Source organism: Aedes aegypti, chromosome 3, assembly GCF_002204515.2.
Source record: "Aedes aegypti strain LVP_AGWG chromosome 3, AaegL5.0 Primary Assembly, whole genome shotgun sequence".
Classification (NCBI taxonomy): domain Eukaryota; kingdom Metazoa; phylum Arthropoda; class Insecta; order Diptera; family Culicidae; genus Aedes; species Aedes aegypti.
The window spans coordinates 9,291,151-9,579,508 of record NC_035109.1 but is presented as its reverse complement, the minus strand read 5'-3'; the positions used below and the strand labels follow the sequence as shown (position 1 = coordinate 9,579,508).

The window sequence follows — 288,358 nt, the reverse complement described above, 5'->3', positions numbered from 1 at the left end:
TTTTAGCAGCTGTCTAAGTTTTCGAACAACTACCGTTTAGGCAAACTTAGGCAAGAAAAATCTTCTTCAATCGATTCCTTAGTATCGAACGCGCGTTTAAGCAATATATCTCCACGGGGTGTGGCGGGGAGCGATTTGTACTGTATACAGTAGCTCTTTTTTAACCTTCCTACGGTGTTCGGGTCAATATGACCCGAAACGCAATATGATGACTTTGAATCGTTTGGAAAAAAAATTCTAGGACGATTCTGAAAAGCTGGACAAAAAAAGTTACGTTTAAGGTGTTCGGGTCATATTGACCCGGATTTGACCGCTGCAATTATTTAACCAAATATAAATCTGTTTTTGATATATTCGAATCCTCTGAGAAGAATCACAATAGAGAAACTCAAAAGTAGAGTAGAGTACCTTGTACCTTTTAATTCCGCCCTAAATGCTTATCTTTGACAGATACGCGTATTTCGACTACCACTTACGGTACGAGTTATTGCCACTGAAGAAGACTGCAAGTGTAAGGCGAAATACGCGTATCTGTCAAAGATAAGCATTTAGGGCGGAATTAAAAGGTACAAGGTACTCCAATCTACTTTTAAGTTTCTCCAAATATAAATATTTTTATTCTCAAAATTATCGTCTAGGCTTATATTTTGTGAATCTAGCTACAAAAGTTGGTTCGATTAGAATTGGCCGCTCAGAACCGATGCCGAAGGGCATGCCATTTTTGACAGAACATTTGTAAGAGCAAAAGGTATTTGTTGTGAATTGTGAAACATAGAATTTGATGTAAGATGCATTGAAAATGGTCAATTCCGGAGGCGATTGAACGGTTCCCACGGAATCATGATCAGTGGTCAATTTATGTTATTGGTAGGACCTGGGAGGGAGAAACCGATACGAAATTTATGTACGTCAAGGTGAGCCGAGATTCTGCTGCCACGAACTGTCACGGTGAGCCCAGATCTTAAACAATGAACAAACATGATAAAAGCGCGTAATTGATCAGAACATATTTTTGAATTTTATCAAATGTGACAAAAATGATTGAAAAGCCATTCATGCTTATTCCAAAGTAATGTCACGATAGCACCTTTTATTCTGATTGAATATAAAGTATTCAAATACGCATCATTTTACTTTTTCCAATGAACACAAAAATGAAAATGAAATGAAATGAAAACTTTGGCCCTTTTCCCATGTTTGTCTGGAAAGATCGAAGGTACACAACAAAAGAAAACTAGCGAGATTCATCAAGTCTGCCTTGATTGTCGTTGACATGCTGGAGTTTTCTTGCAGTTTGGAAAATACTTTGTTTCATAGGCCTTTTCACATGACGTCTCAAATCAGCTGATCCAGAAGCTCTTTGACAGTTCTTTTATGAAAAGGACAGGCTCGTGTTAGCACCGGTCCTCCACCGATGTAAACAAATGCATAGACGGACCTGTCACATGAAAAGACCTATACTCTGAGAACAGCGTTGCGGTCGAAAATACTATATCAGAGGGTTAAATTAAATAAGGCTATCCATGAGGACTTTTCGTGATAGAACTGACAGCTAAAAGTGTGAATGCAACCGAAATGAAAGAGTAAACAAATCATGCGAGTGTTATCGGAGCTTTACATTTTCTTTTGTAATCGAAAGTCACTCCGATCGCGAAACGTCAAAAGCACATGGTAAATAAAAAAAACCAGCTGATCGCAGCTGTCTCATGGATTGCCTTATACACAACGCCACTTGATTTGTGCAGACTGAATTCGTATTTGTTTCAAACAGTTTGTGTTTTCATTTTTACCATGGCACCATTTCGACAGTAAAATTACTATATCAGTAAATTTAAAAAATTTGTTCATGGTTTTCATTACTTCAACGCTTGTTTCAGTGTAGTAATGAGAATCATGAACGTGTTTTTAAATTTACTATTCCAACCACGATTGAGCTATCATGAACGCTTTTTATTTGCGTTTTGTTCCCTCCGAATCCAACCGTGTCGATAGCCGAGCAGCTAGCGTTCGCGCTTGGCAATCGCCAGATCCTCGGTTCGATTCTGGTGTGCTGCAGGTTTTTAACCATGATATAGTAATTTTTGCTATACAAATGGTGCCATGGTAAAATTGAATGCACAAAATATTCTAAATAAATGCGAATTTAGTCTGCACAAATCAAGTGGCGTTGTGTATTTAATTTAACCCTCTGATATAGTATTTTCAACCGCAACGCTGTTCTCAGTGTAGTATCGGTGCCTCCCTCCCAGGGTAGGACCATCCCGTGTAATCTAATTTCGCATAATTTTATAACAAATTGATCCAAGACGTTGCCACCTGAGCAATGGCAAATTGTCCTCATGGGTTACCATTGCAGATTCTTGGGTTCCCTTGGGGGTCCTGGGAAAGTGGCCAATTCAATCATTTGATAGAACCATATCATGCGACTATAAATTTATGTGATTTGTGCTAACGTAAGAACAACACGACATTCACGAAAACGCGACGTGAGACAAGACATAACACTTATAGTTCTTACTATCATCAAAAAAGTTTAAAAATTACCTTTCTGTCGACCGACTCGTCGGACATTGTCCCGTAGATGGGCTACATCGCGCCCGAAACCGGTCGACAGAAAGGTAATTTTTAAACTTTTTTGACGATAGTAAGAACTATAAGTGTTATGTCTTGTCTCACGTCGCGTTTTCGTGCATATCATGCGACACATCAAACTTTTCAGAATTTATGAGATAGTCACATAGTTACCTAAATGAATATTGGTCACCCAATGGTTCCGAAACATGTTCCTGGAGAAGTGGCCAATTCAAACATATGATAGAACAGAGCAGTGTGGCACATCAAAATTTGCAGTATTATTCCATACAGAATTCATCAGAGATATTTTCAGTTACCTAAAGCAACATGTATAAAGTCAAAATTCACCAGAGATGTTCACAGTTATACAAGGTAAAATTGACCACTTAGTGGTTTCGAGAGTATGGACCAATGCACGGATTCACTATTTGACGTTTTAGCGGTGCCGTGTTATTTATGTGACCATGGAAACGAATGAATTTGGCACCGCTCAAACGTCAAATTCGTGAACTGGACCGATGCATGAGTTCACTAATTTGACGTTTGAGCGGTGCCATGGCCACATAAATAACACGGCACTGCTCAAACGTCAAATAGTGAACTAATGCATTGGTCCATTTGATAAGTGAACAATTTAAATATTTGATAGAACTCAACCGTACCGCTCATAAAATCTGTTAAAAGAATAATAGATAATCCATCAGAGGTGTATTCAGTAATTACGAGTGATTTTGATAACCTAGTGGTTCCGTAACAGGTTCTGAGAGTTACGGACTAATGGTCAATTCAAATATATTGTACATACCTTTGTTTTATAGAATTTGCCGCAGACATTTGCCGGGAAATATTTCAGATAATTTCGTTTATTTATTATCGGCTTAGTTATCCATAAAATGCCGTTAGATTTGATATGTATGAAGACTTTGTTCTGTCAAAAATTAAAAATTTCATCCAAATCACTTTGATTTTGGGAGAATGATTTTCATTATAATTGACACCGTTTAAGCATAACGAAGCAAAAACATCAAAATTAGCATCAGTCTACTGAACATACATTTTTTCAAAGCTCTCCAAGAACACCATGTAGCGCTAGCGAAATCAGCTTCACATAAGTTATGCGATAGAAGTCCTATTTGAAGTCAATCCGAAAAAGTAGTTTACGCAAAAAGGACGTTGGATAAATGTACGATTCGATCTGTTCGTCTGAAAACGATCGAAAATCAGAATTTTGAATACCGATTTCCAAATTCAAAATTAAAATTTGCAAAAACCAACATTTTTTTTTATTTCTAGCTACTAAAACCTTAAGATTCGAATAATTTACAAGATTCCTAAATTCTATGTTTCTAAACGCTGAATGTCAGTTTTCTTTGTCTTGAAGTTTAGAAGATATAAATTTAAAACTATGAACAAATTTATGGGCTTTTGTCAAATTTTCAATCTAAAGGAATGTTTCCATTGGTTGGTTCTATAGGCTTAAAATAGGGCTTTCTGTACGTACCAAAAGAATGAACATTTAAAAAAAAAAAATAATCGAGATCGGTGATGATCGATTACACGTTTGTACTTTTTTGTTGACTCTTGGTATGAAATTCAACACTTCAATGGATCATTGAAATAACCAAAACGGCCGCTATGAAATTCATAGATAGCGCCACCGTAGCCTTAAGGCAATACTGTTGTTGTGAACGGCAATACTGTTACAATTTACGGTGGCGCCGCTGTTTTGATGCGGTCAGTGCCGAATGATCCATTCAAATTCAATAATTCCAGAATTCTAAGTCTCCAAAGTTCTAAAATTGATAACTAAATATGTATTACATAGGATATGCTGAAGATTTAGCATTTATTAAAATTGAAGATTCAACACAGAAGAATGCAGATAAACGATTGAAAATTGAACATAAAATATTGAAGATTAAAGATACAGAATTGAAGATTGAAGCACAGACAAATAGTTGTAATACTAACGAAATTTCCATCGACCACTCCTTTCACGATCATTTCAAATTTATCTATGTTACAAACCTCACGATCAGACTCAGAGGCGCACGCATAGTTTTTCTTCGTGTTTGACGTTTCACACTTCCGCCATCTGCAGGTCTTGTTGCACGAAACTATATTTCGTGCAACATGCTCGCCAGATGATGATGATGTGAACTGGGCGATGGATTTTAACAAAAATTTGTTCTAAGTGTTACGTCTGTTTGTCTGTGATTGAAGATTGAAGATTGAAGTTTGAAGATTAAAGATTGAAGATTAAATCACAGACAAACAGACGTAACACTTAGAACAAATCTCGATAAACATCATATTTACGAGGACATGTACGCCCAATGCTAAAATCGATGTGTTTGGCCTACGGGCCAACAGATGGCGGTAGTGTATAAACGTCAAACACGAACAAAAACGATGCGAGCGCTATGGGTGGCGGATTGGCCACCTACCATATTTATGAATCGACCGTTAAAAATGTGGTCGATGGACAAGATGAGTGTGTTACGTCTGTTTGTCTATGAATAAAGGTTGGAGATTGAAGATTGAAGATTGAAGATTGAAGATTGAAGATTGAAGATTGAAGATTGAAGATTGAAGATTGAAGATTGAAGATTGAAGATTGAAGATTGAAGATTGAAGATTGAAGATTGAAGATTGAAGATTAAAGATTGAAGATTGAAGATTAAAGATTGAAGGTTGAAAATTGAAGATTGATGATTGAAGATTGAAGATTCGAGAGTGTAAATTGATAACACAAGTTCTATGTTTGAAGTTCGGAGCTTCAAGTTTCAAGTCTCAAATTTCAAGTTTCAAGTATAAAAGTGTAATGATTCAAATCCTTTTAAGTTTTTAAAAGAATCACATAAATTTACATTATCAAAGACAACCCTAACAAATTCGTTAATAATTTATCCCACGAGTGTTCTATCCACCAGTTCTTGAAATCTCACATTTCTTATTGACTTACCATTGGCTCCCAGCAGGTCGATTTCCGAGTCAAAACAGGCTTCACTTCCTTTGAATCGCAATGTCTTCTTCGCTCCCCTAAACTGATCCCAGTCTACGGTGGCCACTCCAGCGATGATCAATCTGATGGCTGCGAGGGAAACCCAAAAGGAAACCGAAAAGAAAAATACTACGTTTCACTAAATGTACGCTACGGTTGGCACACGCGCCCCTTCAGGATATGCAACCCCAACCACCCTCTTTCAGGAAATTACATCGCCTGCTTGGCGCACCCATTTTTCCTACAAATCTAGAAGGCCATGTTTTTCCGTCGCATTAAACTAAACTATTGGGCCAGTGTATGGAAGTAGGCCATTAGTTGCATCGCAGTAGTTCTGTGACGAGATACTCAAACTCAGCATCTCCCGCGAGATGCTGTGGGCAACATATGCAACATATACAAAGTGTGAATTGTGGACAATTGTTGGCCATCGTCCATGTTTACCATTCATCCTTTTGGTTTCGGTTACGGTCAGCTCGACCGTACCTTCCACCTTCTCGCCGCAGTTGTACACCTTGGTGTCGTTCCGTAGCCATATCTTACAGGTGGTTGGCATGGTTTCAACTTTATCACTATTCTGTTAGAAAATGTCTCTTCAAAACCCAATTAACATTTGTCAAATTCCAAGATGAGCCAGAGATGAAAAATTGCGTCTCGAACGAGACCGGACGGCGATAGAGAGCAACCGTTAACGTTTCGCGAGATCGTAGTAAACACTGACGACGAGCGAATCGGACCCAAACCGTTGTACGTGCTGCATACCTTCAAGGCGCAACACAATCACTCGTATCGCGTGCGTGTGGGATTTCACGTAATGCTCGTGCACGGTTGCGTGTGTTGGTACAATTCCGGGAACTGAACTTGTGAAATTCGCTCCAAGGTTCGGGTGAAAGCATCATCAAGAGATGGGGGAAGGGAACGGGGACGCATGAGCAGTGGGCACGCGGTTGCATACCTTGAAGGCGTGATGATGATAAACAATGACTACTAGTGGGGTGAAGTTTTCCATTCATTGAATACGGCTTGCTGCTTACTCATTCTATTTTTAGGTTTGAAGATGAGGCGAGATGGGATTTCAACCGTTGCCGCCGTCTGTATGATTTGATGACCTACTTATACAAGTAAACATAACGACACGCAGAGCAAAAACATTTTGCGATAATTGTATGCTTGATTTTGAAACACTCCCTAGTCAGATTCGTTCCGAAGTAAGGTCTGCACTACAACTATCAATATTTATTAAAGGTGAACATCAGAGTGGATCAGCCTCATGTGTCCGGAATTTGGAACTTTACTTCTTCAAATAAAATAACTAGGATGTCTGTCTTTGGTTTGAGTGCCTAATATTAAAGATTCAAAATTGATAGATTAGAAGGAAACAGACTGAAAATTTAAAATTGAATGTTGATGATAAAAGATAGAACATTGAAGATTGAAGATTGGAAGATTGAAGATTAACAAATTGTAAGATTGGGTGATGAGACAATTGGAATTTTTACATTGAAAGATTGGAAAATTGAAAGATTGGAAAATTGAAAGATTGGAAGATTAGAAAATTGTAAGATAGGAAGATTGGAATACTGAAAGATTAGAAGACTTGAAGTTTTTAAGTTTGGAAGATTGGCAGATTTGAGGATTATAAGATTGGAAGATTGGGGGTACAAATTTTAGAGTTAAAGTCATTTGTCCACATGACCACGAGCGGGGAGGGGGAGCTTGAAAATCTAAAAAAATGATTACATTCAATACATTAACCAGGACAGCCCCTTAGAAGATTGCTAAATTCAGGTTGGAAGATCGGCATTTAAAGATTTGAAGATTTGAAGATTTGAAGATTTGAAGATTTGAAGATTTGAAGATTTGAAGATTTGAAGATTTGACGATTTGAAGATTTGAAGATTTGAAGACTTGAAGATTTTCATTTTTTTGCATGGACGAATGACCACGAGGGGAAGAGGGAGTTTGAAAATCCAAAAAAAATAACACATGGTTAATGGACAGCTCCTTGGGAGATTCAAAGATTTGTCAGGTTGGAAAATTTATAAGATTGAGAGATTGGAAGATTGGAAGATGGAGGCGGTCCAGAAAGCCGTAACGGAAAAAAGGAAAACCATTCAGCAAGACCACGTTGAGGGTCGTTGATTCGAATTCATCCGCTCAAGATTTTATTTCGTGAAGTTCTCGACCTCTCAAGGCATGGAGTATATTTATGTTTGCCTCACGATATACGAAGGCAAAAAATGTCAATTTAAAAAAGTTTCCAAATATTAGTTTGAACCTTAAGAAGCACAGAAGCAAAATATCAATAGCTTGGATTCCTCCGGTCACAACAATGGCGCATTCAAGTCTCCCATAAACCGAAGTGAATCCTTGAGATGTAGATATGAAGTGTTGAAAAATCGAAGGAATCACGAAAATGCAAATCAAAGAATATAACGGTATATGCAATTCAATCATATTTTGATTTTACAGGACCTGATTGCGTCGAAGTAAATGATGGGCTCTGATTGAGAAGGCAGAGCGCCAATGAGCTCCGATAGTTAAGGCGGAGTTTCATAAAAAAAAAACTGGGCTTTGATAGGGAAGGCAGAGGACCCTGCAGATATTGATCTCCGATTGAGAAGGCGAAGCATCTTATTGAAAATGGTCTCTGATAGAGAAGGCAGAGTAACCAAATAGAAAAAAAATGATTGAGTTATTTTTGCAAACCTCTGTTGCTGAGAACAGAAATCTTATTGAGCAAAAACTGTATAGTACCGAACCGATAGTATCTTATACAGAAAAACGAAGAGAATGATTAAATCGGAATTCAGTAGCTTGATAACTAATTTATAGAATATTGCTCGGTATGTCACCTGTTGTGTACGTCTAACAGCTTGAAACACTATTTGACAGAGTTGTATAAATTAGGTTCATAGATTCATTTACACCTTTAGCTGTTTGTTAAAATACGAGCGGAACAAGTTACAAGATTTGAAACAATTAGTTTATTCGTAGCCAAATCTCGTGATACTGTTGGTGATTTCCTCATGCTCTTCGGCAAAATTGTTATTCGTCTATTAAGAAAAGCATTTAGTAAAAATGATTGAAATGATGCTCGAAAATCGTGGCTTTCGTGGCTAAGCTTACAGTCTCAATAACATGGAATGAAATACAAATGTGCAGTATCTTTTCTTTTACAAAGCATTATGAAAAAATATTGACATATGTAAATGCATGGCAATCTTTGATAAATTAAATCGAAATAAAGTTCATTGCAATCTTTCAATGGCATGAAGGAAAACAAATTCAAATATGTACAATTTGTATGCAATATAAATATGCAAATTATTCAATATAAAAAGGGCTTGATTGATTAATGTCACATCGCTCTGAGGAATGAAAATTGTGCATATCAGAATTCTAGTACAATCGACAATCCTAACTAAATAATCATCTAATGTTATTCAATGTGTTGTAAAATTAAATTGAAGTTGTTCTGTAATTGAATGCTGTTTAAAGATATAGTGTAAGGCTTTGGATCGATAATACAAATATTAATATTATTATTAGCTATCGACTGTTTGATCGGCACATTTATGTAGCGCTATAGTCTTTTTCATAAATCCTGTTATGTCAGCATAAGATATATTTGCTGATAAAAAAAACTATTCTGAATATTCAAGGGCACCGCATTAGCATACGAGCTCAAAACGTATTTTTTGAGTGAATCTCATGGGAATCTGAAGAAATATGTATCACGGTGAATATAGTTGAACGGTTAGGCTTGCTGACTGATTTAGTACGACTTATCAGAAAAATGGTTTAGATTAAATTTTCTTGTAGACAAACGATTACAATTAAAGTTGTTGTGCCTTTTAAAAATAGTGATTTTATTAAATGAGCATATATAATCAATCATCACTGTAAACGGTATGGATTTATAGTCATCAGTGTTATCACATCAGGATGCTATTGCGTTGTTTAATGTGGCAATGGTTTAGATTTTCGACAAAAATCTATTGCAATGAGAGGAATTTATTGCAAAAACAACATGGTAATAACATGAGCATGAACATGATTGACCGCCCGCAGTTGTTGCTCCGTTATTTCAAGAAGAGCTGTACTTACACAGGGAACCAACAGACGCTACTCGGGATCAGTATCATCCTCAATGTGTAAATACTGGTGCTCTTATTATTATAATAAACAATACCGACGCCGGCTGCGTCCGAATGCAGGTCAATTTGAGAATGGGAGGGAAATGTTGACGTGTTACTTGCTTTACAGAAGCCGAGGAGTCCTCTGCACTTCCACAAGAAAACACTGGGAGTTTGGATATGGGAAAGGATTCGTTTTGGTAAACGATAAATATATAATTCGTAATGAATACGTGAGCATATACACGAATGACCGCACTATCCAAACCAAACACGATACTGATTCCGTCGCTCGCCCACAAGGAGCATGCAACAGATTCAACGGATCCAACACTACTCGCAAAAACAACATGGTAATAACACTGGATTAATTTCATTGACATGATGACTTCTGCAATGGTCATCTTGTTGTTAAAAATAAAGAAATATTTACGAATTACTGCATTGACACACTATCATTACAAAAATTAATTGTTGTGGAAATAACATTCTATTGGGGTACTAGATTGAATGGCGCTGGTCAAACACGAAAACAATTTTGAACACACATCTCAGAGTTGATAGCAAATCTTTGGCCATATTGTGATAGTTGGTGAATGAAATGAGGCGAATGGTATTTGAAAGTATGTAATAAATATGTCATCTTTCCGTAATTCTTTACGAATAAATTGAATAATGCAAGTAAAGAAAAAGAATAATAATTAAATCCAATCAACTGGCAGACGGGGACATCAAATAAATCTTAAAATAACTTAGAAAATATAGTTGCCTCTAAAATTCCTGGAAACGATGATTGTGATTTAGCAAACGAGCTCTTTAAAAAATCTTAGTTGAGAAATTTTATAAGAAATCAAATTTAATTCCATGTACTTAGTAGGAAAGAGATCCAAAATAACACGGTACTAATTCAAGATGAGCATATTTGATTCTTAAATCACCTACATACACTGAAATACTTATTTTGATGATTAATTACCCTTATCAATAGAAACATGAAATCGTAATTTTTGACAACTAATTTCGTTATCAATGACTGCTGTGAAAGAAATAGTCTGTTGATTACAAAAATTAAAAATGGGATAAAAACAAATATATATATATATATCATTCGATACCTGATTTAGTGTAGAGGTTTCTTGATAAGATCATGAGGAACCGATTAGTACTGAACCGTTTTGAGTAATATTGCTATTGTTTTGAAAATTTCCCGTAATGCGAAGTTTTTTGTTCAGCCACAAAAAGAGTAGAGATGGGAAGTAATGTTGAGAAGGATAGAGGGTTCAGATGAGTTGGAAATGAGAAAAACATAGGAGGCTTTGAAAATAGAAAAGTGTCATGATTTTGATGACTTAAATCAGTTTTTCAACGAACCTTAAGAAGCACAACAAAATATCAATAGCTTGGATTCCTCCGGTCACAACACTATTCATAATCATAAACTGGGTATGCATTTTGCATGCTGAACCAACAAATTAAATTGCATGCTGAATAACAAATTATCCTTACGTCCCATCAAAATGTGGTCTTCGGCAAAGTTGTAGCTGGGAAGATTTCACATGAGAAGAGTTTTCCATACATTATTATTTTGAGCAGTTAGTGGACTTAACACAAAAGGTTTGCCTTTTTCATATTAATTTCCATATAAACTTTTACGAAGTTTTCGCTTTCGTGGGAAAACTCAATGAATGAGATTTGAGACTGAGCCCTCCAAAACTGATTGGAAGATTTATAGATTGAAAAATTAGTGGACGGGGTGATTGAAAATTGAAGATCGAGGCTTGAAAATTGCAAATTGAAGACCGTAAATTGAAAATTTGAAATCACAGAGTGTTAGATTTGTTTCTAAGTGTTAAAACGATTATGAAGCCTTTTTAATACAGTGGGATTCCGTTTTTGGCAATAAAATCGAAATTTTCAGTTGCCAAAAACAGAATCGTGCCAAAATCGGAACCCATTTTTTTCAATTTCAAGAATATTATTTGGACGTTATTACATCATCATTATGGATACAAATGATGGCCAGATTTCCATATGGTCCATTTCGAAGCGGGTTTCCGTAGGAGAGAGCTATGCTATAAATTTATAGATCTGTCATGTTAATTATGACAGACGCTCCACATACTTTTGATTGGTGAAGTATCATCAATGACGATGTATAAACTTTATGTATACATGTATTTATGTAAAAACAATAATCGCATAAGTGACCTTTATTCTAGAACTGGACAATTCAATAAAATAGTGAAAAAATGAATAAATACAATACTTTTCATAAAAAAAACGTGTTCACAAAAAGTTCTAGGTGTTGAAAACATAACAATTTTTCTATTTCAATAAACATAACTTAACATAACAGTTTGTCTTTTAAACCTAAACGTCAAATTTTACAATGACGGGGTTGGCGGTCTAATGACTATCGCTTCTGCTGCCAAATTTGATAATATTCGATCAATTGAGAATGGCTCTTCAAAATTATCTTCTTTGCATAGTATGGAATCTTATATAAAATGATTTATTACCATCAAAAGGGCACACTGAAACAGGTGAAATCAATCGGAATATACAAAAACTATAATATTTAACTAAACGAAACAGAATATTGACTAAGCATTCATTTGTATTTACTACAGAAATATGGATAGAAAATTTTCCTAGAAATAATTGAAAAATGGTATATAACTGTGGGGCGTGTATGTTTAATACCTTTCCCCTTACTGGCTGACAGCTGAGATGGGAATGCATGCGTATCAATGTCATATATAACAGGGTTGGCTTTAAGTATGTGTTTGCTTGTATTAGTCACGAAAAAGATGTAAACAAAACAATCAGCTGATGGTGACGACAAGGCTGCGAAAAATTTTGTTCGCAGCTTTCTCAACGTGACGTCATCTTCGGCTACTTCGTGAACTTTCGGCTCGCCGAAGTTAGCATTGCACAACTACCACTTAAAAACTGATGCTATCACAAATACTAATTTGATGTTCGCCCGTACCTCTAAATACCCCATGCTATGCTATGATCGTAATATCAGTGGGTGCGTGATGTGGCCGTCAGTCTTCCAATCGCTTCAAGCTCGTCAGCGTTAAATCTCCGGTGAAGTAAATCGCATTCCGGGTGATTCTTCCACAGTGTTATTAAGATGGCTGACAGTCTCCCAATTTGAAATTGTCGAGTATTTTCAATAACAGCGTTACTCAACATGCGGCACACAAATCGCTTGAGCACCCGAAGATCCTCAACTGTGGCCCATAATATCGTAGAATACACAAATAATAACAGATATTCGCAGGATCCCGCTATGAAATCCTTACAGCCCGATAAGAATCTTCAGGTGTCCGTTAAGAATCCACAGAAATACGCTAACACTCTGAAGTAGCTCGCTAGAAATCTTGCCTAAAAGTCATATAGAAATTGACGTCTACACTAGGGCTTGCTAGGAATTTTAAGGACCTTGCTCAGAATTTATGATTCCGCTGCGATATTGCTGAAAATTCTAAAAAGTTCATAAGGACTTCCCAGACTACCAATAGCAATCTCCATATTTCGCTGGAAAACTATTAAGAATCCACAAGATTTTGCTAGAAATGTTCAGAATACAACTAGAAAATCACAGCATTTCGCTAGAAACTTACAGTCTAAGGTCTCAGACGTACCTTAGGAATTTACAATTTTGCACTGAGTCTAAAGCAACTAATTATAAATAATTATTTCTCTTAAGGATCCCGCATGGAACCTTTAATGTCCGATAGGAATATCCAGATTTCGCTCAGTATTTTCAAGACTCCACTGAAAATTCCCAAAAGCTCACTACAAGAACATGGTATCCCGTAAGAATTCTCCAGAATACAGCTAAAAACTCCTAGACCTAGTTAAGGATCACCAGGATATCATTAGGAACATTTTGATCCATGTAGCCCACAAGCTTAATTAAAATCTTGATATGGCACGCATTATACTCCAGCCTGAGCAACATTGGATTGTTTCTTCAAATGTCTAACATTATACAGAGCCTCTATCGTCTTCATCGCACGCTTTAATAATTAAAAATAAAATGTAGTTTCGACTGTGTTTGCATATGTCATGGTGGCGAAACAGCTTATAGAAGCAGCTTGTAAGTCATTTATTGTAAAAAAAATCTAAAAAGAGCTAAGAGACCCGACGATGGTTTTACATATGCTATGCATTTAATTCCACAATAAAAATAAGTGAGCTGAAGAGGCGAGACGAAATTTATGATAGAAACTCATAGACGTTTTGTTTCTCTTGTATCGATGTTTGTGCTTTGCTCAAAAGAGCTTTTCCAAATAAGAAGAAGAATGTATATCACCTACCGGTATACTCAAGTAGGTTGGTCATACAGCGTGAATGCCTGAGAAAAAAAAATATTAGAACTCTAGTTGAGATACTGCAGGAGCTTTGCTGGAAAGTGTCGACGGTACATACGTATAGGGATGGTTATACCATCTACCAAAGCTGCGGCAACAGACATGAGCTGGGCACAGCTTTTATCGTGATGGGCGAAATGCAGAGGCTCGTGATTGGGTGGTGGCCAATCGACAACAGAATGTGCAAGTTGAGGATCAAAGGCCGTTTCTTCAATATCAGCATAATCAACGTGCACAGCCCTCACCTAGCAAGTGACAATGACGATAAGGACGCTTTCTACGCGCAGCTGGAACGTGAATACGACGGCTGCCCAAGCCATGATGTCAAACTCGTTATCGGAGATCTCAACGCTCAGGTTGGCCAGTAGGAGGAATTTATACCGATTATAGGGAAGTTCAGCGCTCACCAGCTTACGAATGAAAACGGCCTAAGACTGATTGATTTCGCCGCCTCCAAAAACATGACCATACGTAGTAACTACTTGCAGCACAGCCTCCCGTATCGGTACACCTGGAGATCACCCCAACAAACTGAATCGCAAATCGACCACGTTTTAATTGATGGAAGACACTTCTCGGACATTATCGACGTCAGAACTTATCGCGGCGCAAACATCGATTCGGACCACTACCTAGTGACGGTTAAAGTGCGCCAACGGCTCTCCGTTGTGAACAACATTCGGTACCGACGCCCGCCACGGTACAATCTGGAACGACTCAAGCTACCCGAAGTAGCAACTGATTACGCGCAAAGCCTTGAGGCAGCGTTGCCGAAAGAGGGAGAGCTCACTGAAGTCCCTCTTGAGGACTGCTGGAGTAGTCTCAAAGCAGCCATTAACAACGCAGCGAAAGGTGCCATTGGGTTCGTGGAAGGAAATCGACGGAATGGTTGGTTCGACGAGGAGTATCAGACGGTTTTGGACGAGAAGAATGCAGCGCGGGCGATGATGCTGCAGCAAGGCACCCGTCAAAACGTGGAACGATACAAACAAAAGCGAAGACAGCAAACCCATCTGTTCCGGGATAAAAAGCGCCGCCTGGAAGAGTTGGAGTGCGAAGAGATGGAGCAGCTGTATCGTTCTCAAGAAACACGTAAGTTCTACAAGAAACTCAATGCATCCCGCAAAGGCTTTGTGCCGCGAGCCGAAATGTGCCGGGATAAGGATGGAGGTATCTTGACGGACGAACGTGAGGTGATCGAAAGGTGGAAGCAGCACTACGATGAACATCTAAACGGCGCAGAGGAAAAAGATCAGGACAGCAGGAGGAATGGCTTCATCAGTTCGGCGGATGAGGGAGACGTGCCAACTCTCACAATAGGTGAAGTTAAGGATGCTATCAAACAGCTCAAGAACAACAAAACAGCTGGAAAGGATGGTATTGGAGCGGAACTTATTAAAATGGGCCCGGGCAGGTTGGCCACTTGTCTGCGCCGATTGATAGCCAGGATCTGGGATACAGAACAGCTACCGGAGGAGTGGAAGGAGGGAATAATATACCCAATATACGAAAAGGGTGACAAGTTAGAATGTGAGAACTATCGAGCGATCACCATTCTTAACGCAGCCTATAAAGTGCTTTCCCAGATCATCTTCCGCCGTCTATCGCTGGCAAGCAGATTTGTGGGAAGTTATCAAGCCGGTTTTGTGGACGGGCGATCCACAACAGACCAAATCTTTATGTTGCGACAGATCCTCCAAAAATGTCGCGAATATCAAGTCCCTACGCACCACCTATTTATCGATTTCAAAGCGGCCTATGATACCATCGACCGCGAAGAGCTATGGAAGATTATGGACGAGAATGGTTTTCCCGGGAAACTGACTAGACTGATCAAAGCAACGATGGATAGTGTACAGTGCTGTGTGAAGATATCGGGTGCATTATCGGACCCGTTTGAAACACGCAAAGGACTTCGACAAGGCGATGGTCTTTCCTGCCTCCTGTTCAATATTGCGCTAGAAGGTGTTATGAAACGGGCGGGCTTCAACATGCGGGGCACGATCTTCAATAAATCAAGCCGGTTCATTGGTTTCACTGACGACGTGGACATTGTCGGAAGAACGTTCCAGGTGATTGCTGAACAGTATACCAAGCTGAAACGTGAAGCTGATCGGGTTGGATTGAAGGTAAATACGTCGAAGACGAAATATCTGCTGGCTGGAGGAACCGAGCGCGATAGAGCTCGCATAGGCAGACGCGTGACGATCGACGGAAATGAGTTCGAGGTGGTGGACGAATTTGTCTACTTCGGATCATTGATAACGTCGGATAACAACTGCAGCAGAGAAATTCGAAGACGTATCATTGCCGGAAGTCGTGCTTACTATGGACTCCACAAGACCTTGCGGTCTGGTAAACTTCACTTCCGTACTAAGTGAATCATGTACAAGACGCTAATAAGACCGGTAGTCCTCTACGGGCATGAGACGTGGACAATGCTCGAAGAGGACCTGCAAGCGCTAGGAGTTTTTGAACGACGTGTGCTTAGGACGATCTTCGGCGGAGTATGTGAGAACGGCGTATGGAGGAGAAGAATGAACCACGAGCTTACGCAACTCTACGGTGAACCCAGTATCACGAAAGTCGCCAAAGCTGGAAGGGTACGATAAGCGGGACACGTTGTGAGAATGCCGGACAACAATCCCGCAAAAATAGTGTTCACCTCAAATCCGGCCGGTACAAGACGAAAAGGAGCGCAACGAGCTAGGTGGTTTGACCAAGTGGAGCAGGATCTTGGAAGTGTGGGGCGATCGAGGAATTGGAGGTTAGCAGCCATGGACCGAGTTAGTTGGCGTAACATTGTGGCGCAGGTCATGTCTTGAAGGAATTAGAGCCAGCAAAAGTAAAAGTAAAGTAAGTTGAGATACTCATAGATAATGACTTCATGTAACGTTACAAACACACGACCTTTTAGAAGTTAACAGGCGCGTACGGTTATACCGGGTACCCCCGTTGGTTTGACCACATTTAATCTGTACCGCGCTAATTTGCACATCGTTCAGATTAAAAATGGTTCAAATGTCATTTAGCTCATGGAACAGAGTAAAGTGAAATGGAACGCTGTGGAACGGAGCGCAGTATCAAAACAAAACAGTGTAAGAGGTAACCAGAAACACGTTTCTAGGGTGACTAGATGTTCAAATTAAAAACAAACCCCGATGGTTTGCATGAGATACCGTTCAAAATAACGGGGGTGCACGGTACTAGCAGTTGGTGTAATTTGAGGAAATATGAACGAAAATTGAGCTCTGGAATGCGAGAAGCGTAAAGCTGACTTGCTTTTCAAATGATTAATACAAAATACACAAAGATATTTACAAAAGTTTACAAAATTTAATGGTTCTCAAAAATGTTGCCAAAAACGGATCCATTTTGTTGCCATCGGGGGGTGCCAATGCCAAAATCGGGGGGTGTCAAAAATGGAGCATACCAAAAACGGAATTCCACTGTAGATCGGAAGGGTCGAAGTCGGCCAGGCGAATTTGTAGCTGCACAGTATTTAAAAACACCCCTATCCCTTTTAGCTATTCTATTCAAAATAAAAGAAAAAAAAACCTTTGAATAGTTCGACACAAAAAGTGTCGACTAAATATAGGATTACGTTTTATCAATGAGCACTCCCAAGCCACATTTCTTTTGGTCCTTTATGCAATTTCCTTTATTGTGTTCAATCAACATCAATGTATAATGTTTTCTGCGATACCTTTAAATAGTTAATTGACACTACTTGAAGGATTTTTAACAAAATATGTTTGATAACATCCTCAACACCATTCTACGATTTTCAAGGTTTTACCGAGGTTCACATGCATTCCATCAATATAGGATTCCCATTGTGTTACGTGAAATGTCAAGATCATAACATTTTTCCTCAACTTAAAATGACCAAACGACACAAAAATGGCGTGACCAGGTGCATCGTGATTACATTTGCTAGGTTAATTGCCAACCACTCGTGAGAGCAGTACCAATTTGAATCCGCCCATCAGCGACCAAACACACCAATGCCATGTATGCAAATTAAAACGCAAACCGACCTTGCTCCTGCATGGTATGCATCCAGCGATGCATTCGAGTGGCACAATCCTTCCGTTCTGGTTGCGATTGCTCTCGTCGAATCCAAGCTCACGTGACATCGATTGAGGTGAATTTTAACAGAACACTACATTAAAGTTAAACTCAAATGTTTGTCCACCTTTTCAGATCACACGCACCTGAAATGGAGCAGTCTTTGGAGTTTTTCGTTAAAAAATCTTCAAATCCAAAACCGGTGAAAATTTCCGCCTTCATTCCCGCCACGAGTTTCATCCCCGGACAGCAAATCCCTGTTACAGTCACTATCATCAAAGGAGGCCTTCAAAAAATTCGCTCGATCGGTATCAAGCTGTTTCGTGTGGAACGCAGTGATTTGACTCGCTGCCATCAGGTGGTGTTGGCGTGTGTCAAAACGAAAGATTTCATCAACCCCGGTAACAAAGTTACCTATGAAATGGATTTGCTGATACCGCGGAAGCAAAGCAAGTGCAAGACGAAAGAAGAAGAAAAAGACGATCAACGGAGGCTGTATGATCACGAGGTGCGGATATCTGTGAAATTTGGTGGTTTCAGAAGAAGCTGTAGACTGTGTATCCCCGTTCTGATCGATTCGATAGGGCAGAAGAAGGGGACAATCTGGGAAGGTGATAGCGGCTTTCTTATGCCGATATTTGCTTTTAAATAGAATATTTTGTTGTTTGTTTGCTTAGATGGCTAATTTTTTACCAATAAATAGACATTCATTTTGAATAACCCCCAAATAATGAAATAAATTAACAGATACCGTTCACTACACCTTGCTTTCTACTTACTTTTTCAAGAACCGTCTAGATGAAGCCCACAGTTGAAACCCCTATTCGTTACTAGTGCGATTGAACTGTGAGAATCGAGTAACACGGACACATTTTGCCAGCGAAAAGGTTGAAATCCTCCTCGCCCGATAAGGTTTGCGGTGGCGATGACGATGGGCGCTTGAACAAACGGCTTGGGCTGATTTTCTTTAGCCATCTCGTAGCCAGCGATTTCACAAACCGTACACTGGATTTGCAGCAGCTTAATGATTGTAAATTTTGGTGGAATTTAACTGATTTTGGTAAAATGCTTACCGCAAATCACTAAAATTTTCACCAAAACTATTGTTTAATTCACCGACTGTTTTGTTGCTGTGAGTATTGCCAGTAATGTTGCGCTTCACGGTAAAAATATTTTCAAAACTCTTTCAAAATTTAATTGTTGTCCGGTTGGGTGAGGATATCGTTGATCGCCATTCCATGCTCAGGTTTAGTGGATTCAGTGGTAGTTTTGAATTCTGGTGTCGGTGATGATGGCGATTTAACCACTGACTAAACTGACGTGACTCTCGATTGCAGACGGTAACCGAAAATATGCAACGGTCAATTCAAATGATGAGTGGTCGCAAATGTCAAACTGATGCAACGTCAATAGTACGAAGGTGACATTTATACAACGAGCATCTTCATCAGTCAAACCAAACAATACACACTGGTTTCCAACTAGTGAGGTATGAGTAAAATACTAAATCTAAAATAAACTAAATCAATTTCGTATGATGCATTTTAGTTTTGTCAAAACTATCGACAATCATGTGAGTCTGATTCTAAATCAATATATTTGAGTCAAGAAAATTTTATTTCGTAAAGGAAAGCTTAGATTTTTGTATTCTCTATTTCCTATATTTGATTAAATATATTCCTCGTATTTTTACCCGAACATGTGTAGTTTTTCCTCGGAGTGCTAAAGATTTGTCCGTCAAAGTGTTTCTTTACAAAAACCACCAGGTGGAGTTAGTGTTCCAACGTATTTTCATTCAAATATTTGGCTATTATTCATGAAGCAAAATGCTCTAGCCACCACGTCAGTTTAGTCAGTGATTTAACCTCCAAAGCTGTACAGCGTACGGTCCTGCCACTTCAGAGCGTAGCCGACAGAATTCTGATGACTTCAACACACCGCGGATTTTCTCGTAGATGAGACCGAAGGTATGCTTGACATCGCCACGGCGAGCCAGACGGCGGATGGCGGGCTTGGTGATGATGCAATGGATGTTATCACGCAAAACCTCAAAAACGCTTGGCGCTTCCTTCTCCGAGTCTTTGCCTCCCTTGTCTGGCCGTGTGAACTACGGTCTACTTTCAGCAACGACTGAAACAAAACTGATGCTCGGCCGCCGGCTCGGCAGCTTTTATGCGGTACGCGATGAATGAATTCTTCTTGCTCGCTCGCTGTTCACTGTTCGTCTCGCTCGCTCGCAAGAGAAGGTTATAAAAGGGACCGACAGCCGCGCAAATTCAATCATTCGTTTGTTTCAATCCGTCCAGAGAACATTACTACGAGGATGGCTCTTATCAAGCAGACTGCCCGTAAGGGATGGTACAAAAATTATGTCACGCTAAATTTCAACTTTTTCGACCCCCTCCCCCCCTTTGTCACACTTTTTGTATGAGTCCTCCGAAAATTTTGTAAGGCTTGTCACGCTTGGCTCGACCTTGTGCGTGACGTAATTTGTGCATGACCCCTAAGTCCACTGATGGAAAGCAGCCCCTCGCAAGCAGCCGGTCACGAAAGTCGCTCGCGAGAGTGCTCCAGCCGGAGGAGTCAAGAAGCCGTATCGCTATCGGCTAGGAACGGTCGCTCTGCGTGAGATCCGTCGCTACCAGAATTCGACGGAGCTGCTGATCCACAAGTTGATTTTCCAGCGCCTGGTCCGTGAAATCGCTCAGGACTTCAAGACCGATCTGCGATTACAGAGCTTGGCCGTCATGGCCCTGCAAGAAGAGAGCGAGGCCTATCTTTGAGGGTACCAACATGTGCGCGATCTACGCCAAGCGTGTCATCATCATGCCGAAGGCCTTCCTCAAGTAACAATGAAAGCTGAACAGTGAGAGTATTTGCTGGATATTAGCTGGTTAATGGTGTCTATGGCTGAACACGGTGATAGCTGAACACTAATATGAACAGAAACTTATTCAGTTCTTTTATTCAGCAAAACACTCAAAGCTGAATATCAAGCTGTACAAAATATTTGTCAGCTTCATCTTTCACTTCAGTTCAGCTAACATCAAAGATAATGCTTACTGGTTGTTTAAAAGTGTAACCAACCAATATCAAAACAATGTATCACCATAAATAAATCACCACATAGTATATTCAACTAGATACTTCAGCTATCGAAACGTACATAAAGGCGTTGATCTTAAGGCTGTTGATTTTAATTTCAAGTTTCAATCAGTTTCCATAAATTGAGTGAAAAATTTCGATATTATAAAGCGAATATTCCGAAAACTCCCACCTATTTTTGCCAACCGATATTGATACTCACGTGATTGGATCGCATTCCACTCCATGATTTTCCGGTAAACGCTTCTATTATCATATATTATTTTCAAGTTTACACTTATTCAAATAGGTCACATTTACATCAATTAAACGCTAATTTAAGAAAAAAATAATTAAGATCGCCTAGTTAGACTTGTCTAATCGTTGTTATTCTGCATATGATATTTCAGAAACACAAATCAAAACAAACTCATGACAGTTAATCTCAGTGTGTTCGCTTAGTGTTAGTACCACTTCTTCAGCCTTAATGCAACCTCAAATCAAAAAGTTTACTGCTGTTGTTCAGATTAGATAATTAGTCATGCTCTTCCATTTACTCATTTCCATACAACCTCAGGTGGAGCAGATACTAAGGAGATCGGCTATAAATCAATGAACCCCATTTCGAATCCCAACTTTTCATAATTATAAATCAGTACATTTGAATTTCAGCGTACATATATAATCCTGGGTTTGCTGGCGGTTCGGGCTTTTTAAAAAACACTTAACTGATTTTCCTCACTAAATCACTTTATTACTTAAGCCGAAACGCAATGAAACACGGATAAAAATAAACTGAACACCGGTCACGGTCAGTCCGGTGGTTTTGTAGAATTGAACTGCTGACCTAGCAATTCCGGCTGTTGGGCATAAAGGTGTTGACGTTGCATAGCACGTGGCAGTGGTCCGATCCAAAGGTGATGACGGTGCATGTGACGTTGCACCTGTGGTGGCTGGTTCATGTCGTGACTCCTCCGGGGGGTGAAGAAGTGTCGTCCTCGATACTCAGCTCCTGGTTACCATGTCCTGGTGATTTGGTTTCTGGCTTCCTTTGGTGGGTTTTCCTCGATGTCCTTTTGTGGGTAAACCTTAAATGAATGAAGATAAGGTAAAGGGTGAAGAATAGTAGAGTCGACATCAGAGCGGTTCCTCCTAATAGACTCCATTTCCAAATCTGGTCGGTTTCGTGTTGAAGAGATACTTTTTCCAGTTTGCGTCTGTTCAGAAGGGTGGCTTTTTCTATTTTTGCAACGTCATGATTTTGCAAAATCTCGCTGTTTATCTGCAGATTGTGTAATGCTCCTTGAATAAACTCGCTTTCACTTATTTTTTCGGTAGATGTGAAATTTTGGTCCATAAATTCGATTGTACAATTTGAGAACGATACTATAAAATTTCCAGATAAGTATCTGTCGCTAGGACCGCAATTTGAGCGTAATTCTCGGTTTTTTGCATTTGAGATAAGAATTTTGTTATTGGTTATTAGTTTGGTTGTAGTTTTTGCGTTGATTTCCATGAGACATTGTGGCTCTGTTCCCATGATGAGTGGATAAATACACAGATCCTTGAATTCTCGCGTAACAATTCAAAAGGGCCAATCCTCAGATCGTTGACTCTGAGAAAATTCGATTTGAATATCATTCACCACATTTTCAATTCCTATTTTTCAGATTTCAAATCAATCAATGTGATTTCTTGCTAGTTGAGTGACGATTTACTGTTACTACACACTAATAATTGATTTTATTCTGAAAACTGACAAAAATGTGGAAAAAATGATGAGTTTATATGCTTGGCCCATTTTCGATTTTCATCAAGGCATGGGCCTTTTTTATTGGCCAAAATAGAATTTTATTAACGTGCTTGGCCCAAGGCTAGGCCTTTTCGGTTTTCAATGAATGAGCAAGAGAGAGTCATTGGCCTCTCACCATGCTAAGGCCAATGACAGTTTGCGAAATTTTCCGATTGTAGGCCTTCTTGATGGAGCGAGAACCAATCATTGGCCTTTTCGAGCGGGGGCCAATGAATGATTTGGAAAAAAGCGGTTATTGGCCGTTTTGAAAACCGAGTTTATAACGGTAAGTTTTATGATTATGTTGACAATGTTTGCATAGTTTGTGGGTGTTGGGAGATGCTATCGAATGGAATCAAAACCCGATTTGTTTACAATTTGATTATTGGCCCTTTAGAATTGTTACGCGAGAATTCTTTGATAAAACTGTGTCTTTGGACGTAGTCGTCTGGTTTTGCAGTGGTGAAGAGTTGTTTTGCTTGTTTGATAAGGAATTGAGGGTAAGTCTTAATAATCGAATCATTTTGACTCAATGGGTGGATTCGCATGATTGTCGATTCTTCTGTCTCCAATTCTGGAACATGTAATATGTAGAGTAAAGTATTTTCGCTAGTTGCCATTTTTGGTGTAACGAAATTGAGTGCTTCTTCCGGGATGTCTAGCTGGACTCCTTGATTTCTGAGTATATCCTTGATCAGATGAATTTCTTTGCCAGATAACATTCTGCTGTTTGTGACGTGCATTTTAGAAAAGAGTATCGCTTCTTGAACGCTTGTTAGAATTTTGTTGAGTGTATCTATGTTCAGTATGGTGGTGATGACGTCAAGTTCATCGAGAATGATTTGATTGATTTGTTGTTTTTCGATTAGTTCGTTGATGGTGGTTGTAAGTTCCGAAATTCTTTTGCCGATTTGGTGATTAATTTTTACTTGATGATTATTTTCGTTGACAAGTTCATTGAGGCTTCTGTCGATTATCCGTAGGTCTTGAGCATCTGGGCTGCCCGCTATCCACTTCCACGCTGTGCCGATGATGTCCCATCTTTTGGACCGTTTGTGCGATATTGGTTTGATTTGCATAAAATTAGAGTACAATTCTCGTATCTTGTATTTACTAATTTCAAATAAAGCGTTATTATTTTGTTTACGATACACCAAATTTGTGAGTTGATTGATAGTAACTTCTATGTCTGTTAGGTTGATCGGGTGTACAACCCGGATATTTCCTGTCTGAATTCTACATAGGCTGTTTTTTTGCATCATTATCAAATCATTATGAAGATTCCTGATAGTTAGGTCTTGACATGAGATGTTTGTGAGAATGAGGGTGAATGTGATAAAGTAGTGAAGCATCTGGAAGCAAAAAGTTATAAAAGTAAATGGTGTTACATTTTTTTCGGTCTTTTGATTTTGTTTTTATGTCTTTTAATGTGACGGTTGTTTTTGAATGTTCTGTCTGTGACTTCATTTGCATTTGTTTTATTGGCTCTGGGTTGAGTCTTTGTGCGAATATTTGGAATAACATAAACTTCTTGCCCATCATTTATAATTGGAGGGTCTTCCTTATTAGAATTTTGAGAAATCATTTGTTTTTGTGCTTTACCCATGTTCAATTTTGCTTTAAGGAATAGCTCTTGGGCGTCTCTTATAATTTCTTCCGGGTTAACAATATTATTCTGGTTGAACAATATTTCATTTGGAGTATATTTAGTTGAAGAGTGTACAGAGTTGTTATATAATGCAACGGATAATTTTACAATTGATTTTGTACCCATTCCTCTGAATTTGTGCTTGTTGGTATTAAAAATTTCTATTATAGTAGAATGTGTACGCTCTATTTGTCCATTCGATTCTGACGAAGCGGCGTAATGAATTTGTGCCCCTAGCTGGCTAAGGAAATTTCTTAGTTGAATTGATTGAAAAGTAGTTTCATGGTCGGTGACAATTTCTCTGGGTACTCCAAAGGAGCTGAAATATTTTCCTAGTGCTTTCTGCACATGTACAAGATTTTTCGATTTCAAAACTATTAACTGTAAATGTTTAGAGAATGAATCTATTAGAGATAAGAAGCTGCATTTATCCATGATGAATATGTCCATGTGGACTCTATCTAATGGTTTTTCTGTTATTGGCCTGGGTGAAATTTTTATGTTAAATGGTCTGCGTTCATATTTGTGAGTATTGCATATTTCACATGAGTTTATAAAGGTTCTGATTTTTGAGTAAATATTTGGGAAAAAATATGATCTTTTAATTTTGGCTTCGACTTCAGTTATACCTCGGTGAGCTCTATTGTGTTCATTTATTATTATTTGATTCTGTCTTTCTTCATTTTGCACGTCTTCGACCATATTGTTAGTAAAAACGAAATGACCTTTTTGATTGAAGTTTTCTTTAAAGGACTCCTGTACCGTCTGGATAAGATTTTCTGGTGCCATAAGGGCTGTTTGTCTACCATTGTGGAAGGTTTTCAAAAGATGTGTGATATTTTCTTTTGTGTAGGTTTTCTGAGATACTATTGTTCTATGGTAGTTCTGGAAAAGGGTTTCTTGGATAATAGTATCTATACGGGAAATACGGAATATTATCTGATTTTTGAAATAATTTAAAGGGCGTTCCGTGAAATGAATATAGTTATTAGCTGAATCATCAGCTGAGTGAACAGTTTGGGAATCAAGGGAATCATGGGATTCAGGGGAGTTATTTGCAATGGAATCTGCATCATCTTCAAGATCTTCGGAACCTGAAAAATAAGGAATTTCATCATTATTGGTTTCATTAATATTTACTTCAACAGGCATTCTGCTTAGTGCATCTGCTACTACATTTGATTTGCCTTCTCTGTACTTTACTTCGTAGTCATAATCTTCCAGATCTAGGCGCCATCGCAAAATTTTTTGATTTTTCTCTGAACTTTTAATAAAAGTCAGAGGTTTATGGTCAGTTGAAGTTTTGGAAGATTTTCTATGTTTTTGGTTGCAGAAATAACATGGATGGTCGATTTATTATTATGTGCTTTATATAGTCCTGGTTGAATGAAAACTTTTTTATGAAGTTTTTGGTATGTGGGTACCAACCAGTCTCCGTTGTTCATTGTATCGATAGTTATGAAATGATTGTAAAGTTTTTTTGCAGGGTAGAATTTTGAATATGAAAATTGTTTATCCCTTAACGTAATGGTTTCATTCTCATAGTTGATTTGTGCTTTAAGTTTTGCAAGGGATTCTGACCCCAGAATTCCATCAAAGAAATAATGAAATTTCATTACGTAAAATTGCAAAGGTTTAAACGTATTTCCGAAAAGATCGAGTTCTCCTTTCGAAGTGACGTTGTTGACTCCGCAAACATTACTGATTTGTGTATTCGGTACGGTTTTAACGGATTCTATTATGTTTGGTGAAATAATATTTTTGTTTGCCCCAGTATCGATTAATATTTTTAACTGCTTTTTTGTTTTAGGATGATTCAGTTTTAAATATGGGAGGTAATTTAGGTTGTTTTTTGTGTGGGGTTGACCAAGTGAAAATTTAGATCTAGATCTACTTCTTCATCAGATTCAGTTTCTGAATTTAAATGTGATTGAGTTTCCTCTTCTTCCGTTACATGATTATTTATGGTTAACCGACTCCGAGTAGTTTTTGTGTCCATTGGTTCAGTTGTATCTTTATGTTCGGTTTTTATAAAAGGTTTCTTATTTTGATTGAAATTTGATGATCCTTGGGATTTATTTTCAAATATTTTGTTTTTGTTGAATTTTTGGTCTTGATTCAGGTTTCGAGCTACAACTTGTTTAGATTTGAATTTGCATAAGAATGCGTATGCATCCTCAATATCCTTTGGTCGTGCAGCTTGTGCATAACCAAAGTACGGTTCTGAGAGTCCAGATATAAAGGCTGCTAGCGCATCCTCTTCAATGAACTCGTTAATGGCGTCCCAATGATTTTTGTATGTATCTTTTTGTTTTGCTAGAGTCTTAATATTTTGAATTATTTCTTTGGATTTTTTGTAGTAAATATGGATAGACATATCTTCGGTCATTTTACAATGCCATAATTGGCTCTTGTATGTTGACAATTCGTGTCTATCTCCCAACGCGTTCGTTAATATTTCTTTTAAATCTTCAAATTTGTCCGGATTTCCGGCTAAGCAAAGAATGTCTTTTGCTTTGCCTTGAACTTTATTAGATACCGCAGTAAAGTACATTCTAAACTGCTGAGCTGATACATGTGGTTTTAATACATTAAGGGTTTCTTCTGCTGTTTCCAGCCATGAACTTAATTGTTTCCTATTGCCGTCAAATATGGGGATCATTTTGATCGGGTCTGGAATTTTGAATAGCTGGTCGATGTTACTTATAGGTTGATGTGCGATAACGTTTTCTTGAGTTTGATTTGTTTGCGTTTGAATTTGACTGAAATACGTGGCATGTTCTGTTTGTTGTTTTGCCAGTGCCTCCATCATCTGCATCATCGTTTGCAGTTTGGCATTGACTTCTTCCATATTGTTGTTGTCGTTTAGAGAAAGGATTTCTAGTGAAGGGATGTTCTTTATTGGAATATGTGCTAAGTCTCCCGAATCGGTAGACTCAGAGCTGTCTGAATCTGAAGACACGCACGCGCTGTTTCTAATTTTAGATAACAAGTGGTGAGTTTGCTTCAGACTGTTTCTTACTTTATGCTCCTTTGGCATGACATGCACTTAGAAGATAAAAGCAAGCTATAGTTTTGTTTGTTTTGAGCCGTACGATCTCTCGGAACTCGTATGACTCCCGAAATGTAATTCTCTTAGAACTTCACAATTTCGGTTGGAGGGGAAGCTCTCTTAGAACTCTTCTCACTCCAGGGGTTTAGCAAATTTTAATTTCTTAATGAGTTCGAGCCTTTCTCTTAGAACGGGCTTCAAACTCACGGAAAAATAAAACGCCAACCTAGGCGATGTTTTCACTTTCACTCGTATTTCGGTGTGGAATAGAGGATAAAGAAAAAAACACTCACCTTGCAATCGTTGTGCGTGGGTTCTCTCGACGTCCAACTTCACGCGGTGGAACCTCAACTCCGCTGCACCCTCGATGTTAGCGAATGCTTTCGCGGGTTCACTTCGATTCTGGCTGGTAGACCAGAGTCACTACACTGTTTTTCGCGAAATTGTTTTTCGAGCACTGCACGGCTGCGCCAATCCTGGGTTTGCTGGCGGTTCGGGCTTTTTAAAAAACACTTAACTGATTTTCCTCACTAAATCACTTTATTACTTAAGCCGAAACGCAATGAAACACGGATAAAAATAAACTGAACACCGGTCACGGTCAGTCCGGTGGTTTTGTAGAATTGAACTGCTGACCTAGCAATTCCGGCTGTTGGGCATAAAGGTGTTGACGTTGCATAGCACGTGGCAGTGCACTATGGTCCAGGAATCAGTTTTACGCGGAAAGATGCATTTTGAGCTTTAGAATGAAACATTAGACAAAAACGGTCTTCTACAAAGTTGTTTGTATTAGTTAAGCCCTTTGTTTGGTGTTATTGAAAATTAGGGTGGACCACATTTTCATAGAAATTGTGTAACTAACTTTCTTATTTGTAGAAATTATATTATACATGCTTCAGCAAAGTTGTAGACCATTCAATTTCAAACAACTTTGCCAAAAAAAGTTTTTTTGTATCTCTTAAATTGACCGATTTAGAGCTTTTTTCCTACGGTGACATAGGGTGGTCCGAACAAAACTGGTTTTCTGGCTCTAGAGTTTTCAATTCAAATTTCTCATCAAAGTAGTCTATGAAACACTTTCAGAGCTTTAAAAAATGCGTAATTTGGTGAGTGAAGAAACTCTCTATCTCCTTCCGTTTAGGAGTTATTGTTGTTTTTCTCTCAAAAACATGCCTACTTTGATTGTGAATATCTCTGATTGGGGCAAACATAAAAAATATCTTTTGACGGCATTCAAAAGACAAAATAAAATTGTATATTATATCAAAAAATTACAGATGTGTTATTTTTGTAACTCTAATAAAATGCCTTGAAAAACAAAGGATTTTAAGTAGAAAAACTTTAATAACTTTTGAACCAAAATAGATATCATCAATATTTTTGCATGAAAATGTGTGTTTTGTTAAGTTCTAAAAGTCGTTCATAGACGACTTTGACGAGAAAATAATATTACAAAAACTAGAGTTGAAAAACTTTTTTTTGTTGGACCACCCTGCGATGATTAGGAAAAAATGCTCTAGATTGGTCAAATTTTGAGCTACAGAAAAACTTTTTTTGGCAAAGTTGATCAAAATTTCAAGTTCTATCGCTTTGCCTAAGAGCATATACCAGTATTTTTGCAAATAAAAAAGTTGATTATATGATATGCGTGATATTGTGGACCACCCTAGTTTCAAATGACACAGTATGTAAGCTTACATTTTAAGAAACAATTTTGTAGAAGACCATTTTTGTCTAAAATTTCATTTTCATGCTCAAAATGCAAAATAATAAAGAAATACATACTATGAAAATCTTCAAAATAGTTTTAGAGCCCTATGTTTCTTATTTTAGATTTCTCGTCAAAGTCGTCTATGAACGACTTCAAGAACTTAATAAAACGCAAATTTTCATGCAAAAATATTGATGATATCTATTTTGGTTCAAAAGTTATTAAAGTTTTTCTACTTAAAATCCTTTGTTTTTCAAGGCATTTTATTAGAGTTACAAAAATAACACATCTGTAATTTTTTGATATAATATACAATTTTATTTTGTCTTTTGAATGCCGTCAAAAGATATTTTTTATGTTTGCCCCAATCAGAGATATTCACAATCAAAGTAGGCATGTTTTTGAGAGAAAAACAACAATAACTCCTAAACGGAAGGAGATAGAGAGTTTCTTCACTCACCAAATTACGCATTTTTTAAAGCTCTGAAAGTGTTTCATAGACTACTTTGATGAGAAATTTGAATTGAAAACTCTAGAGCCAGAAAACCAATTTTGTTCGGACCACCCTATGTCACCGTAGGAAAAAAGCTCTAAATCGGTCAATTTAAGAGATACAAAAAAACTTTTTTTGGCAAAGTTGCTTGAAATTGAATGGTCTACAACTTTGCTGAAGCATGTATAATATAATTTCTACAAATAAGAAAGTTAGTTACACAATTTCTATGAAAATGTGGTCCACCCTAATTTTCAATAACACCAAACAAAGGGCTTAACTAATACAAACAACTTTGTAGAAGACCGTTTTTGTCTAATGTTTCATTCTAAAGCTCAAAATGCATCTTTCCGCGTAAAACTGATTCCTGGACCACTGTGCAGTGGTCCGATCCAAAGGTGATGACGGTGCATGTGACGTTGCACCTGTGGTGGCTGGTTCATGTCGTGACTATATATATATAGCGTGTATAAAATGATTAGCTCCATTAACACAGTGGATGTTACGAATTTGTTAATATTTTGAACATCGTTTGATTTAGTATTGAATTAAAGCTGAATAAGCGATTCTCAAGCTATCCAATGTTGCTTCATGTCTTAAAATATAATCAGCTACATTCAAGTATATTCCGTATAAACGTTTGATTAGCTTTTATTTTTTTTTTTTTGGAATACTTCTCAGGCAGAAGCTGGAAAGCTTCTCAGCAGAAACTGGAAAGCTTCTCAACAGAAGTTATTCAGCCTACTAAATTGCTACAAATCAGCTTCAGGCTGAATAAAATCGCCAAAATCAGATGCTTAGGGGCTGAACAAAAGGTTGTAAGCTCTATGCTCAGCTTTTGTTCAAACAAAGGCTGAATTCGATTAGTTGAGAAAGCGTTTAAACAGCATCAAATTGTTACCTGGGTCTAGCTGGCTCGTCGTATCCGTGGCGAACGAGTTTAAATTGAATTGAGCAAAACGACCCTTTTCAGAGCCACAACAATGCATTCCACGTAAAATAGTTACGGCCAAAGATATTTCACCTTTTATAATTAATTTATTTATTTATTTAATTGCCAATTGAAATTTCGGATGATTAATTTTCCAACGGAGTGAAATGGCAAACAAAGTTTTACCTATAGGTTCCCGACGGGCGGCGGTAGCATTTTTGCAGTTTTCTTTTTGCGCTTATTTGGTTTCGATCGACAATTTCTTACCAAATCAAATCATCAACAAAGCTGTTGCTGATAAGTTTTAGCTTTCAATTCGACAAGTTTTTACTGATCGCTTTGGCATGCATGTGGTTAGTGACGATGATAACGGAATTATTCAATCATCGCTAAATGCGGGGTAAACCGGGATCCTCTTTCTAGTGCCGTCCGCAATGTATCTTTCATTGATTGATTGACTCTTTAGTAAGGGGAAATTCAGCCCGAGGCTGGTTCATCCCCGATTTATCTTTCATGTACACAATGTCAAAGATTGTCCTGCGAGAGCGCGATGGGAAATTGATTTCTTGGACCTGTGATTCTAGAAAAGCACTAATTTTGACGCTGATGAGTAATTGCATGCAAATGACTGACCGAAATATGAATCCATCACATCCATTCACCAGTGATGTCGCTCTTCACGGTGTAAAATTCTCATAACTCTCTTTCAAAATGAAATTGTCGTCCTGAAAAGGACGGTTGGGGGTAGTCACAATCGATCGAATTGGGTCTTCATTCCATTCTTAGACAGAAACACACCAAAAGATTACCGAAGACGATTGAATTAAAATGCGGTCGTGCGCGTGCGCGTGAAGTGGAATTTGATTGGCTTCGACTGAACACGAGATAATAAAGAGAAGTAAGATGAAGACCGAAAGGGGCGTTTCCCTGTGAATGACGAAAGTGGCTAAGATATCGCGCAATGATGTCTGTGTCAGGAATACACAAGAAAAATATGCTTTTCTATAAAAAATAATACATGCTTCGATATTTCTCAATTTTTCAATAGTTTAGTCCTGGGAGGGAGAAACCAATACAAAATTTATGTACGTCATAGCAAGCCGGGATTCCACTGTCACGAACTGTCACTGTGAGCCCAGATCTCAAACATTGGACTAACATGGAAAAAGCGCGTAACTGATTAAAACACATTTTCGCATTTCATCAAAAGTGATAAAAATTGAATGAAAATCAATTCATGCACATTATGCAAGTGATGTCACGTGAGCCCCTTTCAACTGATTGAATACAAAGTATTGAAAAACGCATGGTTTTACTTTTTCCAATGAAAATTAACCCTCTAATACCCAAATTTTTATTTTCGATTTAAGTATTATTTTTCGTTATCTTAAATCGTTCTAAACACGTTTTGGGCATTTATTTATTTTTACTCGCAAATTTTTAATATTTGGGTTTTTGATTTTTATAATTTTTATTTTTGAACATCCCTAGCTTTTTTCATTTTTTCTTGAAGCCTTTTCTAGTTGTTGATTTTTGGCAATAATAAAAATTTAAATTGTTACGGTATTTTTAAAAATATTAAATTCTAAAAAGATTCGCGAATTAGGCGAAACTGACAAAATGTACACAATTTAAGAAACTATAGCGGTGAAATTGTAGCTTGATTGTCTATTCACTGCACTTGAACTTTTCCCCTTTCGATAATTTAACTATTCAAAAAACGCAAATTTGTAGAAGACGAAACTTCACCTGATGCAAAACCACACACTGTATTGATTACGCCTGTGTATTTGTTTATCAAAGTGATGGGCGCATCTGAAATCGAAATCAAAACACGGCGAGAGTAAACGGCGACACTGCAAACAAAAAATAAACAAGGCGTACATAGCGGGCTTAATTGAAACCAGAATGAAAACACGGCGCAAAAGTAATAGGCGACACTGAAAATAATATCGATTACAGGCTCATAACATTGGGCGATACTGGCATTCTTGAGAGCGTTTAAGGCGAAACCTTATAATATTTTTTTATTACGAAATAGCTAGGAAAATTGAAGGAGATGTGTGTGGTATTGATGAGGATTTTAAAACTAGGTTTATGAAATGTGTATTAAAGTGAAATAGTTAAAGTTGGAGTATATTTTCTCCAATTGGGATTAAAAATTGCACATGAAAATTTCATTGGTTATTTTCTCATTGTTATTGATTTGTCAGATAGGCCCTTATCGCGAATCCCTCTCGAATTGTTAATTTTTTTTCGGAGCGTATTTTATTGTCCGTGTAACTAACGGAAAAACAGGTTTGAAATGATTTCAATACCACCAGGATCTTCGTTTGTGATAGGTTAATCGTAGAAAAATATAAAAGGTACGATTTTTTATATTACACGTTAAATGAAGCCCAGGCATTTGTAGGTTATATAAGAATGCAATTTTTAAAACAATTTCTAAAAATACAAAAAAGTTTCAAAAGTCATAAAAAACTTTTCTTATATGCATGTTATGAGTCAAGGTATAAGCCAAAAATAAAATCATTTTGATTTGCGAGCTACGAAAAAATACACAAAATTCCAAAGTGTACCCCGTCTAAAGGCGGGGTTGGGTATTAGAGGGTTAATATTTGGTGCATGGAAAACTGTGGCCCTTTTTCCATGTTTGTCAGGAAAGATCGAAAGTACACAACAAAAGAAAACTAGCGATTTTTCCCAAGCCTGCCTTGATTGTTGTTGGCAAGCTGGAGTTATCTTGCAGTTCAAACAAACTTTGTTCTATATTTCGTGTGTAGTATCGGTGCCTCCCTCCCAGGTTTAGTCATGAGAATCAATAGTTTTCATTGTTGGAGTAGATTCGTAGAAAGATTTCCAATCGATTGGTGCAAGAATCTTGAAAATCTATCCGGGCGTTAGTAAGTTATTAACAGTCAAAATCCAACCACTTTTCGTGACGCGAGCGATTTTTCGTTTTTCGAAAATGTACCCCAGTATGTTGCCGTAAGACGTATCCAACGTCAAAACCCAGTTGAACTTATTGTGAAATTCGTGGAAGAATTCTAATAGATTTTGTGGAATAACCCATGGAAGAATTTATGAAGAAATTCCTGGGATATTCTGTAGTGTAATTATTGATTTTTTTTAAGCGACAGGAACTGGACTGGAAGTATATCTGAAAAAAAAATGCCCTGAGAGTTTCAATATTAGCATAAATCAATAAACATTTGTTAGGAATATTTTCAAGCTATCTCAAAGTGATAAACTAAAGAAATCAATACAAACATGTTTGATAGAATCTTTTTTGGAAATGCTGTAAGAATATCTGTAAGAATTTTCGTTGAATTTTCATTATTGAACTGCCCAAGTATTTTCTGGAGCAAATTTTGAAAAAACTTTTCTCAGCATATCAAGAATTTCAAGACGAATTCCCGAAATAGTTGCTTGAAGAATGTTTGTAACACTTTTTGGAAGGATTCCTGGATTCTTTCTACGTTTTTTTATGAATGAATCACTAGAAAAATTCCTGAATATTTTCCACGAGGAACATATGCACTTATGGAAAAGTCGCGTAATAATATCTGGAGTCTCAAAAATTCACATCAAGATTCATTGCAATACGAATAAAGAAAAATGAACTTTAGAAATCTTTGATGCTGTAGGTGCCCTTACACATTACAAATATAGGTTCCCTCCAAACCTAATTTTCTATGCCTTTATACATTTCAGTTAGTTACAAACTTAACTTATACTGCTATGAGATTTTCATCATGATTTCGGGGACCCTTAGAATACGATTTTTCAACATGCCTGCTGTCTTCTCATAGGAAATGCATTATTTTAAGCTTCAAATTTACTTTATACTTAACTTTATCCATAGAAACATCAGATTTGAGCAAGTAAAGATTTATTGTCATGTTAAGCAAACCACACCTCAATCATCGCGCATCCACACGTGCACCGATTCCCCATCAGACAGATCCGCATCCCGCTCGGCAATGGTTCCAATCACAATCGGAACCGAAATCACGGCGTGCCGATCCAGCATCAGCCACGAATCGAGTTCCAGCGCCACCTTCAGTTCGTAGCTAATTTTGATCACTTTCGAGCAACGGCTGGTGGGTTGCACCCAAGGCACTTGCAGGTTGTCCTCGGCCAGGACACCCCCGTCCGGAAGTCTGATTCCGGGCGATACGTTTTTGCTCACGACGACGCTCTCGATCCGCTGGCGAGCTTTTGGCCACCGGGCGCTGAAAGTGGTCTGCTGGATCAGAACGGTGGTCACTTTGCGAATGGTCACGTGTCGTCTGCTGCTCACCTGGATCAACGCGGGAATGATTTGACCCGGAACGAACCCATTGGTTGGGATTTGAACCGAGAGCACTAATGATCCTGAGGGGAGACAAGGCCAGCAACCGAGGGATTTCGTATGTTCAGCCTTGATGGGGAGGAGTATTTCAGTGTTCAGATCCAGCTGACGAATGATTCCCAGGCTGATGGAATGAACTTTTGAGGCTTTCCAAGGTCGTTCTAAGGTTGCCGTTAGGGAGTAACGGATGTGACCGTTGGTGCTATTGTACGACGATGGGATTGAATCTGGTAGTGGACAAGCAAATCCATAGGTGTAACCTCCCGCTGGCATAAAGTCTGAAATGGTGAAGGAGTTCTTCAGTAAATTTAACATACCACAGTGTTTTATTACGTCGATTTCGTGTGCTTTATGAATTGTGTCTAATCCTTTGATCTAAGCGATTTGGTTTGTTCGGAGATAGTTCTAGGTATATTAAAGTGCATCGACGCCAAAAATTGTATGTTCAATCCACCTAGTTATTAGAAAAATATATATGAAAAATATATAATATAATAAATCATCGAGCTGTTTAGTGGAATAAACAAAAAACTGAAGACGGCCTAAATTAAATGGTATAGTGCTAATACAGACAAACAGACGTCACACTCTCATCATTGGCCATCGACCACCTTTTTAACGGTCGGTTCAAAAATATGGTAGGTGGCCGATTCACCACCGGTTTATCGTTTATTTTTAGAAAAAAAAATAGTTTTTCATAACATCAGGATAAACATATGGTGTATTCAACAATGTTGCAAAAAAAGGCAATTTGAAGCATCTCTATCTAAGACGCGATTTATTTCTGGAAGAATTTCTAAAAGAGTCATTGGAGAAGTTCTTAGAGGTGCACAGTTCGTACGAGACATGTAAATTAGTGAGACAAATAATGCATATAATTGGAGCGTGGAATATCATGGATATTTACATTGCATAAACTTCAATTTTATGTCAAGAACCTGTGAGATAACATATCCCATTATTACATGATTTCAGCCTTAAATTTACATGACATCATGTTTACATCGCATAAATGATAAAGTACATTTGACGTGTAATCTTCATTGTTTTTAACAGTGTAAGTATCTCTGAAAAAACTGTGTGATTAGTCGAAGGTTGCATTTCATCAAGGATTTTCAGACAAACAATAAGAAAGTTGATGTTAGAAGGAACTTATGAAGGACTTTGTATACCTAGTCATTAACCTTTGCGTACAAAACGTCTGTTTTTAAGATTTTGAAGTCTTCAATCATGAAGTTTGGTCTGTCGCATGACCAGTTTATACAGCATCGCGGTCATTTGGAACATTTGCTGTGTGACCAGGTCAATCCAGAATAGTCGTTCAACTTTCTAATGACCATTTCCACTCATTATTTGACAAATCATGAAGATTGAGGTATCGCACGAATGGTTCTGGTAACATTGTAGAAAGGACCGCCGCCCTCAAGACTTTTGGAAGATACCTGGCACAAGTAAACAGATTTTCGTGGTCACAGATATCACAAATACTTAATTGTATAAGGTTGTGTATATCGATAGTGTTTTATGCGTAACAATTTCAAAAATTGAAATAATTTAAAAAATAGTACTTCGACAGGTACCTGACCGCAACGGAATGAAAATTGAGACATATCTCGATCGCATGCCAATGATTTCGAAAAAAAAATCGGTTGGAGGCGTCGGCAGGGTAGGCCTAGAGGCTGCACTCTGGTGAGTGCCATGAGTCGGGAAACAAAAGCAGCGTGTGTTTGGCGGAGCATGGTATCTGCGTGGAGAACACCCTAGTGATTTGAGTCTCACTCTTCTACTCCCCCGGTTGACACGAATTTTCAACAGTACGTCGTAGGGCTTGGGGAGATGTACTTGGTGTTTCATGGTCGTTCTCTTCGGCGAGCGGAACCTGGATCGGATAAGGCGCAGTCGTAACTCTGTCGAATCGGTCTTACTAGATGGATATTGGACGGGATTCGGTGAGCGGAAGTTTCGTTCGAAGAGATTGTCAGCTGAGTGAATATCCTGTCGACTGGATCTGGTTTCCTTGGAGTCGGTCGGTATCATCTTCAGGGTACGTACGCCAGGGAAGATTGGAAGATCTACAGTGGAGTGCAACGTATCGGGAACTTGGTGGCTCGGTGTCGATGTATCTTCTTGTCGGTCGGTTTTGTAGAAGCCAAACCCCTTACTCTTGGATTGGAACTGTTGCTGTTCTAGACTGTAGTTGCTCGGTAACTGCAGTGTGGTTAGTGGGTTCGGTATCTGTTGGATGTTTGATCTTTCTTCAGAGCGTTGGTGGGTTGGGTTGGATTTAGTTTTATGCATTTCCTTGACTGTTGGACTGGGATCTGGAGCCTGATAGTAGTGTGGTCCTCTACTCATGTTTTGAAGTGCTTCGGATCTGGATCGGATGACTTTCGAATTGGGAGTTCGAAATTCTCCATCGGACGACTCCTCGGTTGCACGTGGTTCGGTAATTCATGGTTTTCATGCAAGTTTTCCCAATTAATCTTCTTTGGCTTCTCCTCTACCATGGGTGCTAGGAAGTAGAGTTTCGTCCAGTCGGCGCGATATTCATCGGCCGTAGGAATCGGGTCGTCGAATGGTTGCTGTGGAATGGAGAGGAGAGCTTATCTCGTGGGCCATCAATACTTCGATAATCGTTCGTACAAGCTTGTATCGGTCTTTGAAGTCGATGAATGATATTCATCATTCATCTGAAATGATCGCAACCATTTTGCTGTGTACGGAGCTGAACTCGGCGCACATTGGTCCAGATTTTCAAAGAGCTGGCAAAACCCCATTTCCAATCTTAGTTTTTAGTTGATAAACAAAGTCAAACATTCCTCTACTATATCAGACAGTTGAGAATACATACGAGAGGTGAAAAATAAATATGTTTTTCTACATGTTCAGACGTTATATAGCTGCACATGTCCAAAAACCTAAATTTTTGCTTCAAAACTCAACTTCACCAAAACTCGTGCAAATTTTGGTTTCAGCATATTTTTTCTGATCGATAACTCATTCTTATATAGATTCAACATCTTCGGATACAAATTTATATTCAAGTGTCGTTAAGCTTATTAAATTAATTGTTATTGTCGAAGGTACTTCAAATATTTAAAGACGAGCTTCTTTATATCGTACAAACCGCTGCCCGCCACTCCCCGCGGAGATATCTTGCTCAAACGTGCGTTTAAGACTAAGAAACCGATTGAAGAAGACTCTTCTTGCCTAAGCTTGCCTAAACGATAGTTGTTTCAAAAAGTTGAGTGCCAAAAAACGTATTAAAAACAGCATTTGTGTTAGAATTTTGCCCTATGACAACCAAAAAATTGTGACTATGCCCAAAATAGAGTCTTCCACCCTAAATCATGTTCCAAAACACTTGTAATAGCTAAATTTGGTGAAATAATGAGAATGCGCAATTTTTGCCATGATTTTGCAAAACTGGGCCAATGTGCGGCGTAGGCGTTCTCAACGTACTTCAAATACGTCCTGAGTCGAGGCAGGCTCAAACGACGAAAACTGCTTCAGTTTGTTCGGATCAATGGATGTCTTTCAATTAGAATTTTGGTATGTCGGCCCAGCTTAATTAAATCGGATTGAATTAGAATTTATTAAATGAATTCTCGCGTAACTTTTCAAAACAACTATCTAACATTGAGCGACTCTCTTTGTTTACTTTCTCTTTAATCAATAACTGAGCCACGTTAACACCTTCTGTTGATTTTTTTTTGTATGAAACTATCTAAGTGAAAAACTTCCCGAAAGCTTCTGTCACTGTCATAAATAAAAGAGAACGAGAGAGGAGAAAATCTCTCATTGTTACATAGGTCCTTTTGAAAAGTTGAGTGAGAATTCTTGGATGTGTTGAGGAAAATTCTTTGTAGGGATTTCAAATAAATTCTTGGATGAAACCAAAAACCAACTTCTGGAGAAAATTCGGCAGAATTTTTTTTTGTTTTTTTTAAATATTTCTAAGGACTTTGCAAAATAGCGCAAACAATGCTTACAAATTAAAAAGCCTTAAAGCAGGCGATGAACGGTTTGTCTATGAGTGTTTTTTCATGCGTTTTTACTGTCAACCAAACAAACTTTATGTACACGGAGAAATCAGACTACCCTAAAATTAAGTTCTTTTACTCAAATTTGGGTAAACTGCATTTAGTTTTTACCCACGGTTGGGTCGTTTTGCCTCTCTCGCAACAGCAATGTGGTTAAAAACAGAGAGAGACGCACCGACCCAGCGTCGAAGTTCAATGGAATAAGCCAAATTTGGGTTCTTTCGAGTTTACCTAACGTTAAGTTGTTTTAACGCATCACAGAGACTTCGAAAGCTAACGCTGGGTAGATTTTTTTTGCACTGAGTTGTTTGTTTTGCCGCTGTCAAATTGAAACAACCTAATGATAGGTATATATAAGTTAACCCAAATTTGGCTTATCCCACGGAAGAGCAGAATTGCGTCAAAAGAAGTCAAAGTTGGGTTGATTTGCGGCTCCGTGTAACACTAATGGATCATTGAAGGTAGATTTTGTCAGTGCTCACCGCATCAAAACAAAGGCGCCACTGTATATGGGATTTAACATTGTGACAGCATTGCTGTTTTATCAAACTCACGGTGGCGCTATCCATGCTTTCCATAGCGGCTGTTCTGCTTATTTTAATGATCCATTGACTATATCTCGATTTTGAGAAATAGACAGTTGTGATGTTTCGAAAAATCACGTATTTTAGCACATTTAACAACCCAAGTATTACTTCCAGAGCTGCCTGAATTTATTTACGTTTTATGACGATCATGCTATCATGGCCACTTGGTTAGGAAGCGAACATAAAGCAGTTGTCAACTTAAAATGGATCAGTTTGCTCTATTGTAAGTTTTATCAAATTGGTCACGATAACCGCTTCATCATAAAACTTCAAATTTTATTTGAAATCTTTGTAAAAGACACGAACAATTCTAAAATCTTAGTAATAAGTAATGAACAAAAATATTTTATACAAATTTTCATTCATTTTTTGGCAATTGGCAATTCATCGACTATAATCGAAAATGTAATTGGAATCGGTTTTGCCATATAGTTGATAGATTTTCTTTATACAAACTTCACGCTCGTTCAAGCCCTCCCTTACAGTTTATGGATTCCGTTCAAATTTTCACAGTAGCTTCTGGCGATCCAAATGAACTAATCTAGAAACCGTAACTTTAGATTTTTATTGTTTGATTTTTCTCATATAAAAATGCGCCTGTCTTAAAAAATAAAGATGTTACTGGTCCAGTGAATCAAATTATCATCAAAAAAGACGAAAAACAAACAACAAAACAGGCACTCTCACAACCGTTTATCGCAACTGTTGCGGATAAGGACACAATCAAAAGCAAAAATGTCATGACAATCACAGAGCACAACATTGTTGCAACCTTTGCAACTCGCGATTAAACAGTTATTTTAAACACAAATCAAATTTGTTTTATGGATGCTGTTTGATAATGTGTCAATGTTTACCAACACGGAGAAAGTTCTCGAAAATTGCAAAGCCAAACCCAGAAAATCGCTGCGCACGTGGTGATCGATCTTTGCCATATTCTGTTCAAGTGATGATAAACACATGTTGCGGAATAAAATTGTTGCAACAAGAATAGAAGGTGACAATGTCTTTGTTGTTGCGTGTTGGGTGACAATTGATTCACTGTACTGGTCAAATTTCGTTTCATAAATCTTATTTGGTTCATAATAAAAAGGCATGAGATAACTCTTGTAGGCAAAACTGTTTAACGCCTGCCAAATGCGGAGTTTTGGTAATTTTATAATTTGTAAGCGTTGTCTGCGTCATTTGACGCCGGAATCAGGTAGGGGAAGACGGGGTAAGATGACGGGTAAGAAGCAATTTAATTTTATGACAAAATCAAGTCGAAGAATTTTAGACGTGGTTTTTTTGAAACTTACGACGTGTTATAACTGTATTTGTGGTGAGTATTTGTTCAATTTTTGAGACTTTAACAAGTGATTAGAAATCAAGATTATTTTTAGTGACGGGGTAAAAGCGACTATTTCAATTTTCGTACACGATTTTGCTAAAAAAAACACAAATTCCCTATAATTCTAGGAAGTATGATGCTCCATGAATTATAGGTTGTTGTTGTAGGGAGGTCAATTTAAATAAAAGCATCATCGAAAACTAAGATTTTAGAAAATGATGCTCACCGAACATGACGATTTTTTTTTTAAATTTAATTTTTGTATTTTTTGAATTGCCTGAAAATTTGCATACAGATTCTTTATGACCAAAAATGCCATTTTGCACCTTCAGACCGCCATTTTGAACCTCGCCTTATTTTTGAGAAGGGCGTATCGGAAAATGCATAGCAAATCTTCAAAAAACTGTAACTCAAAAACGGTTTGTCCGATCGATTTGAGATCTTCTACAAAGTTGTAGGTATTGCTTAGGACTATATGGAGAAAAATATGCCAATGCTCATCACATCATCTGGGGCAGCTCAGATATCAATTTGAGAGGCTCCAGTCTGATGGAATACTTAAGTAGTACAGACCTTGGATTACTTAACATAGGCAATCGCCCAACCTTCATGGTTTCTAATAGAGAAGAAGTGTTAGACATAACGCTCTGCTCGAATAGAATCAGTCACGAGTTGACGAATTGGCATGTATCAGATGAGGAATCATTATCTGATCATCGCTACATCTTCTTTGAACATTCAAATGTAACTGCGCAGACTTTGCGTTTTAGGAATCCTCGCTCAACAAACTGGGAACTCTATATTGAATTGGTTGCGACCAAATTTCATGGATATTCTCCATCCATTGAAAATCCAAGTGATCTGGATGATGCCGTTGATACTACAACATCCTACATTATGGAAGCTTTTGAAGAAGCATGTCCTCTGCGGTCTGTAAAGACTACAAGAGGGACCCCATGGTGGAATTCCGATCTGACTAGACTCAGGAAACAATGTAGAAGGAGTTGGAACAGACGCCGTTCAGCTGGATCAGAGTCGTTCAAGTCGGCTCGCAAGGCTTACAAGAAGGCTCTTCGTTCTGCTGAACGATCCGGCTGGAAAAACCTTTGTACAAATGTTTCCAGTTTGAGTGAAGTCAGTCGGCTGAACAAAATCCTTGCAAAATCTAAGGATTTCCAAGTGAACGAAATTCGCTTACCTAATGGTGACTTTACTTCTTCCGATGAAGAAGTTTTAGAATGTTTATTCAATACACACTTCCCCGGATGTGTGGACATAGCATCTACGGATAAACCAAATGTCTTTTCATGTAGTTACGAGTCTCTGGCCTCGGCTCGCAGTATCGTAACTACTGAATCGATTCAATGGGCACTTAATAGTTTTGCTCCTTTCAAATCTCCAGGAGCGGATGGGATTTATCCTGTTCTGCTCCAAAAGGGATTTGAGTTTATCAAACATGTTTTGAAAAAACTACTTGTAAGCAGTTTTGCTACCGGGTACATTCCCAGATCCTGGCGTGATATTACTGTAAAGTTTATCCCGAAAGGAGGACGTGCGTCGTATGAAGAAGCAAAGAGTTTTAGACCAATCAGTCTGACCTCTTTTCTTCTGAAATGTCTGGAACGTATTATCGATCATCACATCCGTGATGTTTATTTGGCAAACATGCCTCTTCATGTGAATCAACATGCTTACCAATCTGGAAAGTTCACTGTGACTCTTTTACACAAAGTTGTATACGATATCGAGAAAGCATTCGCTCAGAAGCAATCCTGCTTGGGTGTTTTCTTGGATATTGAGGGTGCCTTTGATAACGTGTCTTTCGATGCCATATTGGAAGCTGCACGAAACCATGGGCTACCTACAATGATTACCAATTGGATTCATCAAATGCTCAAAAACCGACATCTCTTCTCGACATTGCGTCAAGCAGCGATTCGAAAATTGAGTGTTTGCGGATGCCCCCAAGGGGGAGTCTTGTCACCACTTTTGTGGAATCTCGTAGCAGATACGCTATTGAGGCAACTCGACAATTGCGGTTTTCCAACTTATGGATTTGCCGACGACTATCTAGCTATGATAGTTGGTATGTGCATAAGCACCCTATTCGACCTGATGCAAAGTGCTCTTCAGGTAGTCGAGAGTTGGTGTCGCCAATATGGCCTTTCGGTTAACCCGAATAAAACATCTATTGTTCTTTTTACGGAAAGACGAAACCGCGATGGAATTCGACCTTTACGTCTTTTTGGCACTGAGATTAATGTGACTGATCAAGTAAAGTATGTCGGAGTCATTCTAGATTCCAAACTTTCATGGACACCTCACATTGATTTCAGAGTCAAAAAAGCTTGCATGGCCTTCGGTCAATGCCGGCGCACCTTTGGTAAAACTTGGGGCCTCAAACCCAAATATATCAAATGGATTTACACAACAGTTGTTCGACCAATATTGGCATATGGATGTCTTGTGTGGTGGCGAAAGGGCGAAGTGAGAACAATCCAATCAAAATTAGGCCATCTTGCTTGATGGCGATGTCTGGTGCGTTCTCTACAACTCCCACAGCAGCGCTCGAGGCCCTTTTCGACGTTGCGCCACTACACATATATCTTAAACAAGAAGCACTTTCTTGCTCTTACTGTTTATGGGTACTGGATCTACTGGAGAAAAATCCAGTGAATCGTAGATCTACACACACTTCGTTGTTTCCACTTTTGGTGAATTGGGACAAAATTGTCCTTGCTCCAAGTGATCTCACAATTGCTTGTAACTTTCCTTACAGGACATTTACCACACAATTCCCTTCACGGGAAGAGTGGACGTCTGGCTATTTGGAAAGAAGTATATCAAACAATATAGTATGTTACACTGATGGCTCCCTTCTTGAAGGTAGAGCTGGTGCAGGAGTATATTCTCGTGAGCTAAGGCTGAATCAGTTTTACTCACTTGGTAGAAACTGCACCGTTTTTCAGGCGGAAATATTTGCTCTTATGTGTGGAGTGCAATCAGCACTTCAACAACGCGTAATGGGTAAAGTCATATACTTCTGTTCAGATAGTCAGGCTGCTATAAAAGCTCTTGCTTCGGCCAACTCAAGGTCAAAGCTTGTTATCGCATGTCGAACTCAAATTGAGGAACTGAATTCAGTCAACTCTGTAAACCTTGTATGGGTACCTGGCCATTCTTCCATCGCTGGAAATGAATTGGCTGATGAGCTAGCTCGCGATGGAGCATCGCATGACTTCATTGGCCCTGAGCCTGCTATTCCAATTTCGAAGTGCTGGGTGAAGCTTCAGATAAACTCTTGGGCGGCAACTCAACACAAGCAATATTGGAATAGTTTGGAGTCATGTCGTCAAACAAAATTGTACATTACTGAGCCATCTCCAAGGGTGGCGAAGTATTTAACAAATCTGTCAAAGCAGAATTGCAGTCTCTTGGTCAGAGCGTTGACAGGCCACTGCCGACTCAACTATCACATGGCAAATATTCAGCGTGCTGACTCATTTGTGTGTGATAGTTGTGACTCCAATTATGGAACTTCGTATCACCTGATATGTAACTGTCCAGTTTTTGCGCAAATGCGATTCCAATTACTTGGTAAACACTTATTAAGTGAAACTGAATTCAGAAGCCTGAATCTTCAGGACATTCTGTTATTCTTAACCCGCTGTGGTAATGAGCTATAGGCTCTCTTTTACGCTCATGCGTTTTGCAGTGCCCTTTTTAGGGCGCTGTTCGAACCCATTGTGGTATGGAGCTGCATGCTCTCATTTCGCTTATGCGATCTTCCCTCTTCAAGGGATCCCACTCCTATTTCCTCCCATCTTTCCCTTCCCTTTCCTCTCCCATCGGGTAGATGATGAAATAGGCTCAAATATGGCGATGGCACATATCTCCCAACTGGTGGGGAACGTGCCTTTGGAGCCGGCCTTCTGATACCTGATACCTGAAGCGTTGTCTGCGTCATTTGACGCCGGAATCAGGTAGGGGAAGACGGGGTAAGATGACGGGTAAGAAGCAATTTAATTTTATGACAAAATCAAGTCGAAGAATTTTAGACGTGGTTTTTTTGAAACTTACGACGTGTTATAACTGTATTTGTGGTGAGTATTTGTTCAATTTTTGAGACTTTAACAAGTGATTAGAAATCAAGATTATTTTTAGTGACGGGGTAAAAGCGACTATTTCAATTTTCGTACACGATTTTGCTAAAAAAAAACACAAATTCCCTATAATTCTAGGAAGTATGATGCTCCATGAATTATAGGTTGTTGTTGTAGGGAGGTCAATTTAAATAAAAGCATCATCGAAAACTAAGATTTTAGAAAATGATGCTCACCGAACATGACGATTTTTTTTTTTAATTTAATTTTTGTATTTTTTGAATTGCCTGAAAATTTGCATACAGATTCTTTATGACCAAAAATGCCATTTTGCACCTTCAGACCGCCATTTTGAACCTCGCCTTATTTTTTGAGAAGGGCGTATCGGAAAATGCATAGCAAATCTTCAAAAAACTGTAACTCAAAAACGGTTTGTCCGATCGATTTGAGATCTTCTACAAAGTTGTAGGTATTGCTTAGGACTATATGGAGAAAAATATGCACGGTAAAACAAAGTTACAGATTATTTTTTATTTCAAAAACAAAATTTTAAAATCGATTTTCTCCAGAAACGCAGTTTCGATTTTTTTATTTTCGGATATGTTTTATGTGATTTATTGCAAAATGTTTCAAAATGGAGGAATTATGGACAAAAAAGTTATGATTTATTAAAAAATTACAGATTTTGAAAATAAATCGAAATAGAGGAAAACAATAATTTTTTATGTGATTATTTGAAAGTACAGAAAAGTTGCAATCGAAAAGTCCTTAAGTAAATTTTTTCTAGGTTGCATCAATTTCGAGATATACTCATATTTATATAAAATTTTCAAATAAAAAAAGTAAAATAGGCCCTTTTCAAACATATTTCGTGTTTCTCCATTCCAGATATATTTTATTTTGATTGAGTGAATCGTAGCTGAATTGTTTATTGTTTGATCAAAACCTATATACCAAAGTATTTAAAAAAGTATGCACGGTAAAAAAAATTAAACGAAATTTTCGAATGAAAATTTAAAATTCATTGTTCTTAAAAACCGCAATTTTTTTTATTTTTGAATATGTTTTGCAGCATATTGTTTGTAATTTCTTGCACAATGCCTCAAAACGGAAAATTTTTGGATAAAAAATAAATTACAGTCAAACCTCCATGAGTCGATATTGAAGGGACCATCGACTCATGGAAATATCGAGTCATGGAACAGCTATTCTTTGGAAAGCTGTTTGAAGGGACCATCATAGTAACCATGATTTTATGTTTTTAGTATAGTTCCATGAGTCGATATCGAGTAATGGAATATCGACTCATGGAGGGATGACTGTATTTAAAAAAAAATAAAACGAATATTTTTGGTGCGTTTTTTTTGAGTACAGAAAAATAACTATATATTTTTAAATATGAAAAATTACTATCGAAAAATACTCAAGTAAAATTTAGCTGAGATGCATCACTTCCGAGATATACACGGTAAATGATAATTGCTACAGTGATAAAACTTGACAACATAGCGCATTATTTTTGTACCCATGAAGTACGTTTAAAAAAAAGCATCGTTTTTCTTTTATTCATTTTCCATGTCCAAATGTATGGGTATGGGAAAAACGTGTTTGTTCATTATACCTACTAACACAGGCAAAAGTGATAAAAACCCTTGTGGAGCCTGTTTAGTAGAATGCCTGTAAATATACAAAAAGATGAGTAGTACTGTTCCTTTTAATTCTACTATTGTATCCTTCGACAGATACGCGTATTCCAACCTCAACTGTAAAGCCGTCTTCAGTGTTGTGTACCGTAAATTCGGGTGAAATTGATCACCGTATCAATCGATTTTATTTCTTCCAAATGGAGCACAAATATCAATGTAACCTGCAGTGAATGAATGTTGTTTGTTGTAAGTATTGTCAAATTGTGTGTTGTGAAGTTTTTTGCGTTAAAGAATATGTATTTCTATGAAAATAATGAAAAATTCAAAAATCATGTATGGTGCAGTATTGACTAGCATCTCTGAACTTCTAGCTCTAGACAAGGATTTGAACATGGTTCAATCCTGAAAGTTTGTGAGGATAATTAAGATATATCCCAAAACCAGATTTCATAATCAAAACTCGTACCAATTCGCTCATTTGGTTGAAATAATTGAGTTTCTGTTAGATATCAGGAAATTCCTTAGGAAATTGCATATATTTAGGCGTTTTCTGTGTAATTCTTGAAATTTAATTATCAATTATTTCTATAAATATTGTATTGTTAAGAATTTAGCAAGCATATTCGGATTCCGGGAGCTCACATTTATTATGTAGAGTTGTTTTGAAAACTAACAATAATCGCATTGATAAGTGATCAATTTCACCCAGAAATGACATCACCCGATTTATTATAGAAATCAGACAAGAAAAACCCTGAAAAATGATCAACTTCACCCGAAATTACGGTACTTGACTTGACTTGGTTTGTGTTGTTGAAATCAAAATAAAATTTTCCGGAATGGAGAAACACGAAATATGTTTGAAAAGGACCTATTATTCTTTTTTTACTTGAAAAATTTATATAAGTATGAGTATATCTCGAAATTGATGCAACCTAGAAAAATTTTACTTAAGTTCTCTTCCAATGCATTTTCTGTACTATCAAAAAAACACATAAAAAATATTGTTTTCCTCTATTTTGATTTTTTTTCAAAATTTGAAATTTTTTTTATAAAATTATAACTTTTTTGTCCATAATTCTTCCATTATGAAACATTGTGCAATAAATCACATAAGTTGTCCCCTAAAACATGTCCAAAAATAATAAAAATCACAGATGCATTTTCATAGAAAATCGATTTTAATTTGTTTTATTAAAAAAAAAAATCTGTCATTATGTTTTACCGTTCATATTTTTTTCCAAATAGTCCTAAACAATACCTACAACAACCGCAAAATATATCCAAAAATTAAAAAAATCAATGTTGCGGTTTTTAAGAACTATTAGCTTCAAATTTTCATTTGAAAATATCGTTTATATTTTTTACCGTGCACTCTTTTTTCAATACTTAAGCATAAATGTTTTGATCAAACGATAAACGATTTAGCTACGATTCGCTCAATCAAAATAATTTTTTTCTGGAAATATGCTTGAAAAGGGCCTATTTTTCTTTTTTTATTTGAATTTTTTTTTATAAATATGAGTATATCTCGAAATTGATGCAACCTAGAAAAAATTTACTCAAGGACTTTTCGATTGCAATTCTTCTGTACTTTCAAATAATCACATAAAAAATTATTGTTTTCCTCTATTTCGATTTTTTTTTCAAAATCTGTAATTTTTTAATAAATCATAACTTTTTTTGTCCATAATTCCTCCATTTTGAAACATTGTGCAATAAATCACATAAGTTGTCCCCTAAAACATATCCAAAAATAAAAAAATCGAAACTGCGTTTCTGGAGAAAATCGATTTTAAAATTTTGTTTTTGAAATAAAAAATAATCTGTAACTTTGTTTTACCGTGCATATTTTTCTCCATATAGTCCTAAGCAATACCTACAACTTTGTAGAAGATCTCAAATCGATCGGACAAACCGTTTTCGAGTTACAGTTTTTTAGAGATTTGCCATGCACTATCCGATACGCCCTTCTAAAAATAAGGCGAGGATCAAAATGGCGGTCTGAAAGTGCATAATGGCATTTTTGGTCATAAAGAATCTGTATGCAAATTTTCAGGCGATTCAAAAAATACAAAAATGATCGGGTTTGCGAAACGGCGTGGAACCGCTCATGTTCGAAAATTAGAACTGATGTAATTTTAAGTTCGGAGATCTTAAGGTTTTTCAGTAAGGTTAATATCGTTATGATATGATACCTTTAGATTGTTTTAATGGGTCACAATCATTCATGGATATACACTCCCGTGCGAAAGTTTGGGTCACCCCCTCAAAAACATTCAAAAGTGTTCTGTCCTTATCCCTGTGATTACACTTTCAATTGAAACTCTCTAAGCCGCAATCGAAAGACAAAGAGTTATTCTTGCTTCTTATGTGTTTTTCCGTAATTTTTTTTTTTAATTTTGTATACAAAATTTTTACTTAAAGTTGTGACATTTAAAAAAAAAACATACCGAAAAAACACAGCTAATTTCTTTAGCATTGGATCGATCAACATTTTAAATCAATGTGTCATTAGAATCGTAATATTATATTCTTTAAAGAGCACTCACGAAATTTTGCGGAAAAATCTGCTAACTATTTAAAATCAACGAAACAGTCATTCAAGTCATCGTGCAAAAGTTTGGATTCACCCCTCAGTATGATGCAGATTTCATAGAATTTTCGTTTTTCAAGTAAGTTCAGGTAAACCCAAACTTTTGTACGATGACTTGAATAACTAATTCATTGATTTTGAATAGTTTTCAGATTTTTTCGCAAATATTTCGTGAGTGCTTTTTAGAGAATATAAGATTACGATTCTAATGACACAATGATTTCAGGTCGATCCAATGGTGAGGAAACTAGCTATGTTTTTCAGTGTGTTTTTTGAAAAATGTCACAACTTTAAGTAAAAATTTAGTAAACAAAATTCAAAAATAGTTTTTGGAAAAATACATACGAAGCAAGAATAATTCTTTGTCTTTCGAATGCGTCTTAGACTGAACACTTTTGTATGTTTTTTAGGGGGTGAACCCAAACTTTTGCACGGGAGTGTATTTTTGAAAATGCAATGCAAATGCAAATCAAACATGCAAATCCAATCATAACATACCAAGAAACTTCACCGAACAAACTATATCGCTAAACTCAACGGTTAAGACACTGTTCAAAAAACACACGAAATCGACAAAATAAAACACTGTGCATACAGCCAATCAGAATGTCACCATTGACTTGGCAGAGGATCAACTCCGAATGCAAGTAACGCTCCTTTCCGGTAAAGTTAACACTCGAGGATTCATCATTCACTTGAAACAGAAACTGCTCCAGATTAAGAAACCGTCCGCGGCCACTGATCGGTTCACTCCACTCCGTTCGCCCAATTCCACTAAGAGTAAGCTTCAGTCCTGCAATATACCAAATTCTGTCGATTACCATCGCTTGGGAGACACTTCTTAATTGGCTGCAAATTCTTACGCGAAACTTTTATGGTTTTGGTTAGAACTACAATCACTTCGCCGACCACTTCCTGTCCCGGTTGGAAGCATCCGTCGGTTCCACTGGTGAGAACAATTTCCACTTTGACGGTCATTTTGACTAGATGACTGAGAGGACCATCTTCATATTCACAAAAGATCGCACGTGGTGGTCCACGGTCAAAGAAAAAGTCGCTGCTGATGATGCTGTTGGTAGGTACAATAGTGTCTAGCAATTGGCGCCAGTTCGTCTCGTTGGGATGCTGTTATGCGGCACATTCGGTTCTGTTCTACGTCACTTTGCAGTCTACCGCACAAGATATGCTAAAAATGTGCGTTTTTCCATTGGACAGAAGATATTGGAACAGAAAGTAAGTAGAAGGTATGCATTGTGTCGCTTACAAACTAGCATACAGCTAGAAGATGCAACTGAACTTTCGGTTGGCAAAAAGCAACGGAAACGCACCCTTGACGGTTGCGCATTAAGGAAATTATGCGAATCAGTAAAAGAGCTTATATTCACCTACGGCGATAGTAAACCATTCTAAAAAATAAATATTAAGATCATTTTTTTACGGTGAGACTTCCAGCTACAAACTCGACACTGTTCCATCATACGGGCTTATCTGACTTGACCGATTTCTCTTCATCGATCCTCTCTTTTGCTTGAAGGTTTACCAAAATAAATAATGTTCGTTGCTTACGAAGCAAGATTTGGAGATTTTTTTCATTGTTCTTCTTCTTTTTTTGGCATTACGTCCGCACTATGACAAAGCCTGCTTCTCAGCTTAGTGTTCTTATGAGCACTTACACAGTTTAACTGAGAGCTTTCTTTGCCAATGATGCCATTTTCACATTCGTATATCGTGTGGCAGGTACGATTATACTCTATGCCCAGGGAAGTTAAGAAAATTTACATTACGAAAAGATCCTGGACCGACCAGGAATCGAACCCAGACACCTTCAGCATGGCTTTGCTTTGTAGCCGCGGACTCTAACCACGCAGCAAGGAAGGCCCCCATTTTTTATCGTACAACACTAAAATATGTTCCGAAAAGTAAATCAGTTTTCTATTATAATTATAATGCGAAGAGGGCAGCGAAGAGAAATCGATCTTTGCAAGCAAGCCCTTATGAAAAGATAAAGTATCGAACACTCAACCTTTTCAATTCAAAAGAAAGAAAACATACAATTTTAATATAAAAACACGAATCGTCACGAATTTCAAATTTGAACTTCGGTTAGTAAACAATTTCGAGGGTAATATTTATTCAGGAGGCATGAAAAAACATCATCAGTTGCTGAACACACTATAATGTATCATTTTTCACACCATAGATCAAATTGTGACATACACCCGATTCTGTTTTTGCACGGATTTTGTTTTTACACAGCCGTACATGTAAGGGGTAGACTGGCCCTTAAACAAAAAAGTTGTAAAACTTAACGGGCACCCCCTAGATATGAGCATTAGGGTAAGAAAAACACTCTCTCAAAATTTCAGCTCAATAGGTTGCTCCACCAGCTGGCGCAATCGTTATGAAGTTTGTATGGGATATTCGTCTCAAATATATTGAAAATTGGCCATGTGTCACTGTTTCATTCCGTATACTAATTGTTCGCGTTCAAATAAGCCCAGAATGACAAATACACTAGTTGATACCCTAATGAACATAGTTGCAGAAGGTTGTATCTGGATTTAATCTCATTTTCATTCCTTTTTCAGTTGTTGAAAGTTAGGCTTAGATCAGCACTCCCGTACAGTCACTTATATGCATGCGACATGTGCCTCAGCTCGCCAGCGTCATAGGTGGCTATGATGCGCTTAGTGGTTACCTCTAAGCTATGTTGAAGAAATACAAGCAGTATTGCATAATATACTTCAGATGGTTAAAACACCAACTTTATTAATTTTGATCGTGGTACAATCTTCTACAATATTCTTCGCTATTATATCAAGTAGTGTTTTTTTTTTTTTCATGGGGACGGACCTGGTGTAGTGGTTAAAACACTCGCCTCTCACGCCGAGGACCTGGGATCGAATCCCATCCCCGACATAGTCACGTAAAAAGTTATAGTGACGACTTCCTTCGGAAGGGAAGTAAAGCCGTTGGTCCCGAGATGAACTAGCCCAGGGCTAAAAATCTCGTTAATAAAGTCAAACCAAACCAAACCAAGTAGTGTTTTTGACATTCTGGGTCCAATTGAACGCGATCATCAATTTTCCTGAACCAAACAGTAGATGATGTGCTGTTGCTCATATGTTTGAGCTGAATATCCCATATTAACCTCAATTCAAATGCGCCAGCTCATGGAACGACCAAATGAGCTGAATTTTTCAGAAAGGCTTCCTCTAACCCCAAGAAATAATCCTGGGGGGTGCCCCGTGGAATCATACAACTTTATTTTTCTCCCATACTGAGCTGGGCCAGTCTAGTAAGGGGTCATGCACAAATTACGTCACGCTCCAAGGGGGGGGAGGAGGTCAAGCCAAGCGTGACAAGCCTTACAAAATTTTTTGAGGACTCATACAAAAAACGTGACAAAGGGGGGGGGAGGGGGTCAAAAAAGTTGAAATTTAGCGTGACGTAATTTGTGTACCATCCCTAATGTAATGTGCAGAATAAGTTAACGCTATTTCTGATTAATTACGAATAGGGCAGGTGTACCAGTTATGAACATAGTGGTTCCCTATTTCGCCATACGTAATTACTTTAATGTCTTCTAATTTTGAACATTTTTGTGTGTCGTAGTAGTTAGATTCAAGATATATTTTGATGTAAAAACCTTCAAAAAGATTTAAAATGTGAACATTATTAAAATTTCACATATGTCCAAATAGGGAACCACTATAGTACACTTTCCCTATGCATTAGTGCTAGAAAAGTTCGCATCACGAAGCATCTCACGAGTGTATACCAACGCATAACAAACATCACAGACTCGGGAACTGCCTAAGTGTGAGTAAGTCCGCACCCGTCCACTCGGGAGAACATGTCAAAAGAAGTAGCAACAAGCTCGGGAGCGTTTACTCGCGAGTAACCGAGCAAGGTGTCATTTATTATGGTTTTGACAGACAAATGAATTGTATAACCATCATATCGACAGTAAACTACTAATTTGTAGTCAAATGCCCTTGAAAACCATAAATATCGGAGGGGAAGAAGCTTTTTTCCCAAAAGCACAATATGATTCTGAACAGCTTCGTACACGTTCGCGAATCACTTTTAGCTTCGGTTACTCGGGAGCCGACAGATGCGAGTAAACCAGCGCTCTGACGCTCGGGAGCGTTTGGTTTTGTTTGTGTTCCAGTTCAGAAGTAGTGTTCGCCACTTTCCATCACTGCATGCATAAGAGTTTTGTGTTGAGGACAATCGCTGGATTTTTTGAAATGTACTTTTTTTTCGTTTTTGAGTTATGGCCAATTTTGTAAAAAATGTGCAAATGTGCCATTTTGAGCCTTTTCTTTGAAATAACTCAAGGAAGAAGCATCGTAACATCATAACTCAAGAAAGAAGCATCGTAGAAACATAGTTTTTTTTTTATGAAAATGAAAGCAAATTTTCTCAGGAATAAAAAAATATATTAACTGGAAACAGTTTTCCACAAAATTGTCCACCGTTGAGAAAATTCGTAAGGCAGCGTCCATTTATTACGTAACGCTAAAATTTGAAATTTTTGAATTTCTTCAGCCTCTGAATAGTCATTTTCAGTTGCATAGATAAATTCCCAATCATTTTTAAATTGGTCTTTCACCTTTTGCGACACAGCCCAGTCGAAAAATTGTTTGGCGTTATTAATTTCTGCTGACTTTCTAATACTAGCATCTCTAGCCATTCGCTTAATGTTGCCACCGATACCATCACAAGGACCTTTTCCATGTGAGGTTGGGAAATAGTGCCATTCTGCTTTAATTTTAAAATCATTTTCATGGTTGCATACATTTTTGAAATTTGACATTAAGCGAATGGCTAGAGATGCTAGTATTAGAAAGTCAGCAGAAATTAATAACGCCTAACAATTTTTCGACTGGGCTGTGTCGCAAAAGGTGAAAGACCAAAGTAAAAAAGATTGGGAATTTATCTATGCAACTGAAAATGACTATTCAGAGGCTGAAAAATTTCTTCAGGAAAGATTTTCTAACCTTGTTCCAATTCCTGGAACAAAAAAATATCATTCATTCATACCAAAAGACGAACGAAGCATTTTTGCTAGTGAATTCTCAGATGCACATGAAAACCAAGAAAATACAACATGCTTTGTTCTTAATAATACAAAGAAACGAAAATCTTCGTTAGCAACCAAAGACAATCTTCCCGGTTGAAAAAAATAGATAGTATTAAGATGAAAATGTAAGTTATATACTGAATAATTGAATAAATAAAATTAAAAAAAAATAATAATAATCTTATTTGTTCCATAGAAAAGAAAGAATCCCTTTTCAGTGTAATGAAAAATTGATGCAGAAACAGTTTTTTTTCAGTTTTTCTTAGCGGTGTAATTTTTCATGAAAAATATCATCCGTTCCGACTTATACTTCATTAAAACCAATCCCATATCTTTTTTTCAGATGTTTTAGAAAATTTGCAATTGCTTTGATAAAAAATCTTTGTTTTTCCGATGCTTCGATTGAAATATGGGTTTTCAATGAAAAGGCTTATATGGTCATTTTCCACAAAATTGGCCATAACTCAAAAACGAAAAAAGTTCATTTCAAAAATTTCAGCGATTGAAGCTTATGAAATTACCTTCTGAAAAATATATTTTTGAAAATTTTCCACTAATTGAAACATAGTTTTTCTTTATTCCTGAGAAAATTTGCTTTCATTTTCATAAATTTTTTTTTTCTACGATGCTTTTTTCTTGAGTTATGATTTTTCAAAGAAAAGGCTCAAAATGGCACATTTGCACATGTTTTACAAAATTGGCCATAACTCAAAAACGAAAAAAAAGTACATTTCAAAAATTTCAGCGATTAAAGCTTATGAAATTATCTTCTCAAAAATATTTTTTTGAAAATTTTCCACGGGTTGGAGCATAGTTTTTCCGGCTTTTCTTTACGAATTTTCTCAACGGTGGAAAAATATGTGGAAAACTTTTTCCAGTTAATATTTTGAGCATCGCTCGGAACGGAAGAATTGGCAAACATTGATCTCCGTATAGTGTTAAGGAGCACAAACGGGTAGTTCAAGCTTTCAAGAGGAATCTTTACAGTTCAGTTCAGGATGCGACAAAATGTGAAGGACTACGTACAAAGTCCAAAAGGCGCATAATCGCGATGAACGGTACAATACGGTAGGTAAAACACGTGCAAGGAAGCTCTACACCCAGAAGCTTACGAAGCTACATTCCCTCGTTATGGATGATGAGACGTATGTAAAAGCAGACTTCAGGCAGCTTCCGGGGCTCAAGTTTTGTACTGATCACATTATGATCGATATCCCTGAGGACGTTAGAAAGCAGAATATGTCAAAAACTATGAGGGTACATCCCTATAGGGTTGTACAAACTGGTGACGTAGGACCACGATGGTTAATTTAACTGAATTTGATGTCGCTTTTGTTGCTCGTTTTGACTTCATATTGTTTTCAGTGCTCGAAACTTTCGTAGGTATTTATGCATATAACGATTTGCAGCCAAGTGTACGTTTAATCATGTCCCAAATATACATTATCCGATAAATTCGTCATATCTTCTATCTATATAAATAAAAATGGAGTGGTGTTCGTATGTCACGAAATGGCTTGAGAACGGGTCAACGGATTGACGCAAGTTTTTCACTGTTGCCCTCCACAAGGGATGCGACGTGTTCGTACGAGGAATAAGTTCGGGAAAGCCTCCGGAATAATCGGGAAAACGGGAGAAGACTAAGGTGTCATTTTGTATGGGGGATTTTTTGACGTTTTCCAACAGCCTACTTGATGGCAATACGAAGTTTGCCGGGACCACTAGTTTATCTATAAAAATGTGAAATTTCACTTCAGGTTGTATGATCATTTTGAAATTATATTAGTAACCTCCTATGAAATATATGATAGCATTGGAAAGAACAGTAGTGATTGAGGCTTGTTCAGTATGCTGAAGCAAAATCTAAATAATTCTTATTGAAGAATATTTAACAGCAATGTGTCTATAGGAAGTTATTCGAGGATTATAACGAAAGCTTCAGTCATCGCTTTGTTGATCTTATGGTTTGCGAGAAATATTATTCATTGCTTGGCAATGTGATAAATAAAGTCGAAAATATTACTCTGTTAACTCTCTTACACACATTTGGTGGCCCTGAAAAGAGCCAAAGGCTTTGTTAGCTCGGATGCTGTCATAGATGAATCGCACTACAGGATGTTATCAGTTGATTGCCATGGTTAAACGAAGAATCCCCAACGCAAGTGTAGAAATTTGCATAAGTTCTCTGCTTATAAGACGAACCAGTTGAATGTTTCGTGGTGTGGATGGCACACATCAACAACAGGTATTAGATCACACGGCTGAAGTCGAAATCTGAAAACGTAGCTTAAATTTGAAATCTTGAGCGATATCACAAGCCGGATGCTCGATTTGTCTAATAATATTAGTAATGATGCCTAACGGGCTTGATTCTTGACTTCACCACAGATGAGTTTATCACGAGCTGAAATCTCATAAACCAGATGCTGATCAACAGCTCAGCAGGCTTCTGGCTACAAGCCTCGCTAAGTAGGTTCGGAGGAGCTCTTACCAGCTCGAAAGCGAAAATGGAATGACACCGAATCCGGCAAAGGAAGCATGCTTTAAACCCTTAGATTAGTAGATGATGCTGCTCCCATTCGTGCTCTTCTCTTCTTGTCGACCAATCTGGAAAATGGGTATGTGCCAATAATATGTTGGGCTTAGAATTACTTGAAAATTGCGAAAAATGATAATGCGTGAGAAATTGATCAAACATGAATAGTTGGAATGCTTGACATTTACTAAATATTATCTAGTTAGCTATTGATAATCAATAGTTTTCTTTAGTATGAAGGTGAATTTCTGATTAATGGGTGCCAAAATGATGAAAATTGTTCAATCAGAATTTCTCTTGAAAACCATTCTAAATATGTCGCAATTTTGTTACATGTGATAATTTTCATAATCGAAATGCTCCCATAAAATATGGCAAATCAAAGACACTGTTGAAAATGCCACTCTAGTTTACAATCGTCGTGAAATATTGAGCACTCACCCCGACGGCATAGCAGCAGCGTCCAAGCATAGTCTCAAATTGTCGTGCCATCAATTATTCATGACAAATTAAATTTTGTACGAGACTGCTGTGAGATTGATTGAGGAATATAAGATGTAATAAGATCGGAAATATTATTCTTTCAACTCTTTTCCACAAATTTGATGGCCCTGACAAGGGCCGATGGCTTTCTTAGCCTCGATGCGGTCACAGATTGGTCAGTTGATTGTCATGGTTCGTGGATGGCGCTCAACAGCAACGGGTAGTGGATCACCGGACACAAGGCGAAATCCGGAAACGATGCTCACTCTTGAAATCTTGAACGATTTCACCAGTCCGACGCTCTATTAGCAGCATCTCCTCGGATCAGTAACTCTGGGGGCTTCTGGTTTCTGGTTCCTTACGGGCTTGCTTCTTGACCACCGATCACGAGACGAAATCTGGGACCGCGGATAAATTTGCGGCGGCGATGGCGATGGCTTGGACGCATCTCCGAGCGGCAGTAGTTCGCCGTTATTAACGTTCAAAATCTCCCCTAATTTCGTTACATGTCTCATTTTCCGTACTTTTAAAGTGCACCCCAATATAGAAAACAAAGACGTAGTCCTACGTCAAAAACATATGATTTGGCAAGCAATTTGCTCATGTGGAGAACGAAGCACCCCATTCGTGAAAACTTTAACGGTTAATGGTAAAAGGTACTATATATACCTTAAAAGCGTCTACTTACTCTTCTGAGGTCACACGATGGATCAACGATTTTCTGGCCGAATTCGGCTCGTGACATTACTCGAAAGAGGTTTTGGAGTGGCTAAGGCTAAGGAGGTCAATTTCGTGCGGAAGCATCTCAACTCCCGAACGCACCAGAACTGCGGCCAATGGATCATTAAAATAACCAAAACGGCCGCTATGGAAAGCATAGATAGCGCCACCGTAGCCTTGTGTGTTTGACAGAACAGCAATGCTGTCACAATGTTAAATCCCATATAAAGTGGCGCCTTTATTTTGATGCGGTGAGCACTGACAAAAACTACATTCAATGATCCATTGAAAATTACTGGGCCATCATGAAGTAGGCACTTCGGAAGCATCCTAAGGAAGTGAAATCGGAGGAAGATATGAAGACAAAAGGACTGCCACGCAAAAAAGTTGATTCACGTGTTGTACATGACCTTATGAGTAATGTGAAGAGAAAAGTCCGTGCATTTAGATATGGAATTGAAATTGAATAAAACAAACATGGGAAATTATTCAGAATATGTTTTATTTTACTCCCTGTAAGTTTGAAGATGATTGGTTGAATGTGCGAATGTTGCCAAAAATGTGTGTGTGTCGCAATTTGATTCCGTACACCCTTTAATTTTGCTATAGCGGTTTCAGTAATATTGATGTGGTCAACTCCCATCGTCCCTGTGACAAACATCTTTAATCATCAGATTGAAGCTATTTCTAGCGTTCAGTTATCATACAGGCATATCTGCAGTGATCGATTTTTCTTCGTCGATTTTCATTTTGGAGTACTACACGAAATTCAATGGATTTTCATAACATTTTACGATACAACATGACGAAGAACGTTGAGTAGTTTCTATTGAATCGCAAATATACGCTTTTACGCATTCGGATCCTCTGAGCAGAATCTCAATAAAGATAATCAAAAAGGTTAATTTAAATATTTTTTTCAGCTTTGCCCTAATTGTTTATCTTTTGGCAGATACGGGTATTTGTGGATACGAGTAACTGACACTGAAGAAGGCTACAACTGGTAGTCGAAATTCGCGTATCTGTCAAAAGATAAGCAATTGGGGCGAAATTAAAAGGTACTACTACTTATTTTGATTCTTTTCAAAAATATCAGTTAAAACAATAGCCCGGCCAAATTATTAGCTAAATAGAAAACCGATGAAGAGAAATTGATCATTACAGCTCCTATGAAACGTTTTCAAGTCTTGTTTTCATACGATCAAACGCAACCTCCAGCAAACCAATCAAAATAGAAATAATGCTCAAACCCTCGCCAAAATCTTCTGTTTCATACCTAAGGTCAATAACCAGTGTAGTAATTTTCAAACAAGTTTCTTAAAGCTACTGAAAATGTGAATTCGGTTACATGCCAATGCAAGTTACGCCTGTTGCATATTACCCCGTCTGACGGTAAAAGACGAAACGCTTCAGGACCATTGAAGATCAAAGAACTTTATTCATGCACTTCAATCAAAATCCTCTTACGTTTATGGTTTTACACTGTTTTATCAAAAAGGCTTTGAGTCTGAGCAAATATGCCATTACGTTGGATTGAAGTTAGGTGGATTATATTACATTTCAGTTCATCCCGGTAATCCTGGAATTTCCGGAACGTTAGAAATTAAATACTAGGATTCGGGAAATCCCGAAATTTATCTACTACTTCTAAATCTATACATGTAATGTATAGATTTTCGGGACTTTATTAAGAAGATTTCACTTGGAAAAAGTTTGTGAACTTTTTCGAAACTGCCAAATTCCAAACTTTTGATCGATGACATTTATTAAAAAAAATAACGTTCAAGCATAGAAAAAATGAAAATTGCATAAGTCTTATAACTATAGAATGATATCTGAGAAAGCCTCTGGAATATGTATGATGATAATGTGGTGAATGATTCTATAATTAAGCAGGCTATGACTATGATAATTGACAAACTAAGACCATTATTGAATAAACCATTGAAAAGAGTACATCGTTGTCTTAATATTTGTTAGATCATAGTAAGCGACGATTTGAATTTGAATAATAAACCTCATTACTTGCTTGCCCTCTAACTTGACTAGACGTCTCTATCAGGTTATGAGCCCGGCCATGCTTCCATAGCAACGGAAGTTGTTATCGGCCGAAAGTATTTTTCTCGAAGCCACTGAAGAGCAGAAGCGATGCCACGGATCCGGCGTTCCGTGGAGAATATGGATCCTCCAGGAAACCAGGCTGCAGGACATGAAGATGGGAATCAGCATGTGCAGATGGTGAGTGAACCGAAAATCGCAAGCAGCAGCATTTCGCTTCCAGCAGTGCCTAAACTAAGAGGACGGGAGAACTATGTCACGTGGACCTTTGCGATGCGCATGGTGATGATCCGCGAGGGCACCTGGCGTGCGGTGGATCACCCGGAGGGTTATCAAGTGGATCCGGATTTGTCAGACAGGGCGCTGGCAACCATATGCCTCAGCATTGAGCCATATAACTATAGCCTCGTCCAGCGGTCCAAGACAGCAAAGGAAGCCTGGAACAGCATGAAAACAGCGTTTCAAGATTGTGGACGGTCCAGGAAGATAAGGTTGCTACGGAAATTGACCAGGCTGGAGTTGGAGGATTGCTCGTCAGTCGAGGAGTACGTTGATGAGATCATGTCGACGAGCCACAAGCTGGAAGTGATCGGTTTCGTATTGGACGATGAATGGCTGTCTTTGATCCTGCTCATGGGACTACCGAAGCAGTACGAGCCAATGATCATGGGGCTCGACGCCTCAGGGATCAAGCTCACAGCGGACATGGTAAAATCAGAAATTCTGCAGGACGTTTCCATGGATACCGATTGCAAGTCAAAAGGTGCTGTCGGTGCGCTGGCCACTCGTCCGAAGAAGGTCCAGAAGAAGAAGGATAAGTCCAGCGTGAAATGCTTCAGGTGTGACAAGTTCGGGCACTACGCGTCCGAATGTCAAGCGAAGCCGAAGTCGAAGCCCGAAAAAGGATTCCACGGAAAGCAAACGGCGTTGTTGGCGTGCTAGAAACCGAAGCTTGAAGGGGAAGACTGGATTCTGGACTCTGGAGCAGGTCGGCACATGTGTTCGACTGAGCGGGCGCTGATTGACAAGAGAGAAGTCACGGAGAGCATCTTTGTAGCGAATGCCACCGAACTTCCCGTTCCGGCCGTCGGCAGGGTCAAACTTGATGCAGATGTTGAAGGTACGTGTAGCACTTTAGATATTGCTGATGTTCTGTATGTTCCAGACCTGGCGGTCAACTTGCTTTCGGTGAGCCGTATATGCAACAAAGGGTTCCGTGTAAGCTTCACTCCACCGGTGAAACCATCGCAACCGGTACAGAGGAGGACGGTTTGTACAAGCTGAAGCAATACGACCGACCAAAGGCGTGCGATGCAAAACCTGGAGAGAACCTTGAGCTGTGGCACAGACAGCACCACAAACTTCCATTCAAGGCAACGGGCAACCGGTCGAGTGAGCTGCTGGATCTGGTTCATTCGGACCTATGCGGACCGATGGAGAAGCCATCGATAGGAGGAAGCAAATATTTCGTCACGTTCATTGACGATGCCAGCCGTATGACGCACGTGTATTTTCTCAAGTCCAAAGGAGAAGTTTTTGACGCATTTGTGGAATTCAAGACGTACGTCGAGAAGCAGACTGGTAGGTCCATTAAACGCTTCCGGACCGACAACGGAACCGAATATGTCGGTAATACGTTTGAACAGTTCCTCAAGGCAAGCGGCATCCGTCATGAGACATCTGTGGCCTACAATCCGCAGCAGAACGGGCTGGCAGAGCGGATGAATCGGACGATTGAAGAACGTGCCAGATGCATGTTGTTCGATTCTGGTCTAGACAAGCGATTTTGGGCTGAAGCGGCGTCCACGGCTGTGTATTTGATCAACCGATCGCCGACAAAAGGCAAGCAAGTCCACCGATTGAAGAATTCACCGGATGGAAGCCAGATGTTTCAAACCTGCGGGTGTTCGGATCGAGTGCGATGGCCTATGTCCCGAAAGTGAATCGGAAGAAATGGGATCCGAAATCCAGGCCGTGTATTCTAGTTGGCTACGCCGACTGTTCCAAAGGCTACAGAGTGTACGACCCGGCGACCAAACAAGTGTTCGTCAATCGTGACGTGGTTATCCTGAGTGAAGATCTGAAGCGTGAAGATGACGAGATGATTGATGATCTGGATCCGACAACAGTGCCATCCCCGGTGGCCATCTTCGAAGAGAATGAAGAGGTTCCCGTTCCAGTTGTAGTGCAGCAACCCACTGCGCTCCCTCCGCAATTAACTCGGAACGTTTCACAACCTACCACGAGGCGTAGCGCGAGGGAGCGCAAGGTACCAGGCAAGTATTCTGAATTCAAAATGACGTACAGTATTCTTCTTCAGAAACTTGCACTTTCAGAGAATCGTCCAGACCTAGCGTGGTCGTCCATCACTGCGCTCCCGTCACACGAAAAGGAAGAAGATGTTGGGCCGCAACACGATTCTGGGCACAGTGACTGGGAGCGCCCAGTCGGAGGCAAGTGGAATAATAATTCGATCTGCAGTGGTATGCTTTCGTCGTCATCTATTCCACAGATTTCTGGAGAGCCGGACACCTTCCAACAGGCGTTGGACCGACCAGACCGTAGCTGCTGGATCGAAGCTATGCAGTCCGAACATCGATCGTTGTGCGACAACGACACGTGGTCCTTCGTCGATCTACCGGCAGGTCGGAAAGCACTCAAGAGCAAGTGGGTGTACAAACTGAAGACCAGTGCGGATGGCTCCATTCAGCGGCATAAGGCTCGACTCGTGATAAAGGGATACTCACAAGTCAAAGGCGTGGACTACGATGCGACCTACTCTCCCGTCGTACGGTATGCGACCGTGCGGTACCTCTTGGCGATGGCAGCCAAGTACGATCTCCTGGTGTACCAAATGGATGCGGTGACTGCATTCCTGCAGGGCGAGATGCAGGAAGAGGAGATTTATATGGAGCAGCCGGAGGGATTCCAGGACGCATCATAGATATAAGACACCATCATGTACGGGAACAATTAGCATCTAGGGCCATTTGCTTGAACCATGTACCATCGGATCTTCAGGCAGCAGATATTTTTACCAAACCGATACCAAACACAAAGCTGTTTGAAGATAGAAAAATGTTAGGTATTCATAAAATTGCCGCTTAAGGGGGGATGTTAGATCATAGTAGGCGACGATTTGAATTTGAATAATAAACCTCATTACTTGCTTGCCCTCTAACTTGACTAGACGTCTCTATCAATATTCCCTACAGTATCCTCAAACATTTGACATAAAAATTTGTTGAGTTGTTCTTATAAGGACATAAGAATGTGATAATTGTAGTACAATAATAGAAACATAAATAGATAAACAAGAAAATAATAAACAAGAAAAGAGAAACAAGAGAAACAGAATTACAGAAGACCGGATAAACAGTTAACACTTCGCGCTGTTGTATTTTGTACAACAGTAGTGAAAAAATCTCGCTTATCGTACACAACATAAGCGTGATGGTTCTGACGGCGCAAACCGCGCGACGACTGAAAGGTTAAACAGAAACAACAAACATAGTTACAGAGAAGAAGAAAAAACAGAAAATAAAAGTAAAAGATATAAGAAAAGAACAGAGGAACAAACGATACAGAGTGACAAAGGAACAAGTAAATAGTGAAATGTGGTAATAATTTCAAACCACATAAATTCAAACCATAAATTCAAACAATAAATTCAAACCAAAAATCAATGAAATTTCATGTTTTAAATATACTTTATATGTACTTAAATAAATATTAGCCTTCATTTCAATCCAATGTTCTATCCTTTCAGGCACGGCTATAATAACTATGAAGTAAGCATAAACCAAATCAGTGTGCATTGCTTTTCGCAAAATCCTTTCGATAGGGTAGTTGCGATGAGTGCCTTCAACAGTGCAAACTCGAGTTCAATGTGTCCTTTTGTTCGAAAAATGCAAACCTTCTCCTAGAATGTACACCGTGTAATTAGACAAACGACAATGAGAATCTACATTATGCCTTCTAGTGACTCAACAGTACAAACGCACTCGTCCTGAAACATGAGCCTGCATATATCGAACAGCATCGGCATAGATGTAATGATGTGTCTTTCATAGAAATCCCGCGACAGACTGGCGCCACGTGCTGTGAGCTTTGATGACGTGATACTTTCTATTCGATTGCTTCTCGCGGTTCAATCTTGCATGCGGGACTTTTATCAGTTCGGCTGAGAAAGGATGCTGACCAAACTGGAAATCCTGCTGCTTGACAATCCCGGGGGAATCTACTATCCCGGACAGGAGCTCATTGGTGACGTAGTTGTAACGCTCGGGAAAAGCTGTTCAGTGTCTAGTGGGTTGAGATTGAGGTGATTACAATGTATCGATTAGTGATTTAGACGTTTGTTACAGAATTGCTGCTTACGATAAATGGCGTTGGGAAAACGAAGTTCGCCGATCGGGAGAGCGGATCTAAAGGAGTTTTGAAAGGGAAAGAGCGATACTTAAATTCAGAGCTGGTGCTTTATCAACCTCTAGGTTTGAGAATTCAGATGATTTGGTAGAATAGATGATTTCCTATGAACCATCACATTATTTCAGACAAACTCGCAGAAGTCCCCGCAGGAACGTACAGTCATGGATTCGCTTGTCAACTACCAGACACCCTTCCCGCTTCGTTCGAAGGAAAATTCGGCAACATCCGGTACTGGTTGAAGGCTACTCTTGAGCGACCTTGGCGGCAGGCTAAGAATTACACGTTTCACTTCCAAGTAGTTCGGCAGCTCGATTTGAACTACGAGGTCCTATTGCCGGTGCGATCCGAACTTACCAAATCTCTCGGCTATTGGCCATGCGTTCCCAGTGGGATGCTCTACGCATCGGTTGAACTGTCCACATCTGGTTTCGTACCGGGCCAGTTCATTCCAGTGGTGATTCAAGTCAACAACAAGGGCAACAACAAAATGACCAGGATAGTGACCATGCTGGTTCAGAAAGCGATCTACAGCGCGAAGCGACCGTTCGTGTATCAGAAGGTGGATCGCACGATCGTCTGTAAGAATGTGACCCCAGGTATCCGGTTACCGGAAGGTGGAGTGCTTGCAGCAGAGAACCTCCAGGTGCCTTGGGTGCTTCCCTCGAGCTGTTACTCGTTTGTGGTCCAAATAGCGTACGAAGTGGCGGTCGAGTTCCAGTTCGACACTTGCTTCTTCAACGCCAACCAAACGGTGCGGGTTCCGGTAACGATCGGTGTAATTCCGGCACGGGATTCCAATCTAATCGAAAGCAAAGCCATACGGGTGTGGACGAGAAACGCGTGATTGCGCTGAAAAATTGCCAAGACTAATCAAATTCTAAGGACTGTTAGATACTGAAGCCAAATTTAAGAGACGTTTATTGCATGTTGATACCTACTAAAGTGTTCCATTTTCTTCTTGATTCTATTCTTGATGATTTGATAATAAATGGAAACTAACTCTGAATCTATTAAATGAATAAATGCATGAATTCAATACCGTTGCGTAGGGTAACTCGGTGTAATACGCCCCAACGGGACAATACGGCCCTCTTCATTTTCACGGGATTGAGGGTTCTTTCACACGTAAATATGATTACATATCTTAAATATTCGCGAAAAAATGATGATGCGCATATATCTTCTTTAAAAAGTATAAACAATCAATAGAAATTCTAAAAATATCGAAAATCAGGTTTTTAGTTTAAAATTTTGCTTTTGATAAGCTAGCCTCAGGGGAGATGAAGCCCATACTTTACTATTGATCTTAATACAAAAACTTTTACCGGAAGACGACTGCTAATGGACCCTTTTAAGATTAGCAGGTAGCGGAAGTCTCCTTGGAAACATTTCTACAACGCTGTGGACCATTTTTCTGTAGGAGGGGCATATTGCCCTGGTTGTTTTGAAACGTAAACATTGCAAACAGTGATTTATTTCATCGATTTCACGATCAAAATAGAATAACTTCAAAACTATTGGTTCTAGATGTTTGGTGTCTTCGATGAAGTTTCTTGATATTAAAAGGCCCTTCTTTTGGTATTACGGGTAAGATGATCAATCCACCTAAAAGTGGGATAAAAGAAATATTTTTTTCAAAAAATTAAGTTAGAGATTTCAAGTCTTCTGCAAAGTTGTAGAGTATGTAATTACAAACAACTTTGCCGAAGACACAAAATGTCTATATATCCGCGATAATGAGATATGGAGCATTTTGTCTTCGATACCCCTTAAAACTCGTTTTTGTACATAACTTTTTAATAGAATTTTTCACATTTTTCGAACCTTCTACAAAGTTGTTTGGATTGATAAAATACACATTTTTGCTGAACATGCAAACCTTCTATATCTTATCGTTAAAAAGTTATAAACAAATTAATGTTAAATTTTAGTCCAGTTTCACCTTAAAAATCTCTATTCTACGCAAAATGACGCAGCTAGTTTCATGGCAACTTCCAGATCTAACTTTCTACTTTTGCATACAAGTAATAACTTTTGGAAACAAAAGGTTTTTTGCAGTGTTTTTCACAGATTATATATCGTTTATTTAAAATTTCAAGTTTTAAACCCTTCCTGTTAATTACAAATTTCTTGTTAAGGTACATCGGAGCAAGTAAGAATACTGGACAATTAAGACCTTGAGGTACAACTTCAGTGAAATTAAATTGTCAGGTATATTTCACAAGCTTTATAAAGCTATGATGATATATTTAATACAAACATTCTTTGGTTTCAATACAATGTATAACATGTACCAGTTCTCACTGTTGCGCCATTTTCAAAACGCAAGGAAAATTGGAGCATTATGCGTTTCTTTGCAATACCACTTTAATTATTTTTTAGTGAGACTTTTAGCCCTAGTAAACTAGTTGTGTAAGTTTGCGGGTCAGAAATTTGGCTGTATGTTGTTATAAATTTAGTTTTAGAATCTCTAAAGTGAATTCTACTACCAAGATTCAAGAAATGAAAGTAGGAAATTTTGAATGAAATGTTTGCAGGAAAGGCCCTAGTCTATGTTAAGTCCACAGCTGCAAATCGAAGTCATGCTTAGGTCTGGGTTCGATTTCTCGTCGATCCATGTTTTTTTTTGTTTTAGAAATAGAGTACCACCGTTCCTGTCACATGTAGGGGTGAATCGATTCAAGTAAATGCGAATAAATACTCGATACTTTTAATTCAATGCCAATTCAAATAGGTATTGAATGAAATTACTTGAATCAAATGTGTACTTTCTCATGTACGTTTTTGGAAAGGCTGGTGCAGCATTTGAGAAATCTTGTTTTATTCACGAAAATTTATCAAGAATTCTGATTCAGCAGTATTTTTATTTATTAATAAATCTTCAATGCGATTCTTTAAAAATAGCTATTGTAATCGTTTTAGTTCTATGTTTCCTATGTTAAAGTATCGATGCCTTGAAGATAATATATTATCCCTAATAAACAAAAAATAATAACTTTAGCATAGAACGCTCTTAGTTAAGAAATGTGGAAGTGTTCTAAGAACAAGCTGAGAAACAAGCTTTGTAATAGTTTGTAACGAAGTCATTCCAAAAAGAAGAACAATAAACATTCACTAAATTCCACGAAAGTGTTCATATTGCCCCGATATCTTTTCACCAGTCTTGTTTTCGAACCAATTATCGATCTTGTTTTTCTGACAATTCATATCTTGCATTTACTAAGACATGATTGCAATGATTGATTTCTATCCTTCGATTTTCTGTTCGGATTAGTACATTTAAGTTTAATCGATTTTCGTAAAATTTTACAATGCAGTCTGATGAAAGACGATGAACAGTGATAGAAAGTGGCGAACATGTCAGCTAAAAAAGACCAAGAAAAAAAAACAATTACTTGAAAACTAACGGACTGCAAAGAATTGGCATTTCATAATCTAAAAATAAGAAATCGTCAAATGTTTCCATTATGTCCTTAATTCCCCTGTACAGCCATATTTTCATCTAAATTGTAAGGCACTCTTTGATATTTTTATTTCATTGAAGTTGTGTCTCAAGGTGTTAATACTGGATTACTTACTCCGATAGACCTTAACAAGAAAAGTGTAATTAACAGGGAGAATTTAAAGTTAAAAATGTTCAATGAACGATTAAGACTCCCGTGCAAAAGTCTGGGTTCACCCCCTAAAAAACATACAAAAGTGTTTTGTCCATATCTCTGTGATTACACGTCTATGGTGCATTTGAAAGGCAATGAGTTTTTCTCACTACGTAGGTTCATTACCAAAAACATTTTCTTAATTTTGTAAACTAAATTCATACTTAAAGTTGTGACATTTATTGAAAAAAACTCACTGAAAAAACATGGCTGATTTCCTCAGCATTGGATTGACTAAAATTCTAAGAAAAATGATCATTTTTAGGTTTGTTTTTTTAATATCACTACTTTAGGTAAAAATTTAGTATACAAAATTAATAAACTGTTTTCGGGAAAATACTTATGAAGTAAGAATAACTTATTGGCTTTCAAATTCGCCGTAGAGAGTTTCAATTGGACGTGTAATCACAGAGATATGGACAAAACACTTGTTCATGTTTTTAGGAGGTGAACCCAAACTTTTGCACGGGAGTGTATCATCTGTGAAAAACACTACAAAAAACCTTTTGTTCCAAAAGTTATTACCTGTATGCAAAAGTAGAAAGTTGGATCTTGAAGTTGCCATGAAACTAGCTGCGTCATTTTGCGTAGAATTGAGATTTTTAAGGTGAAACTAGACTTAAATTTAACATGAATTTGTTTATAACTTTTTAACAATAAGAGATAGAAGGTTTGCATGTTCAGCAAAAATGTGTATTTTATTGATCCAAACAACTTTGTAGAATATTAAAAAAATGTGAAAAATTCTATTCAAAAGTTATGTACAAAAAACGAGTTTTAAGGGGTGTCGAAGACAAAATGGCGCGGTAAATGGCTGGGCATGGCGTACCATTGGTACCTCGCGTACCTGCAGGAATAAAATAGACCCCTTTGTGCGGTCCTTAGCCTCTTGCCCAGCAACTCCTATCCCTACCTCCTCGTGGTACTGGCCGGGGTACGAGTAACCTTGGGGAAGATCGGGTAACCAACCCCCGGTGGGAACTTTGGTCGTATGCTGACAGGGAAGGGGGGGTTTGCTTTTGCAAACCTGGAGCGTCTGTACTCCAGGTTAGGAGCGGCTCACAACAGCGTCTGTTCCCCATGTCAGGGGCGGCTGATCATCGTCCGAGTGCCAGAGAAGGACTCTAAGCTAAACTGCGCACTATGGCCCTCCGAACATTTAGGGGGAATGGTCCTCCGGAAATCTAGGGGGTTGGTGTCAGGCCCTGCGAGCCAGCCGTAAAAACACATCAGCACAGGAACGTCAACGAGAGAATACGGACCGGAACAATCGGCAAAGACCACAGCGACGAAAATGGACTAGCGATTGGAAACTCGGTACGTGGAACTGCAAATCTCTCAACTTCATTGGAAGTACTCGCATACTCTCCGATGTACTGAAGACCCGCGGTTTCGACATCGTAGCGCTGCAGGAGGTGTGCTGGACAGGAGCATTGGTGCGAACGTTTAGAGGTAATCATACCATCTACCAGAGCTGCGGCAACACACGCGAGCTGGGAACAGCTTTTATAGTGATGGGTGATATGCAAAGGCGCGTGATCGGGTGGTGGCCGATCAATGAACGAATGTGCAAGTTAAGAATCAAAGGCCGATTCTTTAACTTCAGCATAATTAACGTGCATAGCCCACACTCCGGAAGCACTGATGATGACAAGGACGCATTTTACGCGCAGCTCGAACGCGAGTACGACCGCTGCCCAAGCCACGACGTCAAGATCATCATAGGAGATTTGAACGCTCAGGTTGGCCAGGAGGAGGAGTTCAGACCGACGATTGGAAAGTTCAGCGCCCACCGGCTGACGAACGAGAACGGCCTACGACTGATAGATTTTGCCGCCTCCAAGAACATGGCCATTCGTAGCACCTATTTCCAGCACAGCCTCCCGTATCGGTACACCTGGAGATCACCTCAGCAGACAGAATCGCAAATCGACCACGTTTTGATCGATGGACGGCACTTCTCCGACATAACCGACGTCAGAACCTATCGTGGCGCCAACATTGACTCCGACCACTATCTGGTGATGGTGAAACTGCGCCCAAAACTATCCGTCATCAACAATGTACGGTACCGACGCCCGCCCCGGTACAATCTCGAGCGGCTGAAACAACCGGATGTCGCCAATGCGTACGCGCAGCATCTTGAGGCAGCGTTGCCGGATGAGGGCGAGCTCGATAGGGCCCCTCTTGAGGACTGCTGGAGGACAGTCAAAGCAGCCATTAACGACGCTGCCGAAAGCGTTGTCGGATATGTGGAACGGAGCTCAAGAAACGATTGGTTCGACGAGGAGTGCCAAGAGGTTTTAGAGGAGAAGAATGCAGCGCGGGCTGCAATGCTGCAGCATGGTACGCGGCAAAACGTGGAACGATACAGACTGAAGCGGAAACAGCAAACCCGCCTATTCCAGGACAAAAAGCGCCGCCTGGAAGAGGTGGAATGCCAAGAGATGGAGTTGCTGTACCGTTCTCGAGAAACGCGGAAGTTCTATCAGAAGCTCAACACATCCCGCAAAGGCTTCGTGCCGCGAGCTGAGATGTGCCGGGATAAGGATGGGAGCATCTTGACGGACGGACGCGAGGTGATCGAAAGGTGGAAGCAGCACTACGATGAACACCTGAATGGCGCAGAGAACACAGGCACAGAAGGTCAGGACAGCGAAGGCGATGGCTACGTCAGCACAGCGGACAGCGGAAATCAACCAGCTCCCACGATGGGGGAAGTTAAGGATGCCATTCAACAGCTCAAGAACAACAAAGCCGCTGGCAAGGATGGTATCGGAGCCGAACTCATCAAGATGGGCCCGGACAGGTTGGCCGCTTGTCTGCATCGGCTGATAGTCAGAATCTGGGAAACGGAACAGCTACCGGAGGAGTGGAAGCAAGGCGTTATATGCCCTATCTACAAAAAGGGCGACAAACTGGAGTGTGAAAATTATCGTGCAATCACCATCCTAAACGCCGCCTATAAAGTGCTATCCCAGATTCTCTTCCGTCGTCTATCACCTAAAGCAAACGAGTTCGTGGGAAGTTATCAAGCAGGTTTCATCGACGGCCGCTCGACAACGGACCAGATCTTTTCCGTGCGGCAAATCCTCCAGAAATGCCGTGAGTACCAGGTCCCTACGCACCATTTGTTCATCGATTTTAAGGCGGCATACGATAGTATCGACCGCATAGAGCTATGGAAAATCATGGACGAGAACAGCTTTCCCGGGAAGCTCACAAGATTGATCAGAGCAACGATGGACGGTGTGCAAAACTGCGTGAAGATCTCGGGCGAACTCTCCAGTTCGTTCGAGTCTCGGCGGGGACTACGACAGGGCGACGGACTTTCGTGCCTGTTGTTCAATATTGCGCTTGAAGGTGTCATGCGGAGAGCCGGACTTAACAGTCGAGGCACGATTTTCACGAGATCCGGACAATTTGTTTGCTTCGCGGACGACATGGATATTATTGGGAGAAAATTTGAAACGGTGGCAGATTTGTTCACCCGCCTGAAACGCGAAGCAACAAGAGTCGGGCTAATGGTGAATGCGTCGAAAACAAAGTACATGCTGGTTGGCGGAACTGAGCGCGACAGGACCCGCCTAGGAAGCAGTGTTACGATAGACGGGGATACCTTCGAGGTGGTGGACGAGTTCGTCTACCTCGGATCCTTGTTGACGGCTGACAACAATGTTAGTCGGGAAATACGAAGGCGCATCATCAGCGGAAGTCGTGCCTACTATGGGCTCCAGAAGAAACTGCGGTCAAGAAAGATTCACCCCCGCACCAAATGCACGATGTACAAAACGCTCATAAGACCGGTAGTCCTCTATGGGCATGAGGCGTGGACTATGCTCGAGGAGGACTTGCAAGCTCTTGGGGTTTTCGAACGCCGAGTGCTAAGGACGATCTTCGGCGGCGTGCAGGAGAACGGCGTGTGGCGGCGAAGGATGAACCACGAGCTCGCTCAACTCTACGGCGAACCCAGTATCGTGAAGGTAGCTAAAGCTGGAAGGATACGCTGGGCAGGGCATGTTGCAAGAATGCCGGACAACAACCCTGTAAAGATGGTGTTCGCCACGAATCCGGTCGGAACAAGAAGGCGTGGGGCGCAGCGAGCTAGGTGGATTGACCAGGTACACCAGGACCTGGAGAGCGTGGGTCACAGTCGAGGATGGAGAGAAGCGGCCATGAACCGAGGGAATTGGCGAAATATTGTTGGCGAGGCTTTATCAAGATAATTGATGTAAAGCCAAATAAATGAAAATGAAAACGAAGACAAAATGCTCCATAACTCATTACCGCGAATATATAGAAATTTGGTGTCTTCGGCAAAGTTGTTTGTAATTACATACTCTACAACTTTGCCGAAGACTCAAAATCTCTAACATTATTTTTTGAAAAAATAATTTTTTTATCTCACTTTTAGGTGAATTGATCATCTTACCCCTAATACCAAAAGAAGCGCCTTTTAATATCAAGAAACTTCATCGAAGACACCAAACATCTAGAACCAATAGTTTTGAAGTTATTCTATTTTGATCGTAAAATCGATGAAATAAATCACTGTGGCATTGGGACCGTTCACAAAAAAACATCGTGTACACTTTTTTGAAGAAACCTGGAAAGAGAAAGTTGTGTGCAGAGCATGGCCAACTAAGTAAGCAACACATTGATATAGAAAACTTCAGAAGTGATGCATTTGCTACTGCGATAGAGCAGTTTTTCCTTAAGGGGGGGCGTATCACACCTTTTTACCTTACATAATTTTTCATAACAACCAGTAGTCACATCAAATCGCCTTCAATGAAATTTTCGGTATTGTGATAAGTGATATGGGTAGGTGTTTTCATCCTCATGGATCGAAAAAGTCCTGTTATCAAGGTTGGACATGAGTCATGATTGTATCAAGGTAATGTGTCAACTGATGTCCAACCACTACTCTTTGGGATCGCCCATTATCGCAAAGGGCTCTCAGGCCAGTGGTTCGATTTCAGAACAAATGTCGGCCAAAACCTCAAACTCGCTTTAAAATAGCTGAAATCAAATATTTTACATATTCTATACCATATTTAGGTATTATGGACTTTTTTTTCAAATGTTTCTAGTTTTGGACTGATAAATAGAATATACAGGTTTGGACAATACATTTGCAACTTTTTCAATCTTTCATACAAAATGGTCAACTCGGACAGGCTAGTTCTCTGTTATTTACTGACGGTTTTAAATAAAGTTTTCACAGCATGTCAGGCATAACTTGTATTTCAACATATATTTTTGAATATTTTTTTCCATGTACAACTTTAATAGCTAAAGCTAAGTATGCTGTTCAGCTCAAAAAAAGTAAAAATTTCTGCTCAAGAAATGGTTAAGAAATTTTCTACAGTGAGCTCCATTTGAATTGACATTTCTTTTCAACTGCGTACTACGATCGAAGAAAAATGCTTTTCTTAAGCATTTCTTGCAAGAAATTTCCCACGCATCGAGATAGGCGATTACTTTTCTGTCGAGGTGCATACTTCGCTTAAAACAACAAAGTGAAATGTTTGATGAAAACCTATAAACGATTTATCCAAAAAATATGGAAGCTCTACCCAAAAACCATCATAAGCATATTTATTCATTTCGTCTAAATTTACAACTTTATCTTCTTAATATGCCAATTATTCAAATTTGTAAAACAAATGACTAAGGTGAACACGTTACATAAAGAATCACTCAAAAATGTATGATGCAAATCATGTGATGTCTAAAAAACTGTAAAAACTGAAATTTCATGCAAATTGATCCATAAATATCTTAGAATTAACCCTGCCTCAATGCAAGTATCATCAATTTCAGCAGTTTCAGTACCAATTCAAATTTTAGTTCAAAGCACTTTAAAATCACAATACCATAAAATAAAATGTGAACAATATTTAATTAGGCTATAATTCCAAAATTTCATAGGGGCGCAAAGAGCCGTAGCAGTAGATGCGCAGCTATTCAGCAAGACCAAGCTCACTTCGGTTCGAATCCCACCGGTCGAGGATCTTTTCGTGAAGTATATTTTCTCGACTTCCCAGGGCATAAAGTATCATCATACCTGTCACACGATATACAACTGCAAAAATGGTTAATCGGAAAAAAGTTCTCAGTTAATAACTGCGGAAGTGCTCATATAAAATATGAGCTGAGAAGCAGGCTTTGTCCCAGTTGGAACGTAACGCCAGAAAGTGCGAGTAATTCGTTCCATCTCGGGATTCCATTCATGGCTACTACGATTGCAGTGCACGTACTAGCCTATCACAGGATTCTTATTATTCAACTAGAATTGCACTTTGTACACCTTCACACGCGTTGAAAGTGGTCTATCGCAAGTTTTCGCAAAATTATTTGTACTTTACTTGAAAGTTCTTGTTTTTAGCTTTCGAATGAACTTATTCTCATCGCGAACATTCGCGAGCTACTAATATTTGTTGCTTTTCGACGTAAATATTGTAATTTTTGGTCAAACTTTCGTTGCATGGAATCAAACAAAGATAAAATCTTTTTCAATATTTTATGTAAGGGCACTTCTAGGCCTATCATGAGGATGCTTTGAGGCGTATTAGTTTTTGCATGGCAATGCTTGGAAACAATTTTTGGCCCATAGTGGGGCAAAAGTTTGACCCATGTATAAACTCACGGAAAAAATGCAAATTTCCTAAAATGGACATATTACCTTCAAATTAAGCGAAATTTGCCTGATCGTGCGAAAAATTCCACCAAAATTTTACTTTTTCACTTAGTTTTTAGCAAAATTTTTCAGAGTTCACTAAAATGGGAAAACTGCACTTACGCCCTTTGCGCCACCTCTAAACCTTTACCAAAAATTCTCATTTTTTCACAGTATGTTATTTTGGAACCGATGATTGTTTTCCACTTTGTAAATCCTGACTACGGAAGATTTTTGGAAATAAGCCCCACCCTAGGCCCAGTGTGCACTGCACCGCATTGACTGCACATATTTATCTAAACTTTGGCACTGTAACGCTTACACAAATCGTCGCATCATCAGCAATCGTATCGACATTCAACAAAACCGAGGAAGTCAGTTCCGAACTTTCTTTCAAAATTGACCAAAAGTAACAACTTGACATTAATTTTCTATCATTATTCTATTATGACCGATGCTAATTTAGGAGTTAAATATAAAATTTTTGCATGAATCAGACTTATTCTAAGCGATAACCTGAAGGGTTTACTTCTTGCAGCTTCCCGTCTCGCAGCAATCTTTTCCGGTTTCCTTTTTGCTGGCACAATTGCAGTTGCATCCGGCGTCGCATGGTTTGCCCTGTCCGCAACCGGAGGTGCACTTGCAATCTACCGAAGAATTGAGAAATTCATTGAAAACATTCATGTAATCGATCACTGCCATTGTCACTCACCATTTCCACAGCACTTGCACGGCATTTTTATTTTTTCAATGTTAGGAATCTGGCTTGGCTCGAAATGCACTCTCGGTTATCACTGCCGTCCGACTGACTTGTTATCTACAATGTAGGTAGAGCTTAACTCACACAAAACTGCAACTATTCGAATGATGCCGTCCCAATCGAGGTGTGACACTTTTATAGCTATTCAGCGGTTGTTCACACGGACTCGTTCAGAGAGCATCAAAACGCAGCAGCGCGCAGTAGGCTGTGAGGTGGCTGAGCGCAATGCTTTTGGCTTCTAGTAGCGCAACGAGAGTGTAGTGTCGTGTGCAGCAGGCAAGGCATGGTAGAGCGCAGTAGGCACGGGCGACGTATGCTTTTGATTGCGCGTCAACCAATTTGCGCTCCACTCGGGGGTCTTTCTCGAAGCTCCAGTAAACTCCAGGCTACGCAGGGTGGACACGTGTTTTTTTCCGTCCGCATTATTTCACTCGTGGTGTCAATTTCTGCCCCGATAGTTTGATGACGTTCAGACATTCTGTCTTTACTATATGATTCAGAACAAGTATGAATCAAAAAATGTGTACCTGATTTTTACTAGAATACGAATAATACGAATCTTTATATCGACGATCTTTCTTAAGATATCGTTGATAATCAATTCGAAGAACTACAACCAATGAAGGACTCTTAAACCCAGGAGTGCCTTAAACTATAATTATGTCCGATTATATTTTTTTCATTTAGCTTTAAATTGCATGCTATCCAATTCCCTAAAAGTAATTAATTACAAAGATCTCAACTGACATGGAGTAACATAATACCTGTCTTCCGCAAACATTCGAGCACGATGCGTCGCACATGCTGGGAGTTTCTGGGATCAAATCACTGTTATTTTCTCAAATTAGCATCAATTTAATAAACATAACATATCACTCTTTTCCACCGCAGTCGAGGAAATGAAGACAAGATGTAATTTCACTCAATTGGACCTCGGAGACCACACTTGTCACTCTGATGGACATGTAGTGCATTAGGGTGGTTCGAAATTAGTTTTGCTTTGCATTCTTCATCGGGTTTCGTTGAACAAGAACTCACGAAAACTTATTCAAACAGCCGTAAGTCAGAAGGGTAAGCAAACATAGTTTATCGATCCTACGTGTTTCGCAGGCAAAACTCTTCGCGCTGCACTCTGAACCAAATCGATTTTCACTTTTATAACGTTCAATTTTCGGAATTACAAAACGACGTATGGTGATGTGCTTATATTCATTCATGCCAAACTATAGACGGCTTTCGCATTGTGCAATAAGATTTTGATCAATCTTGATCGTTTATTAGAAATAATGCAATGATTATTACAAAATTATTACTTACCGTTGCCTCTATTCGACGTATTCATTTTCATATCGGTCGTACTCAGTGTCGATTCGGTTCACAGTCAACGGCTCATTTTGATATAGTGAACGGTCAAATTCAACGTTATAATATAAAATGTTTAACTACCATGACCCCACACCTATACAATTCAATAAAACAACATGGAAATTGTAAAATTGTAATTTAAAAGCACGAATTGAATCGTTTCAAATTGGAACTTTGGTTAGTAAACTATTTTGGGTGTAATATTTACATAAGATTGCATGAAAATAAAAATTGTATCGGTTTCTGAAAACCATATTATGGATCAATGTTCATATTATGGATCAAATTGTGACATATTACGGATCAGTGCGCAAAATCAAGAGATTTTCAACTCAATGCATCTGTATTGCATGATTTGGCGAAAGTTAAGAATGCGTCACACATTAGGGGTCGTCCATAAATGACGTAGCTTTTTAGAGGAGAGGGGGGTCTTCCCGAATTTGTGACGAAGTGTGACGAGGGGGAGGGAGGGGTCCTAGCTAGTGGACGTAGCATTTTGAATCAAGTCCGTAAAAAGAAAGCGCTAAAAAAATTGCATACAATTATTTTTTATGAAACTTCTTTTTTTTTACTTATAAACATGGGTTATAAAATTATGATTAAGCTTCAAAACATTCATATGACAAGATTGGAAAAATATCAATGAAACTTCTTGATAAATGCAATAAAACAGATGTTTTGTAGCTATAAATAATTATGTGAATATTATATTATATTCGGGTCAAAATTAATAAATTTATAAATAAAAAAAATAAGTTTAATGAATTGATTAAAAATCAATGCTCTAACTACTTGGAGTACATTTTTTTTGCCATTTGTTAACATGACATAAAGTCAGCCGTTTAAGTTTTATCCATATTTTCTTTTGGGGCTTTATTTCTTCAAGAAAATAAAATTTACTCTTCTTGGCAAATATTACATTTAAAGCAAGATATTTATTCCGTGAATTATGCCTTCAATGTTGCAGGAGATCCCCACCCAATCAACTCATAATTTGTTTTGATATATCAATGCTCTTGATGGAATGGCTGAATATTAATGAGGATAAAAGATTCCAGTGTTAACAAAATTGCCCTATCATTAAATTTTGGTAATAACTCGGTAATTTTAAGAATTCTTATTATTTAACGGTTTCATTATAGGTTGTGTAAGATTATTTCAGTATGGAAACGATAATGAAAATCAACTGAAATATTAATAGAGATTATTGTATTTGTATAATAACACAGCGGAACAAAAATTACATTTTTGCGTGTCTCAAGGATCAAATTATGTGTCGATTTGGGGTTGCTGAATCTGGTGCCATTCTCAAATGTTCCAGTACGTCACAATTTTTAGCTACAGGTCGCCAAAGTTGTATAAAACACTGGTTTTATTAATGTTTACATGGATTTTAAAGTACAATTTATCATACTTTTTTGTAATCTAATCCACCAAACATGCAAAATAGAATTTAAACTTTCATTTCAGACATACCTACCTTGATACCTTGATGGCTACAGCGTAGCATCACGCCATTGCCGGGCGTATTGTAGAGCTCCATCTTCGTCGGTCTTGGGCGAAACTTATCCAGTTGCCCCGAACGTTTAGGGTCGCCAGGTCCTCTTCCACTGCGTACAGCCAGCGTATTCGTGGTCTTCCCCGAAGCCGCCGGCTCTACCTGGTTCCCTGCTGAATATTATTTTCGCAATTCTTTCTTCCGACATTCGCACTAAGTGGCCAGCCCACTGGAGTCTGCCGTATTTTACACGATTGATAATATTCGCATCTTTGTACACTTGATACTACTCGTGATTCATGCGTCTGCGCCACACACCATTTTCGAGTTTCCCACCGAGTATTGTCCGCAGCACTTTACGCTCGAAAACACCGAGAGCTTTCCGGTCTGACTCTTTCAACGTCCACGCTTCGTGCCCGTAGAGAGCCACCGGAAGAATCAATGTTTTATACAGGGCGAATTTAGTTTCGGTTTGCAAGCTGCGGGACCTAAGCTGGTTACGTAGTCCGTAAAAGGCCCTATTCGCAGCCGCAACACGTCTTTTCACTTCGCGGGAAACGTCGTTGTCACATGTCACAAGTGTTCCAAGGTAAACAAATTCTTCAACAACTTCAAACACATCCCCATCAAACACTACCTCAGCACTTACGCCACCATGCCTGACTCTATCTCTACCTGCAACCATGTACTTCATCTTGGTAGAATTGATGGTCAGGCCTATCCTCGCTGTCTCCCTCTTCAGAGGCACGAAGGCCTCTTCCACTGACCTGCGATCGATTCCAATCAGGTCTATATCGTCCGCAAAGCCAAGGAGCATGTGCGACCTTGTGATAATAGTGCCATTTCTTTGCACGCCAGATCTCCTAATAGTACCCTCAAGTGCAATGTTGAACAGTAAATTCGAAAGTGCGTCTCCCTGCTTCAATCCGTCTAACGTCACGAACGAGGTTGACACCTCGTCTGCGATCCGAACACTTGATTTCGAACCATCCAGCGTAGCACGTATCAGCCTAATTAGTTTCGCCGGAAAACCATTTTCAGACATTATCTGCCAAAGCTCATTTCTTTTCACTGAGTCGTACGCCGCCTCGAAATCAATAAACAGATGGTGAGTCTGCAAGTTATACTCCCGGAATTTGTCTAGAATCATTCGCAAGCTAAACATCTGGTCCGTTGTCGAACGGCCCTCACGAAAACCAGCTTGGTATTCGCCGACGAAGGACTCCTCGAGCGGTCTCAGTCTGTTAAACAGGATGCGTGACAGAATTTTGTACGCCGAATTCAGCAGGGTAATTCCTCTGTAATTGGCACACTCCAGTCTGTGCCCTTTCTTGTAGATAGGGCGGATGAGGCCATTCAACCAGCCGGTGGGCAATTCTTCGTCCTCCCATACCTTCAGAAGTACTCGGTGGATCGACTGGTAAAGCTGCTCGCTTCCGTGCTTGAGAAGCTCGACCGGGATCTCGTCCTTCCCAGCAGCCTTACAGTTCTTCAGCTCGCTGATAGCCTTTTTAACCTCTCCTATGGTCGGTGGGTCCACAGCTTGATCGTCATCATCTATGTTCATCCTGTTCCTCGCTACATTTCCATTCTCACCGTTCAACAATTGCTGAAAGTGCTCCTTCCACCTGGCAGCCACCGCCGTTTTATCGGTCAGAAAATTCCCTTCTCGGTCATTGCACATGGCGGGCACTGGTACGGTATTGTGCCGCGCACCATTGACCGTTGCATAAAATCTCTGCATATCATTTCGGTTCATGCTTTCTTGTGCGTCAGCTACCACACTTTCTTCGTGCTGCCTTTTCTTTCTGCGGTGGATTCGCTTTTCTTCGGCTCTCGCTGCCCTGTACCGCTCTCTGTTCTGTCGGGTACCGGCCACAAGCATACGGCTTCTGGCAACATTCTTCATGTCTGTCACTCTCTGGCACTCTTCATCGAACCAGTCGTTCCGTCTTCGTCGTTGACCAGTGCCGATCACTTCCCGCGCCGTTGTTGTCACTGCTTCGTGGATAGGGTCCCACAGGCTGTCGACGTCTCCAGCAACGTTGACTCTTCCCAACTTCTCGTCTAGTTGCTGACGGTACTGCGCAGCTACCCCATCAGTCGACAAGCGTTGTATATTGAAGCGTAGCGTTCTGTGTGTTGCGGAACTCGTGACGCTGGATAACCGCGCCCGAATTTTAGCTACAACGAGATAATGATCCGAGTCGATATTAGGGCCTCGGAAGGTCCTGACATCAATGACATCTGAGAAATGTCCCCCATCAACCAGCACGTGGTCTATTTGGGAGCAGGCATCGCCACTCGGGTGTCGCCAGGTGTGTTTGCGGATATTCTTTCGTGCGAAGTAGGTACTGCTGATTGCCATCCCTCTAGCAGCAGCGAAGGTTACTAGCCGCAGGCCATTATCATTGGTAACGGAATGAAGGCTTTCCAATAACGGGTCGGAAGAAATCTTCTTTCCCTAACTGCGCATTTGCGTCGCCAATGACTATCTTGACGTCTTGTTTTGGGCACTCTCCGTAGGCCTTATCCAGGCTCTCATAGAACTCATCCTTCATGTCATCGGGCTTATCGTTCGTTGGCGCATATATGCTGATCAGACTGTAGTTGAAGAATTTGCCCCTCATTCTCAACACACAGATTCGGTCGCTTACCGGTTTCCACCGAATAATTCGCTTCATCTGCTTCCCAATCACTATGAAGCCAACTCCACGTTCTGCTCTGTCGCCACCGCTGTAGTAGATGTGGTACTTGAATGAAGTGTTGGCGATGGGGTCCACCGCTCGGAATTCGCGTTCTCCGGTTCTCGGCCAGCGTATTTCCTGGATAGCTGCCACGTTCACGCCGACATTCCGCAGTTCACGAGCCAGGACCCCAACACGCGCGGGTTCATTCAAAGTTCTCACGTTCCAAGATCCAACTTTCCAATCGTTGTCCTTTATTCGTTGCCGGGTCTGTTGCCGTAAAATCAGTCCGTTTGCTCTACTTTTGCCTTTCTTGGTTGGTGAAGAGTCTTCGATAGGCCACCTAACCAGGGTTGCGCTACCTACATCGTGCTAGAGGGGCTGCCTCCTCGATGCTGACACGATACAGCATCGTCCGCTTGTTCTTTACATGATGACCACGGTCATAGCCATCACAACCATCCACCTTTATCAGGGCTTTGGACCTGTAGGTCTGGTTCTCAATAGTTTCAAGTTCTTTCGGACATGCTACTATGGTGAGCCGTCATGCGCTAGCGGTGACATTTCAGACATAATTTGATTGAAATTGCGCGATTAAATTTCGATTAAACCGATTTTTTCCACATGCTTGCAGTTTCCATACAAAATTCTTCTTTTCCGTATCGAAAGTAATACAAACTTTGATGATAAGTATTGTTATACACATTAAGTTTGAATTCTGTGCCAAATTAAGCTTGTAAGGTAATAAAGCTGGCAAACTTGCATGCAAGTTGACTGAAATAGTCATTTTTTGCATTCAAACTAGACGTGCTATGATATTTCTGAAAACGGCAATGGATTCAGCAACCCTTAATTAAGTGAATAGCGGTATTTCGGTGCTGGAGACAAAAACGTGTTTCGCAGTGTAATCGCTAAAATTTTCTAAACATTCCAAATATTTCAAGTGTAATCTTTTATGTATCTGGCCACTGTTTGCTAAAATAATTTGAAATTGGATAATATTAACGATGATTCATTTCAAATTAATATATATTCTTGATCATCTTCATTGAAATCTATTTCCTAACAACGAATAATTAAAAGAAAACAATCCTCTAATGTAACGAAATTTTTGTTCAATATATTATAAAATATGTTGGACCCTAATTCGACAGTAACGAGCTTCATCAATCCAATCAATTTTTTTTTCACATTTTTTATAGTAAACTTATTTTTATGGTAAGAACAGCAGTTTCTTATAGACTAAATTATATTACATTTAGTCTATAAGAAACTGGAAACCAAAACCAAGGAACATGTTTGTTTAAAACTTTTCCAAATTACTTTTAAGCGCTACTGTATATCAAACTGTTAGAAAAGATTATCCTTTCATTTCAGTCAGTAATTAAGGTGAAACTCCTTTGAATCCACTAATAACTGTATAAAAGTAATGATACACAAAAAATATTCTCCTATTTGTTGGTAATAGTGAAATTATAATTGATAAGACGTTGTTGCCAGTAGTCGCTACTTCAATTTGAGTCTTTTCCCTTCGACTAAATAAGATTGCTTGATGTCGTACGTAACCATCAATGTATCTGACAGCCCTGCAAGCGAGCAGCCGGCGTGAAATTAGAAAAATAAAAAGAGCGAAATGCTGTGACCAAGTGATTGTTTTTAGCACGGTTTGGTGAAATTTTAAGTTGTTTTCATCAGAAATCCACTAGTAATTGTTCTTTAATTAACAAGTAGTGAAAGTAAACTGTGTAGGAGGTTCTATGTTTAGCGAAAGTGGTAAAATTAGGCGAAAAGTGTTCTTCGTTCACAGGCGGATAAGTGTAAACAACTGTAGCAAAGTTAAACGTCCGTGTTGAAAATTAGCACGGTTCATGAAATTTCCACCAGCTACTAGTATTAAAACTACGGAAATCGTAAGGTAATAGTGTTCCGATGTCTCGTTAGCAATTTGGGAGTGAACTTAGTGTAGGTAAGTGAAATATTTTGAGAAATAATGTGGACTTCCAGAAATGTGTTTGTATATGTGAGGAAGCCATTTTCACTGCCATGACAGGGATTCCTTCCTATATGTCCTTAATATCAAACTTTTTACTGAACTTCCCAATTCCAATTTTTTGTTTCAACCCAGTCACTAAGGAAAACAAATAAAAAAATTTAGGGGTGGGGATGCTCGATATGCTACGTATTTTCCAGGGGGGAGTACCAACATTTGTGACAAATGCTACGAGGGGGGAGGGGGTGTAAAAAATCAGTGAAAAAATGCTACGTCATTTATGGACGGCCCCTTACTGCAAAAAATAGCAGTGTTCGAGCTGGAAACAAGGGTAAAATGCCTTTTTTGTGATATTGCATTGTAGTAAGTGAGACATGAAATGTTTTTGCTCCACACCAATTTTTGTCTGCTATAAAATGAAATTTACAAACCTGGATGTTTTATGAGATTTATCCTTAGTGCTATTGTCTGAAAATGTCGAATCCAATGCTTAAAATGGCAGAAATCTACATTATTTGGAAGTGATCCATAACCGTGGTAAACAATCATTTCCTGGCCCATATTATGGATCACTAGTTAGAAGTGCTAATATTCGGTATTTAGAATCAACAATCAAGAAAAATGGTTTCCAAAGATGAACTAATACTAAATCGGGGCGAACGAGCATGTTTTATGGTATAACATTAGAATTTTACCATCTGTGGGAGCTTATGAATGCTGACGACACTTCTTACAGAAACCGACCATATAATGTGTGGTAAGGGGGTGACTTTGACCGCCCTTTTCGTTGCATCTCATGGCTAATACGGGAGCCAAAAAACTAATCCATAACTATCCAGTGGCTATTAATAACGTATTCTTGAAGCTTTCCACATTGTTTTCATTATTCTGGTTTTAGTTTGCTGTAAAAATCTTGGCCCAATGTCACCCCGCACGACGGTACGTTCTCAATTATATGCGGTCGTTGAGGAAATTTCTTAAAATTCCGTTAAAATGGAATAAAATCCTACAGTGAAGATGTACGAAGGTTTTGCATAATGTAAAAAATAAATTGGAATTGTAATGTGGTGTGGCACAGTCAATCGCCAATCAGATTTTACACTAGTTTTCTTGCATTTTTGGTGTACAAGTGGACGAACCATAACAGTTTTCACAAAATTACACTTGAAAAATGAATCTATATTGTAGGTAAGTTCGAATAACCGTCATAGTGGAAAAAGTACTATATGATTTAATTTCACTAGTGTTTATCCTTATCCTTAGTTTTTTGGAAATCAAAGCTAGTAAAACTTCAATTTTGAACAATATTCGAAGAGTTAACCACGACTTTTCAGCATATTTCAGCGTGAAGAACTGTGGTTCAGCTATGTACTAATGATACTTGGGAATGGTCTCATTTCTCTCTAATCTTAATCAAAACATTAAGATAAAGTATTTTACTAAAACAACAACAATATTTATATTATATGTAATGTCCCGTTTTTGGTCTTAATTTGTTCTGTTTTCATCATATAACTTTGTGGTTAGTGTATTTAATTACATTGAGTGACATGACAACTCACCATTTCATAATCGAAATCGTCAATAAAGACATTTTTTTTTTTTTTTAAATCTTTATTTGAGTGTATTTTAACGCACGAGGGCTAGTTCTACACTCAATAAAGACATATTTGCGGCTCACGCAGATTGCATCCTATGCCTAGTGATGAACGCCTGTAGATAGTGATGCTGTTAGTTCAAATATTCAAATACACCAACCACACCAGGTAGTCTCCGCCAAGTATCAAATATTTAAATAAACCACTGATTAGTGAATGAATAAAACTTCAAATATTATGTATGTTTGATTGTACCTTCCACTCAGTATGGGAAACGACAGAAAAACTTTGGTAAACGGTTAGGATCAGCATAATAAATCTATTCCCATACTATTCCATGGAACTCATCAAAAAACGTATAAAATAAATTATTTCGAATGATTCCTCAGCAACACCTAGCTTTCGAATGGTGTATGAAGATTTCGATTCCGCAACATGAATAATTTTAAATGAAAAAGAAATACTAACGAGATTTTCAGCCCTGAAATAATTGTTCTCGAGACCCTTTCCCTTTTTCATTATAACCTTTTTGTCATAAGTGACTATCTCGCAGATGGGATACGATCCCAGGTCTTCGGCATGAGAGACTTTTCATGATCTTTGTTCCGGACGCTCTTCGGGTTGAAAATTGACACGACTTCGCAAGGCATAGGATAATTGCGTACTTGCCGCACGATATACAAATACAAATTGGAAAATAACACTAAGCAGGCGTTGTCCTAATTGAGAAAGAAGTAAAAGAAGACGCTACCATCAAAGTAGTTTACGGAACAAGTTGCAGAATGATGATTTTTACAGCACGAATCGTGAATTTATCCTACGAGGCTTGCCATTACCATTATTTTACAATTTCCGAAAAAATGTTGTGTTATGATTCATTACGCAACTCAAAACAGTTGCGTAATGAGAAAGCGTTGCGTAATGAATCATTACAGCACTGATTTCAGTTAGGTAATGACTATTCTCGCATTGCATACTTCAGTGCAAAAAAGTAGGCCGTTTCATGGCAGATTAGCGTTATGAAAAACAGCCTATTACGATGAGAAATTGCAAAAACTTAATATCAGGCCAAGAAACTTCGATCAATTTGAAGCTTTACTGTGGTAACATTGTTCTCATAAATCACGAACTTCTTGCAAATATAGAACAAATATTCAATTATTGTTTCTGCCAACTACAACCCATTTTTACTGTAAGGTAATGACGTAAAGTATCTATCAAGCAATTTGAATTACAACACATTTATAATATTGATGTTTGAAGCTTAAAGGGTACTTTTCGGTTGAAGTCTAGAAATTTAGTGTTGATTCTTTTAAATCTTTGCCAACGTTTCGGTCCTTGTTGCGACTTTTTTCAGGAATCGACTTAAATCAACAAATTGAACAAGTTTTTGAAAAACATAAAAGTGTCGATTCATGAAGAAGTCAATTTTGTTCAAATCCTATACCGATTTATTAAATATTCGTTTGAATTTATTCGGTCAGTTGGCGGGTTTAATTTTAGTAGTTTCTTTCCAAGCTGGGATTTGAGTATGACGTTAGGAGATAAGTAAAGGTAACGATTTGTTGACGTGAAAGTTGACGCGTTATTTGCTTTAAGGTAGCCGAGCAATCTTCTGCAATTTCACAAGAAAACACTGGGAGTTTGAATAAGAGAAACAGTTGTTTGGTTACAGTATTCGTCTTGGGGTGAACGATATAGACAAATATACGATATCAATGCTACTCTACAAATTGCAATAAATGGAAATATAACTTGGGCTCATGAAATGGCTTCAATCACAAGCCGTCAACAAACAATACAATTTAATGAAAATAAAACCCATCCAACTAAAGTCACTTCAGGGGTTGCACAAGGCACCCACATCGGTCCTCTCTTATTTATCTTATACGTTGAAGATATTTTATAAAAAAAATCAATATCATTCAGCAGAAAACTAAATGAACCAATCATAACAATTTGTTTGGGATATCAAAGCGTGAAAACAACCAAAGGAGTTGAAGACTTGGGAGTTATCTAAGATTCCAAGCTTTATTTCAGTGTCCACTTAACACAATTATTCTCAGGACGAATAAAATGCTTAGTTTTATTGACCGCTTGAGATTCAAATTTGACAACCCCTACATTATAAAAATTATACAGGAGGATTGTGGGACATAATGGACACACGTTTTTTTTAAGACAATTTCCAGAAGGTGGCCAAAGCTGGAAGGATACGATGGGCAGGGCATGTTGCAAGAATGCCGGACAGCAACCCTGCAAAGATGGTGTTCGCTTAGAATCCGGTTGGTACAAGAAGGCGTGCAGCGCAGCGAGCTAGGTGGGCGGATCAAGTGCGTATCGATTTGACGAGCGTGGGGTAGAACCGAGGATGGAGAGATGCGGCCACGAACCGAGTATTGTGGCGTGAAATGGTTGATTCAGTGTTATCTGTTTAGATGTTAACTAAATAGATGAATGAATGCGATGAAAACAGAAACGACTTAAACGCTTAAATTCATAGTTGAGTCTAAGGTAGTAGCATTTTGATGACCATGTGACCATGTGCGAATTTCGGTATACTGTCTGCTTTCTTCTTCCTCTCAGCAAAAGAAGATTTTTTTAGAAATGTGCCTTTCAATGCCATATGCCAGGACGTGAAAGAAGTTTAGTGCTGCGTTATTGAAATCCGTTATATCTAGAATGCAATCTCAATCTGTCGCGGACAGCAATTCAGATAAAAAGTCATATGAAACAACCCTTTGGACTAGAGATAAAATCACGAAAAACATTGGTTTCGATGGCGACTACTAGCGGCGGATGATGAGCAGAGCCGTAGCGTGCGGTTGGCCTTTGGGGACGCCAAAATACGTCACACATTTACTAAAATTTTAAAAAGATATATTTGATAAGGGCACCTTAAGTCACAGTTGCAAAGAAAATTCTGTAACGTAATAATGGAAAGTATAAACAATTCCTTATTCGCTTTCAATGGATGATACCAATACAAAATTTTAAAATTTATCAGTGGAGTTAGTATAGTTATTTGATAAATCTCTAATCTTCCTTGTATTTCTAATTGCCGTTAAAACTGGTTTAAGCATAAATCAAGTTTGCGGTGTTCAATTGGAGATTCATTTCGAGAAGAAATAAGGAAATATTCAAACAAACATGATAAGAAATATCAAATCTTTTTGGAAAAAACAACACCAAATAAAAATTCTATTGAGCGTGAACGAAATTAATTGCGTAACTTACTTAACAAAAGTTATAGCAATCTCACTGAATCGCTAGTTGAATTCACAAAAATCCTGAAATAATCTCTCACAGGGTTCTCAGAGGTATATAATTATCAAGAAAATCCTGAGCAGGAGTTTCACATTATGCAAGGTGTTTTTCCGACGGATTTCTTTTGTCCACTTCTCTAAAGCTGGACAGAATATTCAAAAAAAATTAAACATGAGCTAAAAAAAATCATATTGTTTTTTCAAGTATGAACATATTCTACACTGACTGACAATAGTTAGGTATTTTTTTTTCGAAAATGTGAAGATCATTTAGCACTGACCAATGTTAGATCTTACAATATAATGTACCTTACAATATCATTTGTAAAATCAATCCAAGTATCCTAGTACACGACACTGAATACGGCCTTACAGTTGAGGTCGAAATACGCGTATCTGTCAAAGGATACAAACTCTAGTGGAATTAAATGGTATAGTACTAAATTCGGTTTTTTTCATCTACTTATAGGTATTCTACTAAACAGCTCGAAGATTTATTATATTTTAATCTTTTTTAAATTTATCCAAAGGATTTGCCGAATTCGCTTCCATTTATTGGAAAACTGGAAACAGCTAAAAAAAATTATGTAGGATTGGAGCAGTGAAAGATGTCTTCGTGCTAGCAAGACTGCTCGATTCCCGGTCGGACCATTTTTGATTTTTTTTTCATGATTTTGTTCATTGATTATACAGATTGTTCAATGATTTTTCACCGAATCTTCAGCTGTTGAGATTACGGTGAAATTTCACCATAAGCCGATTTTTAAGTGTGTGAGCCCTCTCGCGGTGTAGAGGTAGCGCGCCCTATCTATTGAGTAGGGAGTCGTGAGTTAGATTCTCACCGAGAAGTCCTGTAACTTTTTTGCAAATTTCACTTCAATTTTTCCTTTTAATCCAATTGCGAAGTATATGCAATGTTTAGTTTAACGGTAGTTGTAATTATACAGTAGTGTTCATGTACACTTTTTATATTCATACTTTACAGTTTGAGCTGCATAGTTACTTGGGATGTTTTACGAAAACTTTAATCATATATGTACAAACTTGCATGATGAAAACAAAATTGACTTAAGGCGCCTAAAGGGAGGCTTGCCAAGGGCGTCGTGAGGCCACGCTACGGCTCTGATGATGAGGAACAACATTGACCAAAGGTGCAAATGCCATCGATATGAAAGGAACTGTATCCCGACTACTCACGAAACAGGAATCCAGGTAGCGGCCGTTTTCGTTTATCACGTGGTTGATCTGACCCAGAGTAGCAGTACTGTAACAATCAAAAAGATTGACAGCACCAACGTGAAGCGAAGACCGTTGATGATCGGGATATAGACTGCCCCAGACAAACCACAGTGAATCGGGGTCCATGTAATGTCTGGCAAGTTAAAATCGCCTAGAAAGATCTTTTTGTCAATAGGGGTGGCATATTCCGAGACGCAGCGATTGATAGTGCGTGTCGATGTAATCCACATTACGAGTCCGGTCCGGAGGGATACTACGCATAAATAAAGCTTGCGTTCACTAAGCTGAATAGCCACCCAAACTTGCTCCGTAGAAATCCAATAATCGTGTTCAGTTGACTTGCTTTAAGCCGGGAATGGACTCCTACAAGCACACCACCTCCAATCGTTTTACGGCTGTGATTCGCATTTCTATCGCAGAATACTTCATATCCCTCTACAAAAGTATAGCTCGACACTGTTCGAGAATCAAGCCACGTTTCGGTCAGGACTGTGACATCATAGTCTTGGTCCAAATAAATGATATTCATATAATATGTTAAGGTACCGCGGGGTAAGTGGGTAAATGGGGTAAGTGAAAACAATTGATATATTTTACTGAATATGTGAATTAACGTTTTAAACTCATGCGTAAATCTTTGAGGCCATTGAGAACATTACGATAGGTAAGAGATTTCTGAGATTTTTCAGCCATTTTTGCATAATAGAGCAAAACATTGTTAACCTGTCAACTGTTACTCCGTAACAAGTTGGCGGCGCACAATCTTATTCTAATATTTTCAGTGGAAAAAAGTTGCGGAAAATAATTTCCTGTACCACTTCTTAGTTGTCCTCTGTGACAGTTTCAAACTGCAATAAAAAAGTTTTAGAATTAATTCGACGTAGACCTAAAAATAACTAAATTTAAACACCGTCAATTTACTTATCAGGTGGGGCAAGTGAAAAGTTTATCATTAGAGATTGAATTTGTGTTTTCTCTTTAAGTAGCCATAAGTAAACATGGTTCGAAATTATCATAGAAAAACATAACGTGCTGATAATTCAAGAAACACTATACTCAAGCGTTAAAAGCTATTAGAAATCATGGAACTTCTCTAAAATATGTTGCTAAACATTACAATATTAATATGTCTACTTCGGGCAGCCAATTAAAAGGAAGGCGTTGACTGAAAAGTTGCAATATTAGAGAACACACGGGAATCTCGTGGAATGTCTATGTAAGCTAGTTCAAAACATAAAAATGGGGTATAGGTCTATCCACATAAAAAAAGATTCTAACTACGTTATTGAAGGATTCCGTTTGATTTCTCCCGAAGAGTTATCCGACGTCATATTCGACTTTCTCAAAAACAAATAACGAGCGGTGGAAATTCTACCGAGCAGAAATGCATTTGCTGTCCTATAATGTAAGAACTAACATTGGAAATGTTTCAGTTATAATGTTGTCGAATCATTTCAACTAACATAACTGAACAGAAGAAAATTCAAGTGAAAAGAATAACATTTTCTTTTTTTACATTTTACTTATGTTATTGTTCATTGGGAAGCCTTAACAAATGTTAAAGCTAATAGAAATCGTGAAAATAACTGTTTGTTTTTGAAAATATTGTTCAAAACAATAAACTTTTCACTTGCCCCCCCCCACTTTTGGGGCAAGTGAAAAGTAAGGAGACATTTTTCAAAAACTTTTTCTGTATTTTTTTCTTCAATTTTTCACAAAAATCAATTTCAGCATGCTGCTTATATTTGGTGGGAGTCAAGCTAAAAAATATACACGATGTCATTTGTTTCAATTTAAAGTCTCTAGAATTTGAAGAATCTCAACTATGCGAATTCCATTACCCACTTGCCCCACGGTACCTTATATGAATATATTATATTATATGTATTACCGTTCATTCCTTCAACATTTTGACGGATACTGTTTGTCGAGCAGCTGCAGCACTGGAAATGCGAATACTATCAGGTGCGGAAGCATTGGACTGCAGATGGTACTTGCCGACAGTCCGACTTCGACCGCTTTGATATGGACGAGGACAACTTACACATACTTTCAAACTCTTGAAGTTTGCGCTAACGTAAGAAGGGAACTTGCCACATCACTTATTGTTTTTACAATCGTAAAAAAATAAATAAAAATTACCTTTCTAGTCGACCAATTCCAGGCTCATTGTAGCCCAGCTGCGGGATGATGTACGACTGATTACACAATTTACTAACACTTGCATTCATCAGGTATCAGGTACCAGAAGCCGGCTTCAGAGGCTCCTGAGGGAAGACACGATTGAAGTCTCCCATGTAATCAAATGAGACGCTTTTAACCAACTATGCATTCCTCCTGTCTACATTCGTGGTATGTCCTAGTACACTTGAATCGTTAGCCCGTTTGTTTTCGATCGCGTTAATATGATCTCGTTGGTAAACTTGCATCGTGTCCGGCCGATATTCACTGCACTTCTATCTGCAGTCTATACAAAATATTCTTCTATTCCACTATCGAGACGAAACCCCAATTGTCAAAAAGGATGTGATCATAAAAAATATCGATTCCCAACAGTTTCATTTCAGTTTATATTACATAATTGCTTACTGCTCGTTCTGTCAGTTTTCAGTTTTGTATAAATTAATGTTTCTTACTTGGTTGGTAGGTCGTTTACAGTTTCGTGTGTTTCTTATTTTGCACATCTTGATTTGACATCGGTACTTCTTTCTCTCTCTATCATTTGACTTACACAAATAAATTAGTAAATCTAAAGGATTTTTGTTCTGAAATGTTCAATGTTCGGTAGAATTTGTTCTATTTAGGTAATCATCTCTCTTTCGACGGGTTCTTAGCTTAAACTTCAAAATATGTAATCATTTTACACCAGGTTCCCCTCCGCTGCTAACACACGATCTATCACATAGAAAAAATCAATTCACGTTACCGTTTTGACTGCGCCCGTTCCTTACTTCACGTTGGGGTACGTGGGCAGTTCCACGACTTCGATTTTATCGTTAACCTTAAACGATGGGAACAGACCCACCTGACCAGTTCGCACGTTCTTACCCTTGGAGTACCCATTCCAGTGGTTACCCGCCACGCCGATGAGGTCTCCCTTGCGCATGTGGATCTCGTCGTGATTTTTAGGGTTATGGGGCAGCACCACCTCCCGGTTGTGCGCATTTTGGCCACCGTAGTAGTAAATGTCGTCCAGCGATTTGAAACGGTTCGAGGCGTCCGGATACATGGTCTGCATGATCTCGTAGGCCACCCGGCAAACCTGCGAGCTGAACGTGCACACAAGATAGTCGCTCAGCGAGAGCAGATGGATGTCCAGGATGATGCCGTTCAGGGAGGAATCGGTGTAGCGGGTGGATACGGCAGCCACCTTCGCCACGTCCGGGTCACCGATGACCTCATAGTGCGGATACTTGGTTTTGGCTTCGTCAATCACCTGCGAAGGAAAAGGGATTGCTTGTTGTAATTGAAATGGAAATATGTATGAGAAAGGGGCTTTCTGGATTCAATATCCGGTCTGCCCAGGATCTTTTCGTAATTAAAGCTTCTCTGGGCATAAAGTATCATCATAGACATCGTACCTGCCATAAGATACTCGAATGCTGTATGCTCTGCTTCCAAAGGTATTATTATATTGCATCATAAACATATATTTCTCGCATAACTTGTGATTTCGCCCTAAAAGCCATTGGTAACCGAGTGTGTAGCTCCTTGTTTCTAAGCAAATGAATGGCCCAGGATGAAAACTATCACCATTGGGAGATAGATGAGTATTGGAAGGAGCAACGATCAAGATGCTCTTACCGACAAGGCTGTGCTGTCAACTGTGACGCACATCAGGCAACACGCGAAAGCATCACCTACTGTGATGGCGAAAAGCTTGTTAGCGCATCCAGCGCGCCATTCATCCCCACTCTCATTCATAAAGTGAAAGCGCCATTGAAGTGTGAACATCGTTTAGAATTCATTCTCGTTTTATTTCCGATTAATAAAGTTTATAAGTATTTCTACAGTATTCTCGTGTACTAGTTTCCGTTATTGAAAGACATTTCCAATAGGTTATGGTCCCGGCAGTATACTGAAAACTGTAGAACGGTATTTCCGGTAAAGTTGTGCTTCAATTTCGAAGATATTTTTTGGTTCGGTCGAGGCGTCGCGTGTGTGTGTGAAACAACATGGCGGACGTGAAGGTATCGTTCGAAAAGTTGAATGACAATAATTTCGCGGTGTGGAAGTTCAAGATGGAACTTTTTCTGGTGAAAGAAGAGCTATTCGCGGTTGTGGTGGAAGACAAGCCTGACGAGCCGTCGGCCGACTGGATCCTGAAGGATGGAAAAGCTCGTGCCATGATCGGTTTGGCTGTGGAAGACACGCAACTGGTCCACATCATCAGGAAGACGACTGCGAAGGAGATGTGGGACTCATTGAAGAAAATTCATGAGGAGTCGTCTCTTTCTTCGACTTTGCACGTGTTGCGGATGTTGTGCTCGATGCGGTTAGCAGAAGAAGACAACCTGCTGGAGCATCTGAATGGCATGACGGCATTGCACAACAAGCTCGAAGTGATGGGAGAGGGATTAAAGGACAGAGTGTTCATGGCGTTAATTCTTTCGAGCCTCCCGATGTCGTATGGTAGCCTAATCAATGTGATTGAGAGCCGACCGGAGGCGGAAGTGACTGTGGACTTTGTGAAAAGCAAATTGCGCGAAGAGTGGCGTCGCCGACAAGCGTGTGGGGGTGGTGTGGAGAGCAGTGAAAAAGCTCTGAAGACGATGAGTGGCAAAAACAAGTTCGAAAAGAAAAGTATTGTGTGCCATCATTGCCACCAACCAGGACACTTCCGGCGAGATTGTCCGAAGTTGAAAGAAAAGTCGGACAAAGTGAAGAAAGATACTGGGAAAGTGAACATGGCCGTGGAAGTTTCGAGCGGTGTGATGGAAATGTGTCTGGTAGCAGCGAGTCCGTGTGCCCCCGGAAAGTGGTATTTGGATTCCGGAGCGACGTCGCATATGACGAGTGACGTGAAGCTGCTGAGTGATGTGGATCGCAGTAAAAGCGTGGAAATATGCTTGGCCGATGGTACCCGCATCAAGTCCGGTGGTTCCGGAACCGGAAAAGTGGCATCGTTAACGGGAAGTGGAATCCAGATGAACGTTACGCTCAACGATGTGTACCACGTGCCGTCCCTCGCTGGTAATCTGCTGTCCGTAGGTAAGATTTGTGATCTTGGATACAGCGTTGTATTCGAGAAATCCGGCTGTCGAGTCCTACGTGACAAGGAAGTGATGCTGGTAGGCGAGCGAAGCGGGGGGTTATATCGTTTGAAGCAGTTCCCTGAGCAAGCACTGGCAACGACTGAGAACCATCCAGAATCGTGTGAGCATCTGTGGCATCGTCGGCTGGGTCATCGCGATCCGGAAGCAATAGCGAAAATAGTGCGACACGATTTGGGGTTCGGTCTGAAATTACAGAAATGTAATGTAAATTGCGTGTGTGGAGTTTGTTTGAAAGGGAAGATGAGTCGGATTTCGTTTCCGAAGCGATCCGAAAGTAATTCGTCAGCGGTTGGAAATTTAGTGCATTCGGACGTTGGTGGACCGATGGAAGTTGCCACACCCAGCGGCAATCGGTTCTATGTGACTCTAGTGGACGATTTCAGTGGTTACACGGTGGTATACCTGCTGAAGGCGAAGTCGGAAGTTGAACAAAAAGTGCGCGAGTATTGTAGTTTGGTGAAGAACCAGTTCGGCCGGTATCCTCGAATCATTCGTACGGATGGAGGAGGAGAATATTCGAGCACGGCGTTCAAGCGTTTCTTGGCTGAAAATGGTATCGTCTTGCAACAAACGGCACCGTATTCTCCGCAACAAAACGGTAAAGCGGAGAGGAAGAATCGGTACGAAGTTGAAATGGTTCGGTGTTTGCTTCTTGAGTCCGGTTTGAGCAAAAAGTATTGGGGTGAAGCGTTGAACACGGCGAACTATTTGCAAAATCGTCTTCCGTCGTCGGGTAAGGAAAAGACACCGTATGAGCTATGGCACGGTAAGAAACCGTCGTATGTCCATATTCGTATTTTCGGTTCGAAGGCGTACGTTCATGTGCCGAAGGAGAAACGGAGAAAATTAGATTCGAAGGCAGTGAAGTTGGTCTTCGTCGGGTACGCGGAAGGAAGGAAAGCATATCGTTTCCTGAACCCTGAGAACGATACGATTTTGATAAGCCGCGATGCGAAGTTCGTTGAAGTGCGTCAAGAAGAGGTGCCCAGCGGGCGTCAGGAGGAGTTTCCTGGGGAAGAAAACGAAGCATCAGTGATTCCTGAAAAGAAGAAAGAAGAAGTCGTTATATCGTTGGGGAAGAAGATTGAAGAAATCGATCCAGTACCTGAAGCAGAAGAAGGTAGCGATGAAGAAGAAGATGAAGACCTGGAAGAGTTGGACATGTCGGACTATTCAGTGTCATCAAGTGCAAGTTCGTTCCATGGTTTTCCGATGGAAGAAATCGCAAGAAGGTCTCGAAGGTCAACAAAAGGTGTACCTCCACGGCGGCTCATTGAGGAAATTTTCGTGGCAGGCACTCTTCCCCCAGAGGAGGAGATGGAGCCGAGAACGCTACAGGAGGCTTTGAGCTGTGAAAAGAGTGCTGAGTGGAGAAAAGCAATGGTTGAAGAGCTGCGATCTCACGAGGAGAACGGAACGTGGGAGCTGGTAGACCCGCCTGCTGGGCGAAAACCAGTAGGCTGCAAGTGGGTGTACAAAATCAAGCGAAACGCTGCTGGGGAAGCTGTGAAGTACAAGGCACGTCTGGTCGCCCAAGGATTCAATCAGAAGTATGGGCAAGACTATGATGAAGTGTTCGCGCCGGTTGTAAAGCAAACAACTTTGCGTACACTTCTGGCCATCGCTTCGAAACGGAACCTGGTGCTGAAGCATTTCGATGTGAAGACCGCATATTTGTACGGAAAGCTGGAAGAGGAGCTCTATATGCGGCAACCAAGTGGCTTCGTGATTAAAGGCAAAGAGCAGCAGGTGTGTAAGCTGGTGAAAAGCATTTACGGGTTGAAACAATCTGCTCGTTGTTGGAATCATCGTCTTCACGCCTTCCTCCAAAGTTTGAAGTTCAAACAGAGCCGAGCTGATCCGTGTTTTTACACGAAAGTGGTCAACGGAAAGCGATTGTATTTGCTTGTCTACGTCGACGATATTTTGCTGGGCTGCGAAAGCGAGGAGGAGATCGAAAAGATCTATGCTGCCCTGAGCAAGGAGTTCGAGATGGCCAACCTGGGAGATGCCAACTATTTCCTGGGAATGGAAATCCGGAAAGAAGGTGGTAAGTACGGTATTTCGCTGGAGAACTACATAGACCGCGTTGCTGGCAGATTTGGTTTGATCGATGCCAAGTGCGCGAAAACCCCGATGGAAGATGGATTCGTCAAGACCAGGGAGGAGAGTCCACCACTGAAATCGAATGGCCAGTACAGGAGTCTAGTGGGAGCGTTGCTGTATATCGCCGTCTGTGCGAGACCCGATATTGCTGCAAGTGTGTCGATTTTGGGACGATGCGTATGTGCACCGACTGAAGCCGATTGGGTGGCAGCCAAACGTGTGGTGCGCTACCTGAAAGGGACGAAGGATTGGCAGTTAAGATACGGAGACTCTGAAGGTAAGCTTGTTGGATACTCGGACGCGGACTGGGCGGGCGATTTGAAGTCTCGCAAGTCTACAAGTGGTATCGTATTCATGTATGCCGGAGGAGCGATTTCGTGGACAAGCCGTCTGCAAGATTTCGTCACACTCTCGTCGATGGAATCGGAATACGTGGCGTTGAGCGAGGCGAGCCAAGAGGCTGTTTGGCTTCTGAATTTGTTTGAGGACTTCGGTGAGCCAACGTTCAAGCCGGTGACACTCTGGGAAGATAACCAGAGCTGCATCAAGTTTGTCAGTTCGGAACGGACAACGAAGCGATCGAGGCACATCGAGACTCGTCAGTGTTTCGTGAAGGAGCTATGCGAAGCAAGAGTTTTGGAGCTGCTTTACTGTTCCACAGAGGAGATGGTTGCGGATATACTCACCAAGGCACTTGGGCAGGTGAAGCTTCGGAAGTTCGCTGGTTTGCTCGGTTTGGCCGGCGGAGATCGTTGAGGAGGAGTATTGGAAGGAGCAACGATCAAGATGCTCTTACCGACAAGGCTGTGCTGTCAACTGTGACGCACATCAGGCAACACGCGAAAGCATCACCTACTGTGATGGCGAAAAGCTTGTTAGCGCATCCAGCGCGCCATTCATCCCCACTCTCATTCATAAAGTGAAAGCGCCATTGAAGTGTGAACATCGTTTAGAATTCATTCTCGTTTTATTTCCGATTAATAAAGTTTATAAGTATTTCTACAGTATTCTCGTGTACTAGTTTCCGTTATTGAAAGACATTTCCAATAATGAGGGTCTTCTCTTTATCTTAGCATTGTTGAACAACATGTAAATTGTTACCGAAGCCGTTAACAATTTGGCAACAAACTTTCATGTCCGCCAATACTAACATAGACTGTGAAACTATGCATGTAGTACCTTTGAAGGGGATTAGACAAATAAATTTCGGTTTATTTGTCTATCCCCATCCAATATTGTTATCACTAACGCTACCCGGCTCACACCCCTACCACTTGAGAGCGAAATCACCGAGGGCAACCCCACATCCGGGGCGAAGAGATGCAGAGATAAAGAGGAGAGAGGAGAAAGGGTGTAAGGATGAAAAAGTGAGTTGGCAGGGCAGTTGGGTCTGGACCGTCAACCGATCAAGACGAGGCGCTGGAAAATTAAGAAGAACCCATCCTGTAAGGAAAGTGAAAAAGTTGAAATTGTGCGAAAGCGAGGATAGGCCCGAAGTCCGGCTTCAACGAGTGGAGCAAAGATTGCGACTCCAGCTTTTCCAGTCCAGAGCTCCGAAGTCCTACCCCACGCCGTCCAAACTGGGGACGGGGACTACTGCTGAAGGCGGAATATTCTACCGTTTATCACTCCACGCCACGTGTTCTTGGGTCAACTCGGCCTACTGGTGGTGTGCTGAAGAACTGGAGCCTGGTTCCGGATTATCAATCCCGGCTGGACGCCCAATAGCGTCCCGTGGTGACCTTCCAAACCCGGCGTAGCAATTCTCCGCCATTCCGAGTAGCTTCAGGTGCCACGTGGCGAAACCACCCCAAGAAACCGAGCGTTGCGAGACCAGTGAGACCCGGCAAGGCGACGATCGGCACTGTATCCCACCCCTTTGCCAAAGACGAGCGACCCCGGCTACTCCAGGCGGGAGAACAGCTGGATTCTGGCCATCTCCAGTACAGCAACGACCCACCGTTCGGATGAACTGACCCGTATATCCAGGGTAAACCCCCGAAATATTTTCATGGTTCCGTAGTTCATTCTAATATAATATCATCATTTACACCTTCCCTTGTTTAACTCACCCCACCTTACATTATTCTGTGTCTTTTGTTCTTTTTCTCATTCTTCTTTGTTCTTTGTTCCATTCTACTTGCATAGGAATCCTCCCCAGCTATTCATATGCTTATTCGGGTTCATAGTAATCAGTCAGCGTAACCTATACAAGGGCCAAAAATTGCATGTATAAAATATATTTCGTCAAATATCATCTAAAGGAGTAGAGATATCGCAATTTTGAGGTGATTTTTGCCCTTAAGGGTCCTAAAATCACAAAAACAAGCTGAAAAGCATACCCAATTTTATCAGAGTTCACTTAAATGGGAAAATTGCACTTACGCCCTTTGCGCCACCTCTAAACCTTCACCGAAAATTCTCATTTTTTCACAGGATGTTATTTTGGGACTGATGATCATTTTCCACTTTGTAAATCCTGACTACGGAAGATTTTTGGAAATAAGCCCCACCCTAATGGGGTACTGCAGGGCATTTTTCAACAGCCTACTTGATGGCAAGACGAAGTTTGCCGGGACCACTAGTTGAAAATAAAGTTACAGCTTGATGATTGGTTTGAAACTTACTGAGCAGGGAAACAATTTGCAATTTATAGTCCTTCTGGTTGTTGATTCGGTTGCTATGGTTTCCTAGACTACGACGAAAACTTTAGTCCGACATAGCCAAGGGTGGAGGGCGGCTGTCAAATGGGAGTAAAATTGAAAAGCCGCCAACCTAGTCCAGAACCAGTTTTAAGGCTTAACGCGGAAAAGTAAAAAATATTGTTCACAAAATTACAGGTAATAAATGCGCTTGAAAGATATTGTTTGCAAGCAGTTATTTGCTACGTGCTACTGCAGTGCGCTGTTGGCAATTTAATCAGCAAATTCGGCGTAATTCCCAAAATAGATGTTTTCTAGAAAATCGATTACGCCTTCACCATTGTTTGGTCGAAATTTTGTATGGTTGTTTACTTTTTAGAACCAGCGACACGTAGGGGTAGCAGTAAAGAGCCGCCAGTTCCACCCTTGGACATACCATGTTTGGTTGACAGCCATTGGAATTGGCTGACATCCAGGTATTTCGTGAACAGGTCAGCCAGTTGATCACGAGTGCCTATGGGTTCGATGTTGAATGTATCTCTCTAGACCAGGTCCCGGATGAAGTGATGTTTCACCTCGATGTGTTTGGTCTTTTGTTTTCTAGGTTCTTGGCCATGCACACACAGCCGCGATCGTCCTCAAAAATTGTCGACGGATTGGCAACAACGTGCAGGTCCTCCAGAATGCCTTCTGCTGCCGCCGCACTGAGAGCGACGTACTCAGCTTCGCTTGAAGACAACGACACGGTAGATTGCTTCTTGCTGCTACACGAGACGGTGCACCCATACACCTTGAAGATGGATCCGCTTAACGACTTGCGATCCTCAAGGTCGGCCGCCCAGTCGACATCAGCATAGCCGACTAGCGCTTCTGCTTCGCTGTTTCGTCGGAATTCGAGACCTAGCGATTTGATCCCGCTCAAGTACCGCACCACTCGGTTTAGAGCATTCCAGTGTGCAGTACAAGAATCCTGCTGGAACCGTCCAAGATAGCCGACCGGGTAGCACAGATCCGGCCTGATACAGAGCATGATGTACATCAGGCTACCGAGCAGTTCCCGATAGGGTTCAACGGCAATAGGCCCACCACGTGATACTTGGAGACCCTTCTCCATCGGAGTCCTAATCGGATTGCACCCGTTCATCCCGAAGCGATTTCTATGCTCGTTTCCTTTGACAGCCGCAGGAACCCTTCACTACGGTTGTAGCCGATCCGTATCCTGAGAAAATGCCGCAACTTACTGTAATCGGTCATTTGGAACACGGACGCCAGCTTCTTCTTGATCAATCTGATGGTGCTCAGGTTTCTTCTGACAATCAGCAGATCGTCATGAAGAAAAGCGGAAATCTTTGGACGAATCTACTCCAACAATGAAAAATATTGATTTTCATGACTAAACTATTGAAAAATGGATAAATATCGAGGCATGTCTTATTTTCCATAGAAAAGCACATTTTTCTTGTGTATTTCTATCACAGACATCATTGAGCGATATCTTAGCCACTTTCTATCACAGACATCATTGAGCGATATCTTAGCCACCTTCGTCATGCAAAGGGAAACGCCCCTTTCGGTCTTCTTCTTGCTCCTCTTCATTGCGTCTTTTTCAAACTCCAATCAGCCACGCTCGCATCAGTCAATCGTCGACCAGCAACCGGAGAAGGACTCCTATAGGAATAAATTTTACACGTTCGTCGCTGCTGCTGCTGTTTATTCCTAAGCTAAAAGCTGCGGGTTCCGTGAAATTGCTCATCATGGCCATGGACATCCAGCTAGCCCATCGAATTCGTGGAGAACGCGTCCAGAAACCTCGAGAATTGCCGTCGGAGGAGTGAGCAAACCATCGACAACAAGGATGGAAGAGGAAGCACAAAATTACCGACCGCATTTTAATTCAATCGTCTTCGGTAATCTTTCGGTGTGTTTCTGTCTAACAATGGAATGAAAACCCAGTTCGATCGACGGTGACTACCCTCAACCGTCCTTTTCAGGACCACAATTTAATTTTTTAAGAGTTATGAGAATTTTGCACCGTGAAGAGCCTCATTACTGGTGATTGGATGTGATTGATTTAGATTTCGGTCAGTCATTTGCATGCAATAACTCATCATGGCTAAATAATGCTTGTCGAGAATCTCAGTGCCAAGAAATAAATTTCCTATTATGCGCGCGCGGGGCAATTGTCGACAGTGTGTGCATGACTTGGATAAATTGCATGAAGAATCCATCCCGGTTTGACTCGCATTTAGAGATGATTGAATAATGCCGTTGTCGTCGTCGCTTCCTACTTGCATGCTAGAGTGATCAATATCAACTTGTAGAACAAAGAGCTGAAGCTGAAGTTTTGATTTGGTAAGAAATTGTCGATCGAATCGAAATACGCACACAGAGAAGACTGCAAAAAATGCTACCGTTGCCCGACCCGAGCAACGGGAGCCTATGTAAAACTTTGTTTGCCATTTCACTCCGTTGAATACTAACTATCCGAAATTATAATTGATAGCTTAATAAATTGTAATCAAATGTGGCCCTGAAAAGGGCCGTTGTTTGAAATTGTGCTTCAATGCAATTTAAGCGCGTTCGCCACGGATACGACGAGCCAGCTGGATGTCCTCTGGCATGATGGTGACACGCTTGGCGTGGCCGAGCTCTGGAATCGCAGATCAGTCTTAAGGCGAAGTAGGCCGTCATTGAAATTTGTACGCGTCGTTGATGATTGTTGCTAATTCATCTCACGATTTCGAATCAAAGAAAATCAGTTGGTTTTGCACTGACACAGCTGAAAAAGTATCAGCATACTTTATGCATGTTAGCGCGTACAGTGATACTTTTTCAAGTCAATATTGATGAGCAGAGTGATGTTAATGGTTCAACGGTTTATTGACAAGTGATAACAGAACATAGCTTTAAGTAACTAACTAACTTATTCATAGCCTACTAATCTAGGGTTTGCTTCTTAACACCCCCTCTCAAACCTAGTGCATGGCGATGCTTCTTGAATACATCCGTTGGTAAACCTTTGGTAAAAAGATCGGCGACCTGGTCCCCGCTTGGAATGTACTGCACCTCGATTTATTGGTTTTCAATGCGTTCTCGAATGAAGTTATAACGAATGTCAATGTGCTTGAGTCGTTTCTGGTCCCTTGGTTCTTTTGCTATTTGAATACAGGACTGGTTGTCTTCGTAGATGATTAAAGGTGAATCCAGCTGAACTCCAAATTCCGTAACGAGATTACGAAGCCAAACCGCTTCACATGTTGCTTGGCTCAGTGACACGTATTCCGCCTCGGTTGAGGATAGCGACACCGTAGGTTGCTTGCGTGTAACCCATGTTACTGCGTTGCCGAACATTTTGAAGCAGAAACCAGATGTTGATCTTCTGTCATTTATATCGCTGCCCCAATCTGCATCCGCAAATCCAATGAGTGGGACGTCCTTGCTACGATGGTAGACGAGCGAGATGTCTTTCGTTCCTTGAAGGTATCGTACAACTCGTTTGTGGGCTTTCCAGTGTTCTTCTGATGGTGTATTCTGGAAACGACTGAGGACATTCACCGCCGCACATATATCTGGACGTGATGACAACATTAGGTACGTAAGGCAACCCGTCAATTCTCGATAGGGACATCTGTATGGTTCCTGATCCTCTTGCAGCTGTACCAACTTGGCATTTGGCTCCAGCGGCGTGGAAACCGGTTTGCATGATTCCATCCCAAATCGCTTCAACAGATCGAGAACATATTTAGTTTGATTGATGCATAACGTACCTTGCTTTCTGTTGTGTGCAATGCGCAGGCCCAAGAAATGATTCAGCTCTTGAAGATCAACCATGTCGAATTCAGCGGCCAAATTCTTCTTGATGTGTGATAACTGTTCCAAGGGATCGGACGCCAGAATAATATCTTCTACGTATAGAACAACGTAGATGCGGACCTTTTCTCCGGTGTACGTGTAGAGGCAACTATCGTACTTCGAACGTTGAAATCCAAGCTTCACCATAAATTTGTGGAACCGCTCATTCCAGCTCCGAGGCGCCTGCTTTAAACCGTATAGCGATTTGTTGAGTTTGCAGACCATCTTCCCCCTCTCAAATCCTGGCGGTTGCTTCATATAAACAGTTTCCTTCAAGTTACCGTTCAAAAATGCAGTTCGTACGTCCATTTGGTGTAGATGCAAATTCCTTTGAACAGCAACGGACAGCAGCGCACGAACGGTACTCATTCGAACCACCGGAGCATATGTTTCCCGATAGTCCATCCCATATCGCTGCGAGCATCCTTTTGCGACCAGCCGTGCTTTGTATCGGCTAATCGAATTATCGTCGTTGTATTTGATCTTTAACACCCATTTACACGGCATTGCTCGGCAGCCATCTGGAAGATCTACCAAATCCCAGGTATGGTTCTTCTCCAGCGATTTGAGTTTATCGTTGATCGCTAGCTGCCATTCAGGCCAGTCGTCTCGCTTCTTTGCCTCGTCGATCGTTTCAGGAAGATTCTGAATATAGCTTTCAGCATTTAATGCAAACGCTCCGTACAAATGATAATCGGAAAATCTATCCGGCTGCTTTCGCTTCCTTTCGGTTCGTCTTACTGCTCTAATTTCTTCCTGCTCTACTTCTCCATTTTCCTCTTCTGATAATGATTCGTACACATCGTTGTCTTCCTCTTCTTCTTCAAGTATTCTTACTTCCTCAACTACTTCGTTCTCAGCCGGCGCAATTTCCCTATCGGACACTAGGTGGTCCGACGTGTAGATGGACGCTAATTTGGGTTTCGGTTCTTCGATGATGACATCCCGTGAGACCACAACTTGTCGCTTCTCGGAATCCCACAGCCTGTATCCGTTTACAGCGTATCCGACAAAATAGCACACCTTGCTTTTGTCATCCAGCTTGCTTCTTTTCTCCTTCGGAACGTGCATAAATCCTTTGCTTCCAAATACACGCATGTTGGACACGTTAGGCTTACGTCCATACCATTTCTCAAAAGGGGTCACTGATTCTTGTAACGCTGACGTAGGACTTCTATTGATCACGAAAACAGCAGCATGTACGGCTTCGTTCCACATATATCGTTTGAATCCAGAATCGTCTAACATTGCACGGGATCGTTCCATAATGGACCGATGCACGAGTTCACTAATTTGACATTTGAGCGGTGCCGAATTCACTGGTTTCCATGGCCACATAAATAACACGGCACCGCTCAAACGTCAAATAATGAACTCGTGCATTGGTCCATTGTGCGATTCATGCGCTCCGCAATACCATTTTGCTGTGGCGTATAAGGCGCTGTTGTCTCCATCACGATCCCTTTGGTTTCGCAAAACTGGATGAAGCCTTCGTTGACATATTCCCCACCATTGTCACAGCGAACTCGTGCTACCCTGCGCTCGAAATGTGCTTCTGCCATCGCCGAATATTTCTTGAACATTGCTAGAACATCGCTCTTCGTCTTGATCACATACACCGCCGTGAAGTGGGTGAAATCGTCGATGAAACTGACGAACATTTTTCCTCCATCCCAAGCGGCTGGCTGGAACGGTCCACAAACGTCGGTGTGTATCAACTCCAATGGACGACTTGATCTAGCTCGCGGTGTGTTTGAAAATGGCAATTTAACCTGCTTCGCTTTCATGCACGATTCACATATTTCGCTTGATTCCAGGTTCTTCTCGATGTCCAGGCCGTCCACCATGTTGCATCGAACCAACTTCGCCAGACCGGAGTTTCCAATGTGACCATAACGCCGATGCCACAGAATTCTTTGCGTTTTGGAATCGGTAGCTAGAGCCGACTCGCTTGGTGGAATCCACTCGACGTCAAGCTCGTAGCCGTGCAGACTCGTGAACCATCAGTCTTGGTGATAAACGCTTCATCGCGTGTGAAGGTAGTACGCATTCCACGTTCTCCGATTTTCTTCACAGAAAACAGATTCATGGTTAAATCCGGAACATACAGAACATCGTAGACGACGCATCGCAGTTGCTTATCACCCACAGCAGCAAGCATTCGCACCTCCCCAGCATACTCACTCACCAACTGATGTCCGGATTTTGCCACTGTAATAACCACCGGTTGTTCCAGGCGATACACATTGCTGAGGTACTTGCGATCTCCAACCATATGCTCTGATGCGCCACTATCGAGTATCCAGCGGAATTTTCCGCCACACGTGCTATTCGAGTCGTTGATACTTACAAATGCGATGTCATGTTGCGTGTCTGCCGAAGTGGCGTAGCCAACAAAATGAACAAAATATTTCTATAGGAATATTAGGGGTCTTGAGAAGAAAAAAAAATACCAGCATACACAAAAATCCCCTTTTTCAAGCCCCCCTTTTCCTACTTACGTCCAAATAATAAATTGTTCATGTTGAATATTGCAATACTAAATTAGGGAGTTGATGCCGGTTATGGACCCTTTGCGTATTATGGACCCCCCACAGAAAAACATAAAATTAACGCTCAAAGCAACTTTATTCCTATGAAAATCCACCGGGGGAACTTCGATTACATTGTTAATCAGCATTTTCAGGCAAAATATTTGGTTTGAGACGCATAAATACAGATATTTGAACAGTTTTGTAAATGAAACCACACAAGAGGGTCCATAATACGCATTTCCAGGTGGGTCCATAATAGGCTCGTCGGCAGCGAGCCGGATTACATGGGAATCAAATGGAGGGTCCATAATACGCAACGTCAAATTTGTAAACAATCCTATTATGGACCCCGGGAGGGTCCATAATAGGCATTCGGACAACAGTTTTTCAAATGCATATTTCGCTGGAAAAATCGAATGATTTTGTATGTTTCATAGACGTACTATGAAGTAAAGACATTGAATTTGTTGTTAGACTCCACAAAACGTATATGCGTCTGAGATATCATTGCGGAAAAGCGTCTAGAATGAATTTCAGCTACTAAGGGGTCCATTACTAGCATTGAAACCCTATCTCAAATTTATGTATAAAAACTGTAAAACAAGTTGAAAAACACACTCCGGATAATCGAGTCCGACCTGTTCACTTCCCATCTCGATATTCCGTATCTCAATATCGAGTTTGGAACCATATTGAATGTTTTCATGGCTACTTCGATGGTCAGTTTGGCTCACAGTTGCACTGATTTTGTGTTCTATATTTATCTTCATAATCGATGGTCCCTTCAATATCAAGTTAGGCATATGAAATTAACTGAGCGTTATGTCCACAAGGAATTCCAAATTTTAAAATTTCCTCGTAATAAATGAATATAACCATAAATGATCGTCCTCATGCAAACTAAACCTGTAAACTATTATTGTATGCGCACTATTCAAATCTTACCTTCGGATCGTCACTTGCGATAAAAACTCGACGCTTGTCGATGGCTTCCACCATTTCCACCTGGTCGTAGTAGTCGTCGACCGCTTGCATGTACTCCTCAATTCCGTGGAATGCCGCTTCCGTCCCAACCTTATCGGTGCGCCTCACGTGGACCCTAAAAGAGTAATAATAAGTTATGGCAAGGCGATTCTACATAATATAACGACAACGTACCCAACGATCGGCTTCTTGAAGCCCAGCTTCTCGATTCCGTTCTCGAGCATCTGCCGCGTTTCGCCGGTCGGCTTGAGCAGGTACTTCAGAAACTGTCCGATCCACCACACGATGGGATCGCCGTGCAGCTTGATCAACCGCGGTGCCAAATCGGCCGGAATGGCCAACGGCAGATAGGGCGGCCGCGGGTTTAGCGAGTCTATGATAGGCACGGTTAGGACTTGCGTTTCCGGTGTTCCAGGCCAGCTGGCATGCGTGGCCCCGTCCGCACTCAGGCAGGTATCGGAGATGGGCTGGAACACTTCTTCCCAGCCGGCTTTGTGGTAGCGCCAGCCTTTCGATTTCAAGACCAGAGTTCGCTCGGTGGCGTAGGCCATGATGAAGCAGTAGACCACGTGGTGGAGTTGGCATCCATAGCCGCAGCCTTTGTTCAGGCGGCAGATTAGCTTCCGGGCCGAGTTGCAGTCCTCGGGGTTCTGCAGGTGAGTCAGCCGCTTCTGGACCAGATCGCTGAGATCTTTGGACTCCTTGTAGCGCCAGAACTCGTACCCATCGCTGGCCCGCATCTGGTTGATGTCGTTTAGGAGGGAACGCTTGTGTTCGGCTGCCAGGGCCAGGAAGTTCTCCGCCGGAGCGTAGATTTCCGGGGTATTGCGACGTGCGGTTTTGGCCAGTTTGGCCGTTTCGGAATGTAACAGATTCCACAGCTCTTGGGCATTGCTGTAAACTCGGCGGCGCAGCTGTTCGTATTCGAGCGAGGGGACACCCTTGAACCGGCCGGCACCGGCGCCCTGGATTTGGAGCTTGTTGCCCAGCTCATCAACGAACTTCTGTTTCCGGTTGTACGACTGATCGCTGAGGTATTCGTCTATCAGGCCACGCAACTCCTGGTCGACCTGTTTGGACTTTTCGAGGTATGTTAGGGCCTGGTTCAGTCGACGGATGGCGTCATCGCTGTCGCTAGAGCTTCCGGTATTGAGCTTCGAGTAGAACACCAGGACCAATATCACCCAAACGGAAATGAAGCCAATCAGGACTCGAACCCAGGTGTTCAGTCCCATCAGCTGCCGTAGAATCATGGCTTTGCAGCTGTAAGTATCGCAGTAGGCAATGGAAAGTATAGATCGAAGTTGGCTTTGCTGTTTCCTTCTTCGTAGTTTCTTGTTTTTCGCTATGTAATCTGCTTCGCAAGATAGGATCCAGGTCCAGCTTAATTCCTAATGCGATTTAGTTCCATATCGTATGCCTATTCTACACAGCAGCAAGCAGTGTTTCCAAAGGGTGACGTGTTCTATCGCCGCGTGTATTTTTGATTGTGCAAACAGAGATTAGAGACTATTATTTGTGTTATTCTGACCGAGAGTGAAGCCAGAATAGTGGATTTCCCGTAGTAGCAAACCAACTCGTTCGATTCACTGTGTTCAACACCATAATCGATGCAGAAGCGCGTTTCCCGCCACAGCTTATTTCGCACTCGACATCAAAGTTGGCCACGAAATTATTCTATTCAGAAAGATTAGTTCCACTTGCGTTCCATCAGTACGGTATCATCGTCACTATGGAGATAATAGTGAATGGAATGAAAATGCAGCAAGCCATGAATATCTGACCAGTGTTGACCGAATCACACCACAGCGCGAATTTGTTTCTCACTCACTCGCTCAGTCTATTGTTATTTAAATTATTATTTGTATGAATGGACTCTGCCACCAACAAATCTTTCCTCCCCCGCTTCGCGTTTAGAATAGCTTCACATCACTTTTTTTTCTCCGCATAGGTACACACTTCGAATCCAATCAATGTCATACAACTCGCTTTTTCACCATCAATGAAGAATGATCGCAGCAACCTATGGACACTCATTCAATGAAACGAATCACTGAAATGGGTTTCACCCATAATGGACACGAATTTTGTTGATAAGATTAAATGTTTTTCCACGGCTTGCTTTGATTGGAAGAAAACCTTCACAAAACTCCCTTCGAAACGAACGGGACATTCACTGACTGACACTAGCTCACTTTCAATCAGTTCGAACGGGACTCTGATTCTGCTCATCCTCGGCTCACCTCATCGAAGCAGGCCAGGCAGCATAAAAATTTTCACCTCACCTTGTTCGCCCACTCGCGAGATGGGCTGTAAACAAAAATGAATGAGCTGTCAAGAAGCAGCCCGAACGCTAAAAACGGGTAGCACAGCTTGTGTGCCAAATATATATTAAACTTACAAGAATGCTGGTCAACACACTAATTTGATGGCCAGAAATTTTCCATAGGCGGCATCCACAAATTACGTAACGCTCTAGGGGGAGGGGGGGAGTAGGCTCAAGCGTTACGGCTCATACAAAAATTTATAAATTTTCATCCAAAAAGCGTTACGGAGGGGGGAGGGGGTCAAAAATGTCCAATTTTAGCGTTACGTAATAAATGGACGCCGCCATATGCATATGCGGTTCAATGTTGAAAAGCACTGAACAACGCATTTTTCTTCGATAAAAAATTATGATCAAAATGGCAAGCAGTAAGCAAGTGGTACGCAATTTTAGCGTGCAATGTCGACTTGTGATCATCATAAAATGCAAGATCGACAATTGAAAAGGCCACAATTACAAAAAGTAAACAGAGATGGAACGCAATCATGTTTTGTCAAACAAAGAATCATACACTGAGAACAGCGTTGCGGTTGAAAATACTATATTAGAGGGTTTAATTAAATACACAACGCCACTTGATTTGTGCAGACTAAATTCGCATTTATTTAGAATATTTTGTGGATTAAATTTTACCATGGCACCATTTGTATAGTAAAAATTACTATATCATGGTTAAAAACTTGTAGCAGACCAGAATCGAGCCGAGGATCTGGCGATTGCCAAGCGCGAACGCTAGCCGCTCGGCTATCGACGCGGTTGGATGGAGAGGGAACAAAACGTAAATAAAAAGCGTTCATGATAGTTCAATCGTGGTTGGAATAGTAAATTTAAAAACACGTTCATGGTTCTCATTACTGCAATGCTTGTTTCAGTGTACATTGCAGAAATTGTTCTCAATGGATTTCGAAGCAATCAGAGCAAGCGAAAAAAAAGCATCGCATCTGTGTCGGTTCATGATCGACAATGTTTCGCATGATGTTACAAGCTTGATAAACAGCAGCACCAAAGCGATGATAAACCCCTTTTTTCACTGCAGAATTGCACTAATTTTCTATATGTGTAACGACACATCATAATTCAAATCAATCTCACACCTTAATTCTATATAAAAAGGATTCATTCAAGGTTCATTACAGATTACTATTATATGAAAAATATATGTGGAAATACAATGTAGATTTGTATATGTGTAGTTTCACAAATAATGCCTATATGGAAAACGAACCATCATGAACATCGATAGACAACGTCGAGATTGAATAGCAACCATTTCGTTGTTGCTCATACTACCATTTACGGCAGGAAAATTTTCAGTCTACATTTAGTTCAGTAAGTATAAAAGATACAACATTATTATTCAATTTATTATAGGGCTTGATAGGATGATCAAAGTATTTTGGACAGACCGTTACGCGTATATAATTTGGCCATTTACGGCAAAATCAAATGGAAGTGGCCAAATTATATACGCGTAACACTCTGCCCAAAATACATAAAGCACCCTAATTAAATTTCAGCGATTTGTGATTACGGGTTTTGTGTTGCCCAAATTTCCAGTTTTGTAACCAACCTAATTAATGCCCAGTTTCAAAAGTAGTATGAAAAATTGGCATCTCTTCACATTGTTCCTGCCTACTATTCCGCCCGATTCGGTTTCCATGGTTCAAAATTGTTTAACCTTTTGAGGACTCAAACCATCACCGTCAACGAATGAGCCTATGCATGCTATAAAACGTTTGAATTTTTCTGTACGCCCTATTTCAAGTTACCCGTGAGAGTAAGCGAGGCAGCACCAACATACGGCGCACAATAAAAGACAAAAAAAAACAAAAGAATGTATATGGCACGTACAGAGCAAAGCTGCCTGATGATTTGATAATAAAAACCAGGTTTCTAACCTGGTCTGTGTTCCATAAAACAATTTGTGTGCTGAAAAAAAATCTGTGTTCCATACATATTGAATCTGTGTCAGAATAAGAATATATGTGTAATACAGATAAATCCAGGACTATACCGATAATCGCCGGCGATTGTGTATTCCCAACAAACATTTTTGCTGAACAAGAGCTGAGCAAATCACTCTTAAGCTTATTTCAGTTTAATAAACTATTGTTCAGAAACTAATGTTACTTGGGTTGTCGAAAAGGATGACGAAAGAGAATAAGTTGGACTCAACATTTAGCCCAGAAGAATGGACAATTATTGACCGCTCTGGACCGGATGTAACTTCACAGTCAAAAGAATCGAAAAGGGTTATTCACAGGAACGTGGCTCACACACAGCTACTGGCAACCAGCCAAACCGGAAGTCGTGATAAAACATCGGACGAAGAAGAAGCTCCCGAAGAAAATACTATAACAAACAATTAAGGAACTGTTATGATTCAGGAAATCGATAATCCAGATGAGCAATCAGAACAGCGTTCACGAAGAATAGTAAAGAAACCAGGGTACTTACAATATTACAATATTTATCAATGTCGTTGATTTCTAAGGAAAGGAGGAGTGTGATGTATTAATCACAAGTGTTAAATAAGTAGCAAATCAGGCTTAAGTCAAGCACAAAAAAAACAGCTTCTATGAGAGCAAGTAGGAAAAGTACAGGAGATAAAAAATCCTTTATTTTCCAGCGCTCAGTACAAAATGACACTATATCAGCCAAATAATTCGTGAAATGTGGCTTTTCAGTGACCCTTAATAATGATATAGTTCCTATTTGTTCTGTATTTGTATTTCAATCCGTAGAACACAGTATGCTCAAAAGTATAATGCCAAATTTGTCAAATCAAGAATGTTTCGAATCATAAATACTGCAGCTCTGGTTAAGTAAACTAAAATCTGGACAAACATTTGAAATGGGCACATCGACATTGGTAAACATTGGCTTTGCAAGGCGCTGTTGAGCCCCATTCAACTCTATCACGCTTACTAATAACACTATCAGGAAGAGCTAACATTCATCTTCCTGATGGTGGTGTTAGTTTGCGTGGGTGGGCTAAAAAGGGCTCAACAACAACGTTTCTAAAATCAGGCTCAAGACCTCTTGGGCTCTTTTCTAATGTTTGTCCAGAAATGGGGTTAAAATGGGCTCAACAGCAACATTTCCGAAAAAGGCTCAAGTCCTCTTGAGTCATTTTCAAATGTTTGTCCAGATTTCTGTGTGTAGAACCATTAAAGCCAAGTACGGACCTGAAACGTAAATCACTCAAGTAAAATTTCTCCTTTTAGCCAAGTACGGACCTGAAACGTAAATCACTCAAGTAAAATTTCTCCTTTTTACCGAAGTAATTTTGACAGCTGATTCAGTATGAGCGTAATGTCACTTTTACTTGCGGAATAATTGAGCGGCACATTTTTCCGTTCGGAAAAGTGACAGCTCCCTTTGATTTGTACGGCAGGCGTTACACGCTCGTTCAAATCTACTCAAAAGAGAGTAACTTTGACTCACTTTTGAACTTTCATAATAGCTGTCAAAAGTGAGTAGCTTTATTTTATCAAAGTGAGTAACTTGTTACTCACTCATGAAAGAAAACGACCTTACTCACTTTTGAGTAAACACTAACATATTCGACTCACTTTGGAACTGTCAAATACTTGTGAAAATTTCGGCTTCCAAGTTTAGGAGTAAATATCGTTGTAAGAATATGTATTATACTAGTAAAACATTGCTTAAAATCTGTAGAATTACCTATAACGAATCATGTAAGTTGTGCAATAGATGATTTATTGTTACTGTTATTATTAATCCCGATATCAAGTGAAGCGAGATCGGAGTTTTTGAAGGTAACCAAGTCCTGGTTTTGATCGAACAACCGCAAGAAAAAAGTTTATATACAGTAAGTTTTACCGTCATACTTTTTTTTATTGAACTAATCCTCAGTTCTTTTCAGTCTTTCCGGAAAAGCTACTGGCTCGGGCAAACATCCGGATCAACATCCAGCGAATGAATATTCACCGGAAGAACATTGAGTGGTAAAATGCGCAGCAAGATCGTTAATTTTTGGTAAACACGGTCCGCAGTTTACTACGAACATTCAGGTTTCTTCCTGCTGGAAGTTGCCGTGTGACGTCATCGTAAATTGATCCCTCCGGGGATCCATTCCAGAGAAGCGAGAAAAAAATGTACCCAAACATCACAATTGTATTACTTGTAATATAATGTACTATTCATATGTTTATGTATGAGATAATAAAATACATGTTATGCCTTTCGAATTTATTTTTCTGATTCTATTTATAAATAAAAATAACAAATTTATTTCCCAAAACATTATTTCTAGAGTGAGTGACATCTACTCACTTTCGCAAATTGTAGATTAAACGAAGTGAGTAAGTGTTACTCCAATTTTGACATTTGACAGTGTTACTCTAAAGTGAGTAACCATGGCTTTACTCACTTTTGAGCAGTTCCACTTTGTTCCGAAGTGAGTCGAAATCTACTCACTTTTGAGTAGATCTGAACGAGCGTGTACCGACGTTATGAAATCAGCTCTACTTCGCAGCAGCGTACAGCTCAAGTAATTTCGGTAGCGGAATCATTCCTTGACCGTTTCTTGTCCTATCCTTTTGCACAGTACTTATGATCAGCGTACCGGCCATAAGGGGGTAGGATCCATAATTGAATTCGGAATTTTAAAAAGCAGTTTTTCTGTTCAAAACCATTTTTTTTCAATGAAAATGTGTCCACTGTATTTCGTTTCGTTTGGAGAATAGAACACATTGAACACATTCCTGTATTTATATTTATATCTATATAAATAAAAATGGAATGGTGTTTGTATGTCACGAAATGGCTTACGAACGGTCAACGGATTCGGATAATTTCTTCTCCGTTTTGTTCGTCAAGGGTTCCGACGTGTTTGTGTGTATGAAAATCCTAAGATGTTCACCTGGAAAGTCTAAAAAACGAGAGTGAACAGAACTGTCATTTTGTATGGGTTCCAAAACGTTTTTTCAACAGCCTACTTGATGGCAAGACGAAGTTTGCCGGGACCACTAGTATATATATATATATATATATATATATATATATATATATATATATATATATATATTTTTTTTTATTTTTTATATATATTGAACGAAAAACCAGGGTGGGTGTACGGCTGTCAACTACAAACAAAGCTCGCCTAACAATCATCTATCTGGCGGGCCGGCCCAAACAACATCATCTCTCACGCGGGCCGACCCACCCGCATAATTAAGAACAATATCAGTACTGTTCCCCGTAAAATCCAAAACCGTTTGCGACAGTATTCAAACAATTTCCCACAACATCAAAAATAACAATAAGTCTACTGTATCACAAACTATTTTTACAGTCTGTTGAACGGTAATTGAAAAAAGTACAGTATGGGGAATAGGCGGTTAAGTTATGTCACCATTCAAAAACGTCGATTTTCTCGAACATATTTTTTCGTTTACAGTCTGCTAAATGGTCGATATACCATCCATTTTTTGGCCAATCCACAGTATAACAAACAGTACAAGAACAGTTTAACCATAACATTTGAAAAGAAATTCTACTGCATGTAAAATTTCCGTTTTATTGTGCTTTATTGTATTTTTACTATATAATATGCTGTTGTGTTATACTTATACTATATACTACTTTCCCTTCCTATACGTCCCACTTTTTGTTCTTAATCTCAGTGATGTCATATTTTTCAAGTCAATGAAAACTTTTCCAGCATATAATAATAAAATATATATTTATTTCATATGTTCATAATCTTTATTATTTTTTTATGTAAAAAACACTGCTTTCACTTCATTTTATGTTTCTCCTCCGGTAGTTCGTTCGCCATTAATCTTTTATTTGAAAATGTATCTTGGACACACACTTTTCTTTTAGCGTTATAAATCCTCATGCACTCACCGTGGGTGATCACCTCATTGCCAAACCGGCACCGCAGGTAACAGGAACACCATTCCGGGCGACGCCACTCAGCCAGATTGCGCATCTGTATGGTGGAAAAACTTTCAATCTGGTACTGGATATGGGTCCTTGTGGGGAAATTTCAGCGCTTCCGGCTCGACGAAAGGAGATGATTTCAACCCGACTGGGAAGATGGTTTCAGCTACTCAGATCTCGGTGATGATGTCTAGATTCATCAAGCGCCGACACGGATTTTCCATTTTTCCACTTTGCGTTCAAACTTTTCGGTCTCACAAAATAAACAACTGTATGCACACTAAGAACAATAACATCATGATTTTGCGAGATTGACACAATCAGTTAAAAATGTTGTCATTTCCATATCAAAGAACGAAGAAAGATGCTAGTCAAAGAAATAGAATATTTTTTGAAGTTCTCCTTTTTCATGGTTGAGATCCGTGTAAAATCTCATTGGAAAAACAAAATAATTTTTGATCGGAGTGTGGGACTTATATGTTGAGCTTTTTAAGCGTGTGCACAAAAACGGTGGGAATTTGCGTAGCTCAAAGCTCACAAATACTAATGTGTGTAACAATTTGGCAAACTGTTCATTAAAATTATCAAATGGTGGAATGCAAATGTGTGTTAGTATGTTGTGCAAATATAAACTAAAACAATTTGGCAGAATGTGTAGTTATATTTTAACCATTTATTTCTGGTTTCGATCCCCATATGATTTAACAGTAATTAAACAGTATCACAATCTGTCACTATTCGAAATGAGTTACTTAAACTGTTCTTTATAATCTGAATCTTTATGCGTCATATTGTTCAACATAAAAGCAACTGTTTGAAATACAATTACCTTTACAGTAAGAGGATGTTTACTGTTTTAAACATAAGCCAAAATGTATTTTTCTATGCGGGCAAACAGCACAGGTCCAAATGCGGGCCATGCCAGGCAGCAAATGCTTCAACACTCAAACAGCGGGATGCCTAGTAGCATTGTGAGCCAAACGAATACACCCACAAAACATGAACGGTAGGCGCACCTCGTTGCGATAACCCCACCCCCTCATCCTGCGAAAAACTGCATTTGAAAATTCCGAGATCAATGACGGATCCAGCCCCCTTACGCTAAGTACACTGATAGAAAAACAATAGTATGCTCAAATATACAACCGTTCTTATCATTACTATGCCTAAAAATAGTATCCATAACTACGAAATCGGTCATGTGTATCAAAACAATGTTACGACAACCACGAATTAATAATAATTGAAATTGTGGAAATTACCATGCCAAGTAGTTCACTAAAATGTTTTCGCCATTTTTATTGTGCAAGCAGGTTCTTAAAAATCCAGAACAAAACACCAACTTTTTTCGCTGTTTATTAAAATCAGTTTTACAACGAATAGCTGTCTTTTATCTCGAAACAGCGCCGGTAAGTATATACCCAATAAATTAGAGAACAGTATACAATTTTACAGGTTGTTGTCAGGAACATAAAATTGATCATTAATCCATTAATGAATCCATGTTGGAGCGCATCAGCAGCATCCACCCCATGCTGGATGAGTAGCTGAAGACGTTCAACCCTGAGGATTGTGTAGTGAATGAGCCGTATAATTGATTGAAAATGGTTTAACGTGCATTCGAACATTCGAACAGCTGTAGAGAATTTTGTGAGAGTGTGGTCATCATTCAAATAGCGTGACAGGACTTGATGAATGATGATGATGAATGGCTATAGTTGTATGAGTGGTCGTATCTCAGATCAGATAGGGCGAGAAAGAAAAAAGCGGTTACCGATTCGTGTGTGAGTTTTCGGTCATGGAGAAGGAGAAAAAGATCTTCAGTCTTGAAAGTAGTTTTGTGACGAGCAGTTTGGTTGGCGCGCGATATTAATTAGAAAAAATTGTGAACGGTGTTTATAAATCGGCTTGAACACTACAGTCACTACAGATTGTTCCACGGTGGCCGCGAATAATTCCTGAGGATGACGGCAATATCTCTGAAGTAGGAGAATCTTCCGGAAACTGTCCCATCCGGCCTGGGTGAAGCGTTTCTATCGCCTTTCGTGTAAAAGTGCTCATATCAACAGGAACATGTAAGAAAACTTTAGAAAATCCAACGAGTGCAGAAAATTACCCTTAAATTTTAGTCACGCACCAATATTTATACCAATTTTATCTATTTTAGATCAAATCTGACTACAAGAATGGAATTCATTATCGTCTCGAGCAAGGCCCTTAGCAAACCTCAAAACCGACGATGACGATGATCTTTTTGGATGCAGAATCATGATTCGTACGATGTACAATATCTTATTCATCACGAATTGTACTGCTAATAATAATTAGAATAAAAAAAATTTAATATCAATGCTTTTCATACGGTTTATCATCATTCAAGAAAGTAAACAAAACAACTCCTGAAGCGACGACCAACCAACCACACCAATAGTATATGAAACCATAGTGATGATTAAATGTACTATGTGGTTTACTCATGCTACCCATGCACATAGTAAAAGAAACAATGGAATAAGGTTGAACAATACCATGGAAATGTAAATAAAAACTACGTTATTAATTTAACCCTTTGCATGGTAGACTCAAGCACGAATTATTTTCGGTTGAAATCAAGTGGTAAAAATGTTTTAATTGTACCCCCGATATGGTTTCTATTACCATGCGATTTTTATCAGTGTATGCTGTTCCACTCAAGAAAAGTAAAAATTTCTGCTCAAGAAATGGTCAAGAAATTTCCTACAGTGAGCTCCATTTGAAATGACATTTCTTTTCAACTGCGTACTTCGATCAAAGAAAAATGCTTTTCTTGGGCATTTCTTGCAAGAAATTTCTCACGCATCGAGATGAGCCTATATGCATGCCATAAAACGCTTGACTATTACTGTGCGCCCTGTTTTCAAGTTGCCCGTAAGAGAGAGCGAGACAGCACCAACACACGGCGCACAGTAAAAGTCATGAGAACAAAAGAATTTATGGCACGTACAGAGGCTCATATACACTGTAAAATCGGCAGTACCCATTAATGTATAAAAAATGCCCACTTTTTATTCATATATGGAGCTGTCAGAATAACGGGTACTTTTTAATTTCACATAAAGAGTATTTTTTGCCCATTTTCTTATTCCGAAGATATACTCTTTAATGGGTGCAAATTGTCTTCAGCTCGTGCAAGGAGGAAATGTTTCATTTGTTCAAGTTAAGTGAGGAATCTAGGACCAATTGGCCGAAAAGTCCAAAGAAATGCAGGTAAATGAAGCGAAATATATTTTAAATATCATGGATGGGTTCACTAAATAAAATATTTCGTCTTGAACGCAGAAAAACACCGAGAAACAAACATCGCTGGATTGAGAAAATTAGGCATGTTGACTTCGAGATGTTCCGGCACCACCTATGAATCATGGTCCGTGAATACGAATTCATCTTGCTTCCAGAGCTATCCATATGCTGATTAAAAGCGCATCAATTTGTACTCGATGGTTTTTTAAATAAATAAAGTTAACTGATGTTATTTAAGTTATTTTACATTTCTCAGCATCCTTCCTTCTCAATAACTAATATCTCGCATTGGAAGATATAATCAATATTATAAAGGGGGTAAATTTTACCCATTATCCAAGTTAAACCAAATCCGAATAATGGGTAAAATTTACTCCTTAAACTGACGTACAAGCCGTTTACTCTTTAAGGAGTAAAGGCCCTTTACTCTTTTTATGAGTTAAACTAGTTTCTTTCAAAGTGGGTACTTTTTTACCCTTTAAAGGGTACTTTCATGGTACAGTGTATGAGCCTATAAGCCATTTTACGAGACGTTTCGGAACAGCTGATCGCCGCGACGGCGTCAATTGACAGGAGACCTGGGATTAAATTACAGCGTGAATTTTAACAATGCCTCATCTTACCAAACGGGGACATGGAGAAAATGACAGAAAAGAGATCCAAAAATGTTCGTTACTGCAACATTACACATAGTTATTGTATCAGCTACCTCTTTGTTACCTATATTGCACATAAAAAGGCACTTCTGTGATAAGAAATATTTTAATAATTTGTCTCCATTTATGTTTTCGCCTGGATGAAAAGCTACGCTAGAAATGCGTACAGTCATCAACCATCATCATCGCGAAAACTGACGGTGATGATTGAAAAATCCCAGGTCTCCTGTCATTTGACCTGCTTCGTAAAATGGCTCATAGGCGATTACTTTTCTGTTGAAGTGCATACTTCGCTTTATTGAAAAAAAAAAATAAAATAAAAAATACACATGTGGAGCGCAAATTTAGTGTGCAATGTCGACTTGTCATCAATTTATGTCGACCGCTTTGTTTATGTTTGCGTTGCATTTTGATAAAAATATCGAACTCGCAAATCAAAATTTCGCTTTGCAGAGAGGAAGCAGGATTTACGTTTTTCCCCCGGAAATTAACCAGACAAAATGTTATCGGCTATGATAAAGGATCACCAGGCTCGACAGGCGGCCAAAAAGGAAGAACAAGGTGAGTAATGATTTATAGAACCATGCGATATTACAAGATAGTCATCATCATGTTTTCAACAGAGCGCAGGAGAAAGGATGCAATTCTGTCCGCAAATGAGCTAACGCAGAATCTCGTGGATCATTTGAATGTCGGGTGAGTTTGAGAAATGCCATGATTACCTACTGTTCAGCATTAAATTATAATTATTTGTAGAAAAATTAGGATTCTAATCATTAAGTTTGGACTTGTTATGTTGTGTAGATGTTCTAATTTTGTTCAGCTCAGGTTACACTGACCATAAAGTGCACTTACCGTAGTGGCAACAGATACTGCCCAAGTGCTCAGCCCGGTCAAGAGAAATTTCTACTATCTAAAAATCTATCGTAGGAAGGATGCAAAATATAATAACTATTTTCAAGACTATCGAACAAATATTTCCAAATTGAGAATTTAATTTTCATAAAATATCAATTACTTGTTTCACGTCACAGTTTATCGACATGGTGGAGTTTCTATTATTCACATAACTATAAATTTTCTGCTTTCAACCAAGGTTTTTTGTAATTTTGGGTGTTTCTGTGGATAAACAACTTGTAAATTTACTTAGCCTTTTCTATGCACTGGACAGCAAGGTAATTTAATTGAAACTGACTTGCGGAAATGATTTGACTCGCAATAGGTCTAAATTGTTTGTCATCGGAGACATTAACGCCAAACATCGGTAGTGAAACAATCATCAAAGCATTTCCAACGGCAGAATTTTATAAGATAAGTTTTCTTGAGGATGTTAAAAAAAAGGTACAACACATACTTATTTTGCTCTCCTAGAAACTTTTGATTTGGTCTTAATCGATTCTAGTCAGCTCTGTAGCCAAATGCTTACTTACGTTGATTGTGATTATAATCATCTCCCTGTTACATTTCAAATAAGGTACCGTGGGGCAAGTGGAGAATGGATTCCAATTAAAGTTACATCGGGAGTTCCTCAAGGGTCTCATTTAGGGCCATTATTCTTTATTTTATACGTTAACGACATTTCCTTCATTCTGAAAAAAAGTGAAAGCTCTCATATATGCTGATGACATGAAACTGTTTCTTGAAATAGTAAACGATGAAGATATACATACTTTTCAAAATGAAATTGATATGTTTTACAAATGGTGCAATAAAAGCCTTCTTCAATTGAACGTGAAAAAATGTAATTCAATATCCTTTAGCAGAAAGCGTAGTATACCTAATACAACAGTCTACCTAGAGAATCAACTAGTAGAAAAATGCGTAAGAATAAGAGATTTAGGAGTGGTTTTAGATTCCAAAGTTACTTTTATAGATCACTATAATACAATTATCAACAAGGCAAACAAGATGTTAGCATTTGTAAAACGATTTAGCTATAATTTTCACGATCCATACACTATAAAAACATTATACATAACCTATGTGCGTCCAATTTTAGAATACTGTAGCATAGTTTGGTCACCATTTTCATCAACCCATGAAAATCGTACAGAATCAGTTCAAAAACAATTTCTGTTGTTCGCACTTCGAAAATTAGGTTGGACAAGGTTACCTCTACCATCTTATGAAGCACGATGCATGCTCATTAATATTCAAACATTGAAGAAACATCGCGAATTTGCAATGGTCTCGTTCGTAAACGATATTGTTTCGCATCGTATTGACTCGATGACACTTTTATCAAAATTAAATTTTTATGCTCCTTCAAGACAACTGCGAAGTCGTAGTATTTTTTATACAAACCATCACCGCACAAATTATGCCAAATTTGAGCCTTTAAATCAAATAATGTCTGTTTACAATAAACATTGCGAAACCATTGACTTTACTATGACGAAATCGGAACTAAAACAAAAATTTATGTCATATCAAAATTCGAACTAGATTAAGAAAATAATGTTTTCAAACTATATAATATTAAGTGTAAAATTGTAACAAAATGGTCTACTTCTGATTGACGACATGAAATGAATAAATAAATAAATAAATAAATTCGCATAGTTGAGATTCTTCAAATTCTTGAGACTTTAAATTGAAACAATTGAGGTTGTGTATATTTTTTTTAGCTTGACTCCTACCAAATATAAGCAAGATGCTGACATTGATTTTTATGTAAAATTGAAGAGAAAAATACAGATTTTTTTTTAAATGTCTCCTTACTTGTTACTTGTCCCACGAGTGGGGCAAGTGAAAACTATATCGTTTTGAACAATAAATTCAAAAACTTACTGTTATATTCACGATTTCTATTACCTTTAACATTTGTTAAGGCGTCCCAATGTACAATAACATAAGTAACATGTAAACAAAGAAAATTTTATTCTTGTAACTTTAATTTTCTGCTGTTATGCTAGTTATGTTTGTTGAAATGATTCGACAATATTATAACTGCAACATTTCCTATGTTAGTTCTTACATTATGGGACAGTGATTGCATTTCTGCTTTGTAGAATTTTCACCGTTCGTTACTTGTTTTTAAGAAAGTCGGATATGACATCGGATAACTCTTCGGGAGAAATCAAACGGAATCCTTCAATACAGTATTTAGAATATTTTTTATGTGGATAGACCTTCTTCTTTTTCTTCTTTCTGGCGTTACGTCCCCACTGGGACAGAGCCTGCTTCTCAGCTTAGTGTTCTTATGAGCACTTCCACAGTTATTAACTGAGAGCTTACTGTGCCAATGACCATTTTTGCATGCGTATATCGTGTGGCAGGAACGAAGATACTCTCTATGCCCTGGGAAGTCGAGAAAATTTCCAACCCGAAAAGATCCTCGACCGGTGGGATTCGAACCCACGACCCTCAGCTTGGTCTTGCTGAATAGCTGTGCGTTTACCGCTACGGCTATCTGGGCCCCATTTTTATGTTTTGAACTAGCTTTACATAGACGTTCCACGAGATTTCCATGCGTTCTCTTATATTGGAATGTTTTATTAACGTCTTCCTTTTAATCGGCTGTCCGAAGTAGACATATTAATATCGTAATGTTTAGCAACTCTCAATGTCTAATAGCTTTTAACGTTTTGACTATAGTGTTTCTTAAATTATCAGCATGTTTTGTTGTTCTGTGATAATTGTGAACCTTGTTTTCTATGATAATTGTGAACCGATTTGAACCTGTCAGAGGGACAACTTAGAAGTGGTACAGAAACTTTTTTCTATTAAAATATTAAAATAAGATTGCACGCCACCAAATTGTTACGGAGTGATTGTTGACAGGTTAACAATCTCTCGCTCTATTATGCAATAATGGCTGAACAATCTCAGGAATATCTTAATGTTCGTAATGTTCTGAATAGCCTCAAAGGTTTGGGCTCATTCATTTATTTCATAACGCTGAAAATGACCATTTTTGACACCCACCCACCCCTTCGTAACGCTTTTTGTATGAATATTGTTCAAATTTTGTATGGACCGTAACACCGTGAGGACACCCACCCACCCCCTTCAGCGTTATGAAATTTGTGAATAAGCCCTTTATGCATGTGTTTAAAACGTTAATTCACATATTCAGTAAAATATACCAATTATTTTCACTTACCCTATTTATCCACTTGCCCCGCGGTACCTTATCCTATAAAGCGATTCTCAATCCTATCTGCACCTCTTTAAATTATTTATGAGCCGCCTGGATTACACTTGATAAAACTTGACATTGACAATGTTCTCAAAGCTCAAATGTAATGCACATTGCAATACCAAAATGTGAAATAAAATTCGATTTCGTCATTTTAGACAATGATCTTAAACTCTTTTTCCGTTTTAAAAACGTTAGGAGAAGGTAATTTCAACGCACTCGCGATCCTGGTGTGAAAATGATATGGCAGGATCTGCAAAATTGAATTGAAAAACGTTTTACTCAATTGTAAAACAAAAATTTTGAAAATAAAGTTTCTCGGTTGGATCCTGGTTCTAAGCCCTTTTGGAAACTATCTAAAATTTAAAACGTTTTCTATGGTTTTGGGATTTTTTCGGTATGTTCTATAACTCAATAATTCTATAAGTAGTCGGTCCCCGGGGTATTCTAGACCACCATTATGTATTCTAATCCAAGCAATGTTTTTTTTTCTTTTCTTTCCCAGCGTTGCTCAAGCCTACCTGAACCAAAAGCGCCTGGACGCAGAAGCCAAGCAGCTCCACGTGGGTGCCACAAACTTTGCCAAACAGACGCAGCAGTGGTTGACGTTGATCGAGAACTTCAACGGATCGTTGAAGGTTGTATCAAATGCCTGTTTTATTTCTGATTGTTGAAGATTAATCAAAACGGGTTTACTTTTCAGGAAATCGGAGATGTTGAAAATTGGGCCAAAACCATCGAGAACGACATGAATGTTATAACAACAGCTCTGGAAATAGCTTACAAAACCAGTAGGGAAAAGTAGCTTATGTTGTGTGTCATTGTAGATTTATTTAAGGTAATTTAAGGCTACTTAAAAATTGCACCTTGCATTTTGGAACCTAAAAATACCCGAAATTTCCATGGATCGTGGAGCCTCAAATCAACCAAAATTTTACTTCTTTTCACTCAAATCGGGTCTTCCGTGGAATAACACAAGATTGGATAAACTGGCATATAGGGTGATGTGCGAGTATCCATCCTATTAAGCTTTGACACTTATTTATGACGGCTATGATAAAAGATTCATATAATACACCTTGTTATCATAAAAGCTGCTTTAAAACTTTTAATCTTGATAACTTACCTTATTTATACCTCTGAAATCAGTATTTGGGCTTTTCAGATGCATTGCGATGCAGTGCAAACACTTAATTTGTCTGTGACTTAATCCTGATGGAAAAACGACAAAAAAAATGTCTGTTTTCATTGTTTTTGCGAATATTCTTTATAAAAACATACCCAAACTGCAAACTTTGTTGAATGCTGCGTCGTTACTCTAAAAAACGAAAAAAAAAAGCTGAATCATCTTCAGTCAGCATTTTTCAAGGCAATTTTACATTCACAAATGCCGAAGCATAACAGTGTGCCCTTATTTGTGTATATATGATGACAAAACAGCATTTATCGATGACAGTCTATCAATTATGGTTCCGCCATATTAATTTCAAACCGTTTGCCGCAATTCCATTTTTTCAAATCATATTATCTCCATGATTAAACTGATTGAATATAATTTACAGCACAATTACTGCCCAATCAAACCAAGAAATGTTGAATTCATCACCTGGCGATTTATTTTAGCAATTGCTAAATATCTAGAAATAAACCACTTTCAGAGGGGGCACAGGCAAATTTACTTCTTTCTCATCACATTTCACAATAAATCTCACTCGGCACTAAAGATTTGAGCACTATATTCAAATCAATCACTTCAAATAAAAAGCACTACGAAATAAATTATAACAAACGTGTTTTCAATCTTATTTTGTTTTGTTTACGTTGGAATAAATCCGGCAAGAACGACGTTATGATAAAATCATTTTCAAGATGAAGCGACATTCATCTAGAACAGGCGGCTTCAAAATAGCTATACTATTAACACAGACAAACAGACGTAACACTTAGAACAAATCTCGATCAAAATCCTAGTCACTAGGATATGTACGCCCAATGCTAAAATTAGTGTGTTTGGCCGACAGGACAACAGATGGCGGTAGTGTGTAAACGTCAAACGCGAACAAAAACGATGCGAGCGCTGCAGGTGGTGGATTGGCCATCTACCATATTTTTGAATCGAACGTTAAAAAGGTGGTCGATGGACAATGATGAGAGTGTGACGTCTGTTTGTCTGTGCTAATAATGCTATTTTGCTTTATTTGTGTGGCATAAATATACACTTCATAGCCTCTTTTAGAGTGGGCCAACTAGTCACGTTCTAGCCTACAAGAGGTTTTGGGGGATGTGATGAAGGCAAAAGTTCTTTGACCGTGGTTTTATGTGCGTTTATTTATAGCACCCTGGAAGTAATTCGTAAAACTAAAATTGTTACTTGGGTTGTGTATATACCCGCATCGACGAGAGGGGAACGATGTCGTCTACATCGTAATATACGTCCATGATTTACTAATCATGGGAATACACGCCAAAACGGTGGGTGATATCAAAAAGAAGTTATCCCAGTACTTCAAAATGACCGATTGTGGTGAGTTACAACACTTCCTTGGGATGAATATCGTCTATGACCGAGTATTGGGAACAATGTGCCTTTCGCAAAAAGCTAGTACCGTCAAACGGGGTAACTTGCAACAATTTTCAACTTGAAAGCTTCGATTCCCGGTCGGTCCAGGATTATTTCGTAATGGAAATTTCCTTGATTTCCCTGGGCATAGAGTATCATCGTACCTGCCATACGATATACGAATGCGAAAATGGCAATTAAAGCAAAGAAAGCTCTTAGTTAATAACGGTGGAAGTGCTCATAAGAACACTAAGCTGCGAAGCAAGCTCTGTCCCAGTGAGGACGTTAATGCCAAGAAGAAGAAGAAGGAAAAAACATTCAAACTTTTTTGCAATCTACTACGGATGTTATAAGTTCAATGAGTCTTATCAATGAGGTATGGTATATTTACATTTCAACCCTTAAGAGTTACAGTACCACAATAACTAACGATTGCCGAACAAATCAAATAATCTTATGAAGAGACCACCCAAGTAACCAGTAAGCACGATAATGCGGCACGGTAACAGCATTATATGCGCATATAGGGTAATCATTTGATGCTTGTCAGTTTTATATACGCATATAATCAAGGGGTGGATCACTCCTGATGCATTGAAATAATTTCAAACATTGAAATGCATTTAAATGCACACTTAACAAATTTCAATTCATGGCTTGCTCAAACAGTTTAACTGTTGCCTGTTTTGAAGTGTCAAACTTGTTTCACAAAAATAGATTCAAAGAGGGACTGAAACTTTCCTAGGACTCATGAAGTTTCTGGAATCGGCACTTGGCTCATACCAAAGTGCATCAAATCTCTCACTGGACAGTAAAGTTAGTAAGGCATCATAAAGACGGCATTTTGGCGTGTTCAACGAAAATGCAAACCTGTCTACAATAGCTTTAATTGTTTGTCGAAGCTGTTGATTCATTGGCAGCAGGATCAGTCTGCAAGGAAGGAGTTCGAAATTACCTGTATTGCGACTTTTTATCAAGCATGTGAATCATGAATGTGTGATTACAATCTCATGAAATAAATGACTCCTAGACGAACACTCCATCTCTCTTATTTTAATCCAGTACCGTTGTATCCCGCCAATCTAATGATTCTAGGAACGATGTGACCCGTTTGTAGGCCTTTCAACAACTGGGGAACATTTTCCCTCATAGTAATTGATACGGCGTACAATGGAGTACCGGTAGGGTAATTCGTCTGTGGTTGAACGGCTAGAAATCTGGCTTACCTATTAGTTCTAATCCCATATGCCATGGGTACACCATTTACAACCCCGTAGATGAAGTATTCCTACCTCAAAGAATGACTGTAAACGAGTTCTCTGAAATTAATGGATTAATCAACCTCAAGAGTTTACCTCTCTGAACCTGTTCCAAACCCAAACCGAAGCTGAATGGAATTAAACAATTTATTTGGACAAATAATTTGTGAAAAAAAAAATTTCATTTCAATTTGATGCAGATTTACAAGTGCCATCAGTAATGAGACTAGTAAAGCTGAGCATTTCTCGGAGAGTAGGTTCCAATAAATCCTGATTCCAAATGGCACTGCGTCTACGGGGAAGTGCGACAATATATGCTTGTTAAGCCATCATCTTCTTTCCCATTATGTTTACTGATCACTGAGCTGCATCAGTCAGGCTTCTAATACGAAATTAATACATTTTCAGAACTTCAGCTGAATAACCTAAAATGAATAAGGTTTGTGATTAGTAGTAGAACATCTAAGAAAGTTAATTTATGTTAGGAAGAGTGAAACCACCAGATAAACAGTTTCAAATCTTTCAAAACAAACAATGTCTCGTTGCTATAGCTCAAAAAACTGGTACAGGTCAAAGCTAAGTTGATGTGAATGACTAAAAAATGCATTTGATGCAAATCGATGTGCATTTGATGTACATTGAGCAAGTGATCCACCCCTTGCATATAATGCTATTATAATGCCAGAAAAGGCGAAATAGCGTGCCATTATAATGCGAAGATATAACCGTGCTTCTCGGCATCACTAGTGCTGATATAAGACCACGTGAGAAACGTCAGTTGTTTTCGCCAGGTTTTTCGGGCGAATATTTTGTGCTTTCGCGTACGCAGCTAGAGAGCTTTCGCGTATGCGGCCAAGCAGCTGGTACACGAGGTAAATAAATAAATGAATGAAAATGGAAACCCCGAATAGTATGCAAAATGTAGTAAAATGATTGAATCATTTTGGTGGTTTTAATCCTTTTGAGGACTTGAAATTGCCACATATTGATCCTTGTTTTATGATGATGAAATTCCTCATTTTGCGTCTCGAACCTGCGACACCTGTATTGTTGAGTTGTTGAAGTTCTGCTCCTTTGCTCCTTCGCCCACATAAGATGAATAGTATTGGAAAGAAAAGTGACCAATTTAAACCACCACTTTTCCCCGTCATAAAAGCTGCAATTGTAGTAGTGAGAAGACTTATGTTTGGCTCCCTCTCACCACTATATGTAAACACAAAGCACGTGGTATATCTGTCAAAACACTGGATGGCATTTAAACAGGCCCTGTATGCGAATATAGAGCCAATATAGTGCTTATTTAATGCCCGTATGCATCGGGCTTAGAAGCATTAGTGATGCTGTAATAGGGTTTCTATGCAGCGGAAGTGCTGTTATAGGGTGTGTAAGCATTTGTGGTGCTATTATAATGCATGTACGCATTTATGATGCTGATTAAGGGCTTATTATTAGTGCTTATGGTTACTTGGGCAACGATTGTTAAATGATAGCTGAGTCGAATTGGTACGATCAGCCCAATAATAATTAGAAACTTTTACTAGAAACGTCGTTTTCCAATGCTCCAATGGTTGAACAAAGCTGTGAGAATGGAAGGATTTAACTTCAAAATACAGTATCAAAAACACGAAAAAAAAAACTAATGCATTTTCTATAAATTTTCGATAATTCCTTACAAAAACTTAAATGAATGACAATATGTAGTGGCCCCTTCCCGAAGAAATACCGTATGGTCACAGACAAACAGACGTAACACTAACGAAATTTCCATCGACCACTCATTTAACGATCATTTCAAATTCGTTATGTTACAAATCTCACAACCAGAGGCGCGCGCATCGTTTTTTTTGCGTTCGACGTTTCACACTACCGCCATCTGCCGGTCTTGTTGCACGAAACACCTTTTCGTGCAACATGCTCACCAGATGATGATGGTGTAAAATGGGCGATGGATTTTGAAGAAATTTGTTCTAAGTGTTACGTCTGTTTGTCTGTGGTATGGTGGTTCCGGTGAGAAGGGTCTTTGGTCCGAGGTCAAGGGTATGTTTTAGTTTTGTGTTCGATTTCTCCGTGCGAGTCGAGTGTGCGAGCGGCGAACACACAATGCCCGAACTCTTCATACTACCCATGAATTCATAACGCAGCACCCCCCTATGAAGATGGAATGACAAGCACGCAAAAGATCGCACCAGCCATCAAATCGAACGGTGCTCTCGTCGCGAGTAGACGTCAAAAAGCTAATCATTGTCGACGACACACATAAATTGGCCACGGGAACTTTTCCTCGGATTTTCGCCTGCCGTGCGTGGATTCGGAACCGTCGTCGCGGGTGATCTGTTTGTCCGGAATAGGGCCTTCGGGAACACGGAACAGAAGGATGGAATCGTGTGGCTAGAAAGCGAAATAATTTTCCTGTGGCTGGCCTCTTCTTCGTCAGAAAGCGTGAGTGGAAGAAGAAAGAGGAAGGAAGCGACTAATAAGAGGAGGAAAGAAGAGTTTGTTGTGTGTTTGTGTGTGTGGGGAATTTGTGTGTCTCCCGTTTTTTTTTTGTGCACATACGTTTTTGATTAATCAAAACCAATAATATTGAGGGTGAAATTCGTGTGGTCTTCCGAGAGGGCTCAAACAGTGATTCTAATCCAGTGTCTCTAGATTAGATAAGGCACCAGCTTGCAGATTGGGGAGCTGGTCTCTTCTGAGTCAGCCTGAGGTTTTTGTGTGTGCTTTCCGAGGGAGATTGCGAAAGTCCCGTACGGGAAGATCGCAGGTTCTTGTTCCGCGGAGCTGGAGTCGAACGAAGATAAGATTCTGCATCAGGAGCAGCAACTCCTTCCGGAATCGACGGTGGAGAACAGTGGCGCAGAAATAGCAGCAGCAGGAGCAGAGGGAGGAGGAGGTGGAAGTGCCAATAGGAGGGAAGGCCGCAAGAAGAAACCAGGTGGTGAGTAATCACTGTGTCTACACTATACACTGACTGCACCATATCTAAATACTAACACCCGTAAGCTTAAAACGTTCGCGAAGGCATTACGGAACCTTGGGCTCCTATCAGCCGTTTCTCTGATTGCGAGAGTTTTGGAAAGGCTACGGGAATGCTCGGTCTCCGTTCTGCTACTTATTGTGTGGTGACGGATGATTAAAAAGAATTGGGAAGGTAATCACTTCAGGTCCAACACACATGCAAGTTTTTATTGCCAGCAGTTTTCTGTTGGAGCGCAGAACCGTAAAAGAAACACTCCTCGCGCAAGATAAACAAATATAATTTTGAACTTTTCGCACGTCTCAGGGTCACGAGAAGTCGGTTCAGATCTGAGACGAGACTCGCGAAGAGGAAAAAAAGCAACGTCATATGCAGCACAGATTTCGCTGTCAGATGCAGCCAGTTGATTTTGTGGGCGAATATGTGGAGAGTATTGGAATCATTCATAAAACAAATTAATTCAGCGAATATTCCATTTGATTTGCGCTGACGAAACTAAATCGAAACAAGCAAAACATTTGTTATTGCAATGTGTACTGCGTTTGCGGATATGAAACTTAACTTGAAAAGGTTTTCTGAACTTGGAACGATGCAATCGCAATTCATCTTTGCCATTGAGTTCATGTAAAAGCTTGAACATCTTGCTCACAAATTTGTGTAAACACAGAATCGAAGAAGAAAATCTTAGCAACCGTAGAAAAAGAAGACCGACTTCGCGAGTCTCGTCTCAGGTTCAGATTAAAAAGCAGTCTAGGAACATACTGAATGTCACTGAATTAATGGGAGTGGGTTACGATGTCCAGACCTGAGAGAGACTCGCGAAGAGGAAAAATATCAACGTCATATGCAGCCCAGATTCCCCTCTCACGAAACGTCAAATGCAGCCCACCGTTTTTATGGCTGAAAAAGTGAAAAGTATTGTGTTCAAAGTAAACTGTTATTAAAAACCTCAGTCGGCGGAGCAGTTTTTTTCCAAAGTTGCTGATGAATCTTAGCAGAAGATCAATTATTTCTAATGTCTGCTACGTTTGCTGGCATGAAATTTCACACAAACGGCTATTTATGATTCGATGTGATGCAAACTCAATAATTTTTTGCTGAGAGATTCATGTGTGGATTTGAACAGCATGCGCATAATTGGTATAAACACAAAGTGGAATAAGAAAAAAACTTAGCAATCATAGAAAAAGAAGACCGTCTTCGCGAGTCTCGTCTCAGGTCCAGACTAAATACTACTCATAGTTCTGGACAGCCCTGTTGGCTCTCTCCATCTTCAAACATCTGATCGCTAATACTCTAATTAGGCATTGTGCATTGTAAGATTTCGATAATTCTTGAAGGATATCAAAAAATTTATAATATATTGAACGAGCACTAATTTTCGATCCATGCATACGATTTTTGTCCACTTTGTATGAAAATCCGAAAATTGGCACAGAATTCTTGTAGGTCGAAAATTAGTGCTTTTCCCCTGCCAAATTCTTTTTCAAAATATTGTGTTTTTCGACATAATCCTGCGTTAACTATTTGTTGAAATTCCATTACATTGCTAGATGTGCGATGTTTCAAATTATAACTAGTGTGATTTTCCGACATAGTTCATTTAGGAAAAGATTTCAGAAATGATCCAGCCTTTGACTGAACATGTATATAATGAAGATAAAATAAAATAATAAATTTAGGAAAAGTTTTTCAAAAGGGTATTCTTCTACAAAGTTGAAGATACAATGATACGAAATGTATGTAGTACAATAAATATTGTTATTTTTAGTGCCATAAAAACAATTATAAATACAAATAATAAAATATCGCGTTGAGTATCATACAGGCGTATCTGCAGTGATCGATTTCTCTTCATCGATTCTCTCTTTGGATTATTACACGAAGTTCAATCGATTTTGTTAACATTTTACGAAGCAACATGATAAAGGACAATGAGTTCTTTCCAATGAATCGAAAATAGCAGACGAAAACAGTCGTTCGGCTAAGTAATTGGCTAAAGAGATAATCTATGAAGAGAAATCGACCATTGCAGTTACGCCCTTATGATACTGAACGTGAGAAATTATTGTGTTATAAATCGAATTACCATCAGTAAGCTACATTTTCAAGTAGTATTAAAAGCTGCTTACAATTTTGTTTTCATTTCATATGAAAATTTATATGGCCTAACTTACTTCAAAATATCGTTATACCCGGGGTAAGTGGGACCTATCGAAACAAGCACCAGAATCAAAGCTTTTCCTAGAGAATAGCTTGTCAAACCAACGATTTTCACCTAAAATGAACAATCCCAAATTACGTAATTGTTCAGGAGGGAGAGAATATGTCGAATTTTTCTATATATTTTTTTGTTTTATGAATGATCGCAGATCCCGATTAAATATAACGTGTGGATTATTCAAAGCTAAGTTTGAGAATAATAATAACCTGATAGAGACTCGCGAAGAGGAAAAATATCAACGTCATATGCAGCCCAGATTCCCCTCTCACGAAACGTCAAATGCAGCCCACCGTTTTTATGGCTGAAAAAGTGAAAAGTATTGTGTTCAAAGTAAACTGTTATTAAAAACCTCAGTCGGCGGAGCAGTTTTTTCCAAAGTTGCTGATAAATATAAGCAGAAGATTAATTATTTCTAATGTCTGCTACGTTTGCTGGCATGAAATTTCACTCGAACGGCTATTTATGATTCGATGTGATGCAAACTCAATCATTTTTTGCTGAGAGGTTTATGTGAGGATTTGAACAGCATGTGCATAATTGGCATAAACACAAAGTGGAATAAGAAAAAAACTCATCAATCACAGAAAAAGAAGACCGTCTTCGCGAGTCTCGTCTCAGATAATAACTACAAAATGTCACAAAAGCCAAGTTTACTGAGATGGTGTTAACGTTTGCTTCAAACCAAAGGGTTGCTTCGATGTCATCCCCTCTCAATCATTCAGCCCAAGATTCCGTCCGGGTGAACGCTGAACATAAGTAGACTGCCGAACAGCTCCCGGAAGGGTTCTCTTGTCGATGTCCCCTCTCGTTTCACTCTTCTTTCTATGGGTGACTTTGTGGGATTACATTTAGCCATTCCGAAATTGTCCACCACCTTCTCCACATTCGCCTGTTGCGAAAGCAGAAGAACTCCTGTTTGCCATTCGAACGCAATCTTCCTAGCAAAGTAAGCTCCACAATCCGTCAAACGGAAAATAAATATACAGGAATACAATTTCCTCCCAATGATTTGTAGGTCGTCGACGTACAGCATGATGTCCCCAAAGTGCACGCTATGACGTTGTAGGTAACCCTCCGCTACTAATCGACCCTTATTACGAACAATTCGATCATCTTCATTTTCCATTACATGGAATACCCATTTGATGTTTAAGGGCTTCACGTCATGCGGGCAAGACGTCAGTTTTCGTACACCGTTCAACTCCGGGGATCTCAAGTCTTCATCAATAGCCTCCAGCCATTTGGTTCGATCAGCTCGTTTCTCAAAATACACCTGAAATCGGTAAAAAAGTTCAACTTATCGGGGAGCCTGCGCTCCCATTCGCTGCGCCTCAACATCGTTCAGCAGTTCATTCGAATCTTAAGTACCAGTCTCTCCATGCTCATACGGTACATCGATCAGTGGAACTTTTCCATGCTTTTTACAATTCTTTTTATACGGGAAAAAAGCTTCAGTTCGACACAGATTTGCCGATGCCATTGGAGTGTCCACCTCAATCTCGTACATTACCTTAACGCCGTTGTTCAGAATTGCCTCAGAACCGCGGAAGATCAGCTTAACAACTGCTTTCAGCAGTTTCTTCATTGACATTAGGTTGTCTTGTAATTCTGGAACATAGAGTACATTCTTCATGATCAAGGGCGTGTCCTTGTTGCTACTTCCGGAGATAGTTCCAGTGAACTTGGCCACCAGTGCCTCACCGTATTTGGCCACTTGAATCTCGATGTCTTCAGCTTGCGACTTTCTGAAAATACTTCGCTTGCTCCTGAACCGAGTTTGAAGACCACATTTCCGCTTCGGAACTTTTCATTCTTGCGGCTTGCGACGAAACTTTCCGCCGTCAGCTGGTCTCGTTGATCTGCTAAATCAGCTTCACTGTCTTTCCGTGGAAAGTCCTTCTTCATATGACCCCATTTACCGCATATGTGACACATGCCTTGAAACTTCATTGGTTCATTGGCTTCAGTGCTTCTCCCCGGAGAACGCTTCTAACTTCACCTCATCCGAGTCCTCGTGACGTTCAATTCGTTTCAGCTCTTCCACTAGTAAGCGCTGCTTCACAACTTTTAAAGGCCGTTACCAAAGGATTGTACGTGTCGGGTAGCGTTTGGAACAGCGAAATCAGCAAATCTGCTTCTTCAATCTTTGCGCCAGCGGTCTTCGTTTGCCTGATATTTTTTTTCAAAAGCCATTAAATACGCCCTCATCGAACCACCGTCTCGTAGCTTCAAACGATTGAGCTGCTTCCTTACCAAGTTTTGAGTGCTGATCGACCGCTTCGCAAAAGCATTTTAAAGAGTCTTCCACATTTCTCTGGCCTTTTGATCTGATTCCTCAAACTTCTTCTTCTCAGCAGCAGCTTCCTTGAGTTAACGTATTTAGAACTCCGATAGAGTCCAAAAACAGCTACACGCAACCAAGTACTTTGTTTTGGTAGAATTAAAGGTCAGGCCTATCATCGCTGTCTACCTCTTCAGAGGCACACAGGCCTCCTCCACTGACCTGCAATCGGCCGATAGTGCCATTTCCCTGCACACCAAATCTCCTAAAAACCCCCTCAAGTGCAATCGTACGCTGCCTCGAAAACAATAATCAGATGGTGGGTCTGCAAGTTATACACCCGAAATTTTTCGAAGATCATTCGCAAGGACCACCGACCCTCGTTCTCCCATACCTTCAGAAGTACTCTTTGGGTCGATTGGTAAAGCTATTCATTCCCGTGCTTGAGAAGTTCGATTGTGATCTCGTCTTTCTCAGTAGCCTCACAGTTATTCAGCTTGCTGATAGCCTTTTTAACCTTCATTGTGCATTCAATGCAATGCACTGCATTGGGGTCATTTTTACCCGATCAGCACGCTAGAAAAGCTGTAACTTTGCAGAGAAAAGAGATGGAAATCATATTGGGAACAGCTCAAATATACCACCAAAAATTCCTTTAGGAAAACTTCCAGAGATTCCATCAAGAGTCCCTTCCGAAATATCTCCTATGCTATGTCCTAGCCATTTCTCCAGACACTCTTCCAGAGATTTCTCCAGGGATTCCACCAATTTTATCGCTACCGTAATCCCATCAGCGACTTCTCCAAGAATTTCACAAGTGATTTCACCACAGATTCCTCCGAGAATTCCTCCAAGGAGAACTTTTCATTGTTTCTTGATTTTCTAGGCCTGGTTCCGATAGGGCTCCAGGAACACTTTCAGCAATTCCCCTAGGAATTTGGTCAGGTGTTCCTCTAGAAATTCCTCCAAAAATTATTCCAGGGGTTTCTACAGGAAAATCTCTACAAGGATTCTTGTATGGATTTTGCGTGGAATTTAATTCTCTAGTGATACCTCCATTGATTCCTCCAGTATAATCTTTACTGGGATTCCCCCGGGAACATTTAAAACAATTGTTTAAGGGTATGCTCCAAAGATCCTTCAGAGATTGCTTCAAGGATTCCGGCAGAAAAATCTCTACAAAATTTTTTTCCTCTATCCAGGAATTCCACCTGGGATCATCAAGAATTATTCCTGTTAGTTTTTCACTGATTTCTGCAGAAATTCCTCCAAGCATTAAAAAAATCCTCAGGTAGACCTCTCGAGATTCCTTCATAAATTATTTCGAAGATTTCCTCAGGAATTCCTCTAGTAATTTCTTCAGAAATTCTGCCAGGAATTCCTCAAAAGATTACACAAGAAATAACTTCAAGATTTTCCTCCATGAATTTTCTCAGGGATTTCTAAAGAAATCGCTACATTCATGTACACGTTCTAGAGATTCCTTCATTCCCCTAAAGATTTAATCTGAAATTACCCTAAGAGTGCCTTCAAGGATGTCTCCAAGAATTTTTCCAGGAATTGTTTTTGGGAAGCTCCTGGATAGATTCCAGGAGGAATCACTGGAGAATTTTTTTGAGTCGTTCCTGGAGGAACCTCTTGAATGAAAATCATGAAGGAATCTTCAGAGATCCCTGGATGATACCTTCCAGGAAAAAAAAATATGCAGAAATCTCTGTAGTATTACTTGAAAGAATCCTAAGAGTTATCTCTAGAACACTCTATGGGAGAATCCCTGAGGGAATCCTTGCTTAATACCTGAAATATTCCTTGGAAAATCCTTCAAAAAAAAATCTTGAGGGAGTCTCTGGATGAATACTAGGGTGCGACTTATTTTTCAAAAGTTATCAAAACCAAAAATTCGTGTGCTCTTATGAATTCGAATATTGAAGGAGAAATCTCAAACTTTGTGCAAAAAATATTAAAATTTTGAGGTGGCGCAAGCGTCTTGAAGGTGAATTTCCAAGTTTTAAAATAAATGCCTACAGTGAATTCACCAAAACTTCGTTAATTTCCAACCAATTTTGAAACTGTAGGCATCATCAAGTTTTAATTATTAACTTTGGGCATCTTCAATATTTAAATTATGAAAACTTCGTAGAGAACAAAATTTGTCTAAAATCGAACCTAGTATCAATTAATAATAGTTTTCTCCAAATTTTTCTTCATTTTACTAAAAAAAAAATCATCTTTGTTTGACCATAATTTCATAAATACCCAATCGATTTCACATCTTTTCTCATGTGTTTGAAGCAAATTTGGTTATTTTCAAACTGTTGATACAACACATTTTTTTAAAAAATGGTTTTGACTTATTCTGGAAATTGCATTTTTTTCTATAAAACCTAAGTTTGCTAAGCATTTTATTATTATTATGAGTTGAATAGTGCATACATTTTTTAGCATAAGCCAAAATATGTTTGTTTCAATGTTGTTTAAAAATTGTTGAAAAGTCCTTTTCGAAAGTTTAACAAATGAGGAACACCAGCTTAAGCTTAAGAAATTATGTTTAACTGTAATTTTTTGTTAAAAAAATCATATTTTGGTGCAGTTTTTGTAGTACAACTTGGCCAAACCCATTTTTTAGTGAAATTTGTTGTATGAACAGTTTAAAAACTATTGAATTGGCTTCAAAGCATGTGAAAAGATTTGGAATCGGTTGAGTATTCATGAAGTTATGGTCAAACAAAGATGAAATTCTTGATAAAATGAGGATAAAAAAAAACTTTAAAGTTAGTTAAAAACTTTTTTTAACTGAAACTAGTTCTAATTTTAGGAATATTTGGTGTTCTACATAGTTTTCATAAATTGAATTTTGAAGAAAATGATGCTAAAAGTTTCAAAATTAGTTGAAAAAATGTTATGTCTACTTTACTGAGGGTCATATTTTTATAACTTGAAAATTCACCTTCAAGTTGCTTGCGCCACCTCCAAATTTTAATAGTTTTGGCTCAAATTTTGAAGTATCTCTTTGATTTGAATTCAAAAGAGCACACAAACTTTTGGTCTTGAGAAGTTTTGAAAAATAAGCCGCACTCTAATGAATACCCCCGAAAAATATCTGGTTGAATTTCTGAGGATACTGATGAGTCAATCTCTGGACGAACCCCTGTAAAGATTTTCCTGAAAGATTCCCTGGAGGAGTCTATGGATGAATTCCTGTAGGAATCTCTGAAGGATTACTTGGGGAAATTTCTAAATTGCTGGAGGCATCTCAATAGGAATCCCTGAGGAGATTGCTGGAACTATCCTTGGAGGAATCCATGAAAGAATCACTTTGAAGATTATGCGGGAGGAATCCCTGGAGAAATCCCTGCTAAGATACCGTCGATGGGGGTGACAATGGGTCTATGTTTTGTGAAATATTTCAGGCTGATATTACTAACCCGGAAGCTCCAATGCTGGAATCCTGCACTATCGTCGAATTGTGGAATACTTCACACAGCTTCTCTCGTAGAGGTATTCAAAACCTTTTATGATTGAACGCAGAGCTCGGTTAAAATGACACGGGAGACCATGTTATTTTCCCTATCTTTAGTCTCACTCTATCAATTATCATCAAAATTTTGTGGAATAAAATCTCGAGTTTTAGTGAACAGATGAAGCTGAACATTTGTTGAGTTGTGCACAACATATATAGAATCATAGTGATACATTTTTCGCATCGATATATGGAGTGGTTCTTGGGATTTGCTTCTTGAAATGGATAGAGTGATTATGATGATGTCCCGTGCGGCCCTAAATATAATATGTGGTTTATGAGCCTATGCATGCTATAAAACGTTTGACTTTTACTGTGCGCTTTGTTTTCAAGTTGCCCGTGAGAGAGAACGAGACAGCACCAACACACGGCGCACAGTAAAAGTCATGAGAACGAAAGAATTTATGGCACGTACAGAGGCTCATTCAAAGGTAAGTTTGAGAATTATAATAACTACAAAATGTCACAGAAGCCAAGGTTACTAAGATGGGATTAACGATTACTTCAAATCAACAGGTTGCTTCGACGACATTTTTTTTAATTCGAATTTAAGATTGAACAAAGACAGAGATGAAAATTGAAACGCATCATGATAATGATTGCTTTTCTATTTTCGTTGAACTCTGTTAGTTATTCCTACCAAATTTCGTAGTTGAGGAAAACAATTCCATAAGTGGTTTTCTGCCACGTGCATAACAATAATAACAGAACATATAAACGATTTCGTGAAATTTTGAAGGTTAGTTTAATTTCAAAAATTCCTTTCCTGATACAAATGTATTCCCTAACCTTAAAACTTCCCCAAAATAACATAGTTTTTAAAATAAGTACAAATTTCAAAATGTAAATAATGTAAAAAAAAGAAAACATTTTGGCTCTGTCATGCCCTACGGCGCCTTAGCCTGTCAAATAAACGAGATAAGTAAAAAAAATTTTTTTGAGAGTTAAGCTACTTTTTAATTAATGTCTTATGAATGATATGTTTTGAATATTATTTTATTCCTCTTTACGCTTTTATTGAGGAATTTTCAGTTAATATTAAGTGCAATGTGACATACCATTAAATGTACGTTTTCTCCCCAAAGCGTTACGTATTTTATTACCAATCCTATTGTTGCATTGGTTGACTTACTGATCTGGATTGACGCAAGAAACTAGATGGGTTCCACTTGCCCCGTTTAGCGAGGTAACTGCGTATAAACACATGGCACATTGTTTTTTAAGGTTTTCACGATTTCGAAATTTTTCGATCAAATTCAAGCACACACCAGTAAATATGTTGCCATGATGTTATGATCTCAATTTGTCGAAAAAAGCATTTTTAGATGCGTAGAACAGGTAAAAAGTGAGGTTACGAGTCGCCTCTGGTTAAGAGCAGTATGAGACCCTTGAATGTGCAATGTGGATTAGGATCCCATATAGGTTATGGGAAAGGCCGTTGACGATTTGTCATCTTCTAAGAGGTTTATCGAGACCCAACAAGGTGCGTGCACCGAGTTGCGGGTAGGAGCAAAGGGAGATCAATAGCATCTACTTAAAATAATAGAGCAAATATCCGTTCAATGATTAGGTAATGTAATGCGATCTCCTACGGTGTTCTAGCACTACAAAGTACTTCACTCACTTGCATTTCTAGCCTTGATTATACAGTCGACTCTCCACATCTCGATGTTCTACATCTCGATATCTCTCCCTATGTCGATGATTTTGTCGGTCCCTTCAATCTGCATACATTTTCACTCTCCATATCTCGATATCCTCCTTATCTCGATATCTCCCTATCTCGATGTGATTTTCGTTCCCAATTTTCTCTCCGTATGTCGATATGCCCATAATCAAAGGCTACTAGACTAGATTTTAGAGATTCAAAACAATTTGCGAAGACGAAATGACATCTGTTTGTTTTTGATTTTCCTGGCAACGGAGTGATTTTCAATCTAGTATTCGTTAAAAATTTGTTCTATGTCTCGATCTCTCCCTATCTCGATGGTCCCTTCGGTATCGAGATGTGGAGAGGCGACTGTACATACCAATAGTGACTTCAGTTAATACATAGAATAAAATATTATCTAATACTAAATGAGTACAATGTAGCTCAACTGAAGTAATAAATTAAATAGCATACATTTTCTATACTTGACAAGGTTTTGGAGACAATCAATGAGTGAATTAACTACCTATTAGGAAAGCCACATCAGCTTAATCTATACATATTCAAATGTTATAACTGATTCTTTCCTAATACGGGCACTAGTAGACCACGCGGACAATTTCGAAACAAATTATTTTTATACATCGGTCATACGATCCGAAAGGTTCAGCTATGCTGTAAAATCATTATTTTGAAGCTACTCACTAGTTGTTATATTGTCTGTTTTTTATGTCTAACATTACATAATCAACTCATTAATAATCACTGTTCTTATATTTAGTCTTTTTCATGTGTCGCATGATGATGGTCATTACTAATTTGATGCATGAAAATGAAATATTATCCTTGTCAGAGAAGTATTATCATCAAAAGTAAGTAAAACATCTTCATAATTCACTCCTGGATCACACAAACAATTGAACTGTTTCAAATATTTCTATATATACAGGTCGGACTCGATTATCCAGCGTATCGTTTTTTTTCACTCCGGATCAAGGATGGAAATCTAGTGATCATGACAAAATACATGATGCTTCGCGGTTTTCTTTATCCTGCGATCAAAGCAACAACGATTAGTCTCTTGTCGTCAAGCCATCACAACAAACTACGCTCCCCGAAAAATGAATCGTGTTACGTGTGGACTAGCGATTAATTGTTCGCGAATCAAAGTTCTATTGTTTTGAAGATTTTTCTACTTTTACTTATTGATTTAAGTCCAGACATGCTGTTTGTAATTTCAAAATCGTACGAAAATTGTTTAAGTGAAAAATAATAGCGCGATTGCGTCATGATTAAAGTTGATCGCGATTTGTAACAACATCCGATAAACTCTTTGTCCCACGACAAACAGTGCATCGGATACTTCATATATCTGTTCTACGTGCGCGTAGTGAGCTGTCAAATCATGCTGCTCTAAGAAAGACGGCCCTCTTAGACCATTCAAATACTTTGTTTTTTGTCGCCAGAGACGATTTTTTTCCATCCTTGCTCCGGATAATCGAATCCTCCTGATAATCGTATCACTAAAAGATAAAATTTAAGTCTGCGATGAAATAACTTAAATGGTATCTCTTTTGATTGTTTGTAGTGGCGTAGCCAGAAATCATTTCCAAGAATATGAGGGATCTTGAGAAAAAAAAAAAAAAAGATTAGCATACACAAAAAACGTGTTTCCAAACCCTTCTCACCTACGTCCAAAACTGCAAAACCATTAATATTGTATAATACAATACTAAATTATCTCAAATGTATGCATTAAAACTGAAAAACAAGAATATCAAAAAAAAAAAAATCCGGATAATCGAGTCGCCGGATAACTGAGTCCGATCTATATCAGCACTTTCAATAAGTGCACTGAATAATATTTTTAAATCAGTACATGATAAAAACAGAAAGTAAAGTTGTTATCATCGATTTTATTGGATTCTTTGTAGAAACTTCAGTCATTATCAAATGTTCCTAAAGCGTTGCATCATTAACAGCATCACTCTTATATTGTTATTATTTTATTGTTTAATTTAAAAAAAGCGATCAGTTCATTCTTTATCACTTGTAAAATTGCCAGTTTAATTGAAGTAGGGTGCCGGTGCCATTAGAGGATTACCTAAGTAATAAAAAATCATAACTTAATAACGAAAAGCATTAACAGAGATCTTTTGGCTTCAACAGAAAAATTTCAAAAAATATAAAAAAAAATATGAAAAGAGTGATAAAATTACTTTTTTAACATAAAATCGCTGGAGCCACTATTGGTACACGTGTTCCAGTAGTTGCCCTAGTTTTAAACAAAATAGTTGATTTTTACATAGGTTTAACATTTCTCCTCGTAGCAGCAACTAAAATCATTCGAATGAAGCATAAAGATCATATCTGGAACATTTCTTCATTTTTTTGTATCTGTTTATCTGCTTCCATTTCCGTTTTTATTATGGTTTGAAGAATGACTTTTTACTATGAGTTAATAAGTTTGTGCTTACATTACAGTACTAGCATTTGTACTTACATTACAGTACTAACTTAAAACAAGTGTGATTAGATAAACTTGGAAAAGTGAGATAGGAATCTTGGAAAGAGTCCGATAAGATTCCTGGAACTATTTTGATGATAATTCGGCATCGATGCTTAAGAAATCATGGAAGGATTCTGATGAGAATTATGTTGATGACTTTGAAAGGATCCTAATTAGAATCCGGGAGAAATTCTGATGAGAATCCTCGATTTTTTCCATCGCATCCATAAATTATGGTTAAAGAATTCTATTGAGAACTTGAGACGATTCTGATGTGATTTCTTATAGAATACTGATGAAATACCTGAGGGGGTTTTAAAGAGAATCGTTAAAAGATTCTGATGATAATCCTAAAAGGATTTTGATGCGAATATCAAGAGCATTCGTAAGTGACTCTTAAGAGGCTTTTAATGAGAATTATGAGAGAATCCTGAAAAGAATCCGATAAAAATCCTGCGATAAATCTTTTGTGAATCCTGCGAGGATTCCAATGATAATCCAGAGAGGATACGATGAGAGTTTTGTGACGATTCTGAGAGATCTCTGAGAGGATTTATAAGAAACTTTATATGATTTTCATCCTTAATTCTAGGATTCTTAATAGAATCAAAATTTCAAAAATAATGCATTGGAACTTTGTTACTAAACCTGAGTAGAGTAAAGTGGGGCAAAAGTTCGAGTGGGACAAGAGTTTCTTTTGAAGATTTCTAGCTCATTTCAAAACAAAACTTATAAATGTCGTGGTGGTTCGAATGCTATTCAAGTAAGAGACTTTCACTACAAGTATCATTGAAATCGATTGAGATTTGGAAAAGTTATGGCTATTTATTGTTTTTTTACATGAAAATTGTAACTATTGGTCGAACTTTCAGTGTATGGAACCAAATAAAGATAAAATTATATTCAACTTTTTATGTTCGAGCGTTTTAGGCTTATCATTAGGATGCTTTGAGGTGTACTAGTTTTTTTTTCTTTCATAAATGCTTGGAATCAATTTTTGGCCCATAGTGGGGCAAAAGTTCGAATTAGCGGGGCAAAAGTTCAACCCATGTATAAACTCGCGGAAAAAAATACAAGTAGCCTCAAATCCACATATTATCTTCAAATTTAGCGAAATGTGCCTGTTCGTGAGAAAAAAGTCATAAAAATTTACATTTTCACATAATTTTGCGAAAAACTGCTATATTTGGGTATACAGTTAAACCTCCATGAGTCGATGTTCCATTACTCGATATCGACTCATGGAACCATACTAAATATCAAATTTCATGGTTACTATGATGGTCCTCTAAAACAGCTTTTCATAGCATTGCTGTTCCATGACTCGATATTTCCATGAGTCGATGGTCCCTTCAATATCGACTCATGGAGGGTTTACTGTATTGCAATTAACTCTGTTTTGGGCAATTTTTTGAGGAAAATTTAGTGTGTATTTTTCTGTAAACATAAGTTTATAGCTGGTATAAAGTACATCTATGATAAAACTGTCGATATTTTGTGTTTCGACCAGCGAACTTTTGCCCCACACTAGATTCGAACTCTTGCCCCACCGGTGGGGCAAAAGTTCGTTTAAGACAATCAATTTTGAATCTGTTGTAACTAAAAATGGGAAAATATTTTGACCTAAGTTTGTTCTGCAAAATTATGGCCAAGGTGATGAAGGTTCACTGTGTGATATTTATTTCTTTTCCGCTGGTTTTGTTTTTCTGGAAATTTGGATTTTACCACTAAGGTCGAACTTTTGGAACTTTTGATAAAAAATTGAATTAAAATGTTGGAACCAAATACCGGGGCTACTAAAGAATAATGGCTCCTTTACATTCAGAATGTCCCAACTTTACCTCTAAAGTTTCAATTAGCTGAAACAGTGTTATTTGATGTATTACATAATGACAAGGATTTGCAAGGATTCTTCCAGCAGTCCCTCCTACCCAAACTTTTCCTGTCCTGCTAACATTTCTCCAAAGTTTCCTTCAGTTGCTTCTGCAGTAAAGACTCCACAGATCTATCGGAGAATTTCTCCCAATATTCCTGCAACGTTTTCTCAAGTTCATTCATAATTATACCCACGATCCATCTAGGAATTATTTCTAAAATCTGTCTAGAGATTATCGAAGGAATCAACCAAAAATTCCTCAAGTAATTTATCCAAAAATCACTTTTCAAATCTAACGACATCAAATATTGGAGATAATGCTGAGAATGTGTCTTGAAAGAAGTGATTGAATAGTGATTTTTCTTCGATCATGCTGAAATTTCCAATGGTTATGTACCGTTTTGATTCATATTACGGACAGCTTCAAATTCCGGACACTCTACTTTGTATGGGAAACATTTCACACGAAATGTTTCAATTTTTGCCGCTCAAAAGTTCTCTATTTCAAGGCTTGTTTTAGTAAGCTTTTTCAATAAATATCTTTGAAAATTTATAATGTCCAACTACCTTAGATGTCTCTTCAGTGGTTTGACGATTCCAATTGATGATTTGACTGTTCCATTAATGATTATCATGAGCAGTCCGGAATTCGAATCAAAGTGTCCGGAATATGAGGCAAAAGTGGGGAAGCGTCCGGAATAAGAATCATAAAAAGGCCACACATTTTGATTTATTCAAAATTATTCATGTTGCGGAAGTGTATTCTTTACCCTCCATTCGAAAGTTAAGAGTTTCCGACGCTTGATAATGCTAAAGAATCATACAGAATGATTTATTTTGTATGCTCTTTGCTGGGTTATACTTCACTGAGGCCTTAAGTGTCCGTAATATGAATCAAAACGGTACTTACTTTACAAGTTTCATTTCACTTTCAAGATTTCAACACACATTTTCCGATCCAATTGCTGTCTGTTGACAATAACACCTGCCCAACTGATTGACAAATCGATGCCAAACTAGAATGGCTCTGTCAACGCAGCGCCAGATTACCTGTTATGGCATGCGGAAACGAGAACCTAGTTTTCCGATCGAATCAATCAATGCAGTTTGTAGATACACGAAGTGGGAAAAAAATAAATAACCTTTGTAAGCCCCCTACGGTCTGTTTCGGATACCGTCGATGCCTGCTGCTGCTGGTGGCACCGTTTTATTTCGGCTAGTTGGATGTGCAGCATTTAAAAAGCAATCTCTGCACTAGAAACGGTTATCTCACACATTTTTGCTCTCCCGCAGACCGCCTATACCTACCTATCAGAGTGTTGCTAGTTTTCCTTCCACACCGACATAGTGCATCTCACCGATCGATGTGGGGAGACCTCCGGAAGGGGCCGCAACAAAGCATCAACCCGAGTAGAGGGGCATTGCAAATGAAAATTAAATTCTACCATTGAAAATTGAAAAATATCTAATTTTGCCATTGTAATTACAAACAAGTAATGAAAATATAGACAAAAATAATGAACATAATATATGATATTATTGCAAAAATTTGTTTTTCTTTCATAATGATTTTGTTATTCACCTGTACCCGGGCCTACAAGTAGGCACAGAGATGCAGGAAGGTGTGTACTGCGATGCAATATGATTTTTTTGCCTTACGAACGCATCTCTGCGGAGGCCATCCGTTTGTGGAGTTCCTCCAAATTTGGAACTGTTGCCGCTTGCTGGTTGGCCACCGAGGAGGCAGTTTCCCATACCTCTCTCGGAGCAGAGAACTAAGGCAGCCCCAACGCACACGCTTTGTGTGTGATTTATTTCCTACTTTGGGTGTTTAAAATTAGAGATTTGCGCTGCAGGAGTTGACGAGAAGTTTGTGCAGAAGCAGAGCGGGAGTAGGTAGTTATGACGCCGAAACGAAGACGACAACGGCGACTACTGAGATGACGAAGACGATGCAAGAGGCAATGCGGCGATATGCAGTGCTGGGAATGGTAATAGTAGTAGGCTTGAGTTTTTGCGAAAATCACGTGGCTCTCCTAATACAGTAGTTCAAAATTGTGAATCTCATCAAGTAGCCTATGTTGGGTACATGAATTATCTAAATGAGGAGTGTCATTGAAGGCTGCAAATGCGGGAAATGCAACGGAAAATAGAACCTTTTTCTACAGTAGTTTTGGTTGCCCTTAGCAACGGGTGTTTTTCTATTTTCAAGGCATTTTGGCTACAGCAGCGATACGCGTGAGTTTCACTGGCTCCGGTGACTGTGATTCGCTACGCTTGCTTACTGTAGTGTGAATCTCAGAACTTTTCCCAACTCTGGCGATATGAATTTCGCTTTCATTTGGAAAATGTTTTGCTCATTTACAAATTGGGACGACAATTGACGGTTGGAGCTGGGATGGGATGGAAAGTAGCCCTGTGTGGACACATTTTCTATATTTCACACGCTTGGAAAGATTGACAAACGATTATTTTATTAAAATGTTTTGCGTTACCTTGAACTTCAGTTTACAGCAAATTGCGTCTAACAACTCAGAAATCTTTCGGAGCCTTTCTTAGCTGAGTTTGGCACACACACTGCTATAATGCTAGATCTAGATGCTGAAGGCGACTGGGATCAAATCCCAGTCTAGTTTTTTTCTTTTTTTTTGTACAGTCAACTCTCCATAACTCGATATTGAAGGGATCAACGAATCAGCGTAAACCTTTCGAGAAACGATTGAATTGGATAACCATATGTCCCGCATTTGATTGATCCTACAAATGACCATTTTCGGATCCCCAGGACGCCTCAAATTCACGATAAAGTGGTCAATTTGTATCTTAACATCTGTGTCAAGCTTATATGATGAACGCATTTTAATGAGCTTTCATGTTGCATCCCTGCTTTTAGAGAATTAAAACGGTATAGTATCCAACAAATCTATGTCTGGTTCTTCAGGACATTAACTCCGAATGGCCACACCCAGTGCGTTTTAAACGGTGCAAAACTGTGCATTTGTAATGTTGAATACCAGGTCTTAATGGTTAATGCAAAATACAGTCGAAGCTTTATATAACGACATCGCAAGGGACCGTCGTAATAGCGAAAAGTCGTTATAGATAATGTTTATAACATTAATATGTTTTTCAAGGGACCGAAACATTTTGCTATAGAGAGCTTTTGCGCTATAAAAGTTGTCGTTATAACGCGCTTCTACTGTAAAATGTTTTTAGCTGACTTGACCCAGTGACCCACCGAAATAACTCCGGCCACAGGAACATTTCTGAGTTCCTCTGGCCACTTTTTGAAACTAGATATACTGCTTCGCGACTAAAATTGGGTTAATGTTAGAAACTAAGTAATCATTGTATTATAGATCGTATTAGTAGTAAGCCATGATTTATTTTAGAATAATGATCATTAGTTGCCCGAACCTCTCCTGAGTAAGACGTACTTTATCAGTGAACCATCGTGCGAAGTTTGATTTTTGACCAACTTCGCCACTTTGCGAGTCACTTCGCTATAGTGCGCTTTTATGCCCTCCGTCATGTGCATTATGCGCACTATTGAAAATCGAGTTGCGACCGGGCGAAGTTGGTCAAAAATCAAACTTCGCACGTTATTTAACCCATTTTTCAACGCGAAGCAGTATATGTGTACCAGTATACTGACAAAACATTATTTGAATCCTTTAAGTATTCGCGGAGCGGTGAGGGTTTTAGTATTTTTGCTTTCACTCAGGCCTATACGGGTTAAAATGAACAAAGTTATTTTGGCAAACTTGGGAACTCTTCCAAAACATTATTTTTAATCAATGTAAACCCAATTTTTGTTCTAATCAATAGAAAAAGGTTCAATTTAAACTTGCCTGTAAAAAATATAAATTACGAATCATGTTATTGTAAAACCTACCCTACCCATGGTCCATAGCTGCATACCTCTGATGTCTTCTCAACATTCAACTTTTTGTTTTGAATTCATATTCAAATTATATGAGTGCGTGCTTCGAGGAAGCCCAAGCAATCGTGAAACAGGATGTCGACTACCTGGAAAAACCTGGAAAGTCAGGGAATGTCAGGGAATTTATTTTTGACCTGGAAAGTCAGGGAAACTCAGGGAATTTCACTTGAGGTCAGGGAAAAAATATCAATACTACAACACGAGTTTGGCTTTGCTTTGCAGCCGTGGACTCTAAGCACTCGACTAAGCAACCAGGACCCAGAAAATTCTCCAGAAATTCAGAGGATGATTCTCAAAGTTTCTCGATTATTTTTAGTAATCAAGAAAATCATTGAAACGCAGAAATTTCAGGAATATCATTTGAAATAATCTTGATAATCTATTGACCAGTGCTGGGAAAATGCTCTTGAAATCTTTCAAGAGTTCATTGAGAAGTATTGAAGGAATATCTGAAAAAATATCTTAAGAATTTCAAGAAGAATTTCTAAGCAATATATGTGGAATTCTTTGAAGCAATTCTCCAAGAAAGTTTTATGGCATTGGCTAGAATTTAGCCTGGAAAAAGAAATAGCCAAATTTGAGGATAGCTTTCTTCCAACAAAAAAAGTATGGTGAATGATCGTAATAGTGTTGCCTCTTGAAAAAAGTTATAATCAGGAAGGAGTCCAAAATTTTCGTTCATGCCTAAAATTTTAAATTAGGTCTAAGGTAGTTCACTAGCCGAGAACATCTTTGTTCATACGGATCTTCAAGTTTGAAAAGTAAATAGATTCTCAGTTGTTCAGTTCTATCATATCAACTTGAATAAACGTTATCTCAATAAAGTAAAAGCTTTTGATCAGTTTATTCATACGACCTATAACATAACGAATATGTATCTTCTTGTAAAAATCTTACTTATTTCGGTTCAAATTAACCAACTCAGTGGTCTGGAACTTTTCTGGAAAATGACTGGAAGGTCAGGGAAAGTCAGGGAATTTTATTTTCAAAATTGATTCGACACCCTGTGAAAGTTTTTCTATTTCTTGTGTCGTCGGCGTGATTTGCTGGGTGATCTTTTGATTCTGTTCGATGCTTCTGTGGAGCAAACGATTCCTACGAGTGTCGGCATGAACTCTTTTTCTATTTAATATAATTTTAATATACATATACTTCTCTTGTTTCGTCATTACTAAGATAACCTTTGAATAGTTCGACATTATGAATGTAGGCGTACTATAGGATTACGTTTGCTTAGATATATCCAATAGGTTTTTTTGTAAATGTTCATGACTATTTTACTTATTTACATCGAACTGCATTAAATTGAGAAGATTGAATAGTTTTTTAAATTTCATTTTAACAAACTTCTATCAGTATCGGTTTTGTATTTCAATCGAACTATGAATGGTTCGTCACTTCAAGTGTCGGTATAGAACCTTATTCTTATTGAATAAAATTTTGAATACATAGTTTTCTTTTCTTGTCATTACTAAAATATCCTTTGAATGGTTTGATATTTTGAATGTCGACGTATTTTCTTAATCTTTTATATCTTTTATATCTTTTACATTCGGAAATAAATTGAATTGAATTGAATTGAATAATATGAGATCTGCTAAAATTGTACTTAGAGAGTAAGCGGAAACTCCCATCCCTCATTCATTTGAATCTAAGCGCAATTCTTACCAGTTCCGATCAATCACGGAGTAGCAACCATTGGCATGTACAGTCAGTCTATGCTATGCTATGCTAGGCTACAAGTCAGATTAATCACACTTGTAGTAAAGTTTATGGTAGCTTACGTCAATTAAAACTGTCATCAAGCATGCTCAGTAGGGATATAAGGCTGAAACTCTTGAAATATCTTGTCTTGCCGCATTCCATTTATGGAGCGTGCTGGTGTCGCAAATGAAGTGATTTGGAGCTCCCTTGTTAACGATGGATCTTGGTGAGCTCATTTCATGTTTTTATCCTAATGAGTGAAATATATTTAAACACATCTTCATCGTGAAAATGGTTTGAATTTTGCATTTACGTATTTATTCAAAAAACAATGATTGGTTTGACACTCCAAGTGTCGGCATGCTCTAAGTTATATTTGACATAATAGATATTGAAGGACATCTACATTACTTCTGTTTGTATGTAAGTACAAACAACATTTTGAATAGTTCGACACAAGAAGTGTAGACCTTTTTTCATACACTGATAGAAGATTATATCGGTCGATGTTCCATGAATCGAATCACATATCAAACGCAACAAACTCTTTGAATGGTCACTAGAGGTGGCGACATGTTTTTGAACTCCTTTTAATGTTTCGAATCCTCTGAGCAGAATCTCAATAGAGAAATTAAAAAATAGATTGGAGTACCTTGTACCTTTTAATTCCGCCCTAAATGCTTATCTTTGACAGATACGCGTATTTCGAAAACCACTTGCAGTCTTCTTTACATAGTCTATTTTTGAAGACCATGTAAATAGATAACTGATTGTGTTGCTTCTGAATCCTTCCCACTAACAAAAACTCCTTCCCGTGACATCCATGAAGATGCAGAGGTATACTCGGATGTCACACTAACTTTCCTGCCCTTCCCGATGATCGTAAGAACGTGGCCTGCGCCGTTATTAACTAAACAATATTTGGAATTCTCGAAATTATACACTGAAGATGGTAAGCTACTCCCAAGCTCCTTCTGTTGGTTCCTTGTGCAATTTTGATTATTCTGGTCAATCACGGAGTAGCAACTACAAATTGTACGGTCATCAATGCTCATGCTCATGTTAGATATTTACAAAACCAGGTGCTAGAATGCTCACTCACAACTTCTTGAAAATGCATACAGTTTTAACAGTTTTCAAAATAATAAATTTTTCGTCTCCAAATTATCCAAAAATTTGCAGCTATTGCGTAGTTCTAGAGCTAGAAATTTGATTATTCTCCGTTACAATACATCACATTATTAAAAACAATGTTTGTGAGTGGCATTGCTGTTTGGTAGCTTGCAACTCAGATCAAACAAAATTCTACTTTGCTTGGATTTCGGCGAGATTGCATTGTCTTCTATAATAGGGAGATTCAGCAAAATTAAATAGACTCTGAAGTTTTTTTTTAGTAAATAAGATTGAATGAATTTATTGATCAAAACCGGTTGTGGCAATTTAAAAGGAATTTGCATTACTCTACACCGATCTCCAAGAAAAAAATAAAATAAATAAATAAATAACACTGTTCGGCAAAATTAAATTTTTGGATGGATCAGGAACGCGTCTAAATGGGTCTTGAAGTGCAAGAAAAGTGTAGAAAGAGGCCGTTTTCAAATGATTTGCACCACCCTTGGATTATATAAAATTGATGCCAACATTCTTCTGAATGGTGTACGTTTCCCTGAAGTCATCCAGGGCTAAAAAATATTGATTTGATAAATCCAATGGTTGAATAATTGAATTTTAATAAATATTGTTGTTTTGCTTATTACACTTTTTGTGATTAAAATGTCAAATTTTCAAACATTGCCAAAAATAATCCAAGGGTGCTGCAAATCATTTGAAAATAGCCTCTTTATACACTTTTCTTGCACTTGCGTCCCTGATCCATCCAAAAATTTAATATTATCGAACAGTGTAATATTGCTTAAGTAACTGTATTAATCGACTTCTTTTTTCGCTGATAATTTGAGCAGATCTATGTTATCGATTGCCGCCCTTTTGTCAGTTGGAAACAAAAAACAAATGCTTAAAAAATATAGCTCCAAAGAACAGCTTATGCATAGAAGTTCAGTTTTCATACTTATAATTATGGTTACATCATATCTAGAAAAATAATAGAACAATTGAAAGAATGGTAAATTTGTGCTCAATATATACAAATCTTCAGTGCAATAATTTGTTCCAATAGCGAAACTCAAAAAAAAAATGTTATAAAAGATATTCCTCGATAAATAATAAAATTCTATTGGCAGTAACTTTCCCAATATGCTTAAATTTATTCAAAAGCGTATGATTGTTGAAAAAGGTTTCATTTTGTATCAATTGACTCCAAAACTGATGTCATCAGAAAGTTTCAATAGAATCGTAAAAACGAACAATTGAGAAATTTTTGCTTTCAGACTCATTATGCCAAACGACCATTATGCCAAACGACTTTATGCTAAATGACCATTTTGCCAAACGACTTTATGCCAAATGACCTACCACCATTTGAAACTTCACGTTGGGAGGGGTAAGATGAAATTAGTTAAGTATCTAGAACTCATGCTAGATAAAAATATAACTTTCATCAATCACATTGAGGGCATTCAAGCCAAATGTAACAGAATATAAAATGTTTGTATCCCCTTCTTAACAGAAAATCAATACTTTGTCTTAAGAACAAGCTTTTGACCATCAAACAAATTTTCAGGCCGGCCATGTTGTATGTTGTAATAACAGAAAGAATGCTTTGCAGAGCACTCAAAATAAATGTTTGATAATGATTCTGAAGCTTCCTGGTATAGTACTAATGAGTTACATAGAATATCCAATGCTGAAACATTGGAACGAATGTTAAATATAATTATTATGTTAGACAAAAATCGTTGCAACCTTCTATTGCCACGATTAATTCGTTAAATATTTAGGTTAAGTTAGGTTACGCAAAGTTAAAGTTCTAAATTGTTACGACAAATGAAATGTTATATGTTGTTAACAAAATGTTATTAAATGCTTGATTTAGTTTTTCCAAACTAGGATTATAGGGTTGCCTATCACAGAACACTTAGATGTAAGAAATTAATGTAATGTTTGAAATGATACTAATGAACGAAATAAAAAAAAGCCTCATTAGTTTCGCCGGAAAACCAAAATCGTACGTTGGATCTTGACGTCTTATCAATTTTACGATCGAATGCATAATCGAGAACAAAGTAATCTTAACTTTTAATGGATTTTGATTAGAAACTATAGGAAGCATCAATCAAATTCAGGAAGAAGAATATAATAACAAAAACACACGTCATAACAACGGGCAACGTTTTTTTTATCACGGAAATATGGAATGTTCGCACCTTTGTTTGATTGATCCCTTGTATGTCACTTATTAGGCACCAAGGTTTCACCCGTATTTAGTGTTTGATTGATGCGAGCACCTGTCGTTCTCACAAACCATGTTTTGCCCATTTTGGGACATGATCCGCCCTTTGTGATCAATATGAAACATATTTCCGTGAGATTATAAAGGAAAATCAAAGATTCATTTCAGATCTTACTTCTTAGGGTTTTCTTTGTTGTTAAAAATCTTGATTCTTCTTCTTCTTGGCATTACGTCCTCACTGGGATAGAGCCAGCTTCTCAGCTTAGTGTTGAATGTTCAATGAGCTTTGGTTTGTAGCCGCGGACTCTAACCACTCAGCTAAAGAAGGCCCCATGAACGTCTTGATTATGATTATAAATTACATTGTAACGCAAAAATATCTCTCAATCAAATTGATTTCATCAGTACAGTTTACAAACCCTTACGTACCGCAAAACAATACCAACCAATTTTCCACATTCCAACTCGCTTCATACATTGTTCTTCGGTTCCTTTCCCGTGGCCGAAGCCATACCATGATCGTCGTTGTCATGTCCCAAAAGACAAATATAATTCAGTCACCAAATTTTATAATCCGGCACCCCACAAATGGAATTAGCTGGCTGGCGGTTCCGCCGCCGCTCACCCAACGTTCACATTACTTATTTTTGTTTCGGCCTCACCACAATTCAACAACCCATGGTCAAAGCACATAAACCGCGACGCCGACAGGCCCAAAAACAGCAAAGAAACTCAACTCGTTGACGGACGCGTTCGCTGCTGCTGCTATCTGCGGAAGCGATTATGATAGCAATCAGGCGCGCGTGGGTGCTTCTCCCAGGTTCCAATCGGCCAAGCTGGAGTCATTCGAAAAGGTGGAACCCCATTCGTCACCATCATTGATTGCCATCCAGCGTGTAAAGTGCTTCACGTTGTCATCTAGTAGTTAGTGGTGTATCTATTTTACATCGCCCCAACCCGCGGACGTCGCTGCCGGTGGCACTCTTGTCAACTCAGCTCAGGCCAAATCAACCAACGGAGAGTGATTGCTTGATGCCTTCATTTCAGTCTGCACTACACCGACTGACGCGACGATGATGCGTTGGTATTGTAGCATGTTGAACTGAGGTAGTCGCTCATTCAGAGGAACGGGGTAACCGCACGACGGGAATGGATCTGACTGAGATCATCGAGCGCATCTCGTGTTGATTTTCAGCGAGCTTATGATCCACCGTTAGAGTTTGGTGAGCAAGGTGCATCAATCAGATACGGCAGATGGCTCCAACCTACTGTTGGGGGACGAATCACGTTCCACCTCTAAAGAAGTGTTTAGGTTTTATCTATTCCACTTTTTCTAAGTTACAACGCTCATTCGATTTAAGCCGTAATATACAGTGCCTTCCCGATTTTGGCCATAAATTGTGAATTTTATGTTGCCAAATTCGGAAAGAAAGTTCACCATTATGAGTTCTGTAAGCATTAAATATGGCATGGGAATTATTTTTTAATTATAAAATAACTTATTAAACAATGATGAATTCTGCTATCCTGAAAATAAACCACTGTGTCGCGTTATTGATTAGATTAGATTTTTAAATGAAAAATGCAAAATGTTCAAGTATATTCTAAAAATGACCTGGGCAGACACGAAAATTCTGAAAAGTCATTATTTTTGTTTATTTTTATACTTTCAGGCCCGGGGTGTCCGATCTCTGTGCGTTCAGATCGACTTTTTTTGTCGAACTGTGTATGTGTGGCAAATCTTTTCAACGATTCCATATAAATTTTAATTTTTGAAGTATGTATGTATGTATGTAGGTAGCCACCAATCCTTGCTTGAGTCTTGCTCTGCATGCGGTTCCACTCAACAGTAAGGTCAAATTTTATTACCAATCTACATTCAACATATCGCTGTATGAAGGGCCAAAAGGGGGGTGGCGGACCCGTAAGTAGAAACACTTACGCGAAACCCGCGGGAAATAGAGAATCTCCTTCCAGCCATATGATCCAACAGATCGAGTATTAGAATTTGCAATACTTGTCGAGCTTTCCACGGAAAGGTTTGTTTGAAGAAGGGCGCGTCAAATCTTTTACAACTGTTGGAGAGAAAAGTACTAGACGCGAACGACTAATACTTGTCCTCCTGACTCCGATTGGCACTCCACTTCATTGTCCAGTTGTAAATTCAATGATGCCCTGATGCTCCCTCCCTCCCCAAAACATGATAAATTCAATTATAGTGATATGTTATATAGTAGAACAGATTATAATATATATATAATAATATGATAATAAAATATGAAAATAAAATTATAGTAACAATAAAATATAACGCAGTGAAACAGCATCTAAACACATGTAGTATTATATCGGGCGACATATATTTTTCTTTTGAATATTTGTCCTAGGGAAGAATGATAAAAATAAACAAATAATTTGAATAAAAATTAAAAAAAAAACAGCGTTTTGTTAATAAAACTTCCGGATACATCAAAATAAAATTTCAGCTTCCATATGTTTAGGGAGGACAAACAAAATAATATTACATCCGACGCTTCGTTTCATTCGCTGTAGCCTACTGTAGTAAACAAGGACAATTCCATTAAATTCATTTTTAAGTAGCAGCATGTAGTGCAAGGATGTTACGGCACATTTCCCTAGACTCCGGCTGACACCTTACTACATCGTCCATCTGTGACTTCTCTGATGCCCTAATGCACCCTCTCAATACCCAGCATATAATAAATGAAATAATTATAATAAAATATATAAAATGGAATTTATAGTTGTCTATGATATGAATATAGATGTTTCAGAATTTCCATTCTTTAAATGTGATGAATTGAACTTCATTAGGTAGTCTCCAAAATAAGGACGAATTATGACGAAAATCTACGATGACTCCATGATGCTTCTGTAAATTATGCCAATGAATTAGTATAACAAACCAATTATAAATAAGTAATTCGTGCTCCTCCACTGGACTAGTAGCTATAAGGAATGAAAATTATCTGTTATTTTATGATCCAAAGGAATTATGTGTATACCTATTTATAACCTATGAACAGTAGATATAGTACAACGCTACACAATATGTATGTGTATGTATGTATGTAGGTAGCCACCATCCTAGCTTGAGTCTTGCTCTGCATGCGGTTCCACTTTACAGTAAAGACAACCTTCATTATCAAACTGAATTCAACATACTATTGTTTGAAGGGCCAAAAGGGGTTGAGGCAGACTCGTAAGTAAAGGCACTTACGCGAAACCCTCGGGAAATAGAGAATCTCCTTCCAATAATATGATCCAACAAAAAGTATACTGAAATTTGCAATATCTACTAAGTTATCCACGGGATGGTTTGTTATAAGAAAGGCGCGTCAAATCCATTACAACTGTTGGAGATATGCACCCATCTACAAGGATGTTAGGGCACATTCTCCTAGACTCCGGTTGGCACTCCACTCCATCGTCCAGCTCAAACTTCAATGATGTCTGAATTCCCAATATATTATGAAATGAAATGAATATAATAATATATGTATATATCAATGGAATTTATGGTTATAGTTAATAAAATCGCAACTTGTTTAATTCACATAAAATCTAAAATTTGTACATGGACTACTATTCAAATATATACATTACCAGTATACTGCCCATAACTGCATAACAGTCACATTCGACATTTTTGACAATTTAGAGTTAATACCGGGAAGAGTCATCAAATGACAAATACTTTCGATCAACTTACCGAAATCTCTGAGATTATTCTAGAAAATTCGAAAAAAATACCAAGTTGTTTTGTCACATTGCACACTGGGCCAGGAGCAGAATTTAGCCAGACAAAACCACTAGCGCTTTAGGAGTGCATTTTTTCGGGTTGGTGTCAAAGGAGACTTATCTTGAATTTGTTTGTTCTTCAATTTGATGATAAAAGTTAGTTGGAAATTTCGCCGCATAGGTGGCGCTGCGATGCAAACTTTTTTGTTTTGCGTCCTAGAGCCTTTGCGTCTTCGGCAATGTTTTAGAACGTGTAAAAATACGACAAATTGTCGAAGACACCAAAGTTCTAAGACTTCAAATAACAAAGTTATGGTAAAAAATGTGTAAATCACTTAAATTTTACGTTTTTTCTACTTTTTACGTCAAAATCGTAAAATGTTTCATTTTAACAACCGTGCGTCGTTTAATTACGATGACATGCATGTGCTGTATGAAAAAAAAATCTTATTTTTATATAAATATTTGAATTTTTGAATAAATTATTGTAAAAATATGATAATTTTTAACATAACTTAACTCAAAAAGTTGCAAATTTTTGCAAAAACTTATCAATGATCCCAAATACGCTATATTTCATCAACCAAATGTCAAAGTTTGCCGGATGTATATTTTGATATATTTGAGATATCTTAATTTAAAATAACCACCTTTTTCATATAAATAGAATAGACTTATTATTAATTTTATCATTGTACTACAAGATTGTTGACACATTGCGTCAGTCAAGTTTTATTAATCAAATACTTTTAATTAGTCAGGTGTTACAGTATTTAGATATTTTCATATTGTTGTGTGGCTCTTATGTCATCTCCAGCAACTGTCTAATTAGAACTTCGCTATGGCCTGCTATTATTCATTTTTTACATCCTGTTATGACCGCGCCGAGACAGTTCTCTCTGACATAAATCACAATTTACAAATCACAATTTACAAATCACTAGTATCAAAATAAAAGTATTTGATTAACAAATCTTAACTGACGCAATGTGTCAAAAATCTTGTAGAATAATGATAAAATTAATAATAAGTCCATTCTATTTATATGAAGAGATGGTTATTTTGAATTAAGATATCAAAATATACATCTGGCAATCTTTGAAATTTGACAGATGAAATGTTGCGTATTTCGGAACATTGATAAGTTTTGCAAAAACTTGCAACTTTTTGAGTAAAGTTATGTTAAAAATTATGATGTTTTTACAATAATTTGTTCACAAATTCAAATATTTATATAATAATAAGATTTTTTTCATACAGCACATGCATGTCATCGTAATTAAACGACGCACGGTTGTTAAAATGAAACATTTTATGATTTTGACGTAAAAAGTAGAAAAAACGTGAAATTTAAGTGATTTACACATTTTTTACCATAACTTTGTTATTTGAAGTCTTAGAACTTTGGTGTCTTCGACAACTTGTCGTATTTCTACACGTTCTAAAACATCTCCGAAGACGCAAAAGCTCTAGGACGCAAAACAAAAAAGTTTGCATCGCAGCGCCATCTATGCGGCGAAATTTCCAACTAACTTTTATCATCAAATTGAAGAATAAACAAATTCAAGATAAGTCTCCTTTGACACCAACTCGAAAAAATGCACTCCTAAAGCGCTAGAGGTTTTGTCTGGCTAAATTCTGCTCCTGGCCCAGTGTGCATTGGTAATTATAACCGCATACCAGTCACATTGAGATTATACATTCACTTAGCAATGTAGTAGCAATGAAATTTCCATCCGAAATATTTTTGACTATTTACCTAATATGCAATATTAGCTGTACACAATTTCAGCCTCAAATAAGCATTTTTTGAGTTCTTGGAAATTTTTATAAATTTTACTGCCACAAAACGCACACTTGGTGCTCCATTTACTCAATGCCTACTTTTGTCTAATGTTACATATATGCAGTAATGGGCTGAATACTGGAAACCCTTATATGGTTGAAGATGGCTGTATTGTAACTGAAAATCAATGACAGTGATAGTGAGAACAACAATTGACTACATTTAACTAAATAAAATTTTGGTCATTAGGATTTGAAAATTATAAAATTTTATAATGATGGGGAAGAATAATGAACGGAAAATTTATCTGATTTTCCTTGACTTGGATCGCTGCAAATTAATAATGTACAGCGATCCAAGTCAAGGTAAATCAGATAATTCTTTTTTATACTACGTTCAGACTAGGGCTTATATTACGTGATATAGAGGGTTTCGTAATATAGGAGCTATATCACCTTCTATATTACCTAATATCCCATACAAATCAGCTGTCACTCTATATTACGAATCCAACATGATATAGCTGATATCACGCTCCGATCATAATATAGCATCGAAAATTCATGGTTGGCAACCCGGCCTACATAGCGCTGAGCGATATTACGCTAGCAAATGTCATGCTCCGAGCAGAATCAAAACAAAACGAACAAAAATAGTTCCACTGTTGGTTTGGTCGTATCAACGTTTTCATCCCGATAAATCGTAGGCACCTATTCAATTTCTTTCAGGGTCTGTACTATGTAATGTATGTAATAGAATTATACCCTTCCAGTATATTCTAGATTCTTTCAGAATGCTCCTAGAATTTTTCTCTTTTGGGTTACATCACAAATCCCTCTTAAACGTTTAAAAAAGCTTCTTAATTCTTGAACCAAAATTTTCCAAGATTTCTACCACGTTTTTTTCTGAAGTTTAACCAGAACTCTTTCATGATGCTTCCAGAATGTATATTCTTCTAGATGCTTTCAAAATGTTTCGAAAAATGGTCCTAATTAACATTATTTTAAAATAGTTTCAGAATTTATTCAAAATGTTTTTAAGGGATTCTTCTAGTATACTGAAAGGATTGTTCTAGTATTTGGAAAAGATGCTTCTAGCATCCTGAAAGCATTCTTCTAGCATCCTGAAGGGATTCTTCTATCATCATGGAAAGATTCTGCTAGCATCCTGAGTGGATTATAATAGCATCTTTATAGGATTCTTCTAGCATTCTGAAAGGATCCTGGAAGCATCCTGAAATAATCCTGAAAGGATGATCCTGATTCTAGAAGAGTTCCAAAAGGATTCTGGAATCAATTAGAAAGAATTCTAGAAGTATCTCGAGAGGACCTTGCATGCCTCCTAGAGTGCTTCCTTTGAAAGCATTTTGGACGATTTTTATGAGAATCATACAGAAAATTAATTCTTCTATGCTGGAGGGAGTTTAAAAAAATCCCAGCTGGATTCCGGAAGTATCCCCGAAGGTTTCCATTAGAATCTTAAACGAAGTTCGGAAGAATCTCACATGGAATTTGCAAAAATCCCACATTAAATCAGAAAGAATCCCAAATGAAGTCCTGAAACATTTCCAGATGGAGTCTGGAAGAACTACAGATGGAATCCAACAAACCCCAGAGTGTCCGGAAGTAATCCAGAGAAAATCAAGAAGAATCTCAAAGAAAGTCCGGAAGAATTGCAGAAGCGGGGGTTGCACAATTTACGGAATCAAACTCGGAACTAATTATTTTACACATCAATTTTATTGTTATTATAGGTCGCTAAGATAAACGTCACGCTATATCATCTCAGGGTAATGTGAACACCTTTCGTAATATGGGATATCATCTTGCTATATTACGTGATATAGAGCGTAGTCTGAACATGGTATTAGACTCTATTTTGATAAAAATATTTAAATTAGTCCTACAACGGCTGTGATAAATCCAATCTCGAGAACTACCCTCTAGAATAAGAACGAAATACATTTTGTAAGGTAGAAAGATATGCTGAAGAATAAAGAGCACTGATTAAGTTAGTATTTCCGATATGCAGACTCTATGATGCTCCTGAAATCTAAACTGATGAACATAACCAGATGTAAGTGAGTAGGCAGCCGGATCCCATTCTTGACATTTTAAAAGTGGAACCTAGAAGTGTCCAAGTAGTTCTCTACCGTTATTAGCTTGATTAAAATATAATTGAATCAAAAGAGATAATTATTGCAAATAAACAGGGTAAATCTAGGAATAATTTGTTTGTTAAATCGTGTGTGGTGTTCTAATATCGTCGTAAAACTGCTTCAAATTAATTATTCAGCTTGGGAAATAGCGATCACAGACTTAGTAATACGAATGTCGCTGCTACTTAACGGCTGCAACGGCCTCCTGCAGCTAACAGCTTACGGTCCTTGAGAAAAAAAATGCGGAGAATCAGGTGCTATGAAGGGGTTGTCAAATGGTTACATACTTCATATTTTCCATTAATATTGAAATCTTTCCCTACTGCACTACACATGTATAAAAAAAATGATTGATTGGTTAAACAATAGTAATTTGCAAAAATCTTTTACATTATTCAACTTTTATGTTATTATTTGAGAAGCTATAATTTATAAATTATAAGTATATCATGTATAAATAATATACATATACATACATATATATACATATACAATTACACACCCGTTAAAGGACACGTTACATACTCGTAGATGTTCCATTTATACAAAAGTAAAATACACAATTATTTAATAAGCATTTTTAATTTTTGAAGTGTACATAAAAAACGCCGTCTATTATCGAAAGAAGGGAAAATTAGTGATTGAAATTAGTAGTTTACGGAACATGTTGCAGAATGACGATTTTTACAGCACGCGTCGTAGATTTATCCTACGAGGCTTGCCGAGTAGGATAATTACGACGAGTGCTGTAAAAATCGAGTTCTGCAACGAGTTACGTACAACATTTTTTTGAAATTTCGTGGAAGACCGCTTGAGGATATCAGAAATTATATCGGAATGCATTCACCATTATTTGACAATTTCTGAAAAATTGTTGTGTTGTGATTCATTACGCAACTCAAACAGCGTTGCGTAATGAATCATTACAGCACAGGTTTCAGTTAGGTAATGACTATTCCCGCACTGCGTACTTCAGTGCCGGAAAGTAGGCAGTTTCATGACAGATTGGCGTGATGAAAAACAGCCTATTACGATGAGAAATTGCAAAAAATATTTTTTCCAACGTATCTCTAAAATTAAATAACTAAACAAAAACCAGAGGTTAGTTTGACCAATTACGGATTTGTCAAGGAATTTCAAAATTCTCTAACATAAATTAAGGTAGGTATAGTCAACATTCAAGTCATAATATTGAAACAATTCGCAAAGTGATAAAAACTAGATCTGATGACTGAAAGGTAATCATTAAAAATTATAAACTGAAATTTAGTTATAGATGCTGTCAGATTGGCTTTTTCAGTTTAGGATGTTAAAATTCGCTAATGCTGAAGAAAAATGCAACAAATAACCTCTGCAACTAGACCGACTAAATATTTTTTTATATTAGATAGTATGGTCTTGTAATGAAATTTTTTTTTTTTTCGTTTTTATTTATCATACTTTTTGATGAGGAAAAATGTCATTGTTTTGCATTCTTCACACATTTTTATGATTATCTCAGAAATCTGTCACATGATCTTCATCATTGTTATTGGCCTTTGATATACACCGGGAGAATGGTAGAGTTGTCTTTTGTTCAATTATTGGCACACTAGAAATTGCTCGATATTTAAGTTGAACTTTTTTCATCCCTTAACACCCCATTTTACGGTACATAGTACAGTACACACAGGCAGACATCCTTTTGTTTCGTGTAACTACACGGTAAAAAGTAAGCACGCTATCAACAGTTCTGCACTTGGATTTGCACTACTGTTAAATCTTGACAATATGAAAATAACAGTACTTGAATTCAACGTTGCATATTTTGATTTGAAATAAAAAGTTAAAAAAACGTTTCCGCCTGATCCAGATTTGAACCTTCAATCTTCGGAGTGCAAGTCTTGTATCTTACCTCGACACCAACTCGCATATGTTGAATGGGTTTGAATTGATCTCAATCAGTTTCTACAACGAGCTGTCAATGGTGGCTTTCATACCAAAGACATGATGTTCAAAATCAACAACTTTTCACTTCAGAGTCTAGTGCTAAAGACAGTACAGCACATCCAAAGTTAGAACTCTTCAAATCATAGTGATTAGTGTTTTGGATTGAGTCAAGTGATCGATCCATTTAATCAAACGTGCTGATTTTTTACCGTGTTTCTATTTTTGAATTATATAGTAGCAAAGTTCAAAACATCGTTTTTGCAGGTCGAATCCTAAGTGACCACCTACATTTTAAACTCATTTGGATTAAAATTGAGACTGCACAAACCTGTGTTTGGATTTTGATTGAGCCATTCATATTTTCTGGTGTTTCAGCCTTTAACAACCTAATTATAATCCATTGGATCATCAAACACCTTTTTGGTTTTATAAACATAGCATAGAAAATGGAAAATATTCGCCTATGTTTCTTGATCACAATGAGAGTGTGTCAGCGAATGTTACAAGTGGTGACGCACAGTAATCGGCACCAAACAGTGGGTGATGTCTGTCTGTCTTGTTTTCGTTCATGGCTCGTTATCTTCCACGAACGATAAATGTCATGCGTGTTGTATGAATACAGGCGGATAAATATGATGAAATTATAGCTCGTGTGTCAATGATCGTTAAGTTTTCCAAAGCCTGCGGCACAAACCGTTTCAAGTATATCTGGGAATTACTATGAGAGAGGAAAGTAACTCATTCAATCGGTTTTAGTTTTTACCCATGTGCATACTACATTAATACTGTTAGAAGCATTTATCAACTACAGCTTTGCTGAAGACCGTTTAGAAATCGGATTTCTCAGTAACTACCGTAATTTCGGGTGAAATTGATCACTTTTCAAGGTTTTTCTTGTCTGATTTCTATAATGTTGACAATGCCAAACAACTGAATGCAGGAAAACAAGTATGAAGGTGAGCCTCATTGACTCAAGTACCGAAATTTTCTAACAAATGTAATTTTAGTGCTAAAATATATGTCTAAAATAAAAAATCGGGAGATCTCATTTCGGGGTGAAATTGATCACTTATCAATGCCATTATTGTTAGTTATCAAAACAACTTTACATAATAAATTTGAGCTCCCTGAATCCGAATATGCTTGCCAAATTCTTAACAATACAATATTTATAGAAATAATGAATGTTTAAATTTCAAGAATAACGCAGAAAACGCCTAAATGTATGCAATTTCCTAAGGAATTTCTTGATATATTACAGAAATTCAATTATTTCAACCAAATCAACGAATTGGTACGAGTTTTGGTATTGAAATCTAGTTCGGGGATAAATCTTTAGTATCCTCACAAACTTTCAGGATTATACCATGTCCAAATCCTTGTCTAGAACTAGAAGTTTATTGATGTTTGTCAACACTGCACAATGGTCGGAAAAAAACGAAGTTTGGCCAAAACTCGTTTTATCGCCTTAATCGATGAAATATGTAATCTGAATATGTTATTTGGCGTTTTTATTGTTCCAGAAGGAGTTATTCACATATTACGTGACTTTTTTTTTAAGTTTTTTTTTATTAGAAATGCAATAAAATTTGGCTGAAAGCACAAATTTTGTTTGTATTTTAACGAGTTTGATCAAAATATGTATGAAGAGTGGTTAAATATAATTTATATCAACTTTGTATGAAAAATATCGTCAAAATGTATGAAAATATTGAATTATTCAAAAAGCTCCAATTTGCAAATCAGCAAATTTCTGCAAAAAATTCAAACGTTTTTTGTAAGATCTAAGGATGCATTTTAAAGTGCAATATTCGAAATGGCGGCGACATGACGCGACAAGAGTTGTTTTTCATGTTCAAAATCATCAAAATTACTAAAGTGTAATATTGAACAGTATTAAAGCTTCAACCAAATATTTTTTTCCATCTTCATGCTCGATACAAGTGTTGAACCATAAGCTTTCAGATGGTGCGTAACTTCGGGTAATATTGCATTCCTTTAATATGCATTTTGTACTTTATTTTATTGTTACATTTTTCAATTTTTTGACTTCAGTCAGTTTGACGTCATAAAAGTCAAAGAAATTTAAATTTTAGTTAAATTTCAATTAAGAATCATAATAATATAATACATGAGGTATATTTTAAAATGATAAAAACCATAAAAATCTCAAAAAAGTGTTTGGGTAGTTTTGGCCGCTCCTTTATATGGAGCCCGACCATTGTGCACTGCACCGTACAACATTTTGAAATTTTACATTATTTTCATATAAATAAACATTTTTGAACGCAAAAAACTCCACAACACACAATTTGGACATACTTACGACAAACAACGTTCATTCACTGCAGGTTACATTGATATTTGTGCTCCATTAGGAAGAAATAAAATCGAGTGACACAGTGATCAATTTCACCCTACTGATCAATTTCACCCGAATTTACGGTAGTTTATTAGCCATTTTCATAGTAATTCCAGTGTTAGTTTTCATCCAAATGAGTTCACATTTTGGGAGGACACTTAGTATTTTACCTAGAATCGATTGAACGTTGTGGAGCAAAAACGATATTTTGAACCATCCTATTATACAGATTCAGTTTGGGAACCTCTGCTGCGACACAACACCATCTCACTTTCGTCCGTTCATCGCGCTTCGGTTGTGATGTTTATCTTATTAAAACAGTTTGCAGCTCCCAGATCTCTCTCTCTCTCTCTCTCTCAGGCTCGCGCTTTCGGTTGTTTGGTGTGGGGCGTAGATCGGGATGCCCCCACTGACTGACTGATAGAGGTGCGTTTTGCAAAGCGTGAAGATATGAAAACAAAGCATGTGATCGTGATGAGCGCAAAGCAAAGCAAAATCAGCAAGAGACGCGATTATGCGAGAGGTTCTTGGCGTGTGGGGGCGCTGCAAGCGGGTCAAAGTGGGCTGATCTTTATTTTGTGATTTGCAAAAAGTTAGTGAAATGATGATATTTATCACCAAAGAGGCGTTGGGGATGTTATTAGCAGATGTTTTTTTTTTCAATAAGCATTCTGAATAACTAAAGTAAAAACAAATCTTTTTGTCACGTTCATGATTACAGGCAATTCTCCATAGCTTGATATTGTGTATCTCAATATTGAGTGATCGAACTACAGTCAATATCGAGTTAGAGAATCATAGTAAAAGTTGGTTTTCATGGCTACCTCGATGGTCCCTTTGATCGCAATTGCACTGGTTTTGTGTTTTATAACTCGGTAGCTCCCTAACTTGATGGTCCCTTCAATATCGAGTTATAAAAAGTTGACTGTATGTAGCAAATCACACCTTCATTCGCATTGGTCAGTTTGTTGATCGGTAATGTTGTTTTTGATGATGATAACGATGGAGAAGGTCGAATGACATATCAGTATTTGAGGGGTCATTCATCATATACGTCACACTGGGGCCCAACAGGCTGTAGCAATACATACGCAAAGCCATGTTGAATGTGATGAATTCGAATTATGATCTCTGTGAATAATTGTTATAAGTGATAATAGAACACTAATGTTAGTTGTAGACTTTTTTCTAGCAGAAACGTAACGTAAAAAGTTGTGTTTGTTGTTTGCCGTTTGTGTCGCATTGTTTTCCTGCTTATAATTTCGCAAATTACGTAGTGTCAATTTCATGTTAATCCTCGATATTGCTACCATCGGTAGTGTTTTTGAATGCTCTATCACACGAACATAAATAATCTATCTGATTAACCCTCTAATACCCAACCCCGGGGTACACTTTGGAATTTTGTGTATTTTTTCGTAGCTTGGAAATCAAAATGATTTTATTTTTAGCTCAAACCTTGACTCATAATACGCATATTAAAAACGTTTTTCATTACTTGAAACTTTTTTGTATTTTTGAAAATTGTTTAAAAAAATGTATTCTTATATAAACTACAAATGCCTGGGGTTTATTTAATGTGTAATATAAAAAACCGTACCTTTTATATTTGTCTACTATCAACCTATAACAGAAGAATCGCTTGGTGATATTAAAATAATTTCAAACCTGTTTTTCAGTTAATTACACGGAAAATAAAAATATATCCAGAAAAATATGAAAAAAATTGTTATTTTTAAAAGTATTGTAAAAACTAGAATTTTTATTATTGCCAAAAATCAGTAACTAGAAGAGGCTTCAAGAAAAAATGAAAAAAGATAGGGATGTTCAAAAATAAAAATTATAAAAACCAAAAACCAAATTTCATAGATTTGCGAATAAAAATAAATCATTGCCCAAAACGTGTTTAGAACGATTTTAGATAACTAAAAATGATATTTAGGTCGAAAATAAAAATTTGGGTATTAGAGGGTTAAGTGATTAGAGAGCTAGCGGACTTGGGGGCAAGTGTGCCACCCCTGCTTTTTATATAAATTACAACATATATTTTCTCTTTGAGCTTAACAATATGCTCCCTTAAAGTTCACAATACAATGATCAAAATATGATGAAAATTGGTATATTTTTCACGTATTTACATAGACTTGTGCAAAGACAACCAAAATTGAGTGGATTTTTATAAGATTTGGTTGGGTCTAAATAGCATGGTAAAAAGTAAATTATTAACTGATTTTTCTAACCTACTGTACATCGTGTAACTATTCAAATCTGTAATTTATTGTGGCATTTGAACGAAAAAAGTATTTAGTTTTACATACGAAATCCAGTTTTGTTGAAATGTATACATATTGGGGCAAGTGTGCCACCTATTTGCTACACAAACATTGTTGGAGTGAAATTTATAATAATGTAAAAATCACCAACAAAATCATAATGATAAACCAAAATGAGGCACCAGCAGTAGTTTCTGAAGTATAGTAAGGGAATAACTGACATTTTTCTTCCCAAACTGATTTTTTTTCTCCAAATATTCAATGATAACATGTTTTTTGGCTTATTAAGTAGGTACCGTTTTAACTAAACGAGATTTTACCGTCATTTAGTGCTGATCTAGCTTAATATTATACATATTCGCCGTAATATAAGGGTAACACATATATTGTATTGAATAGAGACAAAAATTATCATTTTAGTTATTCGTATCGAGTAATAGGGAGTTACGCATGTTTTGAATCTTGTTATAAAGCATCTTCTTATTACGGTAAACTTAAAATTATTTTTTAAATTATCGATTAGCGTCTGCTTTGTAAGTAATATTAATAAGAAATAAAGAAAATTTCATTACCAGTAGAATTTCTTGCGATGTTCATTCGGTGGCAGTCTTGCCCCATAGTGTTGTAAAATAGGTTATTTTGGATGATATTTGAGAAGCTCCAAAACTAATACTTTTTGAAATTATTTTCTTTTTAAATGGCACAGTGGTTATGAAATGATGTGAAACTAACATCATGAGGCTAAATTGGTGGATTTCATAAGCTTTAGGCAAAGTTAGAGAACAATTTTCTTAAGGTGGCACACTTGCCCCTGATTCCGCTACAGTTTGTTTCTTTTCGTGCGTGAACTTATTGATCATCGATCTCGTCAACCCACAACACCGGCTCCATTGTTTTACCACATCACTCTTGTTCGTCTATCACCGTCGCATCGCACGTTCTCCTCTCTGTTTCTGACGCTGTGAGACTAGGATGCAGCATATCAAAATGATTCAGCATTGTTGAGTATGCAAGACATTGTGGTGCGAAGGAATTTGCGAGGATCAACGTTACAACAGGTAACTGGCACCATTGTTTTCAATTTTTGTTGAAGAGCGAAATAGAGAGAATTTCGCCGTGAAATGCCTAATAAACTCTACTACAGCTCCGGATCCGTCTACGTCATCTAGAAATCTGCGCCTTTCCATCCATATTCTTCTCCTCCGTCTTCTACAAAACACAGTGCGGCCGATCCTGAGGAACCTGCTTCGAGCAACGAAAAATGTCATCTTTACGTGTCAAACATCGCATTGAGCGTTACTGAACCTGAATTGAAAAAAAAAACAAAGTTTGCAAATCTATAAAAGCTTCGGAAGTGCATCATGTCAAATGTTTGGTACCAAATGTTTGGTACCTGCGTGGATGAACATTTCGATCCTCAACTATGTTTCATATAAAGTCATCGTTGATGTTCAGTTTCGTTATGCTTGAAGATTTCGAACTGGCCGAATGGAGTGCGATGCCGGGAATTTCGAGACATCTCTAATTCTGCTTGGCGACCTTCAAGTCGGATAAGCCAGCTATCTGCAAAATGTACTTTTGCCTACACTACTGTTCTATCCAATGTTGAAAACTCTTTCATTTGGTCTATGTTAATTGTAATTTATCCATGATTTCTGTATTGTTATGTGATGCATACGTTTTAAAACAGTCGTTGCGGCCTAGTAGGTCGAAGATGAAGTAACAATAAATAAATAAATACCACACTTATTGAGGAAAAGGGATCTTAGAGAGTTGAGGCAAGAAGCCACCTTAATATGGAAAACATGACAGTGGATGCGAGTAACTGACACTGAAGAAGACAGAAAGTGGTAGCCAAAATACGCGTATCTGTTAAAAAAGCAATAAGGGCGAAATTAAAAAGAACAATACTCAAATCTATGGCTTTCAATTCTCTTGATTGAGATTCTGCTCGAATACGTGAAAGAGTATTCCAGTGTAAGCAAACCTTATTCTAATAATGTCTCGTTTTATGGGATTTTTAATGAGGTACGGGTCATGCAAAGACGATCAAGTGTGTCACTTCACCAGACTTGTATGAAGCAAGACGATCTCGAGAAAGAAATGCAACAAATCATATATTTACTTTACTTTTGCTGGCTCTACGTCCTTCAATGTTACGCCAATGTCCCACAATGTTACGCCAACTAACTCGGTCCATGGCTGCTAACCTCCAATTTCTCGATCGCCCCACACTTCCAAGATCCTGCTCCACTTGGTCAAACCATCTAGCTCGTTACGCTCCCGTTCGTCTTGAGGTGAACACCAGTTTTGCGGGATTGTTGTCCGGCATTCTCACAACGTGTTCCGCCCATCGTACCCTTCCAGCTTTGGCAACTTTCAGGATACTGGGTTCACCGTAGAGTTGCGCAAGCTCGTGGTTCATTGTTCTCCTCCATACGGCGTTCTCACATACTCCGCCGAAGATCGTCCTAAGCACACGCCGTTCAAAAACTCCTAGCGGGATGCATTGAGTTTCTTATAGAACTTACGTGTTTCTTGAGAACGATACAGCTGCTCCATCTCTTCGCACTCTTCCAGGCGGCGCTTTTTATCCCGGAATAGATGGGTTTGCTGTCTTCGCTTCTGTTTGCATCGTTCCACGTTTTGACGGGTGCCTTGCTGCAGCATCATCGCCCGCGCTGCATTCTTCTCGTTCAGAACCGTCTGACACTCCTCGTCGAACCAACCGTTCCGTCGATTTCCTTCCACGAACCCAATGGCACCTTCCGCTGCGTTGTTAATGGCTGCTTTGATACTACTCCAGCAGTCCTCAAGAGGGGCTTCGGTGAGCTCTTCCTCTTCCGGCAACGCTGCTTCAAGGCTTTGCGCGTAATAAGTTGCGACTTCGGGTAGCTTAAGTCATCCCAGATTGTACCGTGGCGGGCGTCGGTACCGAATGTTGTTGGTGCACTTCAACCGTCACTAGGTAGTGGTCCGAATCAATGTTTGCGCCGCGATGGTCGATTTGCGATTCAGTCTGTTGGGGTGATCTCCAGGTGTACCAATACGGGAGGCTGTGCTGGAAGTAGGTACTACGTGTGGCCATGTTTTTGGAGGCGGCGAAATCAATCAGTCTAGGGCCGTTTTCGTTCGTAAGCTGGTGAGCGCTGAACTTCCCTATAATCAGTCTAAATTCCTCCTCCTGGTCAACCTGAGCGTTGAGATCTCCGATAACGATTTTGACATTATGGCTTGGGCAGCCGTCGTATTCACGTTCCAGCTGCGCGTAGAAAGCCTCCTTATCGTCATCGTCACTTGCTAGGTGAGGGTTGTGCACGTTGATTATGCTGATATTGAAGAAACGGCCTTCCTAACCTTAAAACTTCCCCAAACTAACATAGTTTTTAAAATAAATACATATTTTAAAATGTATATAATGTAAAAAAAGAAAAGATATCGGCTCTGTTATGCCATACGGCGCCCGAGCCTGCCAAATAAACGAGATAAGTAAAAAATAAGAAATGGCCTTTGATCCTCAACCCTTTCTAGCAAACCTCCTGCAGCGCTACGATGTCGAACTTGCGGACCCTCAATAATTCGGAAAGAATGCGGGTATTTCCCAAGAAATTGAGAGACTTACAGTGCCATGACCCGAGTTTCCAATCGTTAGTCCGTTTTCGATGCCTGAGTCTATGCCGATTGTTCCGGTGAGAATTTACATTGTATGCTTCCTGTACTGATGATTTTTACGGCTGGCTTGTAAGGCCTGCGCCAACCCCCTGTCTCGCAGGAGGATCATCGTCCACAGCACTATTTAGAGTCCCACGCTGGCACTAGGACGTCACAGGGTGGCCACCGAACCGGGGAAAACGGGAAAAAGGCGGGAAAAACCGGGAATTAGAGATGACTACCGGGAAAATCGTGTTGAATGAACATTTTGGAGCTACAAATCTACAAACCAGAAGTTATATTGTAATTCAGCATTTGTGAATTCGAGCAAGTATCTGTCATTGGAATGCTTAAATTGTTTAATGATTAAATCTCAAAGAGACGAACCAGCCAATGGCTGAAAGTCTCGATAATAAAGACAATTCATTCATTCATACATTAAATTACTACTTTTTTACACTATGCATCCTTAAAATGTTCCACTTTTCTCATAACATTGCTAAGCATGTTTTGAAATATTTTTTCAAATCTTTCCACTACTGTCAAGGATAACATTTTTTGAACTTTTCAATAACTTTTTTGGTATATATGTACATGCTTCTGCATGTTTAAATTTTACCTTAAACTTAAAATAAATCACAAATTTCTGAGCAATTACACCGAATATTGATATTTTATGTCACCGATCGATCCGTGAAGCTGAAAAAATTTTAGCTGGTCAAAGCATTGAATAGTTTGGTGATATTTTCACGAATTTCCGGCGATATTTTGTTTTCATTGTTGACGTTTTATAGTTCTTCCGCTGAAATAAAGAAGAATTTCTTTCGGATTTTCGGTAATGCGCCTTCATCCTATTTACCTCGATGCAATACTTATCCTTATCCACGCAATTATAACTGAATAGCGACAACAAAATTAGACACTGATATGTGATGATTGAAATGAAAGCACTCAACAACAGAAGTTATTTGGAATTTCTACTTTTTTCCGACACTGATCGTTTATTGAACGGAATTCCATATTTGTTTTAAAATCTAGTATATTTATATAAATATATAAAAATATAAACTTTAGCGAAGCTCGCAATTAGAAACATGGCCACCTAATGATTTCACAGTTCTTTAATGCGTATATCAGTATATGGTAAAAATATCGATTTTCACCGAATTTCATGTTAATTTTTCCCAAACTTTGGCATAATTTTAGCTTTCACCGAATTTTTAGTAAATTTTTGACAGTTATGCTGAAACCACTGCAGTGGTTCCACAGAAAAATCTGTTGAATCATATTTCACAGATGTTTTGTGCTTCATTCTATGTGTTTTATTTGCTTTGAAGAACTCTTTATTTTCGTGAAGAAAAAATCAAAAGATTAGAAATTGAGTTGAAATCTCTTCAATTCGCTAAATCAAAAACCGGGAAAATTTTGGCGACTGTACCGGGAAAACCGGAAAAAAACGGGAATTTCAATACGGGAATTTGGTGGCCACCCTGGGACGATGATCAGCCGCTCCTAACATGGAGAACATACGCTATTTTGAGCCGCCCCTAACATGGAGAACAGACGCTCTGATAAGCTACACCCTCATAAGAGAGGAGCCCCCCTTCCCTGTCCGTATACGACCTAGGTCCCACCAGGGTTGGTTACCCGATCTTCTCTACGGTTACTCATACCCCAGGCGGCACCACGGGGAGGTAGGGATAGGAGATACTGGACAAGAGGCTAAGGACCACAAATGGGGTCTATTTTATACCTGCAGGTACGCGAAGTACTAATGGTACGCATTGTCCAATCATTTACCACACAAAATCATTTATATTATTATTTATACACACACCCTAACTATAGGGGTAGCAAGAAGAGCACCCTAAGGATGAGCTAAATTTGAACCTACTAAAACATGTTTGTTTTGATAAAATTAATTAATTTTCTTTTAATTTTACATTACAACTATAACCTCAAACTTTCAAAAGTTTTGAAAAATAGTTCTCCAAAATAAAAATACGCTGTCAAAAGTTTTCATAGGTTCAAAGTAGTTTTACAAAACAAAACTCTATAAAACAGGGCTTCCACATCGGTGGTACGAGGTGCCCAAGGGGGCCGTAACGACCTCTCATAGTGTTCGCGAATCGTTCGAGAATAAATAATGTTTCTCTTGATTGATGGAATTTATTACTAACTTGTTTTCAAGATATCATTATTACTGAGTTGCAAAATATTTATCTTTAAAATAGTTTTAACCTTTTACCTTTCTTGTTTCCTTCAATTGTGAGAATACTGGTAAAATAGTTTCAACATCATTCTGTCGGATATAATCACTCAAAGCGCATCCGTTCTTATAACATCCTGTGTAACCTTGAAAATGTAAAACTATGATCATTCCTGGAGGTATTCATAGGAAATTACTGAAATGTTATCGGCTTAATTGTGGTCAGCTTTCTAGCTCCGCAGAACTCTGGTGTTTATTGGAAGGTTTAAAAAAAATGAAATTATTCACTGCTTCCCAAAAGCAATTCTTGGAACTATTTCGAATCATTCATTAAGATTTTTGATGAGATTTTTGACGACGTATGTCTGTAGCAGTGTTCTTTGGTAGACTTCTGCGAATGTTCTTAACATATATCTTTCAAAATTTTTATATCCTGGTAATTTTTTGACAATTTCTTCCCACGGCAGATAGTTCGATTCGAAGAATCCCAATAGCATGTCTCTTAAAATACTCATTGCAGCTGATGACTTCTGGAAAATACCATGATGAACCATGTTTTGGTTCTACGTAATTTATGGACAGCTCCAGAACTAGTTCATATCGGGATCAACGGCTTTAATTCCCTTTTCCCTACTTCGTCACTGATGTAGTAATGTAAATTTACCATCTCTTCTCGGGTATAGACACCAGGTCCTTGACGTGAATGGCGGGTCTTACTACTACTGTTACACAAATCCGGTCCCCAGTTTTATGATGGTCGATTTGCTAACTTTTATGTATTGTAAATTTAAAGTAACAATTTCCCGACTTTCAACTTTAAGGTACATCCCAAAGCCAGTAGAAAAATGTGCTAAACCTCCCAATCGATCATTTTCGTTTTAGTTGCAAATGAAATTATCCCCTTTCAAATTTTTCAAAGTTATACACATATCGATCTTCTCATTTTGAAATTGTTATACGCAACATACCGTGAGTATACTTGGTCTGGTTTTATATGAGAAAAATGTGGTGTCCTCAATGCCCCTTAAGAGATACAGTTTTTGTATATGCAAAACATAATTTCAAACAATTTTTTCGATAAAAAATTCCTTCATAACTGCATTGAATAATCCTAAATCAAGAATATGTCGCCAAAAAAAAATGAATATTTAAATGGAAGTGAAATCCTTGTTTTACAGTCCTTTCTCGTCTGTAGAGCCTTTTAACCACTGCTTCAATTATTTAGTAATATTGTGGTAAAACCCATATTTTTTACAGTCTTAATTTCCTATAACATTTTACAGTTTTCGCCATGACTAGGTTAAGACATGTATTAAATCTTCCGTATTAAAATAGTTTACTGTAATATCAGAGCTTAATTTATACTTATCTTGGTTTGAAAAGTAGAATCTTGGATTATAGTTCGATCCAACTAAACTCCATCCAACTTTAATCCAACTAAAATCCAATTAAACTTGTAATTGTAGGTGGAAGTTCCACCATAGAACTCCTGCCTCGGATGGCACACTTACCTCGTGCCGCCCTTAATGTTTGGATAAGGGATTCCGTACTTTATGGATGTCCCCTTATATCTACTACGTTGTGCTCGTATACGATAAGAGGCAAGTCCGAAGAGACTCCACTCAAACTCACTGCCAACGTTTGTACACGAACGATGATTGTCGCGACGATAACGCCTATCAGTGCTGATTGGTAATGGGTTTCGATAAGTGAGAGCAAGGTTGCAAAAGTGTAGCAAAAATTTTCCCACATGATTCCTATCACAGCGAAAATCTAATCAAAAATCATTTCTCCCGTTCGTTTTGTTTCAGCTTCCTGAAAAATGCCTCCACCGCCACCGCCGCCGGGGCCACCTCCGCCACCGGGTCCACCGCCCCCGCCGGCGATGAAACTTGGTGGCGGACAATCCTCGGGCGATGGACGGAACGCGCTGCTGCAGTCGATCCAGAAGGGAACCAAGCTGAAAAAGACGGTCACGGTGGACAAGAGTGGACCCCTGATTCAGGGCAAGGTCAGCGGAGGAGGTGTTGGAGCGGGAGCCAATAGCAATAGTATTAGTAGGGGACCAGCGTCCGCGGCGTCGGGCACAAGTGATAGCAATGGAGGTCAAAAGTTAGGAGGAATATTCGAAGGTCTTGCGTCGATGCCGAAGCTGAAACCGGTTGGCAGCCGAGGTGAGTCATTGCAATAATGTGCTGGGTGGTAGATGATATGCGTAACTTCTTGGGCCTCTATATGGAAACAAATGGTGTGGGAGTGTCTTGCTACACGGTGTCGTCGCCAGCACCACCCGCAAGTTCTAAGGAATACTGACTCAATGGTGTTGTAAACGGTGACGCCTCGTGAGTAGGCGCCCTAAGTGATGCTTTTATGGTTTTGCGCACACCAAACAATTTGTTTAGTTTAGACTTAGAGTATCAACATTGGAATTACCGCATTGACGTTATTTCATTGTGTTTTGGATTAGGATTCTAGTTAAATCTTCCATGTGTGCATATCGAGTCGAGCAACGGAACATTGAAGTTTTATTTTACTACGTTCTCAAGCGACTAGGTTTGCCGTGAACTGCCCTATATTGTCCTTTTATTGGGTCTCTAGCTGACAATGAGCTAGTTAGCAATGCTTCTTATCATCAATCTTTCTATTCCCATCTGCTCAAAAATCTTTTCAAATTAGAAATTCTTTCGATTCCAGGACATAGTGTACCATTATGCTTACTACACTGTAAACAAATTTATGCAATAACACACAAAGGAGGAAGGAACTTTTTGAAGTGGTTTAATTTTTTAACAAAATGTGTTTTATTTTGCTATAAACACTTTTACATGTTGCAGCATTAATCGCATTACTGTGGCAAGTCTTCTCCAATTCCCTATACCCTATACAAAACGGCCAAAAATTAATTAGTTCCCCTACCTCCGGAAATATCTCTAAAGAATCTTCCTTTTTTAATGGCTTTCTTTCATTTCTTCGTTAGTATCATTTCAAACATTACATTCATTTCTTATATCTAAGTGTTCTGTGTTATCAGACAACACTATCATCCTAATTTTGGTAAAACAAATTTAAGATTTTATTAAATTTTGTTAACAACATATTACATTTCATTTGCCGTAGCAGTTCAGATTTTTTACAGGTGAGTTGATTTCATCTGCTTATAAGAAAAACCTTAACCTAAATATATAACGCATTATTCGTAGAATAGAAGATTGTAGCCTGATATTATTAACTATTTTTTTGATATTTGTTCCAATGTTTTAACATTGGATATTCTATGTAACTCATTGGTACTATACCTATTTTAAGTTCTCTTCCTGGTATTACAACAGCTAGTCCATATTGGTACAGCACACAACATGGTTGGCCTGAAATTTTTTTTGAATATTTAAAGTTTGTTCTTAAGACAAAGTTTTGATTTTCTATTAACAAGGGGATAGAGACATTTTACATATTTATAACATTTGGCTTGAATGCCCTCAATGTGATTTTTGAAAGTTAAATTCTTATCTAGCATGAGCCCTAGATACTTAACTTCATCTGACTCATCGTGACAACATGTCTACTTAAGGGTTTCAAATAAAGAGCTTTTGGTTTATGTGGGAATATTATTAGTTGAGTTTTGGAAGTATTAGAAGAAATCTTCCATTTTAGCAAGTATGAAGAAAAAATATCCAAATATCCTGTGTCATCCGCAAACAAGGATTTTTGACATCCCTGAGGTAACTCAGGTAAGTCAGATGTGAAAATATTGTATAATGTTGGTCCCAAAATGCTGACTTGACGAAATCTTTCAGACCTGGAGTTCTGATAGTTAACCTGAAGTGTACGATTTGACAGATAACTTTGAATTATTCTAACAATGTATGTTGGAAAATTAAGTTTTTTAATTTTACAATCAAACCTTCATGCCAAACACTGTCGAATGCTTTTTCTATCTCTAGAAGAGCAAGACCAGTAGAATAGCCTTCAGATTTGTTGGAACTGATCAAATTTGTTACACGTAAAAGTTGATGAATGGTCGAATGTCCATGGCGGAATTCGAACTGTTCATTGGCAAAAATTGAATTTTCGTTGATGTGGGCCATCATTCTGTTCAAAATAACCTTTTCAAAAAGTTTACTGATGGAGGAAAGCAAACTGATTGGACGATAGCTAGAAGCTTCTGCAGGATTTTTGTCTGATTTTAAAATTTGTACAACCTTACCATTTTTCCATTTGTCAGGAAAATATGCTTATTAGAAACATTTGTTAAATATATCAACTAAAAATGATAAGCTACTTTCTGGAAGTTTCTTGATGAGGATGTAGAAAATTCCATCATCGCCAGGAGTTTTCGTATTTTCGATTTTTTAATATTAGTTTTCACTTCTTCCAAATCAGTCTCCCAGGCATTTTCGAATACGTTCTCTTGATTTAGAAAATTTTCGAAGTCCTGAGTAACTTGATTTTCAATTGGACTAGTAAGTCCTAAATTAAAATTGTGCGCGCTTTCAAACTGCATAGCAAGTTTTTGAGCTTTTTCGCAATTAGTTACAGGGTTTCCACCGAACCGGGAAAAACGGGAAAAGCGGGAAAAAGACGGGAATTTGAATCCACCAGGAAAAAGACGGGAAAAACCGGGAAATTGAGATGGTCACCGGGAAAATCATTCTGAACGAATATCTTCAAGCTCCTAATCTACAAACCACCAAAAATAAGTTGTAGAAAGTTGATATGGTTGATAGTATTGCCATTAGGCATCTGAAATCTTGAACAAATAATATTTAAATATTAACGATTTAATTTCTTGTACAAATAGTCTACTTTGCTACACTAAACTTCTTGTAAGATGTAAAAATTGGGCATGTCTATATAAATTAAAATGGAATGGTGTTTGTATGTCGCGAGTTAGCTTGAGAGCAGGTCAATTTTTTTGCTCAAGAGCTTCAATGTGTTTATGTGGATTAACATATTTGAAAATCCTCCGAGAAAGTTGAGAAAATGGGTAACGGGAATAGAAGCAAAGAAGTGTAAGTGGCAGAAACCTAGTTTTAAGATAATCGTTTTTTTTTTTAAATTTTTTTTTTCATTTCATACTAGGGTAAATGATGGCTTCGGCACCCTGAGGGTATTTTCGGCAACACTAACTTATCGTCCTTATTAGAATTTATCTACGGAACAAGGGTTACCTTCAATGTACTCAACATGTTCCTTGAACTATAATCTTTCATATAAATCACATCCTTCACAAAAATATTGTATAACATGGGTTTTATTATTAAATGAAATAAATGCTTACGAAATCATCGTCATTCGTGAGCTGCCGAATAGAACAACACAAGAACAGCTTAAGAAAAACTCACCATTTCGAAAGGTCCAATTCTCCGCTCAAATGCCATTTTTTTCACAAAATCTACGCACTGATCACTCATGCACAATTATACTTTAGATTGGTCTATAAATCACTAGAAATTACTTATTTTTTATGCTTCAAATCACAAGTTAAAATTAATGAACTTTGTTTTCCTCGGCAATCACTTTTTATTACTGCAGCAGGTTGCCAGAAAACCATATTCAATTGCGGTGTAATTATTATTCACGATTTAAATTCATTGAAAAGATCGGACACAACTAATTAATTTATTGGAACTAGGCAACAAAACATGCATGGGTAATAATTGAGCCTTTCAATGCCTTCCTTATTTGAAGATTGTAGCGCATAAACTTCAATATACTAAGAAACATATAAAATATACGTCTTTAAATAGGTTAACTATTTTGGCAACACTCCTGTTGTTCTACAGGCAATCGGTGGATGATGTAATTGTGTCAAATCAAAAGTGAGTAGATTTGAAAAGGGTCTATTCTGATTTTCTAATACACTGAGAATAATATGAACCTTAAAAATTACTGGCAAGGTTTGGATTTTGATCCGAATTAGCTGATTGAACCATATTCGGAGAGTGCTATTCAAATACCAAAAAAATAAAATCCTGGGACATCGCAATCGGATTTTTTTTAATACACCCCAACCTCTTTTTACGACCGTTATCGGGGGGTCGGTAAAAAAATCAGGGTAATGATTATGTTTTTGAAAAATGCAATGTCTAAATGCGGAAATACTGATTCGAGATATTCGGCAAAGTTAAAGCGTGGGTTGAGAACTTTCCAAAATGGTTCAAGTTTACATATTTTGGTAATAGATGGCAACACTGCTCGATTGTTATCAAAAGAGTCAATTTTATGGCGGTGTGATATGCAAATACCAAAAAAAATTTAAAGATGACGGTACCGAATGTTCACCAAAGTTGAAGGAAGTGTTGCGTGCTATACAGTCGGCCGAATCACAAATGTTCATATGGCTGGCAACACTGTTCATGAATAATAAAGAAAAGATCAAAACCATAAAACTTGAGCGGAACAGAAAAATAGAATGCTTAGCAACATAACAATACTCTTCAAATGTAATCCAGTTTTTCATGAAGGGTTCAAAATTTTGTCGTAGCTGGCAACACTGCTTAAGTGAAATTGCGTCACCGGTAGTACAAGTGTGCATGCAACTTTTGTTTTGCCGATATCTCAGGATCCTGACCACTTAGAAAGATGGCGTCTTCGGCAAAGTTGTTCAGTAGCTCAAGGACTATCATTATTCAAGCTAAGAGATTCGAGATTTTGCCACCAGGCGGCGCTAATGAGCATAGAATTTTTGTTTTGAGGATAGCTCAGGATCCTAACCACTTAGAAAGATGGCGTCTTCGGCAAAGTTGTTCATTAGCTCAAGCGCTATCATTGAAAAAGCTATGAGATTCAAAATTTTGCCACCAGGCGGCGCTAGTGAGCATAGAACATTTTTTTGCGGATAGCTCAGAATCATGACCACTTAGAAAGATGGCGTCTTCGGCAAAGTTGTTTAGTAGCTCAAGGACTATCATTATTCCGGCCAAAAGATTCGAGATTTGGCCACCAGGCGGCGCTAGTGAGCGTAGAATTTTTGTTTTGCGGATATTTCAGATATTATTCAGAAGCTTAAGCGCTATCATTATAAAAGCTATGCGATTCAAAATTTTGCCAAGGGCTATCATTATTTTTGTCAAGAGATACAAGGTTTTTCTCACCAGGCAGCGCTAGTGAGCACGATATTTTTTGTTTTGCGGATGTCTCAAGATCCTAGCCATTTAGAAAGATGGCGCCTTCGGCAAAGTTGTTCAGAAGCTCAAGCGCTATCATTATAAAAGCTATGAGATTCAAAATTTTGCCACCAGGCGGCGCTAGTGAGCATAGAACTTTGTATTGCGGATAGCTCAGGATCCTGATCACTTAGCAAGATGGCGCCTTCGGCAAAATTGTTCAGTAGCTCAAGGACTATCATTATAAAAGCTATGAGATTCGAGATTTTGCCACCAGGTGGCGCTAGTGAGCGTAGAATTTTTGTTTTGCGAAAAACTTTGCCGAAGGCGCTATCTTTTTAAGTGATCACGATCCTGAGCTATCCGCAAAATAAAATTTCGATGCTCACTAGCGCCACCTACTGGTAGAATTCCGCGATTCAGTGACCACCATATCACAGACAAACAGACGTCACACTCCCATCGTTGTCCAGCGACTACCTTTTTAACGGTTGATTCGAAAATATGGTAGGTGGCCAATCCGCCACCCGTAGCGCTCGCATCGTTTTTGTTCGTGTTTGACGTTTTCTCACTACCGCCATCTGTTGGCGCGTCGGCCAAACACACCGATTATAGTATTGGGCGTACATGTCCTCGTGACTATGAATTTGATCGAGATTTGTTCTAAGTGTTACGTCTGTTTGTCTGTGACCATATGTTAGCCCTTGAACTACTTAACAATTTTGCTGACCATCATGATCCTCTATTTTGAATACTTTTTAAGATATTGATCATTCATAAAAACGGTCGTTAATCTGAATTTCGGTCGTAAAAAAGTGGTCATAAAACGAACCATCGTTAAAAAACGGTCGTAAAAAGAGGTTGGAGTGTAATACCATTAATTCTCTCGGTAATAACTTGGTGATAGAGCGTTCAAGAGCAGCAACCTTTACAGACCAAAACCATATCGAGCCATGCAGCTTGTCAGTGAATAGTTCAATAGGGTCTTAAAATGTTTCATATAAACTTGTTTTTATTCAATAACACGATATAGTGTGTTCGTGCTACTACTTTGGTAAATTTTCCAGCTCAAATAACGACTATATCATATTTAAATTTTAATTTTAAAAATGGGTCCACTTTTGATCATGTTTGATTTTCTCTTAATAGACAAAAATGAAACAGGGCCTCAACGTTTTAACACTGGGGTTGTTCCTATCTGACATTTCGGAAGGAACACGGAAAACAAAATACACCCATTATTTGAGTTTAAACCAAAAGGTGAGACAAAATTTCAAAAATCTGAAAAAAAGTTTTTTGACCGTAAACCAACGAAAAGCATTCAAAAATTGAGTAAACATGTGTTCTTGGCCTAAAATGAAGCGTGTGGTACTAAAATTGGGACTGAGGTTTAGGACCCTATTCACGATGAAATTCTTGACCTTTCGCATTAAAAAAAATGAAAACAACTATGCAAGTACCGTCGTTGGGGGTGAGATTTGGCCAAAAATGAGTAAGCCCTCATTTATTTTTGAATAACTTACGCAGTTTGACTTGATATGTTGGGTTAAATATGAGAATAAGTTGCAAATGCTGAACAAATAATTGAAATTTGATTATTTTCCTTTAAATAGGAATCATTTGAAAAATGGCCCAAACTCATCCTTCGAGAGGGTGACATTATAAAATAAACTACACTCATGAAAACGAACTATCGATAAACAAAGGAACCCCTTATGAAAATTCGCCACAAGAAATCGGATTGAAATTCATAAATTTACGTCATGGAACCGAAATTTTAAAACAAACATAGTTTTCGTGGCAACCTGGAATCGAACCAAGGACCTTGCTTAGTTTTGTAACAAAAACTACCCAAACACAAGATTTTTTATAGAAATAATCGATTTTATTTTGGATTATTTAAGTTTTTTTGCCAAATATTACATTTTTCATATAAAACTTATGTTTCTAAAGCATTTTGTTTGAATTACAAGTTGAATAATGCATTTTTTTAACATGTGCAAATATATTATTGTTTCAAAATGATTTGAAAAATGTTGCCAAGTCCTTTTCAAAGGTTTAACAAATGAGGAAAACCAGTTTCAGCTTTAAGAATATTGTTTAACTGACAAAAATTAAAAAACACTGACGTTTTTCGTCTTAAATCATGTTTTTGTGCGGTTTTTGTTGAATAACTCAACAAAACAGTGAAATGTGGCGTATAAAAAGTTTGAACACAATTAAATAAGCTTCAAAACCATGCAAAAAGATTTGGAATCGGTTGAGTATTCATGAAGTTATGGTCAAACAAAGATATTTTTTTAGTAAATTAAAAAAAAATAGGAATTAACTACTTTTTATTGAAACTAGTTTTGATTTTACACAAATTTGATGTTCTTCAAAGTTTAAAAAAAAAAAATTAAGGTAATGGTGCTGAAATTACCGAAGTTATGGTGACTTCACTGAAGGCCACTTTTAATAACTTGAAAATTCACCTCCAAGACGCTTGCGCCACCTCTAAATTTTAATATTTGTGGCTCAAACTTTGAGGTTTCTCTACTTATATGATTCGAATTCAGAAGAGTACACGAATTTTTGGTTTTGAGAACTTTTGAAAAATAAGCCGCACCCTAATAAACAGTAGCGCATGTGCGAGTAGCGAATAGGATCATGCATGTAACCCATTCAAACGCAACTCTGAAATTCAAGTAATCCGATAATTGCGTTCCGTGGATTTTTCTTGAAGAGCACAATATTATGAATCATTTAACCATGACATCACGCTGCAACTTCTTGGTTGGATTCGCACCTGCTCCAAGTTTACAACCATGACATGTCAATTTTTAAGGCCGAAAAATATTCGATAAAATAAATGAAAACGAAATTAGGCAGCGTCCATTTATGACATTACGTTAAAATGTACAATTTTCGATCATTCCCCCTCCGCAACGGTCTTTGCATGAAAAAAAAAAAAATGTGTTTGAGCCGCAACGTTTGAGCCTACTCCCTCCCCCTAGAACGTTACGTAATATGTGGACGGCGCCTCAGTCTGCATAAATTTAATTGTGCATTCAATTTGACTATTTATAACTGCAATTCTTTTCTCAGTGTAGTCTGTATTTTTCTGCATTGGCCCTTTCACCGAACAGAACATAATGAGTGACGTTTAATTTCAGGAATTGTCAACAAATACGAAATTTTACCAATACATAAGCTAGTTTTTGCGCAGTTTTGGATTGCCGAAGTAAACAGTTTTGTTGCCGACAATAGTAATTGCATTGCCGATAAAAGAACAAGTGCCTCGTGACTTTGGTGAGGAAAAATAGAAGATTAGGAGAACAAAATAGTGTTTTATGTATAATAATTAATAAACGAAGAGTGCTCAAGTGTAGTTTAGGTGACTCCTGCTAATTGTTGTGCTCTAGTGTTGCGTAAAATTGCCTTCTTAAAAGTTCAGCTGCTTAGGCTGCCGACAATACGTAAGTTCCCCTAATTGTACAAGAACCAACAAAACAAGCCAGTCTCCTATAAAATAATATTAGTTTTCCTTTTTTACAGAAAAATTACCTGAAAATTCCGTCGAAAAGCTTGAACAAGAATTTTTAGTATATTCGATTTAAAAACCGACCAAATTGTCCCCATTTTGCGTTTGGGCCCCTCAATGAAAAACCGGGAAAATTTTGAAAATTATACCGGGAAAAAAGCGGGAATTTCAAAATGGATATTTGGTGGCCACCCTGAGTTAGTAATAATTTCTCTTTTTCATAATAATTACTTGGACCGGGGAAAATCCAAGTAAATCATCAATTCCATTTTTGATCTCTTCAGGTGACTTATAGTCATTTGAGAGACCTTTTGACTTTAAACAAACGTTCAGTTTTGTCGTCATAAGTAAAAAAATTGTGCATCTTCTCTTCAAGATGTTTGAGAAGAAGTTCGCGATCTTTAAGAGTTTCCGGCAGAACGTCCGGAAGTCTCCTTTCTTTGCGATTGACCTTGATTCCCCTAATGGAGTTCAAGATCTCCTGCCCAAATCCCGCAAATTCGGAACAACTGACCACGATAGGCGGCACTCTTTTTTTGCTCACTTGAATCAAAGAGCCTGGAATAGTCTAGATCATCGAACTGATTGCTCATTTCGATGCAATTATCAACATTATCCATTTCACCCGTGGAAGATAGTTCACCTTCCGCCTTCCGGAGAAACGTCCTTTCTTCCATTCTTGACACGTTTAGTGACAGTTTTAAATCCCACTTTTTTGCAAGGAAGTTGTGAATTCAGCACTAGCTCATTTAGGTATACATGAGAAACACGACACTCTGTCCCTATCCTATGCTTGAGTAGAGAAGAAATATCATGAGAAATGTGTTTGTAGCAAAACTTTTAAAAGGAAAAATCGACGCAACCAGCCATTTTAGCTCGAATAAACCTCAACATACCAGCAATACTAACTTTCTATGCCTAGATCACCATCGTACACTATGCCCAAAATGAGCCGATAAGTACTATGTGTATAACAATGAATGAAAATAATCATTGTTTTTAAGAATAGGCTTGTCTCAAATGGTATTGTATAATTTAAATGTATTCAATGTTAAAGTTTATGTAGTCAGGTTCATGTAGACACAAATAAGCACAATAAGCACAAATACAAATTCAAACACTGTAGTTTTGTTAGATCCTTGCAAAAAAATAATATTGACATGTCTCAAATGACCTCCGTACAGACCCCAAGGGACATCCGTATAAAACTGAGACCGACCGTGCGACTTAGCTTCGAATAACAAATCATGAAACTTGAAAAGTGTTGTGTTGTGTCAAACTTTCGTTGAAATCGGCATCACGAGATCACGAAAATTTGATTGTAAAAAATAGGTCAGGGGCGTAAAGGTTAAACTACAAGGTGGTTTTTAATTTCCATAAAGACAGATTTTTTTTTTAATATTTTAAATATATTGGCTATTGAACAAGTAATCTCATTTTGTATGATATCCTGTATTAAGCATTGTTTAACTATTTGAATAATGAACATTCACAGGAATATCATACAACATGAAAATACTTGTACAATATTCAATCAATTTAAAATGTTAAAAAAAATCATATTAGTTTACTATCAACACATTAAGGTGAAGATAAATCGAAGCCAAACCTCAAATTTTCAAGAGCACAAATCTGGAGAACCGAACATCCGTTTTCAGCTCAAACGGGTGTTCGTTTCTCCAGATTTGTGTTTTTGAAAATTTGAGGTTTGGCTTCGATTTGTCTTCACCTTAACACAGGGTGTCGACTACCTGGAGAAAACCTGGAAAGTCAGGGAATTCAATTGTTGATCTGAAAAGTCAGGGAAGTTCACTAGAGGTCAGGAAAAACTATCAATAATACACTACAATATGAAACGAGTTGATTGTCTGCAATGCTATCAATAAGGCCAATTCAGAAATATAATAAAACATCCCTTTTGAATTTGAACCAATTTCAAATTTAAATAAATGTATCTTATGTGTTTTTAAATATTGTAAATATATTTGTAGATTTTATATGTTTAAAAATTAAATTCAATTTTTTTGGGACTTATTCGTCAACAAAAAAAATCATTTGATGATTCCTCTCCAATTGGTACCTTAACTCAAATTATACTTAAGCTGTTTAACATACAGTTTTGAGTAGAATAAATTGATGTAGGGCTTGTAGCAGGTCTTTTTCTAGAAACTCAGTCTAAAATCTTCAATTGATTTGTCCAGATTTTATCTGGAATACTTTTAGGGACTCTTACAGGGATATCAGTAAAAAATGTTCTAGAGATTCCTCTACCAATTATCCCAGAAATTGTTCCAGCGACTTTTCAAAGAATGCTCAAAGGATTCTCTACAGGAAATCCTTGAGCACTCCAACGATACTACCTTCAGTAATTTCCTCAGGGATTAACCCGGTTTTTTTCAAAGATTATACCGAATTCTCAAGTTGTTACTCTAGGGGATCTTACAAAGATTTTTTGAAAATGTTCTAAACTTAAATCTTATAGGATTGATTTGATACATATCGCCGGATAAAATCCTGGAGGGCTTAGAACTTTCTTGGAAAATATCTAAAATACTAAGTTGTATGATTATTCTTGAGAAAATCCCGGTTATAGTCTTGAGATATGCGAAACAAAACCCTTGGAGGGATTCCTTAGGAAAATTCTTAGATGAATTCCACGGGAAATAATCACTTAATGAATTCCTGGAGAAATCTTCGGAATATTTTCTGAATCTTTGGGTAAATACCATAGTTCTCACGAAATACCTACAGAAAATCATGAGAAAATACATACCGTACCACGAGCAGTAGTAATGTCGTAATATCACGAGGAATTACAAAAAAAAAGATAAATGTGTGGCCTGGATTCTATGATGAAGAACCAAACTCTTATCTTCTGGTTCCTATCAAGTGACGTTTCCCAGTAAACATTTTGGTTGGTATAACTTTTGTTATACATCATTCTATATGAATCAATTCAATCGTATAGAATGCACGAAAAGGCTATATACCTACCAAAGTGGAGGCTATATACGTACTTGGCACGACTTTTTCAGACTTTCTGCGATCAGATATACGATGCCACAAAATTTGGATGAAAATAAAAAAAATAAGTTTCCAGCGAGTCTCAAACACGGAACCTCTGGATCAGGAATTGGGCACCTTACCACTGTACCACCAAGGGTTACTTGTCTGACGAGTGATTATTTGCCAATGTTAATACATGTTTCATGTACAGCGACACATACTTTGTTGTTCTTTGAGGCCCATCGTCAGCAGATAGACAAAGTTTGGGTGGCAATTTTTGCTAAGTTTTTGCGATTTCATACGATGCTTTCTAGATTGATATATGATCTGTCAGTTTATATAACATAACGTGATTCTAAGTTGCACTATTTACGACATGTTTTGTTGTCAACACAGATTGTCGTTTATGAATCGTATTGGGGATTTATATACAACTTGTATTGACATTGATAACACTTAATATGGCATCTTGTGCAATTTTGATTTTGGACGCATGAATATGTGATTTTGGATGCACATTCTTATACGATATGTGGTTCACTGGGTTTATTTTTTCTATTTCCTGCTTGGTATTTGTATTTGTAAATATTGTTAGCTATTGTGTACGATAACTTGCTGTTTCTACAAAAGTTTGCTCAAATCAAGGAAAAACAATTTTAGGATTAAATTACATTGGATAACAAATCTTTCAACATAGTAATGAAAATAAAGTGTTTGCTTCCTTAATTACTATGCGTACGCTGCTTCAAAGCTTCCTTGAAGCTTGTTGCTGTCGCTGATGGCATCTTGGCTTGGTCAATTTTCTGTCTTATTTTAGTTCTTATCTGATCTCTTTTTGATCTCTTTTTTCAAGCTGCAGGTCTTTAAGGTTCAAAGCACACTAGCCTTGCAGTAAAAGTTTAACTATAAATGTGTTTGTCAAGATTTGTGGGGACCCGGGGTGATGGCCCTCTCGGCCCCCCTTAAATGCGGCCCTGATAATAATTTTGATGTTTACATTGAATACGATTTCCGCATACTCAGGAATTCTAAAGATTCTTCTAAAGATGGTTCATGAAATTTCTTTCTGAAAAATTCCTCGAGAGAAAGGCTTTCTGAATAATTGCTCAAAACCTTTTTTTTTTTGTAATCCAGAAAATGCATAGAAAGCAGAAATTCTAGATATTTATCTCGTGGAATCTCCTCGATAATGCATTACAATTTTGTGAGAGTTCTTGGAGATATTCATAGAAGATCTTGGAGAAGTTATTCAATCCCTGAATGCATTCGTTTAAGAATCTTAAGATAAATTTAGATAAATATCAGAATCCTAAAATAAAAACTAAAATAAATAACCTGTAACGAATCATCGTGAAGAATTGTTGAAAGTAGTCAACCTATTCTTAGAATTCCTGTTGGATTTTTTTGAAAACATCGATTCCTGGAAAAAAAGGTTCGCCAGTGTTCCTGAAATAGGAACTCCAAATGTTATGCTTAGGGAAATTCAAGGCGGAATGACTGAAAGAAATTTTTAACAATGTTTATAGAAGGCGCTACAAGTAGTTTCTTATATTAGAGGTATTCTTAAAGGAGTCTGCCCCACATCATACACAAATACAAAAGTTGGCAGCTGGCAAAGCAAGCTTTTAATTATTAACTGTGGAAGTGTCCAAAAGAACATCAAGCTGAAATTCAGCTAAGGCAAACTTTGTCGCTGAGGACGTAATGTCAAAAAGAAAAACAAGTTTGAAATCTTAATTTGTAGATTAAATTGTGTTGGATCTTCCATAACAGACAGCTATCGTCTGGATTTGGTTGCCTCAGCTACTGGATTGAGCGTGTTTGAAGCTGGAAGATGAAGGAAGTCTTTTCTACTCGATGTAGAAACGGCCAAACTATGAACCTAAACTCTAGAAAAAATACGCGAACATTGCACATCTTCTTCTTCTTTCTGGCGTTACGTCCCCACTGGGACAGAGCCTGCTTCTCAGCTTAGTGTTCTTATGAGCACTTCCACAGTTATTAACTGAGAGCTTACTATGCCAACGACCATTTTTGCATGCGTACACGGTGTTCAATAAGTTCGAATACAAGTTTTCATCATTGCGTAGGTATGCGCCATGTACATATTCTGCATTGGTATTGGTGTCAGCTTTAGCTTCATTCATACGCTACCGAATGTGCGCGGTGTTGACATTTTGTTAGTTGTTGTTCGTTTGTTACGCGCGATGAAAGAGTATCGGGACTTCGTAATTAAGCGTTTTTTGAACGGTGAGCGACCCGGCGATATATTCCGGCTGCTGAAATCGCATGGGGTCAAGCGGAACTTTGTCTGCACGACCATCAGGCGATACCGGGAGACGTCCTCGACCAATGACCGTGCGAGATCCGGTCGGCCGCGTTCAGCGAGGACGCCACGGGTCATCAAGATCGTGAGGGAGCGAATTCGGCGCAAAAAGAACCGCTCAATCCGGAAAACGGCTGCAGATCTCAACGTTTCCATTGGAACCGCTCACACCATACTCATCAAGGACCTTGGTTTCAGGCCTTACAAAAAACGTAAGGTCCATGGCGTTTCGGAGGCTACCAGCAAAAAGCGGTTGGATCGAGCTAAGAGGATCCTCTCTCGGCACGCTGGTCAGGAGTTTGTTTTTTCGGACGAGAAACTGTTCGTGCTGCAGCAGCCGCACAATGTGCAAAATGACCGGGTGTGGGCGCCATCGAGGGACAGCATTCCTGAATCCAATATAAACATCCCTCGGTTCCAAAGTGCCGCGTCGGTGATGGTTTGGGGGGCAGTATGCAAACGTGGTAAGCTACCCTTGGTGTTTATTGAAAAAAACGTCAAAATCAACGCGGCGTACTACAAAACTGAGGTTTTGGAAAAGGTTGTTGCCTCCAGTCTCCGAAGCCTCTACGGCGATGAGCACTACGTGTTCCAGCAGGACGGTGCACCAGCCCATACGGCAAATGTGGTTCAAGCCTGGTGTCGGGACAATTTAACCGACTTTCTGGACAAAACTTTGTGGCCTCCCAGCTCCCCGGACTTGAATCCTCTCGACTTTTTTGTTTGGTCCTATATGATGGCGAAGCTGAACGAATACAATGTCAGCACTTTGGACCATTTCAAGACAGTAATTCTCAAAATCTGGGACGAAATGCCCATGCAGTCCGTGCGTGCCGCTTGCGACGCGTTCGAGAAACGTTTGAAGCTCGTTAAGGAGTACAAAGGAGGGGTCATTCCAAGAGAAATGTTGTAAACGTTCCTTGTAAACATAGCTTTCAATAACATAAATCCAAAAAATAAAAAAACATGTTTTCATTTTTTTAACAAATTTTGAAAGTGTATCCGAACTTATTGAACACCGTGTATATCGTGTGGCAGGTACGAAGATACTCTATGCCCTGGGAAGTCGAGAAAATTTCCAACCCGAAAAGATCCTCGACCGGTGGGATTCGAACCCACGACCCTCAGCTTGGTCTTGCTGAATAGCTGCGCGTTTACCGCTACGGCTATCTGGGCCCCGTAGCGCGTTTACCGCTACGGCGAACATTGCACATCTAGAACGAATTTCAGTGAACGCATCTTCTTCTTATGATAAATTAAGCCTTCAGGACCAGAAAATCAAAAAGTTACACGCTAGACTAGACAGTAACACCGGTCGTTTCGTTAATTCGTAGGAGCTAGCGGATTTCAGAATCTCAAGAACGCTATCCCCATGTTCACTACCTTGTTTTATATTCAGGGTATTGCTACTTGGTCTTCACTCTTCAGTCTTATTTCTGCTTATTTAGTTCATGTTCACTGTGGTCTTGATGATCATTTTAGTGCTCTCACATCAATGCCTTTACCTATATTGCAATGTATTTCTTTCCCACGACTTTGATCGAAACAGTTAATTGGCTTTTGGATTGATCTGATGCCTATGGAATCATATTCTTGTAATTATTTCATAGTTGGGTAGTTCACCAATTGTTGAACGTCTAAAATGCTCGCTAATTGTCGAACACCCCATAAGAAATACATGAACTGTTCAAGAATAGACGAGATTTTTAGCCGTTCAATATTAGGCGAATTAACCTAATCGTCTGATTCGGTTTGTCTTATTGGAAACCAATAGAGATCTGGAACTGAGCTACCATGAGCAAAAGAGAGTTAAGATGTTTTACGTAACTGCACGTAGCACTGAACATTAATAACGTTAATATACCTCAATTCTTTAAGGTTTTCAAGGTATTCAAAGGCAAACATCTGGCGCTAAATGTATGATCCTTTTGTATAATTTGACTCAAGCATTTCCGCACCCTCAAAGGCGAATGACTCAGATCCGTAGAACCAAGCCCCCTACTGATAACGAGAACGCATTCTTATTGTATTCCCTTCCCCCCCGCAGGAGGAACGACAACAGCACAATCATCAACTATCAGCAATAAGTCACCATCGCCGGAGAATACGATCAAGGGCAACAACCGGATAGGTGGCGGAGGCGGAGGAGGAGGGGGTAACGGTGGGGCCGTGGACTTTGCTGACGAACTGGCGGCCAAACTGACGCTCAAGAAGCAAAAGAACCTTAGCAATAGTAGTACCAACAACAACAATGCCATCGTGAACAACAACAACAACAGTATCAACCAGGTGCCGGTGACGGAGAGCAATCTACGGACGAACCGAGGACCCCCACCGCAACCCCCGGTACAGCTGTCGAAGGTGAGCTGACGTATTTTGTATTGATGGAGTTCAGGTTTCCACTTACGATATCGTATCGATTGCATTTCTAGAACGCCAATGATTCATCGAGCTACAACACGCTGGGGAAGTCGAGCTATTCCAGTCAAAAGAGGTACGTTGGTTTTCTGTTCTAAGTGCATAGGGGCATGTCGTGATAACAGTTTTTTTTAGCGACTGCTTTCTGAGCTATTAGTAGCGTAGTGTATATGGGATATTCTTTATAGCTGATAAGTGTTAAGGAGTGACACATGATTTCCTGGCGAATCATTTTTGATTGATTTCAGTTATGTGTGTTTAAGAGCTGAGAGAGACTCGCGAAGAGGAAAAATACCAACGTCATATGCAGCCCAGATTCCCCTCTCACGAAACGTCAAATGCAGCCCACCGTTTTTATGGCTGAAAAAGTGAAAAGTATTGTGTTCAAAGTAAACTTTTATTAAAAACCTCAGTCGGCGGAGCAATTTTTTTCCAAAGTTGCAGATAAATCTAAGCAGAAGATTAATTATTTCTAATGTCTGCCACGTTTGCTGGCGTGAAATTTCACTCAAACGGCTATTTATGATTCGATGTGATGCAAACTCAATCATTTTTTGCTGAGAGGTTCATGTGAGGGTTTGAACAGCATGCGCATAATTGGTATAAACACAAAGTGGAATAAGAAAAAACTCAGCAATCACAGAAAAAGAAAACCGTCTTCGCGAGTCTCGTCTCAGTTTAAGAGTAGTTAGCTGAGAATTTCAAACATCTTTTAATTGGTAGCGTTTTCTGTAGCGATTTGTAATTGTTCAAAAGATAGAATTAGTCTTTCAATGGGTAGCGTTTTCTATATTATTGATTTATAATTAGTTTCTTGTGTCATCATCATCATATTGTATTTTTTTTTTCACTAGATTAGTAATACGTTTGACAGGGCTTCTTTTAAAATTCTTTAGAATATGTTACGAACACTTATATTGCTGTGTGCGTTTGAAATGCAAATATCAAATGCGGGAACACCAAACACGATAAGATTGTTTGCAAGAAATGCGGTGTCCAAGGTAGAATTTTCTTACTGATGATTTATACAATCTTTGCTAGGTGTCCTTTGATTGCTTTGTGTTACCGCATTTGGAGGACTTTAGTTCAGATTTGCATCTCAAATGCAAACAACAATGACTATTTCTGGGAGTGTTTTTATTGAACATCTTCGGCCATAAAAGGGAAAAAGAAGGTCCAACGTTACAAAGTTACAGCGTTGACAGCTTTAAAAATGTCACTAAATAATTTGAGCTTCCGTAATTCATAACATGAAATTCTGTATCATTCTACTTCTTTATAAGCTCTTCAATTGTGTTATGATTAAGATGGGGTAATTTTGTCATTGATATTGAGAGCATGATGGTTCTTCACTTCCATTTACTTGCCTTCGTTAACAATGATCAATTGGTCTGCTTGGGGGTTATGTTAAATATGTTAAAATATTTTAAATCTTTTAATTTTTTTTTTTGCCAAAAAATCAACAGCTGTTATCTCGGTTCAGAGTCTCGGTAAAACATTTATTGAGATGTCGGCAAATGTTATATTGGCCGAAATCTCGATGACAAATTTGGATTGCTGACTTTTCGGTAAAAAAATATCGAGATTCGATAGTTTTTTTACAAGGGAGAAATCTGCAAACAGACCTCTGAGAAGGTAGCTCAGGAAGTGCAGGGAAGCCGAACCAACGACGAGCCACTACAACCAGCCCGATTCTATTCCATTACCCCAAAATCAATTACCCTGAATGTACCATGGGTCTACCCCGTTTGGCATAATGCCGTTTGGCATAATGCCGTTTGGCATACAGTCGTTTGGCATAATAGTCGTTTGGCATAATGCCATTTGGCATAATAGTCATTTGGCATAATGGTCATTTGGCATAATAGTCGTTTGGCATAACCATAACCAGAAATCGTATTTTTAAAACATTTTTGTTACCGTTGTTCACATGAGTCAATGAAAAGAAATATATATTTACCAATTCATTTATTATTTCAATTTTTGTTATGTATACATAGAAATGTAATGAAAAACCTCTCTCTTATTTTGATTTTGATCCTAAGTGAGCTGCAATTGCCTCAAGATAATCAGTTTCCTGATATTTATCAATATTTTCAACAATATTCTTCACCGCTTGATCATTAATTTGATGCATCGTCTTCTTCTGCTTGCTGGACGTACCAGCCAGAAGAGCTGCGATTTGTCCAACCGTATATTTTTCCTCCAGCCTTAACTCACCCATCAGCTTGATCACTCCAGTTTGACGTGCTACCAGTGTTTGCCAACGTCGGTGCCAGGCTTCAATCTGGTTTGTGGTACGCGGAACGTTTGACAAAACGTTGTCATAAATCGACCACAACGACGGCGGGTACAGTGGTTCTGTACGAACGATTCGCCCATCCTTTCCGATACGCCGGACACGACCCATAATGTAGTATTCGTCCACATAAGATATAAAATCCTTCAGTTGAACAGGCGCATTTTTTTTCAAATTCTCAAACGCGGCTGGTATACGTTCAGTTGGTAAAAAAGCAAGGGCTTGCGTCTTTTTGAAGAAATGATACAGGGCGATATTGTTGGTCATTTCTCCAATAAGCTTTGCCTCTTGAATTCTTTTCCAGAAATTCTGGGACAGGTGAAAGAAGCACGCATTTTGCTTTGTTTCTGGGAACTCAGATTTTATAGCGTTGATGATAGCCTTTTCAAAATCTGATAAAATGACTGGTGGATCTAGATCGATCCCCAGCTCATTTGCCTTTTCTATTAGCGTTGCAAAGACTGCCCGATACAGCGCTTCATTTTTTGCTGTCATCAACGTGTGTATTATGGGGAACGCATGTTCGTGGTTTGGCGAACTGCTACCAAGAATGGTGAACAGTTGCCGAAACAAACCTGGAACGCAATCGAACGTTCCGTCAACGATCCAGTATTTGGCAAGGGCTAAACGTCGTAATCCTTCCAGCGTACCAAAAATGATTGCTCTGTCGCTTCCTTCCTTAATATCAGACATAAGGAAAGATTCTCCATCGACGGTTGTCCTTAAGCTGATCGGCACCTCAAATTCGGCCAACGAAGTGGGTTCCTTTGGGAGTTCGTCACTTTTTCGCACTCGGTCGATGATTTTACGTTGTGCATTTAACGACATCCTCTGCTGCACCGCATTAGAAAATTCTGCTCCGGCTTGGCGTACTATTTTCGCTGGCGTTGCATTGTTTTGGTTGGCCCGTCGCTTTAGGGAACTCCTCATCATTAGCCCCATTAAATGAATTGGGTCGCTTTCGTGGTTATGGTCCGAACATGACAGAACGCGGTGTTCGTTCCCCGCCTTGAACGTTACCATACGCGCAGAGCATCTGCTTCCCGAGCCGCGTCCATGTGGTCTACCCCTACATTCCCAGTAGTGGGTGGGACCATTCTAAAACATTAATTTGGTTTTTAGTTGTATTATTATTTCGCACAATTTAAAAAAAAACTTACCGGTGTTCTGTTTGAATAGAATAAAAATCCTTTGAAAGCCAAACAATCCTTTCCTCTGGATGATTTAAGCACTTTCGGCACATCATTTTCCGCTTCGGCTGCATCCACTCCGTAAAAATCGCTATCGCTGTCCGAGTCCATTTTTCGCGTCTAAACCGCCGTACAGCAGAATCAGAAAAGAACCCTTTCTCCAACTTCCACTAGTATGCCTCTTACAATGATACCGGCCTCGTTACTTAGCAACCAGTATCAACGGGGTACAACGTGGTCACAGCCTACTGATCATATTTTAAATTTTTCGATTTTTCGACCAATGGGTGACTTTTAAATTCAATTGGATCACAGCAAGCTGCGTTCTATTTGAATTCCTAAGCATGAGGTAGGTACACTGAGCATAAATGCATAATTGTCCCATGTGAATAGGAAATCCAGCAAACATGGGACTGACATGCATTTACGGGCATTACAGGTGTTGGACGAGGCATGTTCGAATAAAATTGTAACAGTTTTACGTACGCATGTCTGCCGAGTGATTTTATCGCTAAAAGTTTTAATTAATTTGGCTTATTTGTATATTAAATAAATTGAAGTGTTTTTAAAGTTAACAAAATGAACAATCCTTTAAACAAAATGTGTAAAGTTTACCGTGAATATGAAGATATAACGAATCCACTATTTACGTTCCAAGACGTCTGTGGACCAGTTTATTTATGGCCTTCTAATATCAAAAAAATAATCGCATCCAAGACATTGAAATATCAAGAGCGACTTAAATTGACAACATTTTTGTACGTGAATGGATTACAAGACGCTTCAGAGTGGATGAACTTTATTGTTGATGTTAAAGGAAATAGTTTTGAAAGATACCGAAACGAAATATTCTCACTTTTCAAGTATTATTGTCTAGCAACAACACAGAATCGGTATTATGCATATTGTATGAGTCATAAGCGAATTGAATACTTGAATGGTACTGCAAAAAAATAGAGAAATCATTGGCTAATAAAACATAAATAAAATAAAACAAACTTCTTATTTTTTAGATCACGTTATCCGCATACTCAACCAATTCATCCCATGATTAAACTGAGACTTGTGTAATTATTATTTATCATGACAAGTTATTCGTTAAAACATTTCCAGCTTCGTAGTACAAATATCAAATAAACTAGTATAAGGCATTTTCATTTGAAATACATTTGAAAAACAGTGACTAATGGATCGTGACAAAGTGACCCATAACAGTGTGAGAAGCGTACGACTAGATAAAGATGTTCATCATGTATATGTTTTGTTTTTTATTATTTAATCTAAAGCTTCTTTTCAAATTATGCCAAACGACCATTATGCCAAATGACCATTATGCCAAACGACTGTTATGCCAAATGACTATTATGCCAAACGACTTTATGCCAAACGACTGTATGCCAAACGGCATTATGCCAAACGGCATTATGCCAAACGGGGTAGACCCATGTACCATTACCTCGACTTCCATTCTCGAATGCACAAATACCTTGAATGACATTGCGCCGTAATATTGTGATTCAAGGTAATGTCAATAATGTCATTCGGGGTAATGGGTCGATCAGGGTAATGGTATTCGGGGTAATGGGGTAGAATCAACCAGCTCATGCACTGTACTTGAGCAATTCTCGCTGAATTGCTCAAGTGGTGTAATGTCTGTGCACTCTACATTATCCTTGGCCTCAGACCCTTATCTCCCCGGAACCAGCTTACGGTATTTCTTCCGGAAGTGGCCAGTGCATATAGTACAACACATGTAGCAGAAGTAGCCTAGGCAAACTGCTTCTCCTAGCCGACTTAAACAATGTTACAAGGGACCAGCCTTGGTAGGGCTAATCCTCTGCACCCAACTCTTGGTCGGCGCGCCATAGGCCATATTGTTCGGGGGTCGTGTCTCCTCCGCATATAGCGAGCATGCGATCTCTCACAACAATGAAACGGGGGCAATCGAACACGACATGCTCCGCTGTTTCCTTCACACCAGCACAAATGGGGCACGTAGGAGATTCTGAGTGCCCGAACCTATGCAGGTACTGTCTATCGCAACCATGTCCTGACAAGAAACTGCGTCAGGTGGAAGTTCCCCATGGTTTCTTTTATGCCAATCTGACACATTTGGTGTTAGCCGATGGATCCATTTACCCTTAGTGGAGTTATCCCATTCCTGCTGCCATCTTCTAAGCGTTTCCTCTTTACACGTGTCGCGGACTTCTCTGGTACCTCTTTGGATGAAGCATTGAACATCTTCCTTGATGCCCGATGGGCGTCATCCCGGCTATGATGCACATGGCCTCTTTAGAAACCATTCGGTATGCGCTTGCTACTCTTAAGCACATGATCCTATACGTGCTTTCAAACCGTTTTAGGTTTCTGCCCGTTCTAAGCACTTTTGACCAGATTGGTCTTCCATACCTTAGTATGGATATCGCCACGCTTGCCAGGAGCTTGCGTTTGCTGGCACTTACAGCATTCTCGAAAGCGCCGCTATAGCCGTAGATGCCCTTTTACAGGCATATTCAACGTGGCTAGCGAAGCTGAGCTTGTCATCGATCATTACCCCAAGATGCCTAAGGGATCGCTTGGACTCTATGGTGCAATCACCTACCGAGATAAGCGCCCGTTGCTCGGTCTTGCGGTTGTTGACCACCACCACCTCAGTCTTGTGACGGGCCAGTCCTAGTTTCCTAGACTTCATCCATTCCTCAACTATGGAAATAGAGTGCGCTGCTGTCAACTCTACTTCCTCCATCGATTCACCATAGACCACTAGGGTGATATCGTCGGCGAAGCCAACAATCTCAAAACCCGTCGGAAGGGGCAGCCTCAGTACGTCATCGTACGTCGCATTCCATAACAGCGGGCTCAGGATTGAACCTTGAGGTACTCCCGCGGTAATTCGAACGCTTTTCTGTCCCTTCTCTGTGTCATACAGTAGAATCCTACCATTAAAATAGCTTTCTAGAAGTTTACACAACTGCACAGGTACCTTGACAGGGTGTCTACTACCAGGGAAAACCTGGAATTATCAGGGAATTTTATTCAACCTGGAAAAAACATGGAATTCTCAGGGAATTCCAGTCACAATAAGGGAAATTATTTTGAATTAGTAATGCATGGTAGGATATGTCCTTTTTGCGACTCAAAATCTTTTCAATTAAAACATTTTTTAGTTGCACTGCTAAAACGCTACTTTCGATGTGCGGCCATTTAACTATTTAGTCATCTAGTCTATAAAATGCCTATTTTTGATGTAAGGTCTTTAAAGTCTCTATTTGATCAAAAGGTTTTTTTTGTCTTAATTTGCTTGTTGTGAATCCTAGTGCAAAAATCTAGAGGTTCCAGAGAAGCCTTTAGTGACTATTATTACTTAATGAATTCTAGTGATATCTCCAGAGATTCATTGTGAAATACTTCCTACTTTTAAAGGAATTCCTTCAAAATTTAATCCAGAAAATCCTAGAGCACTCCAACGCTACTACCTGCCGTAAGTTTCAAAGAGATTACTCTGAAGAAAATCGCTTATTCCAGGATTTCCTCCAGATGTTTTTTTTCTTTGGCTCTTATAGCAATTTTTCCAGTTGTTACCTCTAGGAAGTTTTCCACAGATCCTACAGGAGTTTTTCCACAAATGTTTATTCCAGAGTTTATGAAAAAATAGGTTTCGATATTTTTCCAAACTCTACAATAATTTCTTCGCTAATTATTTCATTTATTCCAGGCATTTTCAAAAGGATTATTTCCAAAAATCATCTACGATTACTCTCAGTCTCCGTCAGGCATTATTCGATTAAATCTTTTAGAAACTTTTCCAAGAATTCCTTTATAAATTCAACCTGGTATCTCTCATTAGATTTCTTCAGAAATTTCTCCCGGTATTTCTCTGACATTTCATCATAATATTGTTGCTGCTGTTCAAACATTTCTAGAAAAAGAAATCAAATAATGTTTCTAAATCGTGGGCTTCGTGGCCGTGCGGTGGCGTATTGTGCCACGAAGCGTGGGTTCGATTCCCATTCCAGTCGGTGGAAACTTTTCGTCAAACGAAAAATTCATCACTGGACTACTGGGTGTTCTGTGTTGTCCGTTGTCTAATGTTCGTGATTGTTCAGTCTGTGCAGCCTTTGGCTGAAGACGGTGTAAATTGTCTTTTTATATGAATCTCCATGGATTTTTTACAACTTCGTTAAATGTTCCCCACTAGTTAATACTACAACAATTATTACAGTTATTGTTCCGATCAATCACGCATTAATTTCTTCGGATATTTTGTTTTGATTTCTTTTAAGACAAACTTCAAAAAGTCTTGTAGGACATTATTCAGAGACTCAAACGTTTTTTTTTTTTAGTAATTTATTGAGAAAATACTAGACAAATTTCCATCATGAATCCAGGAGTTCTTTCAGAGATCATTGCAGGAACTCATTAAGCCATACTTAGAACTCACACAAGTTAAGTTTCATCGGAGATTACTCTAGGATTTTGTTTGAAAATTCCCCGCGGATTTTTTCAAAATTTTCTCTAAAAAATCTGAAAAATGTCCCTGTCATTTTCTTGGAGACATCCTTTGATGAATGATTGGATAAGTTCTTTAAAGACTTCCTTGGGAAATTAAAAAAAAAAATCAAGGTCTCACTGAAGGAATTTTGATTTCTCGAAATGCTCTAAACAGAAATATTGCAGAATTTCATTGAGAAATCAATGGAAGATTCAATGGATAAATTACTGGACAACTTGAAACTTCCTTTCAAAATAAAACAATCTTTGGAGAGACTTTTGATCGTCAGAAAAAAATGCAGATTGAATTCTTTAAGGTATCTAAAACGAAATTCTTGGAAGAATTACTTAGAAAGTTCTTGAAACATTACTAATCAAACTCCAGAAGGCAACTACGAGAAATTTCAAAAAAGTCTTAGAAATATTCTGAAAGAAATGTCTGGAAGGATTTAACTCTCAGATCGTGGTTCCTGTTAGCTTTCTCTATGTTTGTTTTTTTTTCAGATGACATGTCTTTAAAGTTGTTACTTTCAGGGACTGTCAGTCAGTACCAGCCTTGATTTCCCCAAAATATCTATAAGGTACCGCAGGGTAAGTGGGTAAATGGGGGCAAGTGAAAAGTAAGGAGACGTTTTTCAAAAACTTTTTATGTAACTTTTCTTCTATTTTACATAAAAATCAATTTCAGCATACTGTTTCTATTTGGTGGAAGTCATGCTAAAAAATATACACGACCTCATTTGTTTCAATTTAAAGTCTATATCATTTGAAGAATCCCAACTATGCGAAATTAATTACCCACTTGCCCACGGTACCTTACAAACATTCAAAACGACCTCGAGTGAAACTTTCTGGATACGTCGCTGATGTCCATAATAAGAATCCCATTTTGAAGGAAATGCTATTTTTTTTCTTTAGTTCGAATAGGTGTTTTCTTTATATCTTACTTTGATGATTAAAGGCACTTTCAGATAACAAAATCACCAATTTTCTTTTACACAAATAGAACGAACAAACTTTTTTTTTTATTGAAGTGAAAATAAGGAGCCAGATCATATTCTTGGCACTTTTGATTCACTTCGGCAGTGGGGTTTTTTGAAAGCTACTGAGCTCATGTTTGGCCACAACATGCGTCGTGTTGAAGTGCTACTTACTGCAAAGTTTCAGACAATGCGGCCGAGAAAAACCCCACATTCCAAAGTGAATCATGGAAGTGCCCAAGTAGCTCTGCACCCTACTTTGAAAATCATCGTTAGATTTTTTTGTTAAATGTTTCGAAGTCGAAAATAGAAGATTTGAAAATAAATTTTCAATCATCTAAAATAACAAAAAAAAAAATATCGATCATTTATGTATTTTGGAGATATTCTTGAATCTGGAAATATATGGAAGCCTGGAAAAACCTGAGAATATCAGGGAATTTCATTTCTGTAAATGAGTAGACACCCTGCTTGAGTCGATAAAGTAAGTGGGCTATTGGCCGTTCCTTATTTTTCGAAAATGAGAAATGTCATAAATTCTTCGTTGTAAAGTTCTCGTTTTGGTAAGAAAAAAATCAGGTAAAAATTTAAAGTCCGTACGTGGACGCTAAGTGGCCCTCCAACGGCCCTGAATGTCCCCGTGCGCAAAATCACGCCCTCACGAAAAGCCACTAGTAACAAAAGCCACTAGCCTCTAATGCGCGCGTTGATAGTCAGCATAGAAGTTTATTTTCTTTGTAATTATGAATGTAATGTCAACTAGCTTTGTTCAATAGATTTTCATTGCTTCAAACACGTTATTATTTTGGGATATTTAGTGCAAATTGGGTAAATGTTGACAAAAAAGGACACGGGTTGGAGCGTTTCAACCGCATTCACTTAATTATTACTAGCCAAAACTAAAATAATATTTTATACTATGGACATCTCAATAACAGTGTACGCTGATATAAGATTAATAACTCCAAAGAAAATAAACCTCTATCCTGACTATCAACGCGCACAGAAGAAATTGTTAATAATGGCTTTTCATGTTGCGTCCACTAGAGCAGCTAGCTCGATTTTGCGCACGGGGTCCATTTATACCCGATACTTCCAGGGCCGTCGTGGGACCACTTAGCGTCCCCGTACGGACTTCAAATTTTTACCTGATTGTTTTCTTACCAAAACGAGCATTTTACAATAACGAATTTATGATATTTCGCATTTTCTAAAAATAAGGGATGGCCTAGTGGGCTATCGCTTCCCAGCTTGCGCTGTTGAACGCATTCTTCACATCCAGAGTGACAACCGCGCTGTAACGGATGCCGCTCTTTTTATGCTCGATTGCCACCTCAGCTGTCTGAACGACCGACTGGATAGCGTCCAGAGTAGATTTACCATTCCTGAATCCAAACTAGTTGTTGAACAGGCCTTCCGTATACGGTTCTAGCCTGTTGAGGATCAACCTCTCCAACAACTTGCCCGTCGTATTTAGTAGACGGATAAGTCTATACGCCGACGACGTGTCACCTGGTGTTTTCCCCGCCTTTCGTAGAGGCAACAACTTCTGTCGCTTCCATACATCCAGGAAGATTCCTTGATCTATGCAGTGTTGCATCGTGGTTCTGAACATGTCCAGATTCGCGTTCACTGCCGATTTTAAGGCAACATTCGGGATACCATCGGGTCACGGTGCCTTGTTTGACACGAAAGATTTCACGACTTCTGCCAGCTCTTCGTTCGTCTCTCTCGTCACTTCTTCTCCTCCACTTGCCGCATACGGCGCTGGGGGCCATGGGCTTATGGGATGGTGCGGGAAGAGTACATCGATTATCGATCGCAGCATCTCGGGCGACTTCTCTTGGGGCGCTATGGCACCTTTGGTCTTAGCCATTACCACTCGAATTGGCACTCTCGAATAGACTATCAAAGCATGCCCGTTTTCGACTCTTGATTTCCTTTTTGAGAGCCAACTTTGCCTCTCTGAATGCTTTACCGCGTTCTTCTCTTTGTCCTTCTGTGTGTGCGCGTTGCATTCTTCGTCTAGCCCGAAGGCAGATTGCTCGAAGATCTGCAATTGATTCGCACCACCAGTACACCGGCGGCCTGTTCTCTCTAGGAGGGGCTTTTCTCGGCATGGAAGCATCGCAGCAACTAGCTCTCACCGTTTAGGTCCAGTCCAGAGCGTTCCGTTCGCGCCTCAGGGCTTCAGTGAATACTTCGCCGTCGAAGCGCGCTGGCGTGGATCGAGTTACATTGCACTGCCCTCCACCCGCCTTGTATTATACTATAGCGAATCAATTGATGATCGCTTTAAGTATAACCCTCATCAACGCGCCAGTTCATGTTATCTAAAAGATTAGGACTACAACGTTCGTGGCATTTCAAAACCTGTAGAATAAGTTTTAAATTAAATGTATGTTACAAATTTTATGGGTTTCTTCGTTATATACTACATTATACAAACTTTGTAAAAGATCATAACATTAGTAGGTTTTCATGCTAATCAAAGACAAGCGTTAGACATGCCGTGTATTACCGAAAAGTAGTTCATAACTACTACTAGTTATAGCCTGTTCTTTTTTAACTAGTTGCACCAAAGTATATCCAATATCATTCATCAGAGCACACTCTCATTCCCCTTTTTGAATATTTGCTAGTATTCTCATCACACAAAAACCATTTCTCTTCCCCCTTTCTCTGTATCTCTATTTATGTACACTTCCTCTTCGGGTTGTTCATTCATCACTACTCATCCACCAAACTTCATCTTCAACCGATTCGGATACTGTACTGTGTGTGCGTGTGAACCTCCGATCGGTTCGGATTCCGGGGGTAAGTAGCCAGGCACCCTCGACGCCAAGCCCGTCGCCCTCGAATGGGCCCACCTCAGCAGCAGTCACTAGTCCCCTCGGAAGCCTCAGTGTGCTACCGAACAAATCGACCCTGTTTGGCGGCAGTGGTAGCAGTAATAGCAACAGCAACAGTTTGACCGGAAGTCCCCAACCGCCAGCAGTGCCTCAGACGCAACCGAGCCCCAAGCCGGTGCCGAACCATGGAAAACCAAATCTGGCCCCGAAACCGCCGGGCATGCAGCTCAATACGAGCGTGGCCAGCAACAACAATGGCAGCGGTCGCGTCGCCCGACATCACAGTATGAGGAGTCCCAGGTAAGTTCCTCTCCGTGTGGTTTGCCGTGAGTCTGTTCTGTTGGTAGAAGCTCTGTGTTCTGTAAACTGTTTTGGGATACTGTGCACACAATTGGGGTCTATGTTGGGCAAAGGTTCAAGGGTCACGGTACTTAAATTTTCTGGATTTTCTTTCATTGAATCAGGTCACCGCCTGTGGCACCGAGTGGTCCCAACTTTGGAGTGAATCATTTCGGAACGCTACGAGGTCCCCCATCGAGCTTTACATCATCGGAGTCGTTAGCTAGGCCAAACAATCCAATAGGTATGTACTGAATTCTGCAATATTTAAGTACCGTAAAATTGAGTAACTTTGATAGCAGCTGCGAAAAAGAGCTTAAAAGAGAGAACGATGATAAAACCCATTTTCTCGCTTATTTACCATTGGGGGTAGCTGTTTTACTCCTATAGCAAATGGTGCCCCCCAGGTTTGGAGCTTGTTTAGATGGGTTTTATAATGCACTGTTATCCCCCCGATATAATCAGAGTTGTAAAGATTTAACTCGGAAAAAATGCGACACTTTGTTTTAGGTGTCACTTTTTATCGCGTGGGTAAAAATTAATGAAATTATAGGTAATACTAGCTTAGAGTGTTATGTTTACTGCCCATAACTGCATATTTGTAACATTCGACAAAAGTAGGCATTGAGTAAATGGAATACCAAGTGTGCATTTTATGGCAGTATGGGAGGAAACTAAAATTTTAAAAACTACTAGGAACTCAAAAGTGCTTATTTGAGGCTGATATTTTGTACAATTCATATCACATACTAGGTGAATAGTCAGAAAATAATTCTGATAGAAATTTCATTGCTATTATATTACGAGTCTCATTTATAATCTCAATGTGACTGTTATGCGGTTATAATCACCAATGTGACCATACAACTTAGGATTTTCTTCGAATTTTCTAGAACAATCACAAATATTTCAGTAAGTAGATCGAAAGTATTTATCATTTGATGACTCTCCATGGTGTCAACTCGAATATGTCAAAAATGTCGAATGTGACTGTTATGCAGTTATGGGCAGTTTATGTGTGCAAAATTTTATCGCGATCTATCAAGTAGTTTTTAAGATGCATTCAAAACAAGAAGAGCTACGCCAGCATTCTTGGACGCGGTGATCGTTAATCTTGTTCAGTCACACAGATGGATCGGTAAAAGGCTTGGAATCCACCATTCCACCGTGTCCCGCGTTGTGAAGATGTTCCAAGAGACGAAGACCATCGAGCGCCTGGAAGCGGCCGAAAACCGAAAACGGAATACCCAGAAAAGGCAGTAGTTTAAGAAAAATCCGAACCTGTCCACCCGAGAAGTGGCCGAAAAGGTCATGAAGCAGGCTGGGCTACGTGTTTTAAAGGTCAGGAAGGCGCCAAACCAGACTGACAAGTAAAAGACGGTGGCCAAATTGCGTGCGCGGTAGCTGTAACGTGAGCGGCTGGTCAAGCCAGGCTTACGGCGTGTATACGGGAAGGTTTAACACAAAAAAATAGGCATCGCTAAATCTTTCACCATTTGAAAATATAGGATTTTTGCTTTCATTTGACGTGTTCCCCATAAAAATCCACCAAGGGATCCCGTACATTTTTTTTATTTTAAATTTGTGTTCGTTAGAATACATTATTTTTAAATGTGATCAAAGTAAAAGACAGTTTATTTCCCGTTTAGCTCGATGAAAGCTTATAGAATAAAGTTGTATTAGGTCTAATTTTAAAAACGATAAAACTGTCCTATGTGATTTTCAGGCTTTAATAAGACATTGGACACTTATTCGAGTTGATGTGCTGGAGGTTCGACAGTTGGACAGTCATTCGTACTGGGGAAGTATATCCATCCGAGCATATAACTGTTTCTGTACATAGTTAGATTACATTTACTTTCTTCATGTTTTCTGTCTGGCATTATACCTCTGCTAGGATAGAGCCTGCTTCTCAGCTTAGAGTTAGTTCCCAGCTAACAAATATGTTCACATAACTGAGATTGCAAGTGAAGAAAGTGGACACTTATTCGGTAAAAACAGATTGTATAAAATGCACGAATTCCCTCTATTCGCACAAATCTGGAGGCCATATACGTACATTTTAGAGAATCTATCATGGTCAATACAACTTCAGACAATTTGATTTGGCATTCACTATAATTTCATGTATGATTGTGTATTGCAGTTTATATGATTTAATTTTTACAAACAAATAAAATAAAAAGAAATAAAATATCGCGAGACGAGCCTCGAACCTCTGACCTTTAGATCACTAGCCAGATACGCTACCACTGTACCGTACAGTTAATGTTGCAGGAGATGGTCTTTTAGCAAATATAAATCAAACACTGTAGAACATCATGTTTGAATGTAACCGAACTTAATTGTCATTTTGCAAATGAACCAGTGCAACACTGAAGGTTTCATGTTTTATCGAATTAACGTTTGCAATTGAAACGAAGTGCAGCAATTTATTAAAGACATCGTACGAAAATACTTATGCAACTTGATGACATTGTGTTTCTGTTAAACAGTGATGTTCTTTTAATAGGTAAGACAATTTGTTCATGAATTCCACTATTTATGTTTATGTTGCGTTCGGCGATGTGCCCTGTATGATTTTATATCTACATCAGATGAACTCATATGTAATCTCACATTGATGATTATAATAGAGTCATGCCAAGTGAAGTTAAAATCATAATGGAATGACAATTCAAAGTTACATATTTGGTCAGACTAAATTGGAATTCTATAAGATGCAAATTCAAGTCAGATGAAATTTATGACTTTATTAACGATTTCAATCAATTTAGTTTTGCATCATATCCAATTCCAACGAAAATTGTACATTTATACAATTTGAAATGAACATGATCTCTGGTTTGCTGGGTTGGTACATGTTTTTGTTGCATTTAGTTATTATAATATACAGTGAGAGGCAAAATAAAGTGCCCACCTTACCAGTTTTCGAATTTCTCTCATTGATTTGGTTCAAATTAAAGTTAACACACCTAAATCTTTTGTGATATTTTATTTTTGATGTTCTTTTAAAGTTGCACTTACGAAATTTTGATAAAAAAAAGAATTTTACTTAAAGAAAAAGAAAATCAATTTGTATTGAAAAAAAAGTAGTGACAAAAATAAGTGCCCACTTCCTTCTTGGCCCCAGAAAAGATGATTTAAGAAAAATAAAAAGCAATTTAATAGTTAATGTGTCCTCCTTTGGCCTTAAGGACTTGCTGGAGGCTCTTCGGCATGCTTTTCACCAGGTTTTGTAGGTGTTGTGGATCTAGTTCTTCCCAGGCGCGCTCCAAGGCTTCAAAATAATTATTTTTGTTGGTAACACCAGTTTTTTCAACCCTAGCATCGAGAATCGCCCACACATTCTCGATGGGGTTGAGGTCTGGGCTTTGTGGAGGCCATTCCAGCGGTTTAATCCGACAAGACCGGAAGAAAGACTTGGTCTTCTTTCCAGTATGCTTCGGGTCGTTGTTCTAGAGAAATATGAATTTCTCTTCAAGGCCCGTCTGGATCAGCGAAACCTCCAGATTTTCCAGCAAGATGTTAATGTAGGAATCTGCCATCATTATTCCGTCGATTTTCACGACGCTTCCTACTCCACTCCATGAAAAACACCCCCAGACCATCACATTTCATCACATCACACTTCCATGCGTCACCGTTCCTTGGATGTGGCGCTCCTGAAGCTCGAGCTGTCTAACCGAGAGCGGCGGGCTCGTGTGTGATGCAGAGCACCACATCCAAGGAACGGTGAAGCATGGAGGAGGAAATGTGATGGTCTGGGGGTGTTTTTCATGGAGTGGAGTAGAAAACCTCGTGAAAATCGACGGAATAATGATGGCAGATTCCTACATTAACATCTTGCTGGAAAATCTGGAGGTTTCGCTGATCCAGACGGGCCTTGAAGAGAAATTCATATTTCTCTAGAACAACGACCCGAAGCATACTGGAAAGAAGACCAAGTCTTTTTTCCGGTCTTGTCGGATTAAACCGCTGGAATGGCCTCCACAAAGCCCAGACCTCAACCCCATCGAGAATTTGTGGGCGATTCTCGATGCCAGGGTTGAAAAAACTGGTGTTACCAACAAAAATAATTATTTTGAAGCCTTGGAGCGCGCCTGGGAAGAACTAGATCCACAACACCTACAAAACCTGGTGAAAAGCATGCCGAAGAGCCTCCAGCAAGTCCTTAAGGCCAAAGGAGGACACATTAACTATTAAATTGCTTTTTATTTTTCTTAAATCATCTTTTCTGGGGCCAAGAAGGAAGTGGGCACTTATTTTTGTCACTACTTTTTTTTCAATACAAATTGATTTTCTTTTTCTTTAAGTAAAATTCTTTTTTTAATCAAAATTTCGTAAGTGCAACTTTAAAAGAACATCAAAAATAAAATATCACAAAAGATTTAGGTGTGTTAACTTTAATTTGAACCAAATCAATGAGAGAAATTCGAAAACTGGTAAGGTGGGCACTTTATTTTGCCTCTCACTGTAGGGGAACTTACGTATTGTCGGCAGCCTAAGCAGCTGAACTTTTTAAAAAATGCCCTACGCAACAATAGAACACAACAATTAGCAGGAGACACCTGAACTACACTTGAGCACTCTTCATATATTAATTATTATACACAAAACACTATTTTATTCTCTTAATCTTCTATTTTTCCTCACCAAAGTCACGAGGCACTTGTTCTTTTATCGGCAATGCAATTTCTATTGTCGGCAATAAAAATGATCACTTCGGCAATCCAAAACTGCGCAAAAACTAGTTAATGTATTGATAACATTTCGTATTTGTTGACAAATCCTGAAATTAAACGTCACTCATTATTTTCGACTCTTTGAAAGGGCCAATGCAGAAAAATACAGACTACACTGAGAACAAAATTGCAGTTATAAATAAAATAGCAGAGAGTCAAATTGAATACACAACGCCACTAAATTTATGCAGACTAAGGCGCCGTCCACAAATTACGTAACGCTCTAGGGGCAGGGGGAGTAGGCTCAAACACATTTATTTTTTTCATGCAAAGACCGTTGCGGAGGGGGAAATGGTCGAAAATTGTACATTTTGACGTTATGTCTTAAATAGACGCTGCATAATGTCGTTTTCATTTAAATAAAAAATAAATAAATATTTTATCGAACATTTTTTGTATTCAATCTCACTATGGCAGCATTTCGGCTGTAAAAAATGCCATGTCATGGTTATAAACATGCAGCAAGTGCGAATCCAACCTAGAAGTTGCAGCGTGACGTCATGGTTGATTGATTCATAATATTATGCTCTGCAAGAAAAATCCACGGAACACGATTATCGGATAACTTGAATGTCAGAGTTGTGTTTGAATGGCCCTCACACTACTGTTTATTCGGGTGCGGCTTATTTTTCAAAAGCTCTCAAAACCAAAAAACTCTTGTACTTTTATGAATTCGAATCATATTCGAAGAGAAACCTCAAAGTTTGAGCTAAAAATATTAAGATTTAGAGGGGGCACAAGCGTCTTGAAGGTAAATTTTCAAGTTATAAAATATGACCTTCAGTGAAGTCACCATAACTTCGGTAATTGCCAACTAATTTTGAAACTTTCAGCACCATTATCTTAAAAATTAAATTTATGAAAACTTTGTAGAATATCAAATTTGTGTAAAATCAAAACTAGTTTCAATAAAAAGTAGTTTACTCCGAATGTTTCCTCATTTTACAAAAAAATATCTTTGTTTGACCATAACTTCATGAATACTCAACCGATTCCAAATCTTTATGCATGGTTTAGAAGCTTACTTAATTATTTTAAACTTTTCATACACCACATTTCATTAGAAAATGTTTTGACCAAGTTATTCATCAAAAACTGCACAAAAGCATGATTTTTTAACGAAAAACGTCGGTTTTTTTATTTTGGCAGTTAAACAATATTTTTAAACCTGAAACTGGCTTACCTCATTTGTTAAATCTTTGAAAAGGACTTTAAATAATATATTTGCTCATGTTAAAAAAAATGCACTATTCAACTCGTAATTAAAACAAAATGCTTTATAAACAGAAGTTTTGTAGGTAAAATGTAATTTTTAACGAAGAAACTTAAATAATCCAAAGAAATTCGATTTATTTTTAAATCAAGTTTCTTGGGTAGTTTTTGTTACAAAACTAAGCCAAAACCCTTCATTAGAAAAATATGTTGTATGAACAATATGGGAACAACTATTTTTTGCGTCAAGAACATGTACATACAAATATTTGAAATCGGTTGAGTATTTATGAAGTTATGGTCAAACAAATATGAATTTTTCAGTTAAATGAAGAATATTTTCGAGAAAACTACTTTTAAGACTTTTTGATTTAAGACAAATTTGATGTTCTACAAAGTTTTCATAAATTTAATATTAAAAATAATGATGCTAAAAGTTTCAAAATTGGTTAGAAATAACCGAAGTTATGGTGACTTCACTGAAGGCCATTTTTATAACTTGAAAACGCTTGCGCCACCCTAAATCTTAATATGGTTTGCTTAAACTTTGAGGTTTCTCTTCTAATATGATATGAATTCATAAAAGCACACGAATTTTTGGTTTTGAGAACTTTTGAAAAATAAGCCACACCCTAGTCTCTATGCGCAAAAAATCGCTAAAAGGTAACGCGAAATTGAAAATGCTACAGGCTTTTTTACATTTTTTAACGTTCATATTATTCTCAGTGTATGAGAAAATCAGAATAGGCCCTTTGCAAATCAATCCACTTATGATTTAACACAAACACATCATCCTCTGATTGCCTGTAGAACAATAGGAGTGTTGCCAAAATAGTTAACCTATTGTAAGACGTATATTTTATGTTTCTCAGTATATTGAAGTTTATGCGCTACAATCTTCAGATAAAGAAAGTATTTGAAGGCTCAATTATTACCAATGCATGCTTTGTTGCCTAATTCCAATGAATTAATTAGTTGTGTTCGATTTTTTCAATTAATTTGAATTGTGAATAAAAAATACACCGAATTTGAATATGGTTTTCTGGTAACCTATTCCCGTAATAAAAAGTGATTGCCGAGGAAAGCAAAGTCCATTAATTTTAATTTGTGATTTGAAGCATAAAAATTAAGTATTTTCGAGTGATTTATAGACAAATCAAAAGTTTAATAGTGCATGAGTGATCGGTGATCCACCGACCCGCAACATCGTAGGGGGGTTTAGGCCTCCGAAAGAACAATCCGTGTAAGTAGGGGATTCCACCATATCTTCCAACCATCCATCCTCTTATAGAAGAAACTAGCTCCTCTAGAGCTGCTTAATTGTTGCTGGGAGCCTCCATTTCCACAGGATGATCACATTGAAACACTCAATTAACGTTAAACACTATTTATTACACTTTACACGAACAATTACATTTATTTTAGACAGTTAAATATCTACATATATACAAATAGTTATTGGGATAACATCTTGGTGACCGTTCACCGCCTTGCTTGAAGTAGCACTAAACTCTAGCTTCCTAGTCTCTTACTGATCGACTTATCGTGATCGTGTAATGATGACGTAATTTTCTCGCTCTCTGCTCATAATCCTGGAATTTCTCATTATCCCTAATAATTCTGACAGAGGTGTATTCCAGGGTGGGTAGAAGCCTGATGTCACTCCTAAACAACATGGAAGATTATAGTTCAAGGAATATGTTGAGTACATTGAAGTTAACTCTTGTTCCGCATATAAACTTAAACAAGGACGATAAGTTAGTGCTGCCGAAAATACCCTCAGGGTGCCGAAGCCATCATTTACCCTATTACTTGAGAGTTCCTTTGCCAATCAATCATTAATTCATGTGTATATTGTGTGTAAAAACTAATCAATTTTTTGATAGTACGGTCTATGAATGTGATCGTTATGTTCCTTTTTTCTGGAATGAGTTATCTGCGTTGAAAACCAGATATCTCTCGGCAATCGCATTCATAGACTCACAGATGACTCACAAGGGAAAGTCACGATGGTGTTACACGGGGTTTTCAACAGGACTATTTTTGTTAGATTCTACATGTCGAAATATGAAAAACCCCGAAGCCTTTCAGATGATGGATCAGTGATGTAGCCAGGAGGGGCTCTGAAAGGGGTAATTTTGTACGAATATAATATTATTGAGTTAATTGAAAGTTTTACAAAAAGATTTTTCTCAATATATATTATAATAGTAGCGAACAAAATTAACATTGATGTATGTTTATAATGTATTTTTATGGCATAGGCATAATTAGGATGGGTTCTTCGTGTCATACTTTTCCTATAAAACCAAGTAGATTTTGGTGTCAATATTCCGTTCACTACATAGTTTACTAATATCTCTCATAGAACCCGAGATAAACTTAATGTTTTTTCAGTAGTATAGTAAGAAGAGTTTGGAAAGGGGCCAGTTGAATAATAAAGAAGATATGGAGATACAAATAGTACTGACAAGATGTACTGCTCAGAAAATCCTCCGAGGTCATAAATGGGACTGTTTTCCAGATTGCAAATATATGTAGAATTCAAAAGTTTGTTGGGATACGAACCAGTAGTGTAGCCAGTGGTGATGGGCGATTTTGAATCGATGTTCCAAAAATCGATTTTTTTGTTCCGATTAATCGATTTTTTGAATCGATGTTAGGAGCACTCAAAATCGAGTGAATCGATTTTCTTCATTCGATTTTTTGTTTGATTCAAAATGATGTACCGTTAAGTCACCAGTCACCGTGCGGCTTCCATTCACCGTGCACATATACAAATTCCTTCAGAATATTCATACAATTTTCACAAATTATTCTTTTGTCAGCAAAATAAGATAAAACTGATAAAATGAAGTGGTTTTTGTCACGAAGCATTCTGAAAAACCTAGTTTATATAGTCAAAATCATGTAAATTCTGTTCGAAAATGAGATTTTTCAACACTCTTAGTATAAACGCCAAAAAATCACATTTTTTATTTTAACGTTAGAGCATGACATTTTTCAAAATTTCAACAAGTTTTCACTGCGGATACTATTTGTAAGATGTATTTCATCGTACGAGCCATGAGATTTTATGCAAATTGAAATTTTTAATTGTGTCTCAGTCGAAACCCAAATGCACGGTAAATGGACCCTTTTCAAAATATATATGGTGCCTATTACCGTGCATTAGTTTAAAAGGCATGAAATTATTCGGTAATATTAAATTTATTGTTATGTCGTGATCAAACAACTTCATATTTAGTTTTTGAGTGAATATGGAATGGTTTGGACAATACAGTCAAACCTCCTATAACGACTTTAATGAAAAAATAATGATTCAGCCAATTTTTAAACTTTTCATGGTTTTTATTGTAAATGAAGATTTGAATACTCTTAAAAATGAGTGTGCACGCTACTAGCAACATAGTCATCCATCAACAACGTTTCTTCAAGATACGAAATAAAATCATGAGGAAAACCATACGCACGGTGAATGGTGCACTAGTGTGCACGGTAAATGGTGACATAGAACGGTGCGAGGCGACCTTAACATTACATTTTCAAACATAATTTGTAAGTAATTTTTTGTTATGCATCACTAGTTTTAGATTTTTCCCTGAATTATGATATAATTGTTTGCTACGTAGTGGTATTACAGTACGCTTCAAATTATTTGGAGAAGTTACATAATTTTTTGAAGTGCAGATTTTTCTTAAATGCACGGTGTATGGTAGCTTGACGGCAATTTATTAGATTTTTTTAGAGTTAGAGTTTAGACTGGACTTAGTTTTGAATCTACCTTGAAATGTTTAATATATAAATTTGAATTTCAAACGTTACTCAATCAGAGGAATTTAACAGCCATATGAGCAATTCTCGCTGAAACCAGGCCGCCATCGGCACCCATCGTTAGAATTCCAATTTTATGAGTGCTAACAAGGTGAAAAATTTATTCTATTAATTAAAACCAAGATGGCGTCAAAATCCAAGATGGCCGCTGGTTTTTTTCACTCAAAATAATACTCTTATTCTTCACTTGACTAGAATGAAACACCAATGATTGAAAACTTGTTTCTTTGTTGTACAAAAAATTATGTTTGCATTGATTGCACTCGCCATATACGTCAAAATCGTAGAACATGATTTAGAAAATCGCTCATTTCATAGGGTAAATACCATTGCTCACCTAGTTTCTGTAGCCTATCTTACGCAATTTTTCTTCAGCCAGTAGCGTAGCTAGGGGGTGCGGTAGGTGCGGTCCGCACCGGGCCCCGAGTTCAAAGGGACCCCCAAATCGTGGTAAGTGTTTCATTTACTATAAAGAATTTGATTTCTAGAAAACTAAGCAGATGAAAACTCAGTTTGACGGTGACCTTGATCGGCAATGTGTAGGGCCCCATAATCAATGGTATTAGTGATTAGAAAAGCTTAAATACCTCAAAATTCATTCTCGATAACTCGGTTTAATTTTGAAATTCATACGGATCTACCTAAATGTGCGGGGCCCATAATCGTATCTGAAACTGATTTGGAGGTATGTTACAGACCGCACCGTATTTCATTTCTATTATAATTTACAATAGAAATCAGTAACCATCTTCGGGACATGGTTTGTACATATTCAAGGCTTGTAGAAGATCTCCTTTTAGAGGCTTAGCCTCTTTTTTTAATGCAAGGCTTTATTTTTAAAGGCTCTATTTTTAAGAGATCTTAAAAATAGAGCCTTTTTTTAAGAAAAATTTTTCACTGGTTCTCTAGGAATTTCTTTTCAAATTTCTCGAGAAAAAACTTCATAAATTCTGATAGTGAATTTTACAAAGATTTTTTCAGGTATACTTCTGGAATCTCATCCAGAAATTTCTCTATTGATTCCAACACCAAGTCTCCTAAAAACCTTCCAGCGTTATTGCAAGGGATGGTTAAAGGAATTGAACTACCGTTTTGATTTATATTACGGACACTTAAGCCCTCTTCCAAGTTTGATTCATCTAAAACAGTGGTTCCCAATCTTTTTAAAGCTGCGACCCCTTTTGAAGTTTTACAAACTTGCCGCGGACCCCTAAAAGTGATGATCTCTAAACGAAAGCTTATGAAAACTTTTCAAACGTTAAATATGAATCGACGGATGTCATTGACACACGCAGCAAAATTTTTTTTCTGTAATCCACCACCGATATGGCAACAATTCTTCCAAGATTATTCAAATTTCACTGAAAATCTTGCCAGGAGTCTATAAGACATCTTACCAAGAGTCCAATAAGGAATTTCTAAAGAATCGTACCAAAATCCAAAAAAACTGTTGGTTGAGAAAATTTCAACAAGGAAGTTTTAAAAAAAAATATTTACAGGAGTACAGGAAATTCTTATCCAGAAAACATCCTATTTTTTTGAATTGAAACATTTCTTCGGGTATACCCAAGGCTTCAGCCAGAACTCGTGTATGTAAGGATTCAACGTATGCAAGTTGCTTTGAATTTTCTAAAAGACTTTTCTAACGAGCTTTTCAATAACCAGATAACAGCCGTTGTGAGAATTCGTTAGTTTTTACCAGTAACCACTGAAAATCTTGTCAAATGTTAGTCAAGGATTTCAGTGTTTTGTTTTTGAAGAATCGCTACTACAAATATCTGTTGAAAATCTGATAATAATTCTGCTGTTAGAATTGAGAAGATTTCGCCAATGGTTTGAGTGGGAAAAGTGAAGAATCTCAATTTTTCCAATCCTGTCAATAGTTTGCCAAAAAACTGCCCAGAAACTTGTCGAGGATCTCACCAAGAAGCTGGCAAAATCAGCCATGGATTAGACCAAGAAAAATATGAATTGATGTGATTGACCTAGCAAGCTTTTTCAGTCTTTCTTACATATAGAAATACATGTGCCTATAGTAGCAATATTTCTAATTTCTGTTCCTATAGTAGCACTAGGATCACGTCGTTGGCAAAATACTTATCAAAACAGTATTTTACAAAACTTCTATATTTTTCCTACAAAGTGTGGATCGAAAGCTATCGTTTAATGTAAAAAAGTTCTTCATTCATCAATTATTTCGTAAAATAAAAAAAAGTTTCTCTCAGTAGTGCTACTTTAGGAACAAAAGGTTTACTATAGGCGCAAAGGAGCTCATATTTTAAGCAAAACTAATTATTACGATCATTTTTTAAACAAATTCAATTTGTGTATCAATGGTATTTAGATAATTAGCTCCTGACTTTCATGACAAAAAATGTTTTGAAAAGATTTATATCAAAATGGCCATAAAAAGCCACTAGTGCGACTATAGGGGACTGTCCACTAAGAGAACACCGACCCTAGGCAATTATGGGACTTGAAGAATTTTGTTTTGAGGAACTCTTGAAATAAATCCTTTTGTTATTTCTTGACAGAATTTTATAATTAATTCCTCAAGAATTCTTTAAAAAAAGTATCAGTAAATTGATGAAGGAATCACTAGAAAACTCCATTCAAAGAAGATCTAACGTTGAGAGATTTTCCATGGAAAAGTTTCAGAACGAATACGTTGTGAGAGTATCGGCATTATTCTAGGAGAATTCTCTGGGGGATCTGGAGATCTTGATAAGTTTTTGGACAAATTCCCGAATATATTTTTGTAATACAAAATATCAGTAGGATATTCTATAGACGAAAACTTTAAAGATTACTTGGAGAACCTACTGCAAAAATCCTAAAGAACTTTTTTAAGAAATTCCTGATGGAATCAAATGAAATAAAATGTCGTAATTAATTTACTGACGATATTTCGAGAAGATTGTTTCCTAGGTTTTTAGACGAATAACTGTACGAGTTTTTAGAACAATTGCTAGGCCATTTCAAGAATCATTACTGGATAGTTCTTCGAAAGAGTCGCTGGAAGAGTTCATGATAAACTGCTGGAATAATTTATGAATTTCTATTCTCCGGAAAAATTAATGTATCGTAGGTAGAATGGTTTGAAGAATTTATAGTTGAATCTTCTTTATATACTGGAGTAATCAATTCGTGAAATTCTTGATCAAATGCATAGAAGAATTCATAGATATATTTGAAAAATAAACTATTGGAGAAATTCAAAATGCTTGAATTTGAAATCCCTATAATCCGGAATTCTTTGGAAACAGTTCTTGGACATATTCTGGATAAAATCCTGGAGGAATTTAATTACAATTTTGTTATGAAATTTCTCAAGAAATCCTTGGGACGGGAATCCGTTAAGTCAATACTGATCAAATGTTTCTAGAAACTCTTGGAGCAATCTCTGAAATCGCTTTGAAAAAAAAAAATCTGGTCTAATCCCTGGAATTATTTTTGAGGAATATCTCAGAAGTTTTTAAACATGAATATCATGAGAATTAACTAGTGGAATTCCTACAAGATCACTTTCGCAATTAAAAAAATCTCTAAGAACTCTATATTCTTTAATTCCCGAAGTAATCTTAGGGACAATCTCTGGAGTAATTCCTGAAGGAATTCACTGATTAAAATCTGAACGATAATTTGAAAAAAAAATTTAGAAAATCCTTTGAGAAAAAAATATTTGAAATCATAAAGATATTGTAAACGGGAATCATGGTGGAAGATATGAGAAAACGTAAAATCATTGTAAAGATTCCTGGAGTACTTATTTTCTTAAACAATTTCAGGAAGGTTTTTTGAAGAAATTCATGCTAGAATCTCTAAAGTAACTTTTATGGTTATCCTAAGGAGAATTCTACATTGGATTTTTTAGGGTTTACTCATTTTTAGGAAGTTCGTGAAAATCACAAAATGAACTCTTGAGAAAATCTTTGGTGTTCATTTTGTAATTGGTTAGCATAATTTAAGGCTTTTCTGCCATCAAGAATTTCAAAATCGAACAAAACACAAAATTCGGGAAATGTCAACATTACGCTAGAATTCCCAATTTAAGCAGTATATGGATCATTGCTTTCCAGAGCTACTTCACCTACTCATATATCAACTTACATGGCAACTCACTAGAAGTCCATCATTTTAGTCATAATTCTATAAAAGCTATTTGGTCATCGTTTATTTCAACAGTTGATTTCACATTAGCGTTCGTATTTGAACGGCGTTCACATTACTTTCTTGAGGGCCCCTAAATGGAACACCGCACCGGGCCCCAAAAACCCTAGCTACGCCACTGTCCTCAGCTTTCTGATGGTGATCTCAGAATTCAAAGCGAGCGGTGCGCTAATGGTGAAAAAACGATTTTTCTATCAAAATTCAAGATGGCGGCCAAATTTGAAATAACCGCCAATTTTTGGCGAAAGCTATATCCTTTCTCTATACGATGCCACTAAGTTTGCTATGTGTTCCAAGCGAAATATGAGACATATCACGTGAAGAAATACCCTATACTTATAAAAAATGGGCTTTTTCGCAAACTGTTTAGCTAGCTGGCGTACGAGGGGTCCACCAATTTGAGAAAACTGAAAGGACCACTCTTAAGTTTTATCGAAAACTAGCGATCAGTGACATAAAATTGGAATTCTAACTATGGGTGCCGATGGCGGTTCCAGCGAGAATTGCTCATATGCAATTTCATATAGTTTTATTTTGAAAGCTTGTTTTCGTAAATTTTCATATGAGCTTGACATTCGAATCGATTCAAAAACATCGATTCGATTCAAATGATTCGATTAAATCGGTGAATCGATTCAAACTCAATATTGAATCGATTCAGCAACATCGATGTTCTGGTCAAATTTTCCCAACGCTAAGCCAGTAAAGGCATAAATGTAAACAAATTTTGGTATATATTTTTTCAGATTATTTTCTAATTTTCCAAATATATTGATGATTATAGTTTGCTTGAATTATTAATAATTGTAACAAAATAAGAGGCAGCTGTATAATGCTTTCCCTACATTTTCCCAAGTAAAATAAAATAGCCTCAGAATTCCAGGGATTGCTATCTCCTAAATAGCCTTTAATATATTCTTTCTCTTGATACATTTTTTTCTGAAAAGAGATGGTGTTATATATGGTGTAACTTGATTGTTTCACACATAATCAGAATCATATAATCAGAAAAGATTTGTTTTCAGGCACTGGTCAGAATAAGGTTTAAAAATGTAACAAGGACTGAAAATGTTCCTTCCATTACTATAATATCCTGTTCTCTTCGTTTGAAGCAGTCAGGACTAGGGTTCACTGGTAGATCTTTACCCCATAACGCACTACGAAAAGGTGATCTACCCGCGTTATGGGTACACTATCAAAGTTACTCGCATTTTCAAAGATTTTCCGTTTTACGGTAATGACTAATAAAGGCCTCTTTTCTTCAGGACGACCTGCGGCGCCGCCTCCGAAGCCACCAGCCATGAAACCACCACCCCCGCCTCCCATACGCAGCGTTTCCAACACCAACCTGTCGCATTTACCCATGAGTTTGGCACCGGAAACGACGGAACCGAACTTCGGTTCCGCCAACAACGTGGCCAGTGCCGTCGCGGACGAGCTCAAGTCGAAGCTAGTCAACAGCGGTTCGGCAAACAATGTCGCAACGCTCACCAACACCACATCTTCCAATTCGATCGTATCGAACAGCCAGCTTAGCATCGGCAGCACGAAAACCCTCAGCAGTGGCAGTATTAAATCGACGGCACCCCCACTTCCTCCCCATCGGACGTGTCCGGCACCACCACCCCCGGTAAGTAGCCACACCGATCCACAGTGGGAGATCTCGTTATTTAGCGCTTTTGATAAATAAAGTGTTAATTATGCTTTCGAGTGTTTCAGTGTCTTGCTGAAAGTTATTCAGTAAGTAAAAGCTGTGATGATTCCATATTTTGATCTTCCTCTTCTTCTTGGCATTACGTCCTCACTGGGACAGAGCCTGCTTCTCAGCTTAGTGTTCAATGAGCTCTTCCACAGTTATTCATTGAGAGCTTTCTTTGGCAAAGTTGCCATTTTTGCATACAATGATACTCTATGCCCCGTGAAGTCAAGGAAATTTCCAATCCGAAAAGATCCTTGACGACCGGGAATCGAACGCAGACACCTTCAGCATGGCTTTGCTTCGTAGCCGCGAACTCTAACCACTCGACTAAGTAAGGCCCGGCATTTTGATCTATCCCCCTTGAAGTGAGCTAGAAAACTCATCACAAAATGATATTTTGGACAACTTTGTCTAAGACATCAGGTTTATAACTTCATTACTTTTCGAAATCTTCGATCGGTGTACCCTTAGTAGACAGTCCCATATTATGATATAATATGGGACTGTTATGCGAGTAGGGGCAGTATAGTCGCACAGCCGTTTTTCAATAAATCGTTACAACATATTTTTCGACATGAAGGTTTAGACCTATTTATTTAGTACCGTTGATGCACAGCTCGGTTTTTTTTAGCATAATTAGCATATTTGTCACGAGCGATAAAATGACAAAATCTCCCACTGTGCGGTATGAGAAATTCACTGCAAAATCTTGCAAGCTTCATATCTTATCAATCAGAGCTTACCCTCCTTTTGATAAGATACACCTTGCGCTCTTTTAGCACCTAACATGACGAACATTTGCCATTTTGGTTCTCTTTCGCCTCCAGCAGCAACTCAACACCAGCAGTAGTAGTGCGACCAGTATTGGTGAAGCACCGCCGCAGCCTCCTCAGCGAATTTCCTCCATCCGGCAGCAGCAACTATCGGCACTACAACAGCAGCAGCCACAGTCTCTCTCCAGCGCCAACACCAGCCCTAGCAGTATCATTAGCGATAGTCAGCAAAGCTCAAATCTGAAACGAAAGGAGACCATAGCTGCTGCTGCCCCGGAACGACGAAAGATGCCCCCGCCGCTGAGGGAGATCGACCTGGAGGCCAACTACTCGTTCTACTTCCGCAAGGTGACCGAGTTTCCCGCACCGCAACCCTTTCTCAATGTGGCCAAAGTCTACCCGAGCATGATACGGCAACAGCAGCAGCAACAGCAGCACCAACAGCAACACCACTAAAAGGAACGGCCGCGATCCGGCCAGGACGGGATCCGGGGGTTCGCGCGCGCGCCTGGGAAGGAATTCCTCCCTGCGAGGGGGCGAACGATGGATCCCGTATGCGTGTGGGGATCAGTGCCAAGGTAAGTGGAGTTGAGAAATTGAGATATCTAAGGCTTTGGGATAACTCTATCGTTATTGCCAACGAAGTTTTTGCAAACAGCATTCCAATTCGATGCAATTACAGAGGACTCTTGTGTTTTTTTGACAAATGTCTTAGCAAAGCATGGAAAACTATCTTTCCAATCGGAAGTTTGCCTTTTTATTGTGATTACAGCCATACTCTAACTCAGCGAGTCTGATGGATGTTTCGGATTTAGGGACTCACAGACTCGCGTTTACACGTTTCCACTTTGAAACTAAAACTGATCGATTGTTGTTTATTATTCGAAATACTTATAGCTACCTTACAATCTACTACTTCACTTATTTATTGGCGTTGAGCAAGTTGCTCACGCTCTCACTCTCTTTAATCTATATGGTCAGCTGTTGAGCACCTGCTCACGCTTGACCAAAGCTATGTTTAATTAAACTAATGACCTGGTTCTGGTGTGGCAATGAGGAAGTTTGGAAGTTTTGCTACTCAGCGCTATAATGTAGGTTTGGGTGGTTTGATGTTTAAACGTAAACGAATTAAATGTATAATGGTAAAGTATGTAGGTCATGAAGAAGAGGTCACCACATAACCTTGCTAGTTTTAAAAGGAAACTTAATTGATAGTTTTCTAGTTATCCGGGAAATTCTACAAACATTAACTTTCTTACTGGCATCACCTCTCTACTATGAGAGATCCTGCTTCTCGTGTTCTATGATCATCTCCATATTTTAATCAACTGTGAGCTTACTGTGTTTGAAGTTCGTGTATCGTATGACTAGGGTGACCATTTCCTGAAGACTCAAAATCAGGACATTTTAAAATTTTCACAACTTAGGGTGCCAGGGTTTTTCTCGGTCGATATGTCTGAAACTTTGCAATAAGAAGCATTTTAATACGATGCTTAATGTGGCCAAGCTTTCAAAAGCTCCACTTCTTCTTCTTCTTGGCATAAACGTCCTCACTGGGGCAGAGCCTGCTTCTCAGCTTAGTGTTCTTATGAGCACTTCCACAGTTATTAACTGAGAGCTTTCTTTGCCAAAGTTGCCATTTTCGCATTCGTATATCGTGTGGCAGGTACGATGATACTATATGCCCAGGGAAGTCAAGGAAATTTCCATAACGAAAAGATCCTGGACCGACCGGGAATTGAACCCAGACACCTTCAGCATGGATTTGCTTTATAGCCGCGGACTCTAGCATTCCTCGAATCGTGGTTCTACAGAGAGTAAGCTAAGAATCTTTTTAAGAATTTCATAAAGAAGCTTCCGTTAAGTTTCCATAAAGGTCTCGTAATAATTCTCTAAGGATCTCGCCTGGAATACATCCTCCAAAAAGCAATCAAAGTTTTTGGGAGAAATCCGTCAAAGATTTTCTTTGGAAACCTACAGTTTTTTCTACATGATTCTCTGAAACTTTCGTAAAGGATCTCTCCAGAAACTTTGATTAGACATGTTGTGCAGCACGAGATGTTAGATGGAGGAAATCCCTCTTTGCGATGCATCAAAATAATGAAACGAAGATAGGAAATCCTGTGGTTGCTACTCTGTGCTGAAAAAGCAGGACAAATCTTAAAATATGAAAAATAAATCAGGACGCCTCAAAAGAAACTCAAAATCAGGACATGTCCTGCTAAATCAGGACGGATGGTAACCCTACGTATGACAAACACAATAATTCAGAGAAGTGTTGGATCCCTTGAATCTGTTGCATGCTCCTTGTGGGCGAGCGACGGAATCCGGATCCATTGTGTCCAGTTTGCGCTGTGCGGAAGAAAAAAACGAAGTGTGCCGGTGAAAAAAATTAAACGCGTCAGTAGTGTTGGATCCGTTGAATCTGTTGCATGTTCCTTTGTGGACGAGCGACGGAATCCGGATCCATTGTGACCGGTTCGCGTTGCGCGGAAGAAAACACGAAGTGTGCCGCTGAAAAACAAAAACAAAAAACGCGTCAGTAGAGTTTGATACGTTGAACCTGTTGTATGCTACTGTCGAGTGAGCAACGAAATCAGTATCGTGTCCGGTTTGCGTAGTAACCACACTATCAGTGTCGGTCATCCGTGTATGTGCTCAAGTATTCATTTCGAATTATATATTTATCGTTTACCAAAACGAATCCTTTCCCATATCCAAACTCCCAGTGTTTTCTTGTGGAAGTGCAGAGGACTCCTCGGCTTCTGTAAAGAAAGTAACACGTCAACATTTCCCTCCCATTCCCAAATTGACCTGCATTCGGACGCAGCTGGCGCCGGTATTGTTTATTATAATAATGAAAGCACCATTACTTACACATTGAGGATGTTACTGATCCCGAGTAGTGTCTGTTGGTTCCCTGTGTAAGTACAATTGTTTTTGCAATAACGGAGTAGCAACTGCGGGCGGTTAATCATGCTCATGCTCGTATGACAAACACAATACTTCATACCCAAGGATGTCACGGAAATGTTTTTATGAAAAATCTTGCACCGACCGGAGATCGAACTCAGATATCTTTGCTTTATAGCTTTGGACGTTATTACAAAGCTAAGGTAGCATTCGTTTTTTTTAAGTTATTGGGCTCATATTTGATCACATCAGGAAGTGCTTTTTATTTTCGAATTTCAAACAATTCCTATAACAAAGTAAATTGTAATACCTCCATAATTATTGGAATTACCCAGAAAAATTTAACATTCAAAGTGGTTTTCGGTTAAATTTGGAGAAGAGATTTTAGTCAAACTCGTATACGAATTACTGAAGGATGGTTTCGAAGGTAAAACGCCTAGCCGATTTTATGACGAAGTTTATAAGAAATGTGTTTGTCACAATTTATTCAACCAGCGAGTTTTTGGAAGGTTCGTTGGAGATCAGCAAGATTTTTTTCCAGAAATTCGATAGGGAGCTGGTGAATCGCCTCCAAAACACCACCAGAAATTACTTTAACTTGTTAGTGTAATTTCTCCAGAAATTCTACCTCGAATATCGGAAGAAATGCAACTCGATCCGACAAATGTATTGTAAGAGTTTTGCTGAAGATGAATACGCTTCTAGACGATGCAGTTTTCGCATTTTCCAAGTAACTTCCAAGGATTCAGTCACATTTCTTAGGATTTTATTTTTATGGGTATTTTAAGAAATTGATGTAAAAATCTGTGCAGTTATTTATTCGTAATTTCAAACAGACTTCCTAGAGATATTTCCTAGATGATTTCCGGTAGGGTACTGGTTTTGGTCATAGCTCCAATTGTAGTCACAGTGGATTATACACCGTTTGACACAGAAAATTAACATTGATCTTAAAAAAAAAAAAAACAATAATTTACATCATAGTTTTAGCTTCTATACACCTAAAATGGCAAAGGTCTTCCTGATTTGGCCACTCCCATAAGAAATCAATGTATTGGCCAATTAGAAACCGAAGTTAACGATGTGGCTGAAACTGGTTCCGGTGGCCTACACTGTAAACTCGGCATTACCCTTTAAAGAGTAAAAAATGCCCATTTTTAGAAGATATATGAAGCTGTCAAAATAACGGGTACTTGTCAATTTTCCATAATGGGTAATTTATGCCCATTTCTTAATTCCAACTGTTTACCCATTAATGAGTGAAAAAATAATTACAAAAGTTAACTGCTGCGAGAACAAGTCGGGCAGATAAGACTTCTAAAATTGTTTGAACCGGCAAATAGTGTGAAAAGTGTTGAATTCAGTAAAGGTATTTGATGTAATATGTTAAAAAATGTGCTTCAATCTCATTAAGTTCAATAATATTTCTAGGTATAAAGATGACAAGTTTGTCAACGACAGGAGCCATCGGGATCATCTGGCGTCATAATAATTGCTCTGCTCATGGATTTCTTATATGTGACTGATTGAAATTATTGTTGAAATAGATCATCATTTTCTGTTTTTTTTTTTTGAAATAATGGGTAAAAATAACTCGTCAGTTTGACGTACAAGCCGTTTACCCATTAAAGAGTACTCGTGCTTAACTCTTTTTATGAGTTAAACTAGTTTCTCTCAAAAAGGGGGTACTTTTTTACTCTTTGAAGGGTACTTTTACCTTACAGTGTATGTTTACCCGACTAGAGGCTTGTGACAAAAATATAATAAAATTTTATCAAAATATGATATGCATATCATACTATGATATAATTTTGTTAGGCTCCGTTATCCATAGAACATAATAAAACAGAAATATAACATAATGTGGTTTATTTCCCTTTAAGATATTTGTTTGTTCATTTTTATCAACTTTATAACAAAATAAATAGATAGCTATGCATTTCAATAATATACAATATTATCGTATATCGAACAGTATTATAATTTTAATACTTTGTATCAAACATTATAACTTGGTTTGATATGTTTTTGATAGAATTAAAACACATTTTGTTATGTTTATGATACTATTCATACACTTTTTGTTATAATTTTAGTAATTTTAACAACATCCTGCATCAAGTTTGTAACAACCTAAGTTCGAAAAAAAACTTATAACATAATAACATAGGCTGATATAATTTTGTTATGTACCCTTAGTCGGGTACCAACGCAATTTTCAATGCGAAAATAAGGTTTATGCTTAGATCCAATATTTTTCATACATAATATGGATTGCAAGCTTTCATTTGGCGTATTTGCAGTACATCCGGGATAGATTATCTAGGAACTCTGGCAACAATTTCACCAATATTGAACTGGAAAATTCGATAGACAAATTTCCAACAGTAACTCCGGAAATACCACCAGGAATGTTGCCAATAATTTTCGAACGAATCGTTTCAGTAATCCAGAATATTTGTCAGATATTCCTTCTTGGTTTCCACTAAAAACTATTCATAAATTTTTACCACGAACTCTTCCATTTTTTTTTGTTTCCTGTGACTCCTGTGAGATCTGTCTGTAGAACTTCTACCAATAATTTCAAAATACTACACGGATCTTGAGTGTGAGTTATTGAAAAAAAAAATCGAGATTGATTTTTTTTCTGTTGGGCACCATGAAGTGTAACTTTTGAAATATAAAAGAAGACTCCGACACGATTTAAACCCACACTCCTTGACTCAATGCAGATAAATACTTGGTAACACTAACTGCACGGCCACGAAGACCACATGCTTATGCAAATATGGACAATAAATTCAATCAAGCATTTTCGATCTCATCCATAGCTTCCAAACTATGGCTCGAATACGTCTTGAAACTTGGTGAATTGTTTTTATTACACACTGATTTATTCAGTAAATTCAGCCGATTTCTTGCTCCCATGAATCCTTCCCAAGCCTTGGCAGGAAGATTACCACCCTAAGCGGAAAAGGGAAAATCATGCTGATTTCCCTGGACATCCTAGGCTCAATGATCACCGACCCTTCTGTGGTTTCCGGAGCGTTAGGAAACTAGTTTGGTAGTTTCGATGCCTATGATCCAGTTTTCCGCCGTTTGTCCAATTTCGTGATTCCGGTGGACCATAGCATTTCTCCGATGAATTGCTCCTTCTCATGCGAGAGCTCAACTTTGTTCTCGGGTCTAATTCCGGTAAATCCGCCGGGCCTGATGGCTTCGGCTACCCACTCATAAAAATCCTTCTCCCCGTAGCCACAGTGAAACTGTTAGAGCTAATCAATAGTATGTGGCACCAGCGCTCATTCCCGGACGAATGGAGAGAAAGCCACGTCATCCCTGTTCCCAAAAACAACATACCTTTCGGAACACATCTAAATATCGTTCCATATCTTTCACGTGCTGCCTCTCGAAGGTGGTCGAGAGAATGGTTAACCGGCACGATGCGGATGGTCGCCTCGGACATCGACAGCATGCCTACAGACCGGGATAAGGCATTGTTACTTACTTCGCCTCCCTTGGAGACCTCCTTCTCGCGTACAACAGGACAGCATGCAGTCCTCGTTTCGCTGGACATCTCCAAGGCGTTCAATAGAACATGGACGCCTCTAGTACTATCCTGGTCAGCTTCCATAGAAACTGTCTTCTACATCGATCTTTCCGGGGTTCATGAGAGAACCATTGTGCTAAGGGAAACCCCAATCTCGCCTGATTATTAAGACCGCACATGGCGTATCTTAAAAACTACAATGTTTCTTATACAGTAACATGGGGCGAATAAAAACACTTTCCGACATGTTTGGATGTGTAAAACTTGAACCGTATGGATAAAAATTAATTTGATTAGTCTCATTTTTCTGTCTTTTTCGGCTAAGATCCCAATTGCTGTTAAAAAATCAAAATTGTGTCGTACAAAGATTTATGAAATTGTTGTATGTTTATATACACCCCGCATTATGTCTGGTACGCTGATCATAAGTACTGTGGAAAAGGATAGGACAAGAAACGGTCAAGGAATGATTCCGCTTGCGAAATTACTTGAGCTGTACGCTGCTGAGAAGTAGAGCTGATTTCATAACATTGGTAACGCCTGCCGTACAAATCAAAGGGAGCTGTCACTTTTCCGAGCGGAAAAATGTGAAGCTCAATTATTCCGCAAGTAAACGTGACATTTCGCTCATACTACATCAGCTGTCAAAGTTACTCTGGTAAAAAGGAGAAATTTTACTTGAGTGCTTTACGTTTCAGGTCCGTATTTGGCTTTAGAAAAAATAGAAACACTGTTCAGTTAATATCAATAATTTATCCATTTTAATAGAAAAAATAACACCTTTTCAAGTGCATCTTGAAGAAATACCAACATGTATTTACTTAGGGTACCGGTACCAATGGTTGTAATGTACCAGTAGATTGGACTATGGAATAAAACGTACATTTTTCGATAAAAACGACATGAGTTATTTTTGGTGGATAGATCGCCTCTAGTTTAGTCGATTTGCCAAATTTCTGCTTTTTATTTTATCAAAAAGTCATATAAATAATTGAGTTTACGCAAAAAATTTGCTCCCTTGCACTAATAGTCGCCGTCGTGTTCCAGTAGTGGATCAATGGATGGAAGCAGTTTTTAAAATGGATGTATAAAAATGAAGAAAAGTCCCAGAGATGATCTTTATGCTTCATTCGAAAGATTTTAGTTGCTGTTCCGAGGGAAAAATGTTAAACCTATGTAAACATTTATCATTTTGTTTAAAAATCCTTGTATCATTACCGAACGTCTACTACTGGAGCACTAGCGCAACTACTGGAACACGTGTACCAATAGTGGCTCAAGCGATTTTATGTTAAAAAATTAGTTTTATCACTCCTTTTATATTTTTCCCATATAGTAGAGGTTGAAATCTTTCTGTTGACGCCAAAAGATATCTGGTAAGGCTTTCCGTTATTTAGTTATGATTTTTTTATAGCTTAGCTAGTCCACTAATGGCACCGTCACCCTAGTGAAGAAAAAAAAAATAAAATTATTGAAAACAGTTACATGTTTGATCATGTTTGAAATTGACAAAAATGGCAGATGTTTCGAGTTGTCAAAAATGATTGAGATTTCAATATTTTCTTCTTATTTTTTTATGAGCAGTGTAGTAGTTTTTTTTTTAATTTGAAAATAGTCTAATAGAGAAAAATCATATATCAGTTTATCATTACCTAATAGAAGCATATCTAACTGTAAGTCGCTTTGTTTCTATTTGCCTCACTTTTCCTTTTCATCCCGTTTCACACGGTATTCTGACAGATGTTTCCAAGTCACCCACATGTCTCTACAAATATCCTCCAGAAATCTTCACCAGGAATCCCTATTGTTAAGTCCATAGAAAGCAAAAAAGGTTCAAAACGTATAATTTTTCGTGAACCTTGTTTATGGAATTAGAAAATCATTAGAATAACTTAAATTATGATATAATCTTCAATATCTCTTAGTCAATAATTCATCTTTATTGTTGCTTTATGAACGATGGTTACATTATCAAATGTTACACAAATCTTATTCCGTATGCAATGATACCCCTCGTCAGAATCTACTTCTTGCAGCTTCCCGACTCGCAGCAATCCTTACCGGTTTCCTTCTTGATGGCACAGTTGCAGTTGCATTCGGTGCCACACGGTTTGCCTTGTCCGCAACTGGCGTTGCACTTGCAATCTGACGAATGATAAGAAATTCATTGAAGGTTTTCTAGTCCTGATCAGCTACGGTTTACACCTCACTCACCATTACCACAGCACTTGCACGGCATTTTTAATGATGGAAATTGTAATCTGGTTTGGTATTCACTGTATCGACTTGTCTTGGTTATCACTGCCGCCCGCTTCGTTATCTACTATTTAGAGCTCAACTCACACAGAACTGCAACTATCCGAATGATGCCGTCCCAATCGAGGTGTGACACTTTTATAGTCATTCAACGATTGTTCACACGGCGGGTTCTATAACATTGTCGAGAGCATGAAACCGTTGCGCGCAGTAGGCTTTGAGGAGTAGAGTAGGCGTAGTGTCGTGTGCAACTGGAACATGAACAGCAGAGCGCAGTAGGCGCGTAACGACGTGTGCTTTCGTGTTATGATTGCGCGGTAACTTGTTTGCGCTGTGCTCGAGCTTGCGATATTTCTTAAAGTACCGGGTGGATGAGTATTTCCGCCTGCTTTTCTTTATTATTTCAGTGTGAAAAAAGCGTTTTATAAAATACTAGAATAAAAATTGTTGCAAATAGACTTGGACAAATGGTCTCTATTCTAGTGGAGGTCTCAAAAATCTGTATTTTAACCAAAAATAGTCTCAACAGGCATATAATATTCCTTATTCTGCGCCAAATTTGTAAGATTCCAAACAAACCTTCAGAGACTAACACGTGACTATTTTACAGGTTATTTAGAGATTAGCCTTTAAAGATTTCTCCTGATATACTCTTAGAGACTTCTCTAGAGATCCCTACAGAACTTCCTCTAGTGATTCCTCAATCATTTCCCCCTGAAGCTTTTCTAGTGATATTTCAAAAGATTCAGAATTTGCTCCAGGTAATCATTGAACACTCCAACGTTTCTACATCCAGTAATTTCCTAGAGATTATTTCAGGATTTCCTTCTTTTTTAAATATTTTTTCACCCGATTTCATCAGATGTTGTAGTTTTTCATCAATTGTTCAAGTTGTTGTTATAGATGAGATCTTTCAAAGATTCTTGCAAGACAGTCCATAATGATTCATTACAGAGTTTTTGAAGAAATGGTTCTTTCAAATCAATTTCTCGAGTGATATATCAAGTAATTGTTTTATTAATTATTAATAGTTTATTTAAGGTTGCACACCAGATTTTATTGATTTTTGTTATTATCCTAGCAATTTGTCTAGGATATTTTTCTAGTTTTCCTCAAAAGTCCAGGATTCCTTTCAGAGAACCTTGTGTAAAATTAATCATGACTTACTTAAGATAGGGAGCTGGATCCTATATTTGGCACTTTTGGTTCGCTTCGGCAGTGGGTTTTTTAGAAAGATACAGGTATCATATTTGGTCACAATGTGCGCCATATTGATGCGTTTCTTATTGCAAAGTTTCAGACAATTCGGCCGAGAAAAACCTCCCATGGCAAAGTGAATCATGGAAGTGCCCAAGTGGTTCTGCACCCTACTAATTAAGTTTCATCAGATGTTGGAATTTTCTTGAAGACATCCTTGGAAATATAACTAGAAAAATTTCTTGGAAAATTTCTCAAACAATTTATGATTGAATTCCTTAAGGAATCTTAAGAAGGAGTAATTTCCGGAGTTATTCTTAGAGAAATTTCTGATCGAAATCCTAAAGAAATTCTGAATGACAGGTTTGTAGAAAATCGTTTGAGAAAATACTGGTAGAATTCTAGAAGATGTTCTAAATGAGAATCCCTAGAGAAAACGATGATAAAATCGTTAGATAAATTCTTGAAAATTTTATAAAAGTATGATCTGAGGTTATCATTAAAAAATGCTATAAGTTTCACTGAGGCTTAGGAATTCCAGATTGAAAAAAACTCTCGAGATTAATTTGGTTGCGGCCCCATGGTCCGGAAATTTGGTCTTGGTCTAACCAGTCAGACACACAGGATCACCCTAACTTCTATGTTGTACACGACTTTTGGATTATACAAGGAATTTGATACAGTTCTTCCAAGAGTTCTCTAAGATAGCTTCCATCAGCATTATATTCAGGAATATGTACAGAATTCATACAAGTATTCCTGAAGAAGTTATTTGAGGTATTTCTTCAAAGATCCCGACAGAAACTCTGGCAGAAATTTGCTTCGGGTTTTTTGAAAGGATTCTTTCAGGATTTTTTCAGTTATTGTTGTGGATTACTTTTGTCAAAGATTTTTTTTCTAGAAATTCCTCAATGGATCCAGACATTGCTACCAAATGATTTGCTCCAAAAATACAAAGCTAAAAGACTGAGTATATGAGTATTTGTTGGGATTTTTTCAAAGATTAAACTGCCTAAAAGACCTTTCGTGCATGTCTCTAAGAAAACCTCTGATAAATCTTTAATAATTTCTATTAGAAATCCTTTTGGACATACCTTCTGATATTCGTTCATAATCAACACCAAAAACTACTTCAAGAACCTAAGAATTCTCGCAGATCATCGAAATTCCTACAGAGATTGATTTTGAAGTTTCTCTAAGGATTCCTGTAGAAACTCCTCCAAATATTCAGTAGCACTTTTAGGACCAATCAAAAATATGCTCTAGAAACTCTTCGAGCGATTTTTCCACAATTTTCCAGAATTGTGTTACCGAATTTATTTTATAATTACTTCAGATTTTTTTCCAAAAACTTCACCCAGGGTTATAATTCTTTTGAAGTATTCCAAGAAATATTGCTGGATAAATGACGGTTAATTCCTAAGAAACCATTGGATGAAATCTTAAAAAAAAACATCTGAAATTGTTGGTACCCTTGTAAGAATTTCTGTTTGAATGTTTGAAATCGCTGAATTATTTTGCGGGAGAAATCTATACACCCGGTTCTGTTTTTGCACGGGGATGCGTACCGTTCAAAAAAAGTTTTCAGTTCAAAATTTCAAAAACCGTGCAAAAAAAAGTTACACCATTCCTCGACGTTTCATGCAAAAATAAGGTTTTGGCGGAAAAAAATGTATGGAAACTTTTTTTGTACGGCCGGGTAAAAAAAAATCCGTGCAAATACAGAATCGGTTGTACAACATCTTTCAAAAATGATTTCTGGCGGAAATCAAACTATGACACATGGAAACATACCTGAAGAGATACTTCTGGATATATTCCTGGATTGTTTACCGAAGGAACCCTTAAACATTGCTGAAAACTCTATTAGCAATTTTCAAGGAACTTTTGAATTAGTCTTAAAGAGTATTCGGGTACGTAGATGAATTCCCAGTTTCTAATAAGTAATGCTCGAAAAAAACAAGATTCAGGGAGAATGTCTTACATTTCCAATTTTTAACTAATGTTTCTTAGAGAAACTTTAAAGTAGATGGAGTACCGTGTACCTTTTAATTCCGCTCCTAAATGCTTATCTTTGACAGATACGCGTATTTCGACTACCACTTGCAGTCCTCTTCAGTGTCAGTTACTCGTATCCACTTGGAGTCCAAGTTTCTCTATTTGAGATTCTGCTCAGAGGATTCGAACATTCATTAAAGAGTAATGTTTCTTGCAAACTTCCCGAATGAAGCTCAGAAAACATTTCGGGAGAAATTCCTAGTATGTGGAAACTACTTGAAGAATCCTTGGAGTAAATTTTAGTGCAATTCAAGAAGGAATTGTTGGAAAAATTTCTGAAATAATCTATCGAGAATCCTACCTACGAACTGAAAAACTCGTGAAATGATTTCTTCGATAATCTATCTTGATAGTTCTGTAAGGTTTCTAGAAATATAATTAGAGAAGTTTCTGATGGAATTCCTAAAATAGTTTTTGGAGGAGTTCTCACGGGTATCGAAACACAGATTTTTGTATAAATGCCAGGAAGAAGAGTTTTTTTTTTGAAGATTCTTGAAAGATTTTATGGAGTTTATGGTAGAATCTTAAGAGCTAGCAGAATAGCTTGAAATAATTTACCAAGGATCAAAGTTTAAATTTACAAGTCTATTCTTTGCTAGAATTCTTGGATCAATTCATTAAGTAGTAACATGTTTTTAAGAGGCTCACCAGGATTATAGTCTTAATAGAAATTGATGGATGAACTTCTGAAAGGATTGTTAGGACTATTCTCAAAAAAATACCTTAGGTATTGGAAAACTCACTGGAGAAATTCGAGAAACGAACTTGGAATAATATCTGGAGTAGTTGTTTGCTAAACTACTTGGAAGAATCATACAATAAACAACTAAAGGAACGGAAAGTGTTTCTGGGGAAATAATTGATTTTTTTTCTCTTCGAATTCTTTAAAAAACTTCAAGATTAATATAGTTTAGCATAACTCTTAGTAGATTTATGAATCTGCTGGAAATATCTTTTGAGTTGCATAACAGATTTTTGGAAGAATCTTCAAGAATCCTCGTGAGATCCATGGCGGGCTGTTAATCTTCTTCTTTCGGGCATTACGTCCCAACTGGGACAGAGCCTGCTTCTCAGATTAGTGTTCTTATGAGCACTTCCACAGTTATTAACTGAGAGCTTTCTTTGCCGATTGACCATTTTTGCATGTGTATATCGTGTGGCAGGTATGAAGATACTCTATGCCCTGGGAATCGAGAAAATTTCCAACCCGAAAAGACCCTCGACCGATGGGATTCGAACCCACGACCCTCAGCATGGTCATGCTGAATAGCTGCGCGTTTACCGCTACGGCTATCTGGGCCCCTAATAAAGCTGTTAATAAAGCCTTCGAATAATTTCCGGAGAGATTTTTTTCAGAGGTCCGACTGTTTGGTGGTCTACGAAAATTCTCCAAGAAATCTATCATGACGCAATTTACAAATATCAGTTTTAGACATTGCGATTTTTTCCCTTCTTTGGCTACGCCCAAAACTCATTCCTCACAACCAATCAGTGGTGAAAGTTTTCTAGAATTTGTCGAAATAATCGGAAGAAGTTTGAACTTACAAAGGTTGTTCCGCCCTTTTCACATGTTAGTCTAACTAATTGATAAATTATAGGTATCAAGTAACAAGATAGTCGTTATGGTTAATGAATAGCTATTCAGCAACATCACTCTGAGGGTCATGGGTTCGAATCCCTCTGATCGAGAATCTTTTCGAGTTGGGAATTTTCTCGATTTTCCAAAGCAAAAATGATCAATTGGCAAAGAAAGCTCTCAGTTAAAGTGCTCATAAGAACACTACGCTGAGAAGCAGGCTCTGTGGCACGTAACGCCGGAAAAGAAAAAAAACATATGCTTGTTGGATGTTGTTCTGTTTTTAACTTTTGTTATACAGCCGAATTTATTAAGATTCTTAATAGAATGTATAAAGTTTGAAATTTCTTATCCAGGATTTATTAATCATACCTCCATTTCGATTTTCCATTTCCAGTACAGTCCCCATCAGGTAGTAGTGCAAGTACACCAGACCGATGTGCACCCCGCAGTGGTATTTTAGTCAATCGTTGTTGCTGTTGTCGATGGACTTTTTTGTTGTTGTTGGAACAGGAGCCAAACAGTAACAGTAAAGTAATAGAAAGAAAAAATGTGTAACAATCTATTTAAACAACAGAATGCTACGAAATCATATCAACGTTTAAACGAAAACTAATAACAAGCACCCGTAAAGCAGTAAAACAATCATTGGATCATTTAACAGAAAGACACACGCAAAGAAACGAAAAACTACACTACTCAGTATATTCAGTAGAGCACTACCTACTTAGAAACAGACAAAATTGTACATACCTTTCTGATAGGGACTCGTTCGATCGCAAGTTAAACTTCCAAATTCTTTCGCCGTAGGAAAGTGAACACCGCCAATACCAGAGGAACACAAATTCACACACGCATTCAGCATAGAAAAGATATATAAAGTTGCTGTTTCCTCGTTGCATAATATCTTGATGGAACAGAACGACACACACACACAAAGATAATAATAAAAAAAAAAACCATTTAATGCTATAATGTAATTAACAAAATAACCAACTGTAGTGAGGTCCCGAATCGTTTCAGACCCACGATAGGAAAGCATGAACGAACTCCGTTACAATTGAAGAAATAATTATTCTTTATTAATTTTATTGTTATTTTGTACATATTATACATATTTAATCCTTCTTACTATTAACTGGAAGATGATTTTAATCTATTACGAAGGCGAAACATGAGAAGAAAGAAAATCGTGGACTAAAAAAAATGAGAGCCTGCATGCACTTTTATTCTTCCGAAATGGCCTTGCCGATCCACCAGAGGGTGAGGGAGTTTTCCGGGCTGTCTCGGGTGGGTTTGTCCGCTGTCTGTTCGTCGTCGTCATCGACGATGGAGGAGGAGACGGAGTAATCGGCGCCGTTCGTGGTCGGATGGAACTGACCGCTCGTCGTGGCCACGATTGGTCTCGTCGGGTGGAACGATACGCCGTTGCAGCAGTCTCGATGCAGTGGGAACTGTTGGGAGAAAGGGAGACGGAGGTTAGAATCTCAGAAGAGATTAGGAGAAAATAGTACCGTAAAACGGGGTATCTTTGATGGTGCGGGATTTCCAACATGTTAAACAAAATAACATAAATTCTGTTAACTAGTTATGTAGATACTCACATCATACTTCCGATACGACCTTCCAACCGCGTCAATCTCCCGCAGGTTCCAAATCCGCACTACCCCATCGGTATTTCCCGTGGCAATCCACTCCCCAAACGGGGAAGCATCGAAGTACATCCGCTGATTAGTGTCGCACTTTCGCTCCAGCACGTGGAACGGCTTCTGCAGATTCCTAATGTCCCAAAGGATCAGTTTGTTATCCTTCCGTCCACCGGAAGCGAACAAATTCGTCCTCGGGATGAATTTCAACCAGGTAACTCCGGCATTGTGGCTACATTCCCGCGAATTGTTTCCCACCGCAATGGTTTGTTGCGAGTTGGTCGACAGGGCAGTGATCGTCCGGCTCCAGGATCCGAAAATCAACAGATTCGGAAGAGGAGCGCAGATGGTCATACAGGAAGCGGTAACTTTGGTGGGGAATGACGATATCTCCCTACCCGGAGCTTTGACGTCGAACGTTTTGATGCTCTTTTTGTAGCCGCCGTAGATGAATCCTCCGTCGACGGACCACGTAAGGCTCAGGGCTGCTTCCACTTCGTCCACCGCATTGTATCCTTTGTAGGAACATCTCAGCTTGCCCGTATAGGCGTCCCACATTTGTATGGGTTCGTGTTGTCTCGAAGCAATCCAAACGCTCGTCTCGGGCATGGAACTGTGCATTCCCGGGTACCACTTGTAGTCGTACACTAGGGTCGTTTCCCGCACGTGTACCGCCGCGTCTAGTAGATTGACCGGCCGTTGAGGGGACACCTCTTGAGCTTCGTACATATCAGCGGGAAGTTCGAACACGTGCATTCCATCGTTGTTTGCGGTGGTCAGCACGCACGATCCATCCGGGGACCAGAGGCAGCCGCGGACGTAGTTTTGCTTCGTTGCTTTGTCCCACGAGCAGCGACCTATTTCATGGACGCTCAGCGACTGGAAGTAATCCTGTTCATAACCGTTCAGGGTTGGTTCGGTACTTTCAACGCACTCTTTCATGGGGGGATCTTTTGCAGGTTCTAGAACTCCATTGGATTGAATTGTGTCTTGAGTTTCACATGGCTTATCATCTTTCGTTTCTTCCAGCAGTGCATCTTCGTCTAGCGTGAGTGCCTCGGAATCTGTACCCACATCTACGGGGATTTCGTTCAACAATTTGTCCTCGATTGTGTCCTGATCCAACTGTTCTTCCATTGCCATTGGTTCCACTTGGGCATTCGATTTCACTATAAGTTCATCTTCTGTCTGCTGATCGGATGGGTTATCAAGGGCATCCTCGGAATGAAGTTTCTCTACTCCAGCGTCTCCGGTATCCGACGACATGTTGATTCGATTCTGATCACTCAATGCCTTAAAGAAGGTATTCTCCTGAAAATATGCAAGGCATACAGTTTCTTGAAAACCAAACCCTTTCTTTCACATGGCTTTGGACTCAAGGGACCATCGACTTACAGAATAATCAAACAGATTTGTGCTCTTGAAAATTTGAGGTTTGGCTTCGATTCGTCTTCACGTTAATGATGTTTTTTGTAATTCAGTGGAGCTCCTAGGACATTCTCGGGTAGAAAAGAAGTTTTTTATCCATGCTTTTTTATAGGTAACCAATTTTAGATTTTCCAGAGCATTCGGATGACCTAGAACACCTCTAAAAATCTTTTTCAACACATTTTACTTTTTCTGTCACCTATATGACACATCTGAACAAAAAACATTCAATACGTTCGCAAAAGGTGTGTAGAAAAAAGCTGACTGATATGGCTAAACGAACTTTTGAAAATTTTCTGTAAAATATTCTGGGAGAAGCGATTGATGAATTTCCAGAGTACATTCTTTAGGAGTCCCTGAAACTATTCCAGACGAAATCTCTAGAAAAATCACTAGAAAAATTCTTGGAGCTTTTCCTCGAGGAATGCAAGAAGAGGAATTTCTTCTTAAAACTGAGCAATAGATGCGTACAAGACATTGAATGTTTTTCTGGATTTCCTAGAATTTTGCAACAGGATTCACTGCACACAGAAAAAATACCATTTTAGTTGAAATAGAGATTTTAGAGAACTTCCATTGGAAATTTGGACTTTTAGACACTTGCATTGAAGTAGTGATCAAGTCTCTAAAAACAAACAATTTTTTTTTCAATAAAATTCAACATCAATACTTAGTTTGTAGAATCAATTAGAATATCTAAATCGACAATTAAAAACAACAAGCATTATTATTGCGAACAGTTTTCTATCTGCGTAGATTTACACCGAACCTTTAACCCTCTCTTTCCCATGGTAGCACAGGTGATCCACCGATTTTCGACAAATGCTAGCTAAACCGAATTGATACGATTAGCTCAATAATGATTGGAATAATGTTATACGCTCATTTGTCTCATCAAACATCGAAATAAGTGATCCAAGGGTCAAATTATTGAAATCAAAGATGTTTCTAGTGATTTTAAATAATATAGCTTATTTGCAACAACTTTTATTCAAGCAGGCCATTTTGACAGTTAAATTCAAGCACGTGTTAGAATAAGGGCGTAGGTCGTGATCGTTTTCTCTTCATCGATCCGCTCTTTTGTGAATAAGGGTGACAAGATGCAGGTTTGTTAGCATTTTTTCACTTCAAACCGCTTGGCAGCGATGCAATCATGCGTCCTGAGGTGAAAAAATGCTGACAAACTTGCATTATTTACAGAAGAGAGCATCAATGAAGAGAAATCAATCAAAATTGTCGAACAAAGCTGTGGGAAAGAAAGGGTTAACTGTCAATAACAACATTATATATTGACAAGTTGAATTAAAGAACCATCTTGGTCGGCATGATCTTGATTGAGTGGTTTTGCATGAAAATCTCAAGCTTGAAATTCGTAAGGCAAACTCAAATTATTTTTCTCTAACAGGCGAGCGAACTATTATCGGGATTGAAGGAAATTCAAAATTCTTCACTGTTTCCACTCAAACCTTTAGCAAACACTTCTCGAATCTATCAGCAGAATTGTTGACGAGACTTTTAACTGATATCTGTAGTAATGATCCTTGAAAAAATCCTGTGAAGCTTGATCAACGTTTTCGGGCATGAGAAAGTTTCTCTAAATATTCAAAACGTCTTACAGAGGTTATGATTGATGGATAAACTATCTTTGGAAAATTTGCTGGCGAGAGCTTTTCAAACGCTGGTGAAGACCAAAGATGCCTGAATAAGTTTTTCAATTATTATAAATATCTTTTGGGATGGTCCTCGAATATATATTTTTTTCTTTTTTTTTTATTAACGAGAATTTTAGCCCTTGGCAAGTTCATCTCGGGACCAACGGCTTTGCTTCCCTTTCGAAGGAAGTCGTCACTATAACCTGTTTGTTATAAGTGACAATCTCGGGGATGGAATTCGATCCTAGGTCTTCGGGGTGAAAAGCGTGTGTTCTAACCACTACAGCAGGACCTTGCCCTTCTCGAAATAATCTTTTAACAAGATACTTAGTGCAGGCATTGCAGAATTCGTTCTCATTTGATTCCGAAGCATGATAAAAGCAAGGGTAGAAAAACAAAATGTTTCGCAAGCTGTCACAAAGTTGATAAACAATAGCAGCCCCAAAGAGAGAGCGATTATAAAACCTATTTTTCTCGCCTATTTGCCTTGGGGGCAGTTGTTTGATTTTAGTGACAAGATAAACAATCTCTGAATATCTGATAGTAATAACACAGATAACAGATGTTTATGCTAGAACAAACATTTTCTGAAAACCTGTGTATATATTCAAATTGAAACTACTTGCGATCACTAGCGCCGCCAAACAGCGAATTGCGTCAATCAGTGGTGAATATCAGTATCTTGAAATATTTCACATTCACCACAAACATCGTCATGGTAACTTAGCGATAACAGCGCCACCACGATGTTGCTACTTGTGTTGCCATTCAAAATGACCGTTTATTGTCTTACACAGTTTTATAATCGAACTTCAACGTCTGTTATCTGTGGTAATAATGTCCCCCAGCTTGTTTAGATGGGTTTTTTACCTTGCACTGTTATCTCCCGATAGGGTTCTAAAGCCCTGTCCCAATTTTAGTGCCAAACGCTTGAGTTTAGGCCAAAAACACATGTTTACTTAATTGTTTGATGTTTTTCGTTTGTTTGAGTCCAAGACAATTTTTTTCATGGTTTTTTAGATTTTGTCACATCCCTTGGCCTAAACTCAAATTTTTGGGTGTATTTTGTTTTCCGTGTTCCTTCCGAAATGTCAGATAGGAACAACTCCAGTGCTAAAACTAAAACCTCTGTGGTGTTTTTGTCGACTAAGCGAACGTCAAACATGATCTTAAGTGTCAAGGTTCACCAGGATAAAAACTATCACGATTGGGAGATAGAGGAAGATCTTCTCTTCATCGTAGCATTGGTGAATAATGTGTAAACCCATTCGTTTGTTCGGTAACAATAAGCTACACACTCGGCTACCAATGGTTTTTAAGGCGAGATCACAGGTTATGCGAGATTTCTTAATTTCAGGATATCTGAGAATATTAGCATATGATTCAGTGAAATTATGTTAGAAAGTTCAGCCTCTTGCCATTCACTGTTGTTCGGGCAGAAGGCAGCGCGATGTAACTCGACCCAAGCCCGAAGATGGAAAACAGCGCGCTTCGACGGCGAAGTATTCACTGAAGCCCTGAGGCGCGAACGAAACAATCTGGACCTAAACGGTGAAGAGCTAGTTGCTATGATATCACGAGCGTGTGATGCTTCCATGCCGAGAAAAGCCCCTCCTAGAGAGAACAGGCCGCCAGTGTATTGGTGGTGCGAATCAATTGCAAATCTTCGAGCAATCTGCCTTCGGGCTAGACGAAGAATGCAACGCGCCGCACAGAAGCACAAAGAGAGGAACGCGGTGCAGCATTCAGAGAGGCAAAGTTGGCTCTCAAAAAGGAAATCAAGAGTCGAAAACGGGCATGCTTTGAAAGTCTATGCGAGAGTGCCAATTCTAGTCCATGGGGTGACGCCTACAGAGTGGTAATGGCTAAGACCAAAGGAGCCATAGCGCCCCAAGAGAAATCGCCCGAGTTGCTGCGATCGATAATCGATGTACTCTTCCCGCACCATCCCATAAGCCCATGGCCCCCAGCGCCGTATGCGGCAGATGAAGGAGAAGAAGTGGCGAGAGTGACGAACGAAGAGCTGGCAGAAGTCGTGAAATCATTCGCGTCAAACAAGGCACCGGGACCCGATGGTATCCCGAATGTTGCCTTAAAAGCGGCAGTGAACACGGATCCGGACATGTTCAGAACCACGATGCAACGCTGCATTGATCAAGGAATCTTCCCGGATGTATGGAAGCGACAGAAATTGGTGCTACTACCAAAGGCGGGGAAACCACCAGGTGACCCGTCGGCGTATAGACTTATCTGTCTACTAGATACGACGGGCAAGTTATTGGAGAGGTTGATTCTCAACAGACTAGTACCGTATACGGAGAGTGCGGACGGCCTGTCCAACAACCAGTTTGGATTCAGAAAAGGTAAATCTACTCTGGACGCCATCCAGTCGGTCGTTCAAACAGCTGAGGTGGCAATCGAGCATAAAAGGAGCGGCATCCGTTACTGCGCGGTTGTCACTCTGGATGTGAAGAATGCGTTCAACAGCGCAAGCTGGGAAGCAATAGCACACGCGCTTCACCGCCTCAAGGTACCGGTGCAGTTGTGTAAGCTTCTAGAAAGCTATTTTGATGGTAGGATTCTACTGTATGACACAGAGGAGGGGCAGAAAAGCGTTCGAATTACCGCGGGAGTACCTCAAGGTTCAATCCTGGGCCCGCTGTTATGGAATGCGATGTACGATGACGTACTGAGGCTGCCCCTTCCGACGGGTGTTAAGATTGTTGGCTTCGCCGACGATATCACCCTAGTGGTCTATGGTGAATCGATGGAGGAAGTAGAGTTGACAGCAGCGCACTCTATTTCCCTGGTTGAGGAATGGATGAAGTCTAGGAAACTAGGACTGGCCCGTCACAAGACTGAGGTGGTGGTGGTCAACAACCGCAAGTCCGAGCAACGGGCGCTTATCTCGGTAGGTGATTGCACCATAGAGTCCAAGCGATCCCTTAGGCAATGATCGGGTAATGATCGATGACAAGCTGAGCTTCGCTAGCCACGTTGAATATGCCTGTAAAAGGGCATCTACGGCTATAGCGGCGCTTTCGAGGATGATGTCTAACAGCTCTGCTGTAATTGCCAGCAAACGCAAGCTGCTGGCAAGCGTGGCGCTATCCATACTAAGGTATGGAGGACCAATCTGGTCAAAAGCGCTTAGAACGAACAGAAACCTAAAGCGGTTGGAAAGCACGTACAGGATAATGTGCTTAAGAGTAGCAAGTGCATACCGGACGGTATCTAAAGAGGCCGTGTGCATCATAGCCGGGATGACGCCCATCGGGCTCATCATCAAGGAAGAATTGCTCATGCACAGTGCATAGGCTGGTTTTAGCGGGTCGTCGTTGGTGCGTCATCCCCGCATTCCCTGAGTTATCTTCTCAGGGGATCTGTTTGCAGATTTCCCCCTTGTAAAAAACAAAAAAAAAGGCATCATTTATTGATTATTAAAGAAAGTCTTTCCTGCCGCTTTTCCACCGTTTTGGGCTTCTCAGCTCAAGCCCTTTGTTAGCACGCAAGGCAAATTGAAATGCTATTTAGTTTTTCAGTATTTTACCCGTAATTACAATTCGAAATGATCTAGAGTTCTTTTCAATTTGAATAGAAGATTTTGATTAATCCGTTTGAGAATATTCGAAAAAATAATTTGAACAAGTATCAAGTAAAATATAAGATTGAAACTAAATTGAAAATTAAACAGTAAGGTATCTTCTAACTTTAAGAGTGTTTCAAGTTCCTTTTAATATTCTAGAAAGCAATATGGGAAATTTTATGTTGTTAAAATATTTTATATAAGAAATAGTCAATCCAAGGAACTCATAAAATTACTTTAGAAAGCAGAGATACTAGATACTAAAGTTCTCTGAAAATCTTTCTCAGAACAATGTAGGAATCCTTTCCAAAATTATATGATAATCTTGCTCAAGACCTTGGGAGATGCAGCATTTCATTAGAATCTCGTCTATTGAAGATTCTGAAAGACTATCTAAGAATGCTGTTCAGGATTTTCTGATAATCTATCTCATAACTTTATCTGAAGCTCATTGATATTTATGCATGAGCCCTTCTCAGAGTTCTGCAATTCTTTCTTAAGAATCTATGGATTCTGTTTGAGATTATAATATCCTTCACGTAGTGCTTATACTATATTTTTTTTTGTTTTTTACAAGGGGGAAATCTGCAAACAGATCCCCTGAGAAGATAACTCAGGGAATGCGGGGATGACGCACCAACGACGACCCGCTAAAACCAGCCTATGCACTGTGCATGAGCAATTCAATTAGAATTGCTCAAGTGGTGAACAGTGCATCGACATGACCCTTGGACTCAGACCCTCATCTCCCCGGAACCACCTTACGGTATTTCTTCGGGAAGGGACCAGTGCATATAGCACAACACGTGTAGCAGAAGTAGCCTAGGCAAACTGCTTCTCCTAGCCGACTTAAACAATGTTACAAGGGACCAGCCTCGGCAGGGCTAATCCTCTGCAGCCAACTCTTGGTCGGCACGCCATAGACGCTGCAATTCTAACATAATGTGAGTGACAGCCGTAGCTACTGCATTCCAGCACTCGGCATCCGCACACATTCTCTCTATAATATTGTCGGGGGACGTGTCCCCTCCGCATGTAGTGAGCATGCGACCTCTCACAACAATGAAACGGGGGCAATCGAACACGACATGCTCCGCTGTTTCCTCTACACCAGCACAATTGGGGCACGCAGGAGATTCTGAGTGCCCGAACCTATGCAGGTACTGTCTATAGCAACCATGTCCTGACAGAAACTGCGTCAGGTGGAAGTTCACTTCCCCATGGCTTCTACCATACCAATCTGACACATTTGGTATTAGTCGATGGGTCCATCTACCCTTAGTGGAGTTATCCCATTCCTGCTGCCAGCTTCTGAGCGTTTCCTCTTTACACGTGTCGCGGACTCCTCTGGTACCCCTTTGGTTGAAGCATTGAACATCTTCCTTGATGATGAGCCCGATGGGCGTCATCCCGGCTATGATGCACACGGCCTCTTTAGATACCGTCCGGTATGCACTTGCTACTCTTAAGCACATTATCCTGTACGTACTTTCTAACCGCTTTAGGTTTCTGTTCGTTCTAAGCGCTTTTGACCAGATTGGTCCTTCATACCTTAGTATGGATAGCGCCACGCTTGCCAGCAGCTTGCGTTTGCTGGCAATTACAGCAGAGCTGTTAGACATCATCCTCGAAAGCGCCGCTATAGCCGTAGATGCCCTTTTACAGGCATATTCAACGTGGCTAGCGAAGCTCAGCTTGTCATCGATCATTACCCCAAGATGCCTAAGGGATCGCTTGGACTCTATGGTGCAATCACCTACCGAGATAAGCGCCCGTTGCTCGGACTTGCGGTTGTTGACCACCACCACCTCAGTCTTGTGACGGGCCAGTCCTAGTTTCCTAGACTTCATCCATTCCTCAACCAGGGAAATAGAGTGCGCTGCTGTCAACTCTACTTCCTCCATCGATTCACCATAGACCACTAGGGTGATATCGTCGGCGAAGCCAACAATCTTAACACCCGTCGGAAGGGGCAGCCTCAGTACGTCATCGTACATCGCATTCCATAACAGCGGGCCCAGGATTGAACCTTGAGGTACTCCCGCGGTAATTCGAACGCTTTTCTGCCCCTCCTCTGTGTCATACAGTAGAATCCTACCATCAAAATAGCTTTCTAGAAGCTTACACAACTGCACCGGTACCTTGAGGCGGTGAAGCGCGTGTGCTATTGCTTTCCAGCTTGCGCTGTTGAACGCATTCTTCACATCCAGAGTGACAACCGCGCAGTAACGGATGCCGCTCCTTTTATGCTCGATTGCCACCTCAGCTGTTTGAACGACCGACTGGATGGCGTCCAGAGTAGATTTACCTTTTCTGAATCCAAACTGGTTGTTGGACAGGCCGTCCGCACTCTCCGTATACGGTACTAGTCTGTTGAAAATCAACCTCTCCAATAGCTTGCCCGTCGTATCTAGTAGACAGATAGGTCTATACGCCGACGGGTCACCTGGTGGTTTCCCCGCCTTTGGTAGTAGCACCAATTTCTGTCGCTTCCATACATCCGGGAAGATTCCTTGATCAATGCAGCGTTGCATCGTGTTTCTGAACATGTCCGGATCCGTGTTCACTGCCGCTTTTAAGGCAACATTCGGGATACCATCGGGTCCCGGTGCCTTGTTTGACGCGAATGATTTCACGACTTCTGCCAGCTCTTCGTTCGTCACTCTCGCCACTTCTTCTCCTTCATCTGCCGCATACGGCGCTGGGGGCCATGGGCTTATGGGATGGTGCGGGAAGAGTACCTCGATTATCGATCGCAGCAACTCGGGCGATTTCTCTTGGGGCGCTATGGCTCCTTTGGTCTTAGCCATTACCACTCTGTAGGCGTCACCCCATGGACTAGAATTGGCACTCTCGCATAGACTTTCAAAGCATGCCCGTTTTCGACTCTTGATTTCCTTTTTGAGAGCCAACTTTGCCTCTCTGAATGCTGCACCGCGTTCCTCTCTTTGTGCTTCTGTGCGTGCGCGTTGCATTCTTCGTCTAGCCCGAAGGCAGATTGCTCGAAGATTTGCAATTGATTCGCACCACCAATACACTGGCGGCCTGTTCTCTCTAGGAGGGGCTTTTCTCGGCATGGAAGCATCACACGCTCGTGATATCATAGCAACTAGCTCTTCACCGTTTAGGTCCAGAGTGTTTCGTTCGCGCCTCAGGGCTTCAGTGAATACTTCGCCGTCGAAGCGCGTTGTTTTCCATCCTCGGGCTTGGGTCGAGTTACATCGCGCTGCCTTCTGCCCGCCTGGTATTATACTATAGCGAATCGATTGATGATCGCTATGAGTATAACCGTCATCAACGCGCCAGTTCATGGTACCTAAAAGGTTAAGACTACAAAACGTCACGTCGATGATCGATTCTGCACCATTTCTGCGGAAGGTACTCACTGTACCCACATTTGCCAGCTCTACATTTAATGCGGCCAGGGATTCCAACAATAGCTGGCCTCTTTGATTGGTGCAGCGGCTACCCCACTCCACTGCCCATGCATTAAAGTCGCCAGCTATCACTACTGGCTGCCGATTAGCTAGTTCGGCCATCATCCTGTCAATCATGTGGGAAAATTCCTCAATCGACCACCTTGGGGGCGCGTAACAACTGCAATAGAACACGCCGTTGATTTTTGCTATCGCAAAACCGTCATTTGAGCTAGAGACTACTTCTTGGATTGGGTATCGTCCTGTCGTCCCTATAGCTGCTAGCTGTTGAGACCTATCCGCCACCCAGTTCCCGTTGTTGGCTGGTATGCGGTATGGGTCCGATAATAACACCACGTCAGTCTTGGTTTCCGAGACTGACTGCCAAAGCAGCTGCTGGGCTGCATCACAGTGGTTTAAATTTAACTGTGTTACTTCCGTTTTGGCTGCTTTGATACTCCGCTTGTGCCCGGACATTTGGGTCCGCCCGTTAAGTGTCCGTTGTCTGCTCTGTCGACACATATTAGGCACTTAGCGATTTGCTTACAATCGCTTGCCCTATGGCCTTCAGCGCCGCATTTTCTGCACATCTTACTTCTGTCGGGACCATTGCAATTCCACGACTTATGGCCCTTCCCGAAACACTTGAAGCAACCTTCAGGAGGCTGTTGTATGCTCAACCGGCAAACCGACCAGCCTACCTTGAGTATGCCCAAGTTCTTCGCTTTGTTGGCCTCTGCGACCGGCAGCCTGATCGCCGCCACCTGGGTGCCCTGCGGGCCCTTTCTAAGGTGGATGGCCTTACTGGCTACGTCGATATCACACTGCTCTTTGAGGGCAGCCGAGACCTCCGCTGCATCGGTGACCTCATCCAGATTTTTACACTGGAGAGTCGCTTCAGCAGTAAGGGATCTTACATCAACCTCGTCACCAAGTACTTCTTGTGCCAGTTGCTTATAGATTGCACCCTTTTCCTTGGCGTCCTTCTTTAAGACTAGGATCATTTCACCAATCCTAGTTCGCCTTATGCTTCGCACGTCTGCGCCCAATGGCGATAGCTTCTCTGTGCTTCGCATCGCCTTCAGAACCTCGGCGTATTTTGCTTCCTCCGTTTTGATAACGAGGGCTTCGCCTAAATTCCTACGTTTCGCTGTTTTCGGTTTAGCACTCTCCTTGGGCTCCGTTTTCGGTTTCCTCTGTTTTTTCTTATTTCCAACTCGTATCCACGGGTTGCTGTTGCCTTGCGCCCGTGGTTCCTGTGGATGCACTGCCTGGTTCCGGTTAACCCGTGGCTCCTTTTTCTTGGCTTTCTTGGCCTTAGGATTGGTGTTGGCCTCTCCTTTGTTGCCATGTCCTCTTGATCGCGGGGCTTGGCTCGTGCCAGCTTTTCCGCTTTGGAGGACGGCCGCGTAGGTCACTTTTCCCTTAGCAACCATACGTCTTTTCGCCACGTATTCATCCCCGGAAGCTTCCCTCTTCCGCATCGCGTATCGAATAATATCATCAGATATATTCGCGTTGCCTGTGAAGGAAAACACTTCGGTCTGACACGACCTAGTGTCTTTTTGGCCTTCTACCTTGCCCAGTTGTTCCTTGGCTTTCTCGTAGTCCTGCTTTGCAGCTAGGACTGATTGTCGCAATTTCAGTAGACTTGTTTTCAAGTCTTTGCTGATATTTGTTTTGCTTTTAACATATTCGATGATGACATCAAGTTGCTCAGCAGCTACCTGCATTTTAGGGAGGTACTCCCTATTGCGATCCATGGCCTCGATTAGTCCCGGGCCATCGGTCACCACACATGTTGCACTGGAGCGGCCAGTGCCTGCCGTCGTCACAGTATCTAGGCTTTTGCCCACACTGTTTTCAATAAAGTTGGTCGCCTCCTTCCTTGGCGGGAACCTTAGCCGGTTACTGATAGGTCCAGAAGCCTCTCCTTCACATTCCGCTAGTTGTTTGTTTTGGTTGATCATCTATTATGGGTCCCCCTAAGAGCCGCTATCCATCTCCGCTGGAATAGTCGCCTTTATAATTCCATGGTTATCTATGCAAGCAGGGAGGCCATGCTAGGGTTGACATAGTCCTTTATGGGGTACTATGTTCAGAGCCGGATCGGCGCAGGTCAGGTAATGGCATCTGAGCCTACTCCCGCCCAGTTGGAACAACCAGGCGACGGATTTGGAACGTACTCTAAGGCCTGCCACGGTTTTACGGGACGGGGGCAGCCTGCGCCCTTAACCCACTCGCCGTTTCGGGCCAGTGTCACCCGACCCTACTAAGGGAGTAGAATGTCGCCGCTGTCAGCCTCAACGCATATTATCCAGTACATATACCCTTACTTGTCCTTTGTCGTGCGCTGCCAGTATACATAATTGGGGCCGTACTGGCGTTGGTCCCAATGTGCTCGAAGCACTCCTACTCGTAATTCCATGCCTTGTCCGTTTGTATCGCGACCAGTATGCCATAATCAGGATCTCACTGGTATCAATCCTGATGTGCCGGTTGGCACTCCTGTTAGTTTGGGCTAGGGTACTTTAAGCGGCACCGGTCGCTGTGACAAAGTTGCATTCGGATTTTTGTGGTTTTTATAAAGGTTCATCAGAGCCCACTGCGAACTTCACCACATCCTGGGCAACTCCCCAACTCGCAGAGGTCCTGGGGGGGGTCCGTTAAGCCCCTGGACCGTCGTCCCTGCTGCCCCGTGCTTATACTATATGAAATAAGAAAAACGCGTGAATGTTTCCGAACGTATAAAATATGTTCAAATTTTGTGATAATGAATCTATGAGTTTGCTTGCAGTAAGGTAAAGTGTGAGTTCAAAGATGCATTCATTTTTATTTCGTATCTTTTCTTCTAGAATTTATCATTTATTACACATTTTCCACAGTAAAACGGTGGTATCTTCAAACACAATATTGAATATTGAAATTTTGTCTCGCTTTCGAACAAAATACATCTGGTCACTTTAGTAAGGACGTAGCAAGTACCGTTATTGGCTTTATAATATTGGGAGTACTTGAAAGTAGACAATGAAGATGGCAAGCTACTCTCATATATGGCAAATGCACCATTAGTGGTGCACCTAAGAGAAAACAGCTAAAACATTCTGAAACAACCATATTGAAAATTCCCCTTTAAAACCCTTGCACCAATAATGAACTGTTCCTTTAGTGAAGGTTCGTTTTTAGCATGGTTCCTTTGACGCCGCAATCCATTAATTTCTTATAAGTACTAATACATCACTATTATAATACTATATTAGGTGCAAGCATAATTTTTAATCAAAATAATTGTTTAATATAGCTTAACGATTACATTTCGTGAATATTATTTGATTGCTTGTAACATTTCCGAATCGTACATCATAGAAAAATATCAAATAGTCATTCATTGAAGCGGAACATGTCAAAACACAATAACTCTACTAAGGGAGCGTTTTCCCTATTAGTTCCTTGTGAAACTTGGATCATTCCTGGGCAATCGCGGAATAGAAACTACGAATTTTATGGTCATCTAATGCTCCTTCTTATCTTTTCCTCGAAGCGAATGACCTCTTTCATAAATAATAATAAACTATTATCTTGGATATGGTGCACAACTCAATAAATTTTAAGCTTCGGTCCACTAAAAGTCGAGTTTTGCTTTGCAAAGCTTTGATGATCATGATCAGAATAAAATAAAAGTTAGGGAACATAGTGTGTTACCTCAAAACACATGGTTTTATACTTACTTTTGGTATTATTACACTATGTAGATGTAATTACTTGCGGGAAGAAACTAGTTTATGTTCTATTCAACAACATTATGCTACTCAACGTGTTGTGGGTTGAAACTGATGGGCGATAAAAGTGCGACCGGTGCGCTATCGTATAAACAATCATCGATAGATGGATAGATGCACCTCCTCGATGACGATGAACCGTGAGCAGCGCGCGCGGATGTTTGACACCGAGAAACGTCAAATTCTGCTCACCCAGCACTGGCGATTCTCATCTCACGTTCATTAGTGGGAGTTCGGTGAGGTGAGTGCTGTTGTTGTTGTTGGTTCCATCCGCGAAAGCAAAAATAAAAATCCGGTGAAGCGCTCTGCTGCGGTAATCATCTTCTTGTGTGGATAGCGTAGGTACGAAAAATGGCCAGCCGAATCTGCCAACTTTCGCGAGTTGTGCTGCGTGGACAGCAGCAGCTGAAGCTGATCTCCCGGCTCGAGTCGCGAGCCCTGTCCACATCTGTTCTGGTAAGTGATCGATCTTTGATGTACCATTTCCATGCCAAGATATAAGTTTCGAAAAATTACATAATCTGAGACTGAAACAATGTTGGATTAGGATATGAACCTGGTCGTCCCATCAGGGTTACAATCATTGTTTGGAAATATCTCCCTTCCCACAGGTATCAATTTGTTTGGTTTGAATTCCAAACCATATCAACGCCCATCAGCCCTTATCCCCTTTGGTTCCCTTTCGTTTTGTTCGTTTGGTATTTGTAAAGCAGTGTCCTTCCACGTCTTCTACAATAAAGGTGGTGTGAAATGTGTGATACCGATAAGGCCGGCAATGGCCAGCGGAATGGTTCTCCTGAGAAGAAAAAGTTCAAACCGGTTGGTATAAAGTTCTGTACATATAACATTCTGTTTAGAATTGGCTTAGTGGTTTAAGGTGAAACTCCTTTGAATCCACTAATATCTGTATAAAAGTAGTGGTCCACAAAAAATATTCTTCTATTTGTTGGTAATAGTAAAATTATAATTGATAAGCGGTGTTGCCAGTACTTGCTAATTCAATTTGAGTCTTTTCCCCTTCGACTAAATAAGATTGCTTGATGTCGTACGTAACCATCAACGTATCTGACAGCCCTGCAAGCGTGCAGCCGGCGAAAAATTAGAAAAATAAAAAAGCGAAATGCTGTGATCTAGTGATTGTTTTTAGCACGGTTTGGAGAAATTTTAAGTTGTTTTCATCAGAAATCAACCAGTAATTGTTCTTTAATCAACAAGTAGTGAAAGTAAACTGTGTTGGATGTTCTACGTTTAGCGAAAGTGGTAAAATTCTATGAAAAGTGTTCTTCGTTCGCAGGCGGATAAGTGCAAACAATTGTAGCAAAGTTAAACGTCCGTGTTGAAAATTAGCACGGTTCATGAAATTTCCATCAGCTACTAGTGTTAAAACTACGGAAATCGTAAGGTAATAGTGTTCTGATGTCCCGTTAGCAATTTGGGAGTGAACTTAGTGTAGGTAAGTGAAATATTTTGAGAAATAATGTGGACTTCCAGAAATATGTTTGTATATGTGAGGAAGCCATTTTCACTGCCATGACAGGGACTCCTTCCTATATGTCCTTAATCTGGGGATATGAATTAGTTATTGGAGATTAATTGTTTAGGAATTGTAAAGGTTATGTGAGCGACAGTGTTCAGTATGGTGCGTCTGATATGCCGTCCTGTTTGGGTCATATAGCAGGCTTCTTCCAAAGAAAGCTGACAAAAATTACTGGTCTGGAAAAGACTCCACCCACTTGTTTTTATTTTATTCCAAAAATAACTACAAAGAATTGTTCAGGTCATCAGAATAAATAATTCAGGAAGTGCTAGCAAAATTCATCCAAATTTACTTGAGTAGCTCTTCAGAAATTACTTCTGGTAAATTATTTAGGAGTCTTCCATCAACTCCACTAGCAATTCTTGATGAAATAAATCCATTGATTCGTCCAAAAATTCGTTTATAGATACCACTGAAAATGCCTTAAGATTTTTTGCAAGTATTTCTACTGGAATTCTTCCAGAACCTACTAAAATACTAAAAATTACTCTTCGAAACACCCACCAAAGCTTATTGAAGGCCAACATCCAAGAACGAAAAGCAACTTCGACAAAGCTAGTAATATTTCCTCTTAAAAATTCCACCAGGAATTTCTTTAAAATCTGGCGGCCATCTTGGATTTTGACGCCATCTTGATTTTAAGTAGAAGAATGAATTTTTCACTTTGATAGCACTCAACATGTCGAATTTAGAGCACTCAACATGTCGATTTTTTTCAAGTTTAAATGAAAGCTATATCCTTTCTCTATACGATGCCACTAAGTTTGCTATGTGTTCCAAGCGAAATATGAGACATATCCCGTGAAGAAATACCCAAGATTTATCAAAAAATGGGCTTTTTCGCAAACTGTTCAGCTAGCTGGCGTACGAGGGGTCCACCAATTTGAGAAAACCGAAAGGACCACCCTTAAGGTGAAGATTCAAGCTGAAAACTTGGTCACTAGCTGGTGGTGACCAATCGATTTCGTTTTCAGCTCAAACGGATGTTTGGTTCTCCAGATCCGTACTCTTGAACATTTGAACTTTGGCTTCGATTCATCTTCACCTTAACCCTCTAATACCCAACCCCGCCTTTAGACGGGGTACACTTTGGAATTTTGTGTATTTTTTCGTAGCTCGGAAATCAAAATGATTTTATTTTTGGCTTATACCTTGACTCATAACACGCATATAAGAAAAGTTTTTTATGACTTTTGAAACTTTTTTGTATTTTTGGAAATTGTTCGAAAAATTGCATTCTTATATAACCTACAAATGCCTGGGCTTCATTTAACGTGTAATATAAAAATCGTACCTTTTATATTTTTCTACGATCAACCTATGACGAACAAAGAGCCTGGTGGTATTAAATTCATTTCAAACCTGTTTTTCCGTTAGTTACACGGAAAATAAAATACGCTCCGAAAAAAAATTAAAAATTTAATATTTTTAAAAATACCGTAACAATTCAAATTTTTATTATTGCCAAAAATCAACAGCTAGAAAAGGCTTCAAGAAAAAATGAAAAAAGCTAGGGATGTTCAAAAATAAAAATTATAAAAATCAAAAACCAAAATTTAAAAATTTGCGAATAAAAATAAATAAATGCCCAAAACGTGTTTAGAACGATTTTAGATGACGAAAAATAATATTTAAATCGAAAATAAAAATTTGGGTATTAGAGGGTTAAGTTCTATCGAAAACTAGCGATCAGTGACATAAAATTGGAATTCTAACGATGGGTGCCGATGGCGGCCTGGGTTCAGCGAGAATTGCTCATATATGTTATTTGAAAACGTCTTCCGTGCGTCTTCGTCCAAGAATTGTTTCAATGAATTTGTGGCATTTCTCTAGAATGGATTAATTCAAGCATTCCTCCATGGAATAGAACATGAAATTCAGGAAGAGGAAGACCTCTATTAAATAGATTGAAAGAAAATTAATAGATTAATAGATACATTTTATATTGCGCGGAAGTCTTTTGCAGATTTCTCCAGAAACTTGTGAACTTCACGAATGTGCCTGAAATTGATCCAAGAAATCCACAATACTCTTTTTCAAAGTTTCTTTCTGAAAACTGTACGGTTTTTTTTTATATTGTTGAAATATACTTAAGCTATCTTCTTTTCTGGCGTTACGTCCCCACTGGGACAGAGCCTGCTTCTCAGCTTAGTGTTCTTATGAGCACTTCCACAGTTATTAACTGAGAGCTTACTATGCCAATGACCATTTTTGCATGCGTATATCGTGTGGCAGGTACGAGGATACTCTATGCCCTGGGAAGTCGAGAAAATTTCCAACCCGAAAAGATCCTCGACCGGTGGGATTCGAACCCACGACCCTCAGCTTGGTCTTGCTGAATAGCTGCGCGTTTACCGCTACGGCTATCTGGGCCCCATACTTAAGCTATGTTTACAGTGAATCACTCGAAACACATTCTTGAGATTCCCTACAATAATTTTTCTATAGGTTCCTTCAGGGGTATCTACAGAGTCTACTAGAAACTCCATTAGTTATTGATTCATTGCTTTCCCTAAAAATAATCTTAAAACTATCTAATGGTTTAAAAATTGATTCTCTTTTTCCTATAAAGACAAAAGAGTGTTATAAGAATCCATAAGAAATACTGCTATTGCTGCGAAATTTTTAAGCGGATTTTATAATGTAAAGCCATTCCTGATGAAGTACCTAAAGGAACCTACACTCTTAAAAATAATGAAAATTACTCTGGACGTAATTCTGGTTATGACTGAATGACACATGATGTAAGTGATGGAACAACACAAAAACGTGCCCTTGAAGATGTATTGAACAAAAAATGTAATTTTAAATGTTAAAGGACACGAAAACGATGGAACTGTGATCGACATTTGCCGAATCAGACACTAACGTATTTGAAACTCGACACAAATTTAGGTCATTCGGCTCGCTTCTTTTATGTGCATCCCAAAAGACGTAAATCACATTATTTTTTGGTACTGTGTATAATAACACTGCTGACATATCTTGCACAACTGCGGGCATTAGGTTTAAATTCAAGCTGACTTCTGGAGAAATTTGATCTGAATAGAAAAATTTTAATACCGTAAATTGATCACTGGGGCGAATTTAATCAGGTCGGTACCGAATAACATTTCCTCCCAAGGATGTTTAAGGTTTCGCAAGTACCACAGACATTTCATGTTTTCTAGTTTATAGATGTCTAATGATAATTTGGAACTATTTCATTTTTATTATGGTCAGTTTTGCACAGAAATATTCACAGTTTTTAAAGGTGTAAGCAATACAGTTGGAAATATCGGTGCTAAACAATCTACTGGTATTAGGCCTATATGTTAACTTTGAGTGTTTAAAATGTTGTGTAAGCTTAAGTATGAACTACTGATCTCATTTTTGATATCATACAGCTTAGCAAATATAGATTTTTTGCTCATAAAACCGTTTATTCTCGAATAAATAGCTTACTTCAAGGGAAATTGCCTACATTTAGGCGTATTAGGCAGATTTTGAAAGTTTTATTTGCATTATTGTTATTCCGAATTTGTGAATTGGAGAAAATAACAACCATTGGAATGCTTTAATTATTTTTAGTGTGTTAATTTATACTTGCTTCTTAAAAATGTATCTCAAAAACTTTTCTCGCATATATACTTTAATTTTTCCACAAATATCCTTTATTTTTTCCTCTACTTTCAAGGGTAACTTTCTTTGTTGTTTCGCTAATTCTTACTCGTTTTGAGTCAATGTTAATACATCTTTTCAGAAGATTTTGGCACTCAAAAGTAAGAATAAGGACTGTTCATTTTATAAAGTGGACACCTTGTGCATGCTGTATCTTTTTAATTTATCAATGAAATTTCAATCGGTTTTCTGTACATCGTTCGACAAGTGTTGTATAATGTTGTGATGATAAAAAATTCTCCATAATAAATAAATTCCACACGAATATGGAACAATGTTTAGCACGGTCGCTTTTTGGAGGTTAACAAAATTAATCATTGTTAGAAATTGGCTGGAAAATTCGACAATATATATTTTTTATTTTCAAAAGATGCTTGTTCTTCGAAAGCATCATCAATCAGAAGCCTAATGGAAGAAATCAAGTTATTTTTGGAGCAACAATTTTACAGATATAATAAAATCATTTTTTTAGAGGAAAATATTTTAAATTTGAAGTGAACTGATATGAGTTGAATTTTTTGGTTTAAAGTACGTTCTGATGGAAGTACTAATATAGTATTAATATAAAAAAACGATTTACGCCTTCATAGGGTTACTTATTTAGTCCCCACGTCACATTTAAAGCACAATAGAAAAACGGTTGCTTTATTTTTAGAAGACTTTTCAAAGTACATTGACAATCATCAAAATTGGCAACAAAATCGATTTTATTTTCCACATATTATTATCATAATATATTATTCTGAGATTACCAATTGAAACATTCGAAGGAAAACGTTTACAATTTTCTGTAGATCGTACAAGATTTTAAAAGTTTGAGACTTTTAAGTAAAACGACAATAAAAAGTAAAATCTATACATAAGACTGCGGTTTAAACTCACGATTTGGCTCTCGTTTATAGTTTTGTTAGTAATCTTAACTAGTTTTGAACACGCTTTTTACTTTTCTCTTTTGTTGGGAGTAAAAGGATGGTGTATCAGCAAATTTGGCCATAAATGGATAAATCACTAAATTTACCTTATATCAGAGAATGGTGGAATATAATTGATATTTTTAAAGCTATACCTTTAGTAGAATAGTAAAGGATACAAACATACAATGTGTTCATAAATATGAGGATTTTTGTTTCGCGAAAAATAATGTTTAACTTTGATGATCTGCTTTTCTTAGAAGTTTTTGGAGAAACTTTTTAGCTCTTCAACCAAAAGCATTTCCTAAGGACTTATATTTTCATAGCATTATGGAATAATAGTTGAACAATGCACAGAAAACCGATTTCGATTTTATTAATAAATGAAAAAGATATTGCATAAGTCATATATAGTGTCCACTTTATAAAATGAACAGTCCTTACCTATAATTTTCTATTATACCGAAAAAAAATCGACCAAGAATTGATTGAATAAGATAGAAATAGAGTCTTTGCTTTATTGTCCCCTTCAATTTAATATGCTTTAGAGTAGCGGTGCTCAAGCTCAAGTGTACTGCGGGCCAAATTTAAATTCTTTATCGAATCCTAAGAAATTCCAAAGGAATCCTTATTACTTTCAGGGAAATCAAAACGGAATTTTATAGATTCCTAACGGGGTTTAAAGAATGTTCAGCTGAATTTTAAAGATTCTGAGTGAGATCTCAGTGGTTTTCTCAAAGGGCTTCATCTTAAAGTACCTCAAGGGAGTTTTCTAATGTGATTCTATCGAATTTTCATCTCAGAATCCTCAGGAATCTTGCGGGTATCTGAGGATTTCTGGAGAGATAGTTGGGACTTATAACGGAAGTCCAAAGATTCCTAGCGGGCTCTTAAGAATTTGTAGTGGAATTTTTAGAACTCTGAGAAATCTGGGGATTTATTTATACTCTTGAGAATTTATTTCGGAACATTGAGTTGAGTAAATTTAACTATTGCGTGTTAACATTTCTGACCATAAAACTCAAGGATCAACTTTTCAAATATTATTGAAGGGTAGTTCAAACCCAAGTGATAGGCATCTTGTTTGTTATTATTATTATTATTATTATATTTTATTTAAGACACTTTACCATTTGTCATGGCATTCGTGTCTGATCTTGTTTGTGTATTCTACACATGCATATGCAGGTTGAGCACAACTGCTTTGAAGAATCCTTCATTTACATGAAGAGTTGAGTTGAAACATCTTTGATTTGATAAATTAAAAACCGGGAAAATTCTGGTAAATATACCGAGAAAACCGGGAAAAAGGCGGGAATTTCAAAATGGAAATTTGATGGCCACCCTGGGTTAATATCTGAGTAATTTTTTAACACATTACTTGGGAAAACTCGATTGCCAGAATGTCAAAAAAAAAAAAAAACTTACGGAACTCCCAGAAACGATCTTACAAAAATTCCAATCATTCCAAGAAATTGCTTAAACTATTTTTAAACTAACAAAGTTTTAAATTATGTTAAGTTTTCTTTACGGATTTTTTTTTTTACAATATATTCTTGAAAGGGTTCTCCCACAATATTCTTTAGAATATTTGTCCAATATTCCTTCAATGATTTCAACTAAAATACCTGTCAGAAATTTACAAGTCATTGTGTCATTCATGAATTCTGCTGACATGTTTGCCGATTCGGGATGGAAAAAATCCTAAGAATATTTTAAATCTTGAAATAACTACATAGCAAACCCAGCCAGCAATACGAATTGCTAAAAATCGGAAAAATATTCTTCAAATTCGGCAGAAAATTTTTGCTGAAAGTGTCAACGAACAAAGTTGATGTGTAATATAATATTTTATAAAAAAATGTAACAGTTTTTTACAGAAATATCTCAAGAGAGATCCTTCAACATTTCTTCAAGACTTTCTTTACATATTCATTGAATACCAGCAAAAACAGAGACAAATTAGTAGATTTCTGTTATTGCGGCCATTTAAAAACACGTGAAATGGTTCTAATAGCATTGTTGTACATTTCTTGCTATACAGTCGTTGTGGGTGGGATTTTGTCAAAAATATATAAGTCATGATTGACATTGAGCCAAACAAACTAGAATTGATAAAAGCAATTCAAGAGAATTCTCGAAAACTTATTCAAACAGTCTCAAGTCAGAAAAGTGAACAAAGTGAATTTATCGATCCTACGTGTTTCGCAGAAGAAATTCTACGCGTTCCACTCTAAACCAACTCGATCTTTCACTTTTAGAACGTTCAATTCCGGATTCACAAAACGGCGTAAGTAAGATTTTCAACTTTCGCAACCTAACCGCTACCTTCACCCTTCCGTTGTATGGAGAGATAAAGTGACTTAACCACGAATCAAAACAAAACACTACTTGAGTCGATTTTACACTGGTAGAAAAACGTCGCAAGTAACTGAATAAAACGGCTTATCATTCTGTAATAAAATTGTTGTGCGAAATAGTAGAAACTGCCTAGTTTTTGAATGCAAGCTGATTGTATGCAAAATTTAAGCGATGTACATTGCGAAAAAGTGTTAAAAGGTTCATTAATTTTAAAACAGTTTTAGAAGATAGGTTGTGATTCTTTTCAGTTGATTTTCTCAAGGTCAAGACCTATGGAAGTGAAGCGATTTGAAAAGTAATCTAGAATTTTCTTCGCTCAAGTTTTTTTTTTTTTTTGAGCTTCCAATAACAATTGACATGATGGACATGAATGTGAAATTTTGTATTAGTATTCATCCACCTAAAAGTAAGATTTCCTATGAAACCTGTGACAATTTGAAAAGCCCATATTTTCAAGCTTTTTTCAATTATTTATTTAATAGACTACTAGTTCCAGGAATCTTTTTACGATAGCTGAAGATAACTTCAAAGAATACTACAATATTTTTTTATATTAATATTCCCAATTCCCTACTTGCTGAGATATGTCAGATTATGATTTGGCCAAATGTCATCCCCAACGACGGTAATATAGAATATTCAGCTGATTTCCAAGTGATATCATGAAGAAAACTTCGTGGAATTTGTGGATAAATTTCTGATAGATTCCATTTGATTCGTATTTAGAAACAGTAACGCCAGAAAGAAGAAGACAAGAAATATTTCGAATTACTGTAGTAATTGTGATAACTGTATACTGGATGTGTAATCCTAAAAACTAATGTTTTGTCGAATTCATTTTTGAACCTACGTTGGAACTGGAGCAACCTGTTCTGAATCAAAGTTTCAACGCCAGCCCGATTCAAGTTCGACCGAACAATAATTTGCATGACGTTGGCTTGTTATGTGTTGATCACCGACCCAGTTCCTAAGAACGAAAACGAAATTTGTATTTTGGAGTCAGTTTTCATACATTATTCAGATCATTTTTCATTTTCAAGTTCTTAAGCCTGAAGAAATTTAATACGGATTTCTGGTGGATTCTTTGCAAGATATTCGGTGTTTTCTCGACTTGTGGTGGTATGATCTTTATGAGAATAATATATTTTTTGGATTCATGAAATTATTCAAGAAGTTTTTATGGCAAAATTAATCTATGGCAAATAAAGCTGAATACGACTGCGAAATACACATTCGTAGTGCACTCGCAACCTATCTGCGACAAGGTGCTACAGACCCGAACTCCTTAAGGTGAAGATGCATCGAAGCCAAACCTCAAATTTTCAAGAGCACAAGTCTAGTGAACCTGACAACGGTTCGTGCTGAAAATCTAATCGATTGGTCACCACCAGCGAGTGACCAGTGAGTAGCATTTTCAGCACAAACGGTTGTCTGGTTCTCGAGATTTGTGCTCTTGAAAATTCGAGGTTTGGCTTCGATGCATCTTCACGTTAAGAACTTTATTGTCTCCTTTTTAAATTGAAAAAAAAAAAACAACTCTTTCAGTTGTCGACAAGGAAAATTACCACAGCAAAGATTGAACTGATACATATTTTTTTCAAACAACAATCGTACGCTTTTCGCAACAAAATATATTTCCGAACTGCTGTTCCCATGACGATCGAGAAGCTTATCAAATTAAACCCACAAATAGCACCGCATCTTCGAGATTTTTGGTCGATCCACGTCCGCTCGTTCCATCGCTGTATCGTTTAGCGGTGCACTGGCTGGCTTCATGACCCGAACATACAAAAATATCAATATGAGAACAAATGGTAGATACTTGTAGAAGAATCGCTTCGATGTTAATTATGTGATCACTTGTGATCTACAGTAAAGGACAGATCAAAGTTCACATTGGCTTTCTTCCATACAAAATGGTCAAGTTTACAGGCCTGGATCTCGGCTTCTAGTGCTCTGATTGAACTGAACTTTCAAAAAAAAAAATCGCAATACTACAAACACAAACTTTTGAGTTTTTGGATTTTTTTCATTTTGCAAAACTGAGCATAAACTCAAATAGAGAATATTTTGACAACAATCAATTTTACTGAAAAATATTCAACAAACTTGTTTGTCTGATCGAATTGAACGATTCTACTGAACCACTATATTGCAATCAAAAATGTAAAATTTGCGATAACTTAAAAGTTTCAAAAGTAAAAGTTTCAGGTTAATTGTATAACTAGAAAGTTTCCAAACTTGTATGGAAAAAGGTCAATGCGTACTTCATTCTGTCCAGTATTGTAGATGTTGATATTCAAAAGTTTCAAATGATTATTTCGTTATCATAGAGTGTACCTATACCTATATCAATCCCCTTTTCTTTCGCTCGGAGATTAGCTTTTTTCCATTGTATAGAATAATGTGCTAAAGTAAATCATGAACCGCGGAAAAGCAATAACGAATTAGTCGTGAGCTCAAGTTTCATTCAGTAAACGTTCAACCGTTCAGAAAGCAACAGCAAGTTCGTCCATCAGCGCGGATCGCTGCACCATTCGCGAACCGGTTTATTGTTATTATTCATCGTTTCTTTTGCCGTTTTCGTGTTTTTGTGACTTGACTATCTCTATCTCGGGAGCTACGCAACTCCACCCATCTATCCCCTCATTGCCCCGAGCCAGTTTCGCACTTACTCACTTAGTGACCTGTTGCAGTTTGCTTGATTAAAAGCTCATTTTCCCCGGAAAGTGGATTCTTCTTGTTATCACATTATCACCCCCTAATGGACACGGTAATTGATTGTATTCATAGAGACGTTAAGGTGCTAAATTTAAGGTGAAAAGACAACCCGCGCAAGGGGTCACTCATTTCTCATTGCATAACACGTGACGTGTCATACAAGTCCCCCTCTCCATTGTATACATGCAATTAACTGATTTTTATATTTTTTTTGTCTTTCAGCTGAACAAAGATGTTGGCTTCCGTACTGAATCGGATACCTTCGGCGAGCTGAAGGTGCCCAACGACAAGTATTATGGCGCCCAGACTGTGCGTTCGACGATGAACTTCCCCATCGGAGGACCCACCGAACGTATGCCGGTAAGCATCGACAGTGACTCAGCTTCATATTCGTACAGGGTATTGTTTTCACACCAAGATCGTTAAAAAAAACTATTAAATTATGTTTACATCGATTTTAGAATAGGCCAAAGGTGTAGTCTATTATCCGACTAGCATAAACTGTGTCCATTAGGTTCATATATGAAATAATTCAAAAGTATTTAGTTTGTGACCAAAATAGACCCCATTCCAGATTTGTATATTGATAGGTATAATTCAATTATACAACACTTCAAGAAGAATTTTAATGCTGTATTTAATTGCTCAAATAATTTATAACATAGTACAGATATATTGTAGTATATTTAAGCTGTTTAATAGCCGACATATTTGAAACTTGAATAAATTATTGGAAATGACACATTTTCAACGATTTTTTGATAAAACAGTTAATAAGTCAGTAACAATAACGTACCTTTTCGTTAAAAAATCTTAAAATAAATATGCTAATATCAAATCGATAAATGAATCCAGCGGCATTACTTTTCTATCATCTGAAACCTTTTTTATCTTGGTATTTTTTTTTTATATTTTTCCTTTGAATTGTGGATTAAAATCTTTCGATTGATGCTTAAAAAGTTCTTAGCATATAAGTGCAAGGGAGCTCGAATTTTAGGCATTTATTTCGATCATTTTTTGAACAAAATCGAGCTGTATATCGATGGTACTTATGTAGATAAATAGTTCCAGACCTTCTTGTCAAAAATTTTTTTTGCTACAATTTATAGCAAAACGGCCGTGAAAAGCCACTAGTGAGACTATAGGGGGCTGTCTAATAAGGGAATAACCGATCCCGGTTATTGTTTTACTTATGTTCGTAAAATCATTTTGGCATAACTTTAAAACTCTGCACAAGTGTCATTTTCAATCCTGTCCCAGAAAGTATGGACACGACTTTGATAATGAAAATCACAATATTTTTCCAAATAATCAAATATTTTTATATTTTTGTATTTTTCTATAGGCTATTTCAACCAGAATCTGTGATATCTGTTGATTTAGGAAAATCAATTCTTATCTGGTCAGCACAGACCCTACATTTCGTTTTTATTGAAAAATGAATAATAAAATATGTTTTTTTTTTAATCTTTTGCCTTGGTGAGTTGAAGTACTTTTTACCAAGGATGTTTAACATAAATTTTTGTGTGAAATTTTATTTGGCTTTGTTAGAAAACACTTGAAAAAATGCTAAAATTCTAAAAATCTCGCATTTTTCTCTACACATAAAAGAACATCGCGAAGTTATAACTCTTCAGGTTTATTAAATAGTTATAAAAATAGTAAGCTTCAGATTTACGAAAAATTAATCTCTATTCTCTTGGATAGGCAATTTTAATTTTTGGTTTATTCTTGTTTTTACGTGAATATAAGAATTTGTTTTTTGACCATTTTCAAATATACCACGGCTGGAATCGGATTTTTAGTTCCAACACAAATTTTACATGCTTAAGTTTAAAATTTCAATTTGTATAAGTGGTAGTCCGATCAATTATCACATCGCCTCTGGTAAATATATGTTTTCAGATTTTTATAATACGCACTTTCTGACACAGAAAAGATTTTGTAAAACAAAGTACCTCAAAAATAACGCGATTTGTGCAAGACTGATATGAGATGCTTCAAAGAAATGTTACGAAATCAACACATTAATAACAAATTATTCATTGAAAAATCGCAACCTACTCTTGTTGGGTACAGTAATCAAATGTGAAAAAAACAGATTTTTATCTTTTCTAGTCTTGGAATGGCAGTATGGTGAAGTCGTGCCTATACTTTCTGGAACACCCTATATAAACCGAATTTTTGCGCCAACCAACAGGAAAGGATCAATTTCAAACTTTTCTGCTGAAAAAAAAAATAACTTTTTTTGTACAACAAACTCTACTACACCATGCTGCCCATAACTCCAGATCGTTAATGTGGTCCAAATATTCGAATTTATTTGAATTTATATTCAAATTATACACAAAATATGACCCTACTTGAGCAGCTCATTGATTTTAAAATAAGAGTACAACTTTATTGAAAGAATGAAGAACATTGATATGCCTGACTGAAGTATATTCTGTTGTTTTATTATATTGTCAATACGATATTTGTTGCGATTACGACAATAATATTCTAAAATTAAACTGTATAATAATGTTTGATAGTGAAATATAAAATAAATTAAAACATAGGCCTTTCTTAATTTAATAATTAAATATAGATTATCCACTTGAGAGTTAAAAGAGATTTTATCGGACAATTTTAGCTTGAGATTTGCTATCTGCTTAGGAATGATTCATGAATAACGTAGCATTTTTTCACCGATTTTTTACTCCCTCGTAGAATTTGGTCACAAAGGCTGATACCCCCCTCAGAAATATACCTAAAACCCCCATTTTTCCTTTCTTTTTCAAAAATTAAGCTCAAACAAGAGCTATTTAAAGGTATCTTCTGACTAAAACGTCAGTATAATCTCAGAAATAATATTGTGATATATAGTAACGCTCAGAAGTCATTTGAAGAACTGTTTTTATCAATCATTTCTAAGGTAAAGATTAATCTCAAATCTTCGAGAGCACAAATATGCATTCGGAGAGCCTTACGAATGTTGATATTCACTCTCTCGCATGATATGTGACGCGAGAGCGTTCAAGAGTACTAGCTCTCATAGAAGGCAACGATATCGAGTCATGCGGAAGATTTATATTTTGCTTTAAATTGGTAACAACTTCCTTGTTTCCTGTTAATGCAGTCCTAAGCATGGTTCGTGTGTCAACGATCGTTAAATTTTACAAAGCTTGGCTTAAACCATCATTTGGTTCTTGAGATTTATGCTTTTGAAGATTAGAGGTATGGATTTCATTCATCTTCACCTTTAGTAACTTTACTTTGATTTTCTATCTATGATAAAGCTTCATTGATTTAACTACATCAAACTGAATCAAAACTCGTATACAAATATCGAAATGCTCAATATATGCAAATAATCTGGTTTTTAAAAGCTCGAAGGTAGTTTGACAATTGCCCAATACGAAAAAGCTCATGCATTAACATTTCAGTCGTCGCGCTGTTGTATTTTGTACAACACTAGTGAAAAAAGCTCGCGTTTTGTTCACAATAGCAGCGTAGTGGCTCTGACGATGGCTAACCGCGCGAGGACTGGAAGGTTAACCTTCCGTCAGTCGCTCAAAAAAAAGTTACACCAGCGGTCGCATCGTGTACTGAGTACACGCGGAGCAATTTTGATTGTACATCCAAAGCTAGGCAAGATAGAATATGGATGTCTTCGGCAAATTTCTTCAGTCTAACGGTACCAATTGGTCAGTGGACAAAAAACACTATGGAAACATCCTCATCTTCCTGTGGCCATCGGATTGTGCCCCGGGGGAACCGACATAGTGGACATTTCGCAATGCAACATCTCGAACACAAATATCTCAGGATCTAGATTTTTTAGCAAGATGGTATCTTCGGCAAAGTTGTTCAGTAGGTCAAGGGCTAACATGTGATAGGCTGCTTGTTTCGAAATTCTGCCACCAGATGGTGCTAGTGAGCATTTAATTTTTCAAACACCGATATCTCAAGATCCTGATTACCTAGAAAGATGATGTCTTCGACAAAGTTGTTTAGTAGGTCAAGGTAGGGACGTTCCGATACTTTCGATATATCGGAATATCGATATTTTGCTTTCGATATTCGATATTTTGGTATCGATATTTCCCATTCAATATATCGGTGATATCGATATTTCCTTCCGATATATCGTACCCTAATATAAGGAAACAATTGTAGGAATTTCTTTATATAAAATTTATTTTTAGTATTTCAAAAAGCAGTTACCGTTCAAATTGTACTGTCATGTCCCTTAACAGAATATGCTTAACCCCTCTACCGGACGCTTCATTTTTTACCGCTAAAATATATTCAAATCACGATAACTTTTTTGTTTCTCAATATTTTTGCACCATTCTTTCACAAGTTATTGAAAAACTCTCCTAGTTTCAGAATAAGTGTCGATATTGATAATAGGTCATCTGAATCCAGAGATATTCAAAAATTTCTTCGCGTGGCCACGACTCACGTAAATATCTCAGGCTACAGAATTTTTAGCGTATTCGGATATTCACTCCTCGGAATGATACATTGATGCGAGTGTGTTGTGAAAAAATAAAGCAATTTGGTGCAGCCGTCTCTGAGTAATGAGCATTTATGTTTTCTGTACCACGCTGGACAAATAAAGATCCTGAAAACTTCAAAAAACCTCATATCGTAATTTTCAGACTTCTCCAAGAATATTTAACCGATTTGTATGATTTTTTTTTCAGGGTAGCTTTTCATTACCTGGTATTGTATAGTACACGTTTTACTATATTTTTTTGATAAATTGATCAAAATATAAATGGCCGCCAAAGACAATTTATATGGAGAATGTCGGTCCCTCAAGGAACATCGGAATATCTTCAAAACAAGATCACCAATTATTAATATCGAAACGGGCTCTCAAATTAGAAGAGTTTTTAAAGATCTTGTGAAAAATTGAGCAAAAATATTAAGAAACAAAAAAGTTATCGTGATTTGAATACTTTTTTGGCGGTAAAAAATGAAGCTGCCGGTAGAGGGGTTAAGTCCAAAACGGTTAAAATACCAATGATCTTGAATATTTGAAGATTTTTATTTGAATCTTTGGAAACTAAACAACAGGTCACTAAGCGATAAAGGAAATTTTGCTCCATTCAAATATATCATATGATATTCCGATATATCGATATTTTGAATCAATATATCGGTGGTATCGATACTTTGATTCGATAATCGTATCGAATAAAATATCGATACTTCGCAATATCGGAACGTCCCTAGGTCAAGGACTAACATATGATAAGCTACCTAACAAGAAAAACTGCCACAAGATGGCGCTAGTGAGCATGCAATATTTTAATCTCGAATATCTCAGGATCCCGATTTTTTAGAAAGATGGTGTTTTCGGCAAAGTTGTTCAGTAGTTCATGGGCTACCATGTGATGATCTTCTTGATTCAAAATTCTTTCAATAGATGGCGCTAGTGAGCATGATATTTTTCGAACACAGATATCTCAGGATCCAGGTTACCTATAAAGTTGACGTCTTCGACAAAAGTGTTGAATAGGTCAAGTTGTAGTATGTAATATGCCACCCAACTTCAAATTCTACCACCATATGGCACTAGTGATCATGCTATATTTTGATCGCGAATATCTTAAGATAATGATATTTTAGCAAGATGGTGTTTTCAGCAAAGATGTTTAGTAGATCAAGGACTAAACATGTGACATGCAGTTTGATTCGGAATTCTTCCACAAAACGAAATTTTCGAATGCAAGTATTTCAGGATCCTGGTTAGGAAAATAAAATTAGATTACAAAGATGATGTCTTTGATGAAGTTGTTCTGTATATCAAGGACCAACGTGTTAAGTGTAAAATAAACCTACTCAAAATTCTTCCACATTCAATTCAAAATGCAATGGGCTGCTAGATTTCAAATACTTCCATCAGGCTAGAGAAAGAGCTCCAGGTTTATTTTTTTTCCAAATTCAGAATCTCAAGTTCCCAATTATTTTAAAACTTGACGTCTTCATCAAATTTATTAGGTAAGGAAAGTGCTCACATGTTATTGGCAATTATATTTTGAATTATGTAACCCTGCGCCAGTGAGCATTTAATCTTCTGAACATCTTATGATACTGATCATTTAGGCTCATCAATACACGTTTTGTAAAATGTTAAAACGTAACGAAATACCAGTAAGCACAAAATAAAATTTAACATATAGGGTTCATTCTACTTAAAATTCTTGATTCCAATTGAACAATATTATTTTTATATTTAGTAGAAAAGTAGGACGCAAACTTCGCGTTGCTGCTGATAATCTAAATTCGTTGCTGCACATCTCGTGAGAGCACACTCTCGCAGTACTGGTCGGGTTTGATATTATGGTGCGTCTTTTTCCTCCGTAAAATCAGCTTCAGGCTCATGATTATCGCCGTGACCGATAATTTCACTCCCTGATTGTTTACAAATAAATTCAAAGTGCTCTTTGTGCTAGTATAAGCCATTTTATGAGACGTTTCGAATCATATGGTTTCCGTTTGTTTACCAGCTTTGAAAGTTTCTGGCGGGCCGATTTATTTACGTTTCTTCTAGCGCTACATTTGGAAGGAGCTTATTCAACAATGGCGCTGGTGGCAGTGTAACAAAGTTTTTAATTTTCGCATGTAAAATTGAAATCAGCAGGCAGAGAAGATATTTTTCATTTACAGGTAATATAATACATGTAAACCGAATAGAACCATGCGCTGAAAGAGACGCGGACGTCATCGCCAACAAAAATGTGACCAGCGCCATTCAGATATCAGGCTAGTTTTTTGAACAACAACAATGAGCGGCCCGCCAGAAAACGTCATTCGAACGTCTCGTAAAATGGCTTATAATCATAATATGGTTATACTAGAACAAAGAGAACTTTGAATTGATTTGTAAACAACACAGGCAATGACTATCACTTTCGAGGTGATTCGAACAATGTTGTAGTGTGCGTGCCATCCCGTGAGTCGCCATGAGAGACCGAGTTTCTCATATCACTTGGCACTAACACACATCCATCTTCATTTTTGTGTAACAGCTTTCTACCGCCCATGAGCCTCTGTACACGGAGACGGAATTCAACTCAATTTTGGGTTGTTTCAACGCAATTCCGTAGTTGAGCCCAATAACTCAATTTTGGATAAAATTTCCAAGGTCCCCACTAGGTAGTTTGGCTTTAATTCCATTAGAAAAATATACTCAATTTTGGGTTGATTTAACGCAAAATTGAGTTCTTTCGACCCAAACATAAGAAAAGTTGTATTTACCCAAATTTGGCTTATTGGGCCAAAGTACCCCCATTGGGTAGATGCAGCTCTCTCTATTTTTGACAACATTCGTGTGGGAGAAGGAGAAAACCGAGAGATTTTGGGTTGAAACTTTAATCGATATACCTAATTTTGGGTATATCAAACTCAAAAATTAGGTAAAAATATTTCTCCGTGTACGTGCCATAAATTCTTTTGTTCTTTAACTTTTACTGTGCGCCGTGTGTTGGTGCTGTCTCGCTCTCTCTCACGGGCAACTTGAAAACAGCGCGCACAGTAAAAGTCAAACGTTATATAGCATGCATAGGCTCATTAGATATGGGGCCTTCCTTAGCCGAGTGGTTAGAGTCCGCGGCTACAAAGCAAAGCCATGCTGAAGGTGTCTGGGTTCAATTCCTGGTCGGCCCAGGATCTTTTCGTAATGAAAATTTCCTTGACTTCCCTGGGCATAGAGTATAATCGTACCTGCCACACGATATACGAATGCAAAAATGGCAACTTTGGCATAGAAAGCTCTCAGTTAATAACTGTGGAAGTGCTCATAAGAACACTAAGCTGAGAAGCAGGCTCTGTCTCAGTGGGGACGTTAATGCCAAGAAGAAGAAGGCTCATTAGATATTTGATAGGCCTTTTCATGGGACAGGTCCATGTTGCATTCGTTTCTATCGGTGAAGGACCGATGATTACCAAGGGTGAATAGCGACTGTCAAATGGAAGCAAAAATGAAATGCCGCGTGTACTAAGTCTAGCACCCGTTTTAAGGCTATTATTCGCATTATTTAAACCAATCAATGTGCTTGAAATATACTGTTTGAAAGCAGAAAAATACTACGTGCTACTGCAGTATGCTATTGACAATTTTATCAGTAAATTCAGTTGAATTCACAGAATAGATGTTTTCTAAAAGACCGATTACGCCTTCATCATTATTTGATCGTTATTTTGTATTATTGTTTACCTTTTAGTTGCATATAAGAACTGTCATATACCTTCCGAATCAGCTGATTTGAGACGTCTCGTGAAAAGGTCTATTGCTCAATTGTAACCACCATTGACAGTTCTTTGATTTCAGCACAGACAAAAAGGCGTCACACTCTCATAGGTGTCCATCGATCATTTTTTAACGACCGATTCGTATATAAGGAGTGTATCAAAAAGTAGTCGCAAACTTTCAAAACAGTCTCAAAAATAATGGGTTGAACCTTCTTCTTCTTCTTTCTGGCGAACCTACAAACAATGTTTTGATCAGAAATGCTTTATAATGTATTTAAAAATGATAATGCGGTGATATTATTTCAAGAAAGCGGCATTTTGCATGAGTTTTGCAAATTACTAACAGATGTCGATGAAAATCTTGCACACCTCTGAAAAAAATGATATGTTAATAAATGTGTTAAATTTTAAGAAAAAAATATTTTTGTTTATGCTAATATATTCTGTGCCACAACTCTGATGACATAGTGTAAACAATATTTTGAAAAATTCATTAACAAGCATTTAAGAGCAAATACAAAAATCGAAAAAAGTCTATTTTTAGGGACCTTGTTTTTTAATTTTTTCTTTCTACACGTTAATGCTAATATCGAATGATTGTAATGAATAAAAAATTGTTTTTTGATTGGAAAACTTTCTTTGCATATGAATGAAGTAACGTAAGCAAAAAATATTTCTCTATATCTACCGCTGTATATGACAGAGCTTCAAAAGTTGATTAAACAAAAGTGACTTTCTAAAACCGACCTTGTTCCAATTATTGAGCTTTTTTAGAGCAATAATTTATTTTTTTGAATTTCTTTTTACGTGCTGTGTGAAGTAAACATATTTTCCGATAGAATAAGCTTTTCATCCTATTTTGTTTGATATACATTTTGTTCAATACAAATCATCGAATCTTCAGAAGACACTTCAAAATGTAATTTTGTGCAAGATTTTGTTTTCCATGCTTTATAAACCTTGTTGAATTTATATTAAGACTGCATATTATTCAATGTTTTTTTTTAGCTGCTTCAATTTTTGATGACATGATGAAGATTTGCGTGAAAAAAGCTTTCAAAAAGGTGAACTATGCTCTGAGATATACCGTTTTAAATGTTTGCGACTACTTTTCGATACACTCCTTATGCCACCAACTGCAGGCTGCAGCGCTAGCGTCGTTTTCATTCGTGTTTGACGTTTACACATTACCGCCACCTGTTGGCCCATCGGCCAAACAAAGTCATTTTAGCATTGGGCATACACGTTTTCGCGGCAATGATTTTGATCGTCATATTTTTAAATATAGTCAAACCTGTATAAGTCGATGTTCCATAGTTCGATATCGACTCATGAGACCATACTTAAAACAAAAAATCATAATTACCATGATGCTCCCTTTTATCAGCTTTCTTATGAATATCTGTTCCATGAGTCGATGATCTTTTGAGTATCGACTAGAAATTTGACTGTACTTGAAATTCTGAAGTACATTCTGATGGGATTTTCATGCTGAAGAGCACCGTTTTTGAATCAAACGGTTCATTATATGTTAAACAACTTAGTTGAAGACGTCATTGTCATGATTAAGCAATCACGATCCATGAAATTTGGGTTGAAAATATAGCATACTCAGTAGCACCATCTAGTGGAAGAATTCCCAAACAAGTATGGCCCATCACAAGTTTGTACTTGACTTACTGAACTTTTGAACCGAGAAGTTTATATTTGGATGCAATCGGGATCCTCAGACATTAGCAATCAAAAAATGCATGCTCAATAGCGCCACCAGTTGAAAGAATTTTGAAGCTTGAGGTTCCTTGCATTTAGGCCTTCATCTTATGAACAACCTTGCCGAAGGGGTGATATTTCTTAGTAATGAAAATATCTCAGGATCATTTTTCTAAGCGATCAGGATCCAAAAATATCTGCGTTCGAAAAATTGCATCTTTAGCGTCAGTTTGTGGAAGAAATCCAAATCAAACGGCGCTTCACATGTTTAGTCCTTAATCTACTAAGCATCTTTGCCGAAAACACCATCTTGTTAAATATCGTTATCCTGAAATATTCGCGATCAAAATACGCCATATGTTGGTAGAATTTCAAGTTGGGTGGCATATTACATACTACACCTTGACCTATTCAACACTTTTGTCGAAGACGTCAACTTTATAGGTAACCTGGATCCTGAGATATCTGTGTTCGAAAAATATCATGCTCACTAGCGCCATCTATTGAAAGAATTTTGAATCAAGAAGATCATCACATGGTAGCCCATGAACTACTGAACAACTTTGCCGAAAACACCATCTTTCTAAAAAATCGGGATCCTGAGATATTCGTGATTAACATATTGCATGCTCAATAGCGCCATCTTGTAGCAGTTTTTCTTGTTAGGTAGCTTATCATATGTTAGTCCTTGACCTACTAAACAACTTTGTCGAAGACATCATCTTTCTAGGTAATCAGGATCTTGAGATATCGGTGTTTGAAAAATTAAATGCTCACTAGCACCATCTGGTGGCAGAATTTCGAAACAAGCAGCCTATCACATGTTAGCCCTTGACCTACTGAACAACTTTGCCGAAGATACCATCTTGCTAAAAAATCTAGATCCTGAGATATTTGTGTTCGAGATGTTGCATTGCGAAGTGTCCACTATGTCGGTTCCCCCGGGGCACAATCCGATGGCCACAGGAAGATGAGGATGTTTCCATAGTGTTTTTTGTCCACTGACCAATTGGTACCGTTGAACTGAAGAATTTTGCCGAAGACATCAATATTCTATCTTGCTTAGCTTTGGATGTACAATCAAAATTGCTCCGCGTGTACTCAGTACACGATGCGACCGCTCGTGTGACGGGCCCGGTAAAAAAAAGTTACACGAGCGGTCGCACTGGTGTACTGAGTACACGCCTCAAAACTTAGGTTAAAAACACGATGTTTTCGAATACTTTTCGTTGATTTTTTCGAAAAATTTCTTCTCTACAAGCAAGAAGAAGAGTAGATCTTGGAATAGGACCAACACCCGGATCAATTTGAAGGGATTTTCAACGTGTTTTTCGACTTTTCGCAAAGTGCGTGTACTCAGTACACTAGGGCGACCGACGGTGGGTTAATAGTGTTTTCACTATTTACTGTACTGTTGAAACAAATTACAGTTTTGTTATAGATTATTTGACATCTCAAACACAGTCCGATTAATGCAAATCTTTTCACTAGCTGGACTACAGCTGTAGTGCATCGAACGAAAATTAACTATATATTAGACGGTTGTTTGTGTTGGATTCAAGCACTACTCTGTCTTTTCAAGTGAAGCTTTTTAACATATGTTGTGTATTTTAATTACTAGCATGTTCAATTTTTTCATAGTTTGTCAGTGTTTAGACAGACTTGGACCAATGCACTGTGTTTTATTTTCTCGATTTCATGCGCTTTTTGAATAGCGCCCAAACCGTTGATTTTAGCGATATAGTTTGTTCGGAACAGTTTCTTAGTATATTAAAGCGCATCTTTTGACGAAAAAATTTTTGTGATCAATCCACCAGTTATAAACAAAAATGATTTTTAACGAGTTTTTTCATACAAATTTGTGTACTTTATGTTAAAAAATTCGTAACTCTTTTACAAGATTTTTAACATTTTTCATGTCTTTTCTTCAAAGTTGTTAAACATCTTAAAACGCGTGTTTTTGCTGAACATTGTACCTCTCTAGCTCTTAAAGTAAAAGAATTATCAGTCGAATTCGTTTTAATAAGGCTTATTTGTTTGATAGTAAAAACCCATGCAAAGACGCTTATAGACAAAAGTTTTTATCAACTGCCGAAAGGGGAGATATGGTACTTACATGATTTGTAAAAGTTGTCTGCGCCATTTTGCGCCGAAGCCAGTTATAGAGGCCTAAACTACCCCTTGAAAAAAGAGTAATTTATGAATAACTTTGTTACTTCAAAAGATAGGGTGATGATATGTTCAGCAAAAACGCGGCTTTTTCTATGACAAACAACTTTGTAGAAAACACAAAAAATGTTAAAAATCTTGGAATAAAGTTATGATAAAAAATATGGTTTTTAGGGGCCATTCACATACAACGGCATATATCTCAAAATGTATAAGAGATAGAAAAATCGTGTCTTCGACAAAGTTGTTTCAAATGGCCAATTCTACAACTTTGCCGAAGACCCCATATGTCTATCTAAATGTTTTGAAAAAATAGTTTTTCTATCTCACTGCTAGGTGGATTGATCACAAATTTTTTTTCGTCAAAAATTGCGCTTTAAGGCTAAGTAGCCCGTCATTCGTTTTGGCATCAATGATCACTTTTCAGCTTGCATTTCAAAGTGATGAAACTCAGTCTTGTTAGTTTATATTGACTTGAAAAAGTATCACTGTACGCGCTAACATGCATAAAATATGCTGATACTTTTTCAGCTGTGTCAGTGCAAAACCAACTGATTTTCTTTGATTCGAAATCGTGACATGAACTAGCAACAATCATCAACGGCGCGTACAAATTTCGATGACGGCCTACTTCGCCTTAAGAAACTTCTCCGAACAAGCTAGGGGAAAGTGGGGCAGTTTGGCCACCTTAAGGAAAAGACCATAAAAGTGCTGAAAATATTATAAATTTTTCGAATGTTTGCATGATTTCAAACAATTTTGAGATGAATACGCTACATCCGCATGATTTTCTTTGTCTTATAAAGTTCACGAATGAATAATTGATTTTTCAAAATTTGTCATTTTTCGAGTTGTTTTTTTACTGATGGGGTGATATGAGCACCCAATTTTTGATTGCAAAATAATCTCATATAATCTAAAAATTCAATTATTTTGTTACTACACTTGAAAATTATTAGTATTTATAAACACTCCGTGCAAGAAGATATAATTTTTTATGAACATTCTAACAGTCAAACATCATCATTCTGAAATGATGAAATTTAAAAGAGCCATTCGGGGCAATATGGGCAGTTTTTGCGAACCTAATTTATTTATTTTTATTTGATTTTTGAACACTGACTTATGACATGCCTATTGCTTTATTTCCTCATCAGCTTTAGGGCTGCATGTTATTTCAGATGAAATTTAAAGAATTTATGCAGTTTTCAAGGGGTGCTCATTCCACCCCATTGGCCAAACCGCCCCGACTACCCCTATATCGCTAAAATCAACGGTTTGGGCGCTATTCAAAAAGCGCATGAAATCGAGAAAATAAAACACAGTGCAATGGTTTCAGGAAAGTATACCTATAGCATTAAAAAAAAAGCATTATTGCTGAAACAGTGGAACTAATTTTTTGTTGAAATATCTATACCAAAATAGCATAGGAAAAATCAAAATCGTTGGAGCTCTCAACTTTTAATTACAAGTTTGTTTTCATGGCTAACGCGATGGTCCTTTAGGACGCAGCAGTTGCACTGGTTTGGTTTTCTGCAATCCGATACCACTCTAACTCAATGCACATTGGTCCCAAAGCCATATCTAGGAAGACAAAAATGATTGCGCCTAAACCGTCAATTTTAGATATATGGTGTCTTCGGCAAAGTTTCTCCATATTTTTCAGACATTTTTTAAAGAAATGTGAAATTAGGGTGGCCCACATGGTTTACGAGATCACAATATAAACTTTTTTGCTGACGCATTTAGGACTACACAATGTTCTACAATGTTTTAGAACAACCAATTTGGAGCAACTTTGCCGAAGAACCCAAATTTCTATCTCTTATGGTTCGCGAGTTATGATTTTTTTTAACAAACAAGTTAGGGTGGTACTGAAAAATCAGTTTTTTCTTGATAACTTTTCATACGATTTCTCGCAAAAACTTTGTTCCAAGCACTTTTAGAACTTTTGATTGCGCAACTTTTTGCCGAAGAAACTACTGTTCTATCTCTTATGGTTACAGAGTTATCAGAAATTTTCTTCGAAAAAATGGTTGTTTTCAAATGCCTATATCTCCGAAAGGCGCAAACGGATTTTCAATCTATTGTCGGCATTAGAAAGATTATTTCATTCTCTGTTTATGGTAAAAAAACTGTGGGAACGTTTTTTGTTTGAAAAGTTTGATAAAATTTTGAAAATGATATGTTTTTCAACCGAAAATTGTCCATAACTTGAAACATCCAACTTATTATCGGCTGTTGAAGAATGCATGAATCTTGAACAAGAGCCAGGTATAAATCCCAAATATCTGTCTAAGGTAACGAACCAGAAGGTAGGCCTTGATCACTTGAAAACTGCTTCAGCAAATAATATTCCTTTTTTCAGCTCCTTAGATTCCGCTTACTATGATCGATATCAATACATGTGTATTCAATTTTAAATGACATACATACAGTTATTTCGATTGTTCTAGCAAATATCTCTTTTTTCGCTTTCTTTACCATATAAAATTCGGTTTATGGTGAATATATGTGTAAGCGTTGATTTTTTATGAATACCTTGTATGAAGCACTTTCAGAACTTTCAATTTTGCACATTTTTGCTGAAGGCACCAAAGAGCTATCTCGAATATGTTTCAAGTTATAGACAATTTTCGGTTAAAAACATATTATTTTCAAAATTTTATCAAACTTTTCAAACAAAAAACGTCTTCACAGTTTTTTTCACCATAAACAAAGAAAGAAATAATCTTTCTAATGCCGACAAAAGATTGAAAATCCGTTTGCGCTCTTCGGAGATATCGGCATTTGAAAACAATCATTTTTTCGAAGAAAATTTCTGATAACTCTGTAACCATAAGAGATAGAACAGTAGTTTCTTCGGCAAAAAGTTGCGCAATCAAAAGTTCTAAAAGTGCTTGGAATAAAGTTTTTGCGAGAAATGATGGTATAAAAAGTTATCAAGAAAAAACTGATTTTTCAGTACCACCCTAACTTGTTTGTTAAAAAAAATCATAACTCGCGAACCATAAGAGATAGAAATTTGAGTTCTTCGGCAAAGTTGCTCCAAATCGGTTGTTCTAAAACATTGTAGAACATTGTGTAGTCCTAAATGCGTCAGCAAAAAAGTTTATGTGCTGATCTCGTAAACCATGTGGGCCACCCTATTTTCACATCTCTGAAAAAAATGTCTGAAAAATATCGAGAAACTTTGCCGAAAACACCATATATCTAAAATTGACGGTTTAGACGCAATCATTTTTATCTTCCTAGATATGGCTTTGGGACCAATGTGCAATGGTTATTCAATATCGAATTATGGAAAGTTGACTGTAGTTAGGTCTGTCTCAATATCGACTAGTTCAAAACATCTATATTTTAGCGAGATTCTTGTCAAAACTCTGATATTCAATTGATATGAAGTTCAAATATGCATAGACAACTTGAAAAGAAAGTTGAAAAAAAAATGACAAAAAAAAACGAAAAACAATACTTTACATTCGTAATTATTATTAATTCATGGTAATTCATCTTACTAAACATTTGTACTGCGTTTAAGTTCACACACGAAAACCTACTTAGGGGGAGATCCCCCAGTACCGGACACTTAAGCCACTAAATTCATAATTCGAAAAATATTGGTTACATGTGCTCGTGTAACCCATTTATGATAAATATTATCATTTTTATAGTGTACAAAAATAAATTTGATAATATAAATATGAATTTTGACATTGCATTTTGATGATGTATTTTAGAACCAAATTGATCAATCTTGAAAGGTGGCACCCAATACCGGGCACGATCCGGAAATGCCTCGAATTATGTGAATTTGAATATCATTGAATGTGTTTACTATAGGAATAGTACATAATTGCCAATTCAATGCATTTACAACATTTACAAGAACAATTTGAGTTTTTCTTAGTTTGCAAGATGTCCATCAAAAACCTCTTTCATATATGAAGAAAAATAGCACATTTTACGATGTTGTTCTGAATGTTCATTCTTCTTAATTTAATTGCATGTTCGATACCAGGATCGACGAAATCCATGAAAAATGAATGTATTTTGAGACACTGGTGCAATAATTACGAAGATATCATATAACAAATCAAGCTGTCCGAAACTGGGGGACAGGAAGCGTTCAACCAAAATTGTAATTTGTCCATATTTAGTTCAATTTCGTACAAAATACATTCATACTATCAAATAAGGATTAGGTTCGAACATGCTTGCGTGATTCAAATTATTTTTAAATATCTTAAATAATTACTAAATAGGCTCAAAATTAAGGCAAAACGTCAAATTTTCCAAAATTTTCAAACTTTTTTACCTTATTAAAAAGGCATGCATATTTCAAGGATGTGTTATTCTACGCAAACATAAGTCTCCATAATAGCTTCCTTTTCTACTATTACACCATCTTAATTGTACCATGATTTTTCAATTTTTCGACTTTGTCCGGTATTGGGTGCTGTCCGGCACTGGGGGACCTCCCCCTACAGCTTTAGTTGCACAATCAAAATACATCAATAACCTCAAACTTAAACAACATACAAACAGACGTAACACTTAGAACAAATTTATTTAAATTCCTGTAAAATGCTGTTTCGTGCAACAAGACCTGCAGATGGCGTTAGTGTGAAACGTCGAACACGAAGAAAACGATGGGCGAGCCTCTGGTTGTGCAATCTGTAACATAGCGAATTTGAAGAGATCATTAAATGTTGATGGAATTTTCTTCTATGTTACGTCTGTTTATCTGTGCTTAAACTATTTAAACATAATGTTTTGAGCTTCATAAAATCTCTTTGATTGCATTTTTTAAGAAAATTCAAATTATTTTTCAGATACAATTCCGTTTCTCAGTTTATGATTTTTCAAGTTGAATCATCAATTAGTAAATTTATCAAAAAAAAAAAAAAAATATGCGCTTTACAATGATAGGTAATAAGGAGTTTTTCTGAAAAAATCATGCAAAGTGGTAGAATTGTCCCCAAGAAATCTAAAAATTACAATATGAAGGTTTTGAAGTTTTTAAGATAATCCTACGGCCAGAGTTGTACCGCAAACATAAATTCTCATATCTCAAAAACCGTTGCACCAAATCGCTTAATTTTTTCACAACAGACTTTCATCAATGTATTGTTTCGAAATGTTAGTAAGCAAACACGAAAAAAACGGTAGCCTGAGATATTAAAGTGGTTTATGGCTACGCATCGGTTTTCCAAGGAATTTCGGAACATCTCCGAATACAGACCAGCAAAGATTAAAGTCGATAAAGATTCTAGATTCTAAAGAGCAAAAAGTAAGAGGTATTCTCAATTTCAATCCCAATCCCTGCATACAGTTAAGAAATGAAATAAAGAAATTGAGCAGTCATAGAAGCGTCGAAATTCAGTTTTTGTACAGTCAGTGACATGTAGTAACCAAATGCTGTTTTTCCATACAAAATGCCCATGTTTGGGGTGCTGTATCTCAGCTTATGGTAGTCCGAATTGGCTGAAATTTGGATGACGAACTACAAATAACTTGAAATTTTGCCTATAAGGGAATCATTACATAGCAGTCATTTTACGTAGAGTTTCAGAGGTTTGTTCAAAGACAAAAGTAAGTAACCGAGAGACTTTTTAATTTAATTCGAAAACGATAAGTCATGGAAAGTTGGTGTGTTCTGTAAATTTGTGTTACTTCTTTCATTTCATTTCATTTCATTTTATTGGTTTGTATTAGCATATAAACGTGTTACATAATTTTCTTAGCTGAGATATGGAGTTCCTTTCAACAGCTCAATAGTTCAGTTTGCCAACAAATTTACCGGTTACAAAAAACAAATTAGCATTAAAGGGAAAAACTACAAAAAAAACCTTCAAAATTGCAAAAAAGTAATGGGGATAGTTAGAGGAAGAGTTAGAGTCCTTATTCTAATATCACAGTCTACGCGCCAGTTGTTCTAGCAAAGGATTTGCTGAAATAGAACATCCCAACCAGAACTTGGGAAATACACGCTGGATCCAGTCGTCAATAATTTCCATCTTCGCTAGCCTATGCACGTCTTCAGTGGGGTAGAACGGGTCCAAGTTCAGCATCATCTTCAATATACGATTTTGCTTCACCTGAAGCTTCTTCCTGTGAGTAGCGGCGCAGTCAAACCAGGCAGGAAAGCCATACGTTATGGAAGGAAGAAACAACATCTTGTAAAGAAGCATTTTAGATTTCTTATCCAGCTGTGAGCGTCTCTTGATCAGTGGGTAAAGCATTCTGGTCAGTTTGTCGCATTTACTCAGTGTGTTCTTGATATGGGATGCGAAGGTCAGCTTACGATCTAAAGTTAGACCAAGATACCCCACGTTTTCGGACCATGGAATTTGTTGTCCCCATATTGAAATTTCATTCTGAGGAAGTTTTTGTGGGGATCGTTTTCTAGTGAAGAAAATTGTCTGCGATTTGTTCGAGTTGGTCTTGATCTTCCATCTACGCTGATAAGTTTCAATGGCGTTTTGTGCCGCTTGCAGTTTGTTCACTACAACACCTGCATCCTTATCCGCTGCGATGAACCCAGTATCGTCCGCGAAGAGAATGTACTGCACGCCATCTAGCATCACCAGGTCACCGGTGAAGATGTTGTAGAGCGTCGGGCTTAAAACAGCACCTTGAGGGACGCCGAAGGGCACTCCATGTCTGCTAGAGGTATGACCGTTAACAGTCACGTGGAACGATCGATTTGACAGGAACGAACGAATAATTTTCAGAATGTAGGATGGAAAGTTCCCAAGATGCATCTTGTGCAAGATTGCTTCCTGTGTTACTTCTAAAATTTATAAACTTTGTGGAACACACTAACAACTCACAACTTACCGTTTTAGAATTAAATTACAATGTCTCTCGGTTACTTACTTTTGTAAAACAACTGCAGTGTAATAATTCCCTTACAGGCAAAACTTCAAGCTATTTGTAGTTCGTCATCTAAATTTCAGCTAATTCGGACTACCAGAAGTTGAGATACAGTACTCCAAACTTGGGCATTTTGTATGGAAAAACAGCATTTGGTTACTAACTTATGTCACTGACTGTAGGTGTGCGGATAATTAAATGGAAACAGTTTACGATTGTCGAACAAGATATGACACCTATGTCCTTCGTTATTGATAAAGTATTTTGTATTCGATGTATCATTTGTTAGTATTTTCCCAACTTGATTTGCAAACAGAGCTCTGCACGAATATGAATTTGAGTCACTGTATTAGAAATTCAATGTACAATTAAAATCATGCTAATCTCCCTTACGCTTCTTATCAGCAACCGGTCATCACAGCCATGGGTATTCTGAAGAAGGCGGCTGCCCTCGTAAACAAGGAGTACGGTCTGGATCCGAAGATTGCCGATGCCATCTCGCTGGCAGCTGACGATGTCATCTCCGGCAAACTGTACGATGACCATTTCCCACTGGTCATCTGGCAAACCGGATCCGGTACCCAGAGCAACATGAACGTCAACGAAGTCATTAGCAACCGTGCCATCGAACTGCTTGGTGGTACCCTGGGTTCAAAGACCCCAGTGCACCCGAATGACCACGTGAACAAATCGCAATCATCGAACGATACCTTCCCAACTGCCATCCACATTTCGGTGGCTCGGGAACTTACCGGAAACCTGAAACCCGCCATCCAAATCCTGCACGACGCCCTGAAGGCCAAGTCCAACGAATTTAAGGACATCATCAAGATCGGTCGTACTCACACACAGGACGCCGTCCCTCTAACCCTGGGACAGGAATTCAGCGGATACGTTCAGCAGATGGAATTCGCTCTGCAGCGAATCGAATCCGTACTCCCGCGCGTGTACATGCTGGCTCTCGGCGGAACGGCCGTCGGAACCGGTCTGAACACTCGCATCGGCTTCGCCGAAAAGTGCGCTGCCAAGATTGCCGAACTCACCAGTCTGCCGTTCGTCACTGCCCCCAACAAGTTCGAAGCGCTGGCCGCTCGTGACGCCATGGTGGAGGTTTCCGGCTGTCTGAACACCATTGCCGTCAGCTGTATGAAGATCGCCAACGACATCCGGTTCCTGGGATCGGGACCTCGTTGCGGTCTCGGAGAACTGAGCCTGCCGGAGAATGAACCCGGAAGCTCGATCATGCCCGGCAAGGTCAATCCAACCCAGTGCGAAGCAATGACCATGGTTTGCGCTCAGGTCATGGGTAACAACGTGGCCGTCACCGTCGGTGGATCCAACGGACACTTCGAGCTGAACGTGTTCAAACCGTTGGTGGTGTCCAACGTGCTGCGATCGATTCGGTTGTTGTGTAAGTTTCCTCAAATTGATGCGTGTTACAATTCTATAAATGTTCTCTCTTCTTCCAGCGGACAGTGCCCGCACCTTCACCAAGAACTGCGTCGTCGGAATCGAAGCGAACCGGGCCAACATCGACAAGATCATGAACGAATCGTTGATGTTGGTGACGGCCCTCAATCCGCACATTGGCTACGACAAGGCGGCCAAGATCGCCAAGACGGCCCACAAGGAGGGAACCACGCTCAAGCAGGCTGCCCTCAATCTGGGCTACCTGACGGAGGAGCAGTTCAACGAGTGGGTCCGCCCGGAGAACATGCTGGGACCGAAGTAAGCCGAGCATCGTGTCGCGGTGAGTGGAATACCTCAGTTTTCTTAATTGCCTTTTTCATTGTATTTCGGAGCGTTATCATACTTATAATGTTACAAAAACGATCGGGAATGTCTCATCATAAAGCGAACATCATACTAAAAACGAAATCTTTACATTAAATTTGTGGTATTGTGAAAAACCTTCAGAACGACAGAACTGTAGAGACTTGATCTCTATTTAAATACAAGTCTCTATTTTTAATGCAAAGTCTCTTAAGCCTCTTGACCAAAATGGATTCTACAGTCAGAAGTAATTCGTTGAAGGTTTTCCAAGAAATTCTACACGAATTCCTCAAGAGTTCCTAAGACGTTTTTTCAGTTATTTCTCCAGCCCTTTTATGAAATCATTATCTGCGCCAAAATTATTCCAACGATTTTCCCAAGAAATCTATCAAGAAAAAGAAACTATCTTTCATTGAGGAACTCAATAAATTCGTCCTATTCGTCATTAGGTTCCTACAGAAATTTATCTAGAAATTTCTCCAACATTTCATGCACGAATTACTTCTGTAGTTCTTCCAAAAAATCTCGAGTAAATTTCCATCTGCAAGGATTCTGCATTTGAGGTTTTACACCAGAAATTACAACAGAAATTATTTGGATCATTTTTACACAACGTCCTTCAGGATTTTTTTTTTGTTTTTTTGCGATCTCGGACTTAGTTGATCCATTTCGCTTAGTTTCTTTAGAGAATCAGTTCAATGTTCTTCAGGAAATTCCACCAGAAAATCATGCAGGATTTTATACATGGCTTCAATTGATAAGTTTTTCGTTAATTTTAGGATTTTTTAAGGAATTTCTCCAACATTGTCTTAAAACTGGTTCCTTGACAATTCTGAATCATGGATAATTTCTTTGATAACTTCTTTGGAAAATTTCTCAAAGAATTTCTGCTGATCTTTCTGAAAAGATCTCTGAAGTAACTTTTGAAGGTATCCTGAGAGAAATTCATGGTTTAAATCTTTGATAAGCTGAACGACAGTTCTATAGGAAATCTTTGGAGAAATTATTGCTTGAGTTCTTAAAAATGTCCTGAATGGAAATTTTGGACGATTTTTTTTTAGCTAAATCGATTGATTAATCACTGCATGAACTCCATGATTTTCTTAGGAAATTTGTGAAAGAATCTGCGGAAGAATTGAATGATCAAATATATGTTCAGGAATTCTTCCGCATTTTTTTTCACAAATTGATGGAGTCTCTTGATTAATTTCTGGGGTGATCCCTAAAAAATCCAGGTTGAATTCTTGCAGTTATCTTGAACTCTCTTTTTCGTTCCTGTTCGGTCTCTATTTTCAAAGTTCCTAATTTAAAGGTACTCTGTCGCTATCAGCTCTGTAATTTCTACAGGAATTACTTTAAAGTTTTTCTTATGGACTATTTTGTTTGTTTGTTTGTTTGTTTTTATTGTCCAGTAGCTTAAGATACAAATCTTTTTAAATTCACTACCTCCGATTTGACACAAGATGCCATATTGAACTACATACTAAAACTTTCATACTATCTATTCTACATAGTCATTTTATACAATTAATTTAGACGATTCCAAAATTCGATGCAGCCACTCTTAAAACTTGCTTCCGATGAAGAACGTTTTACATCCGGGGGTAACGAGTTCCAGTTTACCACACCTCGTACGAACAAAGAGCTTGCGTAGCATAACGTACACACCAAATTTTAAGTTTGCCTTTCAGCAAAATGAAATGCTGGAATGGATTCAGCAATGCATATTTTGCTGATAATTCAGTAAAGTAAACTTTGATTGCTGCATATTCAGTAAACTTGGAGTTTACTGAAACAATCAGCAAGACATCTGTCAAAAACTTGTAGTTTTTTCTTGTCACCAAAAAGATGGTTCTTCCATTCTATAACAGGCGTTTGTAAGTATTAAAAATCTTTTCAAAATATAGAATCATTTTACGTTTGTTTCTGTTTTCAGATATTGTTATAAAATCCATTCGTTAAACCGGAGGAAGAATCAGATTGCTACAGAATAACACCGAAACATGCTGGAGTCTTCGCCAACTCGTAGAACCTATTGGAAACAAATGATCACGAAGTCTTTCATAGAGCAACGCTTGGTGGCAAATAGAGTGATAAAATTACATTTATTGTACAATTAAAACATGTGACACTATAAAGTATTACCTTGGCGTGGAATCATAAAACATTTGATTTATTTAATCGAATTCACGAATGACTGAAAATATTTTAATTACTGGTTGATCAGCAAATGCGTTTACGCATTGCTGAACGTTCAGCATAAGAGCTGTCATTTTTCTGGCAATCCAGATTGCTGAACGATCAGCAAATTTTATTTTGCTGAATGGATTGCTGAATTTACAGCACAAAAAAAATCAGCAAATTTTTGCTGGTTACCAGCAATAAAAATTTGGTGTGTATTATTAGCTGGAACGACCAGGTTCAGCAAACGACGCCTCGAGACTGTAAAAGTTTCTCATGGAGTAGGGTAACGGTCGTATTTTGGACCTCCTAAGGAAGTGATTTCTGTTTTTTGTCCCAATTAATTAATTGCACAGCGTAACCACGTCAAAAAACATGTCAAAATGTTGAGATAAACTTCCTCTACAAGATAAAATGCCCATACAATCATAAGGGATCCAAAAAACGTCGAAAAAAAAATTGAATTGCGAAGCACTGTTTTTCATTATTTTGGACACACCAATACATTTTGGACCCTCAAAGTATATATTTTGGACCCCCGGCATTTTTTATCGTTTGGCGGCAAAGTCCACGACACTGGTTGTATAATATGCTTGCCCATAGTCTAATCAATCGATTGACAATAGAAAACCGAAGAAATTCTACGCTTTTAGTTCAGAAATTTGAAAAAAAATGTTTTGTTTACATCTGGAAAATTTCTGACGGCTTTATTTTCTGTGTGTAACGTGTTGTAACGGTTGCATGGATGAACCGATTAAATTAAAATAATTTCAGATAAAATAAACACATTTTCTTTGAACAAACGGATGATACAAGTGCGGAATAGTTCTATCTTTCCAAATGAAATGCGAATTGAGTTGGTCTTTCGATTTAAACTGGGAAATTTGCAGGAAAATGGCCCAGGGGATCCAAAATATATAGAGGTCCAAAATATATTGGTTACCCTATCACTGGCGTCTGATTTATCATCAGATTCCTCAAAAACAGGCAGGAGCGATGCGCATAGAATGCTTGTAAGGAACAACCAAGAAGGTTTCGTTGCAAGTGACTTACATGATCATAGCGATTCAATCCGTAAACATAACGAACGCAACAATTAAGCGCAACACGGAGCCGATTGAGGGAGTTTGCACTGGGGTGGACATGCAGTACATCACCAAACATGAAATGCGGCATGATTAGTGATTTGAAAAGCTTCAGTTTGGTAGATGTTGGGGCGGCGGAGGTACAGCAGTAAAGCGTTTGCAGGCTGGCAAAAATCTTTCCACATTGCTGTGCAATCAGTCCATCCCACTGCAAGTCATTTTGGAAAATAAATCCAAGATTATTTGCTCTATCCGACCAATCGATGTTTTGACCATCCATCACGATTCCAGGAACAGGTGCAATAGAACCCGCTGGTAGTCTTCTAGTGATGAATAAAGCCTTACTTTTTGCTGGATTCACACGAAGGTTTTTGCGCCTCGATCAATCTGCTACACGTTCAAGATCATCATTCATCATTCGAACAAGTTCTTGTGTACAAGGGCCAAACCGAGCAATATAGAGCTCTACATCGTCTGCATAGATTTGTATAGAGCAATACTTCAGCACCGTTGGTAAATCGTTGATGTGGCAGCTGAAGAGTAGAGGACCGAGGACTGAACCTTGCGGTACACCAGAGGGCACCTCAACACTGTTAGAGCAAAGATCGCCACAGAACACCGTTTGTCTCCTACCGTACAAATATGATTCAATCAGGCTCGCGGCGGTAGGAGAGAAGTTGAATTGCACTTGAAGTTTATTTACTAGTTTACTGTGAGGTATGGTATCGAATGCCTTAGAGAAGTCTAGTAGTAATAGCAGAGCCCCTTTTATCAACGATGGATGCTAGGTCGTCATGCACGCGGAGAACTGCGGTTTTGACACTCTGTCCTTTACGAAAACCAGCTTGAAACTCTGACAGAAGTCTGTTCTCTTCGATGTAAGCTGTTATTTGTAGCTTGAGAAGCTTCTCAAAAACTTTCGACAGAGCGCAGAGTATACTAATTGGGCGCAGGTTTGTAATGTTGTTCAAATGTGGCTTCTTTTTTAGTGGCAGAATCTTGGCATGCTTCCAGCACTCAGGAAATGTAGATGTCTGGATGAACAAGTTAAACAAGTATGTTATTTGTTCCACCACTAGCGGAAGAATAATCTTAATGAATTTTATCGGTGAGCCATCAAACCCTACAGCATTTGATTTTGCACTCCAGATAGCATTGACGACTTCCCAATCTTGCACAGTTCTAAAGGGAAAAGCTGAATGACGAGGGCAATGACGATTGCGCAGGCCTTATCTCACGGTGAGCAATTGAGCCTGAGAAGTTCTTCAAAAATGTGCTATTCACTTCGTCCGGATGGAAGCCACACGCCTGTGGTGACTTATCCTTACCGACGCCGAAATTCTTTACACGTTGCCAAAGTGCTTTGGACGGAATTCTGCAGTCCAGATAACGGTTCAAGTAATGCTGCTTGGCCTGAGCGATTTTTGAATTAGCACGGTTCCTCATTATCTTGTATCGTTGCCGTTTTTCAACCTTCAAGTGCGCTGGTGCTTGAATCCAGTCTTTATAAGCAAGGTCTCGTTCAAGTAGGGCCTGGCGTACACTATCCGAAAACCACGGGTTGTGTCGCCGACGTCTGGTAGTAACACGAACAGGTATGTACGTATCGTGCACCGTTTTTACGTGAGCATTGAAAAATTCCATGGCATCATTTGCATTTTCGATACTATAGAGCAGGTTCCAGGGAACAGAGAAAATTGCGCTTTCGAGAGCGTGCAGATCAAAATTGACATAATCACGATATGTGCATCGATTCGAGTTGCCGAACATATCGAAGTCTACTGATGCAAAAATGAAGTCGTGTTGTGATAAAGCAGGGAAACTGACCTGACCGAACCGCAGAACGCTTTCTGTCTTGTTGGTTAAAAAAAGATCAAGCTGTGAGCATCCATTACTGTGGAAAAATGTCGGTTCTTCACTCACAGGCCACAACGAATGACTGAAAAGCATTGATTCAAACCGGGTACGCTTGACGCTAGGGCGAAGCATATCGGTGTTGAAGTCCCCAACCAGGAAAATATTTTCGTAGCGGGTTGCAAACTCAGCAAGCTTCTCGGCTAGAAAAGATGAGCAGTCATTTCCGGGGGGATTGTAAATGGTCATTAATATTATCTGGTGACCATCAATCCGGAAATCTAATGCTAAGCATTCAGTTTTGTCAGATGATTCTGCTGTTAGAACCGTGCCGAACACCTTAGCGCAGGTCAGATTATCTCTGTAGTAAACAGCAATACCTCCGCCGCGACTATATACTCTGTCATTCCTCACAACAGAGTAACCGGAGACACCGATACTGCGATCACTGTTTCTAGGAGTCAACCACGATTCGGTGAAACACGCTATCTCAACTTTAGAGCCGGACAAGACAAGACGAACTTCGTCAAGCTTGTTCAAATTACGCGCGCAAAGGCTCTGAGCATTTCCATGACATATACAGTGGTCACACTATCATGGGTCACCCACTATTATGGGTCATTTCCATTTGAAATGCGTGTAGAGCAGAGTGACTAATAATCGTGACAAGGTGACCCATAATAGTGTAAGCAGTGTATTCACCTTTCCAGATAGCAGAACGGCATTTAGCACCGCCCCAGGAATGTTCGTAGAGGTGTGGTTTTGTGATGGAAGCATCAAGTATAGTAGGGGAAGCCATTTTTAGAGGGCTGCATATTTAAGGAGGAGAATAAAACAAAAAACTCTGACATACAATCTTCAATCAACAATAACACAATCTACAAATAAACATTACTACATAAACAGACTTCAAAAATGAACGATAAATACATAATTACGAAAATTTGACCAGCTCGTCTTCCGACTGTATAGCTAAAGCTGTTGCGCCAGCCGTAGGTCTGACGTAGACGATCCCTTGCTTTGTAAATACCGATGCGAACTTGCCCGCCTTCTTCAGATGTAGTGCTGCCGACTTCAGCTTCCGCACTTCGGATGTTAAACTTTCGTTGACGTACACACGACGATCGGAATCTAGACCGATGTGGTGTAGCTTTAGATCGCGTTTCCGCAAATACGCACTGTAGAATTCGTCCCGTGCTGTCTTCAGAGGGAATTCGACAACGATGAGACCATCTCTGTCCGAGTTGTGACCTGGTTTCATTCGTCTGGTCTCAACCATTTGGATAGTCGAGTCCCTTACCGCCAAATGTTTTGCGATTGCCTTCAGTGTATAGCTCAGGTTTTCGCCAGGTGTAAAGGGAAGTCCGCTGATAATTAATTCGTTGCGATTCTCCAAGGCTCTGATCTTGTTTGACACGGAATCCACCCTCACACTTAGGGACTCCAATGCGGCATCGTGCTGATGAAACTTCACGGAACACTCGTCTTTCACTGACTTGATGCCGGTTTTCAGTTCTGTTTTAACGGCATCGATTTGTTCGTGAACACTCTTAAGTTCATCACGCACTGTATCTATCAACTTTCGCGTTTCCGAAAACTGCAGCATCATGAGCTTCATCATTCCTCCCAGTGTGACAGGATGTCCATGCTCGTCGGTCGTATCAAAATCATCGCCGGTTTGGTCGTCGGTGCGCTGTCGTTTAATTGCTAGTGGAGTGTTGTTAATACTCTTAGCAGGAGGTTCGCCATCGTGTATCAAAACAAGCTGATAAATACAACACAGGCTGACTGCGGTTGTGTGCGCTGATAGTGCGATATATGCAGTTATATGTACACACACACGAAACAATGGAGAACCATCAGTCGAATTAACAATGTTTCGAAACGCGAAGAAATCAACTAAACTAATGAAGTATTCGACCGAATAACATTTACAGAATCAACACGGTTACTT

At 38.4% G+C, this 288,358-nt stretch overlaps 8 protein-coding genes and 3 long non-coding RNA genes across 18 annotated transcripts in view; 5 read left to right on the top strand and 6 right to left on the bottom strand.

The window, feature by feature from the left end:
* Window positions 1-6,389, bottom strand: part of LOC5570215 (arrestin domain-containing protein 17) — a 14,675-nt gene extending 8,286 nt beyond the window's left edge. The window contains exons 1-2 of the mRNA XM_021853038.1: window positions 6,023-6,389; window positions 5,540-5,668 (exon numbers count right to left, since the gene is read on the bottom strand). Coding sequence (XP_021708730.1) covers window positions 5,540-5,668; window positions 6,023-6,134 — 241 coding nt within the window. The 5' untranslated portion in view covers window positions 6,135-6,389. The remainder of the gene's footprint in view (window positions 1-5,539; window positions 5,669-6,022) is intronic.
* Window positions 6,390-17,915: 11,526 nt separating this feature from the next.
* Window positions 17,916-18,933, top strand: LOC110678284. Its single transcript, XR_002501478.1, has 2 exons — window positions 17,916-18,249; window positions 18,309-18,933. It is a non-coding gene; the product is annotated as an uncharacterized LOC110678284 (long non-coding RNA).
* A 15,221-nt stretch (window positions 18,934-34,154) lies between these two features.
* Window positions 34,155-51,084, bottom strand: LOC5570216 (arrestin domain-containing protein 2). The gene is made up of 3 exons (XM_021853681.1): window positions 50,407-51,084; window positions 50,157-50,336; window positions 34,155-35,516 (listed from the first exon to the last, which is right to left on the bottom strand). Exons 1-3 carry the CDS (start codon window positions 50,519-50,521, stop codon window positions 34,804-34,806), a joined length of 1,008 nt encoding a protein of 335 aa, XP_021709373.1. The 5' UTR covers window positions 50,522-51,084; the 3' UTR covers window positions 34,155-34,803.
* A 13,193-nt stretch (window positions 51,085-64,277) lies between these two features.
* LOC5570217 (arrestin domain-containing protein 17) lies at window positions 64,278-65,902 on the top strand. Its single transcript, XM_001658944.2, has 3 exons — window positions 64,278-64,737; window positions 64,797-64,922; window positions 64,986-65,902. The coding sequence occupies exons 1-3, from the start codon at window positions 64,623-64,625 to the stop codon at window positions 65,702-65,704; spliced, it is 960 nt and encodes a 319-aa protein (XP_001658994.1). The 5' UTR covers window positions 64,278-64,622; the 3' UTR covers window positions 65,705-65,902.
* Window positions 65,903-75,621: 9,719 nt separating this feature from the next.
* Window positions 75,622-76,737, bottom strand: LOC5570219. The gene is made up of 3 exons (XR_002501990.1): window positions 76,723-76,737; window positions 75,911-76,445; window positions 75,622-75,845 (listed from the first exon to the last, which is right to left on the bottom strand). It is a non-coding gene; the product is annotated as an uncharacterized LOC5570219 (long non-coding RNA).
* Window positions 76,738-92,157: 15,420 nt separating this feature from the next.
* Window positions 92,158-109,293, bottom strand: LOC5570202 (alpha-(1,6)-fucosyltransferase). Its single transcript, XM_001658942.2, has 3 exons — window positions 107,170-109,293; window positions 106,957-107,110; window positions 92,158-93,037 (listed from the first exon to the last, which is right to left on the bottom strand). The coding sequence occupies exons 1-3, from the start codon at window positions 108,246-108,248 to the stop codon at window positions 92,549-92,551; spliced, it is 1,722 nt and encodes a 573-aa protein (XP_001658992.1). The 5' UTR covers window positions 108,249-109,293; the 3' UTR covers window positions 92,158-92,548.
* Window positions 109,294-119,558: 10,265 nt separating this feature from the next.
* Window positions 119,559-124,173, top strand: LOC5570206 (biogenesis of lysosome-related organelles complex 1 subunit 1). The gene is made up of 4 exons (XM_001658941.2): window positions 119,559-119,730; window positions 119,793-119,865; window positions 123,816-123,948; window positions 124,014-124,173. The coding sequence occupies exons 1-4, from the start codon at window positions 119,670-119,672 to the stop codon at window positions 124,113-124,115; spliced, it is 369 nt and encodes a 122-aa protein (XP_001658991.1). The 5' UTR covers window positions 119,559-119,669; the 3' UTR covers window positions 124,116-124,173.
* A 5,145-nt stretch (window positions 124,174-129,318) lies between these two features.
* On the top strand, window positions 129,319-234,773 carry LOC5570214 (WAS/WASL-interacting protein family member 2). Of its 5 annotated transcripts, none has more exons than XM_021852385.1 (9): window positions 129,319-130,067; window positions 175,105-175,467; window positions 191,302-191,615; window positions 191,687-191,748; window positions 203,458-203,784; window positions 203,949-204,067; window positions 219,050-219,414; window positions 220,314-220,834; window positions 234,204-234,773. In XM_021852385.1, the coding sequence occupies exons 2-8, from the start codon at window positions 175,116-175,118 to the stop codon at window positions 220,710-220,712; spliced, it is 1,938 nt and encodes a 645-aa protein (XP_021708077.1). In that variant the 5' UTR covers window positions 129,319-130,067; window positions 175,105-175,115; the 3' UTR covers window positions 220,713-220,834; window positions 234,204-234,773. The 5 variants fall into 5 exon arrangements, with proteins under 5 accessions (XP_021708077.1, XP_021708076.1, XP_021708074.1 ...); XM_021852384.1 differs by having other exon boundaries at window positions 220,311-220,834; window positions 234,209-234,773; XM_021852382.1 differs by having other exon boundaries at window positions 220,311-220,834.
* LOC110678855 lies at window positions 228,018-229,197 on the bottom strand. The gene is made up of 3 exons (XR_002501991.1): window positions 228,934-229,197; window positions 228,372-228,864; window positions 228,018-228,163 (listed from the first exon to the last, which is right to left on the bottom strand). It is a non-coding gene; the product is annotated as an uncharacterized LOC110678855 (long non-coding RNA).
* Window positions 234,774-234,866: 93 nt separating the features above from the next.
* Window positions 234,867-249,430, bottom strand: LOC5570212 (telomerase Cajal body protein 1). Of its 2 annotated transcripts, none has more exons than XM_001658939.2 (3): window positions 249,263-249,430; window positions 235,411-236,763; window positions 234,867-235,260 (listed from the first exon to the last, which is right to left on the bottom strand). In XM_001658939.2, the coding sequence occupies exons 2-3, from the start codon at window positions 236,716-236,718 to the stop codon at window positions 235,033-235,035; spliced, it is 1,536 nt and encodes a 511-aa protein (XP_001658989.1). In that variant the 5' UTR covers window positions 236,719-236,763; window positions 249,263-249,430; the 3' UTR covers window positions 234,867-235,032. The 2 variants fall into 2 exon arrangements, with proteins under 2 accessions (XP_001658989.1, XP_021708079.1); XM_021852387.1 differs by lacking the exon at window positions 249,263-249,430 and adding an exon at window positions 236,848-237,475.
* A 120-nt stretch (window positions 249,431-249,550) lies between these two features.
* On the top strand, window positions 249,551-281,379 carry LOC5570205 (fumarate hydratase, mitochondrial). 3 transcript variants are annotated; one of them, XM_001658937.2, is made up of 4 exons: window positions 249,551-249,769; window positions 260,726-260,863; window positions 279,917-280,922; window positions 280,981-281,379. In XM_001658937.2, exons 1-4 carry the CDS (start codon window positions 249,665-249,667, stop codon window positions 281,241-281,243), a joined length of 1,512 nt encoding a protein of 503 aa, XP_001658987.1. In that variant the 5' UTR covers window positions 249,551-249,664; the 3' UTR covers window positions 281,244-281,379. The 3 variants fall into 3 exon arrangements, with proteins under 3 accessions (XP_001658987.1, XP_021708080.1, XP_021708081.1); XM_021852388.1 differs by lacking the exon at window positions 249,551-249,769 and adding an exon at window positions 250,040-250,132; XM_021852389.1 differs by lacking the exon at window positions 249,551-249,769 and adding an exon at window positions 260,259-260,555.
* The last annotated feature ends 6,979 nt before the right edge of the window (window positions 281,380-288,358 follow it).

Bases quoted from the DNA above. Each gene is read 5' to 3' on its own strand.
- LOC5570216 (XM_021853681.1), bottom strand. From the start codon at position 50,521: ATGACCGTCAAAGTGGAAATTGTTCTCACCAGTGGAACCGACGGATGC. The intron at 50,337-50,406 runs GTAAGAATTTGC...GGTATATTGCAG, and splicing joins CAAAACCATAAAAGTTTCGC to GACTGAAGCTTACTCTTAGT. The intron at 35,517-50,156 runs GTGACATTCTGA...TCACCATTTCAG, and splicing joins GATCCTCTGCCAAGTCAATG to ACTTTATGCCAGCGGGAGGT.
- LOC5570206 (XM_001658941.2), top strand. From the start codon at position 119,670: ATGTTATCGGCTATGATAAAGGATCACCAGGCTCGACAGGCGGCCAAA. The intron at 119,866-123,815 runs GTGAGTTTGAGA...TTTCTTTCCCAG, and splicing joins GTGGATCATTTGAATGTCGG to CGTTGCTCAAGCCTACCTGA. The intron at 123,949-124,013 runs GTTGTATCAAAT...TTTACTTTTCAG, and splicing joins ACTTCAACGGATCGTTGAAG to GAAATCGGAGATGTTGAAAA.
- LOC5570202 (XM_001658942.2), bottom strand. From the start codon at position 108,248: ATGATTCTACGGCAGCTGATGGGACTGAACACCTGGGTTCGAGTCCTG. The intron at 107,111-107,169 runs GTACGTTGTCGT...TTACTCTTTTAG, and splicing joins TTCAAGAAGCCGATCGTTGG to GGTCCACGTGAGGCGCACCG. The intron at 93,038-106,956 runs GTAAGATTTGAA...TTTCCTTCGCAG, and splicing joins TCGCAAGTGACGATCCGAAG to GTGATTGACGAAGCCAAAAC.
- LOC5570217 (XM_001658944.2), top strand. From the start codon at position 64,623: ATGCTGACCAAACTGGAAATCCTGCTGCTTGACAATCCCGGGGGAATC. The intron at 64,738-64,796 runs GTGGGTTGAGAT...CGTTTGTTACAG, and splicing joins GAAAAGCTGTTCAGTGTCTA to AATTGCTGCTTACGATAAAT. The intron at 64,923-64,985 runs GTTTGAGAATTC...ACATTATTTCAG, and splicing joins GGTGCTTTATCAACCTCTAG to ACAAACTCGCAGAAGTCCCC.
- LOC5570212 (XM_001658939.2), bottom strand. From the start codon at position 236,718: ATGTCGTCGGATACCGGAGACGCTGGAGTAGAGAAACTTCATTCCGAG. The intron at 235,261-235,410 runs GTGAGTATCTAC...TTCTCCCAACAG, and splicing joins GGTCGTATCGGAAGTATGAT to TTCCCACTGCATCGAGACTG.
- LOC5570214 (XM_021852384.1), top strand. From the start codon at position 175,116: ATGCCTCCACCGCCACCGCCGCCGGGGCCACCTCCGCCACCGGGTCCA. The intron at 191,616-191,686 runs GTGAGCTGACGT...TTGCATTTCTAG, and splicing joins CCCCGGTACAGCTGTCGAAG to AACGCCAATGATTCATCGAG. The intron at 203,785-203,948 runs GTAAGTTCCTCT...TCATTGAATCAG, and splicing joins CACAGTATGAGGAGTCCCAG to GTCACCGCCTGTGGCACCGA.
- LOC5570205 (XM_001658937.2), top strand. From the start codon at position 249,665: ATGGCCAGCCGAATCTGCCAACTTTCGCGAGTTGTGCTGCGTGGACAG. The intron at 249,770-260,725 runs GTAAGTGATCGA...TTTGTCTTTCAG, and splicing joins CCCTGTCCACATCTGTTCTG to CTGAACAAAGATGTTGGCTT. The intron at 260,864-279,916 runs GTAAGCATCGAC...GCTTCTTATCAG, and splicing joins GACCCACCGAACGTATGCCG to CAACCGGTCATCACAGCCAT.